The sequence below is a fragment of the Lynx canadensis genome, chromosome E1 (genome assembly GCF_007474595.2).
Source record: "Lynx canadensis isolate LIC74 chromosome E1, mLynCan4.pri.v2, whole genome shotgun sequence".
Lineage (NCBI taxonomy): Eukaryota > Metazoa > Chordata > Mammalia > Carnivora > Felidae > Lynx > Lynx canadensis.
The window spans coordinates 18,315,336-18,593,440 of record NC_044316.2 but is presented as its reverse complement, the minus strand read 5'-3'; the positions used below and the strand labels follow the sequence as shown (position 1 = coordinate 18,593,440).

General features: G+C 52.4%; 3 protein-coding genes across 11 annotated transcripts; 2 read left to right on the top strand and 1 right to left on the bottom strand.

Moving 5' to 3' along the window:
* Positions 1-41,701: 41,701 nt before the first annotated feature.
* Positions 41,702-204,257, top strand: KSR1 (kinase suppressor of ras 1). 7 transcript variants are annotated; one of them, XM_030294748.1, is made up of 21 exons: positions 41,702-42,106; positions 128,167-128,307; positions 156,116-156,263; positions 161,036-161,495; positions 163,642-163,646; positions 166,331-166,391; positions 170,725-170,808; positions 172,377-172,438; positions 172,540-172,646; positions 175,799-175,967; positions 177,790-177,831; positions 180,232-180,286; positions 181,485-181,533; positions 182,342-182,721; positions 185,248-185,344; positions 188,432-188,565; positions 189,301-189,432; positions 190,597-190,732; positions 196,568-196,701; positions 199,269-199,335; positions 201,247-201,299. In XM_030294748.1, the coding sequence occupies exons 1-21, from the start codon at positions 41,876-41,878 to the stop codon at positions 201,250-201,252; spliced, it is 2,700 nt and encodes an 899-aa protein (XP_030150608.1). In that variant the 5' UTR covers positions 41,702-41,875; the 3' UTR covers positions 201,253-201,299. The 7 variants fall into 7 exon arrangements, with proteins under 7 accessions (XP_030150608.1, XP_030150605.1, XP_030150610.1 ...); XM_030294745.1 differs by having other exon boundaries at positions 41,703-42,106; positions 199,269-199,349; positions 201,247-204,257; XM_030294750.1 differs by lacking the exons at positions 199,269-199,335; positions 201,247-201,299 and adding an exon at positions 199,962-201,240 and having other exon boundaries at positions 41,703-42,106.
* A 14,476-nt stretch (positions 204,258-218,733) lies between these two features.
* Positions 218,734-236,337, top strand: LGALS9 (galectin 9). 3 transcript variants are annotated; one of them, XM_030295131.1, is made up of 11 exons: positions 218,735-218,859; positions 224,823-224,914; positions 227,332-227,533; positions 228,635-228,745; positions 229,920-230,015; positions 231,729-231,764; positions 232,336-232,386; positions 232,928-232,969; positions 233,411-233,499; positions 233,630-233,792; positions 235,555-236,337. In XM_030295131.1, the coding sequence occupies exons 1-11, from the start codon at positions 218,821-218,823 to the stop codon at positions 235,699-235,701; spliced, it is 1,068 nt and encodes a 355-aa protein (XP_030150991.1). In that variant the 5' UTR covers positions 218,735-218,820; the 3' UTR covers positions 235,702-236,337. The 3 variants fall into 3 exon arrangements, with proteins under 3 accessions (XP_030150993.1, XP_030150991.1, XP_030150992.1); XM_030295132.2 differs by lacking the exon at positions 229,920-230,015 and having other exon boundaries at positions 218,737-218,859; XM_030295133.1 differs by lacking the exons at positions 229,920-230,015; positions 233,630-233,792 and having other exon boundaries at positions 218,734-218,859; positions 235,555-235,633.
* Positions 236,338-237,938: 1,601 nt separating this feature from the next.
* Positions 237,939-267,605, bottom strand: NOS2 (nitric oxide synthase 2). Its single transcript, XM_030295130.2, is given in 28 exon segments — positions 237,939-237,982; positions 237,985-238,171; positions 238,173-238,399; positions 238,402-238,537; positions 239,110-239,304; positions 240,215-240,363; positions 240,673-240,794; positions 241,249-241,336; positions 243,112-243,319; positions 244,320-244,483; positions 246,585-246,766; positions 247,543-247,621; positions 248,614-248,746; positions 249,509-249,683; positions 250,095-250,144; positions 251,308-251,412; positions 252,142-252,286; positions 252,673-252,755; positions 253,737-253,931; positions 257,302-257,403; positions 257,498-257,672; positions 259,042-259,181; positions 259,274-259,415; positions 260,362-260,453; positions 261,405-261,567; positions 264,939-265,087; positions 266,631-266,753; positions 267,533-267,605. Coding segments are annotated over 27 exon segments (3,723 nt in total). The 5' UTR covers positions 266,724-266,753; positions 267,533-267,605.
* Positions 267,606-278,105: the final 10,500 nt, after the last annotated feature.

Below are 278,105 nucleotides of genomic sequence, written 5' to 3'. Positions count from 1 at the left end.
TGAAGTGCCTAACTCTTGATTTCGACTCAGGTCAAGATCCCAGGATAGTGAGATCGAGCCCTGTGTCAGGCTCCATCCACACTGGATGTGGAGCCTGCTTGAGATTCTCATTCTGTCTCCTTCTTTCTCTCTCTGTTCCTCCCCTACTCACTCTCTCTCTCTAAAAAAAAAAAAAAAAAAGATGGGGCATCTAAATGGCTCAGTCGGTTAAGTACCCGACGACGCTTGATTTCTGCTCAGGTCACGATCTCATGGTTCATGAGTTCGATTCCCCGCATCGGGCTCTGCACTGACAGTGTGGAGCCTGCTTGGGATCCTCTCTCCCTCCTCTCTCTGTCCCTTCCCTGCTCAAGCTCTCTCTGTCTCTCTCTCAAGATAATTAAATTAACTTAAAACTTAAAAACAAAATAAAGTAACAACAATCTTATAAGCTTTAGGGGCATTTAAACACATTTACTCATTCTACAAACATTTGAGCACCTGCTATGGGTCAGCCACTGAGAACACGCATGTGGATCAAACAGTGCCGGTCCTCAAAAAGCTCATAACCTAAGGACAGAATTCTGTTGAGTCCTATCGTAACCTGCTGAAACGAGTATTATTAATCTGAGTTGATTAGGACATTTTTGTTCCAGGTGACACAGGACCCAACTCGAATAGGCTTGAACAATAGAGGAAATGTACTGGTTCTGTGACCGAAAGTCCAAGATGGGTAGATCTGGCTTCAGGCATGGCTGGATTCTGAGGCAGTGATGTCTCCCAGGCCCCCTGTCTCTCAGCTCTTCCCTCCTTGAGGCTGGCACCATGGAGCCGCCCCAGCAGCCCTGGGTCTCCACTCCCAGTCTCCATATGGCTGCAGGTTCACTCTCTAGAGCTCTGAGGCCAGTGGGAGAGCAGAGACCTCTTTTCCGGATGCTCTTGCAGAAGCCCAGCCATTCACACTAGGATCAGCTCAGGTCACTGGTCTGTTCCCGAGCTTCTCATTCCACCAGAGGAGGGCAATGTCACAGGGGTGGAGGCTCCTACCAACTGCTCCAGGCCCCATCCTAAGGTACCACCTAAATGAGGTACGGGTCCTTTCTCGACCTCACAGATTTGCGAGCCGGGGAGGGATACACCTTCCAAGTGAAGATCAAGGGTGTTGCTGTAAGAAGGGGATGGGAAAGCCGGAGGGAGAGAGAGATGTACAACAATTGCTCACCAGCCTCTCTGCTGCAGAGGTAGACACAAGGCACACAGAGGGGTGAGGTGACGCCCGAGGCCACACTCTTGGTACCTGGCAGAGCCACGGCTCGAATCCCAGTCTGCTTGGTTTCAAGGAGCTCTTTCTACAAAGGCGTCCTGCCCCAGGGATAGGCTTAGACACGGAAAGGAGCCCAGAGTCCCTACTCGGAGGCCTTTCTTTTAAATCATAAGGCGGTAAGGCTGTTCTTTCCACAGACGGGGCTTTGGTCATGGCTCTGTAAAAGGAAACGCTGCGCTTTTCGCCCCGGGAGTCTTCCTCTAGCTTTGTTCTTGTAAGTAAAATTCCTCTCCCTTCCGGTCCTTCCAGCCCTTGCCTGGGATTTTCGGCCCTAGACTGAGTTGCTGCTTTATAGATGAGGTCAATTCGGTGGCAGCTGGGGTCCAGAACGCCTTGCAGAGCAATGCCATGACCAGCCCAGGGTTCAGTGCAAGTGGTCAGGACAGGCCCGGAAGCTGCTGGCCTCCCTCCTGGGCTCCCTCCTCTGCCTGCACTGCTGTCCCTCCTATAGGCTGGAAGGCAGACGGAGCAGACAGGAAAAGCCCAAGACAGTCTGGTGACCAAGCACAAATCAGGATCCTGTCTGGGCCAATGTCCCTGTGCTTAGGGCAGCTGGGCCTTCTCCATGGGGCCCCGCCGGCCCTCCATTCACACCCTGAGAATGAACAGTCTCCTCCCCACACAGTGTCTGTTCAGCTTCCACGCGCTGAATTAACATCCACCACATTTGGTATGGGGGGGTTCTTTTAGAGTTCTTTGACCCGATTTTAATGTGTACCTGGGGGTCGGGTCCCCACACACAACACCAAGCAATTTGGACAAGGTGTACCTAGAGGTGACATCAGATTCCACAGCTTAAGGACTCGGTCCGCCACGACGGCTCCCCTCACCCCTTCAGACACCTGTCACAAGCCCCAGGCACCTGCACTATAGACTCATTTGCTAGAGTGACTCACGGAACTCAGGGAAACACTCAGTTTCATTTACAAGTTTATTAAAGGATGGTGACAAAGGATACTGGGTAAAGAGATACATGGGGCAAAGTCCTGAACAAAGGAGCTTCTGTCCTTGTGGAGCGTGGGGCCCAGTTACCGCACGTGAAAGCTTCCTGGTTCCCCAAGCTTTCTGAAAAGAAAGGAGAGGACCAACACGCTGTCCCTTTGGGGTTTATGGAGGCTTCATTACGTAGTCATGATTGACGAAGCAATTGGCCATTGGCAATTGCCAAAATGAAAACTGCCATTTTCATATAGTTCAAAATATTAAAAAATGTCTCCCAAGGCTTCTTCTTTGATTTATGTGTTATTTAGAAGTGTGTTGTCTCATCTCCAAATACTTTGGAGTTTTCCAGCTATCTTCCTGGTATCGATTTCTACTTTAATTCCATTGAGGCCTGAGGGCATGACTTTAGAGGAACAGACTATATCCTGGACATCGTTCATGTTACTTTGAAGGGACTCTGGGTTCTGTAATATTCTCAAAATGTGTTGAATTTTTGTTTTATTAGGCCATTACCTTCAAACTCTGCTCTTGGATGGCAGCCCAAATCTCGGCTCAGTTTGGGGTTTGTTTATTTGTTTACATTTTCCCCCCCCCGCTGAAGTTGCTCCCGTGCATATGCGGTTTGGGGATCAGCCAGAGGTTTGAGCCACGGTTATACACAGGATCTGGGGGTCTCCCCCTTTGCACCTCTTCTTTCTGGGGTTGCCCCCTCTGCTGCCCAGTGGCCGTGGTTGATCTGAATTTGTCCTCTGTTTCTTTAGGCCGGAGAGACAGGTTTTCAATCTGTGCTGTGCTAAGTGCGGCCTGCTCTCGAGATCAAAGCCATAAAAAATGGGTAACTTCCTCCCTGTCATTCCCTTCTTCCAGTGTCGACTTGGTTTTATTCATTCTCCAGGACTTTGAGGGTGTGTGTGTGTGTGTTGTCTAGAGTTGTTTTCTGTGGGAGGATCAGCTCTGGAAGATCTCACTTTATTCTACTGGAAGAAAACGCTCCAGACCGTAGAGAGGCAACATCCCCAGCTCCCGGCCACCCAGCTAGCAAATTGAAGAACTGGCATTCAAACCCAGGCCTCACCAGCTCTAGCCCCTGCCTGTATTTTGTACTATTCTGATCTGTCCTCCTTCCCCTAGCCACCGGCCCAGAATCCCAGAACTTCTTATTGTTCAAGCGAGGATGCTGGGGCCTTCCAGAGTCTCTGACCCGCCCTTCGCACAAACTCTATCTAAATGAAGAAGAGGATTTTGTTTATTGTCTCTTCGTGTGTTTGTTTATTTGTCTGCACATTTTCTGCCTCGGCTTTGAAGTTAGGGGGTTTGGCCCCAGTGGGATGCTCTGTGATGTATTTTCTGGAGAGAGTGCAACAGGTGCCTGGGCGCAGGGTACTACTGAGAAGCCACTGCTGACCTCCCTGGTCGGGCTCTTGTCATCTCAGCCTGAGCGGCACAGAGCCTAGAGATGGGTGAGTGGGTCCATGTTTGTGGGAACAGGCAGCCAAATCCCGGAAGGAGTTAGCTCCTACCTGAGATGCGGAGCAGGACCGGGAGGTCAGGCCAGCCCCCCGAGCTCTGCTCCCTGAATCAGTGGTATTTTCACTCAGGTGAAAGGCCCATTCCCCTCACAGGCTGAGCCTTGTGAGCGAAGGGGGTGGGGGTGGTGGGGACTGGCGTCCAGGAGCCCATGAGGAGGGGGCCATGAGCACCGCCACAATAGAAGAGGGATGAGGAGGAGGTTTGTTTCTGTTCTGTTCTTCTCCAGTGGGCTGGAACGGTGTCTGGAAGGAAGGCAGAGAGAGGCGGGGAAGTCACTGAAGGAAGGAGGGTAGGGACAGAGGGAGGGTGGCAGTGGGGGCTGGGGAGGCAGGAAGAAAGCAAGTGGCTGTTGCAGGGATGACAGGGATGGGGGGGCGGGGGCGGCCCTCAGTTCTGCTCTGGGCCTGGCTGCGGGCCAGCAGGCTGCCGGCCCGTCCTGGGGAGCTGGGGCTGCCTTGCGACAGGAAGAGAAAGCAGGGCAGGGTGCTGCGGTGGAAGGGTGAGTCTCTGCCCACCCACCCCTGCCTGGCCAAGGAAAACGCCCATGCAGCGAGCGCTGGCCATGTTACGCCCTTTTACCCATCTGACTTACTTACCTGAAAAAACCTCTCTGCCCAGACAGCCTTAAGGATCACGAAGCTCAGAGACGGTAAACGAGCCAGGGGTCACCCAGCTTGTAGGCAGCAGGGCTGGGAAGCTCCTTGCCCTGCACCAGCTGCCTCTACTATCCCGAGGTGTGGCCTGGCCAGGGGTGGGGAGGAGTGGGGACAACAGGCCAAGGGCTCCTGAGCCTTGTTCCTCTGCCCAGATCTGGCCGGCTCTTCGTCTCTCATCATTTATTCATTCCTTTGTCCTTTCACTCATTCGTGAGCATCCCAGGCTGTATACTGGACCCTGGGGGACTGCATCGAACAGGCTAGATACAGTCCTTTCCTTCCAAAGCTCACAGGCTAGTGGGAGTCTCTAAGGAGATTCAGAGTGATCTGGAGTAAATTTTAAGTCCTGTGCCCCTGCCCCCCCCCCCCCCCCCCCCCACACACACACCCATGCCTGTATCGGCACACACACAGAGTCCACCTGTTCAAGTGTGATGAAAAACCTAACACACACTAGCTCTTAGCCTGGGCCAAGCTTCTCTCCCAGGCCACCCAGCCATGAACGGGCCCTGTGAGCAGGATTTCTCAGGTTCCAGCCCCATTGGTAACGGCAGGTGCTGTGTTCACCGTGCCCCTCAGGGATTTCTGGGCTCCTCAGCTGAGCCTCAGGCTCTTGGGTGCTGCTCGAGCCCCGTGTGGGAGACCCATCCGCGTTCACGATGCCAGGTCTCAGCGCCGCCACAAAGCCGCTTGGAGGCCGCATCTCAGCAGAGCAGCCAGGAGGTCCTTGGATGGGGCCTGGCCCCAACTCTCCGCTTAGAACTCATTTTCTGCTGTGAGCTTCCAGAGTTCCTCACACAGCCACACTGCTCCGTCCATCATCCCTCCTCCCCTCGGGCTTGAGTTTCTGTGGTCACTCAGGCTCAGGCTGGAAGTGCTACTTCCTTGACCAGCTCCGATTCAGACAATGTAAGTAGGGAGCCCCCAGACAGCCGGAGATGAGGCCAAGGCTCTGTTCCTCACGTTGATCCCCTTTTCAATGGCAGACCCCGGGAAAAGCGTGAAGAGCAGTGAGCGGATTCAGAGTTTCCAGGCTGGGGGTGATCCAGGGTTCAGCGTTTGGGGAGAGGTAAAAGGAAGAGAGAGACACAGCGATTGTATGCCAGGCACTGTGCTACAGAAGCTCCTCAAACACTTTCTCGGCCCTGATGGGGACTCTGCGGTGGGACTCTCTTTGTATCGTACGGGGTAGGAAATGGAGACTCAGAGAGGTTAAGTAACTTGTTCAAGGACACACAGCTAGTAAGTAGCAGATCTGGGACTCCTCCACATCACAGCAAGCCGTCAGGGGGCGCCTTCCTCCTTAGTGCTGGGGAGGCTTTGGAAGAGAAGCACAGCACCTTGAGGCCACAATCAGACCAGGACCCCACGGCCCAGGCGACTCCAAACCAGTTATCGGGACACGTGAAATGTCCTCTCACTGAACCATGTCATCCAAGCCGCAGGGATGCTGGACCAGAGCCAGGGGAGGAGAAAGAAAGCTACAGAGATGGTTTGGGAAATGAAATGTTCTGCTGGGTGCCGGGGGCCTCTGGGGCTGCCCACATGATGGGAGGCCCGATTCCTCACTGTCCATTCAGCCCCACTATGGCTGCACTAAGGCTGGGTTATAAATAGCTGGGAATATAAATATTGGGCAGGGAGAGCAGAGTCTAGCCGGCTCCCGGGCTGAGAAACGTGGAGTTGGGGGTGAGAGGACAGTGGTTGGTCTGGAACTAGACCTGAGGTTTTCTGGAAAGATCCATCTCCTCTAGCGACAGCAGCTGTGAGAGAGATCCAGATCCTGAGCTGCCCCGGGGTAGAGACCTCCACAGGACCCTGAGATTCACACACACCCTGGTCTGGGTATCCGGGGGTGCCCAAGTCCATCCTAGATGACCAGGGACCCCTTACAGGGTCTGGATGTTCTGAGGTCTCTGCCGATGGGGAGGAAACTCACGTGCACTGAGCACCTACCAGATGTCAGGCGCTGGGCACATGGTGATGCCATCACTGAAATAAACACATTAAAAGCAAAGCCTTCTTGAGTAGCTGCTACCTCAGGAAGCCCTAAGCACCTTATGTATGATGATATTGTTGTGTTATGATTGTTAATGTCAGTAACCCAACGACGCAATAACAGTAACATAAGAACACAATGACACACAGTTAACGGTAATTACCATATCACTATAATTTCTTGAACACCTTCCATGCTTCAGGCTCAGGCTTGGGCTTCACAGATCATCATCATCATTGTTGTCATGGTCCCCATCATCATCGTCGTCGTCGTCATCATCAGGCTGACACTTGCTGTGTACCTATAGCTGCTGTGTTCAGTGTTTATTAAAGACTTATTTGTCTAGTTTAACCTGACCCTGTACCTACCTTGTGAGGTTGGTGTTCTTTTTTTTTTTTTTTTAACCTGTATTTATTTTTGAGACAGAGAGAGACAGAGCATGAACGGGGGAGGGTCAGAGAGAGAGGTAGGCACAGAATCCGAAACAGGCTCCAGGCTCTGAGCTGTCAGCACAGAGCCCGACGCGGGGCTCGAACCCACACACCGCGAGATCATGACCTGAGCTGAAGTCGGACGCTTAACCGACGGAGCCACCCAGGCGCCCCCCCCCCTTTTTTTTTTAATGTCTAGTGTATGTGTGTTAACTCCCCTGTCTCGAACTTGAAGAGATACGTGTGAAGATGGTACTTGGCTGGTCATGAGATGGGAAGACAGTGGGATTCCTTGAGGTAGGCATCCTTACCTCCATTTTGCAGAAGAGAAAACTGAGGCACACAGCAATGAAACAGCTTGCCTAAAGTCACCTGGCTAGCAAGCGGCAGGTGGAGATTTGAATTCAGGTCTCTCGCTCCAAAGCCTTAACTCTTCCCAGAGCACATCCCTGTCCAAGGGAGCTGACGTGGAGAAATGCCTGTTGGGCAAATGAATGAACGAACGAACGCGAATGAGTGAATGAATGAACACGAATGAATGCATGAGTGAACATGTGTCTGCCGGAGTCGGTGGGTGGAATTTCCAAGCCCTGACTGGGTAAGCAGGTTGTTCAAGGTCACAGCGCCAGACAGCAGCAGAGAGGGTGAAGAGTCCCGGCTCTGGTCTCTCGGTGCGGGCTCCCCTTCCAAACCTTCTTGATGCTTGGAGCAGAAGCAGCCTCTTCTTGGCAACCGTTTTGCCCTTACTGGCGTCTGGGATAATGGTAGATTCCAATTTCCAGGCCAACTCCTTTCCCACCCTCCAGGGAGCCTGGCGGAGGCCCAGGGCTGGGCCCTGCCCCTCCCCACGCAAGCAGTCAAGGCTAACAGAGAGTCATTTTTCTTAGCTCCCCCTTTTCTCAGGCGGTTCTTCCAGCTGCAGGGCTGGGAGTTCCTGCTGGCTGCAGAGGTGTCCCCTGGGGCCTCAAGGCTGGCTGGGCAGGCCCCCCAAACCTTCCGGGGGTCGGCCACCGGAGGTCTGTGCAGTGGTGTGGGGACGGCTTCCAGGTCTCCCTCTGCTTCCTGGGCGCTGCCTCCCTGAGCCTGCTGCACACCTTCTGCAGCTCACTCTTGCCTGGAAGGAGGGGGCAGGGAAGGAGCCAGGGCCTCCTGCCAGACTCCCTGAAGGGTGGGAAATGAGTCGGCAAGGAAACTAGAATTTGCTGTTAATCCAAGCACGAGTAAGGGCGAGCCGGTTGCCAAGAAGAAGCTGCTGCTTCTCCCAGCAGCATGAAGGTTTGGGAGGGGAGCCCGCACCGAGAGACCAGAGCCGGGACTCCTCACCCTCTCTGCTGCCTGCCTCTCGCTTCCTCCCCTGCTCCCTCGCGGTCTCCTCACCATCTACCCCTTCTTTCTTGCAGGCGAGCTCCTGCCCCGGCTCTTCTGTCCGATCTCAGGCTTCCTCCCCCGTGACCACGACCGTGTGACCATGACGGCTCTGCTCTGTGGCAGCTGACCTTTCTGACCGCCATCTAACACCCCCTCTGTCTTCCTCTGGTCTCGCTGACATATTCTCTCCAGCCCTTCCCACTCACCCTTCCAACACCCTCCACTCACTCTCCCAGACCACGCTTTCAACTCTCCGTCCTTCCCACCCTCCCCCAGCTGCCCTTTCTCTCCCACGACTTAACCAGGACGCCCAAGACTGCATTCAGCGAACACTCTTCTGAGTCCTGGACCAATAAAAGCCCTGACCTCCCAACACTTCCTCAGACGCCAGATGTCACAGCCCGATGTCATCCTCTTTCTCCCCAGGCATCCCCGTCCCCCTGGTTGCTAAGGCAGAAGTGTCCGATGCATTCAGATGCCCCCCAAGGCTTCCCAGCCTCCCTCCCAAGACCTTCTAACCTGTCTCTGGAGCCTCTCCTACCACTTACATGGCTCTCTCCCAGAGCAGCCCCACCCCTCCTCAGTTCCGGCCCTAATTTCCTCTCACCAGACCCTTTCTCCACCGAGTGGCCCGAGTGACGGCTTTAAACACAAATTGGATCAAGACACCACCTGCTCAAAACCCTGCACAGCTCCGCATGACTGTCTGGTGCAGTGCACATCCCTTACTTAGCCCGTGGACTCACGACGGAGCCCTCCTCTGCCCCTCCGTCTCCCACCCCTTCCAACTCTCCCCTATCTAGTCTGTCTTCCAGGTTTTCAAAATAGTTTCATTGAAGTGTAATTTATAGGTAATAAAACTCACTCATCCTAGGTGTAGAGCTTGATGGATGTGGATAATTATGTACAGTTATAGGCACATGGCTGTTACCCCAAAGGTCCCCTGAGTCCCTTTGCAGTCACTCTCCTAGCCCCAGGCAGCCACTGATTTGCCTTATGTCACTATCGCTTTGTCTTTTCCATAATTTTATATAAATAAAATTACTGTTTGTAATCTCTCATGTTTGACTTACTATACTCAGCATAATGTGTAACAGATTTATATATATTGTTGCATGTGTTAATATTTCATTCTTTTTATCGCTGAGCAGTATTCCTTCATGCCAATGTGCTACAACTGGTTTATCCATTCATCTGTCGGTGGACATTGACATTACCATGTTTGTTTCTTATTTTCTTGAAATTTTTTAGTGTTTATTTATGTTTGAGAGAGGGGGGGGGGTCGAGAGAGGGGAAGACACAGAATCCGAAGCAGGCTCCAGGCTCTGAGCTGTCAGCACAGAGCCCGACCTGGGGCCCGAACTCATGAACCATGAGATCATGACCTGAGCCGAAGTCAAGAATCGGACGCTTCACCGACTGAGCCACCCAGGCGCCCCTGCATTATCATTTTTGGCTAATATGCATAATGGTGCTATGAACATCACTGTACTAGTCTTTGTGTAGACATACGTGCTAATTTCTCTTGGGTAAATACCTAGACGTGAAATGGTTGGGGCATATGGTGCGTGTGTGTTTGATTTTATAGGGCACTGTCATATTGTTTCCAAAGTGGCTGGAGTATTTTACATCCCCACCAACAGCACACGAATGCCGTTCCTCCGCATCCTCTCTGACATTTGGTATTGTCACTTCTTTTACACATTAGCCATTCTCGTGGGTGTGCAATGGCATATCACCTCCTGATGACTACTCATGTTCACTGCCTTCTCATGTGCATATTGGCTGTTCATCCCTCTTCTTTTGGGAGTGCCTGTTAAACTCCTTTGCCCATTTTTAAACAAGATTTTATTTTTTAAGTAATCTCTGTGTCTAACGTGGGGCTCGAACCTACAACCCTAAGCTCAAGAGTCACACGCACTCTACTGACTGAGCCAGCCAGGTGCCCCTTTCCCGTTTTTTATTGGATTCTAGCTCTGGCACCTCTTTCTTTTCCTCTTCTTCCTTTTTTTGTTTTTTTTTTTTTGTTTGTTTTTTTTTTTTTTTTTTTTGTTTCTTTTCTTTAAGCCCTAACAGATCTGTATATCCACAGCTCTTTGTCAGATATGTTTTGCAAATATTCCTTCCAGTCTGTCACCTTAAGTGGCTTTTAAACCGCAGATTAGGGGCGCCTGGGTGGCTCAGTCAGCTGAGCGGCCGACTTCGGCTCAGGTCATGATCTCGCGGTCGGTGAGTTCGAGCCCCGCGTCGGGCTCTGTGCATCTCAGAGCCTGGAGCCCGTTTTGGATTCTGTGTCTCCCTCTCTCTGACCCTCCCCTGTTCATGCTCTGTCTCTCCCTGTCTCAAAAATAAATAAAACGTTAAGAAAAAATAAAAAATAAAAAAATAAACCGCAGATTATGACCCATCAATGAGTCATGAAATCAATTTAGTGGTTCAGGACTAATGTATATTTTTTGAATAAAGTAGAATAGAATCGTCACTTACGGAAGGCATTGCACACAGGAAAGCAAAGCATTGCTTCACACGCTTTCAGCTATATGTGTGCATACTTGCATGAGTGTGTGTGTGTGTGTGTGTGTGTAACACGGCATCATGAGGTGAAATGTATTCCTTCTCGTCGTCATAAATTTCGAAAGCCTCTGCTCTAGCCCCATAGGTGCTCAAACTACGTATGTTTTTTTTTTTCAACGTTTATTTATTTTTGGGACAGAGAGAGACAGAGCATGAACGGGGGAGGGGCAGAGAGAGAGGGAGACACAGAATCGGAAACAGGCTCCAGGCTCTGAGCCATCAGCCCAGAGCCCGACGCGGGGCTCGAACTCACGGACCGCGAGATCGTGACCTGGCTGAAGTCGGACGCTTAACCGACTGCGCCACCCAGGCGCCCCAAACTACGTATGTTTAATGACCAAAGGAGCAAATAAATGGACAGGCCATGGCTTGGGAAGGTCTCCCAATCTGCTGGATTTCTCAGATTCATAGCATTTCCAGTGCCTGCAGTGGCAGCTGCAGGAAGGGGCTGGAACACTTTTCGTGGCCTCCTTTCAGTTGAGACTCCCAGCTGGCAGATGCTCTCAGTCAGGTCGCTGTTTCGCCAAGTGCACATCTGATGCAAAAAATCCCTGGGATTTCTCCGTGTGGAGAACTGTGAGGGAAGGCTGGGAAGCGCTAGGTCAAGGAAAGGTAAATGCACATTTATTGCAGGACTTCTCAGAGCCTTTAATATGCTAAGGGATGTTCTGAGTCTCCATGAGGGAGACAGAGCTGGCATCATTCTCCGAGATGATTTGAATACAAAATCTTTCCTCAACCGTGATAGCCAAAAGGTAGAAATAACTCAAATGTCCATCAACGGATGAATACACAATCAAAATGTGGCACATCCACACAATGGGTTATTATTCAGCCATAAAAAAGAATGACACATTTATCCACATGGCTCAACTTTGCAAACACTATGCTGTGAGGAAGCCAGACGCAAAAACAGCACACATTTCACGAATCTACATATATGAAATGCCCGGAATAGGCACATCTATAGGGACAGAAAGTAGAATCGCGGTTGCCTAGGGCTAAGAGAAGTAGGGAATTAGAGCCGAAGGGCTCAGCCTTTCTTCCAGACATGATGAAAATGTTCCAGAATCAGTTGTGATGGTTACACAACTCTCTGAACACACTAAAAGCCATTGAATTGTACAGTGCACTTTACGCGTGTGGATGGTACGATATAGAAGTGTTACCTCAATAAAACTATTACCACAAACAAAGCACAAAAGTCTTTCCTCGAGTTGCTTTTTGAAAAACTAGTGTTCTAAGGAACTTACTTGGGAAACAAAGATCCAAGCCAGGCCCACTGGGTCCCCCTGGTGGACTGGAGGACAAAGTTCACTTGCGATTCTTCAACTTTTCCCCACTTGAGGAAGTCAATGTGATTTTCTTTGCCGAGAGAGCCAGGGTCAGAGTGATGCCCTGCACAGTTATGTTCCGTCCTAGTGGCACAGGGACAGACTCAGTGCCCCAGGTAACAGGCCCTGGGGTGTTCGGTTACCAGCTTTGCTTGGGAGCCAGCTGTCAGTGCTGCGCTGGTCCCATGGGCACCCTCTGTCCTGGCAGGGGAGCCAGCCCAAAATAGCACAGGCTGGGACACCAGTTGGGAAAGCAGATGGGACAGTCTGGGGCTTGGGAAGGAGCAGATAAGGGTTTCACTCCCAGTTCTGCCGCCTTCCTGTGCGACCTTGGGTGCGGCGTTCTGTCTGGGCTTCCGCTTTCCCACTTTGGGAAAGGAGAAATCAAGTTCTGCTCTTCTCCCCCAACAAGACTTCTGGAAGAATCCAGGCTGCAAGGGACTTGGACTCTTGAATCTGCCGTCTACTCTCCCCGCCAGGCCGACCTGTTAGAAGCGTCCCAGTGCCAAGGGGCTCACCGCCTCCCATTTCATTGCTCAATAGCTCTGGCTGTGGCTGGCAGAAGCCCTTCCTCATATTGGACTGACTTCTGCCAGCTCCTTCCGCCAGCCTTCGTTCTCTCCCGAGGGCATCATGGAATGTGACTAATGCCTCTGCTACCTTGCCCTGCAGAGCCTGCCTCATCGGGCCCTCTGACCTCCCCGGGTGCCGGGAGGCCACTCCCCACCCAGAGCAAGCTTGCACATCCCTGCCTGACACGGGGCCAATATCCCGCACCATTGGATCCTCAGCCTCCCAGCCAGCCCCTCACCTCCCTGGCCTGGGCCATCTGTCCCAGCTTCCGGTCACTTGTCAGACCTGCTGCTGAGTGACCCCTTCGGCTGCTCCGCTTCCCAGATGCAACTTCTCCTGGCTGCTCTGTGAACCCTCTTCTGACCTCTACAAGAACCCCTTCAGCCCCCAGCTGGCCCCCAGGGGCCCCTTCCCACCCCACCGAGCCCGGGGCTGGATGTTCGGCCTCTGCGGAAGGAGTCGGACACACTGGACAGCCCACTGGGTCTTTGGAGATGGTGACTGTGCCCGTCTGTGAAGCCCAAGTCCATCTGTCCCTTCCAAAGTGGCCACCCTCTCCAGGAGCGCGGCCACCTTGAGCTGACCGCACGCCTCCAGCACAGCCTGATCAGGTCGGCTTGACCGCGGCAGGGCCAGGCAGAGCAGAGGAGTACTGCCTGCCTCTCCTTCTAAATTTTTTTTTTTTTTCAACGTTTATTTATTTTTGGGACAGAGAGAGACAGAGCATGAACAGGGGAGGGGCAGAGAGAGAGGGAGACACAGAATCGGAAACAGGCTCCAGGCTCCGAGCCATCAGCCCAGAGCCTGACGCGGGGCTCGAACTCACGGACCGCGAGATCGTGACCTGGCTGAAGTCGGACGCTTAACCGACTGCGCCACCCAGGCGCCCCGATGCCTCTCCTTCTAGAAACCACTTTCTGTTAGTGTCCAGAAGAAGTCTAAGGTCACAGGGAAGTCCCTTGGCATCTAGGAATGCCATCCTCCTTGTTTGCCTCCTTCTATGCCCTCACTGGGCGTGAAGGGCCATCAGAGGAAGCCCCCAGGATGACGCTCCCTCCCTTGCTGTGTGTCCTCCCCTCGATCCCTAACCCCGGGGTCTTCATTTCTCTCTGGGATGAGAAGTTGGGCTCTACCACTGGCAAGCCTGACTCTTCAGGGCAGCTGGCCCCCAGGCCATCCTCGCCCCTGCATCGGACGCCCTGCTGCATTGGGGGTCCCAGCCCACCACGGTCCCTTGCGTGGCCGACCGGAAGCAGCCCCGTCCCGCACACGGCTGTCGTCTCAGTGAGTCACTGCACCGCGACGTGTTTATTAGGATGGTGGGGGCTCATTTTGCCAACTTTGGAACCACGGGAGCCGGCTAAGTTTAGAACAAGCCTTGAGCGTGAGGACGCCGTGTTCCTTCTCCTTCTGGCAAAACACGAGACTTGAGCTATTCTTTTTATCTTTATTCTCCCAGACGAGTCCTAAGCTTTATTTACCACTACATCTGTCTTCTCCCAACACAAACTCCTCTGTAATTAAGGGGGAATACACCCCCAGTCAGCCTAAGGTTGAAAAACACCAGCTCATTGGAATGTTTCAAGGACTATAACAAAGGCTCTGAAAAATAGGATGCTTTCCTACCTAAAGCAGATGTTCTTAATCTAGTTCCTGTGGATGGGCTCCACGAGATGCAGGAACCCCCCAAATTCTTATGTGAATGTGCTTTTACCTGGGCAAAGAGTCCATAGCCTTTTTCAGATTCGCAGAGGGGTTCATGGCTTCTGCTCAAAATTACAGATTTAGTAAAAGATGGCCACCTTGCACCTGTATTGCACTGTAGAGTCCTCCCCCCACTTTGGGGTGTCCATGATTAGATATGAGATGTCTTCTCGGGATCTGCACTGGGAGCGAAAGCCTGGAGCCCGAGTCAGGTTGGACATGCTGAAATAGGACTATTGGGAGGACAATCCTAGGTCCGGTGGAGGCGGAGAGAAGCATGGAGCCTTCGATCTGGAGGGTATTGGTGTCATCGGTGGAACCTGGGGAGTAGGTCAGGTGGGTCAGGGTGAGTGATTCAGGATGAAGAGGGTGATAAGAGGAGGTAACAAGAGGCCAGCTGGGATCAGACCAGCTAAATCAGACACCGAGATGGGTCCAATATCAGCATTGGAAGGGCCAAGCGGCGTTGGTCTGTCCACTCACTTTCATTTACTCCGCTCACAGTGATTTGCCATTTTCCATCCCGGGGAACTTGCACTTTAGACTTCATGGCACACATTTATTCTCCTGTGCGTTGCCTTAAATCAGATGAGCACCTTCCTGGGCACCTGGGTGGCTCAGTCGGTTGAGCGTCTGACTTCGGCACAGGTCACGATCTCGCGGTTTGTGAGTTCGAGCCCCGCGTCGGCCTCTGTGCTGACAGCTCGGAGCTTGGAGCCTGCTTTGGATTCTGTGTCTCCCTCTTCGTCCCTCTCCCCCCCCCCTCAAAAGTAAGTAAACATTGAAAGAAAATATTTTTAAATAAATAAATACGTTTAAAAAAAGATGAGCACCTTCCTCTGATCTAATTCCACTGCCCTAAACTCATAGGTCCTGCGCACGTGGAGTACGTGGCCTTGACATGAAATTGCATGTGAATGTAATTTCCTATGTGATTGGGAAGGTATGTGTGCTGTCAAAGGAAAACAAGTGATGCGTTCAGATGTCAAATGCGTGGGACCCTTAGCTTAGCTACACCCTCACTACATCATCAACATGCCTCCCTCCTCCCCAGCAAAGTTCATGGAGAGTTATATGTATCCAGGGCGGGAAAGGGAGCAGGGAGAGTCTTCTGGGCTATTATCTCTTAGTGGTCAGCATATTAGTCCCCTGTTCACACCTCTGTTTTCCATTGCATAGTCAGGCCCTTCAACTGCATCACACATTGAATTACTTGCCATGACTATTCAGTCTCCTTCAATCCGGAAGAGTTCTTTAGCCTTCCCTCCACTATCACAACCTTGATCCCTTTGAGATTACTGGCCACTTGTTTTGTAGAATGTTCCTCAATTAGGGCTTGCCTGATGTTTCTTTATGTTTGGATTAGATTAGGCATCTTTGGTGGGAAAATTCCAGAAGAGCAGCTGTTGTCTTTTTTTTTTTTTTTTTTTTTAAGATTTTAATTTATTTTTAAGTAATCTCTACACCTAGGGTGGGGCTCGAACTCACAACCCTGAGATCAAGAGTCGCATCCTCTACTGGCTGAGCCAGCCAGGCGCCCCCAGCTGTTTTCCTTTTGTGGCATCCTACCAGGTGGTACAATTTTGATTTGTCCTGTGACTGGTGATGTTCATTGTCACTCGATTAAGGTGGTGTCGGCCAGGATTGTCCACTGGGAAGTCACACTTTCTTTCTTTGTAACTAACAAGTATTTTTGTGACAATGTAAATATCCCACCTCTCATTAAGCACGGAATCACTAAGCCTTAAATCAAGTTGTTTACTTATTTGTTTATATCGGCATGGGCTCATTGCTTCTTATTTTCTCCAATGGGTTATAATCTCTTATTCTCATTGTTTATTCTGATGCTCAAAATTTCCCCATTTTTGGCTTGTGAGAGCTCCTTCTAGCCTGTGTCTGTGGTCTTTTGACAAGCCCCCATCATTCTTTTTTTTTTTTTAATTTTTTTTTCAACGTTTTTTATTTATTTTTGGGACAGAGAGAGACAGAGCATGAACGGGGGAGGGGCCGAGAGAGAGAGACACACAGAATCGGAAACAGGCTCCAGGCTCTGAGCCATCAGCCCAGAGCCCGACGCGGGGCTCGAACTCACGGACCGCGAGATCGTGACCTGGCTGAAGTCGGACGCTTAACCGACTGCGCCACCCAGGCGCCCCGCCCCCATCATTCTTTAAGTGACTCCTCGCCTTCTGGTTTAAGAAGATATTTTCGGTTCCTCTTGTACTTTCCCAGGCTCAGCCTTGGGACCAGCCATTTCTCTATGGAATTCTAAGTCCATTTTGTGCAGAGTGCATTTATAAACCAAGCTCTATGCCCTCGGTGTGTTCACTGTGGTTGGGGGACACACACACACCCTCTCCATATTGAACACCATGAGTTTATGCCTTTTGGAAGTTTTATCATGGACTCAGAAACAGAGTCTCTCTGGAATGGCAGCTTTTCAGACCCTGTAAACCTGGAGCCACTGGGAGCCATTTTTCTACTACGAGTAAGATCCTGTTGGGGCATGGAGTCAAGCAGAGGCAAGGTGACGTGAGAGGGGAGACATATAAGGTCCCATGACACCATCAGATCTAGCCATGCCTAAATCCCTTGAATTTCTTGGTGACTTGAGCCAATGTGTTTCTTTTTTGTCTAAGGGTAATGGGAATCAGGTCCCCCGCAACCGAAGGAGTCCTGATCAATATGCTAAATAGCTTATGATCGACTCATCTGTGGTTTTATGTTATGGGATCTAGGCTCCAGCTTTCAAGGCTTGTTTGCCTGCAGTATTAGGGAGAAAGGGGCGTGATCTCTGCCTGGTTCCCATCCATCAATGCCGGAGGCTGTGACTGCACCGACACCTGGCCTCCTAGGGTCACTTTCTCCTTCACGCGGACTTCTCTCACTTGGCTGCTAGCGTCCCTGGAAATGGTGCTGTGCTGTCCCACAGGCCTCAAGAAGGAGGCAGTGTGGGGAAGGCCATCAGCTCCCCTGGGGGTCTGTTCCAACCATGGACACTGGTTGCCCTTTACTGTCCCACAGCAACCACTAGGCTGGTCAACTCAGCATTACTGAGGCTTTTCAAGAGTGGGAGGGAACTGCAGGTTGGAGAAACATACTTAAACCCTGACGCTGACAATGACCGCTCCAGGGGGAGCCTCGCCAGAGTGCCAGCCCCAGCCCTGCTGTTAGCCTCTGTCATCCTCTTGGGCATCTGCCCTTTTCCCTCCTCCCCAGATAGAGACGTAGAACCTCTAACCTCTCTCTGCTCCGGATCTACATTATCTACCCATAGACGTGCCCTTGTCTAGGATGGCAAGTGGAGGGGCTGCCTGGCTGCTTGAAGAAACGAAACTCGGGGGCGCCTGGGTGACTCAGTTGGTTAAGCGTCTGACTTTGGCTCAGGTCATGATCTCGCGGTTCGTGGGTTCGAGCCCCGTGTCAGGCTCTGTGCTGACAGCTCAGAGCCTGGAGCCTGATTCAGATTCTGTGTCTCCCTTTCTCTCTGCCCCTTCTCTGGTAATGCTCTGTCTCTCAAAAATGAATAAACATTAAAAAAAGAAGAAGAAGAAGAAAAAAAAAGAAACAAAGCTCTACTCCTCCCATGATAAGGTAGGGGAATCCAGGTGTCTGTAACCATATGTGACCAAAGCCTGAAGGCTCCCTTTTTCTGGAATGGTATGAGAAAGGCTCAGTACGATAGGCTAGGGGGTACTCAGCGCTCCCCACCCAGTCCTGAAGGCTTTGTCACCAACAGGAAATGAAGATAGGCCTCAGCCTCCTACCTGCAGATATGGGCCTGATCCCTGGGGACTCTCCTAGACAGTAAACACACACAAACACACATTGTTTGCACCACATGCATGCCACGCCCACATGCTTACACACTCACACACGCATATACGCTGTAGATTCTTCTCCCCCAAAACAAACAATTTTCGGGGCGCCTGGGTGGCTCAGTCGGTTAAGCATCCAACTTGGGCTCAGGTCATGATCCCACAGTTTGTGAGTTCAAGCCCTGCATCAGGCTCTGCACTGACAGTGTGGAGCCTGCTTGGGATTCTTTCTTTCCCCCTCTCTGCCCCTCCCCCACTCATGCGCATGCTCTCTCTCTAAAAAATAAATAAACATTTCAAACAAACAAACCATTTTCAAAGCAGTCCAGTCCAGGTCTATATACCAAGCAGGGTGGGGGATCTGGTTCCTAAAGATAACACCATTCTCTGTACATTCAAGGCAGTCTTTTATGGCCGTCCTGGTCCACTCTGAGAATTAACTGGGAAATATGTTTCATTCATTTGTAAATATTTCCTATTTGAGTGAGTGATGTGCATTGAGTCTTAAGCATAGAATCCCTACCTTCAGTTTAGTAGCTTGCATTTTTTTTTTAAGTTTATTTATTTTGAGAAAGAGCACGAGAGCCGGGGAGGGGCAGAGAGAGAGGAAGGGAGACAATCCCAAGCATTCTCTGTGCTGTCAGCACAGAGCCCAATGCGGGGCACAAAGTCACGAACCGTGAGATCATGACCCAAGCCGAAATCAAGAGTCGGACGCTCAACCGACTGAACCACCCAGGCGCCCCACTAGCTTGCAGTGAAGCAGGTAAGTCCTGACACCCACATGGTACGCGGTAAAAGCTCGGTCCCTCCTCCCTCTCCAGACCAGGAAAGATCTCTTTGTATTGATTTCACTGGAAAATTTCCCATTTCTCTGTGTTTTCCCGGGAACAAGCAGTCTCTGGTGTGGTTCTGCTCATTGGTACATCCCTCTGCAGATGGCATGCCCGAGATCAGAGAAGGACAGCGTGGGTACAGAGTCACATGGGTGGCAAGGGTGGAGCCACATTCGGTTGGAAGACTCTTCCGTCCTGTTTGGATGGTTCCAGGCCTCGCTGGGTTCCTGGTCCACCCTCTTACCTTCTCCATCCTGGCGTGTCTACTCTTCTCCAGTTTGCACCTGCTCAAGAGAAAAAGAATGTATGTGGGAATTCCAAGGGCAGCCCAGGCGTGGCTGGATCCAGAGCTCCAACAAGGTCTTCAGGGCATTCTCTGTCTCACGTCTCTTTTCTGCTTCCCTCCCTCTGTTGGTTGGAGTCCTCAGCAGACCCTCTTCATGTGGCAAGACAGATGTCCCAGGGCAGCCCCAATTCTGTTTTCCTACTTACTTGGCACCTCCGTGAAAAAGACGCTCTTTCCCGGTAGATTCAGCCCCCGAACTCAGGAAGGACCTCTGACCGACCCTGTCGGATCACGTGTGTGTTCCAGAACTGGTAGTTCTGAAGGTGGGAATGAGTATTCTAACTGGGGAATGTCTACCTTTGGAAGCTGGGCAAAGAAAGGGCAGGGCCAGCTCACCAGCGGCACACAGAAGGAATTTCCTGCTGGAAAGAGGGCTGCGTTCCAGAAAGGGGGAGGCTACGATGCAGACCAAACCAGCAAATGTTGCCCATGGAAGCTTAGACTTCTGAAGCCTTAGTTACTGTGCCCACAGCCGCTGCTGGTGCCTCTGCCTCTTGGTCAGAGAAGCTACAGGGAGAAAAGAGTGTGTCTGTTGGGGCCAGGTGGATCCAGGGACAGAACTGTGTGATATATATATATATTTTTTTTTTACAATATTTTTTATTTTTTAAGTAGGCTCCTGGCCCAGTGTGGGGCTTGAACTCACAACCCCCAAGATCAAGAGTCACATACTCCACCGACTGAGACAGCCAGGCACCCCCAGAACTGTGTGACATTAATCAGATTCCTCAACCCATTGGAAGCTCAGTTTTCTCACCTGTAAAAGGAGGGTAACAGTTCCTACCTCACAGACTCTGGGGACTAAACAAGTCAACCGCCAAGTCCCGTACTTGGCATGGAGGAGATAATTAATCTATACCTGATCTTGCCTTTGGTTGCAGGCCTTCAGCTTGGCGTCTGGGTCCCAGCTCCTGGATCCAGACCAAGTCGGGCTGTAGGTGGGGACCGCCCGCTCCTCCTGCCTGGACTGAATTCAGGGAGGGACTGACTCCAATGGAAAAAGCAGAAGGTCTCACTAGGAGATGGCACGTGTGGTTTTGTGTTTGTTATTTCCATCCTGATGAAAAATGTGCAGGTTTTACGCTGTCATAGAACAAATAGAACCTTGACATATGGCCCTCTATTTATGTGCCTGATTTAATTAATCGTGTTTCGTGTTCCATCATTTTTCAATTGCTGAGAATGCTGTGTTTCTCAGGGACTTTTCTTCTTCCCTCCCTTCCTCCATCCCTCCCTCCCTCCCCCCTTCCCTCCGTTCCTTCTTTCCTTCCTTTCTTCCATGCCAGGCTCTGGGTTAGATGCCGGGGGGGATGGTGCTGAACAAGACAGACACATCCCCTACCTCCACAGAGCTTACAGTCTAGCAGGGGACTTAGATGTTAAGTGACATAGTCATTTAAAAACATTTGGGGTCTGGAGGAAGCCGGGCCCTCAGCCGAGCAACTTTAGAACGGGGAGTGGCCACGGGCCAGATCACGAAGGGCCTGAAAGCTACACTAAGGTTTGTGGTCTTAATTCAAGAGCGACGGAACTACAATCGTTCAAGGACTGCACTCTGGTGGGGAGTGGGAGCTCTTTCCAGGAAGCGACACTTCAAGGTTTTGTTTGTAATTTCCAGCTTGATTAACTGTCCGTTGTTTGCAGTCATTGAGCAGAGAGCGTTAGGATGCAGCGTGCACTCTGCCCTTGTCTGTTTTCCCTGGACTCTGCCTTGGGAGCCCCTGCCTCCGTCCCCGCCCCCGCCAGCTGTGGCCTGCTGGTGTCTGTGCCCTCCCCCTGCCCTGCCCCCGGATCCTTGGGCCTCACCAAGAGGTTGTGGAAGGGGACCCCTCTGCTCCCAACTCTGCATGGCTTTACTGGGGCCCCAGTCAGGTCCCTCTTATCTCTGCTCTGTTTTCTCCTAATTTTACCCCCTAGAACCCAAGGGATTGGTGTGTTTATTTATTCATTTTGAGACAGAGAGTGAGAGAGAGAGTGAGCACGCACAAGTGGGGCAGGGGCAGAGAGAGAGAGAGGAGACAGACAGAGAGAGAAAGAGAGAGAGAATCCCAAGCAGGCTCCCAGCTGAGAGGGCTCAATTCCATTACCGTGAGATCACGATCTGAGCCAAAATCAACGGTCAGAGGCACATCCAACTGAGCCACCCGGGCGCCCTAGGATTGGTGTTCTTTAAACCTCCCTCTGTTTCAGACTCTCCTCCTACCTGAATCATCAACTCTTGAGTTAGAGGACTGTCAAAGGATATCTGGTCTATCTAGTTCTTTCTGCAGATCCCGTAAAGGCATTCCTAACATGGGTCCACCCAACCTCTGTGTGACTGTTACCCTTCCCGGCGGGGGGGGGGGGGGAGCTCACTCCCTACTACACTTGTAGGCTGGTCTTGGATGCAAAGCTTTTACAAGAGAGAGGACAGCACCCCTCCGGCCATCTGTCTGTCTGGGTGTTACTGTGGCTGGCTCACCTTCATTGCCGACTAAACTCATTTTTCGAAGTCCTTCCAAGATACAGCAGGGGGAGAGGTAGCTGCCTAGCCCAGAGTCTAATGCAGCTTCTCCATCCTTTGAAAGAGGCCTTGACTTTCACCCTACAGATATAGGCCATCCCCCAACTCAGAGAAAACTAATCCTTCCTCTGCTTCTCTGAAGCCCTGCTCCAGGAAATGGGAAAGAGAAGCAGGTGAAGCGAGGAAAGGAAGGACCCAGAAGGGGTTGGGGTGCTTTTCTGAGGACAAAGTGAGGGAGCTTGCCATTCTAGAAGAAGTTGCTCTGCCAATGAGGAATAATTTGGGGACACCCAGGGACTTCCCTCTCAGAGGCCTTGTGAACTGACTTCTTTGACAGCAGCCTGGCCCCTGGGATACACGATGAGTGAGGCTGGGTCCCTGCCCTCACAGAGCCCACCATTTAGGGGGAAGCCTAGGTGGGAGGTCACCAAACAAGCGCCCAAAGTGTCCTGTGATAAGTGCTGTGAAGTGTGCAAGGTTCTGAGAGGCCAGAGGGGAGTCCAATTCCTCCTGGGCAAACCGGGAAGGCTCCCAGGAAGAGGTGTCCTGGAGCTGAATTCTGGAGGATCAGTAAGAGTTAACCAAGCTGGATCAGGAGAAGGGAAGAGACCTGGGCAGAGGACTGGGTTGGGCCAAAGACAGCCTGGGACACTGGGGGAATTGCAAGGAGGTAATGGGAACCTCCAGGGAACATAAACAGCTCTGGGGCCTTGCCCCTTCCCCAGGCTAGAGGATGCTCTGCAAAACCTTTCCAGGGTGGCCAGGCCTCTTTTCAGGTCCTTCTCTCCCACCCCACCCCCACCCGCAACCTTCAGTCCTGGGGCCTGCTGGCCACCACCCTTGCTGATTATAGTTAAGTCTAGACTGGAAAGATTTAGGCACAATTCAGCAGGGGAGAAGGGGAGGGGAGAGGAGAGACTTAACAACTGTTAATGTCTGACCTAGAACTGAGCCCTGGGCTCCTGACTCTTGGCCTAGGGATCTCAAAGGAGACAGATAAGTGATGGTTTAAAGGCTCATTCTTTAAGAAGCAAGCTACAAATACAGCTTAACAAAGAATCTGGATGATATCAACGGATGGGTGAAGCTGGGGAGGAGAGACCTTGGAAATTCTTGATTTTCTTTTTAAAAGTTGTGCTTTCTGAGTTGTGTGTCATTGGCAGCTACTGCTTTTGTGATTAGAAAGAGTAAAGGCATAGGAAAAACTTTGTAGGAAACAAAGCAGAAAATCAAATCACAACTACAGTAAAATCCTAGCATTTTAATAAACTATGCAGAGGAGCAAGACAGAGAAGATATACGTTAAAACGTTAATAGGAGTTGTCTCTGAGGGCTGGCTGGCGCTGTTAGTCTTGCCTTTTCTGTCTTCCTAATTTTTTGTATGTGCATGTCTAGATTTGAATGTATTTGACGAACCTGTTCACCCACTAGCCGTCTAATCGGTCTCCCCGCTTTGGTGGCAGGGCACCGTGCTGGAGAAAGCATGCGTCCCCTGGAGGAAGCCCCCATTCTCTGTGCCTGGCGAACTCCTATTCATCTGTCAATACCCAAGGGTCACCCCCACTTCTTAGGGAGGACTTCTGGAGTGGGTGGTGTGGTGTGTCACCCATAAGTCCTTTTCAGGACCCAGGCCCTCATTCTGCCAGCCACCGGGAGGGCTGGAGGCCAACACTCACAGAGGGGTCTCTCCGGGAGCTGCCTGGGGGCAGCCTTCGTTCACTGCCTAGCGCATTGGAGGAAAGGAGGAATAGGGAATGAAGACCCAGACACTTTGTCTTCATTCAGAGCGCCTCTGAAGAGGCATCTCCACCCCAGAGCTCCCTGGGAGCAGCTGAGACCTTTGCTGAGGCTGCAACGTAGTTTTCTCCCTCTGCCCGGTCCCGCTGTTTTCACCCGTCCTTGGGTGCCGGTCCCGAGAGTGTCCCAAGAAGCTTCCCTAACCGGAGACACCTTCCTTGACCTCCCAGGCTAGGGCAGCCTTCTTGATCACATGCTCTCCGAGAGCTCATGTCTCCTTTGTAAGTTTTACATCCACTTGTGCTATCAGGCGGATGTCTGTTTCCTCCATGGACTGCGAGAGTCGCACACATGCCATCACCTGGGCGCATGGTTTAGAAACATTTGTTGAATAAGTAACTCTATTAACCATCTGATCTAAACCCTTAGGAGGCCATCAACTTTACTTAGGGCTGAAGGATGTCCCTCCTGCTCATACATTCATTCAATAAATATTTACTGAGAGAAACCAGGTCCCTGCTTCTCAACACCAAAATAATTCCAGATGTTTCAAAGATGTTTACATGCAAGTAAATAAAACCAAGAAAGCTCTAGAAAAAAAGAGGTTTTAGAAAATAATTTTGGACTGTTGGGGGCCGCTAAAAGCATAACACACAATATATGAAAAAAGAAGTTACTACACGTCATCACATACAGTTCTTCCTTTTATTTTTTTTTTAGAGGAGGGGGAGGGGCAGAGGAAGAAAGAGAGAGAATCCCAAGCAGGCTCAACGCTCAGCGAGGAGCCTGACTCCAGGCTCGATCCGTGACCTTGGGATCATGACCTGAAACCATGAGTCAGATGCCCATCTGACTGAGCCACTCAGGCACCCCCACATAAAATTCTTAAACCTCTATTAAGCAAAAATAAAGATAAACAAAGAAAAACAAATCAATACAGAATATTTGTAACATCTATATAAGATAGGAGGCTGATTCTTGGAATATACCAAGAAGGCTTACAAATCAAAAGGACAAAAAACCCACAGAGAAATGGGCAAAAGAATATGATAAACTATGAGAAACCTTATTTATATTCTAGGAAATGCAAATTAAACAACAATACAATATAATCTTTCTATCAGACTTGACCAAGTTAAAATGATTGGCAATACCCAGTCTTGGCAAGAATGTGAATAAACAGGAATTTCATTCACATTTATTGGCAAGAATTGTCATGAGCTCTTGGGACAGCAGTTTGGTAACATCTATTAAATTAACAGTGTTCACCTCTTTGGACCTCACAGTCTCACTTCTAGGAATTTGTCCAAGGGCACGAGTTTGCACAGCATGCACAAAGTAGAGCGTTGCCACCTTGTAATTTCGAAAAAGAAAGGGGGCAAGGCTTCATCAGTGGGAAATGGTTAAATTGTGATCAATCCATACAATGAAATCTAAACACCTGTTTTGAGGAATGAGCCATCTCTCTAGGTGCTGATGTGGGAAGAGTCATGATGTATTAAGAGGAAAAAACAAGTTTTGTGTATTTATTTAATTTCTTTATTTTGGGAGAGAGAGAAGGGGCGGGGGGGTGGGGGGGGAGGGAGAGAGAGAGAGAGAGAGAGAGAGAGAGAGAGAGAGAGTCCCAAGCAGGCTCCCAACTGTTAGCACAGGAGCCCGATGCAGGGCTTGAACTCACAAACCGTGAGGTCGTGACCCGAGCTGAAATCAGGAGTCAGACACTTAACCCACTGAGCCACCCATGGGCCCCGAAAAAGCACGTTTTAAACAAGCATTTCCCATTTTCCGGGGTGGTGGGGATATTGCCCGTACGTGTGTACGAGAGAGAGGACGCTAGTGATTGAACAGAAAACACATCCTGAAGGATTTAGCCCAAAAGTTCATTAACGCGGGATCGATGGGCAGCTTTTACTTTCTACGTCGTACGTGGCCACTGTGTTTGAGTTATTGATAATGAATCTACCTTATTTTTGAGATCCTAGAGACGAACTAGCACATGCAAAGGTCTGAAGCAAGAAGGCGCACCTGGGGAAATACATTGGTCCAAAGGAGGCCGGCGGGATGAGATGAGGCCCCGGGGGAAGGCGGCGGCAGGTGGCCCAGGGCGCCAGCACCGTGCCAGCAGTGCGGGGTTCACTCTGGGGTTCACGCTGGCAGCTCCTCCCGGTCTCCACGGACCCCCGTCCTCCACCCACCTCTGACCATGGGAGTCTCCCGGGCTCAGCCCTGCTTCCGGTCTCTTCCTGTCTCCCTCTGTGATCTCATCCACGCTCCTGGCTATAAAAACCATCTTCCTGGGGCCCCTTCTCACATCTTCCCTCTTGCTGGGTCCCGTCGGGCCACGGGCGCAGATGCAGAATTCCGGGCACCAACGTCTGATGGGCATCTCGGACTCAACACATGGAAACCCCAACTTCCGACTTGTAGCCAACCTCACTCTCCAGCTCCTCCTCCAGCCTTCATCTCGGTAAATGGTGCCCCAGCCGCCCAGGGAGTCTCCTCGACTTCCCTCTTTCCTTCCCCGGAGCCCTCCACCCCTTCGGGTTCCTCAGCCACGTGGGCCTGTTTCGTCTCCAAAATCCACCTCGGATTGTTCCTTGTCTCCAGTGACCCTTGCTGCCCCTTATCTGAAGTTCAGAAATGAGTGAAGAACAAACACATTCAGAGCTTTCCCCAGGGAGGCAGCCCACGTGTTCAGCAGAACCTCAGTGGCGGGGGTGGGGGTGGGGCAGTGGGGCGGGGGCGGGGGGACGGCTTCGAGTGGGAAGGGGGAACCCAGAAGGGAAGCTGTTGGCAGGGGAAGCTGGCGGGGAGCTGATAGACGTGGGGCATCCCGTGTGACGGGTGAGGGGTGGCTATCTGGCTTTCAGTGTTTGGTCCTAAATCGGAAGCAGGGGTGAGAATGAGGGAAGCTGGCAGTTGCTGATCAAGTCCCGGCCATTTGGGGCTGATTGCTGCAGGGGCTGTGGTTTCCCTTCCTGGGCTGGTCGCTGCAGGCTGTAGGTCAGAGCTCTGTTTTTGTAGACGGCCCGGCCGGTGTCTGTTAGAATAGCCGGTGCCTCAAAGTGACCATCTCCTCTCTCTCAGTCACCTTCCAACTGCCCCCGCCTTCTATTCTTGCTCTTAGGACTCTGTCTTCCTGTTTCAAGAACGCTGGCCTCTGTGGGGACCAAGCTGTGGGAGGGCTCCTCACCCCTGCTCACAGCCCACCTCCCACACTGCCCACTGAACTCGAAAATCCAGTCTCCGGCAATGCCCTAGCTTCTGGACTCCAAGAAGTCCCCACGTGCCCAGCTGGTTCCTGCCTCAGGGGCTGTGTGTGTGCTGCCCCCCCCCCATACTTTCCACGTGGTGGCCCCTTGTCTCGCACTGCTCAGATCAAACACCACCTGTTGGGCGGTCCTGTCTGAATTCATGCCCACGTAAATCTCCCGAATCTTTGTGTATTCTTTTCTCCAAAGCACTTCTCTCTGAGTATGTCTGGTGCTCTATTGTTGCCTTATTTATTGTCTGTCTTCTCCCACGAGAACGTTATCTCCAGGAGGGCAGGGACCACATCTGTCCCTTTCCACACAGGGGACCCAGCCCTGTGCTGAGAGTGAAACGTGCTAAATACTTAATATAAATCTGTTGACCGATTTGGAGACATGACCTGTGTCCTCTTGTTCTAATCTCAGGGACACATAGCATATCAGACCACAACTGTGGCCACATCTCACCTAAGAACTCAGAAATCTTGCTGAAGAAGTCAACTGACTGCAGGGTCAGACAGGGTCCCTGTTTTGCAAAAGGGGACTTAAAGTCATCTCTGGGGGGCCTATTTGTTTGTTCTGATACAAGTCCTTCAGGGACACTTTAGCCTCAAAAAACGGAAGCAGAGACAGAGACATTTCTGATTTAGCATCTTTTGTTTTTTTTAAGTTTATTTATTTTGAGAGAGAAAGAGAGCAGATTGAGGAGGGGCAGAAAGAGAGAGAGAGAGAGAGAGAGAGAGAGAGAGAGAGAGAGAGAGAATCCCAAGCAGGTTCCAAGCTATCGGTGCAGAGCCCAACTCGGAGCTCAAATCCATGAACCATGAGATCATGACCCGAGCCCAGATCAAGAGTTGGACGTTTAACTGACTGAGCCACCCAGGTACCCCTGCAGAGTTTTAAATTGTGAAAAGTCGTGTTTGCCCAGACTATAAATGTGTTTGCCCAAATAATAAACAAGAGTCAATATGAAAAACTGAGGTTTCCCAACTATTGCCCGGGTCCCCTGTTGCAAATATTTTACCTTTGTAATTGATTTTTTGGATTTTTTTTCCTCTACAGCTTAAAATAACAAGCTTGTGTGGCTGCTGCATGATTTTTCAGTTTTAGGATCATTTATTGACTTTACACTGTGCAAAATGAGGACTTGGCCATGTATCTTTCCCTCATTGTCCACCACGAAGACAGCTCTTTCCATCCTCCCAGTCCCATTATATTCTAATTTTCCTTAGATTAACCGTCAGTACTTACACTGTTATGACTGTGGTGACATGCTGATCATAGCTGAATGGAATGGTAGCAAATTACAATTACGTTTCCTTTCCTGAGCCATTTTGTTTTCTCTGGAGTTCATTATTGCCTCATTTTTTTTTCTGTCTGGTTGCTTCTCAGCTTCCCTAAATCCCTTACCACTGCTCTATCAGCTTCCCAGCTTCCAAGATTTTATAGCTGTTGTCTCCTTTACTGGAGGGGGAAAAAAACATCCCTTTACTGTAGTTCTAGCAGATTTGGGCAAGGGAGTAAAAGTAAATGCAAATATTTTCTCCCAGTTTAGGGCTTGTCTTTTCTTAACGCTGTCTTTGGGGGGGGGCTCAAAACTTTTGAATTTTAAAGAAGCCAAATGGGTCAAATTTTTTCTTTTCTCATGTCATATTGGTGTGTGTGTGTGTGTGTGTGTGTGTGTGTGTGTGTAAGTGCTCCGTAAAGGTTAGCTAAAAATCTGCATCTTATCTCTGAACCTTGTAAAGAATTGCTAAACCTGACCCACTGGTCTGAGCTAGGAGGTGAGAGCATTGATGGGGGGAGGTCTGGAGCCTGTCTCCACTAGGTCGTCTGGGCTCCTGGCACCCGGGGCTGATGGAGATACATCACAGACCCAGTGGCTTTGTCGACAGGCTTAGCTCCCAAAGGGGAGGCCTAGACACCCTTAGGGACAGGGCCTGGCTGAAGACTGTGAGAATAACTGTAGGGAGAGTAAGCGCAGGGGCACCAGGGTGGCTCAGTCAGTTAAGCGTCTGACTCTTGATTTCCGCTCAGGTCAGGATCTCACTGTGAGACTGAGCCCTATGCCAGGCTCTGTGCTGACCGCGTGGAGCCTGTGTGGGATTCTCTCTCTCCCTCTTTCTCCCAACAAGTAAACATTAAAAAAAAACTGAGGCGGGTGAGTGTTTCAAGTCCTTGTAATTGTGCTATTCGATAGAAATGTGACCTCATTTTATACTGTTGAGCCTTAAAGCCTCCTCAGATGCTAAGGCCATAGGGAACAGGTGTGGGCTAGCCTCCATAGAATGGGGAGAGTATTGAAAGTATGTAAATAACTGTGGGAACTATACCTCTCAGCAGCCCCCTTCCCTCTAGGCCCTTATCCACCCAGCCACCCATCTAGGGGAATATCAGTCGAAGACAATGGATTCTTCTCAAACTGTGGTATTTCAGGGACCACAGTTACCAGGGTGGGTGGGTGCAGGTGGCAAAAGAGACCCTTTCCAAGTCCGTCATCTGCCTGGGACTAGGTTAGCGCCGCCTCAATTTCTGATGAAACAAGTCCTCCCAGACTATGAAATCCAGCTCGACACATATCTTTATACTAATTAAATTGGCTCATTTGGTTCAGTGAGGAACCCCAAACCTTTTGGAGCGCCGAGTCACGAGCAAAGATGGCTTCCCTCAGGTTGCTCACGGCCCAGGGCGGGAGGCAGATGCGGAAATAGTGTTTTGAGGCCGGAATGCCCTACGATGCCCGGCACAGGACTTTGGCAGCTTGGAGGAAGTGAGCAGGGCCAGCCTGGAGGGGAGGTGGGGGGGCCTTCTGGTAAGAGGTCACACCGGAGTCCTGAGTCCTGAGGTGTGAGCAGGACTGTGTGAGTAAAAGGTCAGTGGGTGGTCGCTAGGTGAAGAGTCATTTGAAGATCATTTGGCTTGTGATTTGGTAGGTCCAAGAGCCGAGGCTACATACATTTTGGTTATTCTGTGACTGTGGGGGCGACCCCTGACAGTCACTTAATTTCTCTGGGTTTAAACCCAAGGAGCTACCAACCCCATCTGGAAGATGTGGACTTCAAGCAAGCTAATATTAGGTGAAAGGACCCTGAGGCTCTTCAAAAACAATGGGGCAATAGAAAAGGCAGTGCCTTATCATCACCCTTAATTCTATTACGTGTGTGGGTGATATCTCGTGGCACTCGGGTCCTAGGAATCTTTGAACCTGGCATCAGCTTTGTGCTGGATTACCTGGAGGCAGGCGACGCAGCAAGGGCGGTGGAAAATGAAGAGCTCAGCTTCATGGAATTTATCTAGAATTGCGCAATTAAAAAATCTAAGGAGGGGCACCTGGGTGGCTCAGTCAGTTGAGCATCAGACGCTTGATTTCGGCCCGGGTCATGATCCCAGGGTCGTGGGATCGAGCTCCTCGCTGAGTGTGGAACCTGCTTAAGGTTCTCTCTCTCTCTCTTTTCCCCTCTGTCCCTGTCTCTTGCTCACATTCCCTCTCTCTCGCTTAAATTAAAAAGAAAAGAAAAGAATATCTAGGAGAAAAAAAGCCATTTTCATTTTAGCATACGTGCAGATTTTATGTTTTGGGGTCTTATTTTTATTTTGGCTCATATTAGTGGGCATGGGCACCATGATCTTTCAATGCTTTGACCCCAGAAAGGATATTACATAATCTTTAATTTCTAGTCATTTCCTGCCACCTTTTTTTTTTTTTTGAGAGAGAGAGAGAGCATGAGTAGGGGAGGAGCAGAGAGACACGGGGACAGGGGACCCAAAGCACACTCTGAGCTGACAGCAGACAGCCTGATACAGGGCTTGAACTCACAAACTGCGAGATCATGACCTGAGCCGGAGTCTGATGCTCAACCGACTGAGCCACCCAGACGTGCCATATTTCCCACCACCTTTCAAACAACCCGCCAGAAACAGCTGCCAGCCCTCACCTCCTCATTTCATGTTCATTGCTCCCTTTTGCAGGGGGTGATGGGTGAGAGGATTCTGGAATTGGAAAATCGTATCCGAGAAGCTGTGGGAATGATTGGAACTAATACAGAGTGCTCCCATGTGCCAGACTCAGAGGCTGAAGGCTTTACATGCTCTGATCACTTAGTCCCTGTGACAGCCCTACCTGGGGCCATTTACACAGGAGAAGTTAGGAACTCAGAGAGATAAAGTGACTTGGCTAAGGTCACATTATGAATGAGGGATAGAAATGGAATTTAAACTCAGGTTAGCCTCATCCCACAGTGCTGGCCCTTGACCTGGCCCTTGACCTTTCTTCATGCTGCCTCACGCAGGCGACAGCCAGACTCAGGGCAAAGAGATGATCTCATTCTGAGTCTTCCCTTTCTGGAACTAGATGTCAATAATATGGGGCCTCCTCTACTTCCCAATCTGCATTGCCAGATTCTCTGCTCAGGTTATTTTCACATAGACGTGTAATATACGTGAGTATACATTTAATAGGAAGGGGAGTTTCTTTCAAAGGATCCAATAGGGTATCAGGAAATTCAGTCTTGCAAAAGCAAACAGTATTCTTAAATTATTGACCTTTCCTTGTTTTGTGACATTTGCAAAGTTCCCGGTGATTCGTGCAACAACGATTTACTTAGCACCTACTATGTACCATGTACTGTTGTAAGTGCTAAGGATTTAGGGATGGGCACACTGCTGGATAAAGAAGGAAACAAATCCATAAACCAGCCAGGTTGACAAATAACGATAAGGCCAAGGAAGGACACAAACAGGGTAGCGGGACACAGTGGCAAGGGATGGGAGGGGGCGGCTCTGGAGAGTGTGGCCAGGGGAAGCCTCTGTGGGCAGGTGGCATTTGAGCTGAGAGCTGAAGGGTAAGAGACGCCATGCGTCTGGACAGCTGGAGAGCAGGCACGAAGGTGACAGTCCTCCTAGGTCCTGGACAGAGATCTGGAGCAAGCCGATGTAGAGGATGAGAGGCGGGCAAAAGGAAGACCAAAAAATAGCATTCGGAGAGGTAGGAGGAAACGCAAAGGTCTTAGGGGCAAGGAAGCCAAGAGAACTGTTTCAAGGAGGATGTGGGGGCGCCTGGGTGGCTCAGTCGGTTAAGCGTCTGACTTCAGCTCAGGTCACGATCTCACGGTTTGTAGGTTTGAGCCCTGCGTCCAGCTCTCCGCTGTCAGGGCGGAGCCTGCTTCAGATCCTCTGTGCCCTCTCTCTGCCGCTCCCTCCCTCAAAAATAAATAAAAATATTTAAAATTGTTTACTGCCCCTTCCCCACTCATGCTCTGTCTCTCTCTGTCTCTCAAAAAAAAAAAAAAAAAAAACAAAAAACAAAAAACGTTAAAAAATTAAAAAAAAAAAAGGGGCGCCTGGGTGGCTCAGTCAGTTGAGCGTCCGACTTTGGCTCAGGTCATGATCTCGCAGTTCGTGAGTTCAAGCCCCGCGTCGGACTCTGTGCTGACAGCTCAGAGCCCGGAGCCTGCTTCAGATTCTGTGTCTCCCTCTCTCTCTGCCCCTTCCCTGCTCATGCTCTGTCTCTTTCCGTCTCTCAAAAACGAATAAACGTGAAAAAAATTTTTTTAATTGTTTAAAAAAGAAGGAGGCTGTGGTGACTGCTTGAGGGGTTGTCTCTCAGATTTGGGAACATGGGGACCACTGGAGAGCTGGAAATGAGGAATTCCAGTAGGAACTTTGTCAGGCCTTGTCATGGAGACAAAGCTAGACCAGTAGGTTGGAGAAAGCAGGTGCAGTAAAGAAGTTGAGTGTAGACAACTCTTCCAAGGAGTTTGGAAAGCAGAGACACAGGGCGGAAGCTGGAAGGGCATTTGGGAGTAAAAGCAAGGTGTGCTGGCTGGCCTCCCATCTAAAATCTGTTCTTTGCCCGTGTGTGTTCCGCTCTGGGCTCTGAGAGGGTGACCCTTCTGTCCTGCATCTTGGACTCTCCGCCAGAATGCTCCCAGGCAGGTTCAGCCCAGAGGAGGCAAAGGCAGCAGAGGCGAAGGCTGGGAGGAAGAGAGGCCGGGTGTTCTTCCCCTCTGCCTCACCCCCTGGGCACCTTGTCCCTAGCAGGAGCCACACGTTCTATGCTGGCAAGTCCTTCCGGGCTGTCCCCTCTCACATGCCTCAGGGTGCACTATTTCTCCCTCTCACTCATTCTGCACGGGAGTCCTCACCCCTACTTAGCACTGCTTGTCTCTGGGCGCCCCAACATCCTCGTTTGCACCTTAACTTTGTAAGTGGCCCCTTCTTTGCTGTCAGTTGAACCATCTGAGTGAAGTTTGCTTCTTGCCAGGTGCGGTACAGAGATGTGCTTTTCCTGCCCCCATTTTTTCTTTCTTTCTTTCTTTCTTCTTTCTTTCTTTCTTTCCTTCTTTCTTTCTTTCTCCTTCTTCTTTCTTTCTTCCTTTCTTTCTCTCCTTCCTCCCTCCCTTCCTTCCTTCTTCTCTTTCTTTTTTTCTTTCTTAAATTTTTTTTAATGTTTTTATTTATTTTTGAGACAGAGAGAGACAGAGCATGAGCAGGGAAGGGGCAGAGAGAGAGGGAGACACAGAATCAGAAGCAGGCTCCAGGCTCTGAGCTGTCAGCACAGAGCCCAATGCAGGGCTCGAACTCATGGACTGTGAGATCATGACCTGAGCTGAAGTCGGACCCCCAACCAACTGAACCACCCAGGCACCCCTTCTTTCTTTCTTTCTTGTCGTCTTGCTTTAGGCGGGCTGGTCTTTGAGGTCAGGGTCAGGTCCGGCGCTCCTCCTTCGGGGGTTGGTGGGTGTTTTTCTTGTCGTAGTCCATCGGGAGGAATGCTGGAGTCTTCGTCTGGGTTGGACTTCCTCATTCTTCTCTTTCTTCTTTTCTTCTTTCCTCTCTTTCCTCTCCTTCTTCTCTTCTTTTCTTTCTTCCTTTCTCTCCCCTTCCTTCCTTCCTTCCTTCCTTCCTTCCTTCCTTCCTTCCCTGTATCCTTCCTTCCCAAAAGAGATACACGTTTGTGCACAAATGGGAATAACCAGCCAGGGTAAAGGAGAAAATGATGATGCAGAAAGAAGCAGGGTACTCACTGGAGTGGAGGCCTCAAGCCAGCTGGAGGGGGTGGATCCCAAGGCACCTCCTCTATGGTTACGGAAGGAAGGGCAGGAAGCACAGACACAGGGCAGGAGGAGGGCTGGTAGACTTGGTCTGACGGCTTCCAGTTTCTCAGGGAAGGATGAGCCAAGAACATTAGCTGAGGAGTGCAAGGTAATTTGTAGAGACAGAAGAAAGCACGAAATAGCCATCTCTGAGAATAGGAAAAGGAACTTTCTAGGAAAGGTTGGTAGGCTTGCCAGGCGTGAGAAGTGCCAATTTGAGGTTTGTGGTCTTGAATTTAAAGGGCAACCCGTCAGCAGAGCTGTGTTTTTCTCCAATATCGCTCAGCCGCTCTGGCACAGGCCTGGGGAAGGTGGAGGGTTGGTTTTACAAGGGCTGGGACTTCGCCAGGTTCCTATGGGGGAAAGAGAGTGCGAGCTCATGGAGGGGGCCTGCTGGGGAGCGATAGTCAAGATGGAGTGTGGAATCTATGTAGGGTAAGGAGGGAAGGAAGGCCACGAGCAGGGGATAGTGGGAAAGGTGGTACTGAAAGCCGATAGGAGGTTGTGATGAGGCACAGGGGGCGGGGCGGAAGCTGGAGCCCACAGTGGAAGAGTTGAAGTGTGCAGGGGATTGGTCCCAGACCCCAGAGGACAGGGAGCATGCCCTGGGGACCTCGGAAGGGCAAGGATTCAAAAGTGGAGGGGAGCAGTGGGCCGCCTGAGTGGCTCAGTTGGTTAAGCGTCCGGCTCTTGGTTTGGACTCTGGTCACGATCTCACAGTTCACAGGTTCGAGCCCTGCATTGGGCTCTGTGCTGACAGTGCAGAGCCTGCTTGGGATTCTCTCTCTCCCTCTCTCTCCCTGCCCCTCCCCTACTTGCTCTCTCTCTCTCTCTCTCTCTCTCAAAATAAATAAGCTTAAAAAAAATTAAAAGAAAGTGGAGGAGAGTTCAAGGTTTGGAAGAGGTAAATGGGAATGAAGATGATACCCACATCACCTCCTGCCTTCCCGTGGATGGGTTTCTCTTTTCCGGGTTGCCGGAAAAGGCACTCGGCAACTTGAGTGACTTCTGTTTCAGGGCTGAGAAGGACCTTTTTCAACTTGGCTCCTTCTTGTGACCTGACCCAGAGCGGGTTCTGAGGACACTTCTCAGGTCGTGGGGATTTCTTCTAGAGGGAGCACCTGAGGCCACACAGGGGTCAATATTCCAGAGAGAGGCCCTGGTTTCTTTGCCTACAAAATGCAATCTGTCATTTGTTTACTAAATGACATATTGTGCGCCAGGACTATCCACTTAATTTAATTTAACTTATGTATCTAATTTATTTATTTTATGTTTATTTATGTGGGAGAGCGCAAGCAGGAGAGGGGCAGAGAGAGGGAGACAGAGGATCCAAAGCTGGCTCTGCGCCGACAGGCTGACAGCAGCGATCGGGGGCTCGAACTCACAGACCACGAGATCACGACCTGAGCCGATGTCAGACGCTCAACTGACTGAACCACCCAGGCGCCCCTATTTATTTATTTTGAGGGACAGAGAGAGAAAGAGAGAGCTCAGGCATGGGGATGTGTGAGTGGGGGAGGGGCAGAGGGAGTAAGAAACAGAGAGGATCTTAAGCAGGCTCCATGCCCAACTCCACGGGGCTCGATCTCATGACTGAGATCATGAGCGGAGCCGAAATCAAGAGTTGGACGCTTAACTGACTGAGCCAGACAGGCACCCGTAGGCCTATCTATTTCCTTTACCTCTCAGCCACCCTGGAGGGAGAGGTTATTATACTCATTTTTATTGATGAGGGAATATAAACTCAGGGAGGTGAAACACTTTCCCAAGGTCATATAGGATCTATTTGAGTCCAAGAAGGCTCATTACCTAGTCAGGGAAACAGGCAAGGGAAGAACCAAAAATACGTGGTGTGTGCAAAGGTCTGTGGGCATGAGGGAGTTAGAAAGATTGATTCTGGGGCAGGGGGAGGGCGCCTGGATGGCTCAGTTGGTTAATCATCCAACTCTTGGTTTCAGCTCAGGTCTTGATCTCGAGGGTCGTCAGTTCCAGCCCCACGTCGGGCTCTGCACTGACAGTGTGGAGCCTGCTTGGGATCCTCTCGCTTTCCCTCTCTGCTCCCCCACCATCAAAAAATAAAAAAAGATTGATTCTATTGTGGGAGGGGGTGAGGGGCACGTCAGCTCGATCTACACACAGGATGAGTGGAAATGTGTGTAGGGGAGATGGACAGGAAGGACTGGAGGCAGAAGTGACAGCTTGAGCAAGGTCACCGTGACATGATACTGCACAGCGTGACCCACGAGTATTGAGTAAAAGTGGTCAGGATCAACAGCTAGGCAGGGATCCTAAGCTTGTCCACAGCCCCATTCTTTCCCGGAGACATGCTTTTTATTTTCATCAGATTCTTAAAATTGGGACATTGACTGAAAAAAAACCTCGAGTGGCACATGAACCTGGACAAGTCAGCAGGGCCTGGGAATGAAGGGTTTTGTAGGCCTTGTTTCAGGAATTCATACTTCAAAAGTCTTTTCATAAACTATAAAGTGATGTATCATTTACTGCTCTGTTCCCAGAGTCTAGCACAATGCCAAGCACATATCGGGGGCTCAGTGCATAGTTGATGAATGGATGAATGAATGAATGAATGAATGAGCACAGGTAACAGATAATAGGGTTCGTCTCCCCAGGGCGACTCCATGCATTTCCTGGATAATTTAACTGAAGAGGAAATCCAGGAAACCAAAGCTTCTCCTGTACTGCCCCTAAACATGTGACCTGTCAGTCCTGTGGTGATGCTGGGGGTGGAGGGGGGGAGGGGAGGCGTGGCTGCACCTGACCACAGGGTAGGGTGCTTCTGACCGTGCCCTGCAGTCTCTTTGGAGGAGCAGAGGCCAAGATGGCCCAAATCATGTCTTTCCTCCTTCCACAGTCAACCCATTGGCTGTCGGGCATCCACTCTATTTCCTCTGTCTCCTCCTCACCCCCGAGCGCTTGCTCCTGCTCCTGTGATCTCACTTGGGCCCTGCAAGCAGTCTCAAAACCAGTGGCCCTGCTTTTGCCCCACCTTTCTAACCTCCACTCTTCATGTGGTGGCCAGAAAGATCTTTAGGACACTTAAAATTGTCAGGAATGTGGCTTTCTTTCAATGTACTTAGAGAGCTGTGCTTCTAAAACTTCAACATACGTTCAAGTCACATGGGGATCTTGCTAAAAATCCAGGCTGTGATTCAGCTGATCCGGGGCAGGGCCGGAGACCTTGCATTTCTAAGGAGCTCCCGGGCGACGCGGGAATCTTGGACTACATTCAGGAGTAACAAAGACTTAGAGAAAAATCCAAACTTCCTGCCCAAGTCCTACTTCATCGGCCCCCTTTCCAGAAATCCTCCGTTCTCTGCAACCCCTGCTCTTCTCTCCCTGTGCTGTAGCCACACTGGCCTTCATGCTATTCCTGGAGCAAGCTGAGTTGTTCCTGCCGCAGGGCATTTGCACGTGATGTTCCCGCTGCCTAGAATGCCTTCTCCCCGGAGCTCCACATGGCTTGTTCCTTCTCTTTCTTTAGATCTTAATTCAAGATCAGTCATAGAGTACTTCTCTGACCACTTCAGCTGAAGAAGCACCCCATACCCTGGGGACTTGCTATCAGCTATAAACTTCTCTCCCTTCACAACACTTATCCTTCCTCGAATTTACTCTGGGTGTATATTTAACTTCTTGTCTCCATGCTCAGGTTTGTTCCACGTGAATAAGGACATGGTTTCCTTCCCTTGGCCTACCCCAGAGGCTAGCACACGGCAGGTGCCCTTCTCGTGTTTTCTGGGTCTAGGCACGAACGTTCCTGCGCGGCTGCTGTGGTGCCGAGATGCTCGCAGCGCTGTGCAAGCTTCGAAGGCTTCACGCGCCAGCAATGCAGGTGCCCGAGGCAGAGGGGAGGGCGGAAGGAAGGAGCGAACCCTCTTGTCCTGAGGATGCCACAGAAAAAGTCTCAAGAGTCTGGAGATGAAGTTCCCCCCAAGAATCACCACGTAATGGATGAATTCACCGAACCAGGAGAGACTCACTCGGGAGGGTGAGGAAGGAAACTAAGTAACATTAGTTGAGTTACCGAAGGTGCTTGAAACAGGGCCTGCGATGCAGTATTTCACCAATAAATATGAATAAATACATCGAGAGTAAGGACTCTGCGACCATCACTTTGCAGAATGTTCTCGGTTCCTGCTCACGACGCGTGCCCTCCATCTTGCAAATGAGGAGAAAGACTCTGAGATAAGAGAAGGCTTGCTCAGGGTTCAGAGACAAGACGGAGAACCCCACTCCCTCAAACAGCTCCGGGGAAGGTTGTACACGCCACGCTCCCTGTCCCTTGGCCTGCTCTTTCCTGTGCCCTTGCACCTGTTACCACCAGCCATGCTGGGCATTCTACTGAATTATTTATGGTCTGTCTTCGCTCACCAGAATATAAACTCCCGGAGGGTAAGGATTTTTTGTTTTGTTTTTGTTTTGCCCACTCCTGTTTCCCAGAGCCCAGAATAGGGCTTGCCACAGACTCAACACTCGAGGAATTCTGAATGTTAAAGGGATGAATGAAGGGATTATTTGTAAAGCCTTGCTTTCTGCATCTCTGGGAGGCAGGGGTGTAACGCAGGAGAGGAACGCTGTGGCTTGCAGGTCAGAAGGCAGACCGTGTCCACAGAAGAGGGGCTGACCGGCCACACGGAGCCTGGCGGGAGAGAAGCCGGGGAACAGGGCTTTGTCCAGTCTCCAACCCTCACACCGCTGCCAGGGTGGCAGTTACCCTTCTCAGGATACAGCTTCCCACATAAAATGGCCCTGGGGGGGTGGGGTGGGGGGATGTGTCAACCAGGCCCCAGTGGCAATTACAGCTTGATGTAAATGCATAAATAGGCACTTACCAGGAAACCTCTTGTGAATTGAGTTAGAAGTGAGTCATTCACTCAAGCCTGGCTGCTCCAGCTGCTGAACAGACAGAGATTCTGAGCCACCCAGGACACACAATGGACGGTCCCTTGAGATAGCTCCCTGGGCCCGCTGACCTTCCTTTGCACCAACCTTTTTATTTTTTATTTTATTATTTCTTGTAATGTTTATTTATTTTTGACAGAGAGTGCGTGCTCACGGGGGAGGGGCAGAGAGAGAGGGAGACAGAAACTGAACAAGTTCCAGGGTCTGAGCTGTTAGCACAGAGCTGGATGTGGGGCTCGAACCCGAGGCTCGAACTCAGGAACGGAGAGATCATGACATAAGCCGAATCATGACGATCAGATCAGGGTGCTTTACCAACTGAGCCACCCAGGCACTCCTACACCAACCTTTTTAAAGTTCAGGCTCCCAGACCCCACAGCATCAGCCTCACCCAGAACTTGTTAGAAAATGCAAATTCTCCAGCCACTGAACCAGAAGCCCTGAATGTGGGGTCCCTCGCTCTGCCTGTTCACAAGCCCTGCAGGAGATTCTGATTCACAGTGTGAGAATAACGGTTACACAGTTTCAATCGGGGCAGTTAACTATTCCTGCAGGGGCGATGGGCTGGGCTAAAGTAACAGGGTTGGGGGCTTCACAGACACAGAACTGAGGGTCCTGTTTTAAATTAAGGAATGGAGTAGTGACTCTTAGTGGGAAGGGTCAAGAGTTAGGGAGGAAGCCCCTTGTGTTTCAGAAAATCTTCACAAGAGGGGTTAGTTTGCAAAAGCACATTTTAAAGTTATAGTTTTGGGGCGCCTGGGTGGCGCAGTCGGTTAAGCGTCCGACATCAGCCAGGTCACGATCTCGCGGTCCGTGAGTTCGAGCCCCGCGTCAGGCTCTGGGCTGATGGCTCGGAGCCTGGAGCCTGTTTCCGATTCTGTGTCTCCCTCTCTCTCTGCCCCTCCCCCGTTCATGCTCTGTCTCTCTCTGTCCCAAAAATAAATAAACGTTAAAAAAAATTTTTTTTAAGTTATAGTTTTGTGTTTTAGTTTTGAAATTTCAAATGACATTAAAGGAAGATTTAAACATTTTCTTAAATGTTTATTTATCTTTGAAGGAGAGAGAGACAGAGCATGAGCGGGGGAAGAGCAGAGAGAGAGGGAGACAGAATCCGAAGCAGGCTCCGGGCTCTGAGCTGTTAGCACAGAGCCCAAGACAGGGCTGGAACTCAAGATCCAACCAGATCATGACCTGAGCTGACGTTGGACACTTAACCGACTGAGCCACCCAGATGCCCCAAGGAAGGTTTAATATAAATTGCCACCCACTACTGTGTGTAGACTTCAGGTAGGAATACAATGCTTGGACACTATCTCCTGTTCAATTCTCCTTCTTCATAAAAAGGGTGGGGGGGAGATGGGGAGAGAGACAGACACACAAAGAAAGTCCCAATTTCCCTGAAATGGCCTGAAAGATAGGAGAAACTCAGCATAGGATGTGCCCAAAGAATTCATGAAATGGGTCGCACAACTTTATTGAGCTCCTACTGTGGGCCCTGCGTTGTATTTGGCTCCAGGAAGAGGAAACAAAGATAAATTATTCAGCCACTTCTGCAGCCAAGGCGCTTACATTCTGAGAGCTATTTCTTCTAGTCAGCAGATGTTGGAAGTATAGATGGTGCGCTTTTGATTAAGAGTCCCGGCGTTTCAGTTTAGCCAAGTAACAGGGCGCAAATGAAGCGGCAGGAGGTGGGAGGGGGGAGTGGGGGCATGGGTTGCGGCTTGAATGCCGAGTTAAGAGGCAAAGAAGATAGAAAGGCCCTGCACACACAGGCCAGTAGCGGTATTGTGCCCGTGCCACTGCTGGCATCTGGGGCCATGGTTAGGAAATCTGAGGTTGGTCAGTAACAATTACTAGCATTTATCCAGTGATTACACGTGTCAGTAATCAATTTAGGTCCACACATTAACTCATTCTTTATATGAACCCTAGAAAATAGATACTATTATCACCCCATTTTTATTAATTAGAAAACTCAAGACGGTCAGAGGGGGAGCTCACAGCTCAGCTGTCACAGCTAGGTTGAGTGTGAATTTGAACCCAGGCTGTCTGTTCTAGAGCGCTTCAAGTGACAAATCAATGTGCCACCCCAAGCGTCTGGACTGGCCTGCTGGGTAGGGGTGGCGGAGGGATGGGATGCTTATTTTGATGGGTAAATACGATCCTGAAGAAAGCTCTGACGTCTTTCTCCATGCCCGAACATTCCCTTTGGCATAGACAATCGAGAGTCAATGCTCCGCGAACCAGCCAGAGGACAAGTACTTTAGGCCCCTTCCCACTAGATGGCGGCCCCTAAACCAACATAGAAATTCTGGAACCTCCACTGTCCCCACCTTCCAGGGTTAGGCTCTGCCGCAGCATTGCAGGAAGCGCACCCTCCTCCCACCCAGGGGCTACCGGCCCCTGCCCCGCCCCATCCGGGGGTCGTGGGAAGCCCCCAGGCTGGAGGCAGGAGTGGAGGGGGCGGGGAGACGAGCCCACCCCCCCCCACCCCCTCCCCGCTCTGGGCGCCGGAGGGAGGAGCTGGTGCGCAGCGGCCACTCCCGGAGCGAGGAGGCAGGGCGCTCCCGCACTGCCGGAGCCCGTCGCCAAGGGGAAGGCCTGGACCGCCGGGCGCTGGGCGCGGACGCGGGCCCCGAGGGCGCGGGCCGAGCGGCAGGTGCGCGGCGCGGACTACAAGTCCCAGCATGCCCAGCTACCCTGACCCGGCCCCCGCTGCCACTTAAAAGCTTCGGGAGCCGCAGCCGTCGGGTCGCCGCGGCTTTCGCTTTGCAGCCGCGGCTGGGCGGGCGGGAGCGGCGGGCTTGGCGGCCGGCAGTCCTAGCGTCCGGGCTCCGGCTGTGCCGAGGGGCGCTCTTCGTCCGGCCCTCCCCGCGCGCGGAATCCCTCCCGAGGCGCCCGCGCCCCCGGGCTCCCCGCCTCGCCCACCCCGCGGCCCCGATGCCGAGGCATGGATAGAGCGGTGCTGCGCGCGGCGGCGATGGGAGAGAAGAAGGAGGGCCGCGGCGGGGGGGACGCGGCGGCCGCGGACGGGGGCCCCGGGGCCGCGGCCAGTCGGGCGCTGCAGCAGTGCGGGCAGCTCCAGAAGCTCATCGACATCTCCATCGGCAGCCTGCGCGGGCTGCGCACCAAGTGCGCCGTGTCCAACGACCTCACCCAGCAGGAGATCCGGACCCTGGAGGTAAGGGGGCCGCGCGGCCCGGGGAGCGGCCCCGGCACCTCCCTCGATGCCCCAGGGCACTCCTTCCCAGATGCATCCTGGAGCCGGTGTCGCCCCTTTGAGGCTACCTCTCCCTCCTCCAGTCGCTGTTGCGGCAGCTTGGGGACCCAGGACCAGCCCGTCACCTTGGGCGGGATTTGGGGGGAGGGGCGGAGTGGGAACTGGGGTGGAGGCTCGAGGAGCCCGTGGGCGGGGTGGGCTGCGCGCGGGCATCCCCTGCCTCCCCATCTCCGCCCCCGCCCAGTTTGCGGGGCCGCAGGACTCATTCTCCCACTGAGTCACACGCTGGACTTTTCCCTGTGTGACTGAGGCGAGCAGCCGTGGGCCGGGGTGACGGGGAGGGGGGGGGGTCCCCCTGAAGTGTGATCACAGGCCCGCCATTCTCTTTCTCTCACGCCCCAGACTCCCTGCTTGTTCCTTTCTTTCCTTTCCTCCAGGATTTTTGTCTGCCGCTTTTCAAAACGTGTTTGCTGAAACTGCATATTTATTGCTCAGGCATTTGATGCTTTCCTTTCGCACAGCCACAGCATTTCACTGCTCAAAATATAATTACCCCCCGACTCCCCCACTCCTCCTCAGACACTGGATTTTGGTTTAGGAAGGTTTATGCTGGGGCACCAGGCCTTTGGTAGGAAGATGACACTATTTAAGGGGTTCTGGGGGAGAGAGTCTCCAGTGTAAAGAAGAAATAAGATCTGCAGGCCCTCCTCCCTCAAATTATAGCCAGGACGTGCAGTATTAAAAGGATTTGGAAGAACAAGTCAAGAGGATGGTTGGGTTCTCAGAAGGGGGGCGGGGTCTCCCCCTCCCCCATACACAATAGAGGGAAACTAGTGCATTCCCAACTAGCTTTTGTCCTGACACTGGAAAGGCCGTAAAATTCCAGGGACCACTTAATTGCTACCCCAACTTGAAGTGGCTTCTTTCCACCTTGCGTCAGCACATCTGGCCTTCTGCCGATCTGGGGATGTTTTGTCGTGGGAGAACCTTAATTTCTCAACCTAACAGCCCCCTCCCCAGCCCTTTATTGCAAACTGCCTCTGCCAGCTGTCATAGGCCAATCAGCAGCCTGAATCCCTGTTTGATCCACAATGTTCGAGGGTGACTTCTCTCCTGCAGTTTTGTTTCCTTCAAAGCTACAAAACCAGGGACGTTGGGAGCATCTCGTGAGTGCTGGCTATTATTATTTTCATTACAGTTGCTCTAGCAGTACTGACCGGGGCTTTGCTTTAAAAACCAACCAACAACAACACCCCCCTGCCCCCAAGCTGTCCCTTCTTGCATGCATGCTGCTGTTTTCCACGGGGTGAGGGAAACTGGTCTCTTCTTGAACACAGCCGAATGTGTTTGCCCAGCAAAGTTCGGTGTTTGAACTGACACAATAGGGGGCCTGTGTGGCTTAGTTGTGGGAGGCGGGATCATCGTCCTGCAGCATGTGTCTGCTTGGACTGCTGTGTTATCGAGATGAGAGAAAGTTCTCTGTGTTGACCTCTCTCGGCTTGTCCCCATGTTGCTCTGAAGAGCTCCTGGTTCCTGGAGTAGATACAGGAGGACTGTGTATTGTTCATTCTCTGGAAATGGTACTTTGCCCTCTAGATACCCTGATTTCTAGAGTCATTCATTTTAACAAAGATATGGCATCGTGACACCCCCAAGCATCGCTATTTGGGTCTGTGAGCTGTGTGTCAGTGGCCTCCCTCCTGCGTGTTTATTGGGTGATGGCCTCTGACAGCCAGAAAACCCACCCAAAGGAAATTTGCGTTGTAAACAGGAACCAATACCCAGCTCCCCATTCTCTCCATTGTGGTGTGGGATTTGGGTTCACCCTACTCCGAGAAAAGGCAGGACCTGGTTTGTTTCTTGGGAATGGGAATTGAGACCTCAGGAACTGGCTCCCTAAAGCTGCCTCCAGCTAATTTGAATGAATCTCTTTGCCCTGGAGGCCTCAGCCTCCTAACCTGCACAGGGAGGTTGGGGTGGATCTCTGTAGGCCCTTGACAAGGCTCTACATTCTGTGGTTTGGTGAAGGGGACTCTGTTGGGTTGAACCAAACGTTTGTTGCACATGCCTCTGTTTAAAAAACAGTTGTAAAATCCAGATTTACGAAACTGATAAAATAGGGGGGAAGTGTATTAGTGAAAGAATTCTGCTGATGGGGACAGTGTGGTGGACAGCTTTGAATTCAGGTCTGGGGTGGGGAGGGGTGTCTGTCCCATGACTTCTGAACCTCAACTTTCCCATCTGTAAAATGGGGACAAGATGGCATAAACCTACAGTGCTGTGAGCCTGTAAGTTTGTGTCCTACTACTGAAAGATTCTGCCTATAAACTTTCCCTGGTGAGGGTCCAGTGGCATTCATGCCACAGGCCACCTTTAGGGGAAGGTACTTCTCTACAGCTGGCTCTTGTCTCCTAGAGGTGGGTGACACGGGCCAGGAGACCATCCCGCCAGCATGTAGTGAGGGAGGCAGGACAGTGGTCCAGCTGTCCGCTCTGGCTTTCTTTTCTGTTCTGCAGGCTCCTCTCCCATCATATTCCAGGCCAGGGCCCCTAGAGAGAATGCTTTGCAATGTTGGATTCCGGGCTTTTGAAGAAAGGGGTTCCCCAGAGGTCTTGGCTTATGCAACTGCGCCAGACTTCTCCCAGAATCTTAGGAACCCCAGCCCAGTCTGGCCTTCATTAAAAAAAAAATTTTTTTTTAACATTTATTCATTTTTGAGAGTGAGAGAGACAGAGCATGAGTGGGGGAGGGGCAGAGAGAGAAGGAGACACAATCTGAAGCAAGCTCCAGGCTCTGAGCGGTCAGCACAGAGCCCGTTGTGGGGCTCGAACTCACGGACTGCGAGTTCACGACCTGAGCTGAAGTCGGACGCTTAACCGACTGAGCCATCCAGGCACCCCTGGCCTTCATCCAATAAGCACTTGCTGGGAGAAACAGCACGTGGGATGCCCCCAGAAGCCCCTGACCTGGGCGCAGCTGCTGGTGCCCCAGATCACAGGTCGTGATGGTGTGCGGGGTTGTGGGGGGGCGGGGTGGGCGCAACGCGTCTGGCTGCCCTTGTGATGACTTTTTCTCTGTGTAGTGGTCCAGTTTGGATTCAAAAGAGTGCAAGGAGCTGGGGTTCAATGTTTGCCTCTTACCTGCCGGCAAGTGTGCTGGAACCTTCTCAGGCTCCTCATATTTCCCGGAAATCCACCAACTTTCACCACACAATTTTTTCTTTCTAGATGGGGAGGGAGGGTGACAGAATCTAGAACTCAGAGCCTGAATTTGTAAACAAAGTTGTGAGGCTTCTTCATCCTAGAAGAGCCCCGTGCCCTGCCTCCAGCAGACCCTCCTAGGGGGTCTGAGAACTCCACCCAGGCAGGACGGAATGTTCTCGTTCCCACATGGGCTCACACAGGGACACCTGGCTGGCCTCACAGCTGGGCCTGGAGCCCCATGCCAGGTCATTCCCTCATTTATTCATGCTTTGTGGACCGAGTCTGTGCTGAGCTCTGGGGAGAAAACAGTGCCTCGTGCAGGTTCACGTTTAGTGGTATCGTAACATTACCCTTTTCTGCCAGCCTGCTAGTACTTTCCAGAACAGGCCAAGGCATACCAAATCTCTCTACCTTGCGCTCTTTTAAAAAACATTTTTTTTTGTAATGTTTATTAATTTTTGAGAGATAGAGCACGAGCCGGGGAGGGGCAGAGAGAGAGGGAGACACAGAATCTGAAGCAGGCTCCAAGCTCCGAGCTGTCAGCACAGAACCTGATGCGGGGCTTGAACCATGAACTACGAGATCATGACCTGAACCGACCAGGTGCCCCGCCCCCTCTACCTTATGCTCTTATAGAGAGAAATTCCTTCCTATGCAAGCTGATCTGGAGAAAGAAGGCCCCGTGGACCTTGCCCATGGGACTTGCCCTGGAGGGGACCTTGGGAGCTGTGGTAGGTACAGTCTCTGAGTTGCCCTGGGGCCAGGAGGTGCCACTCGGAAGGTCAGCAGGGCTTGCCTTTTGCCCAGCTTGATTGTGACGGAGGTCAGAACCCTGCTGTGTGGAGTACCAAGCTCCAGGCCCCATGGTCCCTTATCTGCCCCCGCCACCCCCCCAACATCAGGCCCTCCAGGCTTGCATGAACATCCATTCACTCAACTTCCATCATTATTCGTTTGCCTGCTGGGCTAGCTGCAGCCCCCCTGGCAAGGATTCTGAGGTACTCAGGATGCCTTCCTGGTCTTCGGGGAAACTTGAATTCTAACGGGGAACCAGGCGGGTGAACCGTAGTGACTCCAGGAGCGTGGCTTGCCAAGTACTCAGGGATGGGGAATGTGCCGGAACGGGTTGGCCAGTCTAGCCTTCTGTTTTGGTGGGAACTATTCCCACAGTCCTGGTGTCCCACGTTACGTCCCTGGCAGAACTGAGAGCGCGAGCTGGTTTCCCTTTCCCCACCGGCCATCGCTTCAGAGTGGGGGCATCTCTCCTTCTGCTCCATTGCCATGGCTGCAACCTCCCGCTGGAGGTTTTAACTCCAGCCGGAGGTTTTAACTCCAGCCGGAGGTTTTAACTCCAGCCGTCCCTGAGGGGATGCAGAGATGGGGCACTGCCCCCTTTGGTGTCTGCTTTTGCCTTGGCAGCTTTATCCCTGCTGGAACTTGCCACCCGCATTCCTCCGTGGTGGCCTGGAGAGGGTCCTGCGTGTCTCCTCCTCTTTACTCCTTTCTCGCCAAGAAAGCTGCTGTGTCCTGCCCGGGAGAGGACGCTGGGGAGGGGCGGGTGGTGCTGGAGGAAGGCCTCATCGCAGCCTCAGCCCAAGTTAGTGTGAGTGCCAGAGGGCTGCTGGTATGCTGCTGGGGACAACGGGAATGCCTCCTTCCCCTCTGGGTTGGCCCCATGTCCAGGGGGCTGCACTCCCCACCACAGGTATTCTCTCCCCGCCTGCTGGCTGTGGCCGGGAGAGAGACTGCGAAGGCCTTGGCCCTTGGCCGTGTCTGTGGTGGTGGGGGGATGTAGCAGAACCTGCCACCAAGTCTCTCTAAGCTGTGCTTTTTAAAGAGTATACATCTTTTGGGGCGCCTGGGTGGCTCAGTCGGTTAAGTGTCCGCCTTCGGCTCAGGTCATGATCTCATGGCTCATGAGTTCGAGCCCCATGTCGGGCTCTGTGCTGACAGCTCAGAGCCTGGAGCCTGCTTCGGATTCTGCGTCTCCCTCGCTCTGCCCCTTTTCTGCTTGCATGCCGTCTCTCTCAAAAATAAATAAACATTACAAAATAAAAATAAAAAAAAAATAAAAAGTATACATCTTTTCAGAATAGATGGCTCGGAATCTTCTCTCACATTCAGTTCCGAAGAGAAAGCCGCGTAGGTGCCTTTGGGGTTATGGGAATGGCCTTCGGGCACAGTGAGGGCAGTTGCGAGATGCACACGTTCTTCGTGTTCACCTGTTCTTTTTTTTTTTTTTTTTTAATTTTTTTAACATTTATTTATTTTTGAGACAGAGAGAGACAGAGCATGAACAGGGGAGGGTCAGAGAAAGAGGGAGACACAGAATCCGAAACAGGCTCCAGGCTCTGAGCTGTCAGCACAGAGCCCGACGCGGGGCTCGAACTCACGGACCGTGAGATCATGACCTGAGCCGAAGTCGGACGCTTAACCGACTGAGCCACCCAGGCGCCCCCGTGTTCACCTGTTCTGTGTCTTGCACGCAGGTAGGCCCCCGGCCTATGTCGCCCTGTTTAACTCTCACAAGAACCTTATCCTCATTTTGCAAATGAAGACCCTGTGGCCCCGAGGAATGGAGAGGACTCCATGAGTAGGTGACCGAACTGGGGTGCACTGGTCTTCAGAACTACGTCCTGAACCTTGCAGCCGCCTCTAGCAGCCCTGGTGGGAATTCGGGCAGTAACAGAAAAGGGCAGCCTGGGGTGGTTATTCGGTGGCTCAGTTCCCGATGACTGGTGGCCCACCCCAGGCCGTGCAGCCTCCGAACTTGAGCTTGGGGCTGCTTCCCTAACATGCAGCCCGGCACATCCTCAAAGATAGGCCTCTGTCAACAAACTCTGATGCAACCAGGTCTGTGTCGGTGTCCCTCTGAGAAACGAGAAGCTGCCTAGAGATCAACTTGCTCATAATTTTTTTAATGGACACCTGCCTTATTCTTTCTGACTAATCCTTCCGAGAAGCACTCTATCCCCTAGCTTTCCACTTTGTAAAAAATATTTCCGAATACACGTAATGATCTGTGTTCAGTGTGAGAAAGAAAACACTGATGAACAAAAGAAAAAAACCCACACCCCTAATGCCAGCTCTCGGATCTGGTTAATTCTTCTTAACGGTTTGCTGTATGTCCTCCCAGGGTTTTTATCCTCTGCATTTGCAGACGGATGTGCACATAGATACTTGCGGCGCATACCGTGTGCATTGCCTTGTGTCTTCTGTTTACGTTGATACGCGTGGATATACATCAGCGCCGTCGGTGGCTGCATCGTGTGGTCATACCATAAATTCATTGAACCAGTCCTCCCCGTGTTAGCCATCCAGGCTGTTTCCAAGCCCTGCTATTATAAATCATGCTGCAGAGTCTTTTCCTAGAAGGGGAATTTGCTAGGCCAAAGTATAGTAACAACATGCGATCGTAATCCTATTCTTTAAAATCTTTAGGGCATGATATGTTCCCCCTTCTCCAGCATGAATGCCAGGATTTCTAAAACGGCAACCTTTATGCATTTCCACCTCGGCCACTGCATCCACATCTTCCCCGAGTTTGGGAAGTGTAAACAGGAGACAGGACAGGGTCCCTGAGGCTGATGTTCTGGGGTATGTGTCGAAGATTGTGGGCTGTGGTTTTTGGTTGCCTGCAGCAAAGTTGGGAGGGGGCTTGGGTTGACCAGTTAGAAGAGCGTGGTCTTCTCCAAGACAGCAGAGGGGGTGCTGGGGGTCAGGGCTTTCTGTGTCCAGGGGACTGGTTGCCTCTGGGCAGGGCACAGCCATGCAGTGACGTCTTTATCCCTTGAACTGTAGACTCTTTTCCTTCACCAGCCACAGATACCGATCAGATGGCTGTTTGGGGCGCCTTGGTAGGGGGTTTCAGAGGATCTCGGGCTTTCCATCTGGTCCAGCCCTCTCATCTTGCAGGTGAGGATACTTAAGTCCCAACGGTGAAGGGACTTGGTGGGAATGCCTGTTAGAGAATTAACATTGCCGGAGGGCGGAGGAGAGACTGAGCACTGAGCTGGGATGCAGACCTGAAGAGAGAGACATGAAACCATCTATCTAGACTAATGGCCAACAGCAGCCTTCCATTTCACCCTCCTGTGTTGGTGGGGTCCTCGGCCTCAAGGAGTTTGCTGCAAGAGGAAGCAAATGGATTGGCCTTCCCAGCCCCGTCTCCATGGCTTGGGGACCCCAGGCAATGGAGAGATTCTTGGGGAGCAACTTGGGGTATCCTGTGTGCGGGGTCTTTTTTGAAAACCAGTCTAGCCAATGGGCTTTGAACCTGACTATACTTTCAAGGGCTTCTCGTCCTGCCACTGAAAGATCCCCTGGGACCTGGGTGGGTGAACCTTTACTCCTGTAGGCCTAGCGTTTCTCTTAAATTTGTGCAGAGTTTGCATTATATTCCACGAAACGCTGTTGTTGGTTTTAATGTCAAGAGAACGTTATAAATCATTTACTAACACTGCCAGAAAATACAGCCTTTTAATCCAACATCTTTGTGTCCGTCTTGTCTTGTCTTTGTCCCCTGTTGCAGATCCCAGGTAGAGATGCACATACCTGTGCACCCACTGGGGACAGATGTTGGGATCAGAAATGCTTTGTCATTTGTTCTTAGGCGTGATTGTTCCTCGCCTGCCTTGAAAAAGCCTCAGTTCAAGCTGCCGCCACATATAAAACCTATGTATTTATACGCATGTGTAATTTTCTGCCATTCTGGCCTTGGTGGGCAGCAGTGTGTTTTAACTGGGCAGATTGCCTTTCACAATAGCGGAGCTGAAGTATCCTGTTTGTTTGCCATTTTTCTCCTCGCCTTCCCTCCCTTTCATTTTTCCACCCACAGAATAATTGCAAGAATAAATCAAGACTTGAGTTTGAAATTTTAAAAAAAGAGGGGGAAAGAAAGCTTACGGCAGTCCATGGGCTCGGCCTTTATGGTGAGGAAAAATAACTTTTTGTACAGAATAAACTACAGACCCCCGTCTGTAACACTGATCGTGAGGGTTTTGCTTTCTGCAAATCTGTCAAGAGAAGCTGCTTATGGAGAGGTGAGGCTTTCTTCAGCATGACACCTTGAGGTTTGGAGTCCCAATTTAGCCAGTTCATTTGGGTTTGATCTTGGCATGGATAAAGCAGGACCAGCTTTATTCATGGTGCATTCAGAGTTTCGCTGGCTGGGAAAAAAATTATAGGCGTATTTCAAAAGTGACTTGGGAGTTCTCCATCATTGGGCACTGTCTTGAGAGGGCGTGGGGCCCTCGAAAGGGCTTAGCGCAGCCTTTCCTCTACTGTATCTGCGAAAGAGGCCTTCTGGTGGTTGAGAATGTGCCACATCAGCCCTCTCCCCCTCTGGAGATTCCTGAAGATGATTAGTGTCTTTAAGGCTCTGAGATGCCCTGCAGCACGTGTTCCCAAACTTATTGATCCAGGGATCTTTCTTCCACTGAACATAGTTGGGGGAAATACCACCTTAAGCCATGAACGGGAAAAACAAGAAATTGTAGGCTTAGTGTCAGCCAAGCTTTATGTTTTTATGATCCTGGGGTCCCATTTAAGATTCCAATTTGAATCGGGTGGGTTGAGGAGAGGCTGGTGAGTCCATAGACTTACCAAGCCGTGTGAGGTCGCCTGTTGTCAAGGGAGGTGCTTCACAAAGGGAGGCAGAGTGACCCGTTTCACTTAATCCTTCCAACCAGGCGAGGCAAGGCTTGCCCAGAGACTCTGGGTGCCTGGGGTCCCTGTTCCTGCTCCTCCTATCTCTGCGTGCCAGTTAGCCTCGTGTCAAGGGCATGCTCACTCAGAGTTTACCGGGAACCCCATGACCCTGCTGGGGGGCAGAGAACAGTCCAAGAGAAATGCAGATGGCTGCGGGTGTGTTTGAGCCTGGGGCTGCTGAGGGCAGGGGAAGGGCTGGGCTGCAGACAAGGAATGCTTTTTAAAACAAAAAAGGAAATGCTGGCTCGGAATGGAAAGGAAAGGAAGCTGCTTCCTGTTTCTGGCTTTTTTGAAGGGAGGAGCTCTCTGTAGCCCCTTGGCCAATGGGGGCCTGGGTCTGTGGGGCCACTCTAGGTGCGCTGGATGTGCTGACCCCACACCACTGCCTGAGCTCTCAGAAATGGACTGGATTCACTCTTTTTCATTTTCTCCGGATGACTGATCAGATGGATGCATGGTTTCCAAAATAACTATCTGTACACATTACAAAATGGAATGTATCCTACTAGCTGATTTTTACTGCAAGCTTATTCCATGCCTCCCCCCGCCCCCATTAGGAGTTTTATGTGGCATTTACTCCTCCCAGCAACCTTGTGAGGAAGGTCCCATTGCGATCCCCATTTTACAGAGAAAGAAACCGAGGTGCAGAGAGGTTAAGCGACTTGCCCAGGGACACACAGCTAAGGAGAGACCAAGCCGTGCCGTGAACACGGACAGTCTTAATGACCCGCCTGTACTGCCTGACTTGCCTTTGCAAACTCCCCTCTCTTCCACCCGAAAACTCTGTTAGCGTAGAATCATTGTTTGACTCTGGTGGGTTTTGTCTGGGATCCAGAGGGCAGCCCCCAGCCTGGGCCAGTCCCTGGTGATTTTTAGGTACAATGTCTGGGCCTGAGTTTACATGTTTCAAACACTCTATTATGGAAATGTTCAAAAGTGCGAGAGTAGAGAGAATGGTATGATGAGCCCCCACGTAGTAATCCCCCAGCTTCAGGGGTAACCAGGTCTACCAGTCTTGGGTCATCTATGGCATTTCCCCTCTGAGTAAGCCTGGTTTGGAGAATCGTGGGGCTAGGCGGTTGGTCTTAAGGGAGCAGAGTGACCTGAGAAGGTCTTCTATTCCAGTCCTCTGCCTCCAGGCAGAGCCATACCTATCCTAGCAGGCGGGAGGAATCTCTATGCCTTTTCCCATGAAGTGACAGTCTCGATTTCTCCAGAAGCTTGCCCTGGCTGCTGGGCGCCCATCCATTGCAGGGAGCCTGTCCCACTGGCTCACTCAGATCTCCCGCTGCACCTGGGTCCTGTTCTCAGAGCCTGAGGGCCGGTGCATCGCCTCCCTGAGTCTCCTGTCCCGCTGTGGGCCCCCAGAGCCCACGGTCACGCTACGGCAGTCCCGGTTCCCAGTCCACTCATTTCCCTGGTTCTGTGTCCCCTCTTCTGCCTTTTCTCTTGCTTCTTGCTTTATCCGCACCCCACGAGGTGTCAGATGTCAGCTGACGTTTATTGAGCGCTACCGCGTGTGGACCCTGGGGGGACAGTGGGTGAGGGCACGCAGACCTCGTTCTCCAGGAGCTCCCGGCCCTGCGTGTGTCTTGTCTCATGCTCTGCTCTGTCCCTTCTGACACCTGGTCTTGCTGACCGCCCTCCGGCTTCTTTTCTCTGTGGTTTCTTGCCCTCAACAAAGGTGGTTTCCTTTGTTGTTTCTTCGCTTTCTTTGCTTTTTGCTGAATTCCCACAGGCGTCCGTCACTTTTTGCTAGCTGCTTCCTATCATGTAGTGGCCTTCTGCACACAGTCATGGTGGCATCATGGAGAAGGACGGCCTTGAGCACAAGGAGGCCAGTGAAGACCTGGGGTTGCGCATGGGTTCTGTGGGGAGGTCACATGCACAGCAGGACTCTATTCCCTGCTTGCTCTGCGACTTTGGGCAACTTCTTTGGCTTTCGGAACCTCAGTTTTCTCGTTCGCTAAAAGGAAATAGGCATAGGTTTCTTTTGGACTCTTGTGAGGTGTTGCAGAGATGTGGAAGGCCTGTTGGGCAGTGCCTGGTCATTCAATACTTTTGTTAAAATAAAGTTTTTGGGAGGCACCTGGGTGGCTTAGTCAGTTGAGTATCCGACTTCAGCTCAGGTCATGATTTTGCAGTTTGTGGGTTTGAGCCTCACATTGGGCCCTGTGCTAATAGCTCAGAGCCCAGAGCCTGTTTCACACTCTGTGTCTACCCCTGCCCCCCCCCCCCCCCCCTGGTGCTCCACCTCTCTTTCTCTCAAAAATAAATGTTAAAAAAAAAAATTAAAAAAAAATTTTCAATGTTTATTTATTTATTTTAACGTTTATTTATTTTTGAGACAGAGAGAGACAAAGCATGAATGGGGGAGGGGCAGAGAGAGAGGGAGACACAGAATCTGAAGCAGGCTCCAGGCTCTGAGCTGTCGGCACAGAGCCCGACGCGGGGCTCGAACCCACAGACCGTGAGATCATGCATGACCTGAGCTGAAGTCGGACGCTCAACCGACTGAGCCACCCAGACGCCCCAAATGTTTATTAATTTTGAGAGAGAGAGAGAGAGGGCGTGTGCAAGCAGGGGAGGGGCAGAGAGGGAGGGGGAAAGAGAATCCCAAGCAGGCTCCGTGCTGTCAGTGTAGAGCCCAACATAGGGCTTAAGCTCATAAACTGTGAGATCATGATCATGACCTGAGCCGAAATCAAGAGTCAGAGTTTACCCGACTGAGCCACCCAGGTGCCCCAGGATTACAGTGCTTTTTGACCTCCTGTCAGCATTATTCTAAAACACCTGTTCATGATTCTCTGTTCTCTTCCATTTGGCCATTTTAATTGCTGCATGATATTTCATCCAGTGGACGGGCCGTAACTTGCCAAAGCATTTCCCCTGTTACTGGACATTTCGGTTGTTTCCAGGTCTCTGCTGTGATAAACATGACTGGAATCGTCTTTCTACAGACGCCTCTTTATTTTTGTTCCAATTCTGGATTCATTTCCTTGGGATAATTCCCAGGAATGGAATTATCGAGTCAAAGGGCATGGATATTTTTTTTTTTTGTGATGGGGATCGCTACGCTGTTCTCCATTTTATGCTTTTTGAATGATAGCTTTCTTAAAAATGGTACTCCTGGGTAACTTTCTTCCCTTTTCTTTACAGTCTTCTTGGCCTCTGTTCTCCCCCCTCCCCAACCTCTTCTTTTATTTTTATTTTTTATTTTTTTGGCCTTGTTAAATCATTCCCTTCCTTTCTGTCTGTTATTATGTTTTTTAAAAATAGGTATAATTGACAAGTAAAATGGTAAGATGTTTAAAGTGGGGAAATCTTTCCCATCTTGGCTGAATATTTCTCTCTTCTGTCCATTCATTCAGTGACTACTGTATAGCTACTACGTGCCAGGCACTGTGTTCGGTGCTAAGAAAAGAGCAGTGAGAAGACAGAGAGGTTCCTTTGGTGGAAAGAGGAAGATCAAAGGCCAACAGACAGAGAAGGTGGCCTGGGAGAAAGAAACCTGGAAGTCTGGTAGAGTGATGGGGGCGGGGAGAAGGCCGCTACTTTAGATGCTGCGACCAGGAAAGGCCTCCTTCTTAGAGGTGATGTTTGAGCCAAGTGTTGACAGATGAGAAGACAGCAGCCTTATGAAGACCTGGGTGAAGAGTATTTGAGGTCGAGGGGCCAACTTGTGCAGGCCAGTGTGCCTCGAGGTCAGCAGGAAGTGGTGGTCCATGAGGACTGTGGTTGGCCATGCGTCACGTGCCGTGAGGTCAAGGATGTAGGTGGGCATTTGGGACTGTTTCCCTAAAGTGGGGCCATGGTAAAAAATGAATGCAGCAATCCAGCAGATAGTGTTGCCCCGTAGTGATGCCCCCCCCCCCCGTGACGTGCCAGGCCCTGTTCTGGGATAGAACAGTAAATACGCAAGTCAGCTTAGCGGAGGAGTTTGTAGATGAGTAAACCACTAGAAGGTGCTGGCAAGGGTGTGAATGAAAGCCCATCAGGCCGCATAGTGACTCATCTCTACATCCTGAGGTGTGCGGGGACTTGGGAAATAGGTTTTTGATTTGAACCAAGCTGTGCTCTCTGTCACCGGCCTTCCCCATGCTAACTGAAACTCTCTTCTCTCCTGCAGCTGCAGTCTGCCGGGTTGGGGGTGGTGGTGGGGGGGGGACCCTGGGCCTCTTGCAAGGAAGGGGCCCTGAGAACTGAGGTTGCCAGCTCAGAAGTGGGGCTGCTACTACCAGGTATGAGTATCTAGGTGCCACTTATGGGAAACGAGCCTGAGAAGTAGATGCGGGAAACCCCCTTCTTGGCTGAGCTGCCCTGCCCTGCCCCATTCTTCCCGACCAGGGACTCTGATTTGTGCGTCTTTTTGGGAATGCAGACTAGAGGACACCGTGCTTTTCAATGTTGTCTTTCCTTAAGATAGAGCAAAGAGATGGGGGGTGAGGTCTGAGCAGAGGGTTCAACATACTCAACCTTGGGGCAGCCTAGAATGTATTCACCTAGTGAGCTGTGACCCCGTGGCAGTTCCAGGAACTGGGCCCATGGAAGATGTTGGCTGCCATTTTGTTTGGAGCAGGCCAGATGACTCATAAGCTACAGGGTGCTCTGATACCATTGAGTCGGGGGCCAGCTTTGACAAGGTCCTTGGGTTTCTAGTATGAGCTTCTTGGCAAATGGGAAGGGAATGCCAGATCCTAGGAATGTAGTATCTTGGGCTCCCCCTGTCCTCTCCCCTCAGTTATAGCTAACTAGAGGTAGACTTGCCCACTTTTAATAAATCAGGCTTTTCACAGGTGTTCTCTGTGTTGCTTCCTCAATAATGATGACTTCACTAGCCCACTTGGTGGATGAGGAAGTAAGGCCCAAAGTCACACAGTCATTGGTAGGGCTGGGGTTCAAATCTAGAATTGCCTGAGGCCACATTTGTGTTCATTTCTCTGCACCCTCAGAAATCTCTTTGACCTTGGGTCTTGTCTAGAGCAGAGAGGTCTGAAAAAGGCTTTGGTGACTTACGTTCAGCATTTTGGAAGAAGTAACGCTATGCTAGGTGGAAGAGGGTTTGAAAATCTCTCCTTTTTCCATACCGTTTGAATGGGATTGCCTCCAATTTGTAAAGATGAGATGACCGGGGCTTTGGAGTCCAGATCAGCAGGTGCCATTTGCATAAGAAAGGCACAGCGAGAGGTGGAAGGCTCCCAGTGGAGAAGGCTTGGGAAGGGGAGGGAAGGGGAGGGAGGCGTCCTTGACTGTGGGAGTGGGGGTTGGGAGGCAGGTGGGTTCAGAGCCAAGGCTCTTACCTGACTCCGTCTGAAAGAACTTGGCTTCTGTTTCAAAGCGCTCTGGTTAGAAAGGTGACATAACGGGTAGCACTTGGGCCTTGTAGGGACGGCTTCGAGACATAGTTGTTTTTTAAATGTTGGTGGCAAAACTTCAGGAGAAAGAAAGTCCCTGGGGAGATTCCCTTTAGTGGCCCTCATGCACCCTGGCCAAGGGGACCAAACCGAGGAAGGAAGAATCCATCAGCAAATGGAAACTTGCCTCTTCAGGGGACAGGAAACTTTTTATGTGTGGTTGGTCTGGTGGTTTAGGAGGAGAGGTGAGCAGTAGAGACATAGCACTGGGCCAGTTTTGCAACTGCATCTTTGAAAATTTTGAGAGTTTTAGGAAGTAGTTAAAAAAAAAAAAGTAAAAAGAAACCAAAAGCCACAGATTTCGTTTAGTCCTGATACCTGTGTGTGGACAGCCATGCAGGCTACGATCGGCCGTGTGACTAGTAGAAACTGGTCCCTAAGCACTGGTTCATTCACACCCTCCCCCACCTTTGGTCCCTAAACCAGAGGAGACTCCTGACCATCCTTAGAAAAAGACTTAGGTGGCCCCAAATGCCCAGACCTTGTCTTGGGCATCTAACAGTGTAAACCAAACTTCCTCTCCGGCCCTGTTTAGTTTAAGCAGTTTCCTGGTCTGGCATGATTTGTTTTCTTAACACCCTACTTGTCAAAGCCCCAATCCCGCTGGTCACAGCTAACTGGCCTCTGTCGCCCTGTGGCTGCCAAACTAGGTTGGGCTTATGTTCTAAAAGTCACACTTGCTCTTCCCCTGAGGAAGTGGAGCAGGAGAGGTTCCTGGGGTCCACTGCCTGGGTTTGCCCCTCCTGCCTTCTCTTCCCTATTTTCGTCATAGACTGGATTCTTTTTTTTTTTTTTTTTTTTAAAGTAAATTCTCCCAATATGGGGCTCGAACTCATGACCACAAGATCAAGACTTGCATGCTCTACCACTGAGCCAGCCAGGCGCCCCCACAGGGTGGATTCTTGGTCTTATTCTGGAAAGCTCTGCTGGCCAATGGCCTGCTCCCGTATTTGGATAAAAGGTCAGGAGGGTACATGGACAGATTCTGGCACTCGATGGGCTAGGTTCAAGCTCCACTCCCTTCCTGGCCAGCTGTGCGTATTTGGGCAAGTTGCTTAACCTGTCTGAACAACAGTTTCCTCATCTGTAAAATGGGGATTATAATAGGATTGGTGTCCCTAGTAAGTGAGATGAGCCATGGAAAACACAATGCCTGGCACACAGTCAGAGTCTTTTTAGATTTGTTTTTTCAACAAGTATTTAAGTAGTGGGTTGGGCACCCACTGTGGGCTGGGCACTATTCTAAACTGGGGGAAGTAACAGGTAACAAAATGGATAAAAATACCGGCTTTGTAGAAGTTAGGTTTCGGTGTTGGGAGATGGTAAGGCACTAAGTGAGTAGGTAGAATAGGTTGTTCGTTCAATGGTGAGAGTGCTCACCCTCACTGAGGGCAATGATGAAGAGCGCCAGGGGCAAGGGGTGGTATGATTTTAAATGACGGGTCAGGACGGCTTTGCAGAGAAGGTACTATTTGAATAAAGACCTCAGAAAGGTGGAGAGGGATACCATGGGGACGTATCTGGGGAAGAGCTTTGGAAGCCAAGCATTAGCAAGGGCAGAGGCCCAAGGGGGTAAGTGGGAAGTCTTCCTGCAACTCGGGCTGGAGCCCCGGGTGACGCCCAAGGAGATGCCCCTCTCAGGGGAGCCTGGAGCGACCAGAATCCCTGTTGTTGACTTCCTGAAAGTGCACTTGGAAGTGGGTCCTGTTTCTGAGTGCAAGGGCGGGTGGCCGAGTCCTGGCCTGGGTGAGCGGTGGCTGCTTGTATTCGTCCCACAAGCCTTCCTGGGGCACCCGTGAGGGTGGATGATGCGGGCAGGTGTCTCTCTTATCCTCGTCTGTTACACCAGGACAGTAGATACTCTCTGACTTGGTTCGTCCCCCCCAAGGGAGCTTATTCTAAGGCAGTTATTCGGCAGAAAGCAGATGCACAATGTATGAGGATATGTGCATCATCTGCAATACAAAAAGAACCCCCCCCCCACGAAACAGGTGCCCACCGGCGAGGGGATGGTTAAACATACCGTGGTGTGGCCTATGATGGGTTATTAGGTGCACGTCTGTGCTTTTGGAAGACTGGGTGACAGCAGGACCATGTCTATGCTATTGCATTAAGTGAGAGCATACACAGTGCAAACCTGCATGTGCATAGCATTTGTAGTTGTGTGAATATGTAAAAATATGTCTGCACATGGAAAAATCTAGGAGAGAAATGCATTCTGGGTGGGGAGGGCTGTTCTTGGAAAAATTCCTTTATTATTATTTTCATTCATTCATTTATTGTGAGTTTATTTTTTTATCTGAGAGAGAGAGAGAGTGCAAGAGTAGGGCAGGGGCAGGAGCAGAGGTGGGGCGGGGAATCTCAAGGAGGTTCCACGCTCTCAGCACAGAGCCAGACACGGGGCTAGAACCCACGAACCGTGAGATGGTGACCTGAGCCAGAACCAAGAGTCAGACCCTTAACCGACTGAGCCACCCAGGCGCCCCATCATTCATTCATTTATTAAGGTAATGAATATTCGAGTGCCTGTCACCCTTGCGAGCTGGGTGCTCAGACACAGTGGTGGGCCTGACCAGAGACCCCTGCCCGAGGCCCCATTTTGCTCAGCCCCCTTCCCTTCTCAGCATCCCAGGACTGAAGGCTGGCAACACGGTGTGATGCTGAGTTCACACCTGCCGGAATCAAAAGTGAGACGTGGTCCTGCCGCTTTCCCCTGGGGTGTTCGGGCCTCTGTTGAGCCGGTCCTGGATTTGGCTGCGAAGCAGAGAAGTTTCCAGAGCCGCCACCCCTCCCGAGGGGAGTGAAACCATTCCTCGCAAGCGGTCCTGCGGGAACAGAGCCTGCTTGGCACTGAGAAGCCCCCCCCCAAGACAGGCCGCACCCCTGTCCTTGCGACCGCCCGGCCATCTGTGTGAGGGGCTGTCCCAGAAAAAGGAGAACCGCTGAAGGAGGCTCTGTGTCTCGGTGCCACACGCGCACAGGGTAAACCCGGCCTGGGACGCCGTCCCGGGAGGCTGGCGGTTGGCTCAGAGACACTCTTGTGGAAATGCCGGACAACCACTTATGGTTCTTGCTGGCCACACTTTAAGTGCTTTGGGTGTTTGGACAGTGGATGGAAGTGATGAGGAGGACGTTTATGACGAGAGCAAACATGTATTGAATGCTCTTGATTCTGGGCTCTTGGCTGGTACCCCGAATACCACACCCCGCGGTCCTTGCAGCCACCCTGGGAGGCCGGTGCAGCTCTCTCTGCCATTGCCTAGGAGGGAACTGAGGCCCAGACAGGTGGGCTGGCCTCCTGACGCCACACGGAGGGGGACGGGGGTGAGACCCAAATCAGGATCTGGCTGATTACCGAGCCCCCACGCGGTGCATTTTCAGTGTCACAGCACGCTTTGGTTACACCGAGAAAGGTGTCACCGGTGGACCCCTCTCTCCCTCCTACTTCTACTTCCATCCGTCCCTCCCAGATGGCCATTGCCTCTCCCCATGGAGGCCCCTCCGCTCGGCACACCACATGCTTCCGGGCCAGCCTTCTTTCCACTAAGAAGGGTGATTAGAGACCTTTTGCGCTAAAGGAAGGGTTTCCTGTCTCTTTAAAGGACAAAGACTGTGCGTGACCTCTTCATCCAGAAGCTTTAGGGCCTGGTACAGTGCTTGGCACATCATAAGTGCTGAGTCATTAAATGAGGTTGTGTTATAATCGGTGCGAAATGAACCTCACCGCATTCCCGGAGAAATAGTGTCAATCAGTGCAGAAGCTGGGGGAAATTGGCTTCTGGAATCAGACCCAGACAGCCTGGGTTTGCCTCGTGCCCGTGCCATCAGCTGTATCTAAGCTTGGTGAAATTATCATTTTCCTGGGTGTCCGTTTCCCTGTCTGTACAGTGGGGACAATCCTGGCGCGGCTGGGGCTGCCGTGAGGAGTAAATGAGTAAACATGTACAGAGCTTTGCCGTAACAAGTGCTTGATACATGTAACTTGTCGTTCTTCGCTGTTACGCAGAATGAGCAAAGCCGGACTTCCAGGGAATCTCGCCACCTCCCAGGTGTGGGTCTGTGGCTGCAGAGTCCCGGCAATGTCCCGGCGAATGCCACCAACCTCCCTGCCCGTTCTCCACCTGTCGTGGAGCTCTGCTGGTGGGGTGGGTGTGAAGGTCATTTCCCCAGGAAGCCTGGATGCACGTTGGGGGTGGCGGAGGCGGGGTATGTCTGGGGCGGAGCCAGGCCTGAGGCCTAGCAGTGACCCTCTGTGACCCTGGATAGGCCCCCTTGGTTTCCGGGAACCCGTTTCCTAACATGGGAGGTGAGAACAGTCATAGCCACTTCATGGGGTCATTGCTGGGATGACAAGAATAGGATCCATGCCAAAAGACAGGGCATGGCAGGCACTCAGCTGACCTGCCTGTCCCATCCTGGGGTGCGAGTGTCACCCTCACACCTGTGCGAGTCCCCCACAACCTGTACCAGCAAACGAGGAGAGGATGAGCCTGGGCCACAGCTGTGGCACGGCAGCTGGGCCACCTCTCCTCACCCACCCGACTGTGATCTTCCTTCTGTTTGTCTGAGGCAGGTGCACCAAGGTGAGGAAGGTGTCTTCCCCAGTGCAGGTGACAGAGATGGGCCGTTGTGAGCCTCACTGACTTTCACCCTGCTTTCCCTGCTCAGACCCCAGTCCCTCCTTCCCTGTCAGACACGAGGGCAGGATGAGAACGGCAGACATTTGGATCGTGGTTCAGGCTTCTCTTCCCAGGTGGTCACCCCACACCTCTGCTGGGGGTTTCTTTCCCCTGCTGGGTTTCCTGGGCAGGGGCGGGGGGTGGGGGGGGTGGGGGCTGGGTTCTGGCCGGAAGGAGGAAGGGCTTCAGAGGGCCGTGAGCTGCGGGTGCAGGAGAGAGTTGCAAGCATGGATCCAAACTGTTGAAAGGAGGGTTGTTCCCCGGGCTCTGCAAGCACAGGTGGGGTGAGACCCCCTACTCAGTTGGGGGTATGAGGATCACTAACAATGGGGAGCTGCACCACACAGACTGATGGTTGGGGTGACTGCTGGCATTAGGGGTGACCTGTGCTGCTGGGGGCATCAGGGTTCGATGATACTCTCTGCAGCGCAGCTGGTCGTGCCGGTAAGGGTGGTGGGGAGTGTTGTGGAGAGGAATCTAGAGAATTTGTGTGTGTGTGTGTGTGTGTGTGTGTGTGTGTGTGTGTGTGTCTGTGCACACGCCCGTGTGTGGGGAAGTCTGAATGTAAATAGGATCTCATTGAGCTTGAGGGAAAGATTTAATGATGAAGAATTCCTTTAAAAATGTGAGTCAGCTCCGGGCACCTGGGTGTCTGAGTCAGGCGTCCGACTCTTGAGTTCGGCTCAGGTCATGATCTCACGGTTGTGGGATCAAGCCCTGTGTGGGGCTCTGTGCTTCGCATAGAGCCTGCTTGAGACTCTTTCTCTCCCTCTGCCCCCATCCCCCTCTCTCTGAGAAAATAAATGAATAAAATAAAAATGGAAGTCAGCTTACTACTGAGACAGCCCTTCTGTGACTCCCAGTCCACTTGGTGTGAAAGCCAAAGTCAAGGCGAGGGTTTCTCTCCTCTTTTCCATTCTCACTCGGCCCCAACCCCCTTGACCTCCTTCCTGTTCCTTGAACACACCAGACATCCCACCTTGGAGCCTTTGTCACTCATGGAATGCTCTTCCTCCAGGCACCCGCAGGGCCCGCTCCCCTCCTGAGTGAGTGAGGTCTTCTCTGACCACCGTGGGTAAAAGCAAGCCCCTCGCTGCTGTCTCTCCCTCGCTGGCTCCATGTTCCCCCACGCGCTCCGCCATCCACACGTGCCGTGTGGTTTTTCTCGTGATTGTTGTCTTTCCTCGCTAGAATGAAAGCTCTAGAAGGGGATGGATCTATATCTGTTTTATTCACTCATAGATCCTCAACACCTAAACAGCGGACTCTTCAGTACAGTTCAAATGAATAAAAGACAGAAGAAAGGAACTGATAAAATGGCCAGTGCCTAACGTGATTTGGCTGTTGGAGCCCAGGGGGACCCATTGAGTAATTTTCCAATCTTGGAAACTTGGAGTTGTTATAACACCAGTCAAGCCTCCAGTGGGGTCTGGGTGGGAACTGTCTGTTAGTTATATATGTGAGTGTGTGTGTGTGTGTGTGTGTGTGTGTGTGTTCATCCTTCGGTGTCTGCCAGGAGGATGCTGCGTGTGTCCCAGGCTTCTGTGACTAAGGTCGTGGCTCTATCCTGCACGGACAAGGAGCCCCTTATTTAGATTCCTGAGATGCAAGCACAGTAAAGTGAGTGTAGGCACTGAGAATTTGGGTTAAGGACCAACTAGGATTTAAAAAGAATTTGGTCACAAGGATGTTAATTGCAGCATTATTTCTACTGACAAAGAATTGCAAATAACCTAAGTACCCAATATCCTAAACATGCAAACTTGGGATGTTGCATAAGTTAAACTGGAGCGTGTTTAGGTCTGTTGGCTTTTTTTTTTTTTAATTTTTTTTTTCAACGTTTATTTATTTATTTGGGACAGAGAGAGACAGAGCATGAACGGGGGAGGGGCAGAGAGAGAGAGGGAGACACAGAATCGGAAACAGTCTCCAGGCTCTGAGCCATCAGCCCAGAGCCTGATGCGGGGCTCGAACTCCCGGACCGCGAGATCGTGACCTGGCTGAAGTCAGACGCTTAACCGACTGCGCCACCCAGGCGCCCCGGGTCTGTTGGCTTTTAAAAACACCAAGGGGCACCTGTGTGGCTCAGTTCGTTAAGCATCCGACTCTTGATCTCGGCTCAGGTCTTGATCTCAGGGTCGTGAGTTCAAGCCCCACATTGAGCTTTGTGCTGGGCATGAACCTACTTAAAAAAAAAAAAAAAACTTGCCAAGGAATTACAGCTTCAGTGGAGAAAGTGTTCATAATCTACCATTAATAGAAAAAAATCAGCTACTAAAACAGTATGACACTGATTAATTTAAAAAAAAAGAAATACATAGAGGAAAAAGAGGTTATGCATACACTTGTTGATGGTGGGTGGCTTGTCCCTGAATAGTAGAATAATCATTTATTTTCTTCTTCATGTTTTTCTTTCCTAGTTTTTCCTCAATAATATGCATTTCTCACGTACTAGGGAAAAAAAATCATGTTATAAATGTAAAAGTATTTTGGATAGATTTTCACCTACTTTAAAACATGACAGACATTTCTCATGTTTTAATTTTTATTAAAAAAATTTTTTTAACGTTTATTTTTATTGAGAGAGAGAGAGAGAGAGACAGAGCATGAGTGGGGGAGGAGCAGAGAGAGAGGGAGACACAGAATCCGAAACAGGCTCCAGGCTCCAGCGCAGAGCCCAACGTGGGGCTCGAACTCACGAACCGCAAGATCATGACCTGAGCTGAAGCTGGATGCTCAACTGACTGAGCCACCCAGGCGCCCCTGTTTTATTTTTTTAAAAAAAGGTTTTATTTTAGGGGCACCTGGGTGGCTCACCGTTCCTGAGTTTGAGTCCCGTGTCCGGCTCTGTGCCGACAGCTCAGAGCCTGGAGCCTGCTTCAGATCTGTGTCTCCCTCTCTTGCTCTCCGCCCCTCCCCTGCTCTCTCTCTCTCTCTCTCTCTCTCTCTCAAAAAAAATAAACATAAAAAAAATTTTTTTAGATTTTTTTAGTTTATTTTTTTGAGAGAGGGAGAGAGTGAGCAGGGAAGGGGAAGAGAGAGAGGGGGAGACAGAGAATCCCAAGCAGGCTCCACACTGTCAGCACAGAGTCCGATGTGGGGCTTGAACTCATGAACCATGAGAGCATGACCCGAGCCCAAATCAAGAGTCAGATGTTTAACTGACTGAGCCACCCAGGTGCCCGTCTCCTGTTTTATTTTTATGCCTACCGTAATGCTTTAACCGTTCGATTACCCAGACCTTGTCCCCAAGTTAATGCGAATATCTGCTTATATGCTCTGGCTTGAGTCTCCAGATCAAAAAAAATATATACATATATTTTTTTCCAATGTGTAAACTAGGAGCTTGAGAATGAGAAGGAATAAAATGGAAAATTCACAGAGCAACTCATGGACGGGTTCTTTAAGGTGAAATTACGCGTGCTTAAAAATTATCTAAGACCAGTAAGAACGTTAGATTCTGTCAGTTACGAGTGACACAAAAATAACAGACGACTGCTTTTCCTCCGTGACTTTACGTGCCATTTCATCCTGAGATCATTACACTAAGCTTCTCTTCTAGACAGAACTCTTGTCGAGGGAACCATTTGAAAAGGCTGAGGTGCGGGGCACCTGGGTGGCTCATTCGGTTGAGCGTCAGGCTTCGGCTCAGGTCATGATCTCACGGTTCATGAGTTCGAGCCCCGTGTCGGGCCCTGTGCTGACAGCTCAGAGCCTGGAGCCTGCTTTGGATTCTGTGTCTCCCTCTCTGTCTGTTCCTCACCAGCTGTGTCTCTCTCTGTCTCTCTCTCTCAAAAATAAATAAAAATTAAAAAAAACAAAAAACAATGAAAAGGCTGAGGTGCGTCGGAAAGGCTGGGGTGTGCTGCCCAAACCCCTTTCAGAGTCCACTCCCCCATCCCAGCTGCCGTGAGCGTTGGCTACTCACGGCCTATAGCTGAGCCCCTTCCTGGGGATTGCCTTCCGCTAAAGGAAACTCCTTTGGTAACCCCCCCACCCAAAGATGGGGTGTGGAGGCTGACCCCTGGCCTCCATTTGGGACACCATCCCAGCTCAGAGTTCCCCATGGGTCTGGAGACCGATGTCCTTGCCCAGCCGCCCCCCTGCCAGGACTGCTCCTTCAGGCAGACCTCCATTCAGAGTCTACATCATGGGACACCGTACCTCACACCCGGACCTTCCGGTGAGTGGGTTGTGGAGAAGAAAGTGGAACCCTTCTCCCAGGCTCTGGCACTCCTGGCGCGAAAGCAGGGAGATTGGCTGTCAGGGATTGCCATCTGGTGGCTCCTGGCCCTCTTGACCCATTCAGAGCAAGTGGCTTCGATTCTCGGGGTCCTCAGTAAAAACCGATGGCCACAGACATTGGCCTGCCTGCCTCTCCGGCTGTGTCTGCCCCCCTATCCACCTCCTGTGGCTGTTCCCAGAGACTGTCCCTGACCGCTGGGGACAGGCTGCCTGCCACAAGCCGTGCCTTCCAAGGCTTTGTGGGTCTGGACCTGAAGGGTCTCTACCTGTGCCCAAGCAGGTCTGTCATTCTGAGGCCAGAATCTGTGGCAAGCTTTTGCTTTCTGTTGTCCAAACACTGGGTTTGCCTGCTCTCCTTCCAGGTATCAACATGTTACCAAACCAGGTGGTCTTCTGTTTAAAAAAAATTTTTTTTTTAATGTTTGTTTATTTTTGAGAGGTGGGGGGAAGGGCAGAGAGAGAGAGAGGGAGACACAGAATCCGAAGCAGGCTCCAGGCTCTGAGCTGTCAGCACAGAGCCTCATGTGGGGCTCGAACTCACCAACTGCGAGATCATGACCTGAGCCAAAGTTGGATGCTCGACGGACTGAGCCTCCCAGGCGCCCCTGGCCTTTTGTTGATAAGTAGTTGGACTCCTGGGGGACAGTAGCTCCTTAGCGTTTGGTTGGGGACCACTGCTCATGCCTGCAGGACAGAGTTGCACTTCTTCAGTGCGACACTTTGCCTGCCTCTCAAGTGGAGCCTCCCTGTCTGGCTACCTCTCCCCTAACCTTGAGCCTTCGAGCATAGCCACATTGATCTCCCCTGGGCCCTGCTGCTGGGCCTTCAAGCTTCCTCTCCCTGGAATGCTTGGAATCCCCCCTTGTATCACTGGAGGGCCTCTCTCATCTGTTTCCTTTCTCTTTCCTGTCCTATCTTCCCCAGCAGGGAACGTGCTGGAGCCTCTTGTTTTCTAGACTCCCCCGTCTTTGTTCCTTCGTGGCCCCCTGCCCTATGAATGCTGGAAACTTCTCTCCTGCCCTTTCCTCCCCATGTTGGTGTGGTGCATTTCCTAGCTGGCCCTCTGACCTCTAGACTCGCTCTTGCCTACCTATCCGGAAAGAGATTTTGATCATATGTTCCCAACAGGGGTATTTTCACCTTCAAATTACATACACGTGCTGCTGTGCTCCCCTAGCTCGTCCATTACAGTTCTACATCTACACAACTAGGCATTTGAGAGGTTGTGATAAGGAGAGTTCTAGTTTCTTCACGCGGCCCCCTCTGAGGGCCTCTGAACTAGAATTCCTGAATTGAGAACTTACTTGAGGGGGGGTCAGGGATTGTGTCTCCCCTGCCTCCTCAGTGCCTGGCACAGATCAGGTGGACTTTGCCTCTTGAAGGGGATTTCGTCTTCGGGTCTGAGAAGCATTGGCCAGGAAACAGACAGTAGAGGGAAGTTGGGGTGTTCTGATGGTCTGGGTCAGTCCCAGTGCTTGGGGTCCCCGTGGGGAGCTATCTCCCCAGGAACGTTATATCTGTTCACAAGTTCCATGGGGTGATAATAATGATACTAACGCTTTTATGTGACAAACATTTACTGATCACCTCGCGGAGGCCGGACACGATAGCACAAATTGGTGCTAGAGAAGACCTCACGTCGAGGAGCCCTGCCCTCCGGAAAAACTGACCAGTAGGTGCACTATTCCTGTCCAGCGTGATGGGGAGGGGCCCGAAGAGCACAGGGTACCTGTGAGTGAGGGGGTGGGAGGTCAAGGACTACTTCTCAGAGGAGGTGGTGCTTGATCTGAACCCTGAACCTTCCCAGTCAGAAGAGCACAGAGAATATTCCAGGCAGAGGGTGGGCCTCCCCTGAGCCGTATGCTGTTTAATGCGGCGGCGGCACACCAGGAGTGGTAATCTGTCACATCCGTCTGTCTCTCACTCAAGATGTTTTAAGAAGTTTACGTGGCTGAGTCCCTTTACTAACACTCCCCTCCCTATGGGATTTAACGATTTATCCTCATGTTTGTAGATGCGGACACATCCCAGAGAGGTTTAGGGACCTTCCCAAAGAGGGCCAGGGGCTGAGCCTAGATTACAGCCCCCTCCTCATGCCCAGCCCACCTCCCCACCCCTGAGCACCACCCCTGCCTGCAGGAGGGGCTGGCTTGGCCTTCCCTGCAAGGTAAGTGGGGAAAGGGTCCGCTGCCACCCTTGGGCCATTGGAGACCTAGCTCTCTTGTCAGTGGGGGTGAGTGTGTCAGGTCCCTTCTCGTCCAGGCCAGCACCCTGGCTTGGTGTCAGCGTGTAGATTACCGGGGCCCTTGGTCTGGAGCTGAAGCCGAGAAGGCAGCGTCACGGATGGGTCCTGGGGCTCTCGATTTCTTTGGAACTCCTGGGGAAATGCCCCTGCTTCAGAGTCTGGGAGGGAGTGGGAAGTAACAGGCCCGATTGGCCTCTTGCGGGCAGAGTAGATTTAGAGGAAGTCCAGACCCTTGCTAGAGGGCGAGTTCCTGTGGACAGGGCTGCGTCTTGCTCACTGGGCGGGAATGGGCTTTGGAGCCAGACAGACCTCGGTTTGCCATTTGCCAGCTCTGTAGCATTGGACAAGTTACCCCCAGAGCCTTGGTTTCCCCCTCTATGCAATGGGATAGCAACAGACTTTTCCCATAGGACTGCTGGCTCACAGCTCCCACGCGCAAAGAGCTTAGCAGCATGCCCGGCGTGTATTTAGCTTCACGGTAAACGTTCTCCAAATTAAGTGTTAGCTGTTAGTGATTACCTTCCATGCTCCCAGGGTGCCTGGCTCACAGTGGGGTGCTGTTTGTTGAAAAGAATATAGGAACCTGGGTTTGTTAGCATTTGTTAAATAAGGAAGTATTAAAATTGAGATTGAGTGGTTTCTGGCCTCCAATAAATGAAGCAGGCACGGTAGATTTTTACTGCAGGGAAAACCGTCCAGTTTTCTTAAACTCCCCCGGCTCTGAGGTTTTATGATTCTTCTGCACAGCCCGTAAGGATTTTCTTCAATGTAAACACAATGAGGAGGGTGGTGTTTTACAACCGGAGTCTGGTTTGGCTCCTGGTGCCTACCCGCTGGCTTGGGGCTGGGACCTAAGGCTGTTGATCTGGTGGGTCTGGTGCCTGGTCGCTGGCATGAAGACGCCAGAGTAAGTGCTTTCTACCCCCCACATGTGGTTATGACTGCAGAGTGGCCAGAATGTGGAACTCATCCAGTGGGTTTGCTGGGCAGTGGTTTGCTAGGAGGGTGCCTGCTGAGGACGCAGGAGTGGCCGTGCAGCGGACAGCGCCTGGAGCGCTGGGTTGGGAACCCTGGAACCTACCCACCTGCCTGTCCTTCCGTCTGTCTGTCTGTGCTCCCACAGGCTGGAGGCAGCAGCCCCGGGGGACCCGGGGTCCAGAGGCTCTAGATTTGGAGACTCCAACCTTAACCGTGCCCCGTGACTGCCACCCTGGGACCTGGGGGGCGCCTGCCCTGATTCTCCCTGCCCTCTCTGTGGTCCTGGGGTTTGAGCAGCCTGGGCACCCTTGGTTGAGAGAGCTGAAGGTGGTCTCACCCGGAGACTTGGCTTCTCCTCCCGAGTCTGCTGCTCACTTGCTGTGTGACTGCAGATAGGACACTCAGACGCTCTGGGCTGCAGCTTCTTCCTTCAGCTGCAAAATGGGGAAACTGGCCCCTTGGGTACTTTCCCGATCTATGATGCCAAAACACCCTGGAGAATTGCCAGGGACCATTTTCTTTTTTTTTTTTTCTTCCTTTTTTTTTTTAGTAGGCAATTCATGCATGTGGTAAAAGATATTGAAAGTTATAAGAGGATATAGAGTCAAAGTAAACCTCCCCCATACTGTCCCCCACGGCCCCCCAGTTTCCATTTTCAGAGGCTTTTACTTTGAAGTTTTTAGAGATTTTTTGGTATGCATAAGCATCCACCCTTACAATTTTTGAATTATGAAATATTAACATATCAAAAAGCATGCACAAGGGGCACCCGGGTGGCTCCGTTGGGGAAGCGTCTGACTCTTGATCTTGGCTCAGGTCATGACCTCACAGTTCGTGGGACAGAGCCCTGTGTGGGGCTCTGCACTGATCGCACGGAGCCTGCTTGGGAGGGATTCTCGCTCTCCCTCTCTGCCCCTCCCTCGCTTGTGTGCACGTGCGTGCATGTGTGTTCTCTCAAATAAACTTAAAAAACCCCACAATAGCATGCACAAAACATGTGCAGTTTAAAGAACCATAAACTGAGCACCTGTGTGCCTGTTACTTAGGTTGAGAAATAGACAAAGCCCAGCGCCTTAGGCGGGAATCATCCTGTTCCCTATGTTCCTCATCCCGTTTACTTGTATGAGTGTGCTGGTTACGCTCTTCTGTACTTTCTTCCTTATTGTTATACCTGGGAGATTGGCTCACATCAGTGCACGTAGAGCTGTCTTGTTCTTTTTATTTTTTTAAATTTTTTGTTCATTTTTGGGAAAGAGTGAGAGAGCGTGCACGTGAGTAGGGGAGGGGCAGAGAGGGGGAGGGCGGACAGAGGATCTGAAGCTGGCTCCATGCCGACAGCAGCGAGCCCAATGCGGGGCTCGAACCCCTGAAACACGAGATCATGACATGAGCCGAAGTCGGACCCTTAACTGACTGAAACACCCATACACCCTGAGCTGTCTTTTTTTTTTTTTTTTTCAATTAATGTTTATGTTTGAGAGATATAGAGTGTGAGCAGGGGAGGATCAGAGAGAGAGAGAGAGAGACACACACACACACACACAGAATCCGAAGCAGGCTCTAGCCTCTGAGCTGTTGGCACAGAGCACATGGGGCTCGAACTCACAGACTGCGAGATCATGACCTGAGTTGGAGCTGGACGTTTAACCGACTGAGCCACCCAGGTGCCCCTGTCTTGTTCTTTTTAATAGCTGCATAACATTTCTTCTATATGGATGTGCCATTATGATGATAATGATGATGATGATGTACCAATCTCCTCTTGCTGGACATTCAGGGTGTTTCCAATCTTGTCACCAACAATGCTGCAATAATTTTTCTGGCTTCCAGGAACTGACATGAACCAAAATATGCTGTAAGCAGTCCTCTTGCACCAGCCTCCCTGACCTGCCAGTCATTTCTCGAACAACATGGGAACGCTCTAGCAGGAAGCGCTGCGTGGCTCTGGTCCCCTCACGCTTGGATGTCCTGTGCCACTCTCCTTGCACCTTCCTGGAACCCGTGTCGCCTGTCTGATGCCTCCCACTCCCGGACGCCCCTCGGGGCTGGGTCTTCAAGAGAGTGGGCTCCCCAGTTGGGCATGTGAGGTGGGCGCAGATGGGACCACAGCTGCAGGCTTCCTTCCAGGCAGGAAAGTTCCTTTTCTTTTGATTATGCAATGTCCCCGTGAGGGGCCTGGATCTGCTCTTTTGCTTTTCTTCGTCTTTCTGCAGACAGGAATGAGGCAGGGGGATGGTTTGGGCGTTTAAGCCCAGGCCACTGTGCTTTTGAGCCTCTCCACCCACTTTTCCTTTCCTGCTTCGTCTGCTCCTTCCTCATTTTCCTCTTTCCCTTCTTGTTCTTCCTTTTCTCTTTCTTCTTCTCCCACACCTACCCCTTTGAACTAAAATCCCCGGGAAGCTGGCTGATTCTGGCGTCCACCTGTGCCAAAGTTCTGGCTATCCTCTGCTTTCTCTTCCGGTTCTGAACGTGGACAGTCCTGGCCTAGACGTTGTGGGGCGGGGGGCACCTGCGTGGCTCAGTCGGTTAAGCGTCTGTCTTTGGCTCAGGTCAGGAGCTTGCGGTTCGAGAGTCCAAGCCCTACATTGGGCTCCCTGCTGTCAGCACAGTCAGCCTTGGATCCTCTGTCCCTCCTCTGCCCGTCCCCTGCTTGCACTCTCTCTCTCTCTCTCTCTCTGCCCCTCCCCTGCTTGCATTCTCTCTCTCAAAAATAAATAAACGTTAAAAAAAAAAAGGAAAAGAAATTGTGGGGTAGTGGGCACTAAGGTCCGAGGGCAGTGAATCTGCGGTATCAGGGCCTTGGCTCTCTTTTGCTTCTTCTTTCTCCTTTTGAGCGGATCTTCTGAGACTGGTCTCTTTACTTCCTCCTTCAGGGTGTGTGGCTGTGACGTGGGGAGGACAGACCTGCCCAGGAGGTCATGAACAGGAAGCAATAGGGATGATGACCTCTGGGTTTTGGAGGGTGAGGGACTGGGAGGCGGGGGTGTTCTCAGGGAGAAAAGGAGGTGCAGGTACCTTCTCAAAGTGACAGTGCTCCTTTGGTTCACGCGTCTGGGCCAGAAAGGTGGGGACCTGGAAGCTTGTCAGAGTTGGTTCAGAGAGGACAGTGGGCCTAGGTCTGGAAGCATTGTCATAGTTGCGAGTCTTCATGGGCCTGTGTGCTCAGTCCCCTCGCCAGAAGGCAGTAAAGTGCTTAGCCAGTGTCTCCAGAATCGGGTCGCCTAGGTCTGTCCAGGCCCCACCGCTTGTCAGCACACCGGAGGGACCTTATAGAAAGGACTACATCGCAGTTTCTGCATCCGTGCAATGGGGCTGTTGAAGCATGAAGTGAGATTACCTTATAAAGTGTGAAACACATAGTAAATGCTGTATAAGTGTTAGCAGTTATTAATATCTTTTAGGTGGTTTGCAAACATTCCAGGCAGAGCGATCTTCCTTTTCTCCCCTAGTGAAAAGCCAATAAACAGGGAGGATGAAACGAGAGTGGCACTGGTTGAAAGGGCAGGATGGGAGTGGTAGGGTGTGGACAGCGGAGGCTCAGGGGTCTTTCCGATGTATCCTTGAACCCCTTGCCTGTGCTAAGAGAGCAGGTTGCAACTCTTAGATGTAATCGAGTTGTGCAAATTGGTACTACTTTTTTGCGTCGTACTTTGACAGTTCTTATTAAAACTGAAAATGTAGGAGCGCCTGGGTGGCTCAGTCAGTTAAGCGTCTGACTCTTGATTTCGGCTCAGGTTATGATCTCACGGTTCGTATGTTCTAGCCCTGTGTCTGGCTCTGCACTGACCGTGTGGAGCCTGCTTGGGATTCTTGCTCTCTCTCTCTTTTCCCTTCCCCCGCTCAAACTCTCTCTCTCTCTCTCTCAAAATAAAACAAATCTGGGTGGCTCAGTCAGTTGAGCATCCGACTTCAGCTCAGGTCGTGATCTCACGGTTCGTAGGTTCGAGCCCCATGTTGGGCTCTGTGCTGTCAGGCTCCAATGGAGCCCACATGGGATTCTGTGTCCCCCTCTCTCTGCCCCTGGCCCACTCACACACTGTCTCTCTTTCTTTCAAAAAAGTAAATAAACATTAAAAAAAAATCATTAAAAAAACCCTGAAGATGTTCATTCCTTAGGATTCAGCATTCCAACTGCTGGGAATCTGACACCTATAGAAACCATGCTTGTGTATGTACATATAGGTATATGTTCATTGTAGCATTGTCTGTATAAAAAGTTAGGGGGTCGTGGAGGGGGGATGGGCTAAATGGGTAAGGGGCATTAAGGAATCTACTCCTGAAATCACTGTTGCACTATATGCTAACTTGGATGTAAATTTCAAAAAAAAAAATAATAATAAATTAAACTTTTAAAAAAGGAAAAATGAAAAGTTGCTAAGAGACAGATTTCCAACATCAGTAGAACATCTGGATCCAGCCATGCCTGAAGTCAGGTGTATTACCAGATTTTCCATTTGTAAAGCAATGTATTAAATTTTGTGCTCAAGCTAGGTTGAGTTGCAATTTCTGCCTCTGGCAATTGGAAAAATCGTAACAAGTTACTCTAGTTGTAAATCAAAAAAAAAAAAAAAAGTAAAAAGGTAGAGACTCCTAAGTGTCCAGCAGTAAAAGAAAAATTGAATCGATTGTGAAAGACTATGTCTGTGAAACTGACAAGATAGGTCTATGGATTATCTTGGAATTATTTTCATGATCTATGAAGTGTAAAAAACATTAGAAACAGAAGGACATATATGGCGTATTCCTGTTTTTAAAAAGCACACGTGTATGTGTCCGTACCTCCGTGTATAGATGCACACAGCACTCCATCGCTCACTAAGTATTGGAACCAGGTGGAAAGGGTACCTCTCAAACTGCTAACAGGGCTTGACTTTCAGGCGATGGAGGGGGAAGTTGGCATTTCTTGCTTTATGGAGTCTTTCCCTGCCCAAGAAAGACGAGTTCTTTGGAGCCGGCTTCATCTGCTCCTTCCTTATTTCCTTTCCCTTCTTGTTCTTCCCTTTCTCTTTCTTTATCCCCACACCTATCCCTCTGAACTAAAATCCCTGGGAAGCTGGCTGATTCCTGCGTCCAGGTGTGCCAGAGTTCTGGCTGTTCTCTCCTTTCTTTTCCAGTTCTGAACGTTTTCCTCCAAATTAAGAAGAAAGGCCATCTTCGGGCTAAGAAAACAGCTTGGCAGCGGGTGGTGGATTGCCCAGGGTCCCGCAGGTCTTGGCGGGAAGAGCCGGGCCGTGGGTGCAGCCTCTCTGATGTTCTTAAAGCTAGCCTGCTAAACGGAGGCCCCTGCCTCCTGCCTTGTTTGTGCCCTCGGCAGGCTGGCTCCGTGGGCTGTGTTCCCGGTACGCTCTGCTCGCCATCTGTTGAAGCAGTTGTCAGGCTGTTAGCAGTGCCTCCCCGCCTGTCTCATTTAACAAGCCACCCAGCTCTCAGGAGGCCTCCTGGAGGCGGCGGGATCACCCTTTAATTATTTACAGGGGTCAGCCACCTGACGGAACTCCCTTGCTGGAGACGGACGGTACTGAGAGGCAGATTAGTTCCACGTTGGGAGGAGAGGCGGGACCAGGAGGGTGCGTGCAACAGCCAAGGGCGGGCGGCCTCAAAATAGAAGTTCAGGAAGCATCTAGGAAGGTGATTTTATGCACTGATAATCTCGAGGTTGTGGTTCAGGGGTGGACCAAGCTGAAGACCGCCGGCCCAGCACACTTCTGGCCACCTTTGCTTTCCCAGCAGCCTGGAGAGGGAGGTAGGTCTGCTTAGCTCACCTTTGCGTTGCTTTGAAAGCTGTTCAAAAGTACACCTGATTGTTCCCGGTGCCAGCTTACGCATCTAGGAACCGCCGGGCGTCCCTGGGCAAGCAAGATCCTTCTCCAGAGTCTGTAGACCTGAGGCTGAATACCAGCCCTGCCTCTGCACCATCATGTGACCTTGGACGGACCACGTCTCCTTCCTCGGGCTGAATTTCTAACACTCCTAAATCAGGGGATTGGATGAGGCGAGTCCCGTGGTCTCTCGGCTCTAGAACAGTCGATGAATAATACACATGTGCGTGCTGTTTGCAGGGAGAGAGTATGAGCTAGACAGAGGCTCAGAAATGGACGTACCATGCTTTACTGCTTGTCGCCAGGCCCTGGGTGTGGATCCCGATCTACCACAGCTGTGTGGACACCCGCCTGGAGCCAGGAGGGGGCGGGGCGTGTTTTGAGCCTGAGCTCCCCACCTGTGAGATGGGACTAAACACCACTTGCCATGCAGGACGATGAAGATTTGTGAATATATGGTTAAATTCCTGGCGCATGGTAGGTGCTCGTCAAACGGCATTATATGCTTAACATTCGGCATTTCCAACCCTGCTTTTTGTCTTAGCTGGAAAACGTGTGCCATGTAAGGAGGGAAATGGACATTCTGTTGCTTCAGAGATGCTGCTTCATAGAAAGCATTGATGCCGGGCCTTCCTACCATTTCCCAAAGCGACGTGTGTTCCTTCATTGTTCTCGTCAAGGCTGGCATTCATGGAGCGTTAACTGTGTAATGCCCGTGACAACTCTTATCTCCTTTACTCCTCAGGAAACCCTGCGAAGTAATAGGAACTCTTGTCCTTGTTTTATAAATTAAGAAATCGAGGCTCTGGGTAGTTAAGTGATGTGCCCAAGGTCACACGGTCAGTAAATGGTGAAGGGAGGATTGGAGCACATCTTTCTTTAGAGCCCCCATTCTTAGCCATCAATGTCTGCTTTTCAGAACGGGGTGGGGGGATGTATCAGGGGACCAAGAAAAGCAGTGAAACACCTGAGTCAGACAGGATATCATTCACTTGAATTCTTTAATGTGGTGGACGGTCTAAGAGTCATGAATGACTAGCTCCCTACAGTGCTTACAGCTTGCCAGACCCTGCAGGGTGGGGGAGCCCCACGGCACATTTAGGCCCGATGATTCCGTCTTGTTTATTGCAAGTGACCTTGAATTACCTAAAACCCAGGGAAATGTGTTCTTAATTTGCCCTTTTAACAATGCCGATTTCCCCCCCTCTGGTTCAGATTTAAATAGCCCTTCCTTCTGTGTTGTCACACGCTTAAAAAGCAGCATCATAAAAAATCCCAACCCTAAAGTCTCGGTAATTACGGGGTAGGGTGGAGAGGGAGGGGCACTGAATAGGAAATAATGCGATCGGCAGGGCATTCTAAGCTGTGCTGGTTTTATATTCGGTAACAGGGTTGAAGGCTTGTGCCTGTTTCTGGAAAAGTTACAGAGCAAAACAGCCCCTGCTTCAGCCAAGAGGTTTGGCCGTTGAATGGCCTCCCTTTAATCTGGGGCACCTGAGGCTCCCATTCTGTGGTGTGATGGGCTGGCTGGGCTCTCCCGGCCTCTTGTTCCGCCTGACCCGAGAGAAACTTGGGGCTCCTGAGGTGGTTTGGGTTCTTGGGCAGCTGTTGTCAATGTCGGCCTTTGATGTCCGCCAGCATTTGGAGCAGAGGCCCGGAAGTGCTCGCTGGTCGCTGGGAACTGGATTCCTCTTCCCCCTCCTCTGTCTGACGGTGGGGGGTGGGAAGTACAGCAAGCTTCCGGGAACAAGTAGAGATTTCATTTTTTTATTTTTTATTTGAAGTATATTTATTTTTAAAAAAACTTTTTTTAATGTTTATTTTTTATTTGTGAGACAGAAACAGAGCATGAGCGGGGGAGGGGCTGAGCGAGAGGGAGACACAGACGCTGAAGCAGGCTCCAGGCTCCAAGCTGTCAGCCCAGAGCCCACCGCGGGGCTTGAACTCACGAGCCGTGAGATCACGACTTGAGCCAAAGTCCAGTGCTTAACTGACTGAACCACCCAGGCACCCCTAGAGATTTTTTTTTAAGGCCCTTTAAACAAAGACTTGAAATTTGAGAGTGACCTTGCCACGGGGTTTTGGGCAGCGAGTGTATGGGATTATCCCTGCCGAGGCAGGCATGTGCCGAGATGAGATGTAGGACGTGCATTTTGCCTGGCCAGCCAAGCAGGTGTGCACCGTGGGTCCAACGGGAGGAAAGGGAAGGTGGGCAGGTGACAGCAGGTGGCAGTAATTTGGAAGCCCTGCCTCTGAGTGAGGTTAAGGAGAAGGCGTCTATCAGGTGTTAAAGCAGGCGAAAAGGTTGGATGTCACGTGCCTGGGGTCACATGCCTGGTCAGTGCCTTAATTGGACCCGGGTTCATCGCCAGTTCAGCCTGCGGTGACTCCACAGGGTTAATGTTTTCTTCCAGACCAGTCAGGGGACATGGATTCCAAAGACGTGAATGAACAGGTCTTTTAATTTACATTTAAAAGCAGTAAAGAGCAGGAAGGAGATTACCAGCATTTGTGTTATTTAAAAACCGAGGAGCTAAAACAGCTCTCTGCAGGAGCTGCTTTCTGATAAATGGGTTGGCAGCCCCCTCTGTCTTGATAAGCGGATAATGGAGGCTCCTTCCCCAAGAGCAAGTCCTCCAGGAAGCCGATTTTGGACCCTGGCCTCTGACTCAGTGTAGCCTGCTGGGTGGCTCCCTGTGCCTGGGAGGTGGCCCTGGCAGTGTCCCTTGGCCCAGCCCATGAGCAGGTGCCCCAGGTGATACAGCTTTGACGCTGCGGCCTGCGAGACACTGGGAAGGGGCTCTCTGGTAACACAGATCCCAGGTGGGTACAGCCAGTGAGGACGGTGATGAGGCAGGGAGTGAAGTGAGGGAGGGCTTCCTGGGGGTGGAGGCCTCGGGCGTGCAGACCGGGTGTGAATTTTGCTCAGAGCAGGAGGCCGGGGTGGTTTTCTGGCTGTCACCTTTATGTGTTGGGCAGGGGAAGCAGCTGGAAAAGCTGAGCTCGGTTTTGGAGAAGGTGTCTGTGGGGAGCTTGGTCTCAGCAGGGCAGGAGCTTGGAGGTGTTTGAGAATGAGAGTCTTAGAGGCAGAGGGGTTGGGGGGTGTATCTCATGCCCTTGGCCTCATCCAGTGTCTTGGCAGAAAAGTAGTGTGTGCGTTTGTCCCCGTGTGGCTGTATGTGCCTGTGTTTGTGTCTGTGCTAACCCAAGAGGAGACCAAGGGCCCCCTCAGCACAGGGGCGTGAGGCGCAGAGCACAGCCTGAGCTTGAGGACAGGGTCGTGGCATCTGCCTGGATGATGACTTAGGCCTGTTTCCTGTATCTCCCTGGGACACAGCCCCCTCATCTGGCCCCAGGGGTAATGAGAGAGGCTTGGTGATCATTTCTGATGCCCCCTCCAGCTCTGAAATTCTCTGAACGATTCTCTCTCTCTGAATGACAGTAAGACTGTCTACCAGGTAACACCTGACTGCTAAGTGGGTATTTTTAATCGCTGCAATTTCAGAATGCCAGAGCTGGTTCTCACAAGGGGGTTCATTGCCTTGTCCATCCTGCAGTCCCCACGGAACCAGAGTTGATGGTGGGTCTGTAGTGAGTCCCCCATCAGGCACAGACGTTCTCTTCAAAGCCTAAAATGGTGCTTTTTGTTTTGTTTTCGGGGAGATTGTATTTGCCTGTTAACGGTTTGTAAAATTTTGTTTCCCATTGTTGCTCCTGGGAGCCCAGAGGGAACAGTTTGGAAAATGCATCCTTTTTGGGGATGGGATACTACTGCCTGTAAGCCTGATTTATGGCTGGGTCTTATGTGAACAGATAGTAAATGTTTCTGGAACCTTCTGGGCCCTGCCCACTGCCCCATGAGGACTGCCAGCCTTTGGCTTGTTGGGACCTCATGGGGCCAGTGGTCAGGCTTGACATTTTGAATCTACTTTGGCCACGCTCCAAGGATAGGCCTGTCTCTCCTTCAACCACAGTGTGAACAGGTCTTATCCTGGGTAAGAAGAGATTGAGGCCCACAGATGGTGGTTAATGTTGGCCTGAGGGGACGTCTTGCCTCCAACCACCCAAATGTGACCAGAAAGAGACAGCCTTGCTGCCTCTTTTGTTTGTCTCCAATTATGCTTAATAAGATGGGTGGAAGGAGAAGGGTGTATATGAGAAAACCTTCTAGTTAATGAAATCCCAATTTCCCTTAAAATTAGAAACCCCAAAACCTATGAGTTGAATAGAAAAGCCCACATAATTTGCTGCCCTCTTTTCTCTGTTTTGTCCAGCCTGTGGCTGATTCTAAGTCTTTGAAATCTGTCACAGCCAGATTTCCTGGTCGTCTTTCCTCGCGCCGCTGGACCAGAGGGAGGCCCTGGTGTGCCGCTGGCATGGTTGACAGGGCCCGAAAGAATCCAGATCGAAACTTCCTGGGTGCTGTGGTAACCAGCACAGGAGGCCTGGGGTCCTCAAGTTAATGATTAAGACCTTCATGCTTTTGAGATGACTTCGTGGCCCTCAGGATTCCCAACCCCCAGCCAAATGTGGGTGCCTTTTCCTCATGTTAGTCTTTCCAACGGAGTGAGGATGAAAAATATCTTGGAGGGGCTAGCAGGGTGGAGGTCGGGAACGTGGCTGTAGGGCGAGTGAATTTGCCGGAGCCACGGCCAGGCCACGTCATCTTCCCGAGGTGAAGGTGGGAACACGCAGGGTAAGGATGCCTGAGTCCCCCCGTGGCCCTCCCAGACCTACCCTGCAAGTTCTTCAGTTCAGATCATTTTAAAAGTCCGTATTTGTTTTCATTGTTCTGTAAACAGGAAGCATTAGGTCCTCACGGTTCAGGTATTTTCAGGGGGGGTTAGCAGTAAGTGGTCTTTTCCTCCCTCCCCCTTGGGAGAAGGGGCTGCGGGGCTGCTCACTGAGGTCAGCGGGTGGACAGATGTTCGGTCTGCTCTCAGTCGCACCTTTGGTTTTACATGGGGGACGGCAGCCACGCATCCGGGCTTGTTGTGTGCATTCTCCGTGGTCCCACCCCACCCCTTGACACCCGCCGGAGGGGCCGGCAGGCTCCGAATCTGGGGTAGGTTGAGTAACCTGCACAGGAGTGGGCGGTGGGCCGCTGTCGCTGTGGGTGGGATTTGTCCCCTTTCCATCATGGGATGAGCAATCCCAGCATCTTTCACTTCTTGGTATTGCTGTCCTTTCTAGAAAACTCGGCCAGGGACAAAATGCAGGCAGGGCGGGCACCCCAGACATTTAGGTGAATGCCCAGATGTGGTGTTACTTACCTGAACCCATGAGAAGCCATCTCCCTCCAGCTCCCTGCCAGCCCTTGTGTGGCCTTGAGGAGAAGGTGTGAGGGCCATCTCCCTTAAAAAAAAAAAAAAAAAAAAGGAGCAAGGAGCACAGGACCAGGAGGAAATGGGCTTCAGGATCCAGGCTTCTGCAGGGAACGGGGTCGGCCAATTTAATAACACTGTTTTGTTTCAGTTATACTTGTTTTTCTGGAAATCTTCTCTGTCTGGCCACAGATAAATGTCCCCTTTGCAGCAATGATGTTACTTTTTTAAAAAGTGAGGAGATTTAAGAAAAAGCAATAAATAATAGCCCTGGTGACCTACGCCCAAAGTGAACCATCACCATTCGTGACACTGCTTGGCCACAGGAACATGCATGCCACAAGGAAGCTCAGCAAGCGACCCGGCGAGAATTATATCGTCCTGGGAAGTCTCGGAAGGTCGGTGCATGTGCGCGCGCACAAGAGACTGTCAGGGCTGTAGTTTCCTTCCCGGATCGGCAGACACGCTTGAACAGGTTTTGCTGCAAAGATCGGGAGAGTGTGTACATATGGTCATGTGTACGTGTGGGTACTTGTGCACGTGCACACGTGTGGTATGAACGTGCACGCATGTACTTGCTTGCAAGTGTGTGTGTGTGCGTGGTTTTTTTTTTTTTTTTTTGGTTTTTTTTTTTTCCCCTTCAGCAAAAGTGGTGCTTTGCCCATAGCGTTACCTCCTGACTGACTGGCTCTACTTCTCCCTAGCTTGCTGGGATGATTCCGTTGAGGTGGTTTTTTTGTTTTTTGTTTTTTTTAAATTTTTTTTTTAAGGTTTATTTATTTTTAAAAGACAGAGACAGACAGAGACAGAGCATGAATGGGGGAAGGGCAGAGAGAGAGGGAGACACAGGATCCAAAGCAGACTCCAGGCCCTGAGCTGTCCGCACAGAGCCTGATGTGGGGCTCGAACCCACAAACTGTGAGATCATGACCTGAGCCGAAGTTGGATGCTTACCAACTGAGCCACCCAGATGACCCAGCCATATCTCTTTCTTAAACTGTGTCTGATGTCCTGTTTTCCAGACAGTCTGGTGGCTCTCAAATTTGAGTCGTTCCCAGAATTGCCTGGGGACCTTCCTGGGGGACAAAGGCTTGGGACGTGCAGCAGGGCCTCTGTGTGCCCCAGGTGATCCCGATACACAGCAGTGAGCTCGTGGGCTAGGCTGTGGGTCCCAGCTCTGGCTGCCCATGAGAACCACCAGGAGAGAGAGCAGTGGAGGATTTTGAGGCCCAAACCCCACCCCGGAGAAGCCAGCCCCGCTAGGATCTGTGGGGTGGGGCTGGCAGTTACTTAAAAACTGTCAGGTGATTCGTTGTGTGGGCAGGTGGAGACCCCTTGGCCTTGATAGAGGCTCCTGGAGAATCGACTCACACCTGGGAGTGCTCACCATGAAGCAGAGGGACCCATGAGGTGTTTTAAAAAAACTAGTGTGGCTGCAGAGGAAACCTTAGGTCCGAGTTCAGGTTCTGGAGGACTTCCGTGGGAAAATGGAGACAGGCAAGTAGCCCAGGGTGAGAGGGGCGCTGACCCATTAGACCAGGGTCAGGAGGGTTAACAGCTTGCAGGAACGCTAAGGTCATCAAAATGGCTCTTGCAGATTTGTTGGGAGGGAGAATAAGGTCGCAGTAAGCCCGCAGCCCACCCGGGGCAGTGCGAGGGGAACCCCCGGCAGGAGGACAGAAGTGAGGGGCAGCTATGGGACTGCTCTGTTCTCTTTTAGGTCCCTGGGCAGCAGGGTAAGCCGACCAGGAGGAGGGAACCGAGACAGAGATAGCTGGGGGGGGGGGGGGGCGCCCTACCTTCTCAGTGAGGCCTCCTTGTCTCACCCACGGGAGGGATTTTCTGGGCATGTGGGAACGTGGCCATTCCATCGTTAACCGATCAGGTCATGGAGCTACGAAGGGAGAGCCAGTCTCCTGGACACGGGAGGGCTGTAGAAGTTGTCCCAGCTTTTAAGAAGTTAGAAGTGAAACCTTAGTCTGGTGAGCTGGGACTCCATCTCTAAGAAGCTCCCAGAAAGTGTTACGGAGCAGGTGTGGGTTCAGTCTGGGCCAGGGTGATGACCACTTTCTTTTCTCAGAACAAAGCATATTAGGGTAACCTTTCCTATTGTGGTAGGTAGCCACACCGCCAGACTGGGGAGTGCCTCAGGCCTCCCAGCAAAGTATTTGGCAAGAGCCCTTGTGACATCGTCTTCGTGCCCCCTGCCCCAGAGCGAAGCCAGATCTGGCTCAGGTGGGCACTTGGCAATGCACCTGTGAAAATCCTCAGGCAAAGATTCAGAAATGGGGACTGGGTGGGATACAGCTGTGTGGCTTTGGAGCAAATTCATCAGCTCCCCCACCAAAGCAGAGGGGCCCCTGAAATTTGACGTAGAAGGGGTCTGGTGAGACTTTCTGCTTGGAAGGGGGGCAAAGGGGATGTGACAGTATGGTGAGCAGACAGTTAGTTGAAGTTACCTGTTGTTTGAGGGGAGCCCGGGAGGACTGGCAGAGATCAGAGAGGGGCCGAAGCCGTCTGCCATGTCTGTACCCCCTCTACCCTCACCTCCACAGTGTGGATCTATGTCCGTCTACAGAAAGGCATGTTTGGCCTTTCCCCATTCTGTATCCCCACAGCACGTGCTTCCAAAAGCCCAAGGCTGGGGAGATTGGGCCAGGATGGGCAACGTCTGAGCTTCTAGAGTATAGGGTCTCTGGGCTGACCTGCATAGGCAATTTCCCGTAACCACATAAGCAAAGCTGTGCACCTGGTCAGAAGGCTCCCAGAAGGGACACTCTTGAAGCTTGCCCTGTAGCATTAGAGTTAGAAGTGGCCATGGTGATCTTAGGTGATGGAGAGCTGAGGCTGGACAGGTGCAGTGACATTCCCAAGGCCACCCAGCCAGTAAGTGGCGGCTATGAAAGTATACATGGAACAGTCTAGGTTTGACAGTGTGGAAAGGACTCTGACTTCACCCACACTGGTGCTCCACAGAGAGGAGGTGTGCCTGGCAGCAAAGCGGAGGTTTGGTGTTCCATCCTCCTGGACCTCACCTGGATGTTCATGTTCTCGGTACCACGTTTCATTTTTAACTTAGTTAAATTAGAAGTCTTTGTTCTAAAAGTAATATTGCAACACCTGAAAATTTAGGGAAAATTGGGGGTTGCATTCTAGAAGGATGTTGACCAACTTGCGATTAGGGTACAGAGAAGCAGAAAGGGGAGCCTATAGAGGGCAGATGGTGATCTCCACCTGAAGGGATCTGGAGGCCTTCCAAGGGGGGGGAGGGCAAGGAGGCCTGCCTGGGTCTGACCCCGCCAGGCCTGGCACCAGCCCCTTCACGAGTGTTAACTCTGAATCCTTGGCACAGCCTTACCAGGAGATCACACTTGGGCGAAGCTCCAGGATGCAGAGTTCAGACCAAAGGCTGTGCAAGTCTATAATAATAATTGCTGATGCTTATTTAAAAAAAATTTTTTTTTTGGTAGTTTATCTTTTTTGAGAGAGCGAACGAGCGAGCAGGGGAGGGTCAGAGAGAATCCCAAGCAGGCTCTGCACTGTCAGCACAGACCCGATTTGGGCCTCAAACTCATGAACCTTGAGATCATGACCTGAGACGAAATGAAGAATTGGACACTTAACCGGCTGAGCCCCCCAGGCACCCCTAAATGCTGGCGTTTATTGAGCCCTTCCTTATGTTATCTCATTTAATCCTCCTGGCAGCTCCACAAGGCAGCATTTAGGTTTGTCCTGGTCGCTTTGGAGACAGGACATTGACCAAGGCTATAAATTGTCGTCGTCATCCTCATCATTGGGATTTATCATAATTTTCATCACAGCGATCACCGAGCACTTCCTGTATGCCAGCCACTGCTAAGTACTTTGCGTGCATTGCCATTAATCCCTCATAATAACCTTATGGAGATTCAGGGATTATTTTCCTTATTTAGAGGTGGAGGAACTGAAGATCAGCCAGGCCACTGTGGCCTATGTGTGCAATTTTTTTTTTAAGTTTTTATTTTAATTCCAGTTAACATACAGTGTTATATTAGTTTCAGGTATACAATATAGTGATTCAACACTTCATACATCACTCAGTGCTCATCACAAGTGCACTCCTTAATCCCTATCCCCTATTTCATCCATCCCCCACCCACGCACCTCCCCTCTGGCAACCATCAGTTTGTTCTCTAGAGTTAAGCATCTGTTTCTTGGTTGGCTTCTCTCTCTCTTTTTTTCCCCCCTTGGCTCATTGGTTTTGTTTCTTAAATTCCACATATGAGTGAAATCATATGGTATTTGTCTTCCTCTAACTGACTTTGCTTAACATTACACTCCCTAGCTCCCATGTCATTGCAAATGGCAAGATTTCATTCTTTTCTAATGGCTGAATGATATTCCATTGTGTATATACCACACGCTCTTTATCCGTTCATCAGTTGATGGACACTTGGACTACTTCCATAGTTTGGCTCTTGTAGATAATATTCCTATAAACATAGGGTGCATATATCCCTTTGAATTAGTGTTTTTGTATTCTTTAGGTAAATACCTGGTGGTGTGATTGCTGGATCGTAGGATAGTTTTTTTGTTTTTTGTTTTTTTTTTTAGTTTTTGAGAGAGCGTGCACGTGTGTGCATGCACACAAGTTGGGGGGGGGGGTGGCTCCGAGAGGAGAGAGAATGAATCCCAAGCAGGTTCTGAGCTGTCAGCCCATTGCGGGGCTCGATCCCACAATCATGACCTGAGCTGAAGTCAAGAGTCCATGCTTAACCAACTGAGCCACGCAGGTGCCCCTAGGATAGTTATATTTTTAACTTTTTGAGGAACCTCGTGCTCGCTTTGGCAGCACATATACTAACTTTTTGAGGAACCTCCATGCTATTTTCCACAGTGGCACACCAGTTCGCCCTCCCACCAATAGTGCATGAGTGTTCCTTTGTGTCCACATCCTTGCCAATACCTGCTGTTTCTTGTGTTGATTGTAGTCATTCTTACAGATGTCACTATGCATGAGAATTTCATGCAGATGCGTAAAGGGTGTCTCCAGGGTTGGACTGGTCCAGGGTACCGGCTTTAGTGAGGATGGTGTGGGCTGGATTCCTGCCACCATGCCTGCTTTCTGGCCTGGTACCTTAGGGCGGGGCCCAGACTACACGGCCCTGAAGATGAGCGAGGCTGAGGAGCTTGTCAAAGCCACAGAGCAGGGAAATGGCAGAGCCGGAATTCTGAGGCTAGTCTGCCGATTCTGGAGGTGGTGTTGCTAACCAGCACCCAAGTGAGAGAACCATAGGCCCATGGGAGCCTTCCAGTGTGGACTGGACCATCCCAGGGCTGGCCCTGGGAAGGGGTACTGTGAGACGGGCCTCTCTGCGTATTCTGAGAGCCTGTGACCCAACTGAGGCATCTGGGAAAACTTAACTGTCTTAGAATCTGACATTTCTTCTCCACATTCCTTTCCTTTTCCCTTTGTTCATTTAAAGTCAGCTGCACCTTCTGCTCCCCTCCCCTGCCCTCCAGCCACGGAGAAAGGGCCACTTGACTCATGGGGCAGGGGTGTGGATGCTGGAAGGGGTGGCTGGCCTCCAGCCTTGTGAGGCCTCAGCAGATGGTCGTTGTAGCTGGTGGGTGACCACATCGCTGGTCAGGGCCCCTTTCTGGGCAGACGCTCAGTTATCATCCTTCACTTGCCCACACTTGAGCATCAGCACATTTTACCTCGACAGTCAGCATTGTCGTGACCGAGATGTCTGACTTCAGGCCTTGGGAGCTGGAGAGCAAATGGCAAGAATTGTGCAGCAGTCTCCCAACCTTGGACTTGGTTGGGGGCCGGGTGCGGGGGGCAGGGCAGGCAGGGGTGACCTTGGGCTGAGTGAGTGGCCGTGCAGCTGTGTCCGGGAAGAATCTGTGCCTGGCCCTTCCTGTGTCTTCTCTGGGACTGTGGTGCTAGCAGCAGCTCCTGCGGGGACAGTAACACGGCGAGTCCCTTATTACGTGCAAGCACTGTCACGCCGTCCCACCCTCCCTGTGTGCCAGGCCCCGGGCTGGGTGCTTCACGAGCATTTGCTGGTTTAATCCTCACAAGGACCGTCTGAGGTGGGGACGATGATTATTCCTGTTTCGCACATGAGAAAAGCTGTCTCTCAGGGTGGTTCTGAGCAGGATATCTTGAGGGAGGAGGATGCTATTGTTTTCTGTATAGGAGAGGTTATGCTTTCCTCGAAGTCTAAAGCAGAGGTTCTCAGCCGGGGGCCATCTTGCCTCCAGGGGACGTTGGCAATGTTGGCAGATAGTTTTGGTTGCCACAGTTTGGGTTTGCTACTGTCCTCTTGTGGGTAGAGGCCAGGGATGCCACTAAACATCCTGCAACGCACAGGACAGCCCCTCAGACACGAATTAGCCAACCCAGATGTCAATCGTGGGAGCCTGGGACACTAATCTAAAGAGAACAAGAAACAGTATTCAGCCTTTCACCCAGTGTGATATCCTTAACTTCTGCTCAAACCCTGCTGTGGTCACTCGTGCAGTTCACCGTCTACTTCTGGTCCTCCCCCTGAACACGTGGTGGGATTGCACTTGCTGCCTTCCTAGAGCTGGGTGGAGATGTGGCTTGTGTGGGCCAATGACATGCGAGCAGGAAGCAACGTGACCCACATGGAAACCTTCAAGAGCTCAGGTGCAATTGCCACATTGCTTCCTCCTCACTATGGCAACCGCCAGAGCTCCCGGATGGTGGAGCCAGCCCGTGTCCTGGAGTAAGGAGGCCCGAGGCAGAGCTCCCGGTCAACTCTTGCGCGCATATCGTATGAATGAGCGCTAGCCTGTGTTATTGACACCGCTGAGACTTCAAGGTGGTTTGTTATGGCGTAGCCAATCCGATCCTGACTGGTGTATTCTAAGTAGAACAGAAATAAGCTAGGATTTGGATTGGGCAGGCGGTCTGTGTTTTAGATCCATCTGGATACTGTGGATGAAGTCTCAGGTATCCAGGATTTGAGGATTGTATACTCTGAAGGTACCGTGCTCAACCCATGGGAGGTTTAGGGATGCTGGCAGATGGCTTCATAGGAGAAATGGGAGTTCGGAAGATTTGTCAGGCCCATCCAGACCTCTCTGAGGTCGAAAGAGGTTAAGTGACTTACCCAGCCGTCTGTGAGTCCCTGTCTGGGATGCTCACCCCACCCAGTGAATGATCTTAAATCAGTTTACTGGTGTGGGAATGCTCCGAGGGCAAAGTCCACCTCTACCTGCCTAGGGCCTCTTGCAGCATCTGGCACGATATTCCTTGTTAAGTGAGTTGGAGGGTGGTGGGGGGACAGGATAGAAAGTGGGCAATGCCAGATGGTGTGCAGCTGGAGGGCTTTGAGGGTTCTGCGGGAAGAGGTGACCTGAGGGCCCGCGGGGACACACAGCCTGCTTTCAGGGGTGGGGCCTAGGCAGGGAGGAAGGAAGGGCTGAGCGTTTCTCCCTTTCTCTGGGTTTCAGTAGTGTGGGAAGCCCCCCAACCCAGGGTCTCCGGGAAGAAGCAGTCCTGTAAGGTGGGGTGCCCTCCTATAGTTGGCCCCGGAGAGGACCTCTGACCTCCCTGGCCCTGCCCGAGCAGGTACTGCCTGACGTGAACAGCACATGCCCTTGGAGGGGGTGTCGCTGTAGAGGAATTGCTCCAGAGGCTCATAAATTGTGCTCATCTCCCTCAGAGGCTCGGGGAATGATCATTTGGTGCCAGGAGCAGGCCTGTCCTGGCACAGAGCCAGCACCCTTCCCAGCAGCACAGAACGGAGTTAGCTTGACTCAACATTCCCAAGTGTCTCAGTGTTCCCATTGACCAAAGGGGCATAATGGGGAGAGCCTACCCTGCCTGCCTTTCGCCGAAGTAGTCCTATAAAGCCAGGGACAAATGCCCTTACAAGTCAGAAAGGGAGGAATGGCCTGTTCATCTCTTGCCACTCTTTTCACATCTTCAAGGAACTCTTGGCTTGGAGGGGACAGGACGGGAGCCTTGGAACAGCTCAGACGGTACCGCTGAATGGACCCTGCTGGCTGTGGACAGGGACTGAGCTGGGAACACTCGTCAGTGGGACTGTTTAAATCCTCAGGTTGCTGGCTAGAGGGGTCTGTTGTCCCCCCTGCAGTCCTGGCCTCCCCATTCTAGATGCTCCTAGCCTCAGAGTTGGTCTTCACCGTGTGGGCTCCACAGTGCACCCCACCTGCCCAGCAAGCCTGCCTTTCCCACAATGCCTGTGGGCCTGCAGGTGCCTGGATGGGCTTCCTATGGGCTCCTCCCCCTTCGCACTGCCTTCATTAATCCAGGAGAGATTAGTTCTTAACCCAGGAAGGTGCCAGCGGCCTCCACCTCAGCTGGGTGATTCATTCAGACTCAGGCAGCGGGGTTTTATTGTTAGGAGAGGCGACGTAGAGGCCAAGAGCCCTGCTCTGGAGCCAGACTGCCTGGGTTTGAATCCCAGCCTTGTCATTCCCTACCTGTGTGATCTTGAGCAAGTTATCGATCTGCCTGTGACTCAGTTACCTCATCAGCAAAGTGCAAATGATAATAGTACCTACCTGAGTAGGGCAGTTGTGTGTGTGGTATGGGCAAGATGCTTACAACAGTGCCAGTCCTCCGGAAACGTGGCCTCTGTTCATGTTTTTATTGCTGTTTCCCTCATTTTGTGCCAGGTAGTGGTGTCACCACCAGGTTGCCATCAGCCATGCCCCTTCCCAGTTCTTTGATGTAAACAGGGTGTTCTCATTCTTACCGGGAGCACCATGCACACATCCATAGTTGAGGTCTCAGCCCCACCCTGCTGTGGGGGCTATGGGACTCCAGCCCTGGGATCAGCTTTGTGTATGCCTGGTTTTCTTGGTATTTCGCTCATTTTTTTCTCTTCCCAGAAGATAGCCGCCTTTAAAAAAAAAAAAAAAAAAAAAAAAAAAAAAGCATTGCATAAACAGCATAATAAGGTTAAAAAAATTGGCTTACTGCCCCTGACCTAACTTAACCTTTTGTATCTCCCTGTCCTTGTCTGCAGGCAGATAGACATCTTATAATTAAAGAACAAAGTCACATGTTTGGACAATGTTATCTCCCCCACCGCCCCAAATAAAACACACCAGAAGGCAATAGACTAGTAGTAAATTTGGGGCCTGGGGTCTGGTAGGCTTTGGCTCAGTGTGGCCTTAGCCCTTGCTGGCTGGGCCATCTTGGGCAAGTTAATTGGACTTCGTGGACTAATACTGTCCTAACTCCTGACTTTGTAATAATAAAAAGAGGTAGTATAGGTAAAAATTCTAGCTTAGTGTGGTTGTTTGACAAAGCATACTTTTTATTAGAAAAGCTGTTCATGTACACGGTAGAGTTTTTAGTGGCTGTCTGATATTTGGTTGTATGCATATAGCCAGATTTTTCCAACCTGCGTGTGACGTTGGACATTATTCCTTTTTGATCGTATTTCTGGAAGCAGCAGTCTTAGGGGCTGGCAGCTGGAAGCCCCTGGAGACAAACTTTACCCTTTGAAGTTGGTAACCTGGTGTTCTTAGGGGTTTGCTCAGCTGAGAGCCTGCCCCGGGAGTCCTGCTGAAGGTCATTTTTTTTTTTTTAATCTGTTCAGTGCCCCCACCCCTGTGTGCCCCCAGGCTGGATTTTTCTCTACTGTGGTCTGGGTGTAAGTTTAACTCCCTGGGGGACGGTGCTTTAGGTCCTACAGATGGCATGGAAACCCCCCAGCCCTGCCCAGGCCTGAAGACCAAGAAGGGGAAAACTTTTTCAGAGCGGACAAACAGGTATTTCCTGTCAGCCCCCAGCTGGCAGAGGGCTCAGCCCCCTTGGTAATTCAGAAGAGGAGCCCCACCCATGCCACTCCCTGCTGGCCCAGGGTCAGAAACTCCCAGAATGTAATGAACGCAGATGTCTGCACTGTCCAATAGAACTTTATGCCATACCGGAAGCGTTCATTCTGCTCTTTCCAATATGGTAGCCATTAGCCACTTCTGGCTGTTGAGGCCCTAAAAACGTGGCTAGTCCATCCGAGGATGTGCTCTCACTATAAAGATGCATGCAGATTTAGGAGACCGTGTGAACCAAAGAATCTAAGAGATCTTACTTCTTTTGAATATTTTGTGTACTTTATACGACACGTTGAAATGATGTTTTTGGATATTGTTGGTTAAATAGATTTTGCAACTGGTATCATCTGTTTCTTCTTCTAACGTGGCTATTAGACAGTATGAATTTCCACGGGAGCTAACGTTATACTTTTGCTGGACAACACTGTTCTAGGGTGTAGACTGACAGCTGCTGCCCTGCCCCCTGAAGGGCTGACGCCCTGGAGAGGGGAGAGGTGAAACCCACCTGGGCACCCCCAGTCCCTCTGTGTGCCCCAGTGCCGCCTGCTCCCAGACCTGCCGGCTGGGTAAAGAAGGAGCGAGTGCCCCGTTTGGCAGCCACTCTGGTAATATCTCTGGGGTCTTGGGCACAGGAGGTCAGCTCCTTGAGGGAACTTCTCGAACTTCTTGTGGGGTGGAGTGGCTGGCTTAGGGTGGACTCTGAGGGTGTGGACGTCAAGGGTGTCCTGCTAGACACGATTTCATGAGCTGGAGTCCTGACACAGAGCAGTTAGAATAATGGCTACTATCGATTGGGTGCCTGTGACACCTCAAGCCCTGTGCCGGGCACTGCATCGTCCCCCTGAATCCTCCACCTGGTGGGGAGGTTCCATGATGCCCATTTTGCAGATGAGAATCCCAGGGCCTAAGTATTGGCCCAAAGTCCCTCTCTTTGGTAAGTGCCAGAGCTTACGGTGAAACCAGTCTGTCTGACTCAGGCTCTTTGCTCCACACCTCTCCTCTCGAGGCTCAGTCCCTCTTTTCCGTCTGACTCTCAGGGGCCTGATGAAAGCAAGGCGGGCTGGCCTCTTGTGCACAGGAGGCACGGGAGGGGCAGGGGTTGAATGCAGGCTTTAGATCTTTAGGTGCCCGTCCTGGAGAGAGAACACGTGCATGTGTCTCCACTGGGCTCTTCTTTCCTGTGTGAACCGAGTTTTGGCCTGAATTTTGAACAGACCCGTCCTAGAACCCAGGTGCCCGGAGGCTGGGTAGCCAGTCCTGATGCCCTAACGGATCCTCTGAAGAGCTGGGGTGGGGGGGCGGGGAAGTGTGGGTTTCTGTGTTTCTGGCATTTGGGTACTAACCTGCTTCCTAAGTGCCTTTTAAACACTGAATAAATATTGGTTAAAGAGGCCAGAGCCCTCTCCTAGGTGTGTGCTGAGGAGGCCTTGGCTTCAACCCTCTGGGCCAGGGGTGGGGCAGATTTTGCTCACAGGTAGTGGGGGTCACTGTCTAATCCTAGCTCGGGAGCCTGACATGCAGCCCCCCCCCCCCCAAGTGTCCAGGGAATTGGGCAATCCCTACCTCCACCCAAATCCACCTGGGCCACTTCCTCCTGCTTGCTCCACCCTGACCTGAGATAACACTGGTTTTCTCTTTTTCCATGGACTCCCGTTCCTTCCTCCTGAGGGCTGTGAGCCGTGGCAGAACTGAGCTGGGAGGGGCGCCTGGGTGGCTCAGTCAGTAAGCGCCCGACTTTAGCTCGGGTCATGATCTCACGGTTCGTGAGTTTGAGACCCTCATCCGGCCCCGTGCTGACAGCTGGGAGCCTGGAGCCTGCTTCCCATTCTGTGTCTCCCTGTCTCTCTGTTCCTCCCCCACTCACACTCTGTCAAAAATAAATAAACATTGGGGCGCCTGGGTGGCTCAGTCGGTTGAGCGTCCAACTTCAGCTCAGGTCACGATCTCGCGGTCCGCGAGTTCGAGCCCTGCGTCGGGCTCTGGGCTGATGGCTCGGAGCCTGGAGCCTGCTTCCGATTCTGTGTCTCCCTCTCTCTCTCTGCCCCTCCCCCATTCATGCTGTGTCTCTCTCTGTCTCAAAAATAAATGTTAAAAAAAAAAAAAATTTTAAAAAAAATAAATAAATAAACATTAAAAAAAAATTAAAGGGGTGCCTGGGTGGCTCAGTCGGTTAAGCGGCCGACTTCGGCTCGGGTCATGATCTCGCGGTCAGTGAGTTCAAGCCCCGCGTCGGGCTCTGTGCTGACAGCTCAGAGCCTGGAGCCTGTTTCAGATTCTGTGTCTCCCTCTCTCTGACCCTCCCCTGTTCATGCTCTGTCTCTGTCTCAAAAATAAATAATCATTAAAAAAAAAAATTAAAAAAGAACTGAGCTGGGAAATGCCATTCGTATTGATGACCAGCCGGTGAAGGCATGGTCCAGGGGTTGTCCTCCACCGCTGCTGTCCTTGGTCTCAGCGACCTTATGGAAGGAAGTCACCTTGCCTCCCTCAGCCTCCATTTCCTCATCTGTAAAAGGGGAATGTTGGTCACGATAAGACACACCTTGAAGAGAGATGTAAGGGTTTAGAACACGTGAGAAGGCTTGGTAAGCACGTGGTACCACGACGCCTGGTCATTTGTGTAGTTTGATGGATATTCTTCGGACACGAAAGACCTGGAAAGAACACCAGAGCTAGAGAAATCTGAACCCTAACACCGAATAGCTGAGTGGCCTTAGCTTAGGGTCACCTGGCTAACATACCCTCCCAAGCCTCCGTGTCCTGGCCTGTAAAGTGAGGTTGCCGAAGAGGGTTTTTTTTTTTTTTTTTTTTTTTAATTTTTTTTTTCAACGTTTATTTATTTTTGGGACAGAGAGAGACAGAGCATGAACGGGGGAGGGGCAGAGAGAGAGGGAGACACAGAATCGGAAACAGGCTCCAGGCTCTGAGCCATGAGCCCAGAGCCTGACGCGGGGCTCAAACTCACGGACCGCGAGATCGCGACCTGGCTGAAGTCGGACGCTTAACCGACTGCGCCACCCAGGCGCCCCAACGAAGAGGGTTTAAATGAGATGTCGTGTGCCTGGCTTGTGCAGAACAGATGCGTAGTCGCCCCTCTTTTCCCGAATACTCGGGCAAAGAGCTATGGTCTGCTGAGCTGAAGGCTGTCGGGGGAGTGCTTGTCTAGCTCCTTTTGAAAGTGTACAGATACCACTTCTGGCTTAGTTCTCTGCAGTGGCTGAGTTTGTATCCTCGGGGCGTGCCGCGGCCTCGCAGGGGCACCTCTGGGCCGGCGTTCTGTCAGTACCGCCAGCTGCTCTGCTCCAGTAACCACGTGGCACGGAGTGCCTTCACGTCGCCCATCCTCACACCTCTCCCTGCAGCCCGGGCTGGACCGCCACTGTCCCATCTTAGAAGACGGGGTCTCAGGAGGCCGGACGAGCATGGGCTGCACCGCCACTCTCCCATCTTAGAAGATGGGGTCTCAGAAGGCGGGGCGAGCATATCTGTGCACACTTGGAAGAACAATCCAGAAGTTCTAAAAGAAACCCTCGTTTTCAGATTCTTTGCCGTTCACTTTGTTAGAAGAAAAGTTCAAAGGGTGGGGTAGAGATTTGTAGTGCACGTTGGTCTTGCAGAGTGGGTGCCTGTGAAGAGGTGGACAGAAAGCCTGTTGTGGGGACGGGTGGCCGGGGCTGGAAACTGGCCTTTGAGAAACCCTTTGGCACCTGCAGGGAGCTGACTGTTGGGTGTTGGCAGCATCACGATCACTTAGAGCCAGGAAGGGTCTCTGCTTTTGTCTCCCTGCCAGTCTGAGTGTTCTGGGGGTTCCGGGGTGGTAAAGCGAGTGTCTGGGAGTGAGGGGGTCTCGTGCACAGGCTGCTTGTACCTTGCGGGGAAGGAGTTTAACACCCAGAAAAAGGTGGGGGCATCAGTGGGCACTTGGGGACTAGAACTCGGAAAGGAAGGACGACAGAGCCTGGATCCGTCAGATTCCACTGGGGATGGGCCTGTGGGCGATTGGGCAGTTCCCTGAAGGACCGTGGCAGAGCGCTGGGGCTGCAGGGATTGGCTGTGGCTTGGTTGAGCATCTCTATGGAGAAAATGTGATTTAAAGGTGTGTGTGTGTGTGTGTGTGTGTGTGTGTGTGTGTGTGTGTGTGTGTGTGTGTTTTAAATGTTTATTATTTTTGAGAGAGCAAGAACATGAGCAGGGGAGGGGCAGAAGGACAGGGAGAGAGAATCTCAGGCAGGCTCCACACTGTCAGCACAGAGTCCAACACAGGGCTCGATCTCCTGAATCATGAGATCATGACCTGAGCCAAAACTGAGTCGGACTCTTAACCGACTGAGCCACCCAGGTGCCCCGCAGTTTTTTTTTTTCTTTTAAGTTTATGTATTTTGAGAGAGAGAGAGCACGAGCAGGGGAGGGGCAGAGAGAGAGAATCCCAAGCAGGCTCTGTTGCTGTCGGTGCAGAGCCCTGACACGGGGCTCCCTGTCATGAACTATGAGATCATGACCTGAGGCAAAACCAAGAGTCAAACACTTAACCGACAGAGCCACTCAGGTGCCCCCAGAATGTGTGATTTAAAGGTGGGCTTGGTCAGCCATGAAAGCTTAGGGAAGGGGGGGGTGCCCTCAGGGAGCCTTGGCAGTGCCCTAGGAAGGTTGCCTAGGGGAGAGGGCAGCCCAGCCATTAGACCTCTGTGCGTTCCGTCATTGTGGTTAGCTGCAAGCGTCCAGGTTTTTTTGTTTTTGTTTTTGTTTTTTTCTCCATGCTACCAAACCTGGCAGTCTTCAAACTAGGTGTTGGGTATGGACAAACTCGCCGAGCAAACGTCTGCTTCAGTGTAGACCAGCTCACCAGGCGGGAATATACTGATCCACACAGACTTTGCAGGGTAGCAGAACCGGAGACAGCAATTTTCACCATAAAAAAAACAAGGAAGCGGCTTTGCAGAGTCTCTGGCCATGTTGTGTGTGTTCCCGTAGCTTGGGCCCATCCTCAGGGCTGGGAGTGGGCTAGACCCTGGACCCGCTGTCTCCTCTGAGGGGTCCTGGCTATGGACCGCACTCTAGCTTTTTCTCTGATGGCTCAGCAAAACCTCCACCTCCTCCTGCCGTGCTGACTTTTCTAGTGCTTTCTGAGCCCCTCCTGTTTTGGGCCTTCGTCACTTAATCTGTGGAGTAAATGGGTAACGTCCCAAACTCTTTGCTTTCTCTACGGTGCTCACGATTCTGGTTTTGGGAGATAGCGGTGAATATACTTGGAGCGTCCAGGGAAGAGTGAAACGCACCACCTCTGCCAGTTTCTGGCTGAACACGAATGTGAGGACCCCTCTTTCTCTGAAGAGAAGGGTGGGAGGCGCCCTGGCTGGGTGGGGGTGGGGCGGTAATATGGTAGCAGGAGGTTCAGGTTCAAGTAGGATGAATTGAGTACCCAAGTGGGCTGGGTTTGTTATCCGGACAGCAGTCTTCATCTTGGTTTTTTAAATTTCTATTTATTTTTTTTAGAGCGCGCACAAGCTGGGCAGAGGGGCTGAGGGGGAGAGAGAGAATCCCAAGCAGGCCCCGGGCCCAGTGCAGAGCCCGATGTGGGGCTCGGTCCCACAATGCTGGGATCGTGGCCTAAACTGCAATCAAGAGTTGGACTTTTAACCAAGTGAGCCATCTAGGTGCCCCTTCATTTTTCTTTTTAGCTGTTTATATTGTAGACTGTAACAGAAAAGTACAGAAACCTAAAGGTCCAACTCCATGAATGATCACAAATCACCCTTATAAGTGCTGCCCAAATCAAGAAGTGGAACCTTGCCAGTACCCCAGAGGTCTCCCTGATCGTAACCCCTTCCCTTAACTACCAAAAGTAACGTTGGCCCGGCTTTTACGGTAGTCACTTCCTTGCTGCTTAAAACAATTATTTTACCGCTCTCTAAAAAATAAATAAACATTAACAAAACTTTTGAAAATGGGGCTCTTGGGTGGCTCAGTTGGCTAAGTGTCTGACTTCGGCTCAGGTCATGACGTCCCAGTTTGTGGGTTCGAGCCCTGCGTCGGGCTCCGTGCTGACAGCTCAGACCTGGAGCCTGCTTCTGATTCTGTGCCTCCTTCCCTCTCTGTCTGCTCCTCCCCCACTTGGGCTCTGTCTCTCAAAAATAAATGAACGTTAAAAAAAAAATTAAAAAACAAAAAACAGTTCACCACGAATCTGCATTCCTAAGCACTGTGATTGAGTTTGGCCTGTTCTTTGGACTTCCTGTAAGAATCCTGCACGTGTTCTTTAGCATTTGGCTTCCTTTGCTCGTTATATTTGTGAAATGTATGCGTTTTTATTGTGTGTAGCTCCTATACTCATTTTCATTGCAGTGTATTATTCCACTGAATGATTAGCACAGGTTTTGGGTCCATTCTCCTGTTGATGGACATTTGGTTTGTTTACGGTTTAGAAACGTTTCCCCAAACTGCTGTGATCATCGTGGGACCTATCTTTTGGACACGCCTGTGTGTGTGCATGCCCGGGCGTGAGTCGCCCTGCTCTCTGTTGCTTTCTGGTGGTGGAATCATGCCATCTTGATCAGCCATGTCGGCAGGTGGGGACAGCTCAGCCAGTGAGGAACTTGGCTCCTGTCCTGTCTCTGTACCCCTCGGGTTGTCTGTGAGGTCCCCGTGGGGCCACATCACCTTTCCGGTGTTGGAGTTAACACTCGTAAGGCTTGTGTTCTGAGCCTGGGTCCCACTGCAGGTGGGCTGGGTGAATGGCGTGTGGCAGGCTGGTCAGGAGGGTGGATAGGCAGTTTTGGGGGTGCAGCCTGTTTGTCACAGCCCTCCGGGTGGGCCCCAGTGTCCGGCCCCTTCGAGCTTTGGCGTCTGCCCGCGGTGTTGCCTCCTGAGTGGCTTTGGCGCCCCTCCAGCCTGCTGCGTGGAGAATGGTCAGGGAGGCCCAGGCCTCAACCGAGTCTCCTGGCCTCTGCTTGTGGTGCAGCTAAGCTCTTAATGTGTTTTCACAATCAAAGCAGAAAGGTCCCATTGTGGCACTAACGCCTTTGCCACAAAGTGCTTTTTGTTCCCTAACAAAATTCCATGTTGCAGAAGCAAGTCAGCTTAGCAAAGGCACAGTACCAATGAATGGCCATTTGCCACTTGCAGTAGCTAGGCAAGCTCCTAGTAAATGACGGCCGGCCAGCCTGTTTTAGTGAGGCCCCCAAAGACACAAAAATCCTCCGCAGGCTGCTTGGAGGAAGGCAGTAAGATATTTAGAAGTCGTTTTTATCCTCCTGGAATTACGACCCGATGGTAATGTGTCCGTTAGGGTTCACTTGGATCCATGTTTAGAAAGCCCAAATAACACTGGGTAAACAAGTAAAGGAGTTATTTTTCTCATGAAACAAGAAGTCCAAAGTCAGCGAGTCCTGAGGGTTTCTGTTGACCCCTTGTATCTCTTTGCTGTATCATCCTTAGCCTGTCCCCTTTCCCCTCACCCTCAAAATGGCTGCTCTATCTCTTGGCTTCACAGCTGCATTCCAGGCGGGATGAAGGGGAGAGGGAAGCTGGAAGCTGGTTTTGGCCAACTGACTCTTCCCCATTTTAAGGAGGAAAGCTAACTTCCTGGAAGCACCAAGCAGTAGGCTTCCCTTTACATTTCACTGGTCAGACTGGGTCACGTGGCAACCACTGGTTGCAAGGGAGCCTGGGAGCCAAGCACTCTGTTACTGTGAACAAAGTCAAGCGTCCCCAAAGTTCAGGAAGAGGGGAGAAGGGATATGGGAAGGCAGCTAACAGCAGGTGACATGATTTGCTAGATAGCTAGGGAGCAAGTCATGTTACATAAAGTCAATTTCCTTGGTAACAGACTTATTCCTGTGAGCATCAAAATGTATTTTAATTAAAAAAATAATTTTTAATGCTTATTTAGTTTTGAGAGAGAGAGAGAGACTGAGAGCGAGTGGGGGAGGGGCAGAGAGAGAGGAAGACACAGAATCTGAAGCAGGCTCCAAACTCTGAGCTGTCAGCACAGAGCCCAACGTGGGACTCGAACCCACAAAACATGAGATCATGGACTGAGCCAAAGTCAGATGCTTAAGGACTGCACCACCCGGTCGCCTCTACTTTAATAATTTCAAAAAGCTCACCAAGGCGCAGACATCAGACACGTTTTTTGAAACCATCTAATGATATCTGTTCCCTTCGCTGTGGCTGGGAGCCTCAGTACCTCCGTTGAGGTGTCGTCTGAAAGGCTGCTTTGCCCCTCGTACGAGGTCCGAGGAAAGCAGGCTTTGTGAATCTTGGGCCCGCCCACTCTGTAGTTTCTCTCACTTGTTCCATCACTGCTGCCCCATCATGTGGTCTCTGTGCACCTGCGTCTAGATGCCACGGTCCTTCCCACCTTCACGTTTTCTGCTTTCTCAATTCCGTGCATGGGGGGCCCCCGGGTACCAAATGCGACAGAAGTACGCACGGATGGAGGCGGCGGCTCTGGGGACAGCATGGACTCCAGGTTAGGCAGAGCCTGCCTGCACGGGCTGTACAGTCTGTGTTAGCAGCTCAGAGGCGTTTGTTCTCTTCTGGCCTGCCAGGTAAGAGAATTATTATGCTTCCAGACAAAAACAAAAACCAAGGGCAGTGGGGCGCCTGGGTGGCTCGGTCTGTTGAGCATCCAACTCTTGATGGCAGCTCGGGTCACGATCTTACGGTTTGTGAGTTTGAGCGCCTCCCCCCATCACGCTGCCCACTGAGGGTGCAGAGCCTGCTTGGGATTCTCTCTCCCTCTGCCCCTCTCCTTGCGTGCACACTCTCGCTCTCAAAATAAGTAAAAAAAACTTAAAAAAGAAAAACAAAAAACCAAGGGCAGTTTCCAGTCATATCAAGGTGATGCTAGATAATCTGTTTCACGTGGTTAACTTAATGCTCATTTTCCCATCACCAGTCATATAACTTCCTCCTTGCTTCATCTTTCCTTGGGAATGTAAAACCCCATTTTATAAGCACAACATCTAATAAAACCTGTTTTCTTTCTGATTGAGAGACCTATCACACTCAGGCAGTAAACAGAGGAGAAAATCAAGAAAAGTTAGCTGTGTGACTTCAGTTACCCAATCCCTCTGGGTCTATTTCCTTATCTGTAAAAGGAGGGTAACATTCATTGCTTTGGAGTCATTTAAAGAAGTAAGGAAGAATGAGTTAAAAAACGGAATAGTGCCTAGCACATAGTAAGTGCACAATAAAAACTATTAATATTGTCATCAATATTATAGATAGGGTGTGTTGAGTGTGGGATTGGGCTGCTTGGGAAAGTATTTGGACAGATGCCAATCTGAGCATATTTACCGGATGACAGAGATAAATCTATTGTTTGGACAACACTGGGGAACCAAGAACAGATGTCTTAGTGTGTCTTTGCCCTTGTTCCCTTCCTATGACCGTGCAGAGTGGAGGGTTTCTTTTTAAAGTTTATTTATTTTGAGAAATAGAGCGAGCATGAGACGGGGAGGGGCAGGGGCAGAGTGAGAGAATCTCAAGCAGGCTCCAAGCATGGAGCCCGACGTGGGGCTTGATCATGACTTGAGCTGAAATCAAGAGCTGGAGGCTTAACCTGACTGAGCCACCTAGGTGCCCCGAGTTCCTTCCCTCTCCTTCCTTCTATTCCTTTTCTCTTCCCCTCTTCTCCTCCCCCCTCTCCTCTCCCCTCCCCAAAGAGAAATTTAAAATCACTTTTAAAAAACACCTGTGGGGGTACCTGGGTGGCTCAGTTGGTTAAGCATTCGACTCTTGATTTTGGCTCAGGTCATGATCTCACAGTTTCATGAGTTCGACCCTTGTTGGGCTCTGAGCCGACAATGCACAGCCTGCTTGGGATTCTGTGTCTGCCTCTCTCTGCCCCTCTCCCCACTTGCTCTGTCTCTGTCTCTCTCAAAATAAATGAACTTAAAATAATTTTAATTAAAAAAAAAAAACAAAACAAAACCCCTCTACCTGTGTGTGTGCATGCATGTGGGGTGGAGGGGAGAGAGAAAACACTTTGGAAAGCTGGGTCCATTCTGTGTTTCTTGCTCTGTCACCTCCCATTTTCATGGCACCGTGAACCATGAGGGGATGTTCCTTATGTTAAGTACACCTGCACAGCATTCCATCAGGTGGGTTTTTTTACCCAGAGTTAGAAGAGACCACTGAGAATTCAGACTGACTGGCTTTCCTGGGTGATCTTCGGGAAAATTCCCTCGCCCCGCTCCCGTATTGTAAATGCTGCTTTTGTCCAGCTGCGGGACTGAGTGGATTGTGGTTGGGTTCCTATGAGCTATAACCGCGGATAATTGTAAGCTGGGATCGTGAGTAGAAGATTGGGGGCCTGGAATGATTTCAGACGCAGGCAGGTGCGTATTTAAGGCCGAGGGACCATTGTGAGCTAAAGCAGTCAGACAATTCAAAGCACGTATTCATTGAGTCATTACCGAGGACCTGCGAGGTGCCACCACATCAAAGGCTTTGGAGGGGGAAGGAGGGGGGCCTGCTTAGCAAGGCTCTGGAGGTGTGGAACCGCTTGGATGGATTAGGTTAGCAGCAAGGTGAAGCAATAACTCTGCCTTTTCATTTCTAAAGCATTTCACGCTGGGCGGGGAAGCTGCACTTGTGAAATTTGGCACGAGCTTTAATATTCTTAAAGGGAAAAGAAAAGGCCGAAGGTACTTTGAAGGTTTTCTTTCCATACTTTCTCTGGGAAGCGTCGACGTTCCCCAGTTTCTGGTCATCCTGGTCCACCCACCTGTCCGTCTGTCATCTGAGGGCCTACTCCCTACCAGGGGACCGCCGGGGACCCGGAGCCTGTCCTTGCCGGGCCCTCAGAGTGTATTGAGGGGGGTGGACGTGCGCGTTAAGCACCGATGTTCTGTGCTGACGAGTCCTGTGGGAAAGCGCGAGTGGGAGCAGGAAGCTTTTGGCAAGAGTGGGGAGAGCTGAACGCTGTGATGGTAAACGGGGAGAGAAGGTGCAGCAGCACCCCCTACCCCGACGAAGGACATGATCTCAGTAGCGCGGGAAGGTTCCACATCCCTCAGTTGTGCTTCAGTGGCTAAAAGACTGCAAAGAGCCTTCAAGGGAACGGACGTTCACGCGGCCTGCCCTGGTTGGATACTGTGGTAGGATACACGTATCTATCAGTAACCCTGAGCGAGGATATTGTGGCTCAGATACTGGGTGATCTGTCCAGGTCACGTTGCCCCGAGGTGGCAGGGCTGACCTGAGCCCCAGCATGGCTTGGCCCTGAAGCCGCTTTGGGCTGCAGAACTCCCTTCTGGGCCTTGCAGGCTGCTGCTGGTGAGGGGTGGGGTGGGCGGGGTGATGCCTGACCAGAGGCTTCCACAGACAGTGGCTTGTGGTGGTCAGCAAATTGAAACCCCCGGCTGTGGTTCCCCCGCAGAGGGGGCAGTCCTGATGATTTGGAAATGAGGCTTTTGACTAATGAGCGTAGTAAATTACGTGAGCGGCCCCACCCCTTAACATCCCCCAGTGAGTCTGCAGCCCTCAGATGTGCGCATCTGGGTGCCTCTGCCCTTCTAGTTTTCCACTGTCCAAACACAGGTCCAGGCCTGCCCTGGGGCTGAAGCGTGGGGCACTGTTGGAGTTCAATCAACCACTCTCTTAGGGCTCCCAGAGGCGGAAGGACAGGAAGTCCCTTCACGGGTGTTTAGCTCAGCCACAATCTTCCTCATACCCATTTTACAGCTGAGGAAACTGAGTCTCAGTAACGCAAAGCATCGGGTGCCTCTGGGGTGTCAGCACGGTTTCCTCTCTGACTTCCTGGCCCGAGGTGGCATGGTGCCGGGAACGAGAAGCCAGATGGTGATGGCTAGTCTGTGGCACACTGAAGGTCGCAGGGCTCCAGCTGTCTCTGGAGTGACGCCTCCCTTCACTATATAGCCTTTCCTTAGGCACTTGACTGAGGCCAGAACTTGCCCAAGTTCATGTAGCAAGTGGAGTGTGGCTCCCAGATTCTTTCTCCCTTGCCGTAACAAAGTGCCCATTCCCATCTGGGGTGCGCCCCTAGATCCGGGTGGCGTGTGGACCTTGCCGCAGGCCGGACGGTAGCCGAGCACGGGAGGTAGACGGCACCCTTCGGTGATGGTTCAGGCGCCTGTGCACGAGGGAGGGTTACATGCCTCCCTTCCCTGGGCAGGGACCTTGGAAAGCGTAAACCTCCGAACGTGTGGCCAGAAACTGAACGAGTTAATATATTGTGGAAGGGCTTTGGACTGTGCCCGACACACACAAAGTGCTGTGTCCACTAAGTGTCACAGTTACATAAAATGCAGATAGATAGATAGATAGATAGATAAATAAATAAATAAATAAAATGCTAATAACGCCCCTGTTGGCCCTGAAGTCTCCTTGTCTCGTTGGCTTCTCCATGCCGAGCACAATAGAGCTTTGTTCTTCTGCCCCTTTGTCTGAAAGAGGCCTGCTGACTCAGAGGCAGGAGGCCAGGCTGTGCTTGCCCGAGATTCCCAGCCTTCACCCGACCCCCAGCCGCCTGCAACTCCTTCTGTGTTCCCCCAGGGGCTCCCTGACAGGGAGGGGACCCTCTGCTCCGCGGGACAGCAGGGAAGGCTGCCTTTAGCCTGTGGTTACCTGTTTCCCCAGGAGACGAAAGGAGAGGGGGAGACCCACCCCCACGAGAGGGTATCTAGCCGGCCGAGAGCAGGTAGAGGGCAGGTGAGCTTTGGAGACGGTGTAGTATTTTCCATTTGCCTGTCTTCCTAACTGGACTCTTGGAGGATTGGACTTTAAATCATTACATCCTTGTGAGAACGGCACCAGGACCGAGGTGCTGGTGGCCTCCGTCAGCTTTCTGATGCGGGAAGTGCCGTGGACAAGTCAGTCTTGTGAAATGGGCTTCTCAGCCTTCCAGCACTGGTGGCCGCTACCCTCCCAGAACATTGTTTGCCACAGTGGCTCTTAACCTTGTCTGCACATTTTTTTTTTTTAACATTTATTTATTTTTGAGACAGAGACAGAGCATGAACGGGGGAGGGTCAGAGAGAGAGGGAGACACAGAATCTGAAGCAGGCTCCGGGCTCTGAGCTGTCGGCACAGAGCCCGACGCGGGGCTCGAACCCACGGACCGCGAGATCATGACCTGAGCTGAAGTTGGCCGCTCAACCGACTGAGCCACCCAGGCGCCCCCTTGTCTGCACATTTAAATCACCTGGGATGCTTTTATAAATGTGTATTTTTTGAAGTTTATTTTGAGAGAGAGAGAGAGAGAGAGAGAGAGAGTGAACGGGCAGGGGAGGGGCAGAGAGAGAGGGAGAGAGAGAATCCCAAGCAGGCTCCGTGACCTCGGCGCAGAGCCTGACGCAGGAACCGTGAAATCATGACCTGAGCTGAAATCAAGAGTCGGACACTTGACTGACTGAACCACCCAGGCGCCCCCACCTGGGATGCTTTTAAAACCTGCAGTTGGGGGCACAGCCGCGGACAGATTGACTTCACACCTCTGGGGTGGGTCCCGGGCACCGCTACGTCTGTACCCTCTCCCGGTGATCCTATATGTGATGAGGGACGAGAACATCGTTACAACACCAGAGCCGAGAAGACTGTTCCAGTCACTTGTCCCGCCCTTGGGTTTGCCTACAAGGAGGATGACGAGGTGGCCGGGGCTACCCTGGTAGGGGCAGACTGGGTTAGAACCGGGACTCCGTTGTGGGACTCAGCCTTTCCCCCAAGCGCCGACTGCTGCCTTGTTACTCCTTGTGTTCATGGTTGTGGGAAAGGAGCACGGTTGTTTGGGATGATGTTGCTAATAAATTGTCTGCTTGTCACCCATGCTGGTAGGGAGACCAAGCTTAGCGTCGCTTTGTCCCGGAAGGCTTGCCAGCAGCTCCCAATTAGTGTTTAGTCTTCCCGTTGTTCTCCGTGCTCTCTTTATCTTGCACATTGTTTACATTGCATCCTTTCACATAGCGCAGTTATTTATTTTCTGGGCCGTGAGCTTCCTGGGGTTATAGCCATTGTTATAAACCAGTGCCTGGACAGAGCAGGCGTTCAGTAAATGTTGGTGGCGTGGGGGGGGGTGGATGCCTGTCCAGGGGGGTTCTGTCGTCTTCCCATCTACCCTTCTGCATCTGAAGCGAGTCCAGATGAAAAACGCATGGCCAGGCAGAGTCAGGACAAACAAGACTGGGAAGGGGCTGTGTCCTTGGTCTCAGGAAGACTGGCTTACCTAAAGTGACAACCGCAGCTCCTCCTGTGCAGCCCCAGCCCTCCCTCCCCCTGGCCCTCCCACTCAGCTCCCTTTGGCAGCGGCAAAGATCCAGGATACTTGTCGCAGCTGGAATCTCTGGCTTGTGTTTGGAAATAAACAAGTTGGCCCCTCTCTCTGCCTGGGACTTTCCTTTATCAGGAGATACTCACAAGCCACCACCCAAGATGCGATTGCTTCTTTCCAGCGGTTGGAGAACTCTGGGGAAGACACGGAGGGCTCGCGGCGGGTCAGACACCCCCAAACTGTCCTTTTCTGTATTCACGTTGGCTTGGGGGGAAGGCCTTGAGGGTGTGGGTTTCGTATGAAGTGATTGTGGGGGAGTGGATACAGAGGACTTTTTTTGCACCAAATGCTGCAGGAAGGAAAAGAGTCTGTATCCACCTTGCAGGGAGATCTGATGCGGGGAGAATAATGTAGACACCCATTCTGAATATTGGCTGCCCAGCTCGGTTGCTGTCTGTAAAGGGGTCTGTCCCCACATAGCAGCCAGGCAGCCTTTTGGGGAGAGGAGCACGGGGTGAGGGTGTTCCTGGGTGTCTGCTGTAGCTAATTCAGAGTATTCAGGGGCATGTTCCTGGTGGGGAGGATGGATATGGAGGCAAATGGGAGTATTTCCTGCCACCATCATGTTAGGTAGGAATTGGTGGTTCGGAAATAAATGTGGTATGGCTGGGGGGAAAGGCCCCTCTCTCACACCGCGCCTGCGAGTGGGCACAGCTACTCTAAAAAGGAAGTTGACTATATTTCATAAAGTTAGGGGGATGCACGTGCCCGGTAGCCAGAAATTTCGTGACTCTAGTGTCTGTGTTAGAAAAACTGCCAAGCAGGCGCTCAAAGATGCACATCACAGTGCTTTTGATTATGAAAAGCTGGGAACAACTAAATGCCTGTCAGCAGGGAAATAGGTCAATCAATGATGGGGTATTTACATAATGTAGAGCTGTTCAGAGATCGACGTACATGAATGAGCCATCGCCAGCTACGTTTAAGAGAAGATTGGTAGAAAGTCAAGTTGCAGAATCTGTGTAGGAATGATAACCATTTCTGTAAAGTTAAAACAATCAAGACAATGTAGCAAAAAAATATAAAATCCTAGAGAGGCAAGATACCCGCCAGTTTCACTGTTGTGGCTGCCTGTGGGGAGGGAGAGGAAGTAGAAGGTTCTGGGAGGACCGTAAGGGGAATTTTAACCTTACTGTAATGTTTCATTTCTTTTTAAAAAAATTTTTTTTAATGTTTTTATTTATTTTTGAGAGAGAGTGCGCGAGCAAGCAGGGGAGGGGCAGAGAGAGAGGGAGACAGAATCTGAAGCATGCTTCAGGCTCTAAGCTGTCAGCACGAGCCTGACACGACCCACGAACTGTGAGATCATGACCTGAGCCGAAGTCGGACTCTTAACTGAGCCACCCAGGGGCCCCTGTAATGTTTCATTTCTTATTAAAAATGCTTGAAGCAAATATGATAAAATGTTAACATTTGTTAAATCTAGTGGTGAATATATATTATATCCCTCTCTTTTTTTGGATGTTTGAAGTATTTTATTTAAAAAATGAGAGACCTTCCCTGTCAGTTAGTTGCTTATAACCTAGTAGGGAAAATTTGCAAATCAATAGCCAGGAGCCCCCAGATACGAATGTTGATGTTATTGACCAAGACAAGGAATGCAAAAGAAGACCACTTTGGATGGAATATTAGTAAAATTATATTCAGCTTTATTCACAGTGACATCAGCAAAGTAAAACCACAGTGATTCAAACAGGTTAATTTTCTTACACATAAAAAAGGTCTGGAGGTAGGTAGCCCTGGGTTGGTGTAGTGGATCCGCAAAGACATCGGGAATTCACATTCCTTCCAGCTCACCCCCTCTGCCATTCCTTGTCCTCATGTCCCAAGATAGCTGCTGGAGCTCCAGCTATCACATCATCTTTCCAGGGAGTGGGTGGGTGAAGTGGGGAAGGATGTGTTCTTTATTCTTTTTGCAATTACCATATGACGCTTCCATTTAGATGTCATTGGCCAGACGTTAGTCATACAGCTGCGCCTACCTGCACGAGAGGCTGGAAACGGGCCAACAAATGATCAGCGTTCTGGTAGGGAGAGTGGAGAGTGGGAAGTGGGAGGCAACTAGATGACGAAAGGCAAGAGAGAATGAGGGTGGCTCAGACCTGCCGAGTGTGAGGTGCCTCTGGGCCACGCAGGCAAGCTGTCCATTCACGAGTTACACAGATGGGCCTGAAGCTCGTGGAGGGGGGTGGGGTCCAGAGTTTCCGGTTAAGGGTTAAGGCGGTGTCGGTATACAGGTGGTGGTGGGCGTCCTGGGAAGGAGCCTGCTGAGCCGTCAGAGGAGAAGGACAACCAGGAAGCCGGGGGGGGGGGGGGGGGGCAGGCATGTCGTGGAGGAGGAGGGGCTCCCTGTGCCAGATGCCCTAGTGAGGTCAAGAAGATGCACGTGGAAGTAAGACGAAGGCTGGGGGCATCTGCAAGATCAGGTGAGGTGGAGAGCCCGAGACAGATGGAATACTAAGAAACGAACAGCTGAGGGATGGTGTCAGGACCTTTGGGCCTGAAGGAAGAGGAGGGAAGGTGTTTTGTTTTGTTTAAACTTTTAAAAATGTTTATTCATTTTTTGAGAGACAGTGTGAGTCAGGGAGGGGCAGAGGGAGAGGGAGACACGGAACCTGAAGCAGGCTCCAGGCTCTAGGCTCTGAGCCGTCCGCACAGAGCCCGACGTGCGGCTCGAACCCACAAACAGCCAGATCATGACCTGAGCTGAAGTCGGACACTTAACTGGGAACGTGTTTTCTTAAAGTCAGAAAGACTTGAATGAGGGTTGAGAGGCCGAAGGACAGCTAGACCCCACTTCTCCTACCCCCAGCTGCCTTCAGAAGGAAGGAGGTGACCATGGGAGATGATGAATTCCAAGGGATGCAGAGAGGCAAACTGCTCTGTGTAGGGTCTCATACAGCGGGAAGCAGCGAGACCCCGGGGTCAAGGACAAGCAGTTAGGTAGAAGCAAATAAGAGAACTGCTAAGCCATGGGAAGGAGGTTCAAACCCAAAACTTTGAGGAGATTCAACCCACTTGCACGTTTAGTTTTCTCCAAGAGCAATTAATGAAGCAGAGAAAGATTGGTTATCCGAGATCAGGAGACACAGGCTGGGTGTCAGGAAAAGGCAGGGGCTGTGGGGTCCTGGGCAGGGGTGATAGTGGAGTTCAGACAAGGCTAAATTGTATTTGGTGCTCTTTCCTAAGCTGCAGAGATAGATGGGATATATTCTAGAATATGCTCATTAGAAATGATGAAAGAGTTAAAGTCTCGGCCCATGAAGTTGTAACTGTCGGGGCATTCCTAGTACGGCTGAAAATCTGATCATTCTAGATACACAGAATTGAGTGCTCTCAGTCACCCAAATCAGTGCTTCAAAAATCCTGGCTTTCGTTAATTTGCATACCACTTATTTAATAGTAAACTGTATCCACTTACTACTTTGGATGGGGCAGGCTGTAGTCAACCAGGTTGTGTACTGCACAAGGGGCTGAGAGATGCTGAAATCCAGGCCTCCCCCTTTTGCCAGGCATGTGCCCTGTGCACAGCTGTGCTGTGTCTCCCTAAAGGCAGAGGCACCCTCTTTCAACTGAGATAAAGGACTAGTTCTGGCCCTGACCTTGGGCAAGTTATGTAACCTCTCTGTGCATATTTCTTCTTCTGTTGTGAGGATAAGTGAGTTATCACATGTTAAGTGCTCAGACCTGTGCTTGGCACATGGTAGGCACCGTAGAAGGATTAGCCGCTGTGATTAAATTTAATTGGGGACTGATCTGAGCTTCCGTCTCCTCTTCTGAAGATTTATCTTGTTGGGTTTGCCAAAGCATGGCATTTGGGGGGGGGGGGGGGGGGCTCTTGATTGCTTATAGTTTGCCATTTCTTTCTGAGGATCCCTTCCAAATCTTAAGCTTTCCCGGAGCGTGTCTGCTTGCTCTTAAGGCAGCCGACCTTGGCATTTCTGGTGCTTTCTTCATCTGAAAAGATGATGGAGTGGTCGGGGCCAAGGACCCACCCCAGGTACGCTGGCAAAACTTGCTGTTGAGAATTTTGCCTAAATTCTCTTCCTAAATGTAAGACGAGAGAGAGAGAGAGAGAGAGAGAGAGAGAGAGAGAGGAGAAGGAGAAGGGGAGAAGGAGAAGGGGAGAAGGAGAAGAGGAGAAGGAGAAGGAGAGAGAGAAAGATGGGTTCCAGGGAGAATGAGAGCCGTACTCTCTAATCCAGAACTGTGGAAGGTGGGGCCTCACCCCTATAGCATAACAGGTCTGCTTAGGAACTAGAAACTGACTTCTTGCCCATTTCCTCGTTTTGGACACAAGTCAGACCACCCAAGAAACATAAGAACAACATTAGACCAGGTCTAATCCTGGTTGTCACCATCCTTAGAAGAAACGTTCATGTTTTCTAGATTTTAGGACAGATACCTTTTCAGAGTGTGATGTTTCTGAAACGGGGGTGCATTGTACGCTGGCTTAATGGGACACTTTTTGTTTTCCCCAAATTCCCTTCTTAATATCCATGGTGTGTTTCATAAATGAGTATTCCTCCCTCACCTGTGTGCATCCAGAGTGGATTTTGTTTGGTCAGTAGAAAGGGATCTGACTTTGTTGACTTCTGAGAGAGAGTTGATACCCCCCCTCACCCCCCCTCACCTCCCCTCACCTCCCCTCACCCCCCCTCACCCCCCTCACATGGGTCACATGGCCAGAAAATAATGGATCCAGAATTTGAGCCCAGCTCTGTCTGACCCCAAAGTTTGGTGCTTTCTCCTCCACAGATAGGCCTGGTCTTTACTTCTGACTTCTGCTGTTTTCTGTCTGCAATGCCCCCTTCTCCTCCCACTAAAATCCCTTCCATCATTCTTTCATTTTTGAATAACGTTACGTGTTTATGAAAAGAACACATGTTCTTAGAGAAAATGCAAAAAAAAAATCTCAAAATAAGATTCTGTATTTCCAGTGTTTAAATTTTGATACATTTATTTTGCTAGAAACTAAATTGACCTCAGCAAAGCTGAAAAAAGAAAAATGAATGCTTTTAAAATGGTTTAAGGATAGATTGGGATTGTAGCGTAAATGTAGTTTTCTTCCCTTGAGTTGTTACCTGGCTGTAATATCACAGGCATCGCCCATGTCATTAAATATTCTTTTTTTTTTTTAATTAAAAAAAATGTTTGTTTTTTTTTAACGTTTATTTATTTTTGGAGAGACTGAGAGAGACAGAGCATGAGCAGGGGAGGGGGAGAGAGAGAGAGAGAGAGAGAGAGAGAGAGGAGAGAGAGAGAGAGAGAGAGAGGAAGTCACAGAATCCAAAGCAGGCTCCAGGCTCTGAGCTGTCAGCACAGAGCCCGACGTGGGGCTCGAACTCACGAGCTGTGAGATCGTGACCTGAGCTGAAGTCAGACGCTTAACTGACTGAGCCACCCAGGTGCCCCAAATGTTCTTTAAAAAATGGGAATTTTAAGTTGCTGCAGTTTTCTGCTATAGAAACACACCAAAATGTAGTTCCCCACTTCCCCATGGGTGGCTATTTTAAGATCCACTTCTGTGAATAGCCCTGCGCGCATGCTTAATTTGTTTCTTTAGGACATATTCCTAGAAGCGGAATCAGCGCCACTTTGTAAGGCCACCGCCTGCTTCTCCGCTCTCTTCCCGGAAGGCTGGCTGTCCAGCTCTGCGCTCCCGCCACCGCGCCCGCCGGGGACCATTTGGAGTGGCTCTACGGCATTGCCACAACTCCCATTTGTTTTCATGTCATGTTTCCTTGCTTGTGATTATGGTGGAAGGGTTTGTTAGGATCGCCCGGGTCTAGAACTTTCCTTTGAGAGGAGTATGTTTCCTTGGCTATTTTACAGACCCTGTTGTGGGCTCTGCCTCGTTCTTCAAGACCCATTCCAGAGCCCGCCTTTTTCATGACCCCTTTCCTGCTACCTGCCATTTCTCTGAAGCTGGAAGTTTGTTTTAATTTAGTTTGTTTTTGAGAGAGAGATACAGAGTGTGAGCAGGGGAGGGACAGAGAGGGAAGGAGACATAAAATCCGAAGCAGGCTCCAGGCTCTGAGCTGTCAGCGCAGAGCCCGATGTGGGGCTCGAACTCATGAACCCTGAAATCATGACCTGAGCTGAAGTCGGACGCTTAACCAGCTGAGCCACCCAGGCGCCCTGGGTCTTACGCGTTTCTGTATTACCTGGAGGGCCTGGCACAGTGCTGGGTGACTAGCAGGTGCTCGATATGGATGGATGGATACACGTGGTTCTTAAAAAAAAAAAAAAAAAATCAGCAAAAATGAATCTAATGTCATCTTGTCGCATCGTTTTCTTCCTTTCTTCCTCTTTCCCTTCTGAATCAGTGAGGTTTTGCTCCATCTGATCCTTTCAGGGCTTTCGTGGGAAGGCTGGCCGTGGTGTCCCCAGCACAGCTCTGCATCAGGTAGGCTGGCTGCCTGCCCAGACTTTTGTCCCCTTCCTGGAACAGAATCACCATCACCCTCCATTTTCCTCGTTTGACAATTTAAACTGTAGAATTACCGCTAATCACCTTACAAAAATCAGTATGCGGTCATTCTAGAACATTTGGAAAACAGAGAAGTAGAAGGAAGAAAATGATTACCTGTAGCCCTCCCACTGAGACGCGTCTTACTTGTGGCTGACATTCTGCCATGTTTTCTTTTAGCTGTAGTTTCGAGGCCAACGTGTTGTAAGCATCTCTCCTGCGATTCTTTGGGCCCGCCTTCGTCACTCAGTAGAATAACACAGAAAAGCTCCCTGTGTTTTTTTAAACTTGTTCAACGGTTTAATGGTATTGTAAGTGGTTTTGCCGTAACCCACTCGGCGCTGCTTTCCCAGGTGGGTCTGTGGGTTGTTCCCACTGTGTCACTCTTGTGAACGGGGATGTACAGGTTGTGCACAGTGTTTCTCTAGCTTCTCTAAGCTGCGCTCCCAGCGTAAGAGAGCTGTATCAGCCCTTCCCCTCCTTCTGTTCCGTTCTGTTCCCTTTGTGGCTGGTGCCCCATTTGCCTCTTGGTTCATGTTTCTTAGTATCCGTGTGTAGCAACGTGTTGAGAAATGGCTTCCTTCGTAGGAGGAAAACTCAAATGCTCACCTTGAGGAGGCCGCACAGGAGTGCAGAATCATGGCCTGTGGGCGTTGGGACCTCGGTGTCGCCTGGCCAGCCCCTCCTGCCCTCCTAGGCGCCGGGGTGCAGAGGACACAGGGGAGGAAAGGCTTAGCCTTTGCAGGGGCCATAGGCCTCAGACCCGGCAGAGTTGCTCTCCCCGGTAGTAAGCTCAGGTCTCTCTCCTAGGTCCCCGTAGGAGTTTGTCGTGAACACCCGGGTCCGTTTCCTGGCTGGTCCCAGACTTGGGTCCTGTGTGGCACATCAGTCCTGGATTAGTCCTATAGAGCTGCCAGGATGGGAGCAGTTCTCGAATTGTCTTCAGCCCCACTGCTCTGAAGAGCTGCTCGGGGCATGCCATTGAGGTCCTGACGCCAAGATCCCGCTTGAGGGGCTGCAGTTACAAAGGCCCCGAAAGCCCAGGGCTTGGGCTATGGAGGCACACTGCCTGGGCTCACACCCTGCCCTGGACAGTTGTTTGTCTCAGTGTCATACTTTCGTCCCCATGTGGGTATAATAACACCTCCTCCAATGACATGAGTTAGCATTTATACACTTCTGTAAATAGTCTTGAATTTGCTAAGTAAGAATAGGGAACCAGAGGCCCAACTAAGTTTCTTGTTCATGCAGCAGGTTGAACCCAGGCCTTCGGCCATCCAGCAATGAGGGAAGAGCGCTGGACGGGACCCAGGAGACCGGGAAGTCTGTCCTGGCACTGCCTTTTGACTTTCTGTATGACTAGGTCTCTGTCCTGCCCTGGGCCTTCGTTTCCTCGTTCATTACATATGTGAAGTGACCTTAAAGGCTCTTCTAATTTTAGAACACTGTAGGATTTTGTGGTTTAAAGATATTTCAGAGATCTCAAGAAGGGTCGAATCCTGCCAACAGCTCCTCCTGGTTGGCACGGTCCTCGGCCAGGGGTGACTGCAAAGACTGGCAGGCAGGAGATCCGGGTTTGTCTGGAATTTTCTCTGCATCTGGAGGGTGAATTCAAGTATTTGGGTCACCGGGAAAGGGACTTTCAGAGAACCGGACTCCTTGGGGATGTGAGGCAGGTGCCGTCTTGCACGGCAGAGTGGGGCTGAGGTGTGGCCAGCTCTGCCCACAGGGCTCACTGCTTGCCCTGAGGTCTGTGTGTGAGTGAAATCGGGTCTGATGCAAGAGCCTGGGTGCATCTCTCTACCTCGAGCTATTACGTCAGACGGCTAAATATGCACAGCTCTTGCAGTCAGAAACCCAGCAGTAGGGTCTTGCTCTGTGTCTCTCTGTGGACAGGTAGGAAGGAGTAGGCCACTGAGGAGGGAAGGACTGTGTGTGGAGGAAGGGGGTTAAGGCTGGGAGATTTTCTTCCAGGTTCCGCTGGTCCTCTAGGCCTTCTAGAAAGTTCTGGCCTCCTACTGGCCAGGTGGCAGAGTCTCACCTGGGTCTGGGCGCAGCACAAGTGATGTGCCTACCTATGCCAATGCCGGTAGAGCACAGTGGGTAGAGCTTGGTGTAGGGCGGCCTAGGATAAGATGAAACCCAGTGCGTTGAGTCAGGAGGGGCAGCGGTGGGGCATTAGGTCCTCCGGGGTTTAAGTTGGCTCTCAACCCAAGACTCTGGGTTCTCTGAGTCCTTGTTTATAAATGAGGATCCTCATACAAAGATGTTCCGCGCTGGCCTGACTTCCAGTAGGTGCCCCAAACACGTCAGTCAATCAAGGATGTCATAGAGCCTGTGCTTAGAGCATGGACTCAGCAGGTAAACTGCCTGGGTTCAGATTTTCACTCTGCCATTTACTAGCTATGTGACTTGGGACTGCTCCTTGGCCTCAGTTACCCCTCTGTGACATGGGGTTGGTGTTAGGGCCTGCCTCACAGGTTTGTTCTGAGGAGTAAGTGACAATATATACGAAGCACTTAAAGGGTGTCTGGCGCATGTTAAACGTCGTGTTGGTGTGATTTACCTAATTTCTGCAATAAGTTGCGGTCAGTTGATTTCCTGGGAGGTTGGCAGGCCACCTGCTCTGTTTGTTTGGAAATGGGTCCTCTCTGCCCAGCTGGAGCTCATCCAGGGTGGCAGGTGTGCTCGAGCACGTGTCTTTAAGCTGTGTCAAAGAATAGCGCCCGTTAACAGCCTGTGTGCCAGGCCCCGGTGGTTGCTCTGCCCGCCCCTCCCCTGCTCTCCTTGCCTTGCTTCCTCAAGTTGTGTGCGTCTTTAAAAAAAAAAAAAAAAAAAAGTTTATTTTTTAATTTTTTTAAGTAATCTCTACCTGCAGTGAGGGGCTCAAACTCACGACCCCGAGATCAAGAGCCTCCTGCTCTACCGACTGAGCCAGCCGGGTGCCCCCAGTTGTGTGCATCTTAATAGTGGTCCTGGTTTGCCTCCCTCTTCTGCTCCGTCCCCTCGCAGGGGTTCACGTAGTACGGTTGTTGACCTGCTCTTGACTTCCTGGAAATAAAGAGAGGGTCAGGAAGGCCCTGCCCTTTGGCGTGCTCTTGCCTCACCTGGCCTTGTCTTCATTTGCCCCCTTTCAAGGAACACGTGGGAGTAGCTTGGGATTTGCCATGTAAATGGAGTCATTTAGGAACATGTTTAAGGAATCTTTTTTTAAAGTTTATTTTAATTTGTTTTGAGACAGAGACAAGAGAGAGCAGACGGAGGAGGGGCAGAGAGAGAGGGAGAGACAGGATCCCAAGCAAACCGTGAGATCATGACCTGAGCCAAAGTCAAGAGCCAGACGCCGAGCCACCCCAGGCGCCCCAGGAACATGTCTAAGAATCTTAAAGCAATAAACATGTCAGTTTAGCTGCTTTCAACGATAACACGGAACTCGAATTTTTATTATAAAGGTGGCTGGTGATGAGTGTTAACAGTCTTCCAGGCCTAGAGCCAAGCACTTTATATTTCCCTCCTGTGAAGGCAGTACTGTTATTACCCCATGTTAGAGACAAGAAAATGGAGGCGTACAGGGGCACCTGGGTGGCTTAGTTGATTAAGCATCTGACTTCGGCTCAGGTCATGATCTCACAGTCCGTGAGTTCGAGCCCCGCGTTGGGCTCTGTGCTGACAGCTCAGAGCCTGGAGTCTGCTTAGATTCTGTGTCTCCCTCTCTCTGACCCTCCCCCATTCATGCTCTGTCTCTCTCTGTCTCAAAAATAAATAAACATTAAAAAGAATTTAAAAAAAAAGAAAAGAAAATGGAGGCGTACAAAGGTTCACTTCAGCTGCTCATGTTAAGTCAACTGGACAGCGGGTAGGGCTGGGATTGGAACTCGGGTCTGTTAGGCTTTAAGCCCGAGCGCCCGGCCATCCCTCACCATACTGCCGCTGGCTGGCATTCCTGGGCTGGTTCGTCAGTGGCTTTCTGTTATCTGAGCCCGTTCTCGCTCTCTGCTAGTGGTCTTGTGGAGGATGTGAGCCTACTTGGCGCCCTGTCAGCTGTGGCACACAGGGCTCGGCGGAGAAATCCGGTGGTCTTTGGCCAGTCGTTAGAGAGGGTGGTCTTCCACTGCTCCTTGTCTCCCAGAGCTGACGTCACATCAGCCCCACTGCATTTCCATCTAAAACCCCATATATATACATATATTTTACACCTTCCTCTGCAGTGGCCCTAGTGAGACTCCATGGTTTAGGAGTGCTTGGTTTTAATCTACTGACTGAAAATCATGCTGTCCCCTCCCGGGTTGCGGTTGGAGGAGAATACCTCGCACTCTGAGCTGTTTGTTTCTGTCGCTCGGTGCTCCCTTTTCCCTCGGGGAGACTACACATGTGTCAACAGATCAATCATCGACACCTGCATTGAGACACTTGCCTTTTGAGGCTTCCTCCCAACCTCCGATCCCAGTCTGCCCGTCAGCTGTCAGATCCCAGGCTTTCCCACGAATGAGGCCGCAGAGAAGGTAGATGGGGACAGATATGTGCTGGGCACTTATGGCAGTCCAGCTGCTGGGCAGGTGTTATATCATTTTTGTCCTCACAGCCACCTTTTGAGCCCCCCCTCCCCACATCCTTTACAAAAGAGGAAATAAAGGCTCAGAGACATTCTGTCAATTGCCCATGGTCCCTTAGCTTAGCATGGGGGTGAGATTTTTTTATTATTAGTTTTTAATGTGTATTCACTTTTCAGAGAGAGAGGGAGAGAGGGAGCACGCTAGCGGGAGAGGGGCAGAGAGCAAGGGAGACACAGAATCTGAAGTGGCCCCAGGCTCTGAGCTGTCAGCACAGAGCCTGATGTGGGACTTGAACCCACGAACTGTGAGATCATGACCTGAGCCGAAATCAGAGGCTCAACCGACTGAGCCACCCAGGGGGTGGGGGTGAGATTTGAACTTGGATCTATCTGGTGCTAATCTCCATGACCAGCTGGACCCACTGCCCTTAATAAGGTAGCATGTTTCCTGCACGTATGGGTTGGGGAGGGCCAGACAGAACCAGTAGCCCTAGGCTGGCTGGAGAAAGCTTCTCTTAGGTCTGGCCCCCCTGGGCAAATGCCGCCCCTGTGTAGCCTCTGTCTGTCTGACCCCCCTCTCCGGCTGCAGGGACGTTGGAGATGGAACTGTTGGAGGAGTGGCTTTTGCTCTCAGCAGGTACAGGGTTCTCCTCTGCCCAGGACGAGGGGAAGGGGTAGCGCTCAGGGGTGGGGAGATACCTGGGCTGGGAGCTGCCCGTGGACAGGTGGCTTTGCCAACAGGTAGCAGGCCCCCTCCCCCATGTGAAGCGCCAAGTCCCAGTAAATCAGACACATGGGCTCTCTGCTCTGTTAGCTTTTTTGCTGGAGAAACTCAGCCCTTCAGCTTCCTGCATTCCAGGGTGTTGGCGTGCCAGAAATTCCCTGGACAAACAGGGAAGTCTTCTCTTTATAGTAAAAATGCTAATAAAACCTCTCTAGAATCTGCTCCTTCCCTTACACCCACATTGCCACTAACTAAATTACCTTTTGTTCTCGTCATTTGCTGAATTGCGGTGGCTTTTTAATTGATTCTCCTGTCTCTCTGGTTTCTCCACACCTACTTCAATCTGTCCTCCACATGGTTTCCAGAATGATGATCGTTCAAAAATGCAAATCTGATCACGTTTTTTTCCTTTGCTTCCCTCTCCATGCCTGTGAGATTGCATGCACATGTTTTAGTGTGGCCTTCTGGAACCTTCCGGAACCTTCCTGGACCTGCATGAGTGGGCTGACTTTGGTCTCCTGTTTTTCCCCCTCCTCTGTACTCTTTGGCTATTTGCTGTGTCTTTATTTTTTATTTTTTTAAAGGCTCTGTCATTACTCTGGTCTTTTGCTCATGCTGTGCCCCCCACCTGAAGTGCAGGTTCAGCCCCTTGCCCTGTGTCTGTGTGCCATACCGCATGGCCCACCCCAGCTTGCTGATGCCTTCCCAAGGATCTTAGCACCTCACCCCATTGTTAGACCCAGTCCCCTTGGGATCCCACAGCAAGTACATAAACCTATGTTGTGGCAGAGCTGACATGCTCCATGTGGCATCAGCTGTCCTGGTTGGAGGATCCAAGAAGGCCCTATTATAGCACCAATCAGAGGTTTCTTGTGGCTGTTGGACGGGATAGTACACAAAATGTGCATAGCACAGTGCCGGTCACAAAGGAAGATCCAGTTTTAAAATATCCAACTTAAAAACAGTCTTGGAGGGGCGCCTGGGTGGCGCAGTCGGTTAAGCGTCCGACTTCAGCCAGGTCACGATCTCGCAGTCCGTGAGTTCGAGCCCCGCGTCAGGCTCTGGGCTGATGGCTCAGAGCCTGGAGCCTGTTTCCGATTCTGTGTCTCCCTCTCTCTCTGCCCCTCCCCCGTTCATGCTCTGTCTCTCTCTGTCCCAAAAAAAAATAAATAAACGTTGAAAAAAAAAATTTAAAAAAAAAACAAAAAAACAGTCTTGGAATACAAAAATTACTTCAAATTCTGTAGCTCATAGACTCACCTAAACAAAAAAGATTAAACTGCAAAACTTATAGAGCACACGAGTACATCTTTGTGAATGTGGGTTTGGCAAAAATTTTTTAGGAAATGAAAAGCACAAACCAAAAAAGAAAAACATTGACAAACTGGTCTTCGTGAAAACATAGCTGCCCTTTGAAATTTGAAAGGACTTTTGAAGGAATGTTTTTGGACACCACGTGGTCCCAAGAAGGATGAAGGGATACTTTTCCCTTTTGTAGGTTTTCTGGAAGCCAACAGGAAGCCTTAGGCTTAGAAACATTAGCCTTAGAAGGTTTAGAAGGAGGTTTGAAATAGTATGGGCTTAAAAAGTGTTAGCAGAGGGGCACCTGGGGGCTCAGTCCGTTGAGCATCTGACTTTCGGCTCAGGTCAGGATCTCGTGGTTCGTGAGTTTGAGTCCCACATTGGGCTCACTGCTGTCAGGGCAGAGCTCACCTGGGATCCTCTGCCCCCCCCCCCCCCACCTTGTGTGTGCGCGCGCGCACACACACACACACACACTCTCTCTCTCTCTCTCAAAAATAAATAAAACTTAAAAAAAAGTGTCAGCCAAAAGGACAGCTTTCCTTTGCAAGTGACAGAGAATGTGACTTCAACAAATAGGCTGTTAGGCTCCTCCTACAGTGAGAAGTTTGCAGTCAGCTGGCTTACGTGTTGCTGCAGCTCAACAGTGCCGGTGTGTCTGATTCTCCGGACGACTCTTGGCACTTGAGGTCTTGAAAGCAGGAAGGAGGCGGGGGACAGCCCCAGAGCCCGCCCGACCTGTAAGGAAAGAAAACACTTCCCAGCAGGTTCGGCAGACGGGTCTTCCTGTCTCATGGACCAGAAGTGCCACATGTCACACATAGCTACAACGGAGGCCAGAAGTGGGGACGGGCTCATCACGACAGCCATGCTGGGACCCCATCCCATGGGAATCTAGGCCGGGGCTCATGTTCCTGTGATACGAAGTCAGGGTAGAGCACCGCTGACTCTGACCGGTTCATCACTGGGCACTGTGACAAGACAAAATCGGTCTGTGAGTGAGGAGCAAATCAGGAATGGACATTGGGTAAGTAAGGAGCGACGCCTGATGCGATGGCTGTTATCACTTTGGGGGAGTTTGCCATCACATTAGGTCATCTCTGGTACCTGAGCCACTCACCTGCTCTTGACCCTTGCCCCCTGCATAACGCTTTATCCTTTTCTGTGGTGACCCGAGTTGCTAGGCAAACAGTATATCCCCAGCATCCGGCACAATCTACACATGGCAGGTGCTTTCAGATCAGAATTTGAAGTGCCTACCCTACCCCCATCCCTTCTAGAAGCTTCCAGGGGACCAGGTCTTCAGGGATAGTTAAGGGTGTGGTCCCATTGGCAGGACTCCACCTTTGCATTAGATATGCCCTCTGCCTTTCTTTCTAGCGCCACCCCCCCCCCCACCCCGTTTAGTAATTTGCACCCAGGTCCGCTGCAGCCTGCAGTGTCCGGACTTCTCTGGGATTACCTCTTGTACTTGAGGGGTTACGGGCTAAGCCAGCCTCTGTGGGCCTGGTGAACTTCAGACAGGCCTATGGGGTGTGTTAGAACTGAGACCAAGGCTGCGTCAGTTAGGAATCTGGCAATCACCTGAGGCCCAGGGCAGTTAGGAGGTGAAGCAGGTATCTTGATTTCTCATGCTTTAGTCCAGTTCATCCCGCTGCCATCCCACTCCCCCTGGGACTTCTGGTTCTAAAAAACACACAGAGTACTGGGGTGGGGAGGGTGGGGCCGGTTTATAGTTTTGAATTGAGGCACAAAGTGAAACTGGAAACGTGGCCCCGGGATCATTTATTCACCAGCTTTTCAAGCTAAAGATTGCTTTCTGAAGAGCACATTTCTTTGACTCACCCGTGGCTTCTCAGGTGGAAGCTATCTTAAGATATTTAGGTCAGGGAAATAAATGCCTTACTCTTGAAAATCTTTCCCATCAAGTCTCATGACCACAGTGGAGCCTGAGATGGGAGAGCGGGGGTTGGCGAGAAAACTCCAGCCCGTGGCCATCCATCCTGGCCCCGGCTCCAGCTCCGTCTTTCCCAGGAAGCTTTGTAAGTGTTTCTAAATCACCTCAGTCTCTCCTTACCCTGCCTGCTCATACTTAGCTCCGGGGCAGTTACAACAGGTGATGTTATCTAATGGGGACCTGTGCTTCTGGACGGGGTCACCACTGCTGTGCTGGGCCCCAGGTGGGCATTCACACCCATCATGGAGGCCAAAGATGGATGGATCCCAGTTTGTCTCAGCCTGGCCTTGAGACTCACATCTGCAGCCTGTTGTGAGACCTCGGAGTCCATATCTCCAGGGGAGTCCAGGAAGGGCAGAAAGCCCTGAGTTCCCAGCTGTGGCCCTGTCACCCCTGGCCTCCTTGGGAATGGCTCCACTTGTGGTCTGGGGCAGACTTGTTTGTTTGTATTTGAAGTTCCCCGACTCTGAGTTTGACGTCAGGACGGGGTTGCTAGTGGGAGGCTTGGCGGGGAGATTGTCTCCGCACAAATGCACACGGCTGGCAGCTTCCCCAGGAGAGCACCGTCGCGGGACAGAGCTGGGCGAAGGATGACTGATTGCAAAATGACCGGCTTGGGGATTGAGGTCACTTTCTCTTCTCCTTGCCCCACTTGCTTGGCACTCTTGCTTTCTCTGCCCCTTGCTCGCCAAGAACAGCCCCGACCTGGTCCCCTGGAGCCTCTGGGTCCCCTTGAGGGCTCTGGGAGGCTCAGCAGTGCTGGGGGCCAAGGGCTGCTGCCTCTGGTATTCTTGGAGCAGAGTGCTGTGGTCGGCCCGTGACTCTGTGAAGAGCCGTCAGCTGCGTCACGACCTTCAGAGGCCTTCTTATGTTCTCAGAAATCATTTTGCAATACGTTGGCCATGGCAGCCAGAGCAGACAGCTTAGCTGGCTTGGGCTGGCAGGAAGTCCCCAGAAGTGTTCTCTAGCCGTGGGGAAGGGGTAGGAAAAGTAAGAGGAACAGCGTTAAGGCCTGGGCAGGGCTGGAGGTACCTGGGAAGGAGCCACAGTGTCAGGAACCGTCTAGGGAAGGCCGGAGTAAGTCTCAAGAGCTTTCATAACTCCCTGAAGTTTGGGATGGGATAGGCAGGGGCTTGGCATTAGCAAAGACTGCTGTCCGTGTCATCTTAAAGTACAGTGTTGCCCACCTCGGAGGAGGGAGTCTGCTGGCTGGAGGACTGAGTGAGCCCGGGGAAGGGGGTGGAGGTGGGAGGGAGTGGCCATCCAAGTGCCTCACTTCACTCTGCAAAGCATGCTAGGACTTCCTTGACAGGGGTGGCTCCAGGTAGTAGGCGGGTGGTGGCTAGTTGTAATGAATTCAGAGCTGGTTTGGAGCCAGGGATCGGGTGTAGCCCAGATGATAGGTTTTGCAAATCTCGATCAGAAGCGGTGGCCCACTTGGGTGACTGGACACATTTGGAGAGTGGGAAAGTCTATGGCTTTTATTCAGAGGATTCACCGTCTGCAACAATCTGGGCATTGCCGGATTTGGGGCTTCTGACCACGAGAGAGTTACCTACCCACTGGCATCTTGCTTGTGCTGGTTAGGACCGCTTGATGAGCTAAGTGGGTGGGTAGCAGGACCCATTATTTTGGGAGAGGATATGGTAAGAAACAGCATTGGGTCAAGGTCTGAACACCTTCCTTAATTACGTGATTCGGGAAAGTTAGAAAGCTCTCAGTGCCCCTGTTTCCTCATTTGTAAGACAGGAATCATAAAACACATCTTTAAGTCCATGGGTTTGGCATATGTGGTTTGACTCTTTGTGAGTGACCCTCAGTGAGGAGCCATCCTTACCATCGTGCTGAGGCTGGGCTTAGAATTGCACGATGCTGTCTGCAGGGTGAGCGGACATCCTGCAGGGTGAGCGGACATCCTTTAGCTAGCGAGCGATCCCAGCAGGCCAAACAGAGTCTGCATCTCAACACACTCTCTCTCTCTTGACTTGATGTTGCACGCATAGTACCTCCCACCAAGAGTCCAGAAAGGTCCGTGGTGTTTTCATTTAAGCTCGACTGTGTTTTGTGGGGAGAATGATATGCATGGGGACGCTGCCAGCTTTGGGGTTATGTGAAGGTTGGGACATCACTCCTGTGCACTCCAGGGGTCTACTGCAGTTCCTTCCTCCTGGGATTTTCATTGAGAATCCGTGAAAAGGGAGAGAAAGTGATAAGTCGCTACATAAGTAGAAAAGACGTTATAACTACTAGGTCTGATAATTGAATACTGACATGATATGCATAATTGAGAGAGCGTGTTGTTCTCAGGAATCTGGTGTCCATCTCTGTCTTTGCGTGGGGTTCATTTGTCCATTTATATTTCAGCCTCTGTCATATCTCTCCCATAGACCAAACCACCTGCCCTGCTTGAGACATGAAGACCCGGGATACTGGGAAGGGCAAGCATCTATCTGCTTGAGCAGCCAATGTCTGAGTCAGAGTTAGGGTTACAGATGTCTTGGCATCTGGCCACTTGCATAGCCTGGATCACAGACTTGGGGGTCACCAAATGGGGACCTCCCCATCCCGGGCCCTGCGGTGTTAGGATGTGGCCGACTTTTTTTTGCAAAGCCAGTTGATTTGCGTGTTTTCCGCAAAGGTGTAAAAGCCTGCATAACGTATAATCCAGGTGGCACTGGCCAACAGTCTTCACACTCTTCCTCAAGGCCATGCTTGCAGGCTGAGCAGGGCTAATACCGAGAGCATCCTGTTTAGTGAATGCTTCCTGTATTTTGGACATCGGACTCCGCGCTTTGCGTCCGTGAATCCCACAGTAAATTTTCAGCGGTGCTAGGGGGCGTGTGTCACTTTCTCCACTTTACAGGCAGGGACACTGAGATGAAGTAAACTAACGATGGCCGCACCTCTGGTAAGTGAGGCATACCAGGGGGTGGAACTTCAGGTCTGGGTGACTGCTAAGCCTGTGCTTCCCTCTCCCGGTGATGGAACAGTTGACAATGGGAGGCGTGGCCCCCGGCCAGCTGGAACAGGTGGCGGTGGTACACGGCAGGCGTGGGCACACGTGTGATCCCCACTGGAATGTTTCCCGGGTCATTACCACCGCACCGCCCGCCAGTCAGGCCCAATGGCTGGCCCTGTCCCACTGCCCTGGGGAAGCCTCCGAGAGGTCACTGCTGGGACGACCATTCCAGCCAGTGTCGCCCTCTCTTTCTTCTGGAGGCACGGCCGTGACCGCTGCCCCCCACCGCGGCCGCCTCCGATGGATGTTGGTAGTGTGGCCGCAGGGGAGCACGTGTCCCAGATGACTGGGTCCGTGGGTCGCCCGTGACAGCTGTGATGCTCTCTGAAGGGTGGATTTGGGAGCCGTGGACACCTACACGGAGGGAGGTTTGGACAGGCTTTGAGCAGAGCAGACATGAGAGGCCTCTCGGGTTCCTGGGCCCCTTGCCATTCTGGGAGCTGCTTCCTGCCCCTGTGGAAGCTTCTTTCTCTCGGTGGCACGTGCTTTGGGAGCTCGACAGGTGTGTGCTCTTCAGGGATATGTGATCAGCCTCCCCTCCATGGGAGCCGTGCCCAGGGCAGCCTCCACCGGGGAGGCCTGCTTTGGAGTCCCGCTAGAGCTGCAGGAGGTGATCTGGAGTGGATGCCACTCCACTCCCTCCGTGCCCTCTGGTGTTGCCAGGGGCTATGTGAGCAGGAGGGCTCCTGCTCACAGTGTGTAAGCAGGGTCTTGGCCCTCATGCCTGAGGGCGCTTGGGTGGCTCAGTCAGTTGAGCGTCTGACTTCGGTTCAGAGCGTGATCTCACGGTTCGTGAGTTTGAGCCCCGTGTCAGGCCCTCTGCTGTCAGAGCAGAGCCTGCTTCGGATCCTCTCTCTCTGCCCTTTCTGTGCTCAAGCTTATGCCCTCTGTCTCAAAAATAAACATTAAAAAAAAATGTATACAAAAAGAGAAATGGACCTAATCTGTGGGTTCCACCAACATTGCCCTGAGGACAACCAATGCCAGCCTTCAGGGTCATCTTTACCCCATCTCTGAAATGGGTACGATCTCACCCACCTCTGCCCTGTTGCCCAGGGAGGCTGTAAGAGCACCTGAAGGCTTGGCTAGGTGAGGTCACTGCTCCCTGCGCACACGTTTTCCTCATCCCAGGCACTTTGCTGAACATCTTACATCCATGTTCTCTCATGTAAATCTTCACAGAAGCCTTTTGAGGTAGATCAACCCCGTTTTACAGCCAGGGAAACTGAGTCTGACAGGCTAAATCTGCATCCACTCGCAGAGGGAGAGTGGTGGCGAGGGGGTTAGGGGCCAGGTCCATCTGTCTGGAGCCAGAGTGCTGCCTCTTGGATATGGTTGGAGTAACCAAGAGTAATGTAGTAAGATGAAGACCTGTCATTTTTGTTTTTCTTTTTCCCCTCATTCCAGGCCATTTTGTATACGGTGACTCCTCTGGCCCCAACTTCCATGACACGAGACCCTTTTTATAGGTGGTGAGATTGGAGCCAAGCTAAGGGGGACTTTCCCCAAGATCCTTGATCTGAATGTGAGGGCCGGGACCAGGGCCTAGATCTTTCGGCCTAGGACACTTAGTGCCTGCTGTGTGCCTCGTGTCTGGTACTCCCTGCCAGCTGTTTGCGGCTCCCTTGAAGGTCTTCTGCACTTTCTGTAAGGCAGGCTGAGTGTCAGGACAGGGGTGGGGCACACATGCAGCGAAGCAAAAGAATATTGGGGGCGGGGCTTGAGACTTCAGTTCCAGCCCAGGGCCCTCCCTGGTGGCCAGAGAGCCAATGACTCTTTCCCTCCTGCTGTCGGTCCCTTTGCTGAAACCCCAGGTGCTTTTTCTATTCCGGAAAATTTATGTCTCGTGGTTTTGTGGTTGAGAAAAAATGATACTCCCTATGAACAGTACCCTTGTAGGCCCCCAGGGCCGGGCTGGCAGGCCCCGCTGTGGTTTGTCTGGGAAAGTAGCCCTTTGGGTGCTTCTGTGACTGTGACCAGCCTTCCAAAAAGTGAGAGCAGGCTTGTTTTGCTCAGATGGAGGGAGGCTGCTGCAGGCCGGGGACCTCCATCCTTTGTGAATGAGGCTAGCTTTGCTACTTCAGCAGAAGCCAAGCCCCACAGATGCTGTTTCTTTGCAAGCTCTGGGGGGCTAGAAGCCTCCAGGACACCAGACCTGCCCACAAACAGGTCACGACGCACTGCGTGTCTCCCCCTTTCCTTGCCCGCAGCTGGCCAGGCATATGGGTTGTTAACGGGGTGCAGTGAGGAGTCACTTCAAGTTCTGCACCGCCCTACCCACGGCCCTGCTTTGTGCTGTCTAGTGGGGATCTCTCGCAGCCTTTAAGAAAAGCTGCTCATTCCTCTTCTGGGAATTTGCCTTGGTTTTTGAGACTCTCAAGCTCCTGAGCTAACACTTAGGCGGTTGGTATTTTTACTGTCGCTCTGGTAAACGTGTGCCTGTCAGGGCTCTAGGAGGGATTGCGTGTTCATTCGTCCGTTCATCCAGCAAAGGTTTTACAGTAGCAAACTGTGCGTCCCAGGAGCGATGCCGGTTCCCGGTGGGGACCCAGAACACAGACCAGGCACCTGACCTTATGGAGTGTACAGCCTCAAAAAGGAAGCAGACAAGTAAAATGTTAGAATTAGAACTTGGATGTGAGATCTGGTGGGGGAGACGGACAGCGGGCTAAGGAACAGGGCTGAAGGGGTTGGGCAGGGTATCTAAGCTGAGTTGTGGCTCAGGGGTCACGGGGAAGAGCCTTTTGGGCAGAGCTCCTCGAGGCTGAAAGGGGCCGGATATGTTGGGGGCTGAGGTCGAGAAAGCCCCTGGCTCATTGCTGAGGCCAGGTTGGCCAGTCTTGAAGTTGACCTGGGATGGCCAAAGTCGTATGTAGGGTGGACGTGTTCTTAACTGGCTCCCAGGGGTCTGGTCCTCAGTTTCCAATGCCAGTGGTGGATGGCCCTCCTTGCTGCTGCTCTGAGCGCCTGTGGCCCGACCGTTTTGGTTCATGTGGAAAAGAATGGTTTTGACTCTGTACAGTTAACTTGATGTCTGGCCCTCTCTTCGGTCAGCTCTTCGAAGCTGTGGTTGGAGAGCAGCTTGGATGGACGGAAGAAGCGGCTGTAAGAAGAGCCCTAACGTGGGGATGAGGCCTGTGGGTTTCCTTCCCACCTTCCTTTTTCAGGCCGTTTGAGCACATGTTATGTGCCAGGTGCAGTAATAGGTGTGTGGGGACAGTCATGAATGAGGTGGACACAGTCCCTGCCCTGACATGTAATAATAGGGGGACTTACGTAGCCTTGGGGGGGTTTCCGTACTATCGTTCAATCCCCCCAACAGACCGTGGGCTAGATAACGTCATGCCTACTGTATAGATGAGAGAACCAAAACTCAGCAAAATGAACAAACTTCCCCAAGGTCACATAACTGTTAAAACGGCAAACCTGCATTTGAATCCAGATTTCAGTTCAACCCCGAAGCCTGTGCTGTGTCTGCTGCCCTGGGAACTCACCTGTGTCGGGGGCAACTGGGGCCAAAGCTCGAACATGAAGCTGCCGTGATCAGGGGCTGCTGTAAGAGGTGCAGACGGGGAGACAGGATTGTAACTAGGCCTGGGAAGTCTGCCCAGCCTGCTGTAAGAGGTGTAGACGGGGAGACAGGATTTGTAACTAGGCCTGGGAAGTCTGCCCAGCCCCGTGGTGCTGGAGGAGGGAGGCGCAATTAGCCACTGCAGGCAGTTTGAGCAAAGGCCCGGGGGTAGGAAAGCACAAGAAGTATTTGAGGAATACCTCCTAGGTGAGTGTGTGCCTGCGGGACAGGGTCAGGGGGCAGGGAGTGGAGTGGAGTGGAGATGAGCCTGGGAAGGAACATAGAGGGCCCTGATTTTGGAATCGGCCTCTGGTCACACTGGGAGGGATAGATCGTTGTGGGGTGAGGCTGGGCACATGGGTGCCTCTACTGAACCCTGCAGGATGAAAGGGGCACTCATACCTTCTTGTTAACTGTGCTCTGAAGATGTTCCCCAGGGGACTTAGGCTCCATAATAGGACAGCAAATGTGTTTCTTGTTGGGGTTGCCGGCCTCTGCAGAGAATGTTCGATTAACAGTGTCTGCTTTGGGTACCTGAGGGGCACGTGGCACAGAGGGGCCAGGGGTTTGCCTCTCTGTAGGTTTCACTCAACATCGAAACTGTAAATCGAGTGGCATTGTTTTTGTCCTGCGTCAGTGTTCCCTCCCGAGCACTTGTGCCTGGTGGCCGCGGAGCCCTCTGAAGACAGCAGGACTTCACGGTGCTCAGGGCCACACGGGGCGGGGGGGGGGGGTGGGCAGTGCCCTTGAGTCTAGCAGATTGTGAGCCTGGGGCCAAACAAGTTGCTGGGGACACATTTCAGAGAGGCTGATGGAGAAGGAATGGTTTTCTTGTCATTATGGGTCTCATTTCACGCCCCACATCCCTCTGACCACAAGGATTCTTTACCCTGGGGTCTGTGCATAGAATTCAGGGAGTCCGCGAATTTGGAGGGGGAATACATGGAGCCTTTATTTTCATTAACCTTAACTGAAATTTAATATGTTACTCAGTTTGGATGTAGGCAACAAGACCCAATCATCTTAGCAAATATGTGCGACTCTGTCACCGGCGAAAAGCACAGCTGTGTGCATATCACGTTACAGTTGTGGCCATATCTAAAAAAGTAGTTGACACGTCGCAGCTTCAAAGCTATCATAGTTGTGAGAGCCACTGGCAGCTTTCATTTGATGCTTTAATGAAGAAGGGCTTTTAGTACTCTACCACCATTCTAAATAATATTTTGAGAAATGTCTTTAGATCTAACTGATCTCCTTTATAATCCCAAGTGCTTTGTCTGAAGCTGTATTCTTAGAAAGGGACCAGGGCTACCTCTCTAGAAGGCCAGAGCTGCCCGTGGTCCCAAAATGGTCAAGAGCTCCTGTTTGGAATTTAGGATCCTTTCTAGATATTTGAAATGTTGTCATTAATTAGTATTACTTCTTAGTATAGTGACCGTGTTGACAAAAACAGTGCGTACCCTTTAGAGAAATACACTGAGGTACTTACAGAGGAGGAAGAAAGGAATGTGAATTAACAACATAAACCCTCGAAGAGAGGTAGAACTGGAAGGTGGCCCCAAATGGCAAGGCACCTGCACAGGACTTTGAAGGTGATGCATGCCTTCCAGGAAGCTTGAAAGTCACCAAGAGGAGGCGGCTGGAGTCTCGTCAGCCTGACGGCAGCCCTCATGGGGTCCCTGGGTCGCTGGATCTCAGCCGAACCGGGCAGCTCCCTGGTCCCTCTTCTTGGGGGCTGTGAGGTCATTTCCATCTGTTCCAGTCAGCTAGCCCTTCTTTTTTTAATCAGCCCCAGGCCGTGACCTGCTCCTGGCCCCCATCCCACCCCCCTCTACATTCCTCAGGACCGTGCGGGCTAGCCTGTTGGAGCCCAGCGTTTGTCAGAGAGAGCTCCAGGCCGACCTCAGCCAGGCTGTCCTTATTTAAGCTTACTTCATTGAAGTTTTAGCCTTTTGAGAGGCTTTTGAAAACCGTGGACCCTCTTCCCCTGGAAAACGCATCTGAAATTTGCACACGTTCTGCCCATTGGCGAACCCGAGTCAAGGACCTTTGCCAGTAAGGCCACATCCCCAAAGGCACGGCCTGCTCTGGGTGTGCTTGCGTGTCACGCACTGAGCGCCTCATTTCTTCTCAGCCTCCCCGAGAGGGAGGTTCTGTTATTATCCCGTTTCCTGGAGGAGGAAACGGAGGCTTTTTCTGGGGGTGGGGTTCAGTAACTTGTCCAAGGTCACCGGGCTAAAGTGCGCCCGAGTCCCCGGATCTCAACTCGCGCAGTGCGAGTCTAGGCTGGAAGCATCCTAAGTGGAAGGCTCCTCGTTCTCTCCAAACCCCCATATCTTCTCTATCCTCAGTTACCAACCAGTCCCACAGCCCTCCCCAGGCAGGAAGCCCTTCTTCTGTTTTAACCCCGTTCTCTGTTCTGAACAGTGTTGCCCATCGCTCTCTGAGGAGCGTAGTCCCGAGGGTGAGGCAGTGTCAGCCAGCTTTGGGGTGAGGAGGGGCCGATGGGTGGTCGTCCCGGTTTCCCACTGGCCTTCTCAGACCCTTCTCCTCTCCTCCTCCTTCCCGTGTCCTCCTTCACTGCTGGGGAATCCCGCCGACTGCTGTGTCTGCCGGAGCTCCTGTGTACGGGGCCGCCACGTGAATGAGCCCCGAATGAACCGGCTTTTTCTTTCCTGGGCTCCCCACAGGCGAAGCTGGTTCGGTACATTTGCAAGCAGCAGCAATGCAAGCTGAGTGTGGCTCCTGGCGAGAGGACCTCAGAACTCAACAGCTACCCTCGCTTCAGTGACTGGCTGTGTACCTTCAATGTGAGGCCAGAGGTGGTGCAGGTAAGCAGGTTGCGGGAACTCGGGTCAGGGGGTGAGGGGCGGGATTGTCAAGTGAAGGGACCCCACACAAACCCGGGGACTGGCTCCGCCGTGACTGTGACTGAAAAGCCATGCTCTGTCCTCTCACAAAGGGGACTTGGGAGGACAGCAGGAGCGGGAGGGACCCAGGGTAAATGTGGCTCTGGCATGTGTCCTGGGTGCCACTGCCGTATGAGCTACACAGCCTGACCCCAGGGATCGTTCCTTGATTCACCATAAGGACAACAGCCAACATGTCTGGAAACATTGGCTGCGTGACAGGCACCGTGTTAAATACTTTGTCTGGATAATCTCCCTTAATTCTCGCAAAACCCCGTGAAGGAATTACTGTCGTTGCTGCCTTTTTATATTTGAGGAAATTAAAGCACAGGGTGGTTACGTAACTCGCTTTAAGTCGTACAGCCAGTAAGTGATAGCTTGGGAGTTTGGAAACAAGGGTCTGAGTTTAGTGTTCTCTCATATCTGCTGTACGGTACTGTTTTCCCTCCTTGCTGCCCTCTTCCCTTCCCTCCAACCTCCCCACCCACCCACCCACCCACCAACCAACTAATTAGCAGGTGAGCATGAAGAGTATACCCTATGCCAGGTCGTAGGGGTACAGGACAGCTCTTGTGGAGGATCAATAAATCAGTGTGTGGCAGGTGCGATTCACCCAGTCAGGTCTTTTAAATCCCTTTGATTCTAAAATTAAGAAGTTGACTTTCGCTATTTTTTTTTATTCTTTTTTTTTTTTTTAACGTTTATTTATTTTTGAGACACAGAGAGACAGAGCATGAATGGGGGAGGGTCAGAGAGAGGGAGACACAGAATCGGAAACAGGCTCCAGGCTCTGAGCCATCAGCACAGAGCCCGACGCGGGGCTCGAACCCACAGACCGCGAGATCATGACCTGAGCCAAAGCCAGAGGCTTAACTGACTGAGCCACCCAGGTGCCCCCCCCCCAATTTTTTTTTTAAATTTCTAATGGGTTAGACCTGTGCTCTCTAGTAAGGTAGTAACTAGCCAATGTGGCCATTATCTACTTGGAACATGGCAAATCCATATATTGAGGTGTGCTGTAATTTTAAAGATAGAAATCCAAAGGAGTGCTGAATTCTGAAGACTTGTAGAAAAAAAGTAAAATATCAATAACTTTTCGTATTTAGTATATATTGAGATGACACTATTTCGGATCTATTAAGCTAAATAAAATGTTAATTAAAATGAACTTCAGGGGCACCTGGGTGGCTCAGTCGGTTAAGCGTCCGACTTCGGCTCAGGTCATGATCTCACAGTTTGTGAGTTCGAGCCCCACTTTAGGCTCTGTGCTGATAGCTCAGAGCCTGGAGCCTGCTTCAGATTCTGTGTCTCCTTCTCTCTTTGCCCCTCCCCAACTTGTGCTCTGTCTCTCTATGTCTCTCAAAAAATAAATAAGTGTAAAAAAAATTTTTTTTTAAAAATAAGTAGGGGCGCCTGGGTGGCGCAGTCGGTTGAGCGTCCGACTTCAGCCAGGTCACGATCTCGCGGTCCGTGAGTTCGAGCCCCGCGTCGGGCTCTGGGCTGATGGCTCAGAGCCTGGAGCCTGTTTCCGACTCTGTGTCTCCCTCTCTCTCTGCCCCTTCCCCGTTCATGCTCTGTCTCTCTCTGTCCCAAAAATAAATAAACGTTAAAAATAAGTAAAATGAACTTCAGGGGCACCTGGGTGGCTTGGTCCGTTAAGCGTCGGACTCTTACCTCAGGTTCGTGAGTTCAAGCCCCGCATTAGGCTCAGCACCTGGTGTGAAGTCTACTTTAAAAAAAAAAAAAAAATGAGGGGCACCTGGGTGGCTCAGTTGGTTAAGCGTCCGACTTCCGCTCAGGTCATTATCTCACGTGAGGTCGAGCCCCGCGTCAGGCTCTGTGCTGATAGCTCAGAGCCTGGAGTCTGCTTTGGATTCTGTGTCTCCCTCTCTCTCTGCCCCTAACCCGCATGCATTCTGTCTCTGTCTCTCTCAAAAGTAAATAACATTAAAAAAAAAATTATTTTTTAGAAATGAATTTCATATATGTTCACTTTTTTAAATGTGGCAGGGCGCCTGGGTGGCGAAGTCGGTTGAGCGTCCGACTTCAGCCAGGTCACGATCTCGCGGTCCGTGAGTTCGAGCCCCGCGTTGGGCTCTGGGCTGATGGCTCAGAGCCTGGAGCCTGTTTCCGATTCTGTGTCTCCCTCTCTCTCTGCCCCTCCCCCGTTCATGCTCTGTCTCTTTCTGTCCCAAAAATAAATAAAAAACGTTGAGAAAAAAAAAATTTAAATGTGGCAATTCAAAAATTAAAATTTAAGTATGTGGCTTGCATTATATTTCTGTTGGGCAGCTCTGGTTTAAATCATACTGCATAAACGGTTCTCTGTTTTGCTCTTCTCCTTTGATATGCTAAGCAGCCTGTTTTCTTCATAGGTTTGTACTTAGTAACCCCCCTCCCTTTTTAACATAGCTGCATAATGTTTGAGTGTATGTGATGCAATTTATCAGGCAGTGGTTCATTCCAGTCATCGGCTCTTCCATATAATTTAGTGGTTAATAGGATTTATGCACCTATTTGTAGACTTAGGAACTTTCCCTGGGGGAGAGGCCTGGATAGGCAGTGATATGAACATAAAAGTTTCCTGCCATGGCGGGGGAAAGGGAGGGGTGAGGGTGAATGGGGGGCCCACGGGGTGCTCTCAGCACGTCACATGCTCCTGGCTTGGTCTGGCCCCGGCGACTCTCCTATTTGTGGCACACACCAGCGGTTACGAAGCTGGCGGGAAGGAGCTGGCTGTGTGAAGGTTAGGGAAGCTCGTCTGTGAGTAGTGTTATTAACGCCTGCGCACGCACATGTGTGTAACGAGCGACGTCTCTGTGCCCACCCACCTGTGTAACGGCTTCCTGCCACGTAGGAAGGAGATCTGAACATGTAATGTCTGTCTGTGGCGACGTGTTTAAAATCCTGGACTTGGGAACGAGGAAGAGTTGAGTAGTCGCCCCCGTCCCCCAGCCCGCCCCAAACCTCTACCCCTCCCCTTCCCCGGTCTCGGAGGTAGAAAGCGGCTTCTCCTCACACCCGTGTCTGTAGCTTGTGGTGGCGGGTGCCAGGCCCCCCCACAGAGGCAGTGACTTGCCCAGCGTCTCCCCGGTGTCACCCCTACTTCACAGACAAGGACCACGGTTCAGGGAGGCTGAGGGGCCCTGTGACGATCCAGAGCTGGTAACAGGGACACTCCTGAGGTTCAGACCTGGGCCTACTGGTTCCAACCTGTGCCTCCTGACTGCCTTTCTAGGGCCTGAGCCACCTCTGGCAGATGGCTTAGCTCCTCAAGGCATTTTCCTCAGATCTGCACAGTTCTGAAGTGCACTGGACGCCCTGGTGCACCCGTGTCTGTCTGTCTGAGAGAGGAGCCAGGCGTGCCGGGGGCAGAAGCCAGTACCATGGAGGCTGGCTGCAGGGGCGTAGGCCCCCGGAGAACCCTGTGGTGGCAGCCAGGACAGCGTCTTCCAGCCCAGCCCGGAGGCGTGGCAGACAGATACCGAGTTGGGTGATGTTTGAATCACAGGGTCGTGAGCGATGCATCAGAACTGGTGGTAAACGGGGAGCCGGCTCATTTGTTTTCTTTTAATTTTTTTTTTTTAATGTTTATTTATTTTTGAGACAGAGAGACAGAGCATGAACGGGGGAGGGTCAGAGAGAGGGAGACACAGAATCCGAAACAGGCTCCAGGCTCTGAGCCGTCAGCACAGAGCCCGACGCGGGGCTCGAACTCACAGACCTCGAGATCATGAGCTGAGCCGAAGTTAGACACTTAACCGACCGAGCCACCCAGACGCCTCAGAACCGGCTCCTTTGTATGTAGGGATCGCTCAGGCAGGCGGGAGAGCCCAAGAGCCAGGTGTGGTTTGGGTACCAGGATGCTACCTGGCCTGGGGGACTGGGGTAGAGTCAGAACGGAACGGAGAGCTCCGTGGGGATGGAGGGGCCAGGGTGAGAGAGCAAGAGTGTCTCCGGCTGCCCAGTGACCTCTCCCGTGACTTGGAGATCATGAGGCGGCTCAGAAACCAGCATGTTTCGGGCTGAGCTCTCGTTCTCCCCCATCTGGTTACATAGACACGTTTTCTTCCCACGCTGCCCAGCTCAGAGAATGGTGGCCTTATCCACCCAGTTACTCAAGCCCCAGGACTCACATCCCTGAGTCCTCCCTTGCCGCCCTCACGTGGGCAAGCCCTGAGCGAGCCCTGTGCGCCCTGCTTCGAGATCTGCAGACACGTCCTCCTCTCTCCATCCCCACCACCAGCGGCACGGTCTAGGCCATCATCCTCTCTGGCCAAATAAACGGCAGGTTCCTCACATGCTTCGGCCTCTCCGACCTCCTCTCACCCTCACCCTCCTGTTTGCTCCCTCTGGTCTGACCTTTGCACTCGCTCTTTCTCTCCCTGGAGTGCTCTCTCTCCTTGCCTCATCCTGTGGACATCACTGTGGCATCAGGACCACTGCCACCTCCCCTGAGCAGTCTTCCCTGATAATCTGAGCGAAAGATCACTCCTACCCTTTATTCTATACCAGTGCATCTTGGCTGATTTTCCTCAAGGACGCTGACCGCTTTCTGGGGTGGCCCTAACTTATTTGTTGTACAGGATGTCTGCTGTCTCCCACTGGAATACAAGCTCCAGGACAACCCCCACCGAGTGTTGGGCCTGATGTGACAATCGAGAGGGAGGAAGGGTGGATCTCATCGTTACGTGGTGGATGTCCCGGGAGTCGAGGGTTTGGTGCTGAGTGGGTGGTGACACAGGTTACTCCAGGGTCGGGCTTTTCATGCTCTGCAGGGGAAGCCACTTTGGGATCTCACAGCCCCAAAGATCCACCTTCCCAGCTCTGCACAACTACCCATGAGTCAGCCTCTGGGAGGAGCCCTGGAAAGTCGGTGCCCTCAGGAAGGCCGGGACAGGCCAGTGCCCCAGGGCGTCCTTGGCCCTCTTTGGCACTGCCCTTCTGACCACACCAGCACCCTTCACTCACTAAGGGGTTGTGCCTCCAAAAGCCGGACCAGCCCTTCGCTGCGAGGCCTCTAGTCTGGTTACAGGCCTGCGCCGTGAGCGATGTGCCTCTTGCTCGCCGAACCAGGTGCGAAGGGCAAGTGCTAAGAGGCACTGTGGTGTTCGCCGGGGTGGAAGAGGGAAAATTCAGGCAGTTTCCTCACCTTTCCTCCTCAGCTGCTGTTATTCCCGAGTGAGAGCCAGACCCAAAGAGACGGCTGGAGGTTTGCACACAGGTAGCACGAGATAGCCATACGGGGAGTGAAGAGAAGGGGGGAGTGAATGAAAGGCTAGGAGCAGGGGCTCATGAGAGGCAGGTTTCTTTTCTTTTCTTTTTTAATGTTTATTTATTTGTTTTTGAGAGAGAAAAAGAGCAAGAGAGCTAGCGGGGGAGGGGCGGGGAAAGAGGGAGAGAGAGCATCCCAAGCAGACTCCGTGTTGCTAGCATGGAGCCCAATGCAGGGCTTGATCTCCCAGAACCATGACATCATGACCTGAGCTGAAATCAAGAGCCGGCCGCTTACCGCCTGTGCCACCCAGGGGCCCCTGGAGGTGGTTTTCTGAATCAAGAGGCAGTGGGCGTCAGCTCAAGGCCCAAGAAGGGCAGCGCAGGGGACTGAAGCTGGGCCCGCCCCCAGTGTCAGCCCCCCCCCCCCCGCCCCGCTGCTGGTCCCAAAGGCCACTCCTGGGCATCCTCACCAGGAGGGGGTGGAGGAAGTGGGGCCTGAGCGCATGGGGAGCAAGAGGAGGGTGGGCCAGGCTGCCCCAGAGTGCCTGGCCGGCAGCTCTCCACATGGGTTTTAAGAATCCCAAGGAACCATTGGCTGGGTTTCCGTATGTCTTCCCCAAGCTCTCCAGACCCCTTTTCTCGATTGTTCTGTTTCTTCCCTTCACATCTCCGATTGGTTCTTAGGCCCAGGCCAGAGTTTTCTGAAGGGTAGAAAGAAGGGCTGTTTCCATTAGCAACCCCAGACCCTGCTGAGTGGGAAGGAGGCTGTCTCCGCTTGCTGAAGAGACCGTCTTTATTCCACTGGATATTCTTTCCTGCTTTGTCAAAGAGTAGCTGGCCATACGTTTGTGGGCCCATTTCTGGGTTCTCTATTCTGTTCCATTGATCCGAGGGTCTGCGTTTGTGCCAGCTTATTTTCTTAAATAAGCGTTTTATTTGGGAATAGTTCTAGATTTGTAGAGGTTGCACAGAGTTTCTGTCTGTGGCCCTCACCCAGTCTGCCCCATCATTAACATCCTACGTTACCACGGTACATTTGTCAAAACTGAGAAAACGACGTTGGTACGTTACTGCTAACTGAATGCCAGGCTCTCTTTGGATTTTTCACCCGTCTTTCCACTAGTGTCTCCTTCCAGTTCTAGGATCCAGTCCAGGGTAGCACATTGTTCCCATTTACATACAAATTTGTTTCCTTTTTATTTTTTACGGTTGCTAAAATGGGCTCCTACAGTATTTTTTTTAGTCTTAATCTCATCTCTGTGTGAGTCGTACAAATCATCTCATTCCTCTCTAACACTAGACTAGTTAAGAGATAAGATATCTTCAAGCTATCTTAGCAACAACTGAGGGGTGCCCATCTACGCACAGAGAGGCACACACAGAAGGCATCAGCTTGTGCCCAGAAGGGCCCGTGTACCCATTCGCAAGCCTGTGGAAACCCTTGGCAAGTATTTGCTGGGAGAGGGAGTGACTGAGGAATGCACGAAAGCCTTCTTCACAGGATGGAGGCTGGAGACGAAGACTTTATAACACGGTCCTCCTCTCTCTGTGTCCTTTTTATGTTTTGTTGGGTTTTTTTGGAGAAGAGATCTAAACCATGAAGTCTGGCTGTTTCCTTTGCTGAACTTCCGGTGCTCGCAGAGCTGTTCCCCGAGGCCTCTGGGCATGGCCTTTGGCTGGTGGCACTTGTCGCTTTGGCTTCTGAGTTCTCTGCGTATCTTGACCCTCCCAGGAAATAGTGGACGAAGAGAGGGGACGGATGTGGCAGTGGCCTCGGTGGTGGCTGCACTTCCCGGTTTCTGGGGTGGATGGAGGGGTTCGGCTCTCTTCCTTCCCTTCCCGAGTCCGAGCGCCAGAGCCTGCTGTGGGTGCTTCTGACATGCATGGCCTTTGATTCTAACTCTTGCACCACGGATGTCGGGGATGGACAGCTCGGGAGACACTTTCGAATGCTGACCCAAACCATCAGAGCTTCCTTTAGAGCGACGCTGTCCCAATAGAGCTTTCTGTGATGATAGAAGCATTCTGTGCTGCCCTATCCACCGTGGTAGCCGCCAACTACATGTGGCCATGGACCACTCGAAATATGGTTAGGGCAACTAAGAAACCAAAATTAAAATTTTATTTTATCGTGATGACTTTTAATAATGTAAGGAGACGAATGGCCCTTGCTGTACTGGGCCTGCAGGTCTGGAGCCGTCTCTGGCGGGACCTTGTGCTCACAGCTGAGATGCTGGAGACACTCCCTTCGGCCCCAGGAGCTCACAGGCTGCGTGACACTTGCCGAGAGCGGGCACCTAGAGTCCTGACAGAAGGCAGCCTGGGGTCTGTGGGGGCAAGCGGGCAAACTCGGAGAAGGACCAGCACCAGCGAGGGCTTCCCTGAGAGCCGGGACCTAGGCTGGCTGGAAGGGCAAGATGGAGGGAACAGTACCTGCAGAGACCCTGAGGTCTGAGAGAGCTGGTGCAGACTCGCAGAAAGTGTTTGCAAAGAGCTTGGCCTGGGAGGAGACTCGTGAGGAAATGGTTGGCTCATGGAGGTCTTGGCAGGTGGCGAGTAGGGGTTGGGGTCTTATCTAGAGATCATTGCAGTGTGTGTGTGAGAGAGAGAGGGAGAGAGAGGACATTAGAATTAAAACCCCTGCCAGTGAGAAGGCTGGGTTCACCCTGAGGACAGTGAAAGGTGAGTCCGTGCTGGTGTGGGAATTCGGGGCGCCGCGTGGAGGCAGGGCCCTGGGGACCAGCATGTGGGTGGGTTCAGAGGTGGGGGCCCCTCCTCCTCCCCAGCCACCTGCAGTCCCACACTCTATTTCCACCCTCACCCCCAAAACTTCCACAGGTTAAAAATCTCAGCTCCATGTTCTGGCTGCAGCTGGGGGGAAATGATTTCAGAGCCTGCTGGCGTGGAGCCATTTTTTTTCTGCAGCAATTTCCCCGTTGGAAGTTGTTAAAGGAAGTGGCGAGCGCTGGCTGGGATCAGTCCCAGCCCTGAGCGGTGGGTGCTGCAGAGGCCAAGACCGCAGGCCCGGAGTCCCGGGCCACAGGGTCCCCGGAGTGAGCCCTTGCTGGTGGCGCTTTCTGAAGCGAAGATGGAGGCGAGTTCGGTAAGGGGTTTTTGTTCTGGCCCCCACTGGGCAAATTTCTCTTTCCTCTACTACCCTCGCGTTCCTGTGTTTAAGTCCGGCCTTCTCGGGATGCCTGCGTGGCTCGGTCGGTTGGTTAAGCGCCTGAGTCTTGATTTCGGCTCGGGTCATGACCTCATGGTCCGTGGTTTCGAGCCCTGCGTTAGGCTGCATTGTCAATACAGAGCTTGCTTGAGATTGTGTGTGTGTGTGTGTGTGTGTCTCTCTCTCTCTCTCTCTCTCTCTCTCTCTCTGTCCCTCCCCCCACTCGTGCTGTCTCTCTCAGAATAAATAAATAAACTTAAAAAAAAAAATTTAAGTTCGGTCAGGCCTTCTCTTGGGGATGGGGAAGAAGGCTACCTGCCGCCTGCCGCCATCTTGGTTTCCCACTGGGGGGGAGTTGGCCATAGCTCCGTGTGGGCTCCGGCGGGTGGGCTGTAAGAAGCAGGAGGCTGTGGAAGATTAAACCAGAAAAGTGAGCTGGTATTTGGCTCCTGGGTTCAGCTTTAATCCTTGTGAGTCCTCCTGCCCTTCTGCCCGGCCTCTCCTCCTGTTCCCTCTTCCCGTCATCCCCACCCTCTCCCTGGGGGAGCCAGAGGCCCCACTGTTCCAATAGCCTTGCTCTTTGGCAGCTGGGAGCCTCCTCTGAAGGCAGCACACACCCTCATCAGGCCGCGTGGAGGGATCTGCACCAGCCTGTGGGCCCCGGCGGCCCCCAGAGGTCTTGCTCCGGAGGATTTAAGGTCTCAGTACCGCTCAGTGGGATGGGGAGACAGAGGCCCCGGGTGGTGGGCTGGCGTGCCGGTGTCACCTAGCCAAGAGCTAGAGTTGGGATGTGAAGGGAGGCAGCATTTTGTGTTTGTACCGTCCTGTGTAATCCTTACACCTGGGGTGGGGGGGAGGGGGAGGCACCTCGATCCCCCCTCTCATAGCTGAGCAAACTGAGATTCAGAGAAGTTGAGTGACCTGGCGGTGTCACACAGGTCTTCCCTCCTTGACTCAGTTTCTTATCTAGAATAGCCCAGCCTGGGGTTACTGTATGTAGTTTGTATAATTGAATTGATCTCTTTCTCTTTCTCTCCTTCTCCCTCTTCCTCCCTCCCTCTATCCCTCCTCCTTTTCTTCCTCCCCTCCTTCCCTCTTTCCTTAATATCCATTCATTCTACATCCTTTGATCACTTACCCATATTAATTACTGCTGGGGACTAATTGATGAACAAAATACAGTCTTCCCTGGGGGCGTATAGGGTGGTCTATAGATAACCAGTCTGTTATAGATAAACAGTCTACAGATAACCACCATGGAAGCAGACTGATGGGCCCCAAGGGCAGAAGGGCTGAGATGGGGCATGATACAGAGCTGAGGGCAGGGCGGCCTTGTGTTTTTTTTGTCTCCACCCAGCCATGCACTCGTTTGGTGTGCATTTAGCTCCTGCTGTGTTCCAGGGCCTGTAGTAGGTGCTGCACTTGAGTTCCCGTCCTCACTGAACTTGCATACATCCGTCTCTCCAATTGATGACGTGATTTATTTTCTGACTCTGAGCCATGGTGCCCTCTTTTAAGCTTCAAGTGTGAAGTTGCCCCTGGTTTCTAGAAATCTGAAAAGATTAGAGCAGGACTGTTCTGGTAGCCCCGTACTGGTTCACATCTTTGAATGGGAGCCCATCTCCTTGATCCTTTGGATTGCAATTAGACTGCAGATGCCACGTGGGCAGAAATCTGGCTCTTTTGTTCACTGTTCTGTCCCTGCTGCCTGGCATGCCGAAGGTGTCCTTGTTGAATGAATGAATTCCGATCAGATCATCCAAAGAGTTGTGGTCTGTTGGGCCGAGGCGTCTCAGGAGCTTTCTCGTGTGGGCTAGTGAGGGTTGAATTGCAGGGGTCTCTTGGGGGAGGTGACTGGAGGCTGCCGAGGGCCCGCTGAGGTCCCAGTTCCTGAGCTGCCTCTGTTCTTTGGTGAGGGGCTGGCCTCGGCAAGGCTGTGTGCCTGTAGCCCCACTCTGAGATGACTTTGCCTCTGGGGCCACTCAGCTACTGGGCTGTCAGATTGTGTTCCGTCTCTCCTCCTCTGGGGACTGGCCTCAAAGGCAAGATTGCTTTAGAGCAGACCTCACCAGCCAGATATCATTGGGAAATTCTTGTGTCAACACCACACTGTTTTAATTATTGTAAACAAAAATCCCTTCTCTTACTAACCTTCTTTAAAAAAAAAAAAATCAACATACATGTTTTGGTGGCTCTATTCTCATCTGTATGTTTTTGGGCAGGTACTAAGATTGGAAATAGCTCAGAACCTGGTGTGGGGAGGCGGACAGAAACTTCACTTTGCCCCTTGCTAATGGACAAGTCCCTTACCTCTCAGCCTCTCTGGTTCCTTATCTGTCAGTTCTCTAGCTAGATACTCAGTCACTTGTGATTCCTTCTACTTCCTTAATCTCCACATTTGATTGGCTGGCTCCATTTCCAAATGAATATCCCAAATCCACCCATGTCTCTTTTTCATTACTGTTGCCTCTGCCCGCCGCCTCCCCCCCCCCCCCCCCCCCCCCCGCCGCCTACTGAGCTACTGCATGGACTTGTGCAGTAGCACCTACATCACTCTCTATCTACTCTTGCCCTCTCCTTCATTTCATTTTTCGTAAGCCAAGAGTGATTTTTCTTAAATATCTTTCTTTTCTGATCGTCTTTCTTTTCTGAATACAGCCCTTCATTTAATGGCTTGCGCTCAGCATAGAACCCAAGCCCCTTCACCATTACCTTCAAGGCTCTGAAATATTTGGCATCTGCCTCCTCCTTCCACACTCCTTCTCCCGCCCCTCCTCACTCTTCACCTTGTGTTAGAACACGTCCGGTTTCCTGTCATGGCCAGGACCTTTGTATGTTCTGTTTCCTCTGCCTGGAAATTTCTATACTTTTAGGGCTAGCAACTTCAGAAGTCCACTCTTCAGAGAGGCCACCCTGTCTAAAATTAGATGCCTCCTATATCTGCCACTTTACTTCAGCATGCTCTTTCCTTTTTAGCGTTTACTCACCAATTTCAATTACATATTTTAGTGATTTTTCTAATTTGTTTTTTACTCTGTGTTTCCTGTTAAAATGCAAGCTCCCTAAAGAAAAAGACGGCATATTTTGTTTGCTGTTGTATTCTTAGCACAGAAGAGAGTCCCTGGCACACAGTTGGCATCCAGTAGCTGTCTGTTGATGAGATGGATGAAGGGGGGCGGGGGGAGTAGATGAATTCCGTGGTACCAGGGCACATAGTAAGTGCTTATGAGTACAAGCTGTTATATTCTCCTACTACTGGTTAGAACTTTTCCATGGCAAGTTCCAGTACCGACGGGCTTAAAGACTTTGGTCAGCCTAAGTGCTAGAAGTCCAGGATGGTCAGGATGCACTCAGATGACGCTGTTAGGGTATAGTTCTCAGCCAGGCCCACTCCACAGGGCAGGCCATCAAGGCACCGTCAAAGCAGCTAGGCCTCTTTCTGCCAGCATAGTCGGAGCGCTTGCCCGCACAGAAGGAGTGTTTCTTCCCCCAGAGCCGGAGCTGGAAAATCCCAGGGAAGGCCCTGAATGGCCTGGCTTTGGTCACGTGTTATGCCAAAACTAGTCACAGGGCCGGGAAGACCAAACACCCCTGTTGGTCCGCGCTGGGTCACGGGCTCAGCCCTTTAGCAGCGAGCCGGAGAGTCTAGGGGTCTGAAGGGTCAGGGCCACGTGCCCTCGGGAAGTGGATTCCTGGAGGAAAGTTAGCCCTGCTGACAGAAGAGGCGTGAATAAACGCCGTCGCCCCGCAGACGGCAAGAACTGTTGCTACTGCCACTACCGCAGTCCCCTCCCCGCCATCTCCACCCTCACTGGGAGCTCTCCATGGGGCTGGGTCATCTGGCTCTCCCGTGAGGGTCTCAGGGGTGACCACTGTGCCCCATTTCCATCAGTGAGCAGAACTCTCCTGTGTCTCTGTGGGAGACCGAAGGCCTCGGGCTCAGAGATGGTGCGTAAGGCCTAGACCCTGGCGGGGGCCAGCAGAAATCACATTTCTAGAATATAATCGGTGAGCCTAGCCCCTAGGTTTTGCTTTTTAATAACATTTCTCACTTTGTTCACTATGAAAGTAATGCATATTTACTTTGGATGGAACATATAGAAAAGCCAAAGAAATAAGTTATCTGTAATCCTTCATAGAGCTACTCGTTGCTTCTCGGCTTTTTAGGTTTTTTTCCCCTTAATATCCGGTAATTTACCTGGATGTACATTTTTAAAATGTGAAAGGCATGGAAATGAAAACAATAATACCCTTTGTGGATGGTGTACCCCTTAATTGTACTATTCCGTGGAAATGCTTTAAACATCTTGGTGCATTTCCTTCCAGTCAGCCTTCTTTGTTCGTTGGGTTTCCTTTTTTTTTTTTTCTTTTTTTAATGTAGCTTATTCATGAATTTATGCTATAATTCTTTTTCTTTTCTTCCTTTCTCCCTTCCTTTCTTTCTTTCTCCCTTCCTTCCTTCCTTCCTTCCTTCCTTCCTTCCTTCCTTCCTTCCTCTCTCTCTCTCTCTCTCTCTTTCTCTCTCTCTCTCTTTCTTTCTTTTATAGAAAGACTGCACACATGTGCATGGGCACAGGGAGAAAGAATCCCAAGCAGGCTCCCATGCCCAGCACAGAGCCCCTCCCTCCCTCCCTCCCTCCCTCTCTTTCTTTTTCTTTCTTTCTTTCTTTCTTTCTTTCTTTCTTTCTTTCTTTCTTTCTTTCTTTCCCTTCCTTCCTTCCTTCCTTCCTTCCTTCCTTCCTTCCTTCCTTCCTTCCTTCCTTCCTTTTTTTATAGAAAGACCACACACTTGCTCATGGGCACAGGGAGAAAGAATCCCAAGCAGGCTTCCATGCCCAGCACAGAACCCCACACTGGGGCAACTTCTCCTAACCGTGAGATCAGGACCTGAGCCAAAATCAAGAGTCAGATGCTTAACTGACTAAGCCACCCAGGTGCCCCAAGAATTTTTTTAAATTTTTTTTAATTTTTAAGTAATCTCTTCATCCAACATGGGGCTTGAACCCACAACCCCAAGACCAAGAGTCACATGCTCTATGCATGCCCCTATGCTAGAATTCTTCAGTGAGTATTCCCAGTATGTCTGGGACTGAGCTGTGAGCTTTACATTGAGTGTCTCATTCAGTCCTCCCAGTAACCTTATGAGATGATATCTTAAGGCATTTGGGCCGCAGTGACAAAAACAGCATGGAGTGGGTGACTTATAAACAACAGAATTTCTCTTTCATGGTTCTGGAGGCTGGGAAGTCCAAGATCAAGGACCCGGCAGAGTCAGTGTCTGGTGAGAAACCACTTCCTGGTTCATAGATGGCTGTCTCTGCAATGTCTTCACATGGTGGAAGGGGCCGGGCAGCTCTCTGGGGTCTTTTTTGTAAAGGCCACTAATCCCATCATGAGGGCTCCACCCTTTTAATCTAAACACATCCCAGAGGCCCCATGTCCTAATACCATCACACTGGGGATTAGGTTTGTTGGGGGGGGGGGGGGCTGAATACTTAGTCCATAGCCGGAGGCAATGCTTTTATCCCCAACGTATAATAGAGCTAGAGAAACTGACAGTGTCACTTACCTGAGGTCACCCAGATGGTACATGGTATGGCCAGGATTCACATCCAGGATATCTGGTTTCAAAGCAGGAGTCACAAAATACACACACACACACACACACCTACCTTAAATTCGCAGAGATAAGCATACCTGGGTGGCTCAGTCATGGATTCAAGCCCCTCATCAAGCTCTGCACTGACAATGCTGAGCCTGTTTGGGATATTCTCTCTCTCTCTCTCTCTCACCCCACCCCCACTTGCACTCTCAAAAATAAATAAATAAAAGGTTGAAAAAAAAAATTCCCAGAGATAGAACCACGTATGTGTTCCGAACTCTGTGAGGCCTGAACATTCTTCCTTTTTCAGAATTGCATTTCAAAGTAACGTTTTCCAAATCGAATTACAAATGTTCATCACAGAAAAATTTGAAAATAAAAAAGTAGCTCAAAAAAGAAAACAAAATCCCTCCGCAGCTCTACCAGCCACTGATAGCCAGCCCCTTAACTTCTTTTACATTTTTTTTTTTTTTTAAATGTATGTAGAGTAAAGTTCAGGTTGTCAGGGTATCGTTCTAAGAGCTTTGACAGCTGAGCTACATTTTTAATGGTTGTCCTGTGTGCCATCTAGGGCATCTGCTGTAGTTCATAGGACTCTTCCTGTGGTTGTCCAAACCACCCAGCCACAAATGTGTGAGAGCTCCAGGAAGGTGGGGGGGTAATTGGAATTCGGGTGGGGGTTCCCCAGATGATTCACCAAGAAGAGGGAGATGATCATGCTCCTGTTGACTCAGGTCAAACTTTCTGGAGGTGAGCAGCGAGGTGGGTAAAACTTCTCCGTCTGTGGTCTGATATCCTGAGTATCCTGGGTGCCTGCATCCCCAGGCCCCTGCCCCGAGGCCCGCCGGAGCCTGTGTGTCTCACGACCAGCACCTGCTCCGGGAGGTATGTGCTGACTCCCCGACTCCCAGGCACAAACTATTTTTGGCTGCAGTGACTGTTCACTAGTCATGAAAACAGAAACTCCTCTCCCTTTCTTGTCCTTCTCGGAGACACCGTACCAGGGGCTGGGGCTGCCGGGGACCCTGGGCTTGGGCCCCTCACCATGCATTGCCTGTGGAGCTGGGTGCTGGCCAAGGTTGCCAGGGGCACAGGGACCCCACCACCCGTGGTCTTGCGAGAAGCACAAAGCCTGGACCAGCCGAGGCTGGAGGGTTGCAAGGTAGGCTTTGGGGTCTGGGATCAGGTGGCCCTCCCGCAAGTCCCCAGAATGGGGACGTTTGGCTGGGCTCCAAGTCCTTGCGATGCCTCCTGCCTATAGAACGCGTCTGCAGAGTTCTAGATTGTGATTTCCATTTCACTGTTTTATTCCCTGACTTGCTTGAGGGAAAGTGGCTGGGGAACCATCAGGATCTTACTGAAATAGATCTTCCCCATCCTCCTAGAGAATGAATGATTTTTTGGCTTGTTCCTGCTTTTGGTTTGAACAGGATACATGCTTGTTTTGAGCCTGCTCTTTCTGCAGGGGGCTTAAGAAACTGAAGTTGTCCAGGCAGCCCCAGCCCTGCCTGTCAGTGCCTCTGGTCACCCAGGCCAGCAAGGCCAAAGGGGGGAGAGGCTGTGAGTGCTGGCTTTGGGGTTACACAGACCAGGGTCCCGTCCAGGTTCCGGCGCTCACTTGCTGTGGCCTAAGTGAGCGACTTAATCTCTCTGAGCCTCACTCTCCTTAGCTACCAAGCAGCTGTGCCCAGGCCCCTTCACGAGCAGTAGCAGTACCAGTAGCTGTTACGTTTATGACTAGACTGGGTGCAACTGGTTGTGGAAAGAGGAAGCATGGAGAGAAGCTGAGGAAGAATCAGCGTGCCTTGGCCCTGGGCAGTCTTAGGCCGCATCTCAGGACCTGGGTGTTGGGGTGTAGCTGCTGATAATGGGATTTGCTTCTGCTGCTGCTGCTTTTTTTTTTTTTAAGTTTATTTATTTACTTAGAGATCAAGCAGGGGAGGGGTAGAGAGAGGGAGAGACAGAGAACCCCAAGCAGGCTCCACGCTGTCAGTGTGGAGCCCGATGCGGGGCTCAAACTCACAAACTCGAGATCATGACCTAAGCCGAAAGCCAGGATCGGATGCGTAACCAACTGAGCACCGCCCCCCCCCCCCAGGAGCCCCTGCTTCTTCTTTTCCAAAAGAAGAAAAGTGTGCACAGTCATCAGTGGGTGTGGAGAGGGGTGGGCAAGAACATGGAGCTGAGAGTTCCTGCACACCTGCTGTCTTTTAAGCCACCGAGATGGAAGGGACTTGCCAGCCCTCTGGATTCCGTAGGGCTCTGGGCCCGTGAGGCAAGCACATGGCTTGGCATTCCTCAGGCTAGCGCCCTTGGAGGTGATTCTCAGGGCAGACCTCAGGGTTGCTCTTACCCTTGGCTCACCTCTTAGAGCAGCTCAGAAAAGCTGGCAGGCATGAAACTTTACATCAGGGTAAGGAATGCCTATAATGAAAAACCGTGAGCCCTCCTAGGAGCCCAGCACAGCCTGGTGATGCACACTGGCAGGGGTGTCTGGAAATCTGGGTCCTGGTCTTGGGCTGTTGTTCAGGGTGACCCAACACGTCCCCTCCCCTCTGTGGTCCTCCGATTTTTTCCTCCCTAAAATGAGAGTTGGACTAGATTATCTCTGAAGTCCCTTTTGAACTCTGCTCTTTGACTTTGGCAGAAGAAGGATTTATCCTCTTCTTCTTAACCTCATGAATCTCCATTAGCTCCTTTCGTGCCCTCAGACCTTGGTAGCACCAGTGATGTCCTCCTTGGCTTGAGTCTGAGACACCCAATTGGGCTCCATTGGGTTCCTATACTTTGAGGCCCTTTGTTGCTGTGGGGCAGGAGTTGTTTACAGGGTTTCTGGAAAACTACAGAGAAGGTTCTGCTTACCTCCAGGATCTCCTGACAGATCTTAGTCTCCTGGTTGGATGCCCGTGAGGTAGCTTGGAAACAATGCGGCCCCTGTTTTCCAGCAGAGCAACCTGGTTCTCAGGTCTCCAGCCTGGGCTCCCTTTCTGTGGCCCCGCGCATCCCCCACCCAGACAGACAGACAAACAAACAACCCCAAAGGACAGGCTGCATAACTGAACACTCGCACGTGCTGCCCCTCTGGTAGAGGGGTCTGTGATTCGGCTGGGGGCCCCAAGTTGGGACCCACTAGATTCCAAGCCTGGGGCCAGACATGTGCTGAGGCCCTAAGCGAAGCTGCTGTGTCCTAAGGCCCTGGTGCCAGTCTGGGGGCACTCTGGTGCTGTGGGCCTCTCTCTGTGCTGGCTGAACTCTGCTCCCGCCCTGCAGATACAGACGAGACAGAAGCAGGAGGCTAGTAGACTTGTCTGAATCCTTTTTTTTTCTTCTTCAATGTTTATTCATTTTTTAGAGAGATGGAGACAGAGCGTGAGCGGGGGAGGGGCAGCAAGCGAGGGAGACAGAATCCAAAGGAGCTCCAGGCTCTGAGCTGTCAGCACAGAGCCCAACCCGGGGCTCGAGCCCACAAGACTGTGAGGTCATAACCTGAGCCAAAGTTGGCCATTTAACCAACTGAGCCACCGAGGCGCCCCTTTGTGAATCCTCTTTTTAATGGTGTGTTTGGACAGGGAAGATTGAAGGGGCACCAGCAAGCAGTAAAGATGGCCGCAGCATGGCCGCTTCCGGAGCCCCTGTCGGTTTCTGTCAGTGCCTTTGCCCTTGGGAGAGCTGGGGTTTTCCATGAGGAGATACGTTTCAAACCAGACTCCGCTCCGCAGTTCCAGCACCCCCTTCCCCTCTCAGAGGTGCCCCTGTGGGGAGGGCACATCACACACCCACCCTTACTCAGTAGCCTCTCCTCACCCAGCCGTTGGGCTGGCTCGCATCCCCACCCTCTGCCACCCTCCCTGTCCTCCTGTCACCTGCTCTGTCAACCAGGGAGGGCCTGCAGCTCCGAGGAAGCTCTGTACCCCGCCCCCCCCCCCCCATCCTGCCCTACTTGTGCAGAGGAGGGACTTTCCTGTTTGCCAGTTCCCCAGAAGTCAAGCCTGTCACCTGAGGGTTCGCGTAGCTCTTCAGCTGCTGGCAAACCCTCCCCCTGTCCCACTCTGACCCCAGTCTTATCTTTGAACGTTCTCTCTTCCGTCTGATTCTTTGACAGTATTCCAGTCCTGACTTGAGTTGTACCGTGGCGTCTGGTGGACAATAGCGTGTTTATTTATTTTTTTCCATAATCAGCAAACATCCTGGGTGTAGAGAACCGCCCCCTGTAGGAGCCTGTCTCCTGTCTCCGTTTTGGAAGTAGCATGTCTTGAGGGGTAAGCCTGCGGCCCCGAAGCTGGGGTGAGTGTTTGTGTGTTTCTCTAATGCCGGACGCTTCTGGCTGTTTCTAGACAGCAGCCGGGAGGAGCAGTTTGAGAAGTGTGTGTTGATGACTCAGAGAAAGGTGACAAAGTGCAGGAGGCCTAGATGGCAGGTGTGGGCCTACCTCGAAGCCTCTCCTCTGCGTCCCCTTCTGCAGATTGTATGCTGGCGGGGGCTGGGGACCGGGGGGGGGGGGGGGGGGGGTGCTGGCCGGGGAGAAGACCTGTCAGCACAGAGGGAGGTAGGTGGAAAGGAAGGAGCAGTGGGGCTTAGGGCCGCGAGGAGATGGAGCCCAACATAGTTGACGTGTGTTTGTTGAGCGGCTCAGTGACCCACTGGATCAGGGCTTGCCAGACTGTGCCTCGTGGACCAAGCCCAGCCCCCCACTGGTTTTTGTACCGCCATGTAAACTAAGAATGGTTTTCACAGTTTTGACAGAGAGAAAAAAAGGGAAGACTGTTTGGTGACCTGACGGTTACGTGAAATTCAGATTTCAGTGTCCGTTATTAACGTTGTGTCGGAGTGTGTATTGTTGACGTGTTGTCAACGGCCGTGTTGGTGGTCTAATGGCCAAGCTGAGTACTTCTGACAGAGACGGTGTGGCCTGCAAGGCTGAAGATCATTCACTCTGTTCAGAAAAAGCTCGCCAATCCCTGCACCAGGTACCTCAGGGTTTATAGGAAGAAGAAATGGGGGCTGGGAGGCACAGGACTGGTTCTCCAGGAGGGTGGGGCCGGCCCCTGGGGTGATGGTGGCGGCTTGGAGATCTGGTCCTAGGCGGAGTTAGAAAGCGCCGGTTACATCCAGGGGGCACCAGGGGAAGGTAAGGCCTTGAAAGGACATGTGGAGAGAAGACCCTGGGAGGCCTCCTTTTTGCTTTTACCCCCGAAGCCAGAGCTGCACCCAGCTGGGCCCAGGGGAAGGGCCGTGCATGGAGCCAGGAAAACCAGATGTGACCTGTGATGCCAAGTAAACCCTGCCCTGGGCAAAAGAGCTCACTTTCTAGAGCGAATAGGCGGGCACCAGCGCAGGCAGGGCCAGCTGGCTGGGCACAGGGAGAGATGGCCACGCCTCAGCCTTACCAATCCGGCTGTGTGGTCTTGAGCAATTCACCTACCCTCTCTGAGCCTTATCACCCATCTCAGGATGTTGGGAGGATTGCAGCGCTGACCTCTGTAGTTCGTCTGGCACCCAGGAGATGCATAATAAATGCTCATCACTTCCCTTGGTTCTTGACCTGCTCCTCAGTGCTTCTCCTTTGACCTGTATTCCTCTACGTCCACACCTTACGCCGTCACTGCACCATCGTTCTGAGGCTGAGCCCAGACATACCAATGCATAGGCCAGAGACAGCCACTCCCTGGAGATTCCAGCCTGGTCCCCCACTCTGTGTGCCCCCACCCTGCCTTGGTGGGAGGGAGGGAGGCAGGCACAGACCTCCCATGGGACACCTGTGGGCTTGGGCTAGGCTGGGATTGAGTTGAAGGAGTGTGGGGCTCATGAGAAGATAGGCAGGGGTCAACCCCAGGGCACAGCCCTGCCCTTCCTGCCCTGGCCGCCAGACCTGCCTTCTGAACGGGGCATTCTCAGACACTTTCTTCCCTGGGCTACTTTGGCCAGACTTAAGGCCCTGTAGCCTGTCTTCTCTCACGGTCCCTACCCCGAGTGAGGTGGGGCGGGGGCATCAGGATCCCTTTTAAAAGCCCCCCCCCCCCCCCCCAGGTAATTCTAGGGTGCAGCCAAGGTTGAGAGCCACTGGTCTAATCCAGCCAAACCCACCCATCTTATAAGTGATGAAACCAAACCCCAAGAGAGGGATAGGGACTGGTCCAGGGTCACGGGATTCCACCGACCAAGTCTGGTCCTTCTTTCACGATGCTAGTCCAGCTGGGGAGTGGTGGAGAGAAGCCTTCCAGGAAGTGTCTGACTTCTCCCAGGAGCTGCTATTTCTCATTTCCCAGCCCTGGGATAGGAGGAGGCTGGGCCCAGAACCGGTCCATTGTCGAAGCCAGTGACCCCTGGACAAAGCCGACTGTTGATCTCCATGGAAACCCCAGAAGGCTGCCTGACCCAGGCCCTCGCTGCCTCGGCTCTGCCTGTGCCTCCCAGAATTTCCAACTATTGTTACCCAAGCCTCACTGTCCCTGTCCCTGAGCCCCAGCCGTGGGCAGAAGGCAGAGAGAGACACGGGGGCAGGTCTTCCCTTCCCAACTGGAGGCACGTGGGCTCCTAGCCTAGACTGCCATAGAAGCTGCCTTGCTCTTCTCCCTCTCTTTCCCCGGCCTGCCCCGCTGGCCTTAGAGGGGTGGACAGGGGTCTGAATCACCATGCACAGGGCTCTGGGGGTCTACCCCTGGCCCCTCCGGTGTGACCAGTCCCAGGGAAGCGTCTGCGGTGAAGGATCCTGGCCCTTTCCGGGAAGCTGGGGGATGTCCCTGTGCCCCCACACCAGAAATCCGGGTTCTGCAAATGGACCTGGAGAGCTAGCCCCACCGATGAGGTAGTCACTGCCTTTACTGACCCCTCCTGTGCTCTTGGCCCAGAAGGCTAAATAGAAACACAAAGTGTGGGTTTGCTTCTTGGGCTTCCTTTAATCCAGGACTTCACTGGAATTCTGCCTTGAGCTGCCCCAGCTTCTGTACATGGCCCACAAACAGGCATCGAAGCCCCTGGCATTTCTAGTCCTGACTGACCGCGGCGAGTGTGGACGGCTCTTGGTGTCGGCCGGCACAGGCTTCTAAGTATAGACCCCAGGCAGCCCCGTGGCTGCTGGTAAGTCCCAGGATACCATCTGATACTCAGCCTGGCCTCTGACACTAGCTGCTGTCAGCCGCTGAGGGGAGGGGACAGCTGTGTTCCGCCTAGCCCGGCCCTGCCTGCCGCTCTAGAGAACAGAACCAGCAGCTTAATTACCGTAGACTGGGAGCGACCTCAGCATTCAACCAACCCTCCTCTCTAATTGTTACCAGAAAGAATAACTTCACGTCACCTACTGGAGAACATGAACCGTGACTTGAGGGAACAGTGAGAGGCAGGAAGCCAGTGTTCTCTGGAGCTCTTTCTCTGTCCCGTGTCCTTGCTGCCCCACTTCTGTGCTCACGTGCTCACCGGAGGCTTGCCGGAGACAAGGCTTTGCATCCCCGGCAATGCCTGGGCGGCCGTGTCTTCCCTTCTCGGTTTCTAGTTCATATCCTCCCACCTTTTTTTTTTTTTTTTTTTAAGTTTGTTTATTTATTTATTTTTGGTAATCTCTATACCCAACGTGGGGCTCGAACTCAGGACCCCAAGATCAGGAGTCACCTGCTCTTCCAACTGAGCCAGCCAGGCGCCCCTCCTGTTCCATATTTTCTTCCTAGACAGAAGCTGGGGTGAGGTGGGCAAGAATTCTCCCCGTAGCAGACAGATTCTCTGCCCTCACCCCGACTCTAGGGTATGGCTTCTGGCCTCCAGGCAGGTGGGAGGCCCTCCTGGGACCTTGGGGCCTCTCACACCTGAGGGGTTTCCAAGCAGCTTTGCCCACCGGGTTGTCGGCAGGTGTAGAAGTTCAGTTGCAGCAGCGGTGTACCTGATTCCCTAATTCGCTTTCAGTGTAGAGATAATCCAGAGAAGTTGTACATGTTCCGGAATAACTTCCTAACACACTTGGCTGTGCCTGTCACTGTGGGTGGGCACATCACACCCGTGGGTGAGGTTTGGGGGTGCCAGTTGCTTAGGGCCACTCCCAGGGCCTGCACCTAGGCTCCCCTGGCCTGACTTGTCTAACTGGAAGTCCAGCTGAGAGCTGGGCGGATGCATTCTCTTTGTATACTGGTTCCCCTGGTTCCGGCCCGCTTCGTGCGCTTTCCCATCCTGACTGAATGAACTTCAGGTCTGAAATCATTTGTAGGTGTTGAAAGACCGGGGTACTTTGTTTTCGTGGTGGGGTCCCAGAGCCGGGGTGGATGCCTCACTAAGAAGGCCTGCCCCCACCCCCCTCCCCGGGCTACGTAGCTAAGGGCATTTACTGCTGGGCTGCTGCCCTCCCTCTTCATTTGCCTACAGAAATAAAGCTTTAGAAATTGCTGATCAGAACTTTGGGAGGCGTCAGGTTCTTTGCACAGGGCCTCCTTGCTGGGGTCCGGAGGCACGTGTAACTCCTGGATGTGATTGTTTGGTCTGCACAGCCTTGCATTACGTAAAAATTGCCACCACGTAAAAATAAAGTAAAACTCTAGGGGCGCCTGGGTGACTCAGTCGGTTGAGCGTTTGACTTCGGCTCAGGTCATGATCTCATGATTTGTGGGTTTGAGCCCCGCATCGCACCCTGTGCTGACAGCTCAGAGCCTGGAGCCTGCTTCGGATTCTGTGTCTTCCTCTCTCTCTGTCCCTCCCCAACTCACATTCTGTCTCTGTTTCTCAAAAATAAATACATGTTAAAAAAAAAATTTTTTTTTTTTAAATAAAAAAAGAAAAAACTCCAGATTTCTTCAGAGTAAGATCTGGCAACCCTCCCCTAGCCTCCCCTCACACCCCTGCACTGAGTGAAAGCAGAGGGTAGGTTTCCCGTTAGCTTGGACCTTGCTGCTGTTGGATTTCTTGTTGTCCAGTAAAGGAGAGAAGTGTTTCTACTACTTCTGTCTCCGTTAAAAGATAGATCAAAAGGGCCACAGCCCCACTGGTCTCACTTCTTCCCAAGGCCTGGCCCTGAGGCTTGTGTATTTGAGACCCTTACTCTACCAGGTGATTTGCTGACTGGTGGCTCACTTCGTTAATGGCAGCTTTTAGGTAGAGCGGGGTGGTCCCTCTCTCCGGTGATCCAGCCCTGCAGGGAGGAGGGGTTAGGTGAAGTTTTGGGGTGATGATGGGGTGGTCCGGAGCCGATGGCCAAGAAAGAATTCTTGAAGATGTCTTGGTGCAAAAAGCTGATTTTATTAAAGCACGGGGACTGGACCCATGGGCAAAAAGAGTTGCGCTGGGGTCCTCATTATATACCTTCAGGTTGGGAAGGGGTCGGGGATAGAGTAAGTCTCCAAGGTTTCTAGGACCCTGAGGGGCTAGCTGTTGCTAGGGAAACACCATTTATCACAGTTTAATAAAGCCTCAGTCATGAGATCCTTCAGATGGATATTGGGGCCAGTAAGCTGGGAGCATGATTGCCAGCATAGATCTTGGGGCAGTTGAGATAAAGGCAGTGGAGTTACCAGATCCTCGAAGTTGGGATAATGTTAAACTCAATTTCCCTTTGGCCCCCAGCAAAGTGTCATCATCGAGGCAGCTGAGCTCCTAGAGGGTGGTTACCATTTTCAAGGACTTGTCAGTGGGCTGTAGGCAGTAGGGGAATTTAATTTTCGTTTGCCTTAGTTGCCCACATTCCCGTGGCAAGCACTGAAACCCCTTTGCTTTGTTCTTGGGTAGCCAGGAGTGTCCAAGGAACATTCCACCTGGGGTGTGTGTGCGTGTGTGCGTGCACGCCAGCCTGTATCTTGCCCTCGGCTTGTCCCACGCTCCCTCATCATTAGGGGGAATGGAAGGAGCAGTCAGAAATGACGCTGATGTATGCCCGCACTCTCATTTCGCGGAAGGATGTACATAGTTCACACCTCTGGAAAGCCATGCTTGTCCTGGTGATGAAGTTTTGGGGTGGTGGGGGGTTCGTGGGGTCCGGAGCCAACGGCCAAGAAAGAATTTTTTGAAGACCTCTTTGGTGCAAAAAGGTGATTTTATTAAATAAAGCACGGGGACAGGACCCGTGGGCAGGAAGGAGCTGCGCTGGGGTTGTAAAGAGTGGCTCCTTATATACTATGAAGTGGGGGGAAGTAACATCAAAAGGGAGATCTCCAGAGGGACTTGGGTACACTAAAAAGGACTCCTAAGATGCCTGAGGCCTTGCTGTTGTCTAGCTCAGGTGGTTTTCCCTGTAGTAAGACATTAACGTTAGGACGGTCAGGGTGTTCCTGGAGAAATGTTCTACCCTGTATTTGCCTCAAGTGTTTGTCAATGGGCGGCAGGTTAGGAAATTTAATTTTACCTGCCATTTTCTTCTCGCCTGTGTTCCCCACATCACTATGGAAGGGGGATGTTGGGCTGCAGGAAACTGAGTCTACGGGTTTCTGGAGATAAGGCTACTGATAAGGTCGCCTTTTTCTTGTAATTTACTGAGATATTTGCACACTGATGGAGACTTCTGGCTCACATGACTGTAGTCTCTATCAGTTAACCGTTTGTCTCCTTTCATTCGCCCTTGGGCAGCCAGCAGTACCTGAGGAGTATCTCACACATCCCACCTTGGAGGGGGTCTGTGCTAGCTTGTATCTGGCCCTCAGCCTGCCTTTTGCTCCCTCATCACTGGGAGAGGCAGGGGCAGCTCCAATTTAAGTACGATCCTGGACGGACCCTTCTATCCCAGTACCCCCACCCATTTTTTTTTTTTTCTTAAGGGAATGGATTTCAACATATTCTTTTCTCTTTTCTAGGGGGTTACTTCACTTGATAGAGAACAAAGAGTTTCCATTTCACCGTGTAGTTTGCTTTTCAGAAAACAGGTAGAAATTAATTCCTTTAATTTACTTTGAAAAAAATTATTAATTCCCCCCCCGCCCCGCCGAGGTAGTCGTGGCATCCCAAGGCTTTGCCAGGTTCGGGAATGACGGCAGGGAAGAGTTGAGGGAGCCCTGGGATCCAGCCATGTAGGTTTCAGTTCTGGCCGGCCACTCATTAATGGTCTCTCAGGCTCAGGGAAGGTGCACTTGACAGCATGACCCTTGCTGATTTGTCCAGACTGGAGATCCTACATAAAGCACTGGGCGCATCGTACTGGTAGATGGTCCGTAATAATAAATGCACTTACTGTGTTTGGGAGCTGGAAACTTGGTGTGTGGGGGGAGGAGAGGAGTAGAGAGACAGAAAGAAAGAAGTGAAGACAATCTTTATTTGCGGGACAGTTAGATCTGGGATTGGGCTTCTAGGCTTGTTTAGGAATCCCACTTGAGAACTGCTGAGTCATCACAGCCTTGGGAAGGTGCGCGTTTCGTGAGAACTGAGGACGCTCCAGGGAAAGACCTTGCGTTGTTTTGTGCGGTTGTGTAAATGTCAACGTCACTTTGATTCGTGACAATATTGCCAAATTGCTTTTCGCGGTAAAATGAGGGGCAAAGAGATCAAAACTGCATTTTGTTGAAGAGTGTCCCTGAGGCCAGAGGAGGGAGACACGATTGAACAAAAGCTGCTTCTCCGGGGGCCCTTTATCTCCCCAGCCTGCTGTCTGCGCTGTTCTTATCAGCAGTTTCCTGTGAGGCTCTAGTTTTATCATCTGGAAGGATTTCTGACAAGCAAGGGTTTGCCCAGCCGATGGCGAGCGGTTTGGTGCTTTTTCGTGTATGTCTGTTTTTCTAAATTTTGATGTGAATCATTCTAAACAGCCGTCAGAGTCTTGTCCACAACCATGGAGATTGAAGAATATGCAGACAAGACATAAAGGTGGGGATGGGGAGGATATGGCCAGACCCCAGGCCTCAGCTGTGGCCCCCACCACCAGCATTACAAAGCCCCCAAACCATTGCTGTAATGACTCACAGACTGTACCTTCATCAGAGTCAGTTTTTTAAAAAAAAAATTGTTAATATTTATTTGTTTCTGAGACACAGAGAGACAGAGTATGAGTGGGGGAGGGGCAGAGAGAGAGGGAGACAGAATCAGAAGCAGGCTCCAGGCTCTGAGCTGTCAGCACAGAGCCCGACACGGGGCTTGAACTCACAAACCGTGAGATCATGACCTGAGCCGAAGTCCATCACTCACCCGACTGAGCCACCCAGGCGCCCCCATCAGATTCAGTTTTGACACCTAAGTCTAAGATTTACAGCAGCATGAATTGACAATAACCTTACTGTTTTATTTATTTATTTGCTTATTTAAGTTCATTTAAGTTTGTTTATTTATTTAGAGAGAGCGAGAATCCCAAGCAGGCTCTGTGCTGTCAGCGCAGAGCCTGACCCGGGGTTTGATCTCACAGTTCATGAGCCATGAGACCTGAGCCGAAATCAAGAGTTGGACACTTAACCGATTGAGCCACCCAGGTGCCCCAATAACCATCACTCTTTTAAAAGAAAATTACACAGCTTGCCAAAATCAGTGATAATCATCTTAGGTTCTCAAGAGCTGCGGGTTTTATATGAATCATTTGATGTGGGATGTCTGGACTTCCCTGATACATAGAAAATCTGGAAACTGTAGAAAGGGGCCAAAGAAGAAGAAGGGGAAGGGAAAGGGGAAGAGCGCCGAGCTCCCTTCCCCCCACCCCGTTCGGTAGCTCTTTGAGCTTTCTCTATGCTAGGCCATTGTAGTGACTTGTTTTTATGTCGGTCACCTGCGAGCCATTTGAGGCCAGAGATCTGTCCCATCCTTCTGTGTGTCTGCTCCAGGCTTGGTATCACATCTGGCTCAAAGCAATCAGTGCCGGAGGGGGTTCCCTCCTCCTTGATGAGGAGAAAGAGCACAAGCTTTGAAGTCAGGCCTTGATTCAAATATTCACTCTCTGTATTAGTTTTCTGTTGCCGCAGAGCAAATAACCACAAGCATCCCCAATTTATTAGCTCACAGTTGTGTAGGAGGAAGACTGGATGGCTGTGTTCAGGTGGGCTCAGCCAGCTTCCCTGCGCGGGGTCACCGGGCCGAGAAAGTCAAGGTGTTAGCAAGGCTGGCCTCTTACCTGGAAGCTTCAGTAAGAAGCCACGTCCACGTGCATTCAGGTTACTGGCAGAAGCCAGTTCCTTACAGCTATAGGTCTGAGGCTCCCTTTGCCTTGCTGGTCGGCCAGGGGCTACTCTCTGCCCCAGAGGCCCCCTGCGTCCCTTGTCACCTGGCCGTCCATCGTCAAAGTCTGCGTGGAGCCCTTTTCACACTTGGGCCTGTCCCTTCCTCTCTGCCACCTTGAACCCTTGAAAGGTTTTGACTGAGAAATAAGGCAAGGATAGTAAGTGCCTACACAGTGCTTGGTGAGGGTTAATTCTTTTTCATCCTTCTCTTTGTTAAGCCAATTTCACTTGAAATCTGTCTTGTCTAATTCAGATTAGCAGAATTGTAAAGGGCCTTCTTTATCTGAAGTTGTTATCATTCTAAAAAGTTGTCATGATTCATCATTCTTCTGTGCAGAGAAATAAAAAGAAACAGGCGGGCACCATGCCCTCATCGTAACTTTTCTGGGTTTTTTTCTTCCTTCCCCCACCCTGGCCCTGAAGCTTTTGGTCTACCTCAGCTGCTGTCTCTGGTAGCCCTGGGGGTGGGGGTGAGAGCTGGCTGCCCGTGTCCTCTGACAAGTGGAGGCTTCTGGGAGGCGGACCCGCCAGCACCTGGCCCCTGCCACTCAGCAGGGGAGCCCAGCCCTGGCCACGGGGAGGATGAAGAGGGCTCCAGGGCTGGCCTGACTGCTCACCGGCTCTCTGCCGGTCTTTTCTGTGCTTTCTCAGGAGATCCTCAGCGAGCTCACACTGGATGCCCTGCTGGACATGAATGAGGTCAAGGTGAAGGAGACGCTGAGGCGCTACGGGGCCAACGCCGAGGAGTGTGGCCGCCTGCAGTACGCCCTCGCCTGCCTGCGGAAAGTGACAGGTCTGGGTAGGTAGGACCGGCCTCCCCGGTGCTAAGGCCAGCCCCGTCGGCTCCCTGTCCCTCTGCCTGGGCTTGAACGCCAGCCTTCCCTCCCCAGGCCTGTCCTGGTTCCCTGGGGCCCCTGCCTTTGCTGAGGCCAGTGATGGGGGTGGGGCAAGCGTGGCCCAGGGTTTCTGAGGCAACTTGGAAAAGCCAGAGAGTGCGTGCTTGGCCTGACCTGAGATAGAGGGTTTGCATCCCTACTGCTCAGCCTAGTATGAACCCAGGGAAGCTTTTGCACATTGTTAGAGACCCCACACTGGTCCACTGGGTGAGCCCTGTGCGATTTTCCCTCTTCTGAGCACGTCTGTTGGGCTCAGAACCCCCAGTGGCTCCCTGCATTCCAGCCCTCTCGGCACCCCGAGCTCACCCCCAGCCTGCCCCCTGCCTTCTCCTGCTCCCATTGGCTGCGGGGCTGTGTGCTCAGATGAGAGAAACTATGGTGTTTCAGCTGTGAGTGTGGACGTGGCCACTCCAGGCAAAGTGGGTAATCCTGGTATTACGATGAGTTCCTTGAGAGTTATTTGCGGGCTTTCTAAATCTTGCCTTGGAAACAACTTCAAACACTGTGACTTAACATGCTCAGTACCACACCAGTAAGGCTTTAAAGTGAGCCTAATGAATGGAATTAGCCCCGTTTTTAATTGTCGGAGCCACCTGTCTTATTTCTGGCTCCCTGAGGCTCAAGGAAGGTACTGAAGTTTATATGCTGCTCTATTTTTTTTTTTTTTCCCCTCCCAGAGGGGATTGGGCTTGATTTCTGTCTCGGCCCCATTATACCGAGTCCTCCTCTGACACAGAGCCTAGCGTGGAGAGCTTCACTCGGTTCAGAAGACCTCCATGTACCAGGCCTCCCAGCACGTGCCAAAGAATAAACGTGAGAGAGACGTAGCCTGCGTTCGCGTCCCCACTCACAGAGGGGACTGAGCCCAGAGAAGGCAAAGGCTTAGCCACGGACACACAGCAGTCAGTGGCAGAGCCAGAATTCCAGCCTCAGTCTTTGTTGGCAGCAGGGTTGTTTCCACGTTGCGGAAATGTAGAACAACTTGGTACCCAAGCTGGGACCGTGGGGTGACTCGTCAGCCTTCCCTCCCTGTGCCCAAATGGTAAAGAACTGTGGAGGCACCAGCCATTGAGGGATGGTGACCCATTTGTATTAGGAAGGTTCCTGTCTGCCCGTCCTAGGTGCCAAGATAGGGAGATCACTGACTCATCAGGCACTAAATTTATTAAGTCAGGCGCTTGACGTGTATGTGGCGACACCCTTCTCAGCAGTGGTGGTAAGTGCCTGTTGTAGCTAGACCATCGGAAGCATTGGGTGAATTGTCCAGGGTCCCACAGCTGGCACGCGGCAGGGCTGGGCTTCGAACTCGTGTTTCTTCCTCAGAGGGTGCTTTTTCTACCATGCCCCAGAGGAGGCCTATGGGGAGGAGGGGGTCTTTTCCGTGTCCTTCTCGTCTGGTTTCAGCTGTGGTACCCCTACGTCCCCAAGAGGGTCCTGGCCACACCTCACCCCAGTGGGTCTGCCCAGTGGTGGCCAAACCTCCAGGGAATCTTCTGGAGCCGAGGTGGATACCACGATTGCCCAGTGTCTCAGATCATGCGATCAGTCTTGATTGCACCTAGAGCAGTCTAGCTGCCATAAAGGTGGACTGTGGATTCTGCCTGCCTGGGCTCAGCACTCTTAGAATCCGTGGGACCTTGGTCTGTTTCTTAACCCCACCATGCCTCAGTTTCCTCATCTGTACAATGGAGGTAATAACAACATTCTCTCATAGCGTTGTGAGGAGGAACTGAGTTAAGGTCGAGTGCTTAGACCAGAGCCTGGCATATATTAGTGTTCTTTTCAGTATGAGGCTTGAGGAGTCCTAGAAAATGTTGAAGCCACTTGCCTTGTGGCCACTGGTCTTAAGAAAGGTGAGTGAGGGGCGCCTGGGTGGCGCAGTCGGTTAAGCGTCCGACTTCAGCCAGGTCACGATCTCGCGGTCCGTGAGTTCGAGCCCCGCATCGGGCTCTGGGCTGATGGCTCAGAGCCTGGAGCCTGTTTCTGATTCTGTGTCTCCCTCTCTCTCTGCCCCTCCCCCGTTCATGCTCTGTCTCTCTCTGTCCCAAAAATAAATAAACGTTGAAAAAAAAAAATTAAAAAAAAAAAAAAAAAAAAAAGAAAGGTGAGTGAAGGATGGTTCTCTGTGCCAGAGGCTGATGAACAGGGGAGATCATTCCTGCTGATACTTCCTATCCTTTGTCTGTAGCTCACATTGCTAATCACACCCAGGTTCTTCCTGCTGAGTGACTCCAGAGTCCTTCTCAAGAGCCACTGCTGGTTAACTGGCGTTGGCATGCATGTCAAGACCCATTTGCCATCCCTGAGCTGGCTCAAAGCAGCGGTGATTAAAAATGGGTAAATTAGGACCACCTGGATGGCTTAGTCAGTTGAGCATCCAACTCTTACTTGCGGCTCAGGTCATGATCCCAGGGTCATGGGATCAAGCCCCATGTCGGGCTCCACGCCGAGCATGCAGCCTGCTTAAGATTCTCTCTTTCTTTTCCTCTGTTCCTCTCCCCCCACCCCCTCTCTCTCTCACATTAAAAAAAAGAAAAAGGGCGGTGGTGCCTGGGTGGCTCAGTCAGTTCTACATCAGAACATCATGATCTTGCGCTCTGTGAGTTCCAGCCCCGCATCAGGCTTGCTGTTCTCAGCCTGTCTGTGCAGGACCCACTTCGGATCCTCTGTCTCCCTCTCTCTGCCCCTACCCCACTCCCGCTGTCTCTCAAAAAATAAGTTAAAAAGTTAAAAAAAAATTATTTAAAAAATGGCAAACTGAAGAATTTGGGGCTTGTTTCCTTGGGTGGCGGACTTGGCCATTTTTTCATCCCTTCAGTGACAGGCATGCCAGCGCCTCCCGTAGGCCACTGTGTAAGTTACAGTGTAAGTCATGGCTACGGTTCTCTGGGAGCAAACACAAGGAGCACACACACAGGCCGAGTATCTCACTCTGCCGAGTTGATTCATGAAGAGAAAGTCACCATGTAGTAAGGTAGGAGGAAGGGTCCTTGAAGACGGAGGGAATGTACAAGAAACCCTGGGAGTCTCGAAGGTCGCTTCCCTCCACTGTGCCAGATAAATGGCCGCGTGGGCTTGGCCACCTCTGATGACCGAGAGCTCTTTACCTCGCAAGGCTGGGCCGGATTTGTAGGTTATTCAGAATGGACGGCCTCGTGGGAGGAGGCCTAGTGCTGCGGTCGGGATCGAGGGCTGCCTGACCTCGGCAGTGCGTGTGGCCTCTCTGAATCTCCGTGGCCTCACATGGCCCTGCCTGAGTCAGGGTACAAAGCACAAAGTAGAATAACTCCAGTGTGGAAGTTCATTTTGTCTGGAGTCAAAATCTGCCTTCCTGTACTTTCCACTCACTGGAGGCAGGTGTCTTTTCCTTCCCCGCAGCAAGGTGTCTGATTATGGGCTCCTTTCTCTCTGCCCCCAACCCTCTGGAGTCTCCTCATCCCCTGTAAGCACAAACCTAGAGTCCTTAGCAAGCCCTCCGAGACCCCTCCTGAGCTGGCCCCGGGGGGGACTGACCCTCCGACCTCATCTCTTGCTTCTCCCTGGCTTGTCCTGACCTCTCAAGGCACAGGGAACTCTGTAGTTCCCAGAAGGTGCCGTGTGTTCCCTGCCTTTGCACGTGCTGTTCCCTCTGCCCAGTACACCTGCTTCACCTTCTTCTCTAGCTGGCTCAGCCCAGGCTCCTCCTCCTCTGGGAAGCCCTCCGGGCTGTTTAGAGGCTGTTCATATTCCCTCAGTGCCCAGACAGCTCTGTCTCAGCACACTGCTGTCCCCTCTTTGGACCCTTCAAGCACAGTGAATGTCTTTTTCATGCCTTGACGTCCAGCATGTGCTTGAACGAACAGACAGACTGTGCCATTGAGCTGGAACTGCACAGAGCCCCAGGGTCTCCGGGGCCAACTGTGTGGGCGGCCAAAAGGACAGCCTCTCAGAAAGAAGTGGCTATTGACCCTTTCCTCATTGGATCTCTTTCCCAGCAAATTCCCAGGGAAGATTACTATTGAAGGTTGGGACACCCCTTTCCTGATGTTTGAATTTTTTTTTCTTTAAAAAAAATTTTTTAATGTTTAATATTTTATTTTTGAGAGAGAGACAGAGTGTGAGCTATGGAGGGGCAGAGAGAGAGGGAGACACAGAATCTGAACCAGACTCCGGGTTCTGAGCTGTCAGCACAGAGCCCGACACAGGGCTCGAACCCACGGACTGTGACATCATGAGCTGAGCCGAAATCGGATGCTTAATCAACTAAGCCACCCAGGCGCCCCTGAATTTACTTGACATGGAGTTATCCCTTTCCCACATCCCAGCTTCCCCTTCCTGACTCTTAAAGATCAGTTACCACTTCCCTCTCTAAGGTCACCCATTTTTGGGTTGGGTGTCCTGGCTTACTCCCCACAGACTTGCCAGCAAGAACCCTGGACAAGCCATTCTCTCTCTGGGCCTCATCTCCCCTCTATAAAATGGGGACAGTGACATCTGTGCTGGTGCCCTTGAGTCACAGATAACACGGGCAATGACACGTGTGCATGAGAAGGCCTTTACGAAGGCTGGTAGCTGAAGCCTTCTGGTAAGGAACTGTGCAGCATTGGACAAGGTGTTACCCTCTCTGGGCCCCGGCCACCTCACCTGTAAATCTCTCTAGCTCCAGTCATCTGTGACTCGACTTCTTGGCCCACAGGAGGGGAGCACAAAGATGACTCAGGCTGGAGTTCATTGGACGCCCGGCGGGAAAGTGGCTCGGGGCCTTCCGCGGACACCCTCCCGCCAGCCGGCCCGCCCTGGCCCCCAGGGAGCACCCAGCTGGGCAGAATGGGCAGCGGTGCCCAGGGCCCACGCTCCGTCTCCGTGTCGGCTCTGCCCACCTCGGACTCCCCGACCCCAGGCCCCTGCGAGGGCCTCGCGGACACCTGTATCCCCCTGCACGCCAGCGGCCGGCTGACCCCCCGCGCCCTGCACAGCTTCATCACCCCGCCGACCACGCCCCAGCTGCGAAGGCACACCAAGCTGAAGCCACCGCGGACGCCGCCCCCGCCCAGCCGCAAGGTCTTTCAGCTGCTGCCCAGCTTCCCCACGCTCACCCGGAGCAAGTCCCATGAGTCTCAGCTGGGGAACCGCATTGACGAGGTCTCCCCAATGAGGTGAGTGTTCCTGCCAGGCTGGGGCTCAGTTTGCCAGTTCTGCCTACGGCTTTCTTGTTACAAAGGTAACACAGGCTTTATTTTAAAAGGACAAATAAAATCAACATGGAAGCGTGCAAAGTCCACTCTCCGGGCTACGTTAACAGTGGGGACTGAATCCTGCTAGGTTCCTTCTGGATATGGACAGACGCACACGCGCGCACACACACACACACACACACACACACACACACACACACACACACACGGTGCCATGTATCAGTCAGGATAGACCGGGTTATGCTGCAGTAACAAATAGCTCCTAGCTCTGTACATCTTAAAACAACAAAGATTTCTTTCTTGCTTATGCTGCCTGTCCATCATGGGTTGGCCTCATTCTAGATCCCAGGCTGACAGAACAGCCACTTTCTGGATCATTGTCTGGAACATTCCACTAGGGCAGAGGAAGAAAGAATTTTACATGTTAAACACTAACAGTTAAATGCTCTTTTCCTACAAGTTCCACTCACCATTTGTGACCCTACTCAAACAAAGCAACCAAGCAATGTCAATTCTCCCATGTGCCCAGATGGAGAGAACTAGAATATCTGGCTGAAATCTCTGATGATTATCAAATACTATGGGCTCTGTTCTATAACCTAGTTTTTTTTTAACTTATCTCTGAGAATGTCATGTCCCCACATCTTAAAGCACTTTACTCTTTCTGTAAAAAATTTTCTTAATTTATATACTTAAATAGGTACTAAGTGTCACATGGTCCAAGATGCAGACGCTTTGTAGCACATGTTGTTTGTCACTGTAGGGTAGACAGTGTGAAGTTACCCCCACCATTTTTCCTTGGCCACCCCCATTCCCCTTTCAGAGCTAACCAGGTTATCGCTTTTGTGTATACCTATAATTATTCAAGCTACCTCATCTTTTTAACTTTTTCGTATCATTTCATTGTATAGTTTAACTCCTCCCCTCCTGAAGGACGACCTTCAGGTCATTGTCAGTTTGGCTATTACAAAAATTGCCCTTGTCAGTGTACCCTTGTGGGCGGGGCAGAGGGGAAGGAGGGAGCTTTCTCTGGGTGCCTCCTACCTTCCTGTACCTCTGAGTCCAGGCTCTTTTTCCTGACATGTGCTCTCCTTTTCTGGTCTTGGGTGGGCTGGCTCCCCCTGTCCAGTGAAGGCTGTCGGGTCCCGTATGGGATGGGCCCTGGACATCTCTGATGGCTTTGAGTATGTCACCCAAGGAGAAGAATGCATGCTGTGACCCACCCAGACACCCCCGGTCAGCCCATCCTGCTGGGGCCTGGTCCCCTGCCCCCTCCCCAGAAGGGACTGCAGCCTTCCGCCCCTTCTGGATCCTCTTCTCCCAAAGAGCCCAGTATGATTACCATGTGGACACATGGAAGTGGGTCACCAGAGGGCATCTCGGTGGGTAAACCCAGTGCACCTGTGTCTCATTTTCCCCTGAGAGGAGCATCTGGAGGGGTCTGGGCACAGAACAGAGCCTCAGGCAGATGGCGCCACTCACATCCCATAGCTGGTGAGCTGGGTGTCACCCTGGGATTCTGAGTCGAGTCCACACAGAGCCACTAGAACTAGCACTGTGGTGGCCTGCGTCTTCCCCAGCTTTCTTTGTCGCCGGGCCAGCGGCAGCCCCTGGGACGAGCTTGCTCAGGACACGTTCCACCTGGCCCTCCTTGGGTACCCCTTCCTGTTCTCCTCGCCCTCCTACTCCAGCCACTTCCCCTTCTCCTGCCTTGACCCTGAGCACCCCTCCCTGCGGGGCTCTGGACACCCGAGGTGTCCCCTCTTGCGGGAGGTGATCTCAGAGACCGTGAGCCTGTTTCCCCAGTTGTGAAACAGAGCGTACCATACGGTGTTGCGTGGCTGGCGAGGCATAGATAAGCTGATAGACAAGAGCGTGCAGCGTGGGAGCGCAGGAGTAACTTCTGTGCCCACAGGGGGGCCCAGGGAGGGCACTTCTAGCCCTTCCCATCGAGGAACCGTGCCCATAGTCTGGCCCCATGCCCCAGGGGTTCAATGTCCTTACCTGAGGACGTTGCCCGCTCCCTCCCAGTGAGTGATGTTCTGGGAAACACACTGAGCCAGCACGGTGACATCATCCCACTTTTTCTCTTTTTTGTCTCCTGCAGGTTTGGTAAGAGCGATTCATTTTCGTCCCCTCTGCCACCCGGGAGTCGTGTTTGTGCTGCTGTCCCCGTCAGGGGTGGATTTCTTTGACCCTCTCTCAGTCCAGTCAGCCTTTCCACCACCCAGAAGCAGAGGTGCTGGGAACCACCCCAGGAAATAGCTCTAGGACAGGTGGCCTTAGGATGTCACGAGGTGGTCTCAGCCCAGCCAGGAGCTGCTCTCTGCGAAGCAGGGACCTTGACGTTGCCATGGGCCGTGGGCAATTCCTCCTCAGGCCCCATCTGCACCCTGCCATCCCCACAGGTGACCTCTGGCAGGGAGCCTTGTCTGCTGAGCCGCTTTGGTAGCCCAGAGAGACACGCAATCTGTCTGGTAACAAGTGGATGTTAGCCGTCCTCAGAACCCAGCTGATGTCAGGGGACCCCCCACTTTGGGAGAGGAATAACCCCAGGGGCAATAATGTGGCTTGGCTCTGAACGCAGCCCCAAGAGATTGGGGGGTGCGGATAGAAATGCCCCTTTGGGAGGGGAGGAAGAAGCCCGGGCAGCCCCAGATGGCTTTTCCTGCCCCTCCACCTGCAGGGTGGGAGCAGGTCCTTGCACATGGCTGTGCTGTAGGGCTTCTCTCCTGAGTCAGAGCAGAGGGCACCAGCCATGCCTCCGGAGCCTTTTGATTGGCACAGTGGAAATGCAGAGACGTCTGGGTCTTGCCTGAGCAAAATAGCAGCTTACTTTCGTCCTGAGCTGGCGAAGCAGAGTGATGAAGCTGTCAGCAGGGCCTTAGTGATGAGGCAGGGGTAGCAGGCCACAGCTACACCAAGATGAAGCTGGCCGCGGGACCACCAGGGAGGCATGGGGTGAGCAAGGAGTGAGGCCCCTTCCCCAGGGCACGGGTGCAGACTTCAGGGCCCCTCCCGGAACCTTGGAGGAAAATCCAGCCCCTGAATCCCTGGGGCAGCCTGCTCCTGTCATCCTCCTGGCTGCTGTTGTAGTGCAGGGACCACGGCAGGGAGACTGCCTGCCTAGCTTGCCAGAGGCAGAGCAGGGTCTTCAGGGTGAGTATTTTGTCTGGATCAGGGGCGGTCGATGCCTAGCTCGTGTGCTGTCTCCCCTCCCTCCTATCCTCTGACCGCAGCTCATTACAAGTCGGTCATGGGTTGTGTTCAGAGATACATGGTTGAAATCTCATTTTTCCATAGTCTGTTTCTCTTAGGTTGGCGGCCTAACCCCTGTTAGACCATATGCTTTGATGGCCTTGGCTGCTCACAGTGAAGGGGATCCCAGAAGGGAGTTGGGACAAGTCAGCCCCAGGGCAGGTGTGCCAGAGAGAGCCCTGAGGGGTGTGATGGTGGGTTCCTGAATCATCAGGGAGCAGGAAAGGGCTTTTTGGTCCTGATCAAACTCCCCTTGTGGTGTGGGAGGAGGAGGTGTGTGCCGGGCCAGCACATGGGGACAGGGGGTGCAGGGATGTTGCTGACTCTAAGGACAGGAGACAGCTAGAGATCCCTCAAGCGCCATGTTCCTGACCTTTCTGGGGTATGGTTCCTGTTGATAACTGGATAAAAGTTTAGACCTTCTTTCCAGGGAAAAGCCCACAAAGTTCTGCTTACCAGTCCAGAGGATTCCCAGAACCCCTGAAGCCCATCCATGGTCTCTGAGAACCACCCCCAGGTGGAGATAGGCAGCGCTTAGGAGGGGCAGAAGCGGGAGGGGGGAGGGGAAGAGGTACACAGGTAGAGGAGGGGCAGGAGGGGGGTGCACAGGTGGAGAGGGGACAGAAGCAGGAGGGGGTGGGGGAGGGGAGGGGGTGCACAGGAGGGGGAGGGGATGCACAGGTGGAGGGGGGCAGAAGCGGGAAGGGGTGGGGGAGGGGAGGAGAGGGGGTGCACTGGTGGAGGAGGGGCAGAAGGGCAGTGGGACACATGGGCTGCCTGTGGATGGAGTGGTTGCTTCCTGCTGCTCCTTGATGCCCAACCTGTAATGCTGTGAACACTGGGAGGATGCTATTCTGATGGGGAAGCCCAGGATTAGGACAGGGAGAGCCCAGGGTGCCCCGTGGGAAGGCAGACAGAATGCTCATCTCAGGGCTCGTTGCCTGAGACTTCCCCAGCGGCTGGTGGGGCTGGGCCACCTGGGAGCATGGTAAAACTCCACGTCGTCCTTGCTCTACCCGCCAAGATCAGGCACTGGTGGTCCTCAGAGCAGAAGTCTCCAGGTGCTTCTGGCTGGAAGGGTACCAGATGTGCTGTATAGCTAACCAGTCTCAAATCCTCTGCCAAGGGCCGCACAGCTCCTACCCACTAAATAGGAAGTGACCAGAAGTAAGCCCTTGCAAGCCAGTGACCTGTGGATTCTTGTGGGACGGGGTGTAGGCGGAGACTTCTGTCCTCAGCTTTGCTCTGCCTGCAGCCCTCCCTTCAAGCCTGCCTTCCACTGCAGCCAGAAGCCACGCGGCGGTGGTTTCTGAACCATCTGTGGGGGCCAGGCAGCAACGTTCATAGGAGAAGAAGGCCGGGCATGAGGGTCACCACGCTGCCCTGGTCTACCTGGCCTGTCCTCGTTTTGAACGTTCAGGGAAACATTTACCTACTATTCAGTGAGTCCCCGCACCCACCCGGCCTGTGATCTCTGATCTAGAAGGTCCTAGGCACAAGCTTCCTCAGCCTGCTCGACCTGGCCTCTTTCCCTGCAGATCTCCCGTACGGATCCCCACAGATGGTACGAAGGGACATCGGGCTGTCGGTGACTCACAGGTAGGTCCAGCCAGTCTGGAACAGGGATGGGGCACAGCTGGGCTGAGACCTGCATGTACCATGCTCCTCATTGCAGGTGGGGGGGGGCGCGGTTTGTCCTGATCCCTGTTTCTTGGGGACTCTTTGCCTCTGGTCTGTCCATCACCTCTGTGAACATAGCCCTGCACCCACCTGGAAGCCCTGCCTGTCACCAGCGGTCGTATGGACTTGTGGGTCCTCCCCTACCCCTCCATGTGTCTCTTCCTCACCCTGCTGAGGGAGAACACAGGTCCCAGGAGAAACAGGCTCACAGTCTCCCGGAGGAGGAGCCGAGAGCTTCCTGCGGGTCCAGCACCAGATCTCGTCGGGCCCACACCCGGCCACGCATCAGAGCCCGTGGAGCTTTGAAGCTCCAAACCCCAGGCCCCATCCCTAAAGTTCTCTGCTTAGCAGTCTGGATTTCTCACAACTCCTAGTCGCGCTGGTGCTGGTGTGAGCTGGCATAGGCTGAGATGGGCCCGTGACGTGGCCTGGCCGGAAGGCTTGGCCTCAACACTCGTGGAGCTGGTGTGTGGCACCAACAGTAGGTGTGCACGGCATCTCCCCAGCCCGGACAACCAGCAGAACGGTGCCTCGGGATGCCTGCGCTCTGGCCGTCCCTTGCGAAAGCCTGCCGTGAGCACAGCAGGGCACGCTTGTTGAGAGCTTTGCAACTTCGCAGGGCCTCTCATCTCCTCCGGGAGTGTGAGCTACCGTCCAGCCTGGGAGGCCAGCCTGGAACTCTTGCCCAGAGGTGGAGACCCGGCTATGGCTCCGAGGGCCTGAGCAATTTGCCTGAGGTCGTGCTGCCAGTAAGATAGGGATCGTGTCCCCTAGATGGCACCCAGACACCCGGAGACTGGTCAGGGCTGATCCCCAGACGCTAGAGTACCACCGACGAGAGGGCCTGGCTGACAGTCGGGACAAGCCCTTCGAGTGCAGGTCCCAGGGCCTCCCTCATCTGTACCCAAGGCTCCCAGGATGTGAGAGAGCCGCTCAGCACAGGACGAGAACCCTACCCATTCTGCCTCCGTGGGTTGCACGCCAGTAATCTCTCTGAGCCTCAGTTTCCCCCCGCCCCCGCAAACAAGACTTCCTCCCCGTCCTGTGATGAGGATACAGTGGGGTGATGTGCACCTGGGTTTCACGTGTCCGGCACCGGGGAGCACTTGGTGGACAAGCACAGGCCTTAGCCCGAGAGGGGCCCGTGTCGGCCAGGATCTGGGGCACGCCGGGATCAGCTGTTTCTTCCGTCTTGGGTGCACCTGCCTTCACAGAGGATGTGGGCTGTGTCAGCTCGCCCCTGAGTGTTTCCCGGGCTGCCGCTTCCTTCCACCTGGGGCAGCAGAAGCTGCCCTCCAGCTAGGGCAGCAGCAGTCCCCTTGTCTCATATTGCCGGGCTGCCCCACCCTGGTGACATCACCGCCCCACCTTCTGGGTTTTTTTAAACCCGTGTTCCAGGCCTCCCTAAGAAGATCTAAAGTGTTTTGGTCTAATCCTGTGGGGGGAGGGGGAAGCTGTCTGTGGCTCTTCCCTGGTCTGGGAAGGCTTTTACCCCACACCCCACACCCCTTCCTAGCACTTGTCTCTTCTCGGGCCCGGACCTCGCCACCATTTTGCCCTGTTTTCATGATTTCCCTGGTGGAGGCCGTCTCAGATACCACTGAGCTGCTCCCTAATCCCTGCTTTTGGCATGAGAGGAGATTAAAGCCCAGAGAGAGTATGTGGATCCCAGGGAGGCAGGATCAGGGCTCCCTAAAAGGCACTTCATGGGGTAGGGGGGCACCTGGGTGGCTCAGTCCGTTAAGCATCTGACTCGCGATTTCAGCTCAGGCCATGGTCTCACAGTTCATGAGTTCAAGCCCCATGTTGGGCTGTATGCTGACAGTGCAGATGGAGCCCGCTTGGGATTCTGTCTCTCTCAAAATAAATTTAAAAAAACTAAAAAAAAAAAAAAAGGCCCTTCAAGCACACGGGTGCCTTTGTTCTAGTCCCTGAAAGCACCCATCTTGTCTGGGTGGAGACTGTAACCCTCTGGGCACTATGCATTCGCATATGTGATCTCCCCAGGTCCCTGGGAGGAGGTGTGCATGTTGGCCGCATTTGCAGAGGCCCTGAGGCATCCCACAGCCCATAGGTGGTAGGAGTCTCCAGTGCAGCCTGACCCCAAAGCCCATGCTCTTTCTCTCCTGCTCTGCCCTAGTGGTCTCTCAGAGGAGCCCTCACACTCTATGTTGAGGCCCCTGGGGTCCAGACCCTGCCGCGTAGCTTCCCAGTGTATGGATGGCCTCGGGAAAGTCCCCTGACCTCTCTGGTTCCCTTGCCTGTGTACTGAGAATCTCAGACCCGCCTAACTCCCCAGGGGTAGTTGTAAGAATTGAGTGAGCTCATGTTTTATGGATGCATTACAAACCCTTCCCCAAATACTGTTGCTGTTTGTTCTGTTGCTCCTATGATACTCCACGCTTTGAAAAATCCTCCAAAAAAAAAAAGTGAGTTCTTTCCGCCCTTAGGCCTCCCCACCCTGTGGACCGCCTTAGACTTTCTCCAGAGGACACCACCCGCTCAACCCCCATCCATCCTTCCGGTCTATCTTTTGTGGGTTTTAAATTTTTTAAGTTTTGATTTACTTTGGATTGAAATACATTCAGAATTCAAGAGGTAGAGAAGGGCGGCTATGTACACAGTCCTCTCCTGCTGTCCCCAGCCTTCTAGGTCCCCCTGTAGGCAGATCTGGGCAGTTGGAGATGATTTTTATACAAGCAAATACATATGTATATTTTTTGGCCTCCTTTTTCTGTTTTCACCAAATACTACGTATATTATTGACACTGTTCTACCCTTTGCTTTTTTTTTTCTTTTAAAAATGGAGGCGTCTTCAGATTCTATGTCTCGCTCTCTCTCTGCCCCTCCCCTGTTCATGCTTTCTCTCTCTCTCACACAAAAATGTTAAAATTTTTTTTAAAAAAGGGGGGCGCCTGGGTGATTCAGTCGGTTAAACGTCCAACTTGGGTTCAGTATATGATCTTGTTTTGTGAGTTCAAGCCCCGCGTCAGACTCTGCGCTGCCGGCTCGGAGCCTGGAGCCTGCTTCGGATTCTGTGTCTGCCTCTCTCTCTGCCCCTCCCCTGTTCATGCTGTATCTCTCTCTTTCAAAAATAAATATTAAAAAAAATTTTTTTTTAACAGGGGCATCATTTCCATAGCGCTGAGTGCACAAATTTTTACATATGGACACAACCATGTGTACCACACAGGTGAAGATTCAGAGCATTCCAGCTCCCCCCAGAATTGACCTTTAGCCCTTGATAGCACTACCACCCAGAGGCGACTGTTCATTTGTCATCATAAGTTACTTTTTCTGTATTTGAATTTTTTAAAAAATTTTTTTAACGTTTATTTATTTTTGAGACAGAGAGAGACAGTATGAACGGGGGAGGGTCAGAGAGAGAGGGAGACACAGAATCCGAAACAGGCTCCAGGCTCCGAGCCATCAGCCCAGAGCCCCACGCGGGGCTCTAACTCACGGGCCGTGAGATCATGACCTGAGCTGAAGTTGGACACTCAACCGACTGAGCCACTCAGGCGCCCCTGTATTTGAATTTCATATAAATGGGGTCGTGTAGTACTTTTTCCCCTGATAATGTAATTTGGAGATCATTCCATATTTGCACAAAAAAGAGCTTTCTTATTTTCTGGCGTCCCATTGCGTGATCGGACCGGCCCGTACACAGTCAGTCGCCGATACACTAAACAGCATAGGTTGTTTATAGTCTTTTTTTTTTTTTTTAAGTTTGCTTATTATTTATTTTGAGAGAGAGAGCAAGTGGGAGAGGGACAGAGAGGAGCGCGAGAGAGAATCCCAAGCAGGCTCCACGCTGTCCGCGCAGAACCCGACGCGGGACTCGATCCCGTGAACCTTGAGATCACGATCTGAGCTGAAATCAAGAGTCAGTCACCCAATCAACCGAGCCACCCACAACGCCCCCGTTTGCAGCCTTTTACTGCTGCAGACACGCTGCGGGGAGTAACCTCGTCTGCACATCGTTTGACACCCGCGGGCGTATCTGTTGGATAAATTCCTAAGACTGGAATCGCTTGGCGTGCACGCTTTACGAGTCGGGCAATGAGGACTTTGTGGCTGGGAAATCAGAATGCCCAGGGGGAGCAGTGACCCCGGGCGTCCCTGCCCTCCCCGGGAGAGGGTTCCGGTGGCTCCGGGATGGAACCCGGTCTGCCGTCTCCCCGGGGCCCCGTTCTGTCCGGGCTCTGGCCTCCCAGCCGCGTGAACGTTTTCCGGTGTCCACTGCTTGTAGGTTCTCCACCAAGTCTTGGCTGTCGCAGGTCTGCCACGTGTGCCAGAAGAGCATGATGTTTGGAGTGAAATGCAAGCACTGCAGGTGAGGGGGGGGGGGTGGGAGCGGTGGGAGAGGGTGGAAACCCCACGCGCTAGTAATAGTGCTACTACTCGATTGTTGGCCTGAGGTTAAGTCAGGATTCCAGGGAACTCCTTTGAGAGTTCGTACGTCTATTTGTGACCCCATTCGGCACACCATGGTGCGACCAGCCCTTTCGAGGGAGGTTAAGGACGCATCAAGCAAGACATTCCCGGAAGAAGGGCAAACTTGACGTGGGCTTTGAAGGATGAGCAGAAGTTTACCAGGGAGACCCAGGAAGAAAGAATTCCAGGCCTTTTTACCTTGCACAACATCGGCGAGGAAGGGGAAGGCCGTTCTGGAAACTCTAAGGAGTTCTGAAGTTTAGCCTTACACAAAATTTAGCCTTAGCCTTAGTACACAAGATGGGGAGAAGGGGACAGGCAGCGGGAAAAAACAGAGATGGCTAGTGGTGTTCACAGAAGAGAGTTAAGGGAGATTGTATACAGATCTCACTTTCTTGTTTCGTACCATTGTGCTTTCTGGTAGGCCAGAAGGACGAGGATAGGGAGCAGTGTGGGGGGTGCAGAATGTTCTCTACTGTCTAACTACCCTCACCCTATGGAGCATGGGCCTGGAGTCTTTGCTCCCGGATCACTGCCCTCCATTGCTTTGTGACCTGGGGCAAGATGCTTGCCCTCTCTGGGCCTCATTTTTACAGCTCGGAAGATGATTCCAGGCCTCTTTGTCTACCGGGCTTGCTCCAAGATTCCGAGCTAGTGTGTGGAGTACAAGCATTTGGGCTCCTGCCAGACCAGAGGCGACGGGTCTCATGCATGTCAGTTGGATAAATTGTGTTTTCCCAATGACTCCCAGACCACCAAGAGGACGCCAGAGCTTTCCCCCAGCCTAGGTCTCCTGTGGCTCCTGGTTTTAAATTGGGGACCTCCTGCTCCCTTTTAAGTAATGCTTTTCACGCGGAGAGCACAGAGTGCCCTCTCAGCCCCGCGCTCTCCTACGATTGTAGAGTGAGGTTGGTAGGGCCCTAACTGTTGACCCGTTGAGTCGTTGAGAACCCCGAGATGTGGTAGGGCAGGTAAGACCAAACTGAGGGTCGAGGTCTTTGCACTCTGGCCCATGCTGGCCGTCTGACCATGAGGCCCATGCTGGACTGCAACAGGAGGGACCGCTCCTTGCATCTCTGGGATCCTTGGGTAATGCAGACGTTCTCCTCCTTATGATTCTCTCTTGTTTTGTAAGTTCAGATTTGTCTTCAGCTTTCTGAATGTGGGTGGAGGGTCTCCCTTTCTTTAGAGGAGAGGGATAGACGTGGGACCCACAATGTTTAAATGGGTGTGATTTAAACTGTCTGCTGTGAAGATCAGGCAGACAACGGTGGGAACGTGGTCGTGCTAACACTGTCCACGTGGGACGTTCCAAACTTTTGAGTTGATGTTTGCTGAGGAATTTGTGGCGATCGAGGCGGTCACGAGTGGGTGTTGCGCAGAGCTGCCCGGCAAGGCTCAGGGCCCCGTGGATGCCCTGGGAGCCCCGAGTGACTCTCCGTGCACTGACCCTGCCTTCTTTACCAGATTGAAGTGTCACAACAAGTGTACAAAAGAAGCCCCTGCCTGTAGAATATCCTTCCTTCCACGTGAGTGTTCTGCCCTTTTCTGCTTTCTGGATTTGGGGGGGAATCTCCTCTGTAGCCTGGTCTGTTCTCTATTAATGGTTCCCCCTTTTCTTTTTAAATAGAACCTAGGCTTCGGAGGACAGAATCTGTCCCCTCAGACATCAACAACCCGGTGGACAGAGCAGCTGAGCCCCATTTCGGAACCCTCCCCAAAGCACTGACAAAGAAGGTACGCTGGGCGGCAGGAGAACCCCCCCTCTCGCCCTGGACTCCTCCCTGTAATGCAGAGATCTGGCCGGGAGGGGGGCGTGAAATCTGGGGTCCAGGACCAGAGGGTGGCCTTCAGGGATCCTGTCTTTCGCCGTGTCCCAGACTTCACGTTTATGTCCAGATCGTAGTTATGTGCCCACGACCTGCTTCCTCTATTTTGACCTAACATTTCCTGAGCACTTACTATGAGTTGGGAACTTTTTCCATTGGTATTTCTTTTGGTCTTCACAATGGTTCTAAAAATCACATACTGATTTTCCCTCCATTTCAGATGACGAAACTGAGCACAGGGCCCCCCCGTGAGAAAGGGGCAGGCCCAGAGCAGAAGTCTCCGTGGCTGCCCAGCCCCAAAGCCTGGCCTTAGTCAGGGTACAGCGAACATACCTTCAAAAGTAATATGTGAAGGTGGATTGTGTTTTTCAGAGCCTGGGCGGGGGCTTCTCTGCTAATACAGACAGGTGCCCTCTGCAGCCACACAGACTGTCGAGAGTCTAACAGACCTGTCACGGTCCAGGCACAGATGTGTGTGGTGTCGGCAAGATGCCCGTGCTAATGATGGCTTCTGACGGCAGCCCCCTGGTGACCGTGCAGCCAGTGGCCTCCCCCCAGGCTGCTGTGGGTGTGGCTGTGGGTTTTCAAGTGTGTTGTGTCCCAGCCCCATACCAGGGCTTAGCATGCTAGGCTAAGCCTTGCCTCATGTGACTGAGGGTCACACGACTGGCTTCTCCAGGGCCACGGTTGCCTTCTGTGGCTTGGGCCGGCCTAGGTAGAGGTTTGGACAGAAAGAAGAGAAGCAGGTAGCGTGGCTGATGATGCAGCTTGGGACGGTGTGGGGGGGGGGGGGGGGACTGTTCTGGAGGGACCATGGCCACATCTCCTTGTGCAACAAGGGAGGCCACTGCCTCAGGGGTGACCTCTCTTATTTGCCTGTCCTTATCTCCTGCCTCCCTCCACCTGTCATTGCATTTTCCCCCCCTGTGACATTCCCTCTAGGAATAGGGGTGTGGGGGTGAAGGACCACAGACCTGAGTTCCAGTCCCGATGAGTCCCCTTCCTTGCTTCTGTGACCTTGGGCAAATTCCCGTACCTCTCTGAGCCTCAGTTTCCTGGTTTGTAAAGTGGGGATGATAATGCTTCGTTCACAGGGTGTTGTGAGGGTAACAGGACAATGAACTCGTTTGTCAGGAGCAGCGTGTGTTGTCCAGCCTGTCACAGATTAGGCGCATTTCCTCGGGAGGGATGCCGGGCCCCTGACCTGCCACTCCCACCCTGCCAGCATTGTTTTCTTGTCTGCCCTCCGCTCTCCGGTAATACCAGGTGCACCCCTATTTGCACCGTGTCCCCATACCCCCTCGCTCTCCCCCTGTCAGTTCTTCCGGAACCCACTCAGGGCCCCTCCTCCTGCATGAAGCCCTCCTGCACGCACCTGCTTGGCCCTGGCCCCGTAGAGTTCTGGGTGGTGCCTTCTCTTATGTCACCAAGGGCACTGACCGCCTCTCATCCTTCCCTGTTTGTGGCCATAACACGAGCTAACCGTTACTGAGTGCCGAGGCGCCGTGCTGAGGGCCGTGCATTTGGCCTGTGTATCTCTCAGGGGCCAACCTGTCTTTCCACCCTCTTCTCCAGCCGCCCTGGCTCACACCGGCTCGGCCCATTCCCACCGCGGGGCTTCAGTGTCCACCGTTCCCTCTGCCCGAGACCCCCTCCTTGGCGTTTACAGCACTCAACCCTCAGGGAGGGCTTGCCCGAGTGCGGGCTGAGGGACCCCTGGCTGACGTCCTGTCTCCCCAGCGGAGGGGTGCTCTGGAGGGCAGGGCCATCATCTTGCTCCTGTCTGCTCCCTGATGCCTGCACTGGGCCTGGCACACGGTGGGCATGAGGAAAACTTCATATCAAACACTGAACACGTGAAAAACCGTGTGAAGCAGCAGCTGATACCCCATTTTATGGAGAACCGCTGTGGCTCGGAAAGGTGGGGGGATTCGAACGAAGTCACACAGGTGCTGAGTGGGGGAGCTGGGATTGTCTGCCTCGTAGTCCGTCCCCCTGCCCTGGCCGGCCTGGCCCTGAGGAATAGGATGGGACCTCGGTGGACCCAGCTCCCTTCCCATCCCACGTATGGCACCAAGTGGTGGAGGCTGTCCCTGGACTGTGAGGCCCGCTGCATAGCTTTGGAAGCTTCTGGAGTGCTCTGGACACCCCAGACGCCTTGGGCCTGTGGAAGAAAAACCTGATGAACTGAGCATTTAACCTAACTTGGCCCCAACTTTTTTTTTTTTTTTTTAAGATTTATTTTTAAGTAATCTCTACCTCCAACATGAGGCTTGAACTTAGAACTTTGAGATCAAGAGTCACATGTTCTCCTGGCTGAGCCAGCCGGGTGACCCTGGCCCCAATGTTTTTGACCAAGGAATTCCAACCCTGTCCACCAAGGGATTGGAGTTTGGGTCTGGGAAAGGGGTCGGGGCCAGGGTCCCACCTAACGCTGACTCCCCCGTAGCCCTCTCTCAGCTGGTCCTTTGACCTTGCTAGGGCCCAAACCACTGGGCAGTCCTAGCCAGTAGGTCTGCAGAAGAGTGAGGGGAGCATTTATCAGACACCACTGTGCACCACACACTAAATAAACACTTATCGGAGGCTGAATTTAATTCATTTTAAAAAGCCTGCTATGTGCTTGGCTCAGAGCCAGGCACTGGGGGGTATGATGAATAGGGTCCCTGTCTTCACAGGGCACACAGGACATTCTGCAGAAAACCATCCAAAATGTCTTCCCTTGACAAACTGTAGTTCAAGTGCCCTGATGAAAAGTGCTAACTTTTATGGGAGCATGAGGAGGAGTGTGGTCCTCGCTGGGCTCAGGAAAGGCTCCTGGGAGGAAAGTATGTTTGAGCTGAAGAAGCATGAGCAGGGGTCGCCTAGGGGATGGGCACTGAGGTGAGGGGACTCTCTGTGCCATCATCCCCTCAAATGTTAGGTAAAAACGTCAGGATGCCCCTAGCGCACCTCCTCGTTTTTAGGCAGGGAGGGGAAGGCCCCAGCGTGGGGGATGGGAAGCAGGCTGGGTAGGGCAGTGACAGTCCCTGCCCACTTCTGGCGTCTCTGGTCCTGCAGGAGCACCCTCCAGCCATGAACCACCTGGACTCCAGCAGCAACCCGTCCTCCACCACGTCCTCCACGCCCTCCTCGCCGGCACCCTTCCCGACATCGTCCAATCCATCCAGTGCCACGACGCCCCCCAACCCGTCTCCCGGCCAGCGGGACAGCAGGTTCAACTTCCCAGGTACCACACCCTCAGGTCTTTGCGTGCGTTCACGATGGGGTGGGATACCCCTTCTCGGCACGCCCTAGCAGGCTCAAGGTCAAACGCTGCTGCCACTAAGAGCATTTGCTGGGAGCCAGGCACTGTGCCAATCTCAAGTGCGTTCCGGTATTTAAACCTGATGAGCGCTCTGATGTACGTGCTGCTTTCGTACCCGTGTTACAGATGGGGACACTGAGGCTCAGAGGAAGTGGCTTGCCCACGTGAGAGAGAGAGCCAGGATCAAAGCGAAGTCTGTCTGGCACAAGGCCTGGGGTCTTGACACAAGCCCACGCTGCTGTCCCGTGTGTGGGCTGGCCTCTCGTGGGCACTGTTCACTCAGGGCTGCTGAGCTCCCAGGAAGCATGGCAGGCAGCCCAGGGAGCTGAGGCAGGCCCAGAAGGCCCCAGACTCTGCTGCTTACCTGCTCCGTGATCTGAATAAGCTACTTAACGGGAAGCTTTTGTTCCCTTTTCCATAAAGTAAGAGACCCTGTGAAGTTGGGGTTAGGTTATGCCCACTGTGCAGATGAGGACACTGAGTCTCAGGGGAGGTGCATGCTAGAGCCGACCTCTGACTCCACCACCGCCCCGGGCTCTGTAGGGCCGGGGTCTCCCTCCTCTCGGCCAGGCCTGGGGTGTCCCATATCTCCAAGAAGCAGAGTGGGGCCCACTCGCCTGTTTCAGGATGAGCCTAGGCCTCGGCCACCCTGGCAGCTCCTTGCAGTTGGCCTTGGCCCTCCGCGTATTTCGGATGGCAGAGGCCCAGAGGAGGGAGCAGCCACTGGGACACTCCAGTTTGCTCTGGGCCTGGTCAGGTCAGGCCTGGCCCTTGGGGCTCCAGGCCCGGGGGGACAGAAGCACAGCTTTTCCTGTGCCGGGGGACCCTCACGCAGCCTGCAGGAGGCCGGACAGCCTCTCTGGGCCCGTTTCACCAGGGGTTTCTTCTAGGGGTGCTGGGAGACCGAGATTTTGTAAGAATCTTCTCTTTTGCCTGTGCCTTCGCCTGAACACACACCTGGCTGGCTGGCTCTGTCCTGCCTCATCCTGCGCACACCCCTCTCCACCCCGCCCTCCCCAGGAGTGGAGCGATGGCCCATTGGAATGACCTCCTCTCCCATTCTGCTCCGTCATTATGCTCTGAAACTGGGTCTTTTGCTAAACGCCTAGTTTGGGTTTTTCTAAAAGGAAGGGCCTGTTTGAAAAACAATAGCCACAGAAAAAGCCCGTTTTGTGAGGTCAGTCAGAGCCGCTCAGCTTTCACTGTGGGGGAGCGAATCAGTTTATGGGGAAAGGCTGCCCGGTACCCCTGTTTTACAACACGACAGCTGTGTCAGAGTCCAGACCCCCAGCGCGTCCCCTTCAGGGGGACCCTGAAGACAGGTGGGTTTTTGTTCTGTTTTGGATGGTGAGAAAGTTTGCTAAAGCCTCATCACCTCTGGAGGTGAATGTGGGGCCAAGGGGGTGGAGACCATTCCTCTGCACTCGGCACAATTCCCTTTTCAGTATTTCACCCTTCTGGGCCTCCACACGTTTCACAGAGAAGTGAGCCTGGGAGGTGAATGCCGTCAGCCAGGTCTCTGCAGCAGTGGGGCCACGAGTTCCCAACCCCAGTCCTCCCGGGAAAGCCCCTTCCTGGGGTCTCCTGCCAGCACCCATTTCCTTCCAGTTCTTTTTCTCCTTCCTGCATGGATCACCCTGTTCTGCCCCACCCCACCCCGTAAGCAGCCCGTGCCCGGCCCCCCCTCCTCCTTCGTTGCATTTGCTGTTCTGTGTGTGTGACTCACCTCCTCTTCTGTTTAAAGCTGCCTACTTCATTCATCATAGACAACAGTTTATCTTTCCAGGTGAGTCCTTTGCATGGTTCCACTAACTGGCCCTTGCTGTGGCCCCTGTGTTCAGCCCACCTGGGCATACCTTCCCCCGGGTACCTCCATGGTGCCTGAGCCTCACATGCACCTATTTTGAGAGCTGACTGTGTATCACAGCTGGGAAAAGGGAGCGGGGTGGGTAGGCTTGAGGTGGGCCCTTCACAGGGGCAGTGACTTGCCCGGAGGGACCTTAGCCTCCATCCTGTCCAGCCTGTTGCACAAGGACTATAGGCAACTTATCCAGGGTCACACAACTGACAGGTGGCGGAAATCCAGTTTGCAGAAGGGAGGGACAGACCTTCTTGCTGATGCCTTATGGGCACCTGTTAACAATATCTTCTCCTACCCCGTGAAGAGGAAACTGCTTACAGAAAGGGAAGCCAATTTGGGGAAAGTCTGCAGCCTTCACTTGCTGGGGCTTCACCTGCCTGAGTGTTGCTGCGTGGCGCCATCTGCTGGCGATCAAGTAGAATGCAGCTTTATTTTAGAAATTTTCAAGGCGACAACTTTCAATCTCTTCTGATTGATTCCCTTCCAACAGAAACTGTTTTGTACACCTACTATGTGCCAACCTTCGCATTTGGCCATATTCATTCCCCCAAGGAGTTTTTGTGGTTAGTACTTATTTCTCCAGTTGAGGGTGACAAGCATTCATATAAGTAATCTGCAACTTTAATTCTTAATTTAGCCATATGAAGTCTCTCTGTGTTTAGACAAAGACTGTAGCTAGTTGTTTTTCTCATAGGTTAAACAGGCCTGTCTTGGCGTCTTGGTCTTTTGGTTATTCCAGGCTTTTCTGTTTGCCAGCCCAGCTCCATTAGGGGAGTGATTTGGAGCGTTTGTGAAGTTCTTACAGAACTATTAGTGTGGCTTTGCCTGGGCGTGAGCAGGCTGGCAGGGGTCAGGGCCCTGGGACTGGCCCCAGGAGGCTCTCCAAGCTGCCCCTGTGGTTTCACCCCCATTTTTGTTGTGGCTCCCCTCTAAGAGCCTCCCTGGTTACCAGCTCAAGGCCCAGTGTGCAAGGGAGTACTCAAAAGCATTGGGAAAACATGGCTGTCTTTCCAGAAGGATCCATCTTGCCTTGAAGATATGTTGGGGAAGGAGAGGGACTATATCCCTGTTAAAAACAAACATGGACACATTGTGGAGTAGAATGCAAAATACACTCTAAATGCTTAAGGAAAAGCATGAGGCCTCAGAGACGCTGTTCCCTCCCACTTGGGGTGCGGTGTGGAGACATCCCCTATGCACGTATTATCTTCTGTGGAAATATTTGAGCTGTGTTGGAGGGGTGGGAAGGTCAGGCTGCCCTGGGTAGTCTGTGGACACAGGGTAGTGGTATCTTGGGGGGGCCTTGGCCGAGGCTTCCAGGACCCAGATCCCCCAGGAATGGTGCATGTGTGCGTTTCCCTGGTAGGAAGGCCCACAGCCTCTATCAGATTCTCCAGGTCTGTGAGCTCCCAGAATGTGGCGATTCAGATGACCTCAGAGGTAGCCTTGGATAAAGCTTCAGAGAAAGCTTGAAGTGGGGGGAGGCGTTGATGGCTGAGTTGGGGGGCTCTTTGTCCTGGAAGGCAGGGAGAGGGTGCTGACAGCTCAGCCACAGCCACCTACGGTCTTTCTTCTTTTGTTGACAAAAGAGGAGGGAGTGAAGGGTCACAGAAGTAGCCACGGTTTTGGGGTTCCACACTGGGGTGACCGTCTGTCTGGTGTTCCCGGATGTGGGACTTTCAGTGCTAAAACTGGGAAAGCCGCAGGCTCAGGGTCAGCCCCACCTGCCCAGCCTTTGGGTTCCAGGAGGTGTGGACTGTGCGTTTCTTCCTCTCCCCTGAGAGCTGCTTCACCCTCGGCCCAAACCCGGAAGTCAAGGGGGGCAGGGCCTCTGGCTCCTGCCAGAAATTTCCAGCAGCTGAGCCAGACACCAGGTGTCACTGATGAGCCATCTGCAAGCCCTGCCCTGGGCCTCCGCTGGCCTCCCTGAAGGAGTCTTACTGCTTTCAGAGGATTGTTGCACCAGCTACTGCCTTTGAGCCAAGATGGAGAGTCTGACCCCCATGTAAATAATACGCAGTTTGCTTTTACCACTTGCTTATATGGGGTCATTTGGCCACAAGGAATTGGGGTTGACTGGGGAATCCCAATCGCGTACCTGCACAGAGCTGTGGGAGCAAAACCACGTGCCGTGGAGGTTGTGTCCATGTTCCGGTTTAGGAGAAGTGGCCTGGAGCTCACAGGTGCAGCGCTGGGAGGGGCTGGCTGCTCGGGGAGGCACCGTTCTGCTGCGTGCACTCTGCTGCGTGCACTTGATAAGCACCGTGTCCGTGAGGCAGCGGGGAGGAGGTCTCATGCTTTGTGTTTGCTTTTTGTTTCCCGCAGACATTTCCGCATTTCCGCAGGCGGCCCCGTCCCCTGAGGCAGCAGACAGTACCCGGTAGGCATCCCCCCCCTGCGTTCGCTTTCTTTCCCATGGGGACCTGCTAAAGCGGGACCCACATCCCTGACCACCTTCCACTCCACCTTTAAGTCTCTGAGCTCCTGCTCTGGGCCAGCCAGCGGGGGGCACTCCTTGGACTCACCCACTCCCGGGACCACCGACCTTGGCCAGAGGGTTTTGTCTGTCTCCTGTTGGTGTAGTCAACATTGGGACATATGTGAACCTGGAGCAGTCTTGTGACCCAAGACAGGTGGGCAGCGGCCACTCAGAGTTAGAGGTGCCTACTAAAAATAGCTCCTGTTTATGGAGCCCTTTCTCCACGTCCGGCTCTGCTGAGCCCTCTGCTCAGCCTGGTGGAGGCAGGTATTAAAGTAGTTGTCATCCTTGTACAGAGGAGAAAGCCCCCACGGAGGGGTTAAGACATTAGGGGTGCCTGGGTGGCTCTGGCAATTGAGCATCTGAGTCTTGATTTGGGTTCAGGCCATGATCTCTCTGTTCGTGGGATCGAGCCCCCCGTTGGGCTCCTCGCTGACAGTGAGGAACCTGCTTAGGATTCTCTCTCTCCCTTTCTCTCTGCCCCTCTCCTACTCATGTGCATGTTCCGTCTCTCAAAATAAATAAACATTAAAAAAAAAAAAAAGAACAAGAGGGGTGTCTGAGTGGCTCAGTCGGTTAAGCATCTGACTCTTGATTTCAGCTCAGGTCATGATCTCACAGTCTGTGACAGTGAGGGTCCTGCTTGGGATTCTCCCTCTCCCTCTGCCCCTCTCCCACTCGTTTTCTCTCTCTCACCCTCAAAAGAAATAATCTTTCAAAAAAAAAAAAATTGCACGAAGTCCCACGGGAGGTGACAGAGCCGGTTCTCAAGTATGATTTCAAGTCCCGCGTTGTGCTCAGAACCCCTGACTGGGCACCAGGTTTGAAAGGGTCTCAGTGGTTCCTGCCCACCCCTTGTCCCCCACCACCCTCAGGTTAGTCTAAAGAAGGCTGAGGCCGAAGAAGGGAGATGGGGTTTGGTCTTTGGCCTCCAGTCTGCTTCCACGACCTCCAGGCTGCCTTTCCCACAGCCAAGTGGGTCACAGTAAGGATGCAGGCCTGGTGGCCCTTCCTCGGACCTCACGATGGGGCCCTGCCCAGTTGAGAGCAGAGTGACCCGCCGCCAGGGTCTCCTTGACAAACCGTGTTTTACTCTCAGGCTCGACAACCAGCCAAAAGCAGACGTGTTGGAGGATCGTGAAGGGGAGGTGAGTGCGGGTGACGTGCAGCCCGGAGATGGTCCCTTCTCTCTCCCCTCCTCCTCGTCTCTGCGCGCATAGGGGTGTGGGGAGCGCGTGGGCGCCAGGCCCTGGGAAGGGCCCCGTCAGGAGCCCGCTGCAGCAGGTGCACAGCCTAAAAGAGTGATGAGGAGCACAGACCTTCTTTGTTTTGTTTTGTTTTGTTTTTGAGGTTAAAGTAAGCCCTTCATCCCCATGATTCCCACCCCTAGCCCGGAGGCCTGGGGCCCAGCCTGGGAGACTCTAGTTCAGTGAGTCTGGCTTGGGGCCAGGCATCTCCACGATGTCAAAGCCCCCCAAGTGATTCTGATTGGAGCCAGGGCCGAGAAACCACCGTCTACATCCTTGAACCAAAGTGTCAACCGAGCCGGGCTCCCAGCAACGCACTGGGGTTTAGACCGATTTACTCCTGCCCGGAGGACAGTCGGAAACTCTGTTTAAACAAAGAAATGCCCAGAAAGGATAGATGGGGGTGGACTCGTCTATGCCAGCGGACGCTAATTTGCTTTCCTAGCGGTTAGATGTCATTCATCAGTCGATCTTGGAGATTCGCGAGAAGGGCCTCGGGGCCCACCTGGGCCAGGCGCCACAGTTTGTGGATGAGGACACTGAGGCCCTATGGTGCCAAGTGACCTGCCCCCTGGCCACAGCAAGCCGGAGCAGAGCTGCGGCTAGAGCCCCTGCCTCTTTCTTCCCTTACCTGGTTGGGGCTCTGGGCAGGGCGAGTTGGCTGAGCCCAGCTCTGCTGGCCCTCCCTATCCCTTCCCCCTCCTTCCAGGCCGAGGAGACAGAGGCTGGCAAGTCAGAGGCCGAGGACGACGAGGACGAGGTGGACGACTTGCCGAGCTCCCGCCGGCCCTGGCGGGGCCCCATCTCTCGCAAGGCCAGCCAGACTAGCGTGTACCTGCAGGAGTGGGACATCCCCTTTGAGCAGGTGGAGCTGGGCGAGCCCATCGGGCAGGGCCGCTGGGGCCGCGTGCACCGAGGCCGCTGGCACGGCGAGGTGGCCATCCGCCTGCTGGAGATGGACGGCCACAACCAGGACCACCTGAAGCTGTTCAAGAAAGAGGTGATGAACTACCGGCAGACGCGGCATGAGAACGTGGTGCTCTTCATGGGGGCCTGCATGAACCCACCCCATCTGGCCATCATCACCAGGTAACCTCGCCCCGTGCCCTGTTATTTGTGTGGCGGTCTTAATGTGGAGAGGTACAACGGGGAAAACCAGAATGGGGTCTGATTTCCCCACCACATAACCCCATTGACATTAAAAAACAAAAGAAACAAAACGATGCCTAAGGACAGAGAATATCAGGTGTTCCAGAAAGGTACAAGATGAAAGCTAGTCTCCTCCCACCCTGCCTGGGTGCTTCTCCCCGAAGGTGGATATACTGTAAACAGATGCTTGTCACGCCTTCTGTTAAAATAAAGAAATTTGTATACACTCAGGTTTTTCAAGTATCCATTCCTTTGTAAAGATAGCACAGGTCCGGGGCGCCTGGGTGGCTCAGTCAGTTAATCCTCTGACTTCGGCTCAGGTCATGATCTCACGGTTCGTGGGTTCGAGCCCCGCGTCGGGGCTCTGTGCCGACAGCTCAGAGCCTGGAGCCTGCTTCGGTTTCTGTGTCTCCCTCTCTGCTCCTCTCCCGCCTGTGCCCTCTCTCTAAATAAATAAATATTAAAAAAAAAAAAAAAAAAAAAAAACAGGTCCCACTGGTTCGCACCTGCTTTCTCCACTTGAGCGCAATCTTTAATGCTCACCCCACATTCCTGGCACATAGTTGAACCCAGTGGTGTGCTCGTAAACACTGAACCTTCGATTCCTGGGTGGTGGGGAAGGAAGCCCTTGTTTGTGCATGGGTCAATTCCTGTGGTGCGAATACTCTCCCCCCAGCTGATTTCAAGCTGCCACCATGACTTCACTGAAAGCAGGCTAGGCTCTGACGGATCCCTGGTTGCCCCCAGTATATTCAGCCCGCCCTCTTTTGCTGGGCACTTTGCTGTAATGAACATCTTTGTTTCCATATGTTGGTGAACTTCTGTGAGTACTTGTGCTGGGCGAGAGTGTACGAATGTGGTGGTCTGATGGGCATTGTCTGTTTCCATCCCAGAAAGTGCTCACCCGTCCCCCCCAGCCTTCGGTGCATGACTGTCCATTCCCCCAGCACTGAGCGTGGGAGGCTGAAACGTTTTGACATTCAAACGGTTGTTGTTGGGTGTTCACCTTTTTTTTTTTTTTTTTTTACATTTATTCATTTTTGAAAGAGCACAGGCTGGGGAGGGGCAGAGAGAGAGGGAGACATAGAATCCGAAGCAGGTTCCCATTTCTGAGCTGTCAGCACAGAGCCCAACGTGGGGCTCGAACCCACAAACCATGGGATCATGACCTGAGCTAAAGTCGGACGCTTAACTGACTGGGCCACCCAGGCGCCCCGGGTATTTACTTTTAAAATCAGGAACTGCAAGGGGCACCTGGGTGGTTAGGCACCCAGTTCTTGAGATTTCAGCTCAGGTCTTGATCCTCAGGGTCGTGAGTTCAGGTCCCACATTGGGCTCTGGGTGTGAAGCCTATAAATGAATGAGTAAATGAATAAATATATATAAATATATAAATAAATGTATAAATATTAAAAAATAATAAAAATAAATGAAAGATTAAAAAACCAGAAACAGTAATGAGAGGTTAGTGAAGGCATTTTGGAATATATACGTGGAGGTTTCAAGAAGAAACTAGAAATCACTCTAATCCTATCAACCAAGAGCCCACTCATTAACATTCTGATGATGTTCCCTGTAGCCAGACCCGGTGCTTTGAAAGAACCTTCAGCACCATCCCTCCATTCACCCCATCCGTCTCTCTTCACCCCTGCCACGCCATGAGAATCTGAGTCTGCTTAAAGGGACTACACATAACAAAACATCCATTACCAGATTATGCTGAGGGCATTAGAACACAGACGAGGAACCATCAGCCACTATCCCAGACCCCTCGGCCGGTTCTCCAAGTCTCCGAGGCTCTAAGAATCCTATCTCCTTGGAGAAGTTTCCTAAAACTAGCTTCTTCATGAGATGCCTTAACTGAACTTTTCCCAGGAACAGGGGAGTGAGCTATACATTCTCTCCGGGTCCTTGCTCAGCCCAGGTTTTAGGAGTCAATGCAGGAGGAGGCCTGAAAATGTGAGCCCATTTTCCAATAATCACTCTGACACCCCTGATGATGCCACCCTCCTCCTGCACACTCCTATATGGTAATGAAATGTCTGTGATCAGAAAACAGCAAAAAGATCGTGCACATCATCATGGAGAGCCCCAAATGTCGTCCAGTTGTAGTCCTAAAAGACCAGATTCTTCCTTGAGTTTGAGGGGGCACGTTCCCGCCTTGAATCCCCCCAGGCTGGGCTGCTCTCTGGGTTGCCACGAGCCTTGGTGCACTGGGTTTCCTGTTCTGGGGTGGGCAGGCCCTGGGCCTCAGGAAACAAGGTGCATGTGTGTGTGATTTTGCACGCTCAGGCCTGGCCAGGAAGGAATGGGCGTCAGGCTTGGGTAAGAGCAAGGATTCCGGTGCTCACCAGTCCAGGGGATGGAGATGGTCCTCCAGAGGCTGGGGGCACCACTCTGGCCGCAAGGGCCGGGGTCGAGCTGCGCTGGCCCCACACCTCTGTCTGACCCCACCACTCTCCACAGCTTCTGCAAGGGACGGACATTGCACTCATTTGTGAGGGACCCCAAGACATCTCTGGACATCAACAAGACCAGACAGATTGCTCAGGAGATCATCAAGGTAAAGGATGAGCCGGCTGGTCCCGGGGTTCCTGGCCTTCCTCCTGCTCCGTCTCTTCCTGTAGCTGGAGCACCTCAAGGGTGGGCCCCCGTCTCCTTCCCTCTGTCCGTGTCTCATCCACTCAGAGCCAGGAGCTAGACGCCCAGTCTGTGATGACGGATGAATTGGAGCACGGCAGGCTTTAAGGGTTTGAATCCTGGTCGCACCAGCTGTGTGACTTTGGGCGGGTCATTGAGCCTCTCTGAGCCTTGACTTCCTCTTCAGTAAGCCAGTAAGATGGGGCTTCCAATATAGCCTCCCCCGTTGGATTAGTGCTGGAGCAGAATGGGATAATCCCCTGAGGGCCCACTGGGCACAGGGCATGGCGCTTGATGAGCGTCTTTGAACTGATTGAGGGCGGTGTGAAAGCACCCACGCTTTTCTGCCTTCAGGTTTCCAAATCCAAGTTTCGTGAGGACCGGCCCTCAGGCAGCCTGCCTTCCTGTCTTCCTGCCTCCCTCCCTCCCTCCCTCCCTCCCTCCCTCTCTCTCTCTTGGCCTGTCTTTCTGTCTGTCTTTCTCTCCCTCCCTCCCTCCCTCCCTCTCTCTTGGCCTGTCTTTCTGTCTTTCTCTCCCTCCCTCCCTCCCTCCCTCTCTCTTGGCCTGTCTTTCTGTCTGTCTCTCTCTTCCTCCCTCCCTCCCTCCCTCCCTTGTTTTGTTTATTAAGTTTTTTGTTTATTGGTGGCTTTAAATTTTATTTATTTATTTATTTATTTATTTATTTATTTATTTAGAGTAATTAAACACAAATGAAAGAAAAGCTTATTGATAAGTTGCTTCATTCAGCAACCTAGCAGGCTTGGATAAAAGCCAGATTGCTGCTGGGGAGGAGCTCCTCTTTTCTTGTTTTTGTTGAAAAGCTTGCTCTTAGGACCCCCCTGCAGCTCCCTGTCTCCCGCCTCCGCTCCCACCTTTCCTTTTTCTCCCTCCCTCCCTCCCTCCTGCCATCCACAGTGCATGTGTGCATGCGTGCATGTCTTTAGCAAGGAAGAGACACAAGTCACCGGTGACTTCTATGCACAGATCAAGATTTCCACGTGACATGACATGTCCATGTGGCTAAATTAATGAATTAAATTTCAAAGCCTCTCCGTTAAAACCCCACATTTATGCCTTCGTTTGCAGCATGTCTCCTTTTGGAGGAGGTGGAGGGAGCCGCTGGGTGTTACACCTGCTTCATGTTGTACCCCAACTTGCTGGGCCCTGCTCCCCACTGTCTCCCCTGCTCTGCCTCCCTCCCCCGCACCAAACTGTTTTTCTCTCCTTACGGTCCATACTCTGGGGCGTCTGTATGGTTGCTGACCAGCTGAGGTCAGATGAAGGAGCCATCTGGAAGATTCTAGGCACAGACGAGAGAAGTTACTCAAAGATTTTGGAGCCATAGAGCTGGAAGCCGCCTCTCTGCTGGCTCGTTTGGTTTTCCACCTGCTGAAACGCTGTCCTCCCTAAGCTACTTTCTTTTGTTCTCATCTTTGGCGTCTTGAGGTTCAAAATATGAGAACAGGGTCCTGACCTTTGGCTAGGTTTGTGATTGGGGAGCTACTCTGGAGACCCCGAGATAGCGTGAGAAGGGAGGGGATTTGTGCTCCAGACCTGAGCATTTATTTTTTATTTTATTTGAAAAAAAATTTTTTTAATGTTTATTTATTTTTGAGAGAGTGTGTGAGTGGGGGAGAGGCAGAGAGGGAGGGAGACACAGAATCCGAAGCAGGCTCCAGGTTCCGAGCTGTCCGCACAGAGCCCGACACGGGGCTCGAACCCACAAACCACGAGATCGTGACCTGAGCCAAAGTTGGACGCTTAACTGACTGAGCCACCGGGTGCCCTGTAGACCTGGGCACTTAAATCTCATCTCTTGAAGCTGGCCTTTGAGCCCATGGCACCTCTTCTGTACACAAGGCTCAGAGTGGCACAGCCACTCGTCCTCAGTCATGTAGCTGGTCCCTGTTTGGCCCCGGGTGGTGTCTTTGGTCCCTGAGGAAGGCTTGTGCCTTGATTGGGTTTGGGAAATGGGCAGATAGTCTAGGAATGACCCTCTTGCATTCAGGATGGACTTTGGGGAAGGAGCAAGTCAGTCTTTCCCGGGGCTCTCTGCTTGCACAGCGTGGGTGAGGGCTCTCCTGCAAGCCTTGGGAGGCGGTGGGGGGGGGTGCTACCACAGACCCCACGCCCTCCCCATCTCCGGCCTCGTGTAAATTCTTCTCTGATGCTCTCCAGACCCCCTCAGACCGAGCTCTGGCCTCAGCTGGCTTCTGTGTCGCGGCTCGTTCTTTCTGTTCCCTAAACGTGGTCTGTTTACTTGTCCACTTCTCACCCCAAGTAGCTTTAAAGCCAGAAGGACTCTCATAATGTGGGAGGCGTCCTCCACGTGGGCGGTTGGGAGGTGGCCTTACGTGCGCCTCTTTCTGAGCTGGCGGGATGGCCACTTCAGCGGTGGCAGCTGCCCCCGTTCTGGAGGGCATCGGGGGAGTATGCGGGATCCTGAGTTTCGTGTCAGAAGACATTTGGACCTTGGGTGAGAGCGTGCCTGCGTCAGGTGGCCTGTGTCCAATACAGACACTGGGACCACCTGAATTTGGGGGCCCCCTCTCTGGGAATTCATCTCTTGCCTAGCTTACGGGTAGAGGCCAGTTGGTGTGAAGCCTGATAGAGACCCTATAGATCACCCGATTGCTGTATGACTTAACGTGGGGGTATCACGGCTCTTTATACACTTCCTGACCCCCCAGCTCCCCACCCATCACCCTCTCCACACCTTAGCTAAGCATACAGTGCCCGTTGGACAGCACAGTGCCACGGACTAGCCTGAACCAGGCCTCAGCAATGCTGCTTAACTGCTGTGTGGCCTGGGGCAAGTGACTTCCCCTCTCTGAGGCTCGGTTTCCTCATCTGTAAAATGGAGATAATTTGACTGCATAGGATTTTGAAGATCCCATGAGGGGACGTGGGGAGGGTGTCCAGCTAACTGCCCAGCCCAGGTGGGCAGCCCAAGGTGAATCCTTGTCACTCGTCTTCCCGCCCCGCCGACGTGAGGCTCGCTGTTTTCCAGGGCATGGGATATCTACATGCCAAGGGCATTGTGCACAAAGATCTCAAATCCAAGAACGTCTTCTATGACAACGGCAAAGTGGTCATCACAGACTTCGGGCTGTTTGGGATCTCGGGCGTGGTCCGAGAGGGACGGTGAGTTGGCCTTGGGCGTCTGGACGGAACGGGGAGGAACTGGGTGGTGCCGGCCAGGCTCCAAGGTGCAGCTGAGGTCTGGGCACTTGCTATCTGTTGCTGAGGAACTGCCCTCCCTACAGGAAAGGCCAGGTTTGCTTAGGTCCTGTCCTTAGGGTTCTGGTCCCGAGTCAGGCATGGGTGACGTTTGGGTCCCTCATACGTGGCACTTCATTCTCAGGCTGACCCCGTGGAGGCTGGGTCCCCTTGCTCACACGTGACCTATTTGCTCACTGACTTGGACAGGGGACGAGGGTTCACGTCCCCAGTACGAGGAAGAGCATCAGGTTTTATTTCCCCAAACCTTGAAAGGTGGGGGTGGGGAGAAAGGCTCTTCTCCAAGAACCTGGGGGACCTCCAGGAGGGAGAGTGGCAGTCAGGCTGGAGATAGAGCCCCAGGCCAGATTGTAAGATACACAGGCAGACTGATTTCCTTTCTTGTAGACACTCCACTCTCCCAGGCTGGAGAATCAATCAGCTCCCTGCTAATACCTGCTTTCCTAGAAAAACCGGGTTATCCCTCTCCTGTAACATCCCCCCAAAGCACCGGTGCCTTGGCCAAGTGCAGGATCAGTGTGCTGTTTTCGGGACCACGCATGGGTGGGGTGCTGGCCCTGGGGCACCCGAGTGCCGGGCTGCCTCTTTGCTGCTGGCTGAAAGGCTCCCATGCCCTCGTTCTGGCTTCTTGGCCTCCAGGCGTGAGAACCAGCTGAAGCTGTCACATGACTGGCTGTGCTACTTGGCCCCGGAGATTGTCCGCGAGATGACCCCCGGGAAGGATGAGGACCAGCTGCCGTTCTCCAAAGCTGCTGACGTCTATGCATTTGGGTGAGGAGGACCCACGCGTCCCCCTCTTTTGGGGCTCTGAGGCCAAGAGTGACCGAAAGAAAGGGCACGGCTGACCTTGGGGGCAGGGAGGGGGTGATGTCATGCTTCAAGTCCTGATTCTGCCGCTTGTTGGCTAAGGAACCACATCCTTGACCTTCTCTTTCCCCAGCTGTAAAATGGGAAGAATAATGGTACCTCCTCTAAGGTTTCATGAGGACTAAGGTAATTTCTGGGTGTCTGTCTCACCCAGTGCCCCGTGGAGATGCTGACCAGAGCTAAGAATTGTCCCTCTGGGAGAACCAGGGGGTCCTGCCAGCCGGCCTCTAGTGCCCCCATGAAGCTAACCAAGAGAAAAATAAAAATATAGACACATAACGTGAGCCAGATACAGAATTTAAAGTTTTCTCTTAGCCATGCTAAAAAAAAAAAAAGAAAAATAGATAAAACCTGTTTTGATAATGTGTTTAGCTCAATATATCCAAAATATTATTTCAACATGTAATCAAAATTTAAAAATTAAGGAGCTATTTTACCCAACGAAGTTTCCAAACTTTGGAGAGTACTTTGCACCCGCAGCACATCTCAGGTCCACTCTCCACATTTCAGTTGCTCGATAGCCCTCCGTGGCTAGTGGCCCCTGCACTGAACAGTGGGGGTCTAACGGAGAAGGTCAAGATGAGTCAGGAAAGGTGAGGGAGCTTGGAGAGGCTGAGTGAGGGCCTCACCCTGTCGTCTCTGGGTGTCCTTTCCCCTGAGGGTAGTTTCTTCCTCTCCTTACCTTGAACTCTTACTTCCTGAGCACCTGTGTGCGTGCCAGGCGCTGGGCTTGGCCTTTGTTACTCCTCAGACAACCTTGGACGTAGGCATCAGCCCCACTGAGGCTAGACATTTGTACCAGGATAGCTGTTCGGAGCCTGTGCAGCCTCAGACCTTCCATCACAACAGATGTGTAGGGCCACGGGTCCCCTTGTGACTGGAAGGAGCTGCTGGGATGCTGTCATGATATCTCTGGGAGCCTGGTGGGTGGGGAAAGCTGGAGGAGGATCCCGGATGCTCTGGCTGGGTTCCTCGCACTGTGGCAGCAGGACCCCCCCCCCCCCCTCCCCTGGGCATGAGCTGGGCCGAGCGGTTCAGGAGCTCACGCTGCATGGGTGGTCCCCACAGGACTGTTTGGTATGAACTTCAAGCAAGAGACTGGCCCTTTAAGAACCAAGCTGCAGAGGCCTTGATCTGGCAGATTGGAAGTGGAGAGGGAATGAAGCGCGTCCTGGCCTCCGTCAGCCTGGGGAAGGAAGTCACTGTGAGTAGCCCCCTGTTCTTAGAGAGGGACAGAGGGCTAGAGGGAGGGAGGCTGGGCACACAGCAGGTGTACCCTTCTTCATTTACTCACCTGAGAAAGGGGACCCACCAGGAGGCAGAAGTATGCTGGGCAGGCCTCTTTGCTGCTGGCTAAAAGGTCTGTGTCCTTTATTACCCAACTGTTTTTCTTTATACAAAACCATGTGGGAGGCATCTGGGTGGCTCAGTCAGTTAAGCATCAGACTTCAGCTCAGGTCAGGATCTCACGGTTCGTGGATTCGAGCCCCGTGTCGGGCTCTGGGCTGACAGCTGGGAGCCTGGAGCCTGCTTCAGATTCTGTGTCTCCCTCTCTCTCTGCCCCTCCCTGGCTTGCACTCTGTCTCCCTCTGTCGCTCAAAAATAAATGTTTAAAAAAAAAAGACTGGAAAGAAATAAAAATAAAGGTAATGCTTTTAACTGAATTGTGAGTTGAACAGATAGTAAAACCCCGTCTGTTACTTACATGAAAGAAGGTGATCGATGCACAGAGCACAAATGGATGGGGGGTTACCATGGTATCGGATCTTTCTCTAAAGTGTTCTTCTCAGCTGTTAAAGAACAAATCGAAGTTTCCACAGCGTATTTGGGTTGCCACAGTGCCAAATCAGGTGCTGATCTCGTGTTTCTGAATACCTCTAATGGTTTCTCTGCGTTGCATTTTGTAAGTTTCCTCGCCCTGGCATAATGACACATAAAGGAACCCAGGGCTCAACGTTTTGAGCAGATAGGTGCCAGCCTGGATGTTAATAAGCTCCAGTAGGTATCTGGGTGGCATAACATTGGAGGACCACCTCATGCTGGTCTGGGTTGAGATCTAACTAGGCTGTGACCTTCTTGTTGAAGTCCTGGACAGTGTTGGCAGAATCCCCATCTGCAAACTGGGACAGGCAGAGTGAGAAATGCAACCTAATCTTCCTTGAAGATCTTTAAAAAAAATTTTTGTTTAATGTTTGTTTTTGAGAGAGAGGCAGAGAGAGAGTGTGAGCAGGGGAGGGGCAGAGAGAGAGGGAGACACAGAATCTGAAGCAGGCTCCATCCAGGCTCTGAGCTGTCAGCACAGAGCCCGACGCGGGGCTCAAACCCACGAACCGTGGGATCATGACCTGAGCCGAAGTCGGGTGCTTAACTGATGGTGCCACCCAGGTGCCCCTTCTTTCAAGATCTTAACAGATCTTAGTATTTTCCTCCTTGGACTGGTAGCAAGTTGGTAGGGCATCTTTGGAATACTCGCTTGACATTGTGCTGAGTGTATTTCCTCAGGAGTACATGCCATCTGGTTGAAGTGCAAACTATTTGTACAGGGACGCCCCTCCAAGAATGACACTAAAATGGGGGCGCAGTTGGTTAAGCGTCCGACTTCGGCTCAGGTCATAATCTCACAGTTCGTGGGTTTAAATCCCGCGTCAGGCTGTGTGCTGACAGCTCGGATCCTGGAGGATTCTGTGTCCCCCCCCCCCCCCCCCCGTCTCTGTCTCTCTGCCCCTCCCCCACTCGCCCTCTGTTTCTTTCTCTCTCAAAAATAAATACACATTAAAAAAAAAAAAAGGAATGACACCAAAATGCTAATCTACAGCACAGACACCAGGCTCCTTTTTGGCCAACTGATACCACCTCGCTGGGGTGTCAGGCAAGGCGAGTGGGTGACGAGTGCCTCCCCAATGCTCTTGGCCAGCTCCTCAGGCAGAACCACCTTTCCCGTGACATGGCCTTGGACACCTTAGCAGGGTAGTGGTAGGAGGGGTCCGGGCTCCTGGCTGTTGGGTAGTTCAGAGAGCAGCTAAAGCAGCTACTACCCTACAGTCTTAAAAAAAATTCTTTTAAGTTCTTTTTTTAAAAATATTTATTTATTTGGAGGAGAGTGCAAGCAGGGGAGGGGCAGAGAGAGAGGGACAGAGAATCCGAAATGGGCTCTGCGCTGACAGGCTGACAGCAGCGATCCGGATGTGGGGCTTGAACTCATGAACCGTGAGATCATGACCTGAGCCCAAGTCGGATGCACAACCTACTGAACGACCCCGGTGCCCATCTCCCCCAAAATTTTTTTTAAATACATACCTTTAGCAAGATCAAGCTCCTAACATATAGCTAATTTTGTCTTAATCATGATCTTTTTTCCACACGACCTTTTATTTTTTATTATTTTTAAGTCACTGACAAATCCTTTTAAGTCTGTCTACCCTCCTGTCCCATGGCTTACGCCATAATGTACCTACTTCTCTGTTGTTGGACATTTAGGTTATTTCCAATTTCTAATAACTTTACAATAAAGTTATTAAGGACACTTTGTATAAGCCAGAGTATGCGTGCACGTATGTTTTATCGGAAAGAAAAAATAGCCTTAGTTGCCTTCTTAGCAACAATCACAATTATATTTCTACACACTTAGAGTCTTAGAGCAGAGTGGTGGGTGAGGGCCTGGAACAGAGTACAGAGCCCATCAGAGGACTACAAGGGAGTCAGGATTCAATGCTGGCTACAAGTCAGAATCATCTGGGAGCTTTTATTTATTTACTTTGATGTTTATTTATTTTGAGGGAGAGAGAGTACATGCACAGATGTGCACACATGTGCAGGGTAAGGGCAGAGAGAGGGAGAGAGAGAATCAGCCTCAGTTAGGCTCCATGCCCAGCGCTGAGCCTGCCACAGGGCTTGATCTCACAACTGTGAGATCATGACCTGAGCTGAAATCAAGAGTTGGGTGCTTAACTGACTGAGCCGGCGAGCTCTTAAAAATATCAGGTCTAGGGCCTCCACCAGACAGAAAGATTTAATTGGCCTGGGTTGGGGCTAAGATCATAATTAGTTGTTTTTATTTTTCATTTTTAAATAAAGCTCCTCCTAGTGCACAGCCAGAGTTGTGTTTTGGAAGGATTTCTAGCAGCGTGGGGTTATGTGACCTTTGAAGCTTCTTAAGAATCGATTAGGCACAGAGGGTGGGGAAATGGGGGCAGAGAGCAAACGTTCCAGCAGTCAGCTTCTGGCTCATGAAAGTTGACTTTCCTGTTTGATCTTTTCTTTTCTTTTTTTTTAATACATTGCCATTGGAGGGTAGAGGGGGTGTTGGTCAGTGTCAATAAAAAGTGATTTTTGACTCATAGTCAAAAGTAGTAAGTTCCCTCGGAGGGGCACCTTTTCTCTGTCCCTCCAGCCACACTACTGTAAGTTTATCACCAGGCACTACTTTCTGTGTTAAGGCAGCCATGGTGAGTTAGTGTGCACAGGATGACATCAAAAGGCCAGAGGATTCTTAATGAAAACCAGCAGTCCCTTTCCTCTGGTCACTCTCCAAAAGACTTACTTCTTGTTCCATCAGGTCTTCATTCCAGGACCTTCTGCCCCTTCTTCTCTGCTCAACTTGCATCGCTTTCTCTTCATGTTTTTATCAGGACTAATTTTGTGTTGCCATGATTAAGTCTTCCATCCTGTATCTATAGATAGAGGCTAAAAGTGAAAAGACAATAAACAATGTGTGCACTATTATAATAGATTGTAATTGCTATTAGATACCGGTTAAGTAGTTCACAGGGATTACATTTTCTTCTTTGTGGGTCCATCTCTTTTCTTCCATTCTATCAGTTATTCAAAGGCTCACCACGATTTTGTTGGCTTCACATGTGGACCATGGTTTTCTTGTGTGGTTTTATGTTTTTCCTGCAGTTTCTAATGGCCTTTCTTTTCTTCCTCATTGAGAGAGGTAATAAACACCTTTACCATATTCCTAAGGTCTTGCATCTCCTACACACTGCTTATGGAATGGAATTTGTTTCATTCTTTTCAGGGCCCACTGATTTCTTATAATTTGCATGATGGAATTTTAGGCCTACTGTAGTGTTGTCATTTTTTCATTTCTTTTCATTCATTCCTGGGTGAATACTAGAATTTCTTGAATCTCATGTCTTTCCATTTCTTTATTTGCACTCCAGCAAAATGAGAGTGAAACCTAAAGGATCTCCTTCCCAGTAGATGCATAAGAGAGTCTTTGAATCCGTACATGCCTAAACAAGTCCTTGCTTCACTTTCACACCAGAGGTTCACAATAACCTTGCCTAAGAATGTGACGTTTTTGCTCTGCTATCTACTAAGTGTCCAGTGCATTGCTGAGCAATCTGATATTAATCTTAATTCTCAATCTTTTATAGATGCCCTGTTTTATTCTTTCTGGGAACCTCTTGGGATCTTCTCTTTATCCTTGTTATATTGAAATTTTATTAAAATATACCTTAGAATAAGTTTATTTCTTGGTTTGATTTTCTTTTTTCAGTTGGGTCCCTTCACTGAGCCTTTTCAGAGTAAGATTCCAATTTCCCTTGAAAGTTGCTGGGAAATTTACTTTTATTATGTTTTTTTTTTCTTTTTTATATAGTTTCCTGCCCTATAGTTTCTTTGTTTTCTCTTGTGGAAACTCCCATTAGACAGAATTTGATCCTTGGTGAGCTTCTGTGTCTTTTACCTTCTTTTATTTTAGAGAGGGAGAGAGAGAGTACAAGTGGGAGAGAGGAGCAGAGAGAGGGAGAGAGAGGGAGACTCTTAAGCAGGCTGCACGTTCAGTGCAGAGCCTGACGTGAGTCTCAATCCCATGACCCTGGGATCATGACCTGAGCCAAAATCAAGAGTCGGACACTCACCCGACTGAGCCACCCAGGCGCTCCTCTTTGACCTTCTTGAATGTTTTCTATTCCCTACCTAAAATTGAGTACACAATCTGGGGAATTTCCTGGATTTTATCTTCCAGTACTCCTAATGTTTCATTTCAAAAGTTGTATTATTAATTTCAAGCACTCCCTTATTTTTGGTGTGTTTTTTTTTATTGCACCTTGGTCTTGTTTTATGGATAGAGTAGCTTCTACACACACACACACACACACACACTCAGTTGTACTTGAGAACAGAAGCCCGAGCTGCCTAAGTCAGTGAGCATTTCCTGCCTGGTCGTGTGTGCAGGCCTGTTTTCTCACAGGAGCTCTGCTGAACTGAAAGGCTGCAGGGTGTGCTGTAGATGTGCAGATCCTGAGAGTAGGCAGCAAACTACCCATGTCAGAGGGCCTTCACTCTTAGGGGGCATTCGGGAAGGGTGCTCTGCTAACTCTCAAGTTCTGCCCTCTGTTTTATCCTGGTCGCTCCCAGCCTCCATTCCTGGAACGCTGCGGTCGCTCCTGCCTCCATTGCGGTCCCATCCCACAATTATTCTGAGCGTCTTGTGTTTCTTCTGCTTTCCATTCGAAAAATCTACAACCCTGTTTCTTTCTTTCTTTTTTCTTTTTTTTTTTTTTAAGTGTGTTTATGTTGAGAGAGACCGAGACAGCATAAGTAGGGGAGGGGCAGTGGGGAGAGAGAGAATCCCAAGCAGGCCCTGCACGATCAGCACAGAGCCTGATGCAGGTCTCAAGCTCACGAAACCGTGAGAGCATGACCTGAGCCAAAACCAAGAGTCGGACACTTAACCGACTGAGCCACCCAGGCGCCCCTACAATCCCATTTCTGATCTCTTTCCTATTACCTGTTTATTCAGCTTTATTCCTGTTATTCCAGGACGGTCTAAGAAGAAAAGAGGGGAGACAAGCTCGTGCCCTTTGTTTTCAACTAGAAGCATGAGCTCTTCTGAGATTCAATTATTTCTCTGGAATAACTACTCCAGAAATGGCCAGTCTTCTTACTATCGGCAGGATGTTCAGGGGACACGGACAGAAGGGGGGGGTGGTGCTTGAGAGCATCAAAGGGGTCCTATGCCGCGTAGCCCAGCTGTGCCTTCCTCACTCCCCGCCAGCTCTCACGCCACTAATGTCGGCTCTGCTTGCAGGAGATCCTGTCTGCTTGCTGGGCTTTCGACCTGCAGGAGAGGCCCAGCTTCACCTTGCTGATGGACATGCTGGAGAAACTGCCCAAGCTGAACCGGCGGCTCTCCCACCCCGGCCACTTCTGGAAGTCCGCTGAGTAAGTCCCCCCTCCGTGGGCCACACCCGCCAAGCAGGCCTTTTGCAGCCTGACCTGGTGTCTTAAAGGGCCCTGTCGGCTCTGTCTGCCTACGACTTTGATCTGGGGAATATACAGAGCAGATTCACCAGAGGCGACTAGTCCCCTTGTCCAAGTGATACTAGGGTCTTGTTTGTTTCAGAGACTCCTTTTGCGAGATGAGCGTCTCTGGTACTCTGTTGTGAAAACCCAGCATCGCTGTTATCAGAACAGGGCTGACACTGGGCCCAGGCTAGGCCTGGGGAAGATTCCACCATAGAAGGGGCCAGACAGGAAGCCAGAGCAGCGTGGGTGTTACAGCACCACCAAAATCGGCAAAGTAACTGTTATTAAAAGGGTGCAGACTCGAGACCGGTTTCTAGCCCCCAGATCAGCCACCTGTTACGGGGACGACATGGCCTGAGTTTGTGTGCTCCTCTGACATGAGAAGTCCAGCTCCCTTCTGTTTAATCATACCGTCCTTTGTACCCCCTTTGGTACAGGGTGGTCTTTACTCCTCCATTCCGTCTCGTTCCCTTCGTGCTCTGCCCCTCTGGCCCTCTCTGCCAGAACACTCAGAAACGGACCTCTGCCCTGCTGCGAGCCCTTTGTGAGAATCCGGGAAAGTCCTTCCTTGTTCCGGGCCTCGGTTTCCACGGCTTTAGCAAGCAGGGGTTGGGCCAGAGGGAGGCTGGCCGACTTGTGAAGGGGGACGGGCTTCTAGCGGAGGGAGCTGCGTTAGGCTTTGCAGGCCCCCAGGATTGGTAGCGCACCCAGCAGCAGTGTGAGGCTGTGACAGCACCATATACAGTCCCCGCCACAAGGACTCAGCTCTGCCGTCTGATGCAAGAGCAGCCCCAGCACCTACATCAGGGGATGGCTGTGCTCTAAGACAGCTTTATTTAGGGACGCTCACCCTTGAACTTCATGCAGCTTTCCCATATCGTGAAATCCTCTTTTGATTCCCCCCCCCCCAACCCATTTAGAAAGGTAAAAACCATTCTTAGTTTATGGATTATACAGAAACGGGTTGGGCAGGCCCTATGTGACCAGACCCCTGAGTGACAGGAACGGTTTCAAACTTTTTGAAGGCCAAGGGCACTTCCTAAAAGTGCGATCTCCCACCAAGTCCCCATTGATGATAACAGATAAAGTAGAGCTGCCCTTGCTAGTTGTGGGGCAGAAGCCTGTCCGCACCCCCAAGCGGCTCGTGGGGCACCTGCGGCCACGTCGCTGAGCCCCTGGAGAAGCTGCAGCTGATCCCACGTCTGCTGCCCAGGTGTTTGGTGGCAGCTGTACTGTCCATGTTCTAGAAAGGGCGGCTGGTAAATATCTTAGGCTTGTGGGTCATGTGGTCTCTGTCATACGTTCTTGGTTTTTCTGTTTTTGTTTTGGACAAAGCTTCAAAGTGGTCCACATCTTTTAGTGGCTGGATTTGGCGTCAATATAGTTCGCCAGCCCCTCCCATCTGAAAACAAGCCAGACAGGGTCTCAAGCTGCAGGGGAGGGGAGGCCTGGCAGGGTCGCCCGACCTGCTAGAGGTTGCAGGCAGAAGTCCGTGAAGAAATGCAGTGAACTGCTGATTTAGGTCATTTGTAGGGACGGTCTAGAGGAATGACAGTTTAGGGCTGTGTCTGTTAGAATGACACAGTAGTTTCGATATTTTGCTCTGAAGATGAGTCAGACTCCATAACCTAATGTGGCCATTAAAGGTGTGGGTTGTAGCCAGCCTTTGCTGGGTACCTGCTACACACCTGGGGAGACTGAAGGCCAAGGCCAGGTTTCGGCCAGCAAGGAGTTTATAGTGTAATTGGATAAAGAAGGGAATGGTTATAACACGCTAAGGGCTGTGACAGAGAACAGCCTTTGTGGGAACACACGCAGGGGCCTCTCTGCCCACCCAGGGGGCTTGAGAAAGGGTCTCCAGAATCGGGGTGGTGGGGGGGGGGGTCACTGGAACTGGGTTTTGAGCAGGAGCTCTCCTGGCAGAGGCCAAGAGACTGGGGTTCCCCTGGACTTGCAAAAAGTTCAAGGATCTGGTTTGTCAGACCTTGGGCAACTTATTTAATATCTTGGACGCTGGTTTTCTCAGCCACAGAAGAGAAGGCCGCAGCAGGTGGGTCTGGCATTCCGGAGATACTTCCAGATTCCCTAAAGACCACATAGCCCCACCTTCTCATTTCACAGGTGGGAAACGGGAGTCCCACATGGGCGTCGTTCCGTGCCCAAAGCCATCCGTTTTAGCCCCTGGGAGGAAAGAATGCCAGCAGCCCCGCATGAGTCTCAGTCCGAGCTTCCCACTCAGGATCTGTTCTTCAACACATTCAGTGTCTAATTCTCATCTTCTCTTTTCTTTTCCATCCATCTTGCCGCTTTGTTTATTTTCGGGGGGTGGCGGATGCGCTGGCCCCTTCTGTCGTCCCTCCCCTCCCTGCCGTCCTGATTCCTGGGGCTCCTCCTCCACCCGTCTGCACCGGGTGCCCGACTCCCGTCACCCACTGGACCGCGCTGTTCCCACACTTGGCAAAATGGCCGCGGGGCCCCCCCAGGCGCTGGCGGAGCCGCTACTACGGGAAAGGACGTTACGGCCACCTGGACTTTAAGAACTCCTTTCCGGTTCTGGAGGAACAGTGTGTCTTTCTGCCTGTTTGCACCCTGCTTCCTGCTCTGTCTCTGTGTCCGGCTTCCCCGTTTTTGTGTGTTTTGTTCGCATAAACCGAAGTGATACTCCTGTCGCTGAAACGGCCACTGGCAAGGGTCCCGCAGGCCTGTGCGTCTCTCGCTGGGCCGAGAAGACCCACAGCATGTGGCAGGGCCTCCATCTACCCACTGTGGCAGATGATGGCCCGTCCCTGGGTGGGAGCGATCTCAGATCATTGGCCCAAGTCCAGGGTGCCCTTTGGCCAGAGCTTCAAAGAAGGGAAAGCAGTAAGCAAAAACAGTGAACTTTTAGGAAGTCACTTTGGATAGTCCGGGGCTGAGGGGCAGTGGGCCCATTGGCCAACCTCTGTCTAAACATTCTGTGACTGTCCCAGCGGAGCTCTGGACAGGTGCTTCGTGCCAGGTCCTTTCCAAGCTCTCTGGGCTGCCCAGCTGGGAATGGAGTGGGGATGCCTTTTTCCCCCTCTGCGGGGAAAGAGGGTCCCCTGCCCCCTGCCCTGGCCAGGCCTCTGCCGCTCCCCCTGCCCCTCTGTGGGCTCGGCCTCTGACTCGGTTCTCCCCTCTTCTCTTTCTTCCCGTAGGTTGTAGGCCTGGCTGCCTTGCATGCACTCGGGGCTTTCTTCCTCCTAATCGACCCGTGGCACCGTGACTTCTGCTCAAGCGCAAACTGAGATGCGGGCACTAACCCAGGGGATGCGATCTCTGCTGCTCCGAGCGTCTCTCCCGAGACTTCTTCTCTCGCTTTGTTTTTGAAACTGACCCCCACCCCTCTCCACGGCCTATGTGTGCCTGAGTAACCGCTGCCCACGAGGATCCCCTAACAGAATTGCCTCCCGGATGGGACTTCATTGTCTAACTCTTCTTCTGTGGGGCGGCACTGTTTGTGTTTGGGTGGTGCTGTCTCCCTACTAACACCTCAGCGAGATTCGTGCCCCCCTGAGCACCTCGGCCTCCCGCCGGCTGTACTGCTCCCACAGCACAGCGGAGAGGTTTGGCTTGGCTGCTGAGCCGCAAAGATCTTGTCCAGCAAGGAGCGGGAGGATTTCAGAGCTGCCGAAGGCCAGGCCCCCCTGGAGGGCCGGGGGGTGGTGGACACCAAAAGTCCTGTTGCCGTGAAAGACACTAGCCTGCCAGGGCTTTGTCCTCAGCGGCGCGCTTAGGAAAGTTGTCCTAAAACAAAGCGGGGGGTGGGGGAGGGCTGTCGCCAGACGATTTCACTGATGAGAACGAAGCTTTTGCCCCCGGTCCCCACGATGTTAACTCCCTTTACATCCGCCCAGTGCGGACAGAAAGTACCAGACCCCAGGTCAGCGTTCATCAAGAGTGTGGCTGAGAGGCCACACGCACTCGCTGTGCCGCTTACCAAATTCACATTCCTGGGGTCCCTCCCACAACTGAGCCCAGGTCTCCGGAGGTGGGCCCTGAGAATCTGCATTTCAGCTTGCTTCCCACATGGTCTCTGATGCCTGGGGACCTTGTCCGAAGGAGTGTGGGATGTCCCTCTCGGTACTTGGGGACAGGTTTCTCTCTCCTCCCGCTTGTGCTCGGAGCAGAGCTCTGCTGGGCTGCAGGTGAGAAAGTAGTTCGGACAAGGCCACGGCAGTGACTGGTGCTGAGGACTCGGAGACTAACGAGCCCACTGCCCCACCCCCACCCCGACCCCGGGAGGGTGTGTGGCCAAGTCTTAGCACCCCGGCCACGTGTGGCCGGGAGCAGCTCAGCCGAGGCTTGTTGGCATGCAGTCACTCTCGCTTCTTGCTGGGGCCGGGTCCTCCGCGGAGCTTCTGAGACTGACCTAGCTAACACCGCCCCACTTCTAATGGAGACCAGCGTGGCCGTAACCCTTCTTTTTGTTCCTCTTTGCAGCATTAACAGCAGCAAAGTTGTACCCCGGTTCGAAAGGTTTGGCTTGGGCGTCCTGGAGCCCAGTAATCCAAAGATGTAGCCAACTTGTGCACTTTTTCTGCCGATTTCTTTCTCTCTTAAACGCGGTCCTGAAACATCCCAACAGCCGCCAACAACAAAAACAAAAACCCTCTCCGAGACATCGGTCCACCCTCCCAAGTGCCGCAACCCAGGAACGCGACTCATCGATTCAGACCTTTCGTCCACGGAAACACCCGGGCTGGCAATGGAGCTGCACCTGCTGTTTGTCTTAAAGTGACATCACCAACAACCAGACCCGCCCTGACAGGCAGCAAACGTTTACATATACGTCTCTGTGGAGTGAACTCGCTGTTTTACAACAGGTACTAAGAAAAAGTGCTCTGCAGAAGTGGGCTGGCACCACCTGCCAGGCTGGTGGAAGCGACCCCACCCCCCTCCCCGGAGGCCCCTGTCGGCAGTGAGAAGGAAGAAAAGCACGGTGACTGTGGCTGTTCTCGGGGTAGGATGGGGACCACAAGGTTCGACCTGGACTCTGCTTTGGCCCTAAACCCCATCCGTGGGGAGTCTCCCTCTGTAGGGTTCTCCCCTGTCCTACCGGAAGGACACTGTCCCTTTTTCCTCTGGCAGAGGAAACCCTGGCTAGGAACCAAGCTGGATTATGAGGGTCGGGGGTTCCCAGCGAGCTGGGGTTCTCATTCAGCCCCAGGGATCCAGCCCCTACCTGCCAGAAAAGTAGAGACGGCTGAAACCCAAATAACATCTGGGCTGACCCAGTGGTTGGTAGCCAGGGTTTGTACGGCCTGTAGAGAGCTTTTCTTCCCGCGGCTTCCAGGAAGGCAGACGCTAAGGAGCTGGGACTCATCCGTGTCCCTGGCTCACATCTGAGCGAAGAGGCCAAGAGCGAAGGCCCAGCCCCACAGCTGTGCACACCATGAAGGCTTGATTGGTGAGAAGAAAGAAGGTAGGGGGAGAGAGAAGTGGCAGGCGGTAGGGTCCCTGAGCCCACCCTCCCAGCCACAGGGTGACCTGGCTCTTTGGGAGCCCGTCAGCCGTCATGCCAAGGTTCCGGAACTGCCCACCCCTTCTCCCCCAGCCCTTTTCGAAGTCCTTGCCACTCCTGACTCTTCCGCTGCCCGCGTCTGAGTTCTCAGCTGGGACGGGAGGCCCGTGCCCCCCACGCCTTTCATCTGGACCCACCCGGCCCCCAGTCTTCAGAGCCTTCCGTGAACCGAGTCCGGGCCACTTGTGTACATTTGCGCCAGAAGGAGGGGCTTGACTGGGGAAAGTCGGTGACGTGAGAGCATCCTGTCTGTCTTCGTCAGAAGCCGTCACCTAAAGAGAAAAGTTCCAAACGGGAGAGAAGCCTTCAGTGGACGTTACGCCATGTTAGGCCCCAAACCAGAACTGACCAAGGGTGACGAGGGTGGAGACGTGGTTGGATTCAGACCCAGAACCTGTGTCCATGCTCTGAGCCAAGATGGGGAGGTGTGTGGGCCACCCATCCCTTTCGTTTAGACTCCCCCAGCAAAGCTCCCAATCTTCAGAGCCTCCCCTGGAGTCTGGCCACAATGTCCTGGGAAGTGGGCCACGGCCTCGAAGTCGTAGGGCCACCTTCCTGTCTCTGGGTCAGATGCCCCCCGGCCTGACCCACACTCGCTTGGAGAGCGCAGCTGTGCAGCCGGGCAAGGGATCCAGGCTCCCGCCCCCCACGAGCGCCCCAGACCCGAGCTCCTTTCCCTTCCTGGTCAGGGAAGACAGGAGCTGACACCCAGCTAGAGTCAGCCCCAGGTGGCTCTTCCCTCCTCCGTGAGACTGCTGGTCTCATCCTGTCATCCCTTGGCCTCCCCCCGTGGGCGTCACGCCCGCAGGTCAGTTCAAGAAGCTTTCGTCGAATACCTACGGTGTCTTATGAAAGTTCAGGGACCCGCGATGGGAGCCGTCGCAGTCCCTGCCCTTAAGGAATTGACACTTTGCCAGGAACCCTGAAGGAGAGCCGAAGGCCTGGGGGACACCCCCTTCGTCTTCAGGGCCCTGGACGGCCCCCCAGCTCTTGGCCTAGCCTCTGTGCTGCCTGTCATTTAAAAAAAAAAAAAAGAGAAAAAACGTGGTCCCCTTCTCCTTCCGTCTCTTTAAGTGACTGTGAATTGAGGTTGGGAACACGTGCTTGCCCTTCTGTGTGCTCTCCCCGTCTGCCATGGAAACACACGAAGGACGGCAGATACTGTGAATTCAGCCCTCACGGCCAGCCGTGAAGGGGACGGAGAAGCTGGGAGGGCCTTCTTGGCGAGAGCTCTGGGGGCTGCGGAGGCCCCAGCGGGGTCTGAGAGTGGAGCCCAAGCTTTGGTCCTTCTTTACAGCAGGCCCCCAGTCCCCAACGTCCCCTCCCAAACCCTAGGGCCCATGTCCCCGCTGCCTTTATTCCCCCAAGCCGCAGTCCCTGGGTCCCCATCCAACTCGAGATCCCGAATCCTAGCAAGCTCCCCCCGTTAGTCGAGGGCAGTGTAGCGATGTTGACCTCTCTCGCGTCACCAAATCCGCGCAGGGCGCTGGAATCCTGCCCCGTCGTGGCCTTTCTTCTTGTGATCACAGGGGGCAGCTGTGCGCCCTGTAAGCCTGTGTTGCCGTGGTTCTGTGTTGATTTGGGGGGGGGGGGGGGGCGGGGTGGAAACACAAATGTGAAGCCATTTAGGGAGCTCGTACGATGCTGCAGTGTTAGCCAGGATTTCATCAGTGTGTGTAAAGCCAGCGTCTTCCGTGGCCACAGGCACACGCCTGCTTTTTTTTTGAATGTGATGTAAAATTTGTACAGTAAAAGTTTTTATATTTTCTATCAACCGCATTTGTCCTCCAGAAATGCTATTAATTTAAATTAAAACGGTTAGTATTCATGAACGTGCTGTTAGCAGTTTTTTGCCGCTGGCAAGAGCACATCCTTTGTGCCAGGCCAAGGCTGGGTGTCTGGAGTTTGTGAATAAAATTGTACCAAGGTGTCTGGGGCTCGTGTCTACTTGGGTCAGCTCCAGATGAGTGCGAGGGGCTGCTCGGATGGCGAGGGGGAATAGGGATGGAGGGGGGGTCCGGGATGGTTGGGCCCCCTCTGGGAGCCCCTTCCGGAGAAAGAAATTACCCATGGACTTTGAAGACAGACGGAGTGGAGACAAAATGGCGTCAGAGCCCACGATGCCCAGAGGACAGTCATCCAGCCGGCAATAGTCACAGCTCGTGAGCAGACCCAGAGCCACTCAGTGTCTCCTGGGCTGAGGGTGCCTGTGCCTCCTGGAAGCCATGCGGGGTGGGGAGCGGAGTGATCTCCTACCTGAATCTTATTTCTAGGAGCCTCTCTTGGCCGGTCATGGAGAGAGGTGCTTTGGAGGTTGGAGTAAGAACAGGCGGAGGAAAAAAGGAGCCAGCGTGAGGCGCCTGGGCGACTCAGTGGGTTGAGCGTCCGGCTTCAGCTCAGGTCACGGTCTCGCGGTCTGTGAGTTCGAGCCCCGCGTCAGTCTCTGGGCTGACAGCTCGGTGCCTGGAGCCTGCTTTGGATTCTGTGACTCCCTCTCTGCCCCTCCCTTGCTCGTTCTCTTTCTCTCTCTCTCTCTCTCTCTCTCTCAAAAGTGAATAAACATTAAAAAAAATTTTTTTTTAAGAGGAGCCAGTATTCGTGAGGCCTCTCTGAGCCAGGGAGGTACTCTTCATATATCCTCTTCCCTTAATCTAGCCCTCACAACACCACCACGAGGTGGGAATTGTGGTGTTTCAGCCGAGGAAACTGAGGCCCTGAGAGGTTAAACTACTCACCCAAGATGACACAGCTGGAAGGTGGCTCGTCCAGGACTCAGCCAACGGCTTTGACTCCAGAGTTTCCTCTCCACAAAAGCCGAGGAACGTCCCAAGTCAGACATTTGCTGAGCACCTGTGCCCGGAAGATGGCGCCGAGTGCTGGAACACAGATAAAAAGGGGGTAGTGCCCTTGCGTTAAGAGGTCCCTCAGTCTGCCCGGCAGGCTTCATGGAGGAAGTGGCCTTGGAGCCGACTTGTAGGGTAAGTAATGTGTCTGGTGCATATAAACGAGAACAGGTCATTCTGCCCTGTAGGAACAGCATCTGCAAAGGCTCAGAGGTCTGGGAACACAGGGTGTGCTTGGGAAATCACGAGTGTTCCAGCTGTTGTAAAGTGGAACCAGGGGAGTAGTTTGGAGCTGGAGGGATCCTGTAGGTGCCAAGCCAAGGAGTTTAGACTTTAACATGGCAGCCCTGGGGAGCCATTGAAGATTCTTGAGCAAGGGAGGGCTATAATTAGATTTATGTCTTAGATACATAGCACGGACTGAAGCGGGCCTAAAACTAGAGGCCAGGGGATCACGACCTGAGCTTTGACTGGATGTGGCGGAGAGGTGAGCGTCCAGGGTAACTCCCCAAACGTCTGCCCTCCTATTGATGGGGTTGTTCGCTGAGAAGGTGAGCCTGTAGATGAGGAGGGGGGAGAGGGTCATGCTTGGGGGCATCCAGGTGAGCACCGCATGGGCAGGGAGACCTTGCCTGGCAGCATGCCTTCAAGAAGAATTTGCTGTAGAAATGAATGGGTCAGGGTGGGAACAAGGAAAATTAAAAATGTGACCTTGTTCTGGAAGATCCAGTGGTAAAGCTGAGGGTCCCAGTTCTGGAGACTCGGTTGGGGGGCTTGTTTCTAACTGCCCTATCCGGCATGTTTTCCTTAGCTGCTGGGTTTTTTAAATCTTTCTCCATAAGCCACATTTGTCCTTTTTTCCCTCCAAGTCACATTGGGAGATTTTTATTAACTTGAATTGATGTTATTAGCTTTGCCAAGTCTTCAGTGAAAATACCTTTATTTGATATAAGCCTACAGGTTCATACCACAGGATCATGAAGACTTTACGTGTTTTCATGTAAATCAGCGTTTTGTGATGAGTAAAACAATGTTCAAATAACAGTTACTTCACTGAAATTTTTTTTTTAATGTTTATTTCTTTTTGAGAGAAAGAAACAGCACATGAGCAGGGGAGGGGCAGAGAGAGAGGGAGACACAGAATCCGAAGCAGGCTCCAGGCTCCGAGCTGTCAGCACAGAGCCCGACGTGGGGATCGAACCCATGAACCGCAAGATCGTGACCTGAGCTGGAGTCAGACACTTAACCGACTGAGCCACCCACGCGTCCCTGAAATACTTTCTTTTTAAAATATGGAATGTATATTTATTTCCATTAAGACTAAGAAAAAATCAGAAAGGTAAAGTTGGCTTGCCTGAAGAGTCAGGTAATCTTCTGGAATGTGTATTTTCCAGTAGCCCTCCGTTTCTAATTCAGAGACCACTTCATACATTTTATTTCCTTTGTGAAATACTTAAAAAAAAATATTCTGGGGAGTGTTTGAAAGCTCTGCTTCTGAATAGTAATTGATATATTTAGCTAGTATTTGAAGATAAACACTTTTTTTTTTAATGTTTGTTATCTATCTTTGAGAGAGAGAGAGAGAGTGCGAGCAGGGGAGGGGCAGAGAGAGAGGGAGACACAGGATCTGAAGCAGGCTCCAGGCTCTGAGCTGTCAGCGCAGAGCCTCATGGGGGCTCGAACTCACAAACCGTGAGACCTTGACCTGAGCCGAAGTCAGATGCTTAACCAACTGAGCCACCCAGGCGCCCCCACATCTGGCTGTTTCTTAAAGTCTCTGGCTCTTGCTTCGACACCTGGGGTCCCCTATAAGATGATGTTCCACTCCATGGAAAGTACCATTTCATTCCACATTGCATTCTTCCCCAGAGGTCCCCGGCTACAAAAGACAACAGATTCATTGTTCCTCTCTGTTCAGCAGAGCAGCCTCCAGCCCCGGGTCCCTGCCACCCCTCTGGAATGAGCCCTGGGTGAGAAGGTGTTGACAGGACCCATAGCAGCACCTGAGGCTCTGGGCTTCTGACTCCCCAGGCACAGAAAAATACTGATCAGAAATGAAATCAGGAGACAGGTTGTGGCAGAGCTCTCCTTGCCCCTGGGGGCACAAAACGCAGTCACATGGGCCGATGTTCCCTGCAGCAGGGGTTGGGTCCCATGAACGGAAGCCCTAGGAAGGGGCATGTGAGAAGTGAGGCGGGTGGTGCGGTGGTTAGCGGCACAGGCTTCGGTGCGGCACTGCCTGGGCTGAATCCCCGCTGTGATACTTTCTGGCTGTGTGACCTTGAGCAAGTTGCTTCACCTCTCTGTGCCTTCGTTTCTTCCCACATAGACTAGACATAGTCAATTGCACCTACTTTGTAAAGCTGATGGAGAAGTAAATGTAAGGCACCAGAATGGTTGCTTAGCATGTAATCAACGCTATAACAAGTGTTAACTAAAAAAGAATCTTGGGGCGCCTGGGTGTCTCAGTGGGTTAAGCATCTGACTCTTGGTTTCGGCTCAGGTCATGATCTCGTGGTTGACGAGCCCCGGCGTTGGGCTCGGCGCTGACAGCACAGAGCCGACTTGGGATTCTCTTTCTCCCTCTCCCTTTGCCCCTTTATGTGCACAGGCGTTTTCTCTCTCTCTCTCTCTCTCTCTCTCTCTCTCTCTCTCTCTCTCTCAATAAACTTAAAAAAAAATCTCTGATTACTCCCTCCTCTGTGCCCATCAAGTGCTCCCTGCACCCCAGGTCCCAGGAGGGACCCAGCACTTGTTTCTTGACTGTGGCAGTCATTGTATCTTCCAAGCATTTCTGGTCCCCAAGCTCTTCCAGAATCGCTGCTCCCCATCAGGAGGTGAGGTCTCGTCCCTCTCCTTGAACCCGCCTCAACGACAGAATGTGGTAGAAATGGTGACCTCTGAGGCTAGGTTATAAAAGGACACAGCTTCCACCCTCTGCTCCCCGCTCTGGGGCAGAGATGAGCTGCCCCCACCTGGCCCTGCTCGAGTTCAGCTTTGTGAGCCGGAGCAATGCTGTCATTCTTTTAAGCTACTAAGTTTTCGGGTAATTTTATGCAGCCGTAGGTAAGCAGAACACGGGCTAGATGAACCCGGCGGCATCCGCTCAGCAGGCCCGGAGCTGGTGGCCAGCTACCCAGGTCATCCCTTCAACAGACACCAGAGTGGAGGGAGGGGCCGCTGGGGGCAGAGGGGGGGTGGGTAGTTCGTAGACCAAGGAGCCCGGCTGACCTGTCTTTGGCTGTTCGTGTCATGTGTGGTGCTGGGCGCTTCTCTGATTCTTCATCGATTATTCAGCACAGCAAGGGCTGCCGGGAGCTTGGCCAGAGATGACAGACGTAAAATCCCTGGCCCCGTGCCAGGCAGATGGCAATTTGGCGTCGGTAAACACTGGCTCCTTTCCTGGGGAGCGTTCACGGTCGAGGAAGAGGGACTCTGCTCCTGAAAGGAGAGGAGAGAAGGAAGGAGGCAGAGGGAAGCCTTCCAGAGGAAGGCTTCATCTTCCTTTGGCAAGCGTCACTGGCTGGCACCCCAGCCGTCATCTGTCTTCCCAGCCGGTTTAGGAACCAAATCCGGAGGTGGGGTCCCCGAGAAGCTTGAACTTGAAGGCTCTTCTCTGCCTAGGCAATGGGTTTCCATGACTAGAGGTGTTTGCAACATTTGAGAGACCTAAGATGTATTTTTTAAAAAAAACGTTGACTTCTTGAGCGTGAGAGAGCGTGAGCAGGGGAGGGGCAGAGAGAGAGTCCCAAGCAGGCTCTGTGCTGACAGCAAAGCGTGAGACTTGATCCCACAAACTGCGAGAACATGACCTGCGCCGAAATCCAGAGTAGGTCACTTAAGCTCCTGAGCCATCCAGTCGCCCCGTGAGAGCTAAGATGTATGAAGCGAACTGATTAACACTACTGTCTCCTTCCCCTCCGGCGTCCCCTCTATCATACTGCCTCTTGAGTCGGGTGGTATTGGAGAAGCCAATTCGGGGGTCGGGCTAAGAGAGAGTCGTTGAGTTGGGCATATGTTCACTCTAGGTTTAGTGGGATTTATTTATGTGGGTCACAGCCACCTCCGTTAATGATTCAGTTATTCCCGACTGTCCCAGTTTAGGAATGGCTTCTGGAACCCTCCTCCTGTCTGTTGTGCCAACTCCCCTGGGTCCAGGTACAAAGATGCGGGGCCAGAGGGCCAAAGGAACGTGTCCCATGTTACCTGGTACCCAGAGTACACAGGCAGTGGAGAAAAAAACAGGCTGTTGGAAAGACGGAATGATCTTTCTACTTCCTTTATGGAAAATATGTCAGATCTTCACACAAAGAAGCAAAGAATATGCGGCCAAAAAAGTAGAAGGCGTTATAGTGCCAGGAAAGTAATAAAAATATTATTTTTCTGGATTTTATGATGTTTGGGGTATTCATTGCAATGATTCAAATGTTTGCGTCCCCCCAAAATTTGCATGACCACCTTCACCCGCTTTGCCCACCGAGAGTTTTTATTTATGGAAGTGGCGGTGGTTGCCATTTATGGTGATGACGTGAAATTTGCTTTTAAAATAAAAGCATCCAGGGGCGCCTGGGTGGCTCGGTCGGTTGAGCATTCGACTCTTGATTTCGGCTCGGGTCATGACCTCACGGTCCATGAGTTCAAGCCCCACGTCAGTGTGGAGCTGGCTTGGGATTCTCTCTCTCCCCCACTCACACTCTTGTTCTCTCTCTCTCTCTCTCTCTCTCTCTCTCTCTCTCAATAAATAAGTAAACTTTAAAAAGGAGAGAGAAGGGGCGCCTGGGTGGCTCAGTCGGTTAAGCTGCTGACTTCGGCTCAGGTCATGATCTCGCAGTCCGTGAGTTCGAGCCCCGCGTCGGGCTCTGTGCTGACGGCTCAGAGCCTGGAGCCTGTTTCGGATTCTGTGTCTCCCTCTCTCTCTGACCCTCCCCCATTCATGCTCTGTCTCTCTCTGTCTCAAAAATAAATAAACGTTTAAAAAAAAAAAAAAAAGGAGAGAGAAGAAAAGCCTAAGTTTATTTAAAGGAAATCGGGAGCTAAGACTAGTCCCAGGCTAATCACTCGAGGACTAAAGGCCGAGGCGACCGTGTGTCTGATAATGAACTGATAGGACGCCAGTCTGGAGGCTCACCTGGGTTCCCCACTGAGGAAGTGTGAACAGGGACTCTGAGTGTGCTTGGTTCCACTCCTCAGCCCTGCCGCCCGTGGAAAGGATGTCAGCACTCTGCAAGCTCAGCCCCGCGGCCACTTCCTCTCTGGCCTCACCACCCACAAGTAAGATATGTGAACAAATAGATACGACGTAGGGAGCGCTCGCTGTGTGCCAGGCGCCAGCCTAAGTGCTTTCCAAGCATTAGCTCGTTCAGCCCTCCCGACGACCTAATGAAAGAAGGCCGTGATTCGCCCCACCTTACAGGTGAGGAAACTGAGGCTCACAGAGCTCAGGTGACCTGCCTGGCCTCACTCAGCTGCTGTGCCCCCACTGAAAGCCGTACACGCTTCTTTCACAGCACAGTAGTGCGCTTAGTAACTGGTACCCCCACCAACCCTAATGATCTATGAAGCACTGGAAGGAAAGGACGAGGTCCTCTTGGTCTGTGGTCCCCAGAGCCAAGTTCAGGGCTGGGCATGCAGCAAGTGCTCAGTAAATGCTCGTAAATAATTGCTCATCTGCACTTCTTCAAGGGGGTTTCACTTTCCTCTCTGGGCCCAGAGGTAGACTCACCAGCAGGGCCCCTCACTTGCGTGGACTGGGGCAGGGCCCTGGCCATGTGTGTGTTTGGTCATCTGTTTTGGTTAAGTAGGTTTTCCTTTCCATCCCGTTCCCCTTCCCTCCCCTCCTCCTTCCCCTCCTTCCCTTCTTCCCCTCCCTCCCCTCCTCCTTCCCCTCCTTCCCTTCTTCCCCTCCCTCCCCTCCTCCTTCCCCTCCTTCCCTTCTTCCCCTCCCTCCCCTCCTTCCCCTCCTTCCCCTCCCTCCCCTCCTCCTTCCCTTCTTCCCCTCCCTCCCCTCCTTCCCCTCCCTCTCCTTCCTCCCCTCCCTCTCCTTCCCTTCCTTCCCCTCCCTCCCCTCCTTCCCCTCCCTCCCCTCCTTCCCCTCCCTCCCCTCCTTCCCCTCCTTCCCCTCCCTCCCCTCCCTCCCCTCCTTCCCTCCTTCCCCTGCCTCCCCTCCCTCCCCTCCCTCCCTCCTTCCCCTCCTTCCCCTGCCTCCCCTCCTTCCCCTCCTTCCCCTGCCTCCCCTCCTTCCCCTCCTTCCCCTGCCTCCCCTCCTTCCCCTCCCTCCCCTCCTTCCCTCCCTCCCCTCCTTCCCCTCCCTCCCCTCCTTCCCCTCCTTCCCCTACTTCCCCTCCTTCCCCTACTTCCCCTTCCCCTAGGTTTATTCATTTTTCAGAGACAGAGGCAAAGCATGGGTGGGGGAGGGGCAGAGAGAGAGGGGGACAGAATCAGAAGCAGGCTCCAGGCTCTGAAGGCTCTGAGCTGTCAGCACAGAGCCCAATGGGGGGCTGCTCGAACTCACAGACCGGACGCAAGATTGTGTCCGCCGCTTAACTGACCGAGCCACCTAGGCGCCCCGTAGGTATCCATTTTCTTAAAGATGCCCCCCAGATTTGTAATTAGGGTCCCACAAGATCTGCATGAGGTGCCTGTTGAAAATGCAGGTTTCCAGACTTACCTCTAAACTCCCCAAGCCCAGGCCCTGGGAGAGATTCCAGGCTCACCAAAGTCTGGGTATCACTATGCTAGATGTTTCCTGCCCCCCCCCCCACTTCCTTGCTGGCTGTATTTACTTTAGGGCTCCCAGGAGAGTCATTGTTCTGGAGTGGCCATACCCTCCTGTGTTTTTTAGAAAGCTGTGAATTCCAGTAAGTGGAAGTGCAATAGTTTTGATTCCTTCTTATCAAGACAAAGACCTTAGCTGCCAGTGAGAGTTCAGCTGGGGCAGAGGTGAAGGAGGCCAAGCCGGCAGTGGGGTGGGGGGGAAGCCTGCAACCCTGTCCTGACACCGTCCCTCCCCTGCCTCATGAAGGGGTCCTCTGTCCTTCCCCTTCCAAGCTAAGCCTACACGCTCGCCTCCCCACCATTCCTTCTAAATAAGCGTTCAACTTTGATTCCTGGGAAGGAGTGACTCGGTCAGCAGCCCCTGTGGAGGAAGGTCAGGCCTGGGGTGAAGGTGGAACTCACACTGGGTGCCCTACAGACGCTCCAAGGAAGGCTGGCGCCCTTTCATTTGCCCTGTAGTAACCCCGGCACGAGAGCCCATTGGCGCCTCCGAGACTTCACCGGCCTCCGAGCCTTCACCGAGAAGAGACTAAGGAAAAAAGGGGAGCTGGAGGAGGGAGGGACTTCCCCAAGGCAGTGGGGGGACCTGTGGATGGAGGGTGTGCTCCACACAGCATGAAATGCCCAGGCAGTCGGAGAGGCAGCCAGCCCTGGAGGTGACCTCAACCAGGCTGTAAGATCATCGGAGGGGGACTTCGTATTGCATGGTCTCTTCTCGGGGATGCAGTAGCGCCCCCTTATCCGCAGTTTCAGTTACCCGCGGGCAACTGTGGGCCAGAAGCTAGGATCCTCATTCTGGCATGTCGTCAGGAGGTCAGGCATAGCCTAAGGCCATGTCCCTCGCCTCCCTTCAGCTCCCTCACAGGCATTTCATCCTCTGGAGTCACAAGGAGAAGGGCGAGTACAGGAAAATACTTTGAGAGAGAGAGGACCCACATTCACCTTTTATTATAGTATATTGTTGTAATTCTATTTTATTATTACTGTAATCTTTCACTGTGCTGAACGTATCGATTCAGCTTTATGCGTACATATGTACAGGAAAAAAAGTACTATCTATACAGGCGTTGATAGACCTAAGACCTCAACCATATCTTTGGGGTCCTGGGACATATCCCATGGCGAAAAGGGGGGCATACTGTATATGATATCTTTCCTTTAAAAAAAATTACTCGTTTTATTTATTTAGATCCAAGCCAGTGAACGTATAGTGTGATATATATCTTTCTGGCTGGCAGACAACAAACCTGTTGTTTGCTTTAAAAAAATTTTTTTTTAATTTTGAACTGCACAGGGAGTTGAGTTCCCCGGGCCTCTCTCAAGCTGTGTTTTAGAAATCGAGGTATACTTTGCACACAAGCGGAAAGTGTAGAAGGTGAAGTATGTAGCTTGGTGAGTTTTGACAGGTACACGCACCCAAGGAGTCCGTATCCTCTTGAGACAGAGAGCATTTCTATCACCCCAGAAAGATCCCTCCTGCCCCTTCCCAGTGGCAGCCACTGTTTGATCTCTTTCCTCGTAGGTTAGTTGGGTCTCGTCCAGAACTTCTGAGAAACGGAAGCATTCGGTGTGTACGTTTTGTGTCTGGCTTCTTTTCCTCGGCATAATATATTGGAGACTTACCTAAAATGTGTTTATCAGTAGTTCCGTTTTATTACTGTATTCTGTTGCGTGACGACAACGTGTTCATCTGTTTGCCTTTTGAGGGCTGCTTGGGCTATAAGATCCGTACACAGGTCACGGTGCGGACATACGATTTTATTTACTGTGAGTAAATCCCAAGGAGTGGAATTTCGAGGCCACAAAAGAGGTATGTTTCGCTTTGTGAGAAACTGCCAGAACGGTTTCCAATGTGGCTTGCAGGAATTGGACTAGGATGTGTTTTACTAGGAACCTGTGATTGGGGGAGCTTGCAAAGTGGTCTTCTCTGTCTGCTGGCACAGTCTGAAGTCACCAAGGCGGGCAGTCAGGATGGGGACGGGGACGTGAAGGGGGGCGTGTGGAGCCAGAACGAACTGTCACGCGAGAGAATGGGTGGAACCCATGAGGATACAGCCCACACCATTCTGTCACTGCGTCCATGCCTCTATCGTTGGTGATGAGCGCGTCCGGCAAGAGACGCATGAGCCCTCCAGTCACGCATCTAAACGTGCCCCGGGAACAGAATTAGGAGCAGCTGAAGGAGGAGATACAGCGGTGCTGAACGCAGGCCCAGCCGCCAGCCCCACACCAGCAGGACAGCGAGCAGGTAACAACACGCGTGAGCCTTCCGGGCGTGGAAAGGGTATGGGTGAGATTTCAGTTCCTCCTTCCAAACTGCGTGTAAAACTCCTCTTGTGGCCCCTTCACATCCAGAACTTGCAAAAAAAAAAAAAAGGGGGGGGGTTGGGGGAATTCAGGGAAACATAGTCCCAGCTTAACCAAGAGGTCCCAATAAAAATATTGCACTCCATGAAGGGAATTAAGAGTACATTTACTGTGGGGTGTCCCGGTGGCTCAGTCGGTTGAGCATCTGTCTTTGGCTCAGGTCATGATCCCACAGCTCGGGAGTTTGAGCCCCGTGTCAGGCTCTCCACCGTCAGCTGTCAGCGCAGAGCCCTCTTGGGATCCTCTGTCCCTCTCTCGGCCCCTCTCCTGCTCACTCTCTGTCTTTCTCAAAATAAATACACTTAAAAAATTTTTCTTAAGAGTGCATTTACCGAAATGAGCACCCAGAAATGTATAGGGTTGTTGAATCACTATATTGTACGCCTGAAACTAATAGAACACTGTGTGTTAATTATACTGGAATTAAAAAAAAAAATACACTACTCCAGGTCTTGCTTTTTTTTTTTAATTTATTTGTTTTGAGATTATTTGTATTTATTTATTTGTTTTCTTTCTTTCTTTCTTTCTTTCTTTCTTTCTTTCTTTCTTTCTTTGTTTTGAGAGAAAGGGTGCACAAGCCCGTGCATGAGTGGGGGAGGGGCTGTCAGCACAGAGCCCAGTGCGGGGCTCTATCCCTGTGCCCTGTGATCACGACCTGAGCCAAAATCAAGGGTCAAACATTTAACCGGCTGAACCACCCAGGTGACCCTAGGTCTTGCTTTTTTTTTTTTTTAAATGTTTATTTATTTTTGAGAGAGAGAGAGAGGGAGAGACATGGAGCCTGAGTGGGGGAGGGGCAGAGAGAGGGAGACACAGAATCGGAAGCAGGCTCCAGACTCTGAGCTGTCGGCACAGAGCCCGACGCGGGGCTGGAACCCACAAAGCATGAGATCATGACTTGAGCCAGTCGGATGCCTTAACCTACTGAGCCACCCAGGTATCCCTATTTACACACATTTTTAATCCCTTTATCCACCGATAGACACTTGGGTTGCTCCCATTTCTTGGCTGTGATAAATAATGCTGCTATAAGCTAATGTTGGGTCATGGGGTAATTCTATGGTTCGTTTTTTTGTTTGTTTGTTTGTTTGTTTATTTTTGAGAGACAGAGAGAGGGGGAGACACAGAATCCGAAGCAGGCTTCAGGCTCCGAGCTGTCAGCACAGAGTGCAACACGGAGCTTGAACCCCACAAACCACGAGATCGTGACCTGAGCCGAAGTCAGACTCTTAACCGACTGAGCCACCCAGACGCCCCTGTGGTTAGCTTTTAAGGAACCACCAAACTGTTGTGTCACGTGGGTCTCAACCTATTGATAGAGTGATGCTGTGGGCTAGAAATGGCTGGCCGCTCACCTGACCCCATACCGCTTGGGTGAGCATCCCCCAGATGTTTCCCCATTAGAGTGGTTGTGGTGGCTGAACCAGCCTTTCTGCTTCTTAAATGACTGCAAGATGCACCTCAGCACCAACCCTCAGGGAACTTAGGAAACCCAAGGTCTCTGACTCACAAGTCCTGGAGGGTCCACGGCACACGAGGGCCACTCGGGGAGGCTGTAGGGAGAGAAAGCGAGCGAGCATGAGCACAGATGTGGAGTCCTGCCTTTATTGGGATCTAATGGGGGTTGTTGGAAGGGGATGGGGGTGCAGTAGTGGAAAAGCAGGCTCGCTCAGGGGTTGTCGAGGTTTCCCCAAGGCTTTCTAAAAGGGGAACTTCATGAATGCGGGCCACCTGGGTGCTAGAAGCTAGAAGCTGTCCCTTGGCTGTCGATGCCTTTACTCGAGGCGGACGGCTTTGAAATGGACACCTCGGCAGTCAGACGCTTAAGGTCAGGCACTTTTCCTTAGCGGCCTCACCATTTCACATGCTTGCCAGCCGGGCCCCAGGCTCCTTCCTCCTCATCTGCCTCAGCACCTGTCATCTCCTGGTGCTTTGATAGTGGCCATCCTCATGGGTGGGAGATGGCGGACGCCTATTTTGAACAGATCCTTTGGTCTACGACGCAGGGAACGGAGCACCTCGGACGAGCATCCAGGACCTTGAACAACAGAGCTCTGAAGGAACGTTCCCAAGGGCTGCCTCTCACCACCTGGGAATGGGTGGCAGGCACCGCGCGGCGACGTGGAGCTGCCAAGGTCGACTGGGCCCTGGCACAGTCTTAATTTTTTTTTTTAATGTTTATTTAGTTTTGAGAGAGAGAGACAGAGAGCAAGTGGGGGAGGGACAGAGAGATGAGGGAGACACAGAATCCGAAACAGGCTCCAGGCTCCGAGCTGTCAGCACAGAGCCCGACGCGGGGCTCGAAGTCACGGACCGCGAGATCATGACCTGAGCCCAAGTCGGACCCTCAACCGACCGAGCCACCCAGGGGCCCCACAGCACATCTGATTTCTTGCACTCAACCACGGGGTTCACTGACGTAGTTCCCTTTTTTTTTTTTTTTTTTTTTTTTTTTGGCAGTAGGCTTGTCCATTGTATGAATGCATTTTTCCTTTTTGCTGTTGGTGAACCATTGTGTGGTTTCCAGTTTGGGACTGGGAGGAGCAAAGCCGTCATGAACACATGCATGTGCTTTCATTTCTTTCAGGTAAATTTCTAGGAGTAGACTAACCGGGACACAGGAGAGGCAGATATTTGACTTTATTACAGTCCATCAAGGAGTTTTCCAAAGTTGTATTCTTTCATATTCCAATCTGCAGTGAATATTCCAATCTAACATCCAGTTCCATAGCCAATCAATGATGAAATTCTCCTGGTGTCCCTGGTGTCCCCGAAAGGATCCCAGAGACCTTCCCTTCCTTTCCTGCCCCTCCTTTCTGCTCCAACTATTGTCTGCCCCTTATATTTGGTCATATTCTGATTGATCCAGGAATATAATGGGGACGGAGGGTGGGCAGGGGGGACATGTGGGCTCAGTCTCTGGGAGCATCTCAGAGAAGTCAGTCTTTGCAAATTCTGGAGCATCTAGGCAAGGTGCAAGAGGAAGAGAGGCCCAGAGCTGTGCACGGCCCCAGGGCAACCTCTACCCAGCCGGTGCCCGGATGACCCTTAACCACTCTTCTAGGCTTGACCGTGGCCCCTCTCCCTAGCACAGTGCAGGGACCCACATGGCTCCAGGTAAGTTTATCGTCACCTCCTCCCACCCCATCCTCTGACAGCCTATCCTGCTGGTCTCTGCTTCAGTCAGTCATTTCCCTTCACTAGGTACTAAAGCCACTTGAATGCAGTTTATTTCATATGTCTCCAACTGTCTTGTTACTTGGAATGTTCTATTATGTCCAAGACTTGTCCTCTTTCCATTATAAAGCCCAGGGGGAAAAGGGGAGGGGAGAAGAGACGAAAGAAATAGAGAGGGGATCTGAAGCTCCCGGGGCACCAGTACAGTCTAGGATAACAATTTCCATTATCATGTCCTCTATTTGAAGAACATTTCTTTCTAATTTTTAAAAATGTTTTATTTGTTTTTGACTGGGGGGTAGGGGCAGAGAGAGAAGGAGACACAAGGTCCAAAGCAGGCTCCAGACTCCAAGGGGTCAGCACAGAGCCCGGTGCGGGGCTCAAACTCCCAAACCATAAGATCATGACCTGAGCCTAAGTCAGATGCATAACCGACTGAGCCAGTCAGGCTCAGAAAAACATTTCTTTCTACATGATTGTGTTTTAATATGAGGAGTGGAATTTGTATTTATTTATATATTTATTTTATTTTATTTTTTGAGGGAGAGAGAGAGAGAGTATAAGTGGGGGAGGGGCAGAGAGAGAGAGAGAGAGAGAGGGAGGGAGGGAGAGAGAATCCCAAGCAGACTCCACGCTCATCACAGAGCCAACACGGGCTCGATCTCACGACTGAGAGATCATGACCCGAGCTGAGGCCAAGAGTCCAGCGCTTAACCAGTCGAGCACCCAGGCGTTCCAGGAATAGAATTTTGAAAGGGAGAAATACTTTTTTGAGAACCCAGGTGTCCTATAGCTCAGGTGGCCGCTGGTGAGCTGTGTGATTGTGGGCGTGTCCCTTAGACTCTGAGCGTCAGTTTCTCTGTGTGTAAGTGGGTAGAAGCAGGCCTTCCCCGACCGCCCCGTGCACGGGCGATGCCCGGCACAACCCCACTGTTTTCTGGGCCCTGTGGGCAGGCATACGCAGGAGACACGGCCCCACGCTCGTGGACAGTGTCCTCTAGAAACTTGCTATGTCAGTGAAGTCAGGCTCTTTGAATCTGTCTGAACCAAACACAAGTGGTTTGTTGGAGTGGAGCACAGGAGAGAGGAAGGGCAAAGGTCACTGAGGTGAGGAGTGTCTGCTCCCTCCTCCCTCAGTGTACCCCCAGCCCTCCCTCAACACCCTCCCTTTCTCTTTTTCTCCAGACCACTTCCTCTTGCCTCTGGCTCCTCCCTACTGAGTAACTGTAGGTTTGCTTCACTTTCTATTTCCTGGTTATCTCCTCCCAGTGCAGAGAACTGACTGCCTGGCTGGCCGTGGAGAGCAGCAAGGGCCACACGGGCAGTGGAGAGATGGCCTTAAGCAGCTCCCAGCCTCCCTACGTGAACCCGGTGAGTTCTGGGGCTGAGGGCATGGCTGGTGCTGGCATGGGCTGGCCCCGGCTGAGCCGGCCGCCTCCGCCAGGAGGAAACAGCGCTGGGTCTGTGGGGAAATGACCCGTGGGTTGCAGCAGGCGGAGGGCAGGTGTCCCAAAGAGGACACAAGGCAAAGAGCAGAAAGCCAGGAGGGGCAGTCCCAGCACACCCCATGCCGGTCTCCCTTGCATCTCCGGACTGGACTGGTGGGCTGATAACCACCAGGATTCATGCCTCTGACAAAGGTTCACGGAGCTCCCCTGGGAGCCCGTCCTAGGGATTCATGCCTCTTCGACAAATGTCCTAGGTGCGGGAAGTGCGGGGAGGGGGAAGAGGGGGGAGGCAGGCATAATAACGAGAAGAGTGATGGTTTGTATGTTCACGGGGCAGCGACCAGGGCTCCCGGGGGAGGAAAACAGCCCAGCGCGGAGGTTAAGGGCGCTTACTTTGGAGATGGCCTCCCTGGGTCCAGCCATTTTACTAGCTGGGGGGCCTCAGGCAAGTTACTTTTACCTCTCTGGGTCTCAATTTCCACGTCTGTAAAAGGGGATCATCTTCGGGCTCACCTCCCAGGGTTGGGTAAGGATTAGGGAGGTAGCATATCTAAAGTGTGGCCACAGTGCCTGGCACACCGTAGGGAGGGGGCTTTGGAAGTGTTTTGTAATATTAGGAGTCTGGAGGCAGCAGGGGACGCTTTCCGGGGGAGGTGTCTGCTCCCTGAGGGGTGAGTTAGCAAGGCAGAGGCAGGCCAAGGGTGTGTGCAGAGGGGCCATCTTGGGAACGAGAGGGGAGTGGGGCTGTCCCTGCAGAGCGGGGCCCAGGGGGCTCCCTCCAACCTTTGGCCACATGAGAGTAGACTCCGTCTGCCCGTGGCCTTGTTTAAACCCGGTGAGTCTTACGACCCCCACATCAGACGTGGGAAACAGAGGAGCTGAGGCCACTTGCCAAATGTCCCCAGATGATAAGTGGCAACTAAGGGAGGTGCCTTGACTTACCCCCAGAAGAGAGAGGTGCCCACAGAGAGAGAGCAATTAACAGGGGAAGGCAGGCAAGCAGCAGGGCCCAGGAGGCTTCCTAGGAGCCCCTCTGGGCCTTGGCCAAGAGCTTCCGGAGGGGCTGGGCTGACAGCCTGACAGAGGCTGCGGGGCAGGGGTGGGGGGAGGGGAGGTGTCGCTGGAGGAAGCTGGGCCTGGCTCCAGTTAGCTGGCCCTCCATGGGGCTCTCAGTGTCAAAATGTGTCACTTCGGGCTCATTCTCCATCAGATGAGAGATCCCAGAGATCCTCACAGGCCCCGACATTTCATGATTCTGGTGGCTAGTTTTTACTTGCCAATCCTTGCATTCGAGGGTTTCAGAGGAGAAGGAGAATCTTCCTGCGGGCAACAGTGAGTTAAAACAGGGCCTTGGAGGGGCGCCTGGGTGGCGCAGTCGGTTAAGCGTCTGACTTCAGCCAGGTCACGATCTCGCGATCCGTGAGTTCGAGCCCCGCGTCGGGCTCTGTGCTGATGGCTCGGAGCCTGGAGCCTGTTTCCGATTCTGTGTCTCCCTCTCTCTCTGCCCCTCCCCCGTTCATGCTCTGTCTCTCTCTGTCCCAAAAATAAATAAACGTTGAAAAAAAAAATTAAAAAAAAAAAAAAAAAAAAAACAGGGCCTTGGAGTCCGAACGAGAAAGAGGATGGGTGCAGTCCCCACAGGCACCAGGAAAACCTGCCCGTCCCACAAGGGTGCCCTCTCCCAAGTGGCCCTCTGACGTCCAGCCGTGGGAACGTTGCTTCCTCCCAAGGGTGGCAGGAAGGTCCCGCGGCCCAGCTGTTCTGAGGAGCCAAACGCCATGAGGGCCACCTTGGGAACCTGGCCCCCCGTCTCCTGCCCACTCCCCACATGCCTCACCTGACCAGCCGTGTGCTGGGATTCAGACCCCATGCTTGTCACCAGCTGAGTGGCCTTGGGCAAACTGCCAAATCTTTTGTGCCTCAGTTTCCTCTGTAAAAGTGGCACTCAGAGTGGATAATGAGGTAACAGGGAAGGAAGGTCAGCCACCAGAGGGGCCTCAGAACCTGTAGGGCAATGGCTCCCTTTGGCCGAAAGCCTCCCGCCACCTCCCACCAGTGAGCCCTCTGGTGACCCTGGGCCTCCTCCAGAAGGCAGCTGCCGAGGCCGGCAGGTAGAGCCTGGTTCTTCCGGATCAGAAGAGGAGGAGAAAGTCCTCAGCCTCCAGGCACAGCCAGGAGCCGAGAGCAAGTTCTGACCCAGCGGAGTCACGTCCTGATGCAAACAGCTGCCATTGTCAAAGGCCTGTGAACCAAGGGGCTTTCGTGTGTGGCAGTGTGTGGCATCTCATCAAATCCTCTCACGAACACGGTCAGGTTGGTGCTATTGTCCCACTGTCCTGAGGAGGGACCTGGGGCACAAACAGATCAAGTGACTTGCCCAGTAGGAGAGCTGTTACCACAAGGAGGCACGTCTTTGGGACCATAAATCCAAGAGTTCTCTCTCTCTCTCTCTCTCTCTCTCTCTCTCTCTCTCATGCGCGTGCATGGGTCCAAATTCCACAACAGACTTGGCCCACCAGGCCTAAAACGATACAGATTTGTTCTCTTACAGTTCTGGAGGGCAGAATCCAAAAATATAGGCTTCAGGGGAGAAGCTCTCCTCGCCTTCTCCAGCTTCTGGAAGCTGCCTGCCTACCGCGGCTGGGGTTCCCTCCATCTTCACGGCCAGCAGCTTCTTGCTTCTGTTGTCACACCTCCTACCACTAACTCTGTTCTCCTGCCTCTCTCTTTGAGGTCCCTGTGATGACATTGGGTCCACCCAGATAATCTAGGATAAACTCCCCATCTCAAGATCTGTAACTGAATCACATCTTTCAAATCCCCATTTGCTTCATAAGGTGACATACGGGAGCCACAAAGTCCAGGGATTGGAACGTAGACGTTTGGGGCAGCGGGGAAGGCGTAGTAATTATTCAACCCACCGGACCTCGTCGGAGTCAGCCAGTATTGTCAGTTTCTTTGAATCCATCCACAGATATTCTATGCATAATAGGAGATGAGGTTTTGGGGGTGACAGTGGGGTTCGTGGGGTCTGGAGCCGACGGCCAAGAAAGAATTCCCATAGACGTCTTTGGTGCAGAAAGGTGATTTTATGGCAGCACGGGGACAGGATCTGCGGGCAGGAGTTGTTGCCCCAGGACTATGAAGAGACATCTGTTATATACTATGGGGTTGGGGGAGGTAGAGTCCAGGGGAAGTTTCCACTGAGATTTTCAAATGCTAGAGACTCATGGGATACTGGAGGCCTACGTATTGTCCAGCTAAGGTTGTTCTTCCCTCTAGCAAGACAGTAGGGAGTCTCTGGAGAAACATTTCACTCCGCCAGCCTCAAGTATTCGTCAATGGGCTGCAGGTTATAAGGAAATTTAGTTTTATCTGCCATTTCCTTCTGCCTGTGTTCCCTACATCACTGTGGAGGGTGATGGAGGGTGACTATGATCTCTATCAGTTAATCATTAGTTTTTTCCTTTTCCTTTGTTCTTAGGCAGCCAGGAGTCCCTGAGGAATATCACACATATCCCACGGGGTGGGGGCGGGGAGGTGGGGGGAGGGCAGTGTTTGAGACCTGCCAGCTTGCCTTCTACTCCCTCATCAATAAGTAAATGCATGTATATGGCCTCCCACCCATGTTTTTTCTACAAATGGGGTCATTTCGTATCAGTTCTCAAAGAATCCCCTTCTTCCTCTTCCTTTTTTTGGGGAGGCTACATCGAACCCATTTACTTCACCATCATCCTCTTGCTGAACTTTTCTTTCCAATCCTCTGCTGTTACAATGCTGCAGTTGAATAGCCTTGTCTGCAAAGTTGTACTCAATTTAAAATAATCTTGGTTTTCGGAATTTGGGGACACCATTTAAGACACATTGAAAGCTCAAAACCTTTCTGGGGACATCGTTGCTTAGTATTAACCTGTGCTGCCCCGTCCCCACGATCTCACCCTCCCTTCTGTGCGCTGATAAACCCACCTAACCACACTCTGCTTTTAGTTCTTCACACTTTAGTGTGAATGTGCTTAAGTGAAGGACGCATGCTTGCCAGGAGTATTTTTTTCTTTTCTATCTCTTTTTTTAATGTGTATTTGTTTTTGAGAGAGAGAAAGAGCACGAGCAGGGGAGGGACAGAAAGAGAGGGAGACACAGAATCCGAAGCAGGCTCCAGGCTCTGAGCTGTCAGCACAGAGCCTGACATGGGGCTCAAACTCACAAACCGCAAGATCATAACCTGAGCAGAAGTCAGATGCTTAACTGATTGAGCCACCCAGGTGCCCCTCTCTCTCTCTCTTTTTTTTTTTAATGCTTATTTATTTTTGAGAGAGGGAGAGAGCACACGCGGGGAAAGGCAGAGAGAGAGGGTGAGAGAGAGAATCCCAAGCAGGCTTCGCGAGGCCAGCACAGAGCCCGACTGGGGGCTCGATCTCGTGAACTGCACGACCCTGACCTGAGCCGAAACCAAGAGCCCCAGACGCTTAACCAACTGAGCCACCCAGGTGCCCCCAAAATCCTTTTTAAAGAATTCTCCCCCCAGAACTTAGAAAGTTTTACAGAAAAGAAAATCCAGATTTCTGTCTTCTAAAAATTTGGGAGCTCTGCCGGCACAGGGCATGGGTGGTGATCACTGGTTAGAGCTGAACGCACACTGCCCTGTTAGATGAGGGAGGCGACATCTAGTTTGTAATACTCACCTCCAGTCCCTCTCACCTATCGCCTTACCTGGATATCTCACTCACACATATCACCGGCCTGGCTCCTGTAAGCATTTCATTTTTGCAAGGAACTGACCTAGGGGAGAAGTTAGAGAAGGTGTGAACAACTTAAGTGTGAAAATTGACGGGGAGCTAGATGTCTCTCCCAGTCTAATGCAGGTTATACAACCACATTAGTTAAGAGGGATTCTGGAGTTAGGCTTTGACAGTTGAGAAATAACCAGTTTGGGGGTTTCACTCAGAGAGTCCAACATCGAAGAAGGGGGGCGGTAGAGAGACACCTGCTAGGTGCCAGCTTCTTCCGCAGACTTTTTCTTAATCATCAAACTGACACAGAAGGGGGGGATTTATCCCTCTGTTTACAGATGAGGAAACTGAGGCAAAGAGAGGTTCAATAAGCTTCCCAAGGCCACTCAGGTAATGAGCCAAAGAATTAGCATTCAGACCTGGAGTACGTCTGGCTCTGAAAGGAGGCGTGCTTCACCATAACCATTGGTCCTTTAAAGTGGCCCAGGAATGAGAATTTGACAAAGCTGGTGCTGAGGGGCCCTAGGAGGAGGACTCCGGAGGCTGCCGAGGGCCTGCGGAAAGGAACGGGGAGCCGAAAAAGCAGAAGTAGAAGAGGGGGCTGCCTCATGGCTGCAGAGAGCATCTGAGGAGAGGCGCTACCTGAGGTGGCTAGAAGGGCAAAGGTCATGGTCACCATGGTTCTATGGGTGGGGAGGGCAGGAGCAGGGGAGGATGCGTTCTTCCTGGACCTGTCAGGCAAGTGGAAGGTTTATCCTCTAGAATGGGTGGTCTCTTTTGGTCCTTTGGGCCTCCTGAGTCCCCAGCCAGGGCTCTGGGGCCTTTGCTAGGAGCTTGACCTGGGGTCCAGCGCTCCCATCACTCCTTCCTCCCATCACTGGCTCCTTCCCATCTCGGGGCCATGTACATGTTACTTCCTCTTAGCAGTTGTCACTTTCAGACTCTCAAGGGAGGCCAGCACCCCATCACGTCGTCTCAGAGCCCCAGAGCCTCCCTGTCACAATCTTGGAATGTGTGTGGAACTATCTGGACTCAGATCTGCTCCCTCACAGGCCCGGAGGATCCATGAGGCTGGCACACCCAGGCGCCTCTAGCAAGTGCTGGGGGGACCAGACGGAGGTGGGCCCACTGACTGACCTGCCTCTTCTCCCTACAGATCATCCCCTTCTCTGGGAAAATCCAGGGGGGTCTCCAGGATGGACTTAAAATCACTCTCACTGGGAACGTTCTTTACTACAATGGAACCAGGTACCTAGAACTGTTTTTTTTTTTCTCTCTAGACTCACCCCTTGGCAAACCGTGGCCCCTGTCAGCTCAGGTGGGTTCGCCCTACACCCTCGGAGCCGCTTGCACCTGGCTCCGGGGATCCCGGGTGATCTGTGTGACACCACCGTCATCTGCTCGTAGCGTCTGGCCACCATTAACAGAGATTCCCCATAGACATCGGGGTGACAGGAGCTCATAGTTTAAGGAGGGAGGCAGGCCAGCCCAGAAGCAGATGATTTTGTTCTGGGATCGAACTTTCTACACCATAACTGAGTGGCAAAAATATCACTTCCTTTATTTCCTGAACTTGCCCTTAAGTACTTTGGAGCCCTCATCTGGCTGATACAGAAATATTGAAACTTGCCATCAAATGCAAGTCGCTTTCAGTGTCAAGGTCTTTTCTGGAAAATACTAAGTCAATCCAAAACACAAACACCATTTAAGTGCTGTTTCCCACCACCCCCCCCCCCTTCCCAAGGAGGGATTTCTGGGAACAGGGAGGCGGGGAGGCACTCGACTTCTCAGAGGCTGGAGGCCCTTTGGAAGCTCGGGCGGCCTTGGCTGGCCTCTGCTGCGGTCCAGCTTCTCGCCCACTTTGCACGGGGCCTGTGTACATGGGGGCTGTTTCCTGACGTCCACGGTGCCCACGGGAGCCCGTCTGGACCCGCGGCCTCTCTCGGAAGCCTTTCTGCCTCAATCCCCAATGTCTCTTGCTCACTGTGGTCCTCTCTCTCACCACCTGGCACGGGTTCTGGGACCTCCTGGACCCACCTTCACGTCGCTCCCAGGCCGGGCCCTACCTCAGCTTGGCATCTAGACTCTAGATGACTTCCTCCGCCACCGTTTCCCTGCCAGGTGGACATGGTCGCGCTGACCGTGGGACTTGTCCCAGAGCCCTGAGCGCCCCCAGGAGACTCTGAGGGAAGGGAGGCACCAGGATCCCCCTAAACCCTGCCAGCAGGGAACTTCGGGACCTCACCTCTGAACTTCCCTTCTTTCTCTCTCCCTCTCCCTCTGCCTACCCCTCCCCTGGCACCAGGATGGCTTTCTACTCCCATCCTGTCTAACAGAGACTGTCCCACTTCTTCCTGCAAAGCTTCTGCACGCAGGAGTTTTCGCTTTCGTTTTCTTTTCTTTTTTTTTACATTTATTTATTTTTGAGAGACAGAAACAGAGCATGAGTGGGGGAGGGGCAGAGAGAGAGGGAGGCACAGAATCTGAAGCAGGCTCCAGGCTCTGGGCTGTCAGCACAGAGCCCGACGTGGGGCTCGAACCCATGAACTGTAACGTGGTGACCTGAGCCGAAGTCGGACGCTTACCTGACTGAGCCAACCAGGGGCCCCGAGGCAGAAATTTTCTAAGAGCTCCTCCAGCAAGAAATCAAGCGGCCTCTGCAGGAATTTAATAGAATGACTCTCAAGGGCCGCTTCGGGGCTTGGTGCCGAGCCCGGCACTGTGGGGGTTGTGGGTGACAGGAGAGCACTGTGCGTTAGCTGGGGAGACCGGAGTGACCCCGAGAAGCAGGCGGCGGACCACGCTGGTGCCCTGAGCTCAGGGAAGGCTGCGGACAGAGACGCCTCGGAGGAGAGCCTCAGGCTGGAACTTGGTTGTAGGACCTGAGGGAGCTCTGTCTGCGAAGAGACTGAACAAATGTTTACTGTGCCCCTTCTGGGAACCAGGCTCCTTGGAAGGTTCTTCGTTTTAATCCCTCACCTCGGAGCCATAGGCTGTACCCAAAGGCAGTTTTGATAGTGAGAGGCTGCTTCCGAGGAGAGAGGCAGGAATGGAAATGGACTTGGGTGGGGCTTTCCAGAACACCGCCTCATTAAGCATCCCCAAAGGAAGTAACTCACCTCCCTGGTGATGGTGACTTGAGGGTAGCGTGGCTCAGAACCGTCACAAATGACGAGCAGTGTAGAGCTGGGGTCTGGGTCCAGACCTGCTGACTTCGGGGCCACCACTCCGCACGTCATGTGTGGGACGCACGCCAACCTCCAGTGAGAGACAGAGAGCTACTACTTACTCTGTGCCTTAGAAACCAGCACTGGAGGCCTATTCCCTCAATTCTGCATCACCTTTGAATCGGTTTTCTTCTTTCCCAACTGAGCTGATGGGGGCTGGCCTCCGAGTATCCACTTGGCGTGAAAGCGTCCACTATTTTTGTTTACCCGTGTTCTACGTATTTTTAGAAAGTCATACCGTAAGGGCAGCATGCAACAATTGCACAAACACACACGAAGTCCAAGCTAGGTGGACAGAGAGGATGGCAACAAACTAAGGATGGGTCCAAACCTGCCATGCAGGTTGTATGCAAGTTCGCAGACAGACCAAGTCAAGGGCGTGAGCCCCCCTCCCCCCACTTGGCAATAAACCAGGCTTCGGAATCTCTTTCTGCCTAGGTTTGCTGTGAACTTTCATTCTGGCCCCAGCGACAATGACATTGCCTTCCACTTCAACCCACGGTTCGAAGAGGGCGGGTATGTGGTCTGCAACACAAAGCAGAACGGATGCTGGGGGCCAGAGGAGAGGAAGATGCATATGCCCTTCCAGATGGGGAACCCATTTGAGCTCTGCTTCCTGGTGGACAGCTACAATTTCAAGGTGAGAAGCAGCCCCCCTCGCCCGCCTTCCCACCGCCTCCTTCCCCTCCCTCCCGGCCCTATCAGGTGCGGTGAGCAGCCATCAGAAGTCACGTGAGCTTTTAAATGGTCACGTGAGCAATGCCATTATACAGATGGCAGGACGTTTGCCTTGTAAGAAAGTTAGCGATGGCCACAGTCTGCTCACACACCTTCACCTGCACATCTACAGGGATACCTGTTGCCACTTTTACTCAGGAAATAGGAACTAGGTAAATCACCGTGGCGCTTTTGGGCCTTGCGGGTCTTTAAAGTTCTAGTTCATTCCATTCCTTTGCTGTAGGCTTTCCTCCCCTGCAGGTCCCTGCTAACGTTTGGTTTTTGCTAATATTGTTGCAGCCTTTGTCCGGGTTCCGCCAATGGCTTAGTTTTACATAGTGTTGCAAATTACGTAAGCAGAGTAGTGTCTCTGGGCTTGGGAGACAGGTGGGGGGTGAGTGTCCCCGTGTCTGTCCTTCTCTGTGCGAGCATGGATGTTCCCGTCCCCTCAGTGTACAACCTGCCTCTCCCTTGCTCCCCATGAACATGCTTATGCATATTTAAACACCTCAATGAGCTAACATTAGAAAGATAAACTGATTGAGGCACCTAGGTGGCTCGGTTGGTTAAGCATCCGACTTCAGCCCAGGTCATGATCTCATGGTTCGTGAGTTCGAGCCCCACGTTGGGCTCTGTGCTGACAGCTCGGAGCCTGGAGCCTGCTTCCGATTCTGTGTCTCCCTCTCTCTCTCTCTCTCTCTGCCCCTCCCCCACCGGTGCATGCTCTCTCTCTCAAAAATAAACATTAAAAGACATAAAAAAAAAAAAAAGGTAAACTGATTGCAATAAACAAATGACTGTAAGAACTAAAAAGCCCAGTAGAGCCCAGTAGGGACTGGGTTCCAATGCACTTTGGATCATAGGCCATGTTCTTACAACTGGCACAGCTCTGAAGCCTGGTGTCCCTGACCCCTGGGGGACAGATGTGAAAAACAAACACAGGTCTTAATTCCTGGGAGCAGGGGTTCAGGTCCCCCGCCCTGGCCTGAGACCACTGTTCTGGAATATGCACTTGTCTTCACAGGTGACAGTGAATGGGAGCCATTTTGTGCAGTACTCACACCGCGTGCCCTTCCACCGCGTGGACACCCTCTCCATCAGCGGTGCTGTGCACCTGTCCTACATCGGCTTCCAGGTCAGAATGTCCCTTTGGCACCTGTCTCAGGGCTGAGTGCAGGGCCCAGTCTAGCTGCACGTAGGCCCTGCTGGGAGGGCCCAATGGTAGCAGCCAATGTCCTACCCAGGTGACTCTGGGAGCACACCTCCAGCTCCCCTGTCCTGTCCTTCTGTGTTACTCACTGTCTTTGTCCAGAACCCTCGTCTCAGTCTCCCAGACACTCTGGCCACTGCTCTCTGTCACTCTCTATTTCCACCATGCTTAGAAGGCCACGTGGCTCTAGAAAGAACCCAGGCTTGGGAATCCAACTGAATCTAGCTCAGATGCCTAGCTCTGCCATTATCACCAGCTGTGAGATCTTACAGAAGCAACTGTGCCTCTCCCAGCCTCAGTTTCCCCATCTGTGGAAGGGGCGTAGCCACTGCTGCCCCATGAGTTATTGGGTGAATTCAGTGAGCTCACAAGACGGCCTGCCTGGGCCCACGCCAGGGTCTATTGGCCCCTCTCCGTGTGTCAACATTTTCGAACGTGTTGCCAGCATCTAAAAGGCCAGGAGAAGAAGTTTTGCATTCTGGAAGTGGGTGGTGGTGACGGATGTATGACAGTGCCAATGTACTTAATGCCGCTGGAACCATACACTTAAAATTGGTTGAGATGGTAAATTCACACATGTGTCACCACAATTAAAGGGGGGAAAAAAAGGTGAGGAAAAAAAAGCCAGGATTTCTGGCTTTTTTGAAAACTGGGAGGATGGGGTATGCTGGGTGCATGTTCCCTCAGGGCCCCAGGAGGCTGAGGGGGACCGCTGTCACCATTTTTGGTCCTGGTGCTCCCTGAGATGAGAAAAGCACACAGCAGGCCCTCCATGGGTCCAAGCTCCTCTCTCTCTCGTCCTAATCTCTCACATTCCCTCCCTACCCAACTCTTTCCCCACGGGCCTGGGGAAGAGAGCAGGGGAGGGGAAGGGAGGGCGAAGGAGAAAGATGGAGGAGGGTGGGGGAGGGTGGGGCAGGAGCTCACTGGCCTGCTGTCCCTCACTGGAGCCGAATCCTCCCTCTGCCTCTCTGCATGATCCTGAACACCCTCCCCGGCCTGCCTGGCTTCCTCCCTCTGGCCCAGGCCCCTGCCTGTCTGAGCTTCCTTGGCTCCATGAATGCTTCTCTTCATGCCTTGGTGCCTTTTGTTTTAACAGAACATGCGAGCAACCCCTATGCAGCCTGCCTTCTCCACGGTGCAGTTCTCCCAGACTGCCTGTTTCCCACCCAGGCCCAAAGGGCGAAAGCCAAAAGTGAGTTCAATGTGGAGGCCTTGGAGGCCGAGCGAGCGCTCATCAGGAAGGACAGAGGCTCCGAGAGGCTGGTTCCAGCAGGCGGGCCCCATGATGCCTACCCAAAGCTTCCCTGTCTCCATCACACCACCTGGCCCAGAGCTGGGGACCTGGGAGTCGGCCTTCCTTCCCCTCCTTAGTATGCCTGCATTGCACCCACACCTCTCCCTCCCGAAGCCACTGCCTTTCTTGGGCCAGGCCGTCTGACCCTTGACTACAAGGACCGGGCTCTAGTTCCCCACTCACCCCCCTCACTGCGGCAGTGACCTCCCTACACCCAAATGCGACTGCGTCCTCTCCCTGCTTAAAAATCCTAAAGGCTGCAAACCCTTCTAAATAAAGCTTTAAATTCCTGGCAGGATGTGCAGAAACCACCCTGCTCCCACCCCAGTCCTGCCCCAGCCCACCTCCTGGCCACACCCCTTCCCCAGCCCACCTCCTGGCCACACCCCTTCCCCCATGAAGCTTAGGCAGGCTCCACTGCTCACTTGAGGTTCTCTGGGGCCACATGCTTTTTGCACCTGCAATCCTGGTGCTGAAAACACCCTGGGCCACCTCAGCCCCAGCCAACCTCTAACAGCCCTTCACTGCTCTGCTTAAATGTCACCCTTCAAGGGCATCTTTGCTGCTTGAAACATCGTTGGATGTCCCCCCCCACCCCAGTGTCCCCATGGACTTTGTATATATCTGTGCTATGCCAATTACCATGTCCTGTTGTAACTGTGCCTATGTATCTGTCCCTGTCCCTCCACCCCCTCCTTCCCTACACCCACAAGCCCCTTGTGGGCTGGGACTGTGGGTCGTTCATTTGTGTATCTCCAGCACTTAGCCTAGCATCTGGGCAAGCAGTAGGGGCTCGGTGCATGTGGAGTGTGGTTTGCACAGCCAGCAGAAGGGGAGACCAGCCAGGGCAAGAACGGTCTGCTGGGTGGGGACAGGGTCTAGGACAGGAAGGGAAGCATGGCCTGGCCCCTCCTTCGAGCACTGGAGCAGCGGGGGCTGAGGAAGGGGTGCCTCTCTACCCAGGCTTTCTGTGGCCTATCGCGGTACAGACAGGGCATGCGCCTCGCGCCCCGCTGACTTCAGGACCAGGCAAGCTTCAGGGAGTCTTGCGGGGCAGCCCGACTTTGGCTCTGGCCTGGGGACGACGGGGTGTGGTAGATACAATCAGCCAAAACCGAGTAGCAGTTTGGATTTTATCACTTACTACTGGGAGGAGCTTGGGCAAGTTGCTTAACCTTTCTGACCCAGCTGCCTCCCTAGCGAAACAGGAGCCGAGGGTGCCTCCCTTGTAAAAGTGCCAAAGCCAGAGCCTGGCACACAGCCGGCCTTCACTAAATGGTTGACCTTACGGATGAAATAGGGCACCGGAAGTAGTGGTTTTGCCTCGGGGAGGGAAGGGAAGCTGTATGGTCTCTCTGCGACCCATCCTCTTCTCCCTCTGGAGGAGCCAATGTGGATGTTCCCCAATCTGACCGTACCCCCAACCCTGACTGTACCCCCCAACCCCAGTGGGCCTGGGATGGTGGGGGAGGCTCGCTCTGGAAGGCTTGCTAGGGAGCAGGAAGGAGGTGAGCGTGAGTCTGGGGAGGCATTTCTCACTCCACTTGCCACCAGTGTCTCACCCTCGTGAAACACCAACGTCTACTGTTTGATTTTTCTCCTCCCCTTCAGTCTCCAGGCATTTGGCAGGCCAACGCAGCTCCCATTGTAAGTCTCTGGATTTCTCCCATCCTCTTAATTTTGCTTCTTCCGGTGGGTTCAAAGGAGGAGGCAGGCTGGGCACCGGGCCTCTCCCACGGGGAGGCCACCCCGGGCCGTCTGCCTGGCTGTCGTGGGGGGGTGGGGGGGAGGGTGGAACCAGGGCAAGGGGGTTGGCTGGCCCTCGTGAATTGGGAAACACCTTGAATTGCCCCCTGTCTGCTCAAGCCCCTGCCCTTTTCTGTGAGCGGCCACAGGAGACCGAGGCCACACATCCACTCGTTCCTCTCGTAAAGCGAGGCTGTGCCACATAAAGTCCCCTGAGGAGAAAGACGAGCCACAGGCCACAAGCGCAGCCATATTTCTTCTCCAAGTAGAAGAAACCTTTGCCCCTACCTCACCCCCTTGAGAGAAGATACCCCTCCATCCGCCAGTTTTGGGGGATCTGGCGGGGGCCGTTGGGCTGCTTACACGCTCAAGATGGAGTCACCTCATAGGGGGTTAAGTGATGCCCTCTGGTGGCAGCTGGTGGTCTTGACGCCGCGGAGAGCCGGTTCAAATCTGGATTTCTTTCTTCCAGACTCAAACTGTCATCCACACCATGCAGAGCGCCCCCGGACAGATGTTCCCTGTAAGTTTGAAAGCTCGGGTCAGATCACGGCCCCACCGTGTGCCCCTTCACCAAGGACTGAATTCTCTAGTCCCAGAGGCAGGAAGGAAGTGCAGCAAAGAGGATAGAGTTTTGGGGGGTTGGGCCTTCTGCTCAGGAGGCACATGAGTAAAATGCCCCTGGGGATGGCAAAGATTCTGGAGCGGGTTTCTCAGAGACCAGCAAAAAACCTGGTCCTGCTGTCACTGAGAGGGGAGTGCAGCGGTCCCAGCATGTGGGTATGAGACTCTGCGTCCTGAGGACAAGCCCCTGGCATGTCACCGCGGGTCACAGGCTTAAGCTGCTGCTGCTTCTCCCGCCATGGGCACAAATCAGATGGGAGGCCTGGAGTTAGTGTGGCTACCTGCAGGCAGGCGGCCATGATGTCAGGGAACATGGCAAGAAGTTTCACCAAGGCTGACTTGAGAAGGAAGGCGAAGCCGAGAGGCCAGGGGCCTCTGGAATGTGGGGGTCCGATGTGGGTGTGCACTCCCAAACCAAACTTCCTGGTCTCTTTCAACAGAACCCCGTCATCCCACCTATGGCGTACCCCAACCCAACCTACGTAAGTGGTTTCTCTGGGAGGGGCGGACGCCTTGTTCAAGTAGGGCAGGGTGGGAGGTGAGGGGCAGCTTACAAAATTAAGGCAACCCTTTAGTAACTAATGTTCTGAAAACATCCAAGTGAATTAAAAGGCTGTTGAAAGGAGCTGTCACCTTTAAAACTGTCCCTTCGACATGAGCATAGGCTAGGGCCTTCCCCTCAGCCCAAGCATCCTATGGCATCCGGCCAAAGCTCTTTTCATGACAACTTGAGCCCGTTACTTTGAGCAATGCTGGAAAGTTTTCCGTTGGCATTTACTGAACCAAGTAAGGATATTATGGAGTTCTTTCTTGAAAATATATTACTCTCAGAAGTGGCCGTCAAACTCAGCTGACAGTCCATATTCATGGAAATTGGCACAAAGCCCCCCCTGCGACTGACCTGTCCCCTCTCCTCCTGATAGTCGATGCCTTTCTTCACCTCCATCCCGGGTGGGCTGTACCCCTCCAAGAGCATCATCGTGTCTGGCACCGTCCTGCCCAGTGCCCAGAGGTAAGCCAGGGCCCTCAAGAAGGCTCTCAAGGTCCTCTGGTCATCCCCCCCTGGCTCTGGGCAGGCTGGGAGGGGTAGGGACTCAGAGCTCAGTGGGCAGAAGAGGTTCATGGGAGCTGCCCATGCCCAGGTTCCACATCAACCTGCGCTGTGGGAGTGACATCGCCTTCCACCTGAACCCCCGTTTCGACGAGAACACCGTGGTCCGCAACACACAGGTCAACGGCTCTTGGGGGTCCGAGGAGCGAAGCCTGCCCCGAAAAATGCCTTTTGTCCGAGGCCAGAGCTTCTCGGTAAGATGCCGCGGCCGGAGCACAGAGGGGGTCAACGGGAAAACAAAGCAGGGTGTGGAGGGCATCTGGGGGCACCTTGAAAGATGTGGGAGCTGAGGCCTCTGGGGTGAAGCCTGGGCCTAGAAGAACAGAACGTGCCCCACAGATGGCTGCTATTACTGTTTTCCTCGTACTGTCACACATAGGGTGGGTGGCGGTGCCTCTGCTCGCCAGTGAAGGGACAGGCTCACAGGTGCAGGTTACTCGCCTGAGGTCACACAGCCAGTAAGTGCCAGGTGGGGCCCAAGCATGGGTCATTTACCTCTCACTCATTCAACAATCCTGGACAGGTCATTGGAAATAACAACTGGTCTGTGCAGAGAGCGAAACAGACTAATGGGATCGAGTGAGCCCTGGGGCAGGGGCCACGCTGCCCCTGATGGGGACAGCTGTCAGAGGGGGCCCTGGTGCAGCTGAGACCTCAGAAGAAGCCCACCTCACAAAGATCTGAGGGGGCATTCCTGGTGGGCGGCAGAGGGGGCAGCTATTCCCGCAAAGGTAGAGTCAGGGGCATGGTCTGTCTAGGGACAGGGAGGCCAGGGGCTTCTGGCTAAAGTGACAACAGAAAGGTGTGGGTGGTGAGGCTGGAGGACCGATCACACAGGGCAGGTGTTCTCGGCCCCACCTACGCATTCGGTTCACCTGGCCCCATCCCAGCCTGGACATCTTATCTTAAAATATGCCATGATACTCCTCACCCAGGCTTGGAGGTGACTGACGTAGGGCCTTGAGAGCTGTGGGAAGAAGTTTGGATTTCAGTGCAGCGTGCTGTTATGTTTCAAGCCAGAGAGCAGTATGCATGGATTCATAGGTAGCTGTGTGACTTTGAGCAAGTGACTTCACTGCTCCGGGCCTCAGTTTTCTCATCTAAAAAATGGGGCTAATATGGAGCGCCTGGGTGGCTCAGCGCGTGGGTTCAGCGTCCAACTTTGGCTCAGGTCGTGATCTCGTGGCTTGTGAGTTCAAGCCCCAGTTGTGTTGACAGCTCACAGCCTGGAGCCTGCTTCAGATTCTGCGTCTTCTTCTCTCTCTGCCCCTCCCCCGCTTGCGCGTGTGCACTCTCTCAAAAACGTTACCAGAAAAATGTTTTTAACGGGGCTAATAATAAATATCACTCTCATAGAGATGTTAGAATGAAATGAAATAATGTCTGTGACAGGCTTAGGACAGTGCCCAGGGCACAGTAAGTGTGCCGGAAGTGTCAGCTGTCCTGGTGACGTTTTCACAGACGTGGTCTCGCTGCCTCCGGGAGCACATGTGGGGTGGGAAGCACAAGTCAGGAGGCTGCACTGCGGGGGTGCAGGCATGGAGGCTGGCTGGGTGCCGGCCACTAGGGACATGGATGGCACAGGCCAGTGTTCCTACCCCTAGAGGCTCGGGGTCAGTGGGAGAGTGGGGGTAGGGTGGGCGACACGGCCTGAGGGGCATCTGACTAGGTGGGGGAAGGAGGCAGGGGAGGCTTGCTGGTTGGGGAGAAGCCACCTGTATGGGTGCAGGGGGGCAGCGCAGCGAGCACAGAGGAAGGAGGAGCGGGGTATGTAAAGGCACAAGGGGAAGAACAGGAGGTGTGTGGATGGAAGGGTGGGCTCCCCCAGGTGGGCTGAAGGCAGGCGTGAGACTTGCTTCATGTTTGAGGAAGGCAGGTAGGTGGTGGGAGACACGAGCCTGCATTTAGGGTTGAGGACTTTCCAAGGGGAGTGCAAATAATGTGGTCTCCATGCAGGTGTGGATCATGTGTGAAGGCCACTGCCTCAAGGTGTCCGTGGACGGTCAGCACCTGCTTGAATACTGCCACCGCCTGAAGAACCTGCCTGCCATCAACAGCCTGGAGGTGGCGGGTGACATCCAGCTGACCCATGTGCAGACATAGGCGGGCTCCCTGGCCCTGGGGGTAAGGGAAGGGGCGTGCTGCTGTTCGGATCTGCTCCTCACCTCCACCTTCCCTGTCCCTGCCCGGGCCTTTCCAGGCACCTGACGATCTGGGGACTTTTCTGGAGAGACTGTGTCCTTGTCTGGCTCTGCTTCCGGCTGCAGCCAGCCTGGAGGGGAGGAGGGCAGCTGGCGGCGGGTGGGGGGCGGCGCCTTCCTCAGAGCAGTACCTGGGGTTCCAGCAGCCGCCCCAGTCCTGCCGTCTGAGGATAGGGGGGTGGTCCCCACAGGTTAAGCCCTATGTTGAGTCCCCTTGGCAGAAAGGGAGAACCCAAGATCCCAGACCAGGCCTGCACCCCATCTGCCCTTCTGTCACACTCCCTACCCCCTGCCCCCCCCCGCCCCCCCCCCCCCCCCCCCCCCGTCAACTCCACCTCAGCCCCAAGCCCTTCATTCTAGTGGGAAGCTGTGTCCTGGGCCCCTCCCCTTTCTCCTACCTTTGACCTTGCCTTGCACCCAGCTCCCACCCTCCCTGCTCCTGGAAAGATACCCTGAGGATGCTCCCCTGATCTCCACCAGCCAGCAGGTCCTTTCCCAGCCTCCTTCAAAGAAAGACAAATGCTTATGGGCACCTGTGCATGGGCTCACTGTGGTTATTGAATGTGTCTGAGACATTCTGGAGTCTCTGGAGTTGGGGAAGTTCTGGGCAAGGGCAACGGGAGGAGAGAGCATGGGTTCACTGATGGGGTGGGTCCTGACATCCACACCCACTCCCAGTGGGTCCCTCACATACCCCACGTGGGTGGGACGAAGCAGGTTGGGCTCGGGCCTCCTGGGCAGGAATCTGTGATGCAGGAAGCTTGGTAACAGGCCAACCCCGCAAACTCACACTGCAAGGGCTGGGCCAGAAGGCCAGATGGCTTATCAGCCCCCTGTGTCCCAGTGGGAGGAGGTGGCGGGTGTGGTCTCAGGAGAAGCTGACTCAAGTGGACACCTGTCTGTGTCGTTCCACTGTGGGTCCCAGCGTTCGGGGTTAGGGTACAGTGGGGAGAGTGGCTCAGTGTGGGGGGCTCCCTACCAACGACTGGGCCGGCGAAGGAAGGCCGGTTCTGTGCCCACATGATGCCAACTCAGCCTGCTGACTCCATCAAGAATCCAGTGCTTCTGGAACCGGGCTGGGGCTCAGAGCATCGGCCTCGGACCAGCAGCACCGGCGGCAGCCGGGAGCTTATTAGGAAGGCAGAACCCAGGCCTGCCGCAGACTTCCAGAATCGGTCTGTGTTGTGACAAGACGCCGGTGGTTTGCGTGCATCTCCGAGGGGACAGGCACTGGTCTAGGTGACCGCATTCTTGACCACGTTCAGGTGCGTTGCTGGGACACTGGGGGCTGGGGTGCCCTTTTTGTCCCATTCTCACCCCATCTGAGTAGGGGGAGGGGAGAAGTGAGCCCAGGAACCAATGAAGCAAAGGCCAAATCCAAACTGGGAGCTGGATTTTCCCACACCCCTCAGCCCCTGGCTAAGTTCTTTTTTTTTTTTTTTAATTTATTTATTTTTTGAGAGCGAGTCGAGAGGGGCAGAGAGAGAGAGAGAACTTCAAGCAGGCTCCGTGCTGCCAGCACAGAGCCCGATGTGGGGCTTGAACCCACAAAGCTGTGAGATCATCCCCTGAGCCGAAACCAAGAGCCAACTGACTGGGTCCCCCAGGGCACCCCAGTTCCTTCCTTATTCTAAGAGAATAAGGCTCAGTCCCTGAAGAAGTCTTCCCCGTGGAAGACACGTGTCCTTCACTCACTGCCACGGCTTTGGCACAGTCCCACCTCACCTGCTTTGTCACCCAGGTGCCAAATTATTATTGGCCAAACTCTCATGAAACAGGTGAGCCCAGAGCAAAACACAGCCGCCTTCTAGAAAGGGATTGTGGGCGAGGCCTTCACCAAGGGGCTGGTACCACAGGCAGCGGTGCATCCCCGACACACCCGTGTGAGACGTGCCCCGTGAGTCACCGCCCACGCCCCACGGGTGATCTTGCTTCCTCGCCCCCATCACAGGTCTTCAGATGGGCACAAAACTCCACGTTCTGCCTCATACCTGGTGGCCATTTCCGAGAGGTGGCGTGGTCAAACCAGCATGTCCCTCTGAGGGGGATTTTTGTCCAGGCTGTGCCACCCACCAGTCCCCAACTCTGTGTGACGGAGTGGCTTTCCCTACAGAACACCCACACTCACGTACAATGTGGTTAAAATAAAATGTATTCCATATAAATATCTCCATCCAGGAGTCATACAGGGACGGCCCGAGCGGCCCTTAAGGCTGGAGGTTGTTTTTTTTAAATACAGAGGCATAAATAACTGTACAGGGGGAGCTAAATACAGGGTGGCGCTACAGCGCCTCCTTGCGGTCACGTAAAGTGGTGCAATCAGAAGAAGGTTCATCCTTGTCACCCACCAGGTGAGCCCGGCACGGCAGCTTTAGTCTTCAAGGGACCCAGGAAGCCCCAACTCTCCATTATCCGGGAAGGGTGGGCTCAAGGGAGACCAGAGGTTCCACTCGGTCCAGGCTGCTAGCCGGCAGCAGGTCAAGTATAGGGTTTGGCGGGGAAGGAGCTGGGGAACTAAGACGTGAGGTTCCGGGCTATGATTTCCTTTCATCTCTCCGGGGCCTGTGACCTCAGATAATCGGGAGTTGGCTCCATCATTAAGTTCTGTGGCAGCGACTTTAACTTGTCCCGTGGGCCGCTGGAACTCTGGGATCGCTGGGCTGCCTTGCTGCCCCATCCTTTTTCACCTCGTAGGGAAATACAGCACCAAAGATGTCTTCATGATAGCGCTTCTGGCTCTTTAAGGGAAAGCAGGCCAGCGTGTCAGCTCTGCTGGTCCAGCCGCCTCCCATTCATCAGGTCCAGGCTAGGACGAGCCCCTGGGGCTCCCCTGGCTTCCTTACCACACATACACTCATGAGCCATCTGCCTTCACAACTGCCATGCTCAGGGCACACTTGAATCCCACTTAGGCTCTACCTCCCATCAGCACCTGCACTGGTGTGAACCACCCAACCCGCTGTCCCAGCCTGCCTCGTTCTTGTCCCACAAGACGCTCCGGGAAATGTGGGCTCTGAGATAGACACGTTTGGGAAATGCTGCATCCTTTCTCTCCTTGAGGAGTCACGACACACAGCACATTAGCGGCCCTGAGAAGTCTTGTCATAAAGCAACGTGTTGCCTTTGTCTAACTGAGCAACCAGACCAGGATGCGCGGCCAGGCCTTTTAACAGCCCATCTCGCTCTGACCTCCAGTCACCTCTAGGATTCTTTTGAGGTGCAGGACTGTTCTGAGCCTGACTCTCCTAGTCCTGATTCCCTTGCCCGTGTCCTTGATCTGCACCCCTGACCCACACACCAGCCACCTTACCTTAAGTTGGAAGAAATAGTCCTCCACCTGCTCCTCGCTCAGGCTCAGCTTGGCGGCCAGCAGGTGCTTCAGGGTTTGGGCCACATCCCGGGCCATACGCACATCCCCACAGACATAAAGGTGGCCTTGCTCCTCATGGAGCACGCGGAGCACCTCGCTGGCCAGCTGCTGCCTCAGGATGTCTTGAACATAGACCTGAAACCAGAGGACGTGGTGGGTCCAGGCCCCTGCTTCTGGGGGTGAAGCGTGCAGTCAGGCCTGCTGGCCAGGGGGAGGCAGTGAGGGGACATGCTGGGCTGCAGGGTGAGGACCCGCCCAGCCGGGACCTTGCCTAGGGATCAGGCTCAGGATAAGGAGGTACCCTGGCATCCCGCCCAGCTCTGGCCTGGGCTGGGGCCAGAGAGAGGAATGTTGACCCCTCAGCCCTGCCCTCAAGAAGCTGACAATTCAGTGAGGCTCCTGCATTTACTTTGAATTCACCATGCTTCAGAGAGGCATCTATCAAGCCACTTCCCCTGCCTGGGCTCTGAGGCCCACCTGCCTACACCCCAGTAAAGGAAGCCTCTCAGTGCAGAGTTCACGGAATCCCCATTGTAATTCAGAGCAGGGCACAGAACCCTGGGCTCCCCAGTTATACAGAAACCTAGGAGTCTCTGCTCTCATTCCACACAAGATGCCCAGTGACCCTAGCACTGGACACAGCACCGTGGCTAGAACAAATTCACAGGGGCTGAGGCAAGGGTCTGTCCCGACTCCCCAGGGCGGCAGAGACCGTCACCGGGGCGTGGTGTTTGGGCATAAAGCCAGCCCGGACCACTTCTTCCCAGGCAGCTGTGTATCTGAAGGGAGCACTTTTAGTCAGCTGGGCACTGGGTCTAACCTACCAGGTGACCTGCTTTGTCCTGAATGTCCCGGGGGCCCTCTCTTCTCCTGACAGACTGAACATGATAGCTTCACAGCATCGCTTTGATGGTTGTGTAACCACCTCCCTTTTAGAGCTGAGACGAAGGCTCCAAGAGCAAGGGGCTCCTCGCGGGGAGCTGCGGCACCCACCAGACTGTGCTTTTAATGTCCCACCCACTGCACGGGCAGCTGCCGCATTTACCTTGGGCTGGCCAGGCAGGCGAGAGTAGGCTGTGTGAACCTCATGCAGCACCCCCTTCTGGGCCATCTCCAACATCTCCTCCCGATAGAGGTGGTCCTCATCCGGGCGGCGGCACCCGAACACCAGGGTCATGCGGCTGCCCCGGAGCCCTGTGAGACCCAGCAGGCTCCAGTTACCAGGGTGGCCACCAGAGGGCCCGTGGAGCCCGGCAACCGACCTAAATTCTCATTTCACGCCCACAGCTATCCTAGCTAGTATTATCCCCACTTTACAGATGAGGCAAATGAGGCCCAGGGCATTCAGATCACTTGTCCACACAGGCTGAGGCAAATGGGAGAAGGGCAAGGAAATGTCTGTGGGCGGTGGCACAACTCTCCAGTCACTGCCGCCCTACTCCCGGAGAGATGCCAGGCCACCTGGTGTCCCCTCCCCACCTGCCGGGAACCCTCTAACTGTACCTTTGTGCTCGGCATCATGGAGCCGCTGCTGCCAGAAGCTGCGGAAGGGGGCGATGCCTGTGCCAGGCCCAATGAGGAGGCAAGGTTGGGAGGGGTCCTCAGGGAGCTGGAAGCCGCCGGCACTAAAGGGGACAGATCAAGAGGCCCAGTCCTCAGACACCCTGAGATGGATGCACACACTGGACAGGGGCTGGGGAACCGAGGGTGCAGCTGGGGGCGGTGGTGTTGTGAGGGTGGAGGAGACAATGAGCTCAAATGTGATTTCCCAAGTCCTGTAGGCTGCCTCATTTCCCCTGCCCTGGCACACCATCTCCTCCCCCCGGGCTCCTTTTGAAAAAGGCCTGAAACTCATTGTTCTCTGGATCCCCACCCCGACTGCTGTCATCTCTGTCTCTGCTGGAGGTCTGGCTACGCTCTATTGCCAGGGATAGAATGGAGAGGGCCAGGGGGACCCCAATGCCTTCTTCATGGGCCATGGGGCCCAGCATGGTACCTAAGTCCCAGATCATTCCCCTTCAAACCAGAACTCCCAGGGGCCAGTGGTCCCACCAGGGACAGAGTGGAGGGCCTGTTTACCTTCTCACAAAGCAGGGTACTGGGTCTTGGGGCTTCAGGCTGCTGAGCCATGTGCTGCAGACGCCGTGGTGCAAGGGACCTTGGCCATCTGCAAGGACAACACAGACATGACCAACATCATTCCCCACGCCCTAGGGGTGAATTGTCCCAGAGGCTCTTCCCACACCAACGAGCCTCCTGGAAGTGTCCGCTGAGGCACTCTGTGGGCTTTAGTGAGGAGGCAGTTCTCCGGGTCCTGCGGTCTGCCCTCTATGCAGCCAGAGCTGGGGAAAACTGAAACGCACTTAGAGAGTTTGCAAGACTCTCCCCTTTGCCACTGCAGAAAGAGTCTCAGAGAAGGAAAGTGACTTGTGCAAGGTCACTCAGGTAGCAGTAAAACGAGGCCACAGCTCAGGTTCCCCGACTCCTACTCCAATGCTCCTTCCAAGAGTTTCTCCAGGGACCCTCCCAGCCCATCACTCAGCTCCGATGATATAGCACAAAGTGGCCCTGCAGGGTGGCCACAGTCACTGCCCCACAGTGTCTTCATGAGGTAAACCCCTTGCTGGTAGGAACCCTTGGTGACAGACAGCCCCCTGAGCATTCTGGTCTGCTGTGATATCTCACTGTCTCCCCAAGCGGCCCCTCCTGGGCCTGTAGAAACCCCTACTTTCTCTGGTTTACATTCCCTTCCCAAAGGCCCAGCATTTAAAGCTATCCCAACCAACTTGAAAAGTCCCTTTTTTCCTCTGGATGGAATCTTGCTCTCACAAGGTGTCCCCACCTCCCCTCTCCCTGCCTGGGGACTGAGACTTGGCCTGTGTAGATGTTCTCGAACAGAGCAGAGTCTCTGCCCAGTGTTTAGAAACCATGTGACTATGCTTTTTACCTGGCTTTACCAACCCAGGCAATGCTCAGTTACAGGGTACAGTTTACCCAGCACAGAGGCCCAAGTCCAAGTAGACAAGGTTTTGGACCTTCCAGTCTATGTTAGCCCATCCTCTACCCTCTGCCCTCAGAGCACCCTGCATAATGACAACTGTCCATCACTATGAGTCTCTCTCCACTGCCCCCTCTAGATGGGACGCTCCATGAGGGAAGAAGCTACGTGTTGTGTTTCCACATCCACCACCATGCCAAGCATAGATGGATATGAAATAACCATCGCTGAATAAGTGAATGACTGAGTGAACAATCAAGGCATAATCACCCCTGTACCCAGGCTAGACTATCAGGAAATGAAGAATCACTGGGAAGTATTGGGTGCTTTCTACATTTGATCTCATTAAGTTGTCCCAACAGTAGTAGGGCAGTAGAATGAAGAAGGGAAGACTCAGCAGTCAGACTGCTTGGGTTCGAACCTCAGTTCTCTATTTGCTAACAGTATGACTTTGTGGCTTAACCTCTCTGTGCCTCAGTTTCCTCACCTGTAAAATGCAAACAGTCCCCATCTCGTACGGTTACCAATAATACATATACAAAAGGGTGAGCTCAGTGCCTGGTTCGTAGTAATCTCTCCCACACACCTCCTATTGCTATTAACACTCTGGGAGGTAGGGGTTTTTGAAAGTTTACTTATTTTGAGAGACAGCGAAAGCATGAGTGGGGGAGAGGCAGAGAGAGAGAGAGAGAGAGAGAGAGAAGGAGGGAGAGAGAATCCTAAACAGGCTCCACGCCGGCACCTTAATGTCGGGCTTGAACCCACGAACTGTGAGATCATGACCTGAGCTGAAATCAAGAGCCAGACGCTCAACTGACTGAGCCACCCAGGCTCCCCTGGGGAGTGGGTTTTTAACTGCCGAGGAGACCACAGTTCAGAGATGTTGAACAACTGCCCAGTAAACAGCAGAGCTGGACTGCTCCAAAGCCCCTGCCCAGCCTTACCTCGGGTGCGGTAGGTGAGCACAGCCACAGTGAGGTGGACTTCCGTGGGTACACAGGCCCTGGAGGAGCTGATGGAGTAGTACCGGGGTTTCAGAATAGGCAGCTGGGAGAGCAGGAAGCCAGCAGACACCCGCAGGGATGGGAATTCCTCCAGTACCTCCAGGAATGTGGGGCTATTGGTGAACTTCCATTTGTTGTACTCTGAGGGCTGAAAGCCAAGGGCAGTGTGAGTGACTTCTGGCACTTGCCCCACCCGGAGGCAGAAGGCTGTCACAATCCAGCATTCATTCATTCACTCATTCACACCCTCAACAAACATTTCCAAGTGCCAGGTGCTGTCCAGGGTGCTGAGACTACCAAGCTGGAGAGAAAATCGTTCCTTCCTGGAAGAACTCAGGTCAGTGACTAGCATTAACCTGATTTGTGTGCTTAGAACTCCACCGTTGGCTCCTGGTGGGCAGGAGTCAAATTTTTATTGTAATCTAACTGTGGACAGAGCTCTGGAATCATACACACCTGGGTTCAAATCTTGACTGGACGCCCTTACCAGCTGTGGGATCTTGTCCCAATCACTTAACCTTTGTGAAACGAGGATGGCATCATCTATTTCATGGGGATATCGAGAGACTTAAATGCAAGAACATGTGCCAAGTTAGTACAGTGCAGTGGAGGTGGTGGGAATCAAGATAATTAGCGATAAACATGATGGTAATAATGCCATCCAGTGCCTCTGCAAAGGCATGGGCCTAGAAAGTTGTCAGTGAGTTAATGCATCCTCTCATTAATTTATTAACTCAACTACCCGTTACTGTGTCTATTTATCCATTCATCCTCACCATCCATCCTCCAGCACTTCCTAAGTTTCAGGCTTATTCCAGGTTTGGGAATATACAAAGCCAAGACAATAATGGCTTCCCTTTTCTAGCCTCTTATCTTATCTTATCTTATCTTATCTTATCTTATCTTATCTTATCTTATCTTATCTTATCTTAGGTAGTGTCCTGCAGACACTAAGAAAAATTAAGATCACTCAAAGCAACTGTGTCCTAGTGATGGGATGGAGGGGATACAGACTTCACACCAGCTTTTGACAAGTCTCACTCTGGGAAGCTAGGTAGGATTTCCCCTTGGAGGTTAAACACTAGCTCTGGGTTCTGGCTCCCCTCATCTGCCCTGCCCTTCCTTCACCCACCAGCCCCAACCTTCACCTGGCACAGGATCTCCAGCCTCTGCCTCTCTGCCTCTTCTGTGGCCAGCTGTGCCAATTTGCGGAGCAGTAGCTGGGTTGGGGGGGTGGTGATATCCAGGAAGTAGGTGAGGGCCTGGCTGAGCGAGCACGGGGGCAGCCGCTTGTCTCTGACCCAGTAGCTTCCTGGATAGGGAAAGAAGGAGTCAGGATGGCAAAAAATGCCCCATTTAGGTTTCCTGAAGGGTGATGAGGCCTCTGGGGAAAACACCCTCCACCCTTCAGCTGCAGGGAGAGAAGACACTGAATTTCTGCCTTCAGGAACAGCAGAAGTGCTCACATGCCCAATTCACATGCAAGGAAGTGGTGCTCAGAGTTAGGGCTGCCATGGGAGGCTGACCAACAGCTCTCTAAAGGGTACCCAAGTTAGCACAATCCTGAAAACTTAACTATGCACCAGAGTTCAGTCCCTCTCTGGTTCAGATCTGTACTTTAGCAAAACAACCATAGGTGAACTACAGACTCACAGTAACTAAATTCATCAAAGACTGATGTACACCCCTAAGGCCAGTTATGCATTTACAGAAAAGCCCATGACTTCAGTCCCCTGGGGCTATACCAAGAGGTACTGGGTGAGCAGCAAATCAAAGTAAAGTGGCAAGTCCCAAGGAGTCCCAAGAGGCAGTATGCAGGGCCGTCATAGTGTGGACCCTGGAGCCAGTACACATGGGTTCAAACTCTGGCTCCCCACTTACTAGCGAGGTGACTGAACACAACCTTGGGTTCTGTCTCTATAAAACGAATGCAATAACAAAACCTGTCTCGCTGGATTTGTATGACCATTGAATGGTATAGTGTACGTGTAATAGTATGGTGTTGGGCACATACACGTTCAATAAATATTAGGTAAAAATATTCGTACTATGTTATTTTATCTAGACCCAAGGCCTGAAGAACCACACATCTGTCTTCCTGCATCACAAGACATTCTCCTGGACAGTGGGGGACAATGCCACACTTTGCTTCTCTGACCCTCCTTTTCCTATTGTGGCCACTCTCTTTAGGGGCACACATTCTTTGGAGGTCTGATTGTCACTCAGGCCAGAGGGCCATTCCTATGGACTAGGAGGCTTGCAAGTGTTGATCTCATTAGTTTATCTCTCCTAGTGCCTGTCCCTTACCCCGTGCTGTGCTGACCACACAGACTGGGCCTCACCCTAGCAGGGGAAGGGGGTGCTCCCGACCCTCCCTAGGACAGCGTCCTCTCCCAGGTGAGGATGACCAGGAGAAGACTCACTCTCCCTGCCACCCACAGTCTGCCGCTGCCCATCATCCGGGTAAGGTGGGGATAAGTGAGGCCTTCGATGGGTAAGCAGTGTGAAAGCAGGATGCCATGAACATGCAAGGAGGTTATGGACTTTGGGATCCAGGGACACTCTCAGGGCACATTAAACTCCTTCTCTGAGCTCTGGACAGATGTTCACAGCCTGTAGGGAATGGAGATCCCTCTGCTTCTACATTTATTCGGTTCCAGGAACTGTGGTGAAGGGGGCATTTGCACCTAATCATCTGGTCTTACTACAACCTTACAAGGACAGCTCCTTTGTCTTCATTTTAGAGACAAGAAATAAAGCCTCGAGAGGTTAACTCCTATGCCCAAGGTCACATAGCTAGGAAGTGATGGATCAGGGACTTGAACCTTCAAAGCGCAGCATTTTTACACTGTTCCCACATTTCTCCATTACGTCATCAGGCAAACTGCACACACATGTCTACTGTGGGGACTGAAGAGACAGGGCATGTAAAATGCTGGCATCTAGTAATTACCCAACAAATGCCAGCTGCTACTGTTATGATGAGGATGAGGATGAGGATGATGACGGTGATGAATATTCTTGCCTATCTGCCTCCTGTACTCGGTAGTGAGCTTTCTGAATGCAGACATTGAGCCTCATTCATTTTTGTAGCCCAGGGCCTGCCTGGTATATAGATGTGACCGGTTGAAATCTCAACGGAAAAATAAATGAATCCATCAATGAACAAAAAAAGTGGCTGGGTGAGCAAAAGAACGAAGGGAAAAAGACTCCCCAGTCTCTGGGGTTGGACAGATAGTCCCAAAGAAGCGTCCCTTCCATTGGCAAAGCTGCACGGGTATGGGCTTGGGCGGCCCACCCACTCAGCAGGGAGCACAGGGTTAACTGCCCACAGCGCGGGCGTGGGACCAGCCCACCAGCAGAGTCGGGGAGGTTGCTGGGGGGATGCTGGGGCCACCGTGCAGAGGGCTCACCGCTCTCGCTGAGGGTCTCCAGGTGCACAGGTTGGTGGGGCGCAGGGCCGTCCACCACTCGCTCCAGGATGCCTTTTACCAGAGCCAGCTGGTTGCCTGGGAAAACCCCGAGGTGCTCTCCAGGCAGGTAGCTCAGCCGGTGGCTGTCCTCACAGGAGAGCTCCACCAGGAGGGTGGTGCGGCTGGAAAAGGGAAAGAGAAGCCTCTGGTGACGCCACCAGGATTTCCTCCAGAGGTCCTGATGGCCAGGCCAACTTCCCTAGGAAATGTGCCCTTCTTTCATTTTCCTGCCCAGTTCCATGAGCATGGGTCACCCACATCCCCTGAGGCTGGGGTGCTCAGGAGGGCCTGGGGCTTCTCTGTGGGGAGAGGGTGGGCTGCACCCTCCCCACATGACAGTCCTGAGCCACACAGGCTTGACCACACCCTCCGCCTAAAGAATGCATCCCCTTGGGAGATAGTCAGCATTAGGAAAAAAATCCTTCTTGTCCCCAGCACAAATCTGGTTCTTATCGGAACAAAGCCTAGTTTTCCTAATGAATGGGGAGGGGGAGGGAGGACAGCACAGACAACCTACAAGGGAATCCAGAATACTCGTTTCTCCTGGCAGGGAAATGTCCTTCCCTGCCAAAAGTTTCCCTGAAAGTTCTTAAGAAAGAGCCAAACGGTTTGAGTTTCTCTTGCCCTCCACCTTTGGTGAAAGGGTTTAGTGACAAAGGACAGGTTGGTAGAGCAGGTGCCTAGTTGTCAAGCTGGGAAACTGGCCCATGGTTAATGGAGACCAGACCTAGAGGCGATGGAGGTCACAGGCGTTACCGGTCAAGCTGGTCCCGACAAAGTCATCGTTGCTATTACCAGTGGACGCTTCTCTCCTTTCAAAGACTGACTTGCTCTGGTCTTCCCTTCATTAAATTAAATTTGTGGGTCATCACTCAAGCAGGAATGCAGTCTCCCTTACCTGGATTTCGCACTCTGGAGATTCCGCTGTGATTTGAGCCTCATGGTGAACACGTTCTTGGCGTGCATACTGCTGAGGGCTGTGGGGGACAGAGAGGAAAAAATGGCAAAGTGTCTCTTAAGTGTTGGTGGGGGCAGCCTCCATGTATTTGAGTCAGTTATCCCTGGACACTACCCTTGGGGTGTCCCGCTGTGATGGCAGGGGGTTTTCTGTCCTTTCTTTTTCCCTGCTGTTTCTGAATCACAAATAAAGACCCTTGGTTTGACAGAGGGTAGCTGTGCTGCTAAGCGCTGGGAAATGCATGAGGTGCCCAAAGTTGGGGATTTCTAGGCCATCTCCATAGCCTGGTATCTGCAGGAGAGCATAGCTGAAGCCAGGGGTGTCCTAAACATGCAGGAACCTACAGGGCTACTGTACTCATGGTACAAGAAAAGAGGAATCACGGAGGCACAGCGTCAAGAAGGCACCATCAAGAGTTCACGGACGGCAGCCTGGGACTGCTTCTACAAGATGTGGTTTTTAATACTTGGCTGCTGTCAGAACTGGACGGCTGGGGCTCAAATCCCAGCCTGGCCACATGCTAGCAACTTGCTTCACCTCCCCAAACTTCAGTGTCTTTGTGCCCGTCGTATTTTGTTTTTTAAGTCACCTCCACACCTAACATGGGGCTCGAACTCACAACCCAGAGATCAAGCATCAGATGCCCTACCAACTGAGCCAGCCAGGAGCCCTGGTCTTTGTGCCCTTCTTACAAGATGAGTGTCAGGGTCACTTAGAGTGGCGTGGGTGAGAAGCCCAGCACAGTGCCTGGCACACAGGAGGCCCTCAGTTGGCACTGGCTCCCCTTTCTGTCACCCTCCCAGGGCTTCCTCCTGGAACAGGCTTCCTCAGAGATGAAGCAAGCTCTCCAGTCATGCACCCCAGCAGGCTCTCGGCTGCAACAAGAGGGAGAGGCCTGGAATCCCTAGGCCAGCTGCCTCCGTTCAGAGGGTCCTAGTGGTCTCCTCGAGCACAGACTCCAGCGTCAGAGACCGCCATCCCAGCAGGAAGGGCCGCAAGCCCAGCAGGTACCTTTGTTGAGGTCCAGAGGCTGTGAGTCCCGCACGAGCCTGTAGTGGTGAGGGTCCCAGGTCACATTGGAGGTGTAGAGCTTGGGGATCTGAACGCGGTGCTTGCCTCGCACATCGAATGTCTCACAGGCTGCCTGGAAGAAGATGGGGCAGACCATCATCATGGTCCTCCTCTTCGACATCGTCACCACCATCGGGGCCACCATTTTGTAGGTCCTTACAGATCAGTTATGTGCTTCCAATAATTACTAAGTACACGGATCTGACTGGGCTGCTGTGTGCACTCGAAGAGGCAGCCAGGCTTGGCACGTCGTTGCTATTGTTTTCATATTATCCTCATGCCCACACCATGAGATTTGATTACCCCCATGTTCCTGGTGTGGGGTCACGTGGAGGCGGCGTGGGCCTGGAACCAGGTGCTCTAAGTGCCACCGCTGGGTGAAACACTGTTCGAATGTGGAGTTCTCTAAAATCGGGGGGGGGGGGGGTGCGGCAACAGGCAGCAAAGCCCTACTGAGATTCTGACACAGGTCCAGAGGACTCAACCACATCGTCCCTGTCCCCAGGCTCTCTGTGGCTGGGAGACTGAAACAAGACAAAGTCGTCAAGAGGTGACCTGAATAATTAGAGGGGGAAAGATCTTAAACCGAAGCTCCCCAAGGGCAGGGGGGTGTCTCAGCCATCTTCCCCCATCTGGGGGCACATGCTTAAAGTGGAGTTCTGAGGGGTAGAGGGAAAGCAGCAGTGACCTGAGCCTTCAGGCCACACCTAGGACCATGCCTACAGGACCAGGCAGGAGTCACGCCATCCAGGATGGCCGGCGTGAGGTGTCCTGGACACGAGTGGGCTGTGGCATCCCTGTCCGGGCCAGGGGGCAGCTCCAGCTAAGAACTGACCTTGAAGGTTTGCACGGCCCAGCCGCGGAAGGCTTCCTCCTGTCCACTGAGTTCGTCCCCTTCCCCTGTTGGGGCAAGCTGAGAGGCCCCCAGATGGGACAGCTTCTGGTCGATGTCATGAGCAAAGGCACAGAACTGAGGGTACATGCTGGAGCCGAGGCCAAACACGGCATACCTGCCCGAGGAGGACACACACGTGGAGACTGGGGTGAGCCCAGCCACACAAGCATCAAGTAGCATTAGTGGCCCCGTAAGGCCAGCCTCAGACACTCCCCCCACAGCTGGGCACAGGATCGGCCAGCGCACGCTCCCTTCTGGTCCTCCCTAGCTTCCAAGCCTTGTCACCAACTCCTGTGACCAATCCCATGCTTGGTCTGCAGACCTATGAGAGGGACTTGGTTTCCCTGACTTGACCCTTGACATATGCTGAGGACAAGGATCTCTCTGTGCCTGGATATCTTGGAGAAGACCCCCTTATACACAACCAGTTTCCTCCCTGGCACCCAGACTCTAGGTTCATAAGGTAGGGCTTGGACAAGTGGGTGAAAGCCTTAGGGCTTGGACAAGTGGGTGGGGAAAGCCTTACCTGAACTTGTTGGTAAGCTCTTTCAGCATGAAGAGGGATTTTTTCAGTTTCTAGAAAGAGAAAGAACCACAGACTTCTCAGGATGAGATTAGTATAAGTACTGGCCACATCTGGCCACATGTGGTTCAAGATCCACAAACGGAAGTGTGGAGCCAGCTGGCTGGGGCTCAGGGACAAGTTCAGTCTTAGCAACTCATGTGGGCTTGATCCTTGGTGGGGGACCTAGAACAGCCCAGCCCCATCCAGCTCTGGTAGAGGAGGACCTCCCTTATAGCACGGCATCTCCAGAGGGTCTCCTCATGGGGCACGAGCCTCTCTTCCTTTTTGGAACCTGGTAATAATGACAACCAGTCCCATACTAAGATTACCCTGATTTCCAAGGGACTGAAGATTATTTTAGGCAGAATGTGACCCAGCAGCAGTGGCGTCAAATCACATGGTAAGAAAGTACTCTTTTCTGTAAATTTAAAAAAATTATTCCTGTTTCAGTTACTATTCTTATCTTTATGAAAACCAGGGAGTGTCTTCGCTTGGGGCTATGGGAGCCCGAAGACCTCTAATCTTTGCCTACTACTCATTTTAAAAAACAAAGCAAGCCACGGTCAGGCAACAGTACCCAGTTAAAGTTCAAGAACTTTGTTTGGCTTTCATTGGGTTTACTTTTTGTTGGCCTTCCATTCGTGGGAGTGATATAAAGTTTCCTTTAAACATGAATTTTTGAGGGGCATCAGGGTGGCCCAGTAGGTTAGGCGTCTGATTTCAGCTCAGGTCACAATCTCACGGTTCATGAGTTTAAGCCCCGCAGCGGGCTCTGGGCTGACCGCTCAGAGCCTGGAGCCCGCTTCAGATTCTGTACGTATGTCTGTCTCTCTCTCTCTGCCCCTCCCCTGTGTTCTCTCTCTCTCTCTCTCTCAAAAATAAGTAAATAAACATTTTAAAAAATTAGCATGAATTTTTGAGTTTAAAAAGGTGGGTCAATTTACTTAAAAGTATAGATCATGTCACAGGAAAGGCGTCACATACATATGGTGACAATTATAAAGGAGGCAGGCAAATGGCTGGCACTCGGGCAGCCCACAGGGATCCAAGCGCTCACTTCCAAGCGCCCTCCTTAGGACATGCTGAATCTCCCAGATCCTTTCCCTGTCCCTCTCGGACCCTACCCCGCCACCCCCCCACCCCCGCCCAGACCACCGGGACCTGGGCCACCCACCTCTCCGTTGCCGGGGGAGTCTCCGTTCCCAAACGTGCTGGTCACCACCAGTAGTAGCTGCTCTTCCTCCAGGTTGCTCAGCCCGTACTGGTCCATGCAGAGAATCTGTGTGGCACCAAGGGTGGACATGAGCCCTTGGTTCCCGGGCTGCGGCCTTCCGCGCCATCCCCGGAAGCCCTGTGCCTCCCTTCCGCCTCCCAGGAGCCCCCTGCGTCACCTGTCCCCCTACCCCGCCTACTCCCAGCACAGGCGCGGCACAGAGGAGGGGAATGCTTCACGAATGGCCGTCGAATAAACCTGCATGAACACATCGCTCCCCATCCTCCTCCCCCCGCTCAAGCCCCACTGCCAACACTTCAGCGAATCTCAGGTGAAATGTGTCACAACCTCGCTGTTCTACCCAGGGCCCAGCCCACCTGACGCAGGAGGCTTCCAATGAAGGATGAACTCCAACACTGAGGGAATGAGGGAGTCCCCCTGTGGGGTTGTTTCATTCGTCTGCATCTTATTCATCCTTTGCCCCCTCGCCTTGAGCACTACAGCCCATAGTGAAGGTGTTGAGTGACTAAAGTTCATCTACAGCAGCTCGTGGATTTTGACACTTGCATTAGGAAAGTGTTTCTCAAACTGTGTTCCCTGGAACACCATGAAAATTCTATTTGCTGTGTAAGTTTAGGAGCCCTTGGACACCAATCTGTCCTATCACAGATTTACAATGTGCATCAGCACCCCCAAGGCTCTGGGACATGCAGGAGCAGAGTAACCGTTTTAACTTTTACCAACTTGTCTGCACACAGGCAGAGAAGGAGGCATGCGTCCCGCTGAGTTGCTCACCTTGGGGTTGAAGGCACAGCTGAACAAGGCCCCTAGGTCCCGGGCCAGTGTTTCTGACTTTCCTGTCTCCGTCGCAAAGAGGATTGTGGCTCTCACTCGGGACGCCATGGTCTTGCGCATCAGCATGGAGGCGAAGAGCACAGCTCTGTGTAGACAGACAGACAGACACTGTGCTGACTCACCCTTCCAGAGGAACGCACGGGTCATAGAGAATGGAAGAGGGACAGTGTCTAAAGGGTGGCAGTTTGTGGGAAAAGAACTCATGTTTCTTACCAGGTATCGACCTTGACTCCCGGCCCTTCTCCTCCCCTCACCCACTCAACCCATGACTCAGCCCCGTGGGAAAACAGAGGACAGGGAAGGTTGGGACGATGGTGGCAGGCGGTCCCCACTGGCGTCTGGACCTCTGCGAGCCCAACTCCACAAAGACCATCGTTTCTCTTTGTTCCCCACCCTTCAAGGCCTAGAAGGGCAGGCTGGCTAGAAGAAAGGGCTGCAGGTGAGACGTCAGCGCAGGCCGCTCCCACTTACTGAACCAAGACTTTGAACGGAATCTTTCTTCTCCGGGGTCTCCGCTTCTCATCCTGCCAGATGTGGGTTTTCCAGGCCTCCACCTACAGAAAAGAAGGCACCTGTGAGGGCAAGGTGGGCCCTGGCTCGGCCGGGGCTTGGGGATGCGAGGGAGCCAGAGGACCCTCTGTGCGCTTTGTGAGGTGGGGGTCCCTGGGTGCCCCGGCAGGGAGGGCTGGGGCTCTGTCTCCCTCCGAGTTGCGGCTCCAGGGTCCAGCTTGGAACTTGCACATACCAGGTGGCCAGTGGATTTTATTCTCCATTAGTGCCCCCTCAGGAGGAAGAGGCCCCACTTCTCTTTCGTTTTTAGTGCCACTAGGCAGACCATGTGATGTATAGTCCAAACCGGACAGCTTTGAGTGAAATAAGGCACTATGACGACAGGCACACGCTGTCCCCGGCAGTCAGTCCCTCTACCTGGCATCTTAAAGTAAGGAGGCTCCTCCCCGAATCTAGCCGAAGCCCTTTATGACAAAAAGTGAACGGGTTTCAATAGGGGATGGTTACAGAGTGCATTCTGGGCTGGGCAGAGACCAGCTCACGGGATCCAGACAACGAGAACATCAGGGCTCCCATGGGTGAAATGACCCACCCACGACCATGCCGCTAGGAAGTGGCAGAGTTGCCCACAGGTGTGTCTGACCCTCGAGCCAAACTCTTCACCCTTATGGGATGTGACTGGTTGAGGTGGGGGCAATGGCGGTCACCCTCAAGCTTAAGCCCCATCAGAGCACTGGACCCCTGAAGGTGAAATAAAAGGTCTTTCCTTAAGTCCCACTCTCTGCAGAAATGGACAATTGCTGTTCAGCATCCTGACAAGCATTACAAATAGGCCCCTGTGTCCCTGGCCCTGCCCCGTGTGTCCTGCATGAGTGAGCGTGAACGTGCATGCATACGTGTACACACACGCACCTGCACGCACATACACGAGCACGTGCACGCACACGCATGCACACCTACACACACACACACATTCTCCACCCCTGAGCTCCCAAGACAGAGAGGGGAGGAAGGCCCTCCCTCACCTGGTAGTAGAAGAAAGGGGACAGGACATAGTTTAACATCTCCTGATGGAACACGGGAGTGATGCTGCCAGAAATCGGGGGCACCAGCCAAATCCAGTCGGCAGGACAGCCCCCTCGGGACCGGTACTCGTTCTGCATGTACTTCATGAAGGACTCCGCAGCCGAGTGGTGGTCCATGATGGTCACGTTTTGCTTCTGAAGTAGAAGGAGGCAAAGAGGGGGGGTTGAGGCAAGGGAAGGGGGACTCAGGAGCATGGTCTGTCAGCGGGGCTCCCAAGGTCAGTAAAATGTGACAACAGTTCCTCCTGGCCACCTCCTCGCTGCTGAAAGTAAATACCCAAATGGAAGGCACTTTCAGAGCCTCCAAAGGAGCCCCAGAAATCACCATAGTCATAGTCAGCCCAGAGGTCACATGGTGGGCCCCCCCCCTTGGCCCTCTAGGGACAGAGTCAGCTTCTCAGGCCACGCCTACAAGTCTCCCCAAACTCCCCACAAATGGCTCCCTCTGGATGTGGACAAATCCAACCATAGTGTCTTTTTGCCACTTGTTAGTACTGAGAGTTCCAGGAGTCACTTCCCTGAGGATGGGGCTCTCTCAGCCAAGAAGGAACTAGACATCTCTGAAGAGAACTAAGTGTTGGGGAAACGGCAGCATATGGAAGACAAGTCAGCACAATGTGCCACATCCTAAAGTTAGAAGCCAAGGGGTCTGAGCCTTCCTGGAATGATCCAACAAAGGCAGCCACACCCCTCAATGTCTGGGGCAACTCAGGAGACATTTGTTTAATGTCATGATTCAAACTTTGGCCTCTTATTAGCCATGTGACCTTGAGCTATTAGTTCCTGAACCTCACTAAGCCTCAGTTTCCTCCAATGTAAAAGGGGGTTGATAACAGTTCTACATTGTAACGTTGCTGAAAGGAGGCAATAAGTTAACACAAGTAGGGGCACTTGGGTGGCTCAGCTGGTTGAGCCTGACTCTTGATTTCAGCTCAGGTCATGACCTCAGGGTCGTGCAATCGAGCCCTGCATTGGGCTGCAAGCTGAGTGTGGAGCCTGCTTAAGATTCTCTCCCTCCCTCCCTCCCTCTCTCTCCCCCTCTGGTCCTCTCCCCTGCTCACACTCTAAGTAAATAAATATAAATAAACAAATAAATAATTTAAAAACTCTAAAAAAAAGTTAACATAAGTAAAGCACAGAATGTGTGCAATAAATGTTAGCTGCTATTATTATTTCTATCTATCTTTATCTATTAATGCCAGGCACTGCATAAAGCACTGGCATTACAGAGGTGAAAACATGGCCCCTTTTCTGCATTAGATTATGCTCTAAGGAGGGGAGGCCATTTTCATGTGGTCTGATACAAGGTACAAGGGAGGTGAAGACAGGTGCTGCTGGAGGGCAGAGGGGCGTAGCCCAGACAGAGGCCTGGAGGAGAAATAGGGGACTCCAGAGACTGCATCTAAGAGTAGGCAAGTCTTGAGAGATAGGCACAAGTTAGGCGATGGATGGGCATTCCTGGAGGAGGACACTGCCTGAGTCAAGGCCAGAAGCACAAGAGGAAGGAGCCTCCTGATGGAGGATGCAACAGGCCTTCTGAAATCTTACACATGTACAAGCAGCTCCTGGGTGCCAGGCCACTTTTGAGCTGAGAAGCTGACAACGATAATAATAAATAACAGCAACAATAAAACAAATACTTACTGAGTGTTCACTATGGGCCAGGCAGCACAGCTAAATGTTTTGCATGCATTTTCATTTAATTCTCACAATAACCCAGTGAGGGAGGACCTATTATTTATCCCCGGTGTACAGATGAGGAAGTTTATCCTGAAGGAGGGTGACAAGGAAGTCCTGGAGACTCTCAAGCAGTGGGGGGGGGACGTGGTCAGTAATGGTCGGGAGACAGTTGAGGATTGGCAGATTCTCTGGGACGTATCTGCATCCTGCAGTATCAGGCCTGGTGCGCAGAGCCCCCAGGAGTCAGGATGTGTGGTCCACGGCCAGCGGCCAGCGGGGTCCTTCTGAGCTGGGCCAGCCCTGGGGGGGTGGTGCTCTTCCTGTTCCGCCTCTGAACCCCCGCCCACCCACAACCCTCAGAACAATCAAGCACAAGCTTGACCTGCCCTTGGGGTGACCAGCCCTGGGAAACAGTGTGATTGTAAATATTTACTGGATGTTTGTTTAATGTCAACTCCCCTTCCCACTCCACCAGGAAAAGGTTTTTGTCTATTTTGTTCACCACTCACATCCTGGGCCAAGCCCAGTGCCTGATTGATGCAAAAGGCTCAAAGTACTTGGCTGAATGAATGAATGAGCATCTTCCTAGCGATCTGGCCCCAGGGTATCTGCCAGCTTTGTGGAGATGGTTTCAGCCTCTAAAGTAAAATATGCACACATCCCCTGCCTCCTTCCCAAAAGGAAGGAGAGCAATCATATGAGTAAGAGCAGCGGACAGACCAGAGGGCTCAGTCCCACGTGAGAACTGACCTGTGCATGGGCCCAAGGGGTGGGTACATTCACTCAGTATAGGGAAGCAAGAGCAGCGCCTGCCCATGGGGACGTGGGCTCTCGTTTACTCACTCAAGTTCATAGTTTTTTCAGTATCTACCATGGCCACTCTTCTAGACTCTACAGGGCCACTCTTCTAGACTCTATAGGTAGAGCAATGAACAAGAGAGGCAATGCCCAGCCCCAACAGAAAGGCAAGAAGTAGATGTACTCTGTCATGTCAGGAGCTAATAAGAATTCTGAAGAAAAATAAAGACAGAGGTAAAGGAAGAAGAGAGAGGAACAAGATGGAGGTGTGGGAAGGGTGCCATCTACACGGCATGGTCAGGAAGGGCTACTCCAAGGAAGTGAATAGACACGTGGATGAAGGGAAGGACCCAGTCATGGGATGATTTGTGGGAGGAGTATTCTAAGCAGAGGGGAAAGCAAGTGCAAAGGCCCTGAGATAGGAACCGTCTTGGTGAAGTTTGGAAAACAGCAAGAATTCCAGAGGGACCAGAAGAGGATGCAAGCCTCACTGGAGTGGCTAGAGGATGAGGAGGTATAGCAAGACCTTACAGTGGTTTGGCTACAGAGGAAAGCAAGAAAACAAGGTGGTAGCTGGGGGACTTATTTGGCTAGCTGGTCAGTTATTTCTCTGAGACGGGAACCATTATAGCCTGTTGGTCATTGCTGAAAATGATCCAGCAGACAGGAAGACACCAATGATACAGAAGAAGGGGGTCAGTTTTCAGGAGCAAAGTCCTTGAGCAACTGACAGGGAACAGGATTCAGTGCTCAAGCCCTGAAATTGACAAGGACCGACAGGTCTTGAAAGGTAAGGAGCTGCCTGTTGCTGGAAGCATTCAGTTTACACGAGAAGCGCGAGAGCGAGTAGGAGGGCTTATAGGTCTGTGCACCCCCAGCACCTACCACAGCGCCTGGCACAGACCGGGTGCTCGCTACTTGTTTGAGGCGTGAGGAAATGGACAATGCTGTCAAGGGGAGAGTCAAGCATAAGATGACCGGAGACGACCTAATCAGAAAGTCTCCAGACCCACAAAACACGACATACCTGGAAACTGTGCAGCACGGCGACGTTGATCTCAATGACAGCCCGGTCCTTCCAGAGTGAGGCCAGCTTGTGTGTTTCCAGGCCCATCCTTCTGCCCACTTCCTGCGGAGGCAGAGCGATAGGGTGAGCTGGTGCCCGGGACTCCTCCTGCACAAGCCCACGTCCACGGTTGGCCCCGCCGGACGGGCCTCATTACCTCCAGGATGTTGTAGCGCTGAACGTCACAGAAGTCCCGGACCCCGATCTCCGTGCCCATGTACCAGCCGTTGAAGGGGCACCCTGGGAACTCCAGGCCACCCACCTCGAGCAGCATGTTGGCCACGGCAGGCAGGGCATACCACTTTAGCTCCAGTTCACGGAACCACTCATACCTGGCAGGGAGGCAGAGCCAGTGAGAACTGAGGCCTGCGCTTCTGCCCATCCTCACCACCACCCCCACCAGCACACAAAAAAGCCTTCAGAGAAAGACTCAACTAAGAAAACTCCTTTCCAAGTGTTGTTCTCTGAGTTTATGCAACCTGGAGAGGTGAACTGGGCACAGTAGGTATAAGTCATTAATTAAGCATTCATTTACTCATCCATTCATGCAAACATATATTGAAGCAACACGTGTGTGACAGGCACCGTGCTAAACACTGAGAGCCCAACATAACATAGCAGTTAAGGACTCTAGTGTCAGAAAGCCCAGGTTCAGGTTCTGCCTTACTGCTTACCAGCTGTGTGACGTTGGGGTGTTATTTAGCCTCTCCGAGCCTCAGTAACCCCACCAGTAAAATAGAGACAACAGCATCCCATTCATGGGATTACTGTGAAGATAACATTATCACTCATTTGGAAATTCATTTATTTCAGAAATATTTATCATTGAACACCTACCATGTACCAGGCACCCTTCCAGGTGTTAGGGATCTACGGCTGAACAAGAAAGGCAAGATCCCCATTCTCAAAGAGCTTATAGACTACAGTCTAGACTCTAGATGATACACAAGTAAACAGACAAATAAACAGAAAAACAAAAGGAAGGTGATGTGGTAGATGGAGGGTGAGGGTATCTGCTCTTGATAGAGTGTTCAGGATAGGCTTCTCAGAGGGGGTGACATTCTGGAAATATCTCATTGTCAAGAAGAAATGAATCCTTTAACTTTCTGAGGAAAAGGCATGTCAGGCAGAGGGAACAGCAAATGCAAAGGCCCTGAGGTGGGATTGACTTCAGTATATTCAAGAGACAAAAAGAAGAGTATATAGCTCAATGCCTGCCACATAGTGAGTCCCAAATATATGGAGGTATTTTTGTGATTATGAGAGCTGCCCAGAGCCGGGACTGCTCCAGAAGTCACCATAGCCCTATACTTTCACCACATTAGATGAGGGCCAGCTAAGAGAGTTGGCAGGAAGCAAGAGGCCTGGGCTGCTCAGTGTGAGGATATTAGAGACTTTTGGGGTCCTTCTCCCAAGGTCACTGCTTCCCAAGTTCTTAGGGCCCCATCCATCTAAGCCTCTGCTTCTCCCTCATTATCAACATATCCTCATAAATCTGAGGCCCAAGACCCAAGTCCATGGTTGCTTCACAAGCGCTGACGAGGCATGACTTGAAAGCCAGCCCTTCTGGACACCAGCTGCTGCTGGCTGGGCTTTAGGAGAGCGGGAGGGGGGCCTGAGGATTGGGATCTCCCTAAGGAAAAGAATGGAGCATACATGTTAACATACACCCTCAGCACCCATAACATACACCCTGCTTACTTGGGATGTTCCATGGGCACCTCGAGCACGAGGTCAGGCGGGATTTCAAAGAGCTCAGGGTCTCCGCCATCAGCCTGCAGGACCAGAGGCACCACATCAAAGCGGCCGTACTTGGGCTTCCAGCCCAGGTCGATGCACAGCTGGGGGCAAGACAGGCCCGGTGAGTCTATACACCCAGACCCCTCGGCCCCTCTGGCTCCACTCTGTCGGCCACCAAGGCTGGATCCCGTACCTGGGTGAACTCCACGCTGGCAGGGTCCCCCAGGATGGTGCCATCAGGCATCTGGTAGCCAGCATACCGGATGAGCTGAGCGTTCCAGATCCGGAAGTCATGCTTCCCATCACTCCGCTGGGGGAACACGGTGATGGCCGACCTTCCCAAGACAAAGACAGCGCCATTTACCCCTCGGCTTTGGTAGGGGCTCCCAGCCAGCCTCCACAGTGCCCCCCCTGCCTCCTGTCTTCCCACTCCCCAGGGCTCTGTACCTGACCTAGTCAAACCAAACTCCTCTCCCTGCCTCTGTGCAACCTGCCCCCTTCCTGACATACCCTCTCCCTTGTTCTCCTCCCACCTCTGCCCCTTCCTTCAAGATCGATACAGGGACCACGCCTCCGGGGAGCATTCCCCATCCCTCAGGCAGGGTTAGCTCTCCCAGCCTCCTCCCTGGCTGCATGTCATTTCTCTTGCAGTCTAGTTAGTTGGATGTTTGTCTAGTACCAGGGACAGTGGGCTGGAGCAGTGTCCTAGGTCTTGGTCACCTCTGCATTGCCCCCACCCCACTGCCACGTCTAGTCGTGGGTTGGGTCCCCATTATGTGGGCGCTGAGTGTTTGCTGAACAGAAAAATGAATGAATGGCCGAATGAACCATCCAGTCCTAGTGGCCTTGACCTCTTTGGTTGGGAATAGGAAAAGGTAAGGGCAGGAGGGGCTACTGATGAAGAGTGATTCTCCTGGCTCTAAGAAAAACGACACACTAGAGCCTTCAGCTGCAAAGCCAACCTCTCAGCCCTTCTAAAAAGTGGAAAGCCTGACCAAGCAGTGAAGAAGTGGCTGCTTAAAGATCCCCCCATCCCTTCCAAATGGTTTCAAGTCAGAAGGAAACCAAGGTCATGGGCTGGTGAGGGGAGCTAAGCTCATGGAGGCTACTCTCACTACTGGGGCTCGACAAAGAAGCCTGAGTCTTTCTCCTTTCTCTATCTCCCTGGTTTCTCCTGGAGCCAGAGATACCTCCCCTAAACCCATCTGTGTCCTTTGGCTCAGACTCGGGGTGGGGGGGTAGGGTGGGCCCTAGCCATACCCCTGGGAAAGGTGCACCCACCTGATGTTGCCATTGTTGGTAGCATAACGCACGTGTCTGCAGATGTGCTCGAACATTTCCTGGGCAGTGGAACAGCTCCGGGCATCGAAGACCTGCACACAGCCCACCCAGCCCACACCATCAAAGACTGTGAGGACAGAGGCCTCGGGGTTGATCAGAAGCTAAGTTAATGAGGGAAGGGGGGAATGGTCCAAAACCCCCACCATCCAAACCCCAAACGGAGGAGAATGTTCTCCTCTCTGCATTGACACTTCCCGTCTCAGGGCTGCCCCAACCTGAGGAGCCCAGGCAACCCCTCTTGGAAGACACCATCAAAACCCTATCACAGCCCTAGCCTAGTGCCTTGATAACATCAGCACATTTCATTAAGTTTTATTTAATTTTGAGATAGAGACAGAGAGCAATGAGTGGGGGAGGGCCAGAGAGAAAGGGAGAAAGAGAGAATCCCAAGCAGGTTCTGCATTGTCAGCACAGAGCCCGACATGGGGCTCGATCCCATGAACCCTGAGATCCTGAGCTGAAATCAAGAGTCGGACGCTTAACCAACGGACCCACCAGGTGCCCCAACATCAGCCCATTTTTCACAGGGCTCTCAGCACATTTTATTTCAGCCAGCGTTGGTTTCACCGGTATTTCTCATCAATTTCTCTGTCCAAGCACTTCCTATATTATCCAGCAATAAACGATCCCCCCACGTAAACATGCCTATGAGGCTAGGATAAAGAAAATGTTTTCTAGGAGCCAAGGATTCAAACAGTCGAGGTTGACAACCTCTGTTGTGGCACCAGGGCCTCAACAGTAATAAGAACAAGGTCATTGGTTTTATGTCTGTGTGAGAAAAGGCCAGCTAGAAATCCTGTGCTGAAACCACATTCTAGACTTCGAGGGGGAAGCCCTACGAGTCCCCATCTCACGGTCACAAACGTGAAGAGAAAACCAGAGTGGGGAGTCTCGGGCACAGCTCCTCCCGGCTGTTCGGAGCCACCTGCTGGGGGCCTGCCTGCCACCCAGGTCCTCTCCCGCTCAGGTCTAAGGACGCCCACCTGTAGGTTGGACCACTGGATCCTCCCGATGCAGCGGGGGGCGTTGCGCCAAGCCTGCTTGGTGGCGAAGATGAGCTCATCTCCCGTCAGCTGATAGGTTCCTGTTGTTTCTATCTCCTTTGTTACTGCTTCCACCCTGGCCAGATGTTCCTCTATTTTTGCCCTGGGGGACAGGAAGACATCAGGAAGATCAACAATGAGATGGCCTTAGATGGAGACTAATTCCAGCCACAGAAGCAGGAACTGAACTAGGACACCAGGAGGGCAAGATGGCCCTCACAGAGGCTGTCCCCTCAGGGCCAGTTTCACAAGTCTGCGACACCGGCCCCCAGCTTGGAAGGGCCCCCTGCTTGGCTTAATGCTCTGCTGTCACGGTCTTGAAATTCTCAGTCAGCTTGAACAGGGAGCCCACGTTTTCATTTCTCCCCTGGGTCCTGCCAGTTACGTGGCTGGTCCTGATTCTGTGGGCACCCTAGTTGTTTCCAGGCGCTTTTTCTCCAATTACATTCACCTCAACTTGGCAAGCATCAGCCAGGAGTGCAAAATCCTTCTCAGATGCCTGCAACACCCGGGGAAGTACTCACCAAGCCACAGCCACACCCTGCCTCTTGGCCACCATCCTGTGACCAGGAGAGGAGCAGCCCGTGCGACGGCAGCTCCCGTGTGCCGAGTACTCATTATGAGCAGGGCACTGGGCAAAGCCACTCACAGCTGGGGTCTCACCGAGTCTCTGGGGGAAGCATTTTTGTGTCCATTTTGTAGCGTGGGGTAGGAAGGCTCTAGTGGGTTAAGTAGCAGCCCAGAAACGCAAGTGTGATAAACAGCAAAGTCAGGACTCAGAAGCAGGTTGCCCTGATGCCAAGCCCAGGCCCTTAACCTTCCACCCTCCACCCTAGGGGGGAATTGCAAGTGCAAAGCGCTGAGGGCCTGCCCACGCTTCCCTGGACCGCACTGGGCTCTCAGGACTCAGCCTGCAGGGCCCCAGGGCCTACTCAGGGAGGAGCCCTCCACAGCCCGGTCCAACAGCACAGGCTCCTTACAGTGTGTCGTTTCTCAACCCCCCGCACTGTTCAGCCAGCAATTCCAGGAGAGATTTCCAAACTGTTCCTTCCCTCCCCTCCCAGGCTGCAAAAATATCCCCCAGGGAGGGATTCAGTCAGAAAGGCTTTGAAACACGCACACATACACACAGCAACCTTGAGATTTCCAATCAACACCAAAGACTATTTGAAATGGCACCAAACAAAGCTATTTAAGGAATGAACTGCTGATTAAGGACAGTGGACAACTCAGAACAAAATGGCCTTTCTGTGGATGAAGACTGTCTTGACAACTCTTGCTTGATTAAAGAAAAAAAGCTCAAAGGCAAAACATTTGGGGCTCTTTATCTTCAAGGATACTCCTGGCATTAAGGACCTGCTGGGTGAGGTTAAGGCCGCCACACTGGAAGCCCTCCCTCCCCAGCAAAGCATCTAGCGAGACTCGTAGTACATCCAAGCACGGAAACAGTACCAATCTTGAGGACACCCATGCCTGGAGCACCCTGCGTGGTGTTACTATGGGACTATGTAAGAAAGGATGATTTTTTCACATTTTTGTCTGATCCCCTTCAAGTTTCATATTCTATCACCGTTTTCATACAGTCCCATTTCTGAGGCACTCCAGATGCTACGATGCCTATTCGTCCTGAAAAAAAGAGTCTAGCTTTTGGCATAAGCCAACGGATTTGAACAGAACATTCAGCAAGTTACCATTTCTAACTATACTCCTTCATTCACAAGCAAGACCTAACTCGCCAGCTGTCTGTGCCTCTGGCTGCACAGACGTTGGGACCTTCAAGGTCAAAGACCTGGAGGCTACAACATAGGTTAAAAGCAGAGGCTCTGATGCCAAGCTGCCTGGGTTGAAACCCCAGCTGCGGGACCCCCGAACATCTGACTTCAAGCAAATTATTTCACCCAGGGGCTTCAGTTTCCTTGTCTGTAGAATGGGGAGGGTAATAATGATACTTATTTCATAGAGTTGTGGTGAGCATTACTTACAAGGCACTTATGCAAGGCCCAGAACATACTTAGTGCTCAGTAAATGTTAGTGTTGAGACCGTGGTCCGATGAGGCCCATCAGGAGAATTCCCAGACTCTGAAAGGCTCATTACTCATTGACAGAGCTGACAGCCCAAGGATCTTGAGCCTCCTGGTCACAAAGCACTTCTACAGAGGTGTGGTTACACGGCACACACAGCAGGCAACCCCCAACAGATTTCTCAATCCAGTTATTAGAATAGCCGGAGGAGCTTCTAAAGAACACAGACGTCTTCCTCCTCCGCACTTCCTGAGATCCTGATGCCCTTGGCCCAGCGTACCCTGGCATCAGTACTTTGCAAAGTCCTCAGGTGACTCGATGCACAGCCAGGGTTGAGGATCAGAGACCCCGGAAAGTAAGGGCCCTTTGCATAAACTCAAGGCCCCCTCCAGCTCAGACATTGTAGGGTCATAGTAGAGGGGACATGGCATCACCAGGAACCACTCTTTCCACCATGGGGGCCCCAGGAGCACTTCTAGGACTCACTTCATGCAGTAAAGTGCCGCGTGACGTATACCATAAAAGCCACACTCCCCTCCCAGCCCATAAAACAGCAAGTGCCTTCCCTCAGTCATTCTTGTCTTACGACCCCTTTGTGTATTTCATTTTAAAGTTGTAAGTGGGCCTAAGTTGATAATCGTATATTTCATGAGACCCAGGAATACAGAGTTCAGTGCGAAGAGCATGACTAGCTCTCTCCAGGTCAAATGGCATGGACTCCAGCTGGGACTGGGCTTCCCTGTTCACACCCGCTGGAGGTAGGCTGGACCAGGTGGTCTCGAAAGTCCTTTCTATCCGAGACACTTCATAATGAAAGGGAACTTGGCACAAACTTACTTGAAGGCTCGCAACAGTCTTCTGAGCCAGGTTCTAATCTCACCCCACTTTTACCGATGAGAAAGTTGACTCACAGAGAGGGTAAACAGATTTCCCAAGGGTACAGGACTGGTTGGCTACTGGTGCAGCCAGGATTCAAATCCAAACGGGTACACTCCGTCACTTTCCTACACCTATGCTTTCAACCACTACTGCTATGTGTCTTTTTCTTTCTTTCTTTTTTTTTACGTTTATTTATTTTTGAGAGACAGAGAGACAGAGTGCCAGCAGGGGAGGGGCAAAGAGAGAGGGAAACACAGAATCCGAAGTAGGCTCCAGGTTCTGAGCTGTCAGCGCAGGGCCCGATGCGGGGCTCAAACCCATGAACCGCAAGATCATGACCTGAGACGAAGTCGGACGCTTAACCGACTGAGCCACGCAGACGCCCCAACTATGTGTCTTTTTCTTATGATTATGAGAACCTACTCTGGGGTCTTTCCCCTTGGAGAACTATCCTTTAGCCCCGGGCTCACTGTGAATCTGGGAAGGAAAAGGGCCTGGGTCAGAGGGAAATGATTAGAGACGGAGGAGCTCAGGGGAAGGGGGAGGCAGCAACCCTGCCCAAGTGAGACTTACTCTTTGAAGGAGCTGTAATACTGGTTGACAAATTCGATAGCTTGAGGTAGAAGCTCGTCTGGGGGGGTAGGCTTGTCCCTGGGTCCTCTGGTCAAACTTTTGGGGTTCATGATGGCTCCCAGACAAGACTTAGACCTGCAAGCAAGATCCTGGAAAGAGAGAAGCAGGTGGTAAGGGGGCTGCTTGGCCCCTTGGGAAGGTGTTGACACAAGTCCTCCTCCAGGGCCATCTCTCCTGGCCATTTCCTTCCACTCCAGCTGCTCCAGCTCCTTGCTGCCCCTCTCCACCCCGGTGGCACCTCCTCCTTGGGGCCCACCAAGCTTTCTCCCCACTCACATCTCCTTTCCTCTACTGGCTCACCCAAGTGGGTGTGAGCTGGGTTATTCCCACCACCTCGGGCTCAGTCTCTGGCTCTGCTCCCCAGCCAGACTCAGACTTGGCAAAGTCAACAGCTCGATCCCTGGGACATGTCAACTACCTTCTCATTTAAAGAGGCTGATATGGTTCCTGGGTACACACTATTAGTATTCAGCCAAAATGAATTGCAAGGAGAGGATATAAATCCTAAAGTCAGAGGATGGCACAGAAAAAATACTGGAAAGAAGTACACCTAAATGTTAACTGTGGTAATTTCTGGAAGGTATGGAAAATCATTCTGTTTTCATGGTCTTGGAATTTTCAATTCTTTTCCACTTTACAATCAGAGTGCGTTCTTTTTTTTTTTTTTTAATAATGTTTATTTTGGGGGCACCTGGTGGCTCAGTCAGTTAAGCGTCCGGCTTTGGCTCAAGTCATGATCTCACGGTTCATGAGTTCAAGCCCTGCGTCGGACTCTGTGCTGATGGCTCGGTGCCTGGAGCCTGCTTCAGATTCTGGGTCTCCCTCTCTATCTGTTCCTCTCCCGCTTGCACTCTTCTCGCACTCTCTCTCTCTCTCTCAAAAATAAATAAAGATTAAAAAAATGTTTTTTTAATTAAAAAAATAATGCTTATTTTTGAGAGAGAGTGAGCATGTGATCTGGGGAGGGGCAGAGAGAGAAAGGGACAGAGGATCAGAAGCAGGCTCTGTGATGTCAGAAGAGCCCGATGCGGGGCTCAAACTCACGAACCATGAGATCATGACCTGAGCCAAAGTCCGACACTTAACCAACTGAGCCACCCAGGCACTCCCAGAATGCATTCTATAGTTAGAACAAGACACTTAGCAGAAGAAGCCTTAAAGACACTTACTCCCAACTACTCACTAGATGCTTGAACCCCTCTCCAATCTCCCTATCAAATAGCACTTGAATCCTTCCAGTGACAGGGATCTCACTATTTCCTGATGTAGTTCAGTTCAGTTTTGGACAGTTCTATTAGAAAATTCTCCCTGATTAAAAAAAAAGAGAGAGAGAGCAAGAAAAAAGAAAGAAAGGTCCCCAATACTGCATTGTCTCTCTAAGAAAGATTGAGTTTCTTTCTGTAATCATTGATCTCACCTTCAGATTACCCATTACGGGGATTAATAGGGAGCGGGCATTGTTTACTTCTTCTGTTATTTGTGAAGAACACTGGTTTCTGTTCCCAGCACCCTGTGCCCAAGCAGATGACTGTCTGGTTTGCCCAGGAGGATGTCCATTTGAGCTAATAAGGGCCCTAACGGCTTCACAAGCTTGGGACAAGGGTCGTTCTCCCTGAGCCCCAGACCTCTCACCCCTTTGGCCTTGTGGTGAAGTGTGTCTTGGAAAGTCATCCCACTGCCCCAGTTTTTGATCCTCACGTGCCGTGGGCAGGCCGACGGGGGCATATCCAGCTTCCCCAGGGATTCTGGAACTGTCTAAGGGGGGAAAACACCAAGGATTTACAAACGCCTTCACTCCAGGACCCCACAGGTCTCCCCTGAGCCCTACTCTGGCTTGGAGCGGGGAACCATGATTGGGGACACAGGTCAGGATGTCGGTCTGTGTCCCTCCTCCTTTCCCAGCAGCTTGGCCACCTGGGTCAGTGCCTGCTAAGAGCTCCAGGTGCCTGGGCCACTGGCCAGGCTTCTCTCCTCACCCAGGACCCTGCCAAACTCTCCCTCAGAGGAACTGCAACAGGAGGGATTAAGGTTAGCTGTAAGGGAGACTACAGTCACAGCCAATACTGCAGAGAACAGAAATCTCAGCACAAGGAAGAATGGACCACTGCCTCCCGTGCAGGCATTTAAGACTATGGAAACCATCTCCTCTCCTACCTCTCGCCCATTTCTCTGCCCACCTCTCTGGAACGCTGAGGTCCAAAGCTCTTAGGAAAGATGGAACCTGTGGGCTAGAGGCTGGGCGCTGGGACTGAGGCTCAGCTGCTGAGCTTGCTTTATGTTGGGGTGTCCTACCCCTGGCTCCATGAACGGCCTCCTCTCATCCGTGCCTGTCAGCCCGCACAGGCAAATCATCTGGGGGCCATAGCATCACAGGGGCCACTACTCCCGCTCTCCCAAGGCCCTTCCTCACCCCCACCCGTGCCCCTGGGGGTCCCCATGCACTGCCCAGGCCCTAGCCTCCACCAGGCTGCTCCTCCTGCATCTGCCTACGCGAGGGAGGAAGGGGGCTTCCCACACCCGTATGACTCACTGACCTTTACTGTCCCCGTGAGGGACTGGGGGGGCTCATTCCGGTGTTTGCTGAGGCTGTGACACTTGGGGTCATCCTGTGTCACTAGACTGCAAAAGAAAATAGTCATCATGAGGTAAAGCATCTCAGGACAAAGAGGGATCTTGGAGTCCCCTCTGCCAACCCCTCATTTGATGGAGGGGGAACCGAGGCCCAGACGGTAGGAGTGAATGTCACAGCCGCCGATCGAGAAGGATGTGTGTATGTGGTGGGGAAGGCAGCCAGACAGACAGACCCAATCTCCCCACCAACACCACCCTCCCTCCTCCTCTTCTTTTCTTGCCTCCCCCCACCCACCCACCACAAAGCCAAAAAAACAAGAGAGGAGCCGAGTCAAAGCTAGCCGCCCAAATGACCCACAGAAGCTCTGGGAAGATGCCCCTCCCAAAGCCAGGTACAAATATAGTCATCCTATGAGTGCACAGAGAATGGCTCCTTCAGGCCCGCCCTCCCAGGCCAGCAGCACTGCCCACTACCCACTTGTTTAAGCTTTTTTGTTTCAAGCCCTTGATATATCTTGGTTTTGTTATTTATCCTAAATTTGTATTAGGGGAAATGTGAAGCATATGCAAGTAGAAGGGATGATATAATAAATCCCCATGGGCCCTTCGCCCAGATTCAGCCCCACTTCAGTAAGTATCACGCCATGGCCAATCTTGTTTGAACTCTATTCTCCCAGCCTCTGCTATCATTTCAAAGCAAATATGGGACATCACGTCATTCATAAATATCTCAGTAAATGTATCTGGAAGTCAAGGACTCTTAAAAAATATATTGCTTATATTTATTTTAAAACAGGAGATGTAAAGAACTTTGCCTGTCCTTTGAAGAGGAAAAAGCCCTAACAGTCTGAAATCACTCAGAAACCACTGCCCCGGGGCACCTGGGTGGCTCAGTCGGTTAAACGCCTGACTCTTGATTTCGGCTCAGGTCATGATCTCATGGTTTGTGAGATGGAGCCCCGAGTCCGGTTCTGCACTGACAGCATGGAGCCTGCCTGGGATTCTCTCTCTCTGCCCCTCCCCCGCTTGCGTGCTCTCTCTCAAAATAAATAAATAAACTTAAGGGGAAAAAAAAGGCAAAGAAACCACTGCCTCTGGTTTGGGATTTCAGGTTCGCTTTTCTGGCGAATGCTACAGAGAAAAGAAAGCCTGTGACCTCCCCAGGCCGCTTACAGGTGAGTACCCCCCAACAGTCATACCCCACACATGCCTCCTCCTGGGACGAATCACACTATAGGGGGGTTTCAGTATGAAAGCTGTGTTCCACGTTCTTCTGGGTATTTTCTGGGGCGGGCATGTGTGTGCACACACATCCAAGGGGAAAGGAAGTTAGAAAGTATTTCAAAGGTCTCTCATTTTCCACTTTATACGTATTTGTAATGTTGGCATGTGAAGAATGAGCATGTATTACTTTAGTTATTGGGAAAAGTAATGACTATATATTTAAATTAACATTATATGATCAACTACATACATTATATAGTAGTTACCTGATTTATAACTATAAAGAGACGGTATCCTTTTACGAGAACATAAATACGTATCAGGAAGCAACTTCTATCTAAATCAAGTGACCCAACAGGCTTTCCGTGCGACCTGCTATCATCACTCCCCTGATGAGGACTGGCGGGCCCCACCAGAAAAAAAGCCAGAATAGGGTAATCTGTGCATTCGGAACAGGTGAGCCATGGCTGAACAATCTTCAGAGGGCTCCTTAAATCGGAAGAGTTTTTAGGCTGGGGTTCTCAGTGAGGCAATGACTTACTGCTCTTAATCTTTCGCGGTCACCTCTAACTCCAACCTCCACCCTGCTTGTTCTTGCTTCCTGTCACTTACTTGTGGCCATAGGACTGGAGGATTTGAGAAGTCACGTTTAGATGGAAAAACAATGTCTTTGTACACTGCACAGAACTACTGCCACCAAATATGAAAAACCACCTGAAAATCTACTATACAGATGGTCCAGATGACCTCATTGCCTATGGTTGGATAATTGGGTTGTGTCCAGTTTCTAGACTATTATAAATAATGCCTCACACTACTCTATACATGGTCTGATGGTGATGGTGATGATGATGATGATGATGATGATGATGTGTGTGTGTGTGTGTGTGTGTGTGTGTGTGTGTGTACAAGCACAAAAAAACACCTAGGGGAAATGCCAGTAATAACAGTGACGACAGTCTCACTGAGATGATGACACTCTCAATTTTCCTTTATAGGCTTCTGCATTTTCCAACTTTTACTGTGTGACCATCAATTCCTTCATAAATTAGGAATCCTTTTATTTTAATTTGAAAGACGAATAAGCAAAGCTAGGCACAGGTACCTAGCTACCTTCTGCCCCAGGTAGCTAGCTAATTTCTTTGGGCTAGCTGCTGGGAGCCAGGGTGGCCATAAGTCAGGTGAGCATACTAAGGATCTGGATACTTATTGCCAAATTACTACATAGTCCATCCAGACACTCCTGCAATTTGGCTAAACCCACAGCTATGCTCAGTACCGTCTGGTCCTTCATGGGAGCAGCGGACCCTTGAAGAGCCTGCCGTCAGAAGGAGTGCTGGAGTGTGGTGCTTAGACCTGGACCTATCCACAAGCGCCGGGGTGACTGCGGATGGCTGAGGTCAGAGCAGCAGTTTGTGGCTTGTTTGGGGTAACGGGGGTCATGATTTCCCTTGCAGTTACCACTCCTGCCCACCGCCCACCGCTGCACGCATGGGGGTGGGGGGTGGGCGGCGGCGAAGGGACGCTCTGGGAAACGGGTCTGATTTGTAAAACAAGAACCTCTTTGCTCTCTTAATCATATCCGTCCTAGTGTGCAGCAGCCCCAGCGCCGAAACATCTACAAAGGTCCCAAGCGCGGAAACATCCACAATTCTGACTCCAGCCCGCATAGACGCCTCTCGTGGGTGCACGCGGGGCTTCTGTGGGTCATCCACGGCTACTAAACCGCAACCTCTTTTGTGTTCTCAACGAGAAAACCACTTTACATCCTCGTCGGCATCCTACGGAGCCAACGTCCCAACCCTCAAACTCCCAACCCTCAAACTCTCACGGAAAACCGAGGCTGTGAGCGGGCCGGGGCCGCGCCCGGGCTCGAGCCGAGTCCCGGTGCGGAGCCGCCCGCCACCCTCCCAGGGCGGACCCGGCCCGGCGGGGGGGTACCTGGCTCGGCGGGGACCGAAGGCGGGCTGCGGCCGCAGGATCCTGCGGAGGAGCCGGCAGAGCCGGGGCCGGGCGGCCTCACACGCGGCGCCCAGCCCCTCGCGCATGGCCCCGGCGCGGGCGCAGCTCGGAGGGCGCCCCGCTTCGCCCCGGCCCCTTTATGGCCACGACCCCGCAGCCCCCGCCCTGGGGCGGAGCAAGCCGGAGGCCGGCCCAGCCCGTGTTTCGCCCCGCGCCGGGCCAGAGGCCCGGGCGGGGGTCGCGGGCGCCTCCGTTCTTGGTTCTCCAGCCGTGGCCCCGGGCTACCTACACCCACCCGGCGTCCGCAGGGAAGTCGGCCTTCTGCTGGACGCCACTGGACTTTCTTCGGGCCAGGAGCCTGGACATGCATGGCCGGCCTCGGGTTGGTTTATTCCTCATGAAACAGTGTATGTTATCGTAACGATTCCCACCATCTGGCGCTTTATGGTTTAGAAAGCAAACTTTCCTGTCTGTTATTTCATCTATCCCTTACTTAATCCAGTCGAGAAGACAGTTCTATATGGTTTCCTCTTTATTGAGAAGGAAGCTGGGGGCTCAGAGAGGTTGAGGATCTTGCCCTAGAGCACACAGCAGCCTCAGGCCAAGGCCTAAGCTCCCTTAACTCACAAGGCTGTCGCAAAGAAGCGCTATTTCTCTTTGGCGAGTTCTGTGTGATTCCAGGAAGGGAAGCCAAAGGAAGCGCAGGGCTGGGGGTGACACCGTGAGAGGCAGGGTGGGCGGCTGGTGGTGGAGAAGCCCCCTCAGGTCCCCTCCAGGGGCCTGGTCCTTGCTACCTGAAAGTCACAGTGCCTCCTGACTTTCCTCCATATGTGACTGGCTCCCTACATCGGAAGCAGGGTAACTTCTAGGGTCCAGACAGGGACAGGACAGTAGCCCTCAACCTCAGGGAACAGGGGGGCCCTCCTGCATGTAGGACAGTGTATTTAATCCCAAAGCCGAATTAAAGTGGAATGAAAGAGGGTACCTATTTTTTCTGAGCCAATCGCAGCCCAGCTAGAAACACTGAGCTCAACTTTGTTCCAAATTCCAAGTAGCTTCACCTAGGTGTTCCCACAGTTGCCTTTCTCTCTCTCTCTCTCTCCGTCTCTCTCTCTCTCTCTCTCTCTCTCTCTCTCTCTCTCTCTGACACACACACACACACACACACACACACACACACACCCCACACACAGGCACACATGCGCACGTGCAGGCACCGTGCTCACTTCCTAATCGTTTGTTTACATAAAATATAGAATCATTAGTCACCTATATAATGGGTTCTTGGTCTCATTACATCTGAATGGATTTGAAAATTGCTTTTTAAAATCAAAATACATTAATTGGCTCCCGTTGCCTTCAGGATAAAATCCCCTTTGTACAGCCGCTTCCTCTTACAGGAACATCCTCCCCATCCCCCCTCAGTGTAGGCTAGCTGTCCAGCTGGGCCTACGTCCTCCCCAAAGCCTTCTCCCACCCCACTCCTGCCCACACGACAGCCAGGCCAGGCCCCCTCCAGTCTCCCCAGAAGAGATCCTAGTGCACCTACATTGTCCTATAACCTGCTGTCTACCTCTCTGCCTGCCCCACCTCTGCCCTAATATATAAAGCGCTTTAACATCCCATTCTGCATGTACCCCTCCCAGAACTAGTAAGACACCATTTCCCCATTCCTTCCTCCCAGAACTAGTAAGACAGCATTTCCCCATTCCTTCCTTGACAGCAGGAACACTTCTCTTGGTCCCTTTCTTGGCCCATAGTAGGCCCGTAGGGAGAGTCCTTAGAGTGTAGAGGTTATGATTTTGGGCTTGGTTCAAACCTCAGCTCTATGACTTCCCAGATGCTGACCTTGAGTAAGTCACCCAACCTTGTAAAATAAGGGTAATAATAGTTCCTGCCTCAACACTGACACCATAATTAGGACTTTATAAACATTGCTATTTTTAGATGCTGTGTATGCGGTTACTAAATGGCTCAATTTGTTGCTTATTTAATTGATAAACAGAAGGGCTTCACTGACATCTCCAAAACGTCCCAGCACAGAGCCAGGTAGGGAGCCCTCAGCAAATCACTGTTTGTGGACTAGAACATGCCCAGGCCCGAGTGGCGGCTCAGGGTAGGGGTTATGAGCCAGACTGCTGGGTTTGACTGCTGGCTCTATCATTTTCCAGCTCTGAGATCTTAAAAATTACTTAAGGGGGGCTTGGGTGGCTCAGTCGGTTGAGCATCCGACTTCGGTTCAGGTCGTGATCTCGCGGTTTGTGAGTTCGAGCCCTGCACCGGGCTCTGCGCTGATAACACAGAGCCCGCTTCAGATCTTCTGTCCCCCTCTTTCTCTACCCCTTCCCTACTTGCGCTCTCTCTCTCTCTCTCTCTCTCTCTTAAAAGTAAATAAATCTTAAAAAACTTTACTCAAACCTCCTAGGCTCTCGTGTCCTCATGGCTACAGTGGGAGGATAACGAACGGTCCTTCCTTGTGAAGTGTTAAGAGGGTTAAATGAATTAAATGTGATATTTTCTCTCCATCGCCTCTGATACCTATGTCAGTACTTCTATCAGCTCACCCCGGCTTAAAAAGATGAGTAAAGTGAGCTAGTTTGCCTCAAGTCAACCTACAACTCAGGTTTCCTGAGTGGTCCCAAAACACAAATCAGGACTAACTGTCAGTGCTATTAGAAGGTGTGGGATCTGGGGCTCAAGGCAGTAGGCCACACTGATGGGCTAGGAGAGGAGGGGCATTCAGGATGATCTCAAAAGATGGGGGGTGGATTGGGGTCATATGGAACAGCCACAGTCAAGCATCAGCGTGATGCCAGGCCATGGGGAGCCACTGTAGACTCTAGAGCAGAAGCAGGGCTTGCTAGAAGTCATAGAGTAAGAGAGGTTGGAGCTGGGGTGGTGAGAGGGGGGTGCTGCAGGTGGGACGTGAAGAGAAGGAAGGGACACATGATTTGGTGACCTCCTGAGATCCCGGGAGGATGCTGCTGCTGTCAGTCTGCAGCATTTGAGTCTTGAAGTGCCAGGAGGACATCTAGAGGCTGTCCAACCCTGCACTCTCATCTCTCGGTCTCTTGGCCATCACAGTGCAGACTGCCTGGTTTCCAATGTTGCTCTCCTCCAGTTCAACCCACACCCCACACGGGGACTGTCTTGTTCAAGAACCTGCAGCGGCTCCCTGCCTCTCCTATGGCAGCCCCCAACACAGTCATGCTGGCTTCTGTCTGAATCTTTGCCCACGCTACCCGCTTCCTGCAATGTCTTTGCTACTTGTCTTGACCTCCCCACATTCTACCCTCTCTGCGAGTCCGCTGAGCCCACCTCGCTTCTGCGAAGCCCTGGGAGGGGACCCTGTTCAACATCGCTCGACTTCGTCCTAGCTGCCATCCGCGATAACAGAGACAACCACAACAGATGCCATTTACGGAGCATTTCCTCTCTGCCAGGCACAGGGCTGAGTTGAAAACTCATTTCATGCTTACCACGACCCCAGGGGATAAGCAATACTACCCCCTTCTTACAGGTGAGGAAACAGAGGCTCAGAGGCTAGGGGACTTACCAAAGGCCTCAGGACTATTAAGTGGCAAAGCCACCTGCTTCTCTCCAAGCCCGTGCTCTTAACCTTGCCACTCTTCTGCGGCCTCTGGCAGGTGCGCTCAAGGTTGCCATCCTGCCCACCGATGTCCACGGGAAACCTTCTCTGGGGGCTGCGGGGCTATGTGGCAGCTCCGTGTGGACTGGGGCTTTGTTCTGATTCATAAGATCATGTTAATGCAGATTAACTTGTCTTTCTACTTCCTCCAGTTTGAGGCTTTGGACTCTTCTAGCATGCTCTGGAAGCCTGTTCACTGACCGGCTGGTTGGCTGGCTAATTCTCTCAGTTCTGTCTCTGGCTTGCTTCTCCTACAGGCGGCTGGGGGTTGGGTGGGGGCGTGGGTGGGGATCAATTACCAGTCGTGTGACCTGGGGGGAGTCACTTCCCTCTTGGAGCTTCTATTTCCTCATCTGTAAAATGAGACAATGACCCACACTCCACGGAGCGGCTGTGGAGATCAGTTGAGATGCAACGCATGTGAAGTGCCCTGTATAACCCTGGCACAGAGTTACTCAGTAATTCGGGTTGCCCAATAGATGATAAGAGACCCTACCATTAATCAAGTGTGTCTACGTATGAGCACACTGCTAAGTGTTTTATATGCACACTCTTGTGTTGTCCTCAACCGGCTACGGGGTGGGTCCCACTGGTGTCTTCCTGCTGTGTCTGAGCATCAGAGAGGTCACACAGCAGGTGAAGAGACAGCACGGGGCCAGCTAGCACAGCCCAGCAGAAGGCTTGGATATGGGTTGTCTAATGTCCTGCTACCCTTCAGGCTGATATTCAAAATATCTACCAGTTCGTGAAGCCTGCACACCAGAGAGAATGGGATCGAACGTCAGCCGGGATGTTGCTTATTCTAACCACTGGGCCCCACTGCCTCTTCCTCTCAAGTCAGATATTCCATACTCCCTTCCCATATTCCTCCCCCAGAGATTCCAGAATCCTTGAGGGCCAGGATTGTGCCATGTCCCTTCATTCTACACATAGTGTCAGGTGCGATGAGGTGTCCACTAAAGAGTGCCTGCGCTGAATTCCTACGGGGACATCTGAGACCTCCAGTGAGACGCCAGAGGCAGGGAGAGGAATTCTGAGTTGGCGCACAGGGCAGGGAATGGAAGCCCCGGGGAAGACAAGCAGCAGGTGGTAACAGGGAAGAGCTTACCCAGAGGGGGCCCAGACGGCCTTCCCCACATTGTTGTTGATGTCTGTTTCCTCAGTCAAGTTGTACTGGTGGGATTTGGCCTTGAACAGAAACTGCCAGGGACAGGCCATCTCTATGCTTTGCAAAGCAGGTCACTTATCTGGATTGAAACTCAGAGGCTCTGAAGGGGAAGGAGATGGTGACAGAAGGTTAGGAAGAGTTTACGGAACTGAGCCTTCCCGATACGGTGAGTTCGCTCCGGAATCGGGACAGAAGCTGACACAAACAACCTCAAACAGCCACTTCATCCGTGCTTGCAATCTCCGTTCCTATTTTGAGGTTGGATCTGGGGATCCGTGGACATAGATTTTAGTTCTACAAAGCCGCATGACAATCTGAAGGAGAAACACTGAATCCATAGCATAGCGATCGCAAAGCACATATACCCTGTGAGCCTCCTTCATAGGACCTGCTGGCCCGCCTGACCCCGGGGCAAGGTGGGGAGGAGCCCACGTGCACTGAAACATGGGTGCCTTTGCCTGGTCCTGCAAGGTCACTCCCAGCAGTCTAACTAGCAACTGTCATGTTACACCTGCCATTGGAGAAAGCACGGGCAGCGGAGGGGAGAGAATCATTGTTTGTGAGATCATTTGTAGAACCGTTTGTGAAAAAATGCACTCAACCCTCAACATGAAGATCACCTCCTTTAAAAAGGGGCTGGGTGCCTGGGTGGCTCAGTTGGTTGAGCATCCAGCTTTGGCTCGGATCATGATCTCACAGTTCGTGGGTTTGAGCCCCGCGTCGGGCTCCGGGCTGACAGCTCAGAGCCTGGAGCCTGCTTCGGATTCTGTGTCTCCCTTGCTCTCTGCCCCTACCCCACTCCTGCTCTGTCTCTCTCTGTCCCTCAAAAATGAATAAATGCTAAAAAAAAAGTTTTTTTAAAGGGCAAAAAAGGGACACCTAAGTGGAGGGCCAGGTCTGGTCCAGGCTAGCCCCCAGCACGCCTTCTCAATGGCAAAACCCTCTGCGTTGGAAGGCAGTGTGGTGATGTGGCCCATGTAGGAATCTTAGAGGCCCCCAAACCTGGGTTCAAGTCCTGGGTCTACTAGTTGCATGACCTGGATTGAGTTATTTACCTGAGACTCATTTCTTCATCTGTAAAATGGGCTTAATAATACTCAACAGAATTCGTTTGTGAGGGGAGAGGCGCACATTATAAGGATTGAGTAGGGGGTGCCTGGGTGGCGCAGTCGGTTAAGCGTCCGACTTCAGCCAGGTCACGATCTCGCGGTCCGTGAGTTCGAGCCCCGCGTCAGGCTCTGGGCTGATGGCTCAGAGCCTGGAGCCTGTTTCCGATTCTGTGTCTCCCTCTCTCTCTGCCCCTCCCCCGTTCATGCTCTGTCTCTCTCTGTCCCAAAAATAAATAAACGTTGAAAAAAAAAATTAAAAAAAAAAAAAAAAAAAGGATTGAGTAGGATCGCCTGTATAAAGATTCCTAGCAGATTTCTCCCCGCTCTCCAATCTGAATTTGCCAAAAAGGTTTTCCTGGAACTGTAGCAAATTTTGCAGGGAAAAAAATCTAAACAAGATGCCCTTTCCAAGTGGCCGAACCTCACGTGGGCATTTCTTAGATTTCCACCAGTTTCTCTCTGTAGGCAGAAAATTCCCACGGTTTTCTGGACCTTCCCAAACCAGAAGAAGCAAAACCCCCTCAAAACAGTAGCTTCCCCAGAAATGAAGACAGCTCACCTCACCTCGCCGCTGGCCACGCTGCCTCAGCAGGGTACGGACAAGCACGCCGGGGAGACCTGTGCCTGAGGCCTTGGGAACCACTTCAGACTGCCCGGGCGCCTCACCGAGGGTGACCGAGAGGTCTCAGACCAGCGATGCTGAGTTCTTTGGGGCCAGAAAGTCTCAGGCTCAACTGACCGCAGAGTTATGAGCACACTGGCAGCTAAGTTATATTTATACCCACCCAGTGTCATCCAGGGAGCCGTTTTTGCATAAAGGTCTGTTTTTTTTGTTTCCAAAGGGAGTGTCCCCAGCTGGGTGTACAGTTTGCTAATTTATGGCCGGGGCTCCTGGTCTGTGGGTGACCTGCTCCTGCTGTTACATCACCCTATGTGGTGCATCCTCCGTAAACCGACTGCTTCCTGGTCCCAGGTCCTTGGCGGCAGCTGATCAGCAGGGTGGGGTGGGGGTGGGGTCTGATACAGGAGTCATCGTGGAGCCAGATTTTATTTAGCTAAGCCACATTGCCTGGATTTCAGCATCTGGGTACTTTTTTTCCTCAGCAGGGAGCGCTCTGGTTAATTCCTGTCTGGCCTCTTAGTTTTCCAGTTGGTGGCAGGGGTCCAGGAAGCTGGGGAATGTTGACAGCATGGAAAATGCCCAGGTTACAGAAGTCCAGTGATGCTGGATGATGCCAGTGTTCCAAACAGGTCACTGAAATATTTAGCTTGCGTTTGGGGAAAGGGAAGGGGAGTCAGTGGCACAGAGAGATCTCTCAGATGTTGGACCCACTATGTCTCACCCTCAGAGAATAACTGTAGAATAATTTTCTACAGGGAGAAAAAATTCCTTTTTTGTAACAGAAATTCTCTTATACGTTCTT

What these genes read in the sequence shown, in the direction of transcription:
- KSR1 (XM_030294745.1), top strand. Translation starts at nt 41,876, where the DNA reads ATGGATAGAGCGGTGCTGCGCGCGGCGGCGATGGGAGAGAAGAAGGAG. An exon ending in GTGAAATGCAAGCACTGCAG is followed by an intron (nt 170,809 to 172,376) that starts GTGAGGGGGGGG and finishes CTTCTTTACCAG; the next exon opens with ATTGAAGTGTCACAACAAGT. An exon ending in GCCTGGGGAAGGAAGTCACT is followed by an intron (nt 190,733 to 196,567) that starts GTGAGTAGCCCC and finishes CTCTGCTTGCAG; the next exon opens with GAGATCCTGTCTGCTTGCTG.
- LGALS9 (XM_030295131.1), top strand. Translation starts at nt 218,821, where the DNA reads ATGGCCTTAAGCAGCTCCCAGCCTCCCTACGTGAACCCG. An exon ending in CTTTACTACAATGGAACCAG is followed by an intron (nt 224,915 to 227,331) that starts GTACCTAGAACT and finishes CTTTCTGCCTAG; the next exon opens with GTTTGCTGTGAACTTTCATT. An exon ending in TGGACAGCTACAATTTCAAG is followed by an intron (nt 227,534 to 228,634) that starts GTGAGAAGCAGC and finishes TTGTCTTCACAG; the next exon opens with GTGACAGTGAATGGGAGCCA.